This window comes from Rhinolophus ferrumequinum, chromosome 27 (genome assembly GCF_004115265.2).
Source record: "Rhinolophus ferrumequinum isolate MPI-CBG mRhiFer1 chromosome 27, mRhiFer1_v1.p, whole genome shotgun sequence".
In the NCBI taxonomy this organism is placed as follows: domain Eukaryota; kingdom Metazoa; phylum Chordata; class Mammalia; order Chiroptera; family Rhinolophidae; genus Rhinolophus; species Rhinolophus ferrumequinum.
In genome coordinates, this window is record NC_046310.1 from 24,613,049 (window position 1) to 24,901,406 (window position 288,358).

Genomic DNA, 288,358 nt, shown 5'->3' on the forward strand with positions numbered 1-288,358 from the left:
AGGTCATGTTTCTCTCCTGAGTATCTTATACTCTAGGGGGCAAAAACACTCCTCTGTTATTATTAATGTAATGTAACTTGGCTTGGGCTTCAGTTTAGGAAGGTAAATATCTCTCACTTGAGGTCATTCATATATTAGATGGTTCTGTCCATTACAATGAATTATAGCTGTTGGCCAAGCAGCACATTATTTAGAATACTCTTAAACCTAACTGTAGCTGCAGCACAGAAATCCCTTAGGATAGTTGAAGGCAGGCTGAGTCAGGTAAACAATTCCTTTATAATCACTTAGTAATGAGCTCATATCAATGTAGTGGTCCAGGGGATAATGTTTACCACCCAAGACATCATTGGTTGCTAAGCCACATGTGTTCTCTGTCTGAGATCCCCGTTAACATACATCACCATCCAGTACTGGGAACTACCCAAAGCAGAGGTCCCAGAGTCGCAAATAGCAGTTAATTCTTAAACATCATAACATTTCACAGAAAAGTTTGCACTGATAGCTTTTCCTTGAAAAATGGAGAGTTCTGGGAGCATTAGGCAGCGTGGCCTCCGTCAACAAAAGGAAAGGAGATAGTACATTCTTTAGACAGGCATGGGCCCTCAGATCACATGTCTGGCTTCCCTGGATACCTGAGCTTGTGATTCTCATAACTTTCTGCCTAAAGTTCAGTTACAAAGTATAAACTTGGCTGCATAGAATTAGGGGTCTGAAGGTGTAATGGAATGGACAGATAGGCATTAAATCGAAAACCAGGAATGCTTGAATTTTGTCTCACGCTCTCCCCATAGGATCTGACCCATTGTGGCCAGTTCCTTTCCTGGAATCGCAGAACCATAGAGATCATTTATCTTCTTATCCCTCAACCACATGGAACAACCAGTTTTCTTATGTCTAGCATCACTTTCATTCTCTGCCATAGGATTAGATTCTGTGACACTGCTTTCTTTTTCTTGTTTTTCATGCATGCTAGTCTTGCCGCCTTTCGACATAAATGTAAATTCATGCAGAAGGGGATGTATCATACAGTTTCTTTGTAATTCGATATTATTTAGTATGTATTTAATGTTCATTATGCATTGAATGGGCCAATTTAAGACAAGTTACTTCGATTTTCCATGGCTTGATTTATTCACTCACAAAAGAGAATGCTCCTTGTCAGCCTCTGAATGTCATTTATTTCACTGAACCTATGAGAGGCACAGTGAGAGATGATTTTATAGAAATAGCTTCTTCACTGAAAGCTGCTTCATACATGCAATGCATTGTATTAAACATAAAATCCTGGGACATTTCAGTAAGAAGCTCTGGCCTAAATGCTATGGAATGCTCTGGTGGTTAGAATGAATCTTGAATGGGGGCGGGGCGTAGAATGTGATTTTTGTGTTCATTTTGAAAAAGTCAATTGATCTGGAGCAAATAAATTGTAATAGTGGTGAAAAGTACCTCTCTAGATATGTTGATGATTTTTGTGTGGGTTGCAAAAAAGCTTTTTTTGAAGAAGAGGATAAATGGGAGCCTTGAAAGAATAGCTAAAATTTGGTGAGGCAGGACTTTTGTACTCCTCCCATTCCAAGTTTTTCTGGGAAGTGACTATAAACTTCAGTGAGGAGATTCCAATTGCTGTTTTGAGCTTCAAAGTGCGAGGTCAAGAGCTTAGACATGACTGGGAAATCTCATCTCATTTAGTAGTTCTCACCAGATAAGCTGTTCTGTTTCCTCTGCTGCCATTATTGTGAAGTCGATTTGGAAGCCTGAGAAGGTATCACGACCACTGAGGCATCACGTGCTGACTTAACGAGCCAGCAGCTGATTCAAAATGTCCCCCCAGTGTTAACTACAGCCATTTTTCTTTTTTTCATTCAGAGCATGTGGCTTTCACTGAATTAATAAATCAAAGTTTATTTCATCTGTTAACAAGATTGTATGGTGAGTGGTTGTGGCGGAAATGGAGAAAGGATATATTTTTCCCTGCTCTCATCATAAGGGACTATGGTTACCATCCCATTGTTCAATGGGACAGGTTGTGAGACTATGCCTATTTCTGCCTAAGTCACTCACCTTTCTTTCTGCAAGTGAGCAAAGTGTCAACTCAAAGCAAAAAGTTATAAGTCCTCAAGAGTCAGTGTTGAATCTACTCTATTCAGTAAATACCGGGGGTGCCAAAACACGTATATAAGTGGACACTTTGGTCAACGTTGCTCAAGCAGTAGTTTGCCGTAATCAGAAGTGTCTGGATGCTGATGGTAACCACTGTGAGCACCGCTTGTCATTGCAGAAGTCAAACATGACTTGTATTCATCTTTCCTTATGGGCATATATTGAGTATTACAATTTTATACAGTTTTTCTTTCTTAAAATGTGTATACATTTTTTGGCACCCTCTGTATTTACTATTTGACTTACATCCCAGAAAAACTCTCTTTGAAATTGTCTTAAAGAGGCCCAAAGTCCTGGTTAGCCATCGGCACAGCTCGGTGAAGCACACACTTAGTCAAGCCAATGAAGTCCTCTTCTTTGACAAAAGTCAGCCAGGAGAACCAGGGAGAACCACAGGTATCTGAGCTTCACTGAGACCTTTATTCTGGACTGTGTACTATACTAAAATACTAGGACTACAGGAGCTAAGTTACATAACTATTATTTGAGCATAATAAAACATTCATATATAAGAGGGATATTTTAAAAATAGCAATACCAACTTAAAATTGCATAACACCTCTTGTTCCAAGGTACTGGTTGAAGACCCCGCACTGAATAATCCCTGGACGGGGGAATGAGGGCACCCTTCATTAGCTTCGCAGTTAACAGTAAGACAGGTAGGACAGAGACCTTGAAATACAGAAATATAGGGATTTAATGTGTCCTCAGTAAATTGGCACCTTGGATTAGAAAAGTACATCAAGGACAGAGAAAAATGCATGAATACAAGACCAAACAATTATATGCATTAATGGCAGGGAAAGATTGAGAAGTTAGAGTAGGTAAGGAGCTGACGCTCTGTTGGTAGTGTAAAAATGCTGAGAGAATGGCGGGTGGGAACCAAGAAGGACAGCATCAGAATGAGAACAGAATTCATACTTAGAGAATTTTGGGCCCAGGAGAAAGGAACTAGAGAGCTTGAAGGGAGCATAGTACATTCCTGCAGCCATGATTTTAAGAAACATTTTCCAGTTTTGGCAGCATTCTGTCTCTAAAAAAATGATTAAAAAGTGACACTACAGGCTACAGGCCATTCATTATATGGTCACTTTTCCGTCTTTATAAGGTGAGAAGAAAGGAACAGGGACTTCAGCCATGACGTGAAGGATCTGGATATCACATACTTGGAATGCGACCCGTTGTAGATTCTTCTCTGAACTTGTTTAACTCAATCCATGAAAACTGAGATGTAACTCTGCTGAGAGTTAAAGGGTGGCTCAGATGGTTTCTCATGGTCTTTTCTAGAGCAATATTTGCATACCATTTTCACAATCTTTGTGACCTTTAATCATCAAGATACCTCCATTAGGAAGGGATTATTAGCCCCTTTATAGATGTGGATGCCAAATCTCAGAGAGATTAAGGTTTTTTGTCTGGCCTTGAACCCAATTTACTGACTGCAATTCTCATGCATTTTCAACTTTGTCATGTTGCCCACAATTATGTGAAAATATGTGTCTCTCTTTATGTAAGTCCTTGCAAAGAAGAAATAAACGGTGATGTATTTCAAGACAGAAATGGCTCCCAGAGGCTTCTCTCTCTAAGTCAGGGATTGAGACACTTGAGCAAGTGGATAGCTCTCTAGTTTAGGGGAAGTGCTGGTGGAATGTGGACTTTGGGGAATATTCTAGTTTGTTTCTGTTCATTTGTTTTTTCTCTAGCACAATCTATTCCTGGATCATTCATATTTTCTATTCATGGAGGATGTTCAGGAACAAGATACACAATGCCTGTATCTTCCTGAGGGCTGTCCTCACCTTCTCAGTCTGCACAGCTGTTTTTCTTTATTTTTCTTCATGTCTGAATTTAGCTAGCCACCTTCTGCATTACTATGTGGTATAGAGATGCTAAGTCTGGACCAGTTGTCCCATGAAAACATCACCATGTCCTTTTTGCTCACTTGGAATTGATCTGAAGATAGTCAAACAGTTTTTAAAAATTCTCTCCACAATTACTTTATGTAGAATTCAAAGTTTTCTATTATCTATTTTGGAGAAAAATTCAGTTTATAAAGAGGCTTTCATTTGTTTTGTAGAGAGAGCAGTACAACTTGACGTACAGTCTCATCATATTTATGGAAAGATTATCTGAATCTTTCCCCGTCTGCAATATATAGGGGAATTTCCTTTCCATTCACAACTTTCCTTTCTAACACATATATTGCAGATATTCTAAATTAACCACAGGCTCCTCTCTTAAATCTGTATCTTACATTATTCCTACTCTCAGAGAAACTCCTCTGAATGCTTATATTTTGCTGCTAGCCTGGCTGCCTGCTGCCCCGCATTTGTGCCTGGGATATAGCCACTGTGAATGTAGTAATTCAGAACCCTGGCCGTCCTCCAGACGGGATGCTCATAGATGTGGGCTCCTGCTCCTGCGAGCTCAGCCGCTTCTTCGCACTATTTTCTCCCTGGACTGTCCTCTCGTCTGGAGGTGGGATGGGCTCTAGTAAGCACGTAGTAGCCTAGAAATCTAAATGGACGATTGAGTCATCCTAATATGATACATTGTGGCTGGAAGTGTATGGAAGAAAAGACAACCCATGGTGAATATTTCTTTTTAAGATTTCTTCCAATTCTGAGAATCTGTGATGCTTCATAAACTTTGTTAGGAACAGGAAGTAAAAGGAAATTGAACATCTTTCTCTAATCTTCCTCAGTTTGGGGTCAATGAACAGACGGTCTTTTTATTTGATTTTTAGATAGTGTTCCACAATAACATGGATATCTCTTGAGAAATGCCATAGTTCATTTGCTTGGAGGAAGTTGGTTCAATAACACAATTATATATTTATGTGGTTTGTGGGGAAGTAAAGATCAATAGAGGTCTTTCCAGCCATGTGACCATAATGATGGTTTTCTTTTCCTGCTCTATTTATTATTTATTAAATACCTCTTTGTAGATAAACACAGTCCTCATTCTTGAGTGTGATTGAATGAGAGGACAGTCTGGGGCTCTGTGTAGTGATATCACTATGAAACTTTGGTTTTATTGAAATATGTTTAACATTATGGAAGACATGTCCATGAAAACTACCAAGATAACATTGAAACATAAATTCAGTGTAATACATATCTTTACATCCTTTAGAAAGGTACCAAATTTAATTAGAAACACTCAAGCTTTTCTTAAGTTATCACAGAAAAGCAGCAGGCAGAGGAACAGTACAGGAGCAGGACTGAGCTGAAGTAAATCTCACTTCTTTGGGTCGACCATCTCATAAACTGTGTACGCTGGATTCATTCCATGTAGATATTTCCCTCACAAGCATAAGGGAGAGAAGTGCATTTTCACCACATATTAGAGAAGGAATATCGTGGTGGTGAGTGTTAAGTGTGGAGGTTAGAAAGCGAGTATCTCACCCCAAACATACCAACTTTGACCTTGCACAAACCACTAGCTGGGTCTGTCAGTCTTCCAGTACTAGACAGAGAAGTTCAGGAACTGGAGAGATTCCTGAATTGGCTCAGGTTCTTTCCCATGAGTAATCAGAAGCCTTTGGCATGGGACAAGAGACGGTATGCAGATAGTCTGAGCATGAGTTTTCACCCGGTACTGCAGGCTGTCTCTTCGCGGGCAGGTGTCTCTGGGCTCCTGCTCCTCCACCAGCTTCACACTGTCGGTCATCCTTTCACCTGCTCTTGGAGAAGAGAGGGAGCTGCTGGCTTCATTCTCGCTGTGATCATGAAGACGGACGGATGCCTTGGGAATGTTCGCCAAATGGTAACCTGAAGTCTCGAAGGGTCCTCTCCTTCAGCTTGTGGTTTAGAAGCTTCACGAAGGACTGGCATTAACAAAACATGACGCCTGATCAACCAGGGAGTCAGAGGTCACTTGCTTAGCTTTATTTACATCGTGTTTGACTTTTACACAGATGATCTCATCAGTCATTTACTGCCCAAGTGGAGGCGAGTTCTGCTGATTCTGACTTTATTCTTCTCTGGTGATGGCTGTCCTAGTGACAGGGACATATGCAGCGTGTCCTCAATTCCCCATGGAGAAAAAGCAGCCGCCCCCTGGTGCTATTTGCTTGTCCCTGTGAGTGTCTCCAGCAGGTTCTCCCCGGTGCCTTTGTTGCTATTGTTGCTCCTGAACACACACAAAATGCTAAAAATAAATTCCAAGTGAAACTTTCCAGCTGCCTGGAAAAAAAAGAGTTTTCTGCTCTCTTTGTACTTACATCCAATTGGCTCACAGTTGATATGCTCTGAGAAGCTGGATCTGATACAGATGCCATACCCAGAAGCAGCAGATGGGCTGGGGGTGGAGAGAAACTTTATAGGTTAAGGACTGCCAGGGGAGTCAAAGCCTGGTTCCAAGGTTCCCTGACCTTGCCTAACTGTGTGCCTCGGGGGAAACTAGCGTTTCTCACGGTCTCGGTTTCTTTAGGTGGAGAATGCAAAGAGCATCAAAGGAGCATTCTAATTTTAAGAGCATGCTTATGCTTTCTGGTTTTGAGTTGAAAATACTTCTGTGTACTAAATTAACTCCTATATCAACTGTGTAAGCTTTGGCTGCTGGTCATCATTGCCTCAAATTATTATCAAATGGAACTTAAAAATTAGGTTTCATGTGACCTGACGTTAGAATTCATATGACAACAATTATACACAGACACACAGACTCTGGTTTTTGCTTTTGTTTTCATTCATCCACTCCTTTCTTCATTCAACAAACCATGAGTGAGTTTTTACTGGGCATTAGGCCTTTATACAGCAGGCACTGAGCTTAGTGCTACTAAGAAAAGTAAGTGCTGGGGAGGCTTAAGTATAAAATTTAAAGAATATAAACAAGAATGAGATGATATTAACATAGTAGATAAAATAAACATAAAATAGATGTTTTCTGATTATAAAAGACGCTGTGCTAATTCTTAAATTAGAAAATCTCTAAAGTAAACATTATTTGCTTTTCTACTAATAGTAGTTCTGACATCGTTATTTAATTTCTGAGTTATAGTAATTATATTAACCTGAGTATAGAAATCTCACACTTTGTTATATAGCTGATTAGTGCCAATAATGTTTAATACACATTAAACGTGAAGGATTCAGGGATTCCACTAAGTCCTCTCAGGGCAACAGCTCTCTACAATTCTCTAGTGACCGAAAAGGAACAGAGGCAAAAAAAAAGGTTAAATGGGATCCTACAATCGGCAGATATTGTTGTCAGAAATGATATGCTGTCTTCTGGTTTTATATGCTCTGTATCTTTATGTGGAGTTCCCTCCATTTTAGAGAGAGATTGCCACCATTTTAGAGCGAGTGCAATGGATGATCTTTTGTTATTAGCTGTATGCAAAGAAATTTTAACATGGTAAGCCTGTAGCTTTCGTGTTCCAAAATTAACTCCGCTGGGCTTAGAAACCCTTCCTACATTATGGGGACCCAAGGCAGTGCAGGAATCTCGATGTGAGGCAGCAGAAGAACACAGACCCGAAGAAGGATGGAACCTGGGGACCTCCAGGCTTTGCAAGCAAATTTAGAAACAGAGGATTCCTTGGGAACCTTGAAAGCTATTCAAATGAAGGGTCGTGCTTTGAAACAGGGAGAAACTGGAGGCTTCTGCTAGCTGCTATAAAAGGCAGAGAAAGTTCCGGAAAGGATAAATGTTGACATGTTTAATACCTCATAACCACAAATAAGCCTTAGCGTCCACTCTGTGCAGCTGAGAACCAGACGGGAATAAGCTGATTTAATTTGGGTGCATCCAGTTATGTAGCCGTAGTGAATCTGCTTGTGTTGTTGAACAGTTCAGGGCTGAGACTGTACTCAGAGAAGCCCCCAGCATGGGCCCTGTGTGCAAGGGGCAGAACTGTGGTCATCCACACATGCCGATGCCTTCCTTCCAAACGACCCCTCACACTCACCTTCTGTTGTGGTCTAAGTATGTGAATCTGTGTGGCAGTGGCGAAATTAACGGCACGTGAGTGGCCCATGCACGGTCAGTAGGCAGTTTGTGTCAGGGCTATCGCTGTAAACTGTAATGCAGGACGAAGTGGCAGGTGGCACATCACAAAGTGCAGAGGACAACTAATTAACCAAGTAATCATTACAAGCATCTTCTAAATTAGAATCTGTCTATTTCATAGATGAAGGACCTTCAATTCATTTTTTCAACGAATATTCATTGAGTACCAAATTTATATAAGATATTATGATAAAACCCATACTATAAAGATGATCATTTATGTCCTTACAGTGGCTTACATAAATTAATATCCCTTCCTTCTATGACATCACACATTTTTAAACTGCCTGTTGTTAAGAGGGAGGAATGTGGTTGAAACACGAGCAGCAGCCTGAGCCAAAGGGAGATGGCGGGGAAACATGGGCACACACTGGAAGCGAGAGGATGGCTGGGTAACAGAGAGAAGAGCACGGGCGGTCAGGCCTTAGCCCCTCATGGGGGGCAGTGCAGAAGGTGAAGATGGCAGAGAAGGAGGTGCCATTAAAATTTGTGAACAGAGAAATGGCAAGACCCAAGGTGTGTTCAGACTTAATCTGGTAATGTGTATCACAGTGAGTTGTACCAGTTTGTTCACATGGATAAGTCTGGAGGGAAAGGGGTAAAAATGATTCCATGTGCTCATAGACTGAAGTAGACACAGGGTTATTGGACACTCAGCTGGGAAATTTACTTCGGAACAATTCCCCACTAGCATGACAGAAGAGGATTTAGAGAAAATTCATGCTCAGCATTTGTTTTTTGTGCGAAAGATCCTGCTGTCTGTCAGCTAAGGTAGAATCTCCTTTCCTGTGCTTGTGGAAGCTGCTGGGAGGGTATTTCACTGGTAAAATTGGCTCTGCCTCCCTGCAGCTCTAGGTTTTGAAGTATTAAAGCTGAGCCCGCTCTTATACCCGTAGGTCCTGGCCCAGGACCCTTAGATGAGTAAACGATGTGTTTACTTATGAAAGGGCAGACAACATTGCTCGAGAAACCGCTCATGTAGCCCATATTATCTTCCCAGGAAATTACAAAACTATATCAAACCATATAAAAGTCATTCCTAATATCCCAACTGAGGATAGGATGGATGAGAAGGAAAAGAAAGGAGGTGAAAAAGCCAATCAGGAGTTTATTGTACTGGTTCTGGAGAGAGTGAGTTGAAACCAGAACTACACTGGTGACAGAGAGAGTGGAAAAGTAGAGACATCTCACAAAGGGAGAAGAGAGACAAGTGGGGTAAGCAGGGGAGAGGGCTAAATGATGACTGAAGGTTAGTTCTAATGGGGAGATGAGAGGGGACCTGGTCGGAGGGCAGGGAGTCAGTGTTCGGCCCTGGTCCCCAAGTGGGAGGAGGCCATCGACTTGACTTGAGTGGGTGGTGAATGTGGACCCGGAATTTAGGGAAAGGCTGAGCAGCAGAGAGAGATGTGGGCAATATCTGCAAAGAGATATTTGAAGAACTGGAGGAAATACCTGAGCCAGTCATTTGGATATCGAGCTTTGCCAATTTTTGAAACTATTAAACATGCGACATGAAATCTGAACTGCATTTTTCCTGACTGTATCTCTCACTGGAAGTCTCCTCCTCCCAGGCCAAGACTCCCTTGCAAAATCCGAGGCAAAGACATTATTCGGCTGCCCCAGAGCCCAACCCACCCCTCTCCTTTGTCACCTGTCCCTGCTGCAGTGGCCTAAAGGTAAATGCTATTTATTGCTGCCTCACATCCGGCTGGAGCCTCACTGGGGACCCAGAGGCCCAGAGAGCTTGAGGAGAAGCTTCAAGAGGCTAACGGGCCTGAGCGGACTCTCTCCCTTCCTTCTTCCAGACCTTGTGCCTGGAGCCAGGACAGGTGTCCTGTTACATGGGGGCCACAAGGACGAGGGAAATTCAGAGGCAATGGCCCCAGTGGAGCTGAGCCTCCACACCCATGTCACAGCCTCCACTTCTCTGTTTCCTGCCGTGCGAGCCAAGTGCATCCTAAGGCTGCGAGTCCGGTCTCTTGCTACTTCCAGCCAAACACATTTCCTCATCCATGTCCTCTAGCCCAATTGCTGGGGACTTCCCCAAAGGGTGTGCTTCGTTTTCTGTTGTTGTGTAACAAGCTACCTGAAAGCACAGCAGCTTATAGAGCAACAACCACCATTTGCTTTGCTCACAAACCTGTGATTTGGACAGGGCCCAGTGGGGATGGTTTGTCTCTGTTCCAAGCGGTGTCAGCTGGAGAAGCTCAACAGGGAACTGAAGAATATGCCTCACGGTGGTTCGCTCATATCACTAGTTTGTCTGGGCAGTTGGCTGGGGAAAATGGGGGTCTGGTATCAGAGGTCCCCGTTCCCCAGCAGCTGCCTGGGCTTTCTCACAACTTGGTAGCTGGGTTCTAAGAGCGAGTGTAGCAAAAGGACAAGTGCACTGCCTGGCATGTTTATGATGTAACCGTAGATGTCACACAGTGTCACTTCTACCATGTTGCGTTGGTCAAGGCAGCCACAAACACCGGCCCAGGTTCAAGGGGACTGGACACAAACACCGCCTCCTAATGGGGGGTAGCAAGGTCCCTGAGCAGGGGGGATGAACGATATGGCTGCAGCTATCTTTGCAAAATACAATCTGGTAGCAGGTGTCTTATAACACCAGCTGGTCATGCTTATGTTACTTTTATTGTTACGTTCTAGAGACCGTATGTACCCACTTACATTATAGGAAAGAGGAATAAATCAAAATCAGAATATTGATTTATTGCAAAAATCCTGCCAAAGTTTTCAATAAGAGACATCTAAATGGACTCACCTAGCTTCTCTGTCGGGTATCAACCAGGTAGCCCAAGATTTGTCTTATGATCAAATGCAGTTTGGGGCGGGGGGGCACATATAATCCTGTTCCGTTAATTCAGTTAAAGGTATCCTCTCTGGGCTGTACGGGTATGGAGGGCTACTATACTTGTGTGCCCCCAACCAAGTAAGGAAACTCCACTGTGTGGGCAAGGATTGGAGCGCATGTGCGTGTGCGTGTGTGTGCGTGTGTGTGCACATGTGTGTGTGCGTGTGCATCTGTGTGTGTGAGTGTGTATGCGCATGCACTTGGGACTTTTTGGTGAGTAGGAAGGTTGGACTATATCACAGGACTTCCTTACGAGAGAGCAAAACTTATATCCTTTGTTTCCAGAAAGAACCACAATTACCATGAACAGTTCTCTTTAGAAAAATCATCTTGTGTTGTTTGTCCAGTTATGTCAGAAAATATAAAAGGATACTGTACAGTCAGGGGCAGTTGCCCTCCGATGCATCCGTGCCCTTGCCCTGCTCTGCCGTGGCCATGGAACTACACTTCCCAGACTCTCCTGCCAGCTGGCGGCCCTAGTGGGAGGTTAGAGCTAGAGAGGGAGAAGTCAGGGCGATTCCTCCCCTCTCTGCTTCGTCCAGCGGTCACTGTGCCTCCCTGTGTGGCAGTGGCACCTGAGGACCCGCACTCCTGGTGTAATCCCTTCTCCTCAGGTGTAGGCTGCACATATTCTAATGAATAGAACCTGGCAAGAATGATGGGCTGTCACTTCCAAGGGAGGTGAAAACAAGACTGTGACTTCTGTCTTGTTCATACACTTGCCCTCTCACCTGCTTACTCGGTCAAGTTAGCGGCCGTGTTGTGAGCTGCCGCACGGGCCCAATGTCACAAGGAGCCGAGTCCTGCCAACAATCATTTCTGTCGGCCTTCAGGTGACTGCAGCCCTGGCCACCACTTAGATGGCAGCCTGGAGAGCCTAAGCCAGGGGATCCCGCTGAGCTGTGCCTGGATTCTTCCTCCACAGAAACTGTGAGATAATACACGTGGTTTTAAGCCACGGTGTTTGGGGTAATTTGTTGCAAAACCATAGATAACTAATACACGTGGCTCCAGTTTCCACCAGCAGCTTCTTCCTCTGTTGTCTGCAGATGGAACTGGGCCTGGGTTTTGGTGACTTCACCCGCTGTCACTCCAGCCCTGGAGGTGTAAAGCCTGTCTGTTCTTGCTAATTGCTATGTTGCCTCATTGTTTGGGTTCTGAGATCCTGTATCACTTGGATAATGTCTTATCTTGAATAGTTTTTGTTTTTATAGGTTAAAAGTTACAGCTCACTAATTTGGTAAAATGCCTCTTTTGGTCCATCAGGCTTTTTCTCTTTGTATAACGGTTAGAGGGTGCTGAGCTAGGGTTTGTATCCCAGGAGGAGTGAAACCTACGGTATCCAGCCCCAGAAGTATGTAGACAGCGACAGAAAACCAAAGGAGACTTTCCTTCCTAATTTTGTATTTGTAATTTTGTGATCTTTTTCTTAAAGGGAGCACCTACATTTCTTTAAGCTTCATTTCTCATGAACTTGGGTCTGCCTCTTAGTTCAAACACATTGGGTCCCCAAACCCTTGAAGACCTAAAAATATCCCTTTAATCCAATTAAAACAACACTTTAACTAGCAACAAAAAATTTAGAATAAATATTTTATTGCCAGTTTTCTAAAGCTTTGGTCGTTTTTATTTTCCTCTTATCACCAAAGCTTCCAATTTCTATCTTCATTGGAGTTGGTCTTAAAAAGAAGCACATAACAACATAACGATCAATAGGATTAACCTTTGTTGTAGGAGATAAACTCACATAGTTGGTCGTTTTCCTTGGGTGACCAAACTCATAGGCCTCTGCTCAGAGAAGCAGGCACGTGAATCTTCTCTTACTTGTCATGTATCAGGTCAGATTCCTAATATAATCACTTCCGTTTAGGGAGAGGTTGGTCACGAATGAAAGATGCATAAGTGAGATTGAAAACTACCGTGTGGAGAAAAGTAGAAGTGACTAGAGAAGACAATTTCTACGAGGCGACCACTTTATTGGCGACAGATAAGGAGGTGAGGCGCTGTGATTGTGAAGAGCCCACGACCCTAAAAAGAATATTCTTGCTCAAGCACAGTTAGTGCGAGACTGACACAGAGCAATACCAATGAAGCGACGTGAAAAGTTTTAAAGGAAAATAATATTTTAAAGAACTTAAGAAAAACTCAACAACAAACTAACATTGACAACAAAGGTGATTGTCGGCCTTAGGTTGTAACAGGAAGCGCCAGGAAAACTTTTATAGTTCCCTTTTAGATTTTCATATTCTGGCATCTATGACTCCATTGCTCAAAAATAGTTTCCACTCCACTCAACCAACTTTTAAAATGAAATAAAAATGATTACATACTCTAGCTGAAACAGCCTTAATTGCTCAGAAACAGCAAATTTCAAAAGAATTTCAACTCTTTTGAATGATTGGTTTTTAGGAGAAACATTCTGCCTTCTATATGCTTTTATCAGAACAAATGCAGAGGCACAACAAATTATATTTAGAAAGAGGCGTTGTGTTGAAGAATCAGAAATATGCCGCTTCTGGAACTGAGCAGAAACCTCTCAGGCTATAGTTGCTTCTGCTAACCTGAGGGATTATATCCCTCCCCCCACCTCCTTGCTTACAGGCTCCTACAAAGTAAAAGTCAGGAGGCCTTTAGAGGTTATTGATTCTCTGTCCATAGTTGGGAGAGGGAATTGAGGTGCTCAGTGATGGAGTGAAGTCCCTAAGTCCCTCAGCAAGTGTGAGGCAGAGCCAGACTAAACCCTGGACCACCTTGCTTCCTGTTCAACGGGAGATGAAATTGCATCGCCTGGCAAGTATTGCAGTAACATGTAAGATTGACTTAAAGCAAATTCAGGACTTCATAGAGGAGAGTCTCAATTGTCAACTTTTTGGTAGTAGGACCCGTCTTTCCTGCATGATAAACATCCTGTCATGAAGAGCAACAATCGTGGGAGTGAAAATGGTCACAGGTGAATCAGTGGGTTGCAACAAAGATGAATAATATTGTCATACTCTTTGTGATGTCCAAACTACTCCCAAGCTAGAAGCCAGATTTGCAGTCTCTTCCCTCTGTGTGTTTTTTTGTTTTCTTAATTAGCCGTATCTATTTTCCTGCTTATAAATGGGATAAATTTTTCTCACGGCAGCCACAAAAAGTAACATAGCATTATGTTTTGATGTCATGTCTTGTTTCCTTTGGAAAGAACCGAAAAGATTTAGTTAGCCAAGTTTTATGTTGTGAAGGAGGATGGAAATGGAGGTTCAAGTTTTGTAGGTGCACAATAGTAGAAGCTGCACACAGCAGGAGTAACGACTTCAGTCTTCTCTCCAGCTAAAACAGAATTTCTCTAGAAAGTTCAATAACTCTGTCAGACAAATGCTGACTGAAAATTTCAAGAGGTTATACTAAGGTTGTTTTTTTTAATTAAAAAAATGCTCATTCAGATTGAAAACACTGAATGGGTCATACAATATTTAAGAATTTAAGGATTGAAAATTATGCCCGTGTCATGTGTAGAAGGACTTACATCACATTCAGGGACTTTAACGTTTACATTTCCTCAGATCTGTCAGATTTGATTTTTCTCACTCTTGTTGGCAAACAGGATGTAAAAATGGATGAACTAATAAAATAAAGAAAAAGCTGTAACCTTAGTGAAACAACAGTTTTTCAGATGAAAAGACCAGCTTAAAATCTTTAGGTGGTAAATGTCGATTTAGATTCAGGAGATTTCATGTTAAAGAGTAAAAGAATTCTTTCTGCATTATTGCTAAACTGGAAAATATTTCATTGGATTTGGTTGAAAAACAACCTCGATGTATTATAACCTTGAGCTGAGGCCAGTGGAAAAGTTAAAATACAGGGAAGTATTGCCTTCATCAGAGTTAGGGAGGGAATAGGTGAAAATCAGAGAGAAGTGACAGCTAAAAAGGAACTGGAAAAGGCATCTTAATCCAAAACAGGCTTCTTCCCCACTGGTTAATATATCGCATTCTTTGGGGCTGACTTTTGAGCTGACTTTAGCATCATTTCTCTTCCGGACTGCTGGAGTGGATTCAAGTCCTAGCAGCAGTCCTATTTACTTTAGAATTATTTATCTAGTTATTGTCTCTCCCACTAATGACTGAGCTCTAATTTATCTTTGCAACCACAGTGCCTGGCACAATGCTTGGCATGTACCAGGAATATTTCATGGATTGATGGATGACTGGATGAGTGGATGAATGGACGGGAAAGAGAATGAATGTATAGGCATTGGTGTTTCCCCCAAAATAAGACCTAGCTGGACCATCAGCTCTAATGCATCTTCTGGAGCAAAAATTAATGTAAGACCTGGTCTTATTTTACTATAATATATAACTTATATAACTGCAATATAAGACCCGGTCTTTATAATATAATATAATATAATATAATATAATATAATATAATATAATATAATATAATACAATATAATGTAATACTGGGTCTTATAGTAATTTTTGCTCCAAAAGATGCATTAGAGCCAATTGTCCGGCTAGGTCTTATTTTAGGGGAAACATGGCATTTATCGCAGGTTTTTCTATATCCTTGTCATATGCCCTGTACTCTTTGGGGGTTTTACAGCCCAAATTAGATGTGAAGCAGTTTCACCTCTGCAATGGACCTATGGCATTGCACTCCTGTCCCCCAGGAAGGCGCCCTGCGCACAGTAAGAGTTTCATACCTACGTGTTTGTTAAGTGACAGCGCTAGAGCGAGAATGTCTGATCTCCAAATACCATGTAAGAAACCAAGATTATTGATATTACTTTACAGGAAAGAGGGAAAACAGACTGTTTGCAACAAATGAGTTCGGCACTTAAACTGTATGTATGTTTACGGTAGACACAGAAGCACTTTCCACTTTTGTGTCTCCCCTCCCCCTCGTACAGTGACCTCCCGTCCCCCAGATCCTCTCTTTATACCCATGAGTTGGGAGTAAAGTACCAGCAAATTTGATTTTATTGTTCCACATGAATACCAGTCAATTTTCCAAGTGGGAATACTAAAGATGATAATTGTATGTTGTCAACCTTGTCTGGATAGGTCCTCTCTGGTGGTTTCCTGCTGCTAAACCGCTGAAAGCATGAAAGGATGGGAACAAGAGCCAATGAAATGTAATGTGGTATATTCTTTTAATTAATGGGGGCCCCGACTGATTCGTGTATAGATATATAGATAGGCATAATCATAGTTATAATTTTTTTCCTTGGGGTTAAGCTTTACTCAGGGAGTATACTGAGTAATAGTCAGGGCAAGGTAGGATAATAAATGGCCAGGCTGTGTATTTTGGACATTTGAGTAAACATCTCGGCTATCGATTCTGTACGATGCCTGTGCTGGTGCCGCAAAGCTTCAGGTGTCACTTCCATCCCCTTCCTGAAGAATGCAGGCTGCCAGAGCTGGCCTTTGGTGGGTAATTAGTAAGTCATCAGAAACGGTCTTGACAATACATTAACACAAAAAGTCATGTCTGAGACTACGTTGTTTTGTGTTTTATTTCATATAACTTGTCTTTGGGGAAGAAACAATCACACTCTATTATTGACGACTTGTGCTATTGCGTGCAGGACAGGTGTGGATAATGAACATAATAGGTGACCCTAAAGCAATTGCTTCTTGTTATTAGAACAGAGCTAGAGAGATCACTTTATCATAATTACTTGCCCACACACACCTTCAACACTCACCCTTCACACCTTCTTCTCTAATTTCCTATGGGAAATAGCTGGGTAGATAATGGAGAGAATAAATATAAAGGAGAAATGACCATGTTTAAAACATAGCAAGACCATGAAGAAATTGGGGTTCTGGCCCTATGTACTCAAGAGACAAAAAGTCCATTTGCGTTTTCCAGGTTTTACGCCCTCAGAGGTGCAAAAACTTATGAGTGTAGCTTCCCTCTGTGCTCTGCTCTCAAAAAAATACCCTACGCGCAGAGCATTTCTCAAAACTCCTTAAACAGCGGCCAAGTTGCTCAGACACATTTATCTCCACCTCTTATCAAATGTGGTTAGAGAGACAAGACATAGGTTGTACCTATCACAATAATGACGAAGAGTTTGAGATAATATCTGTAAAACCCAGTGACACACATGACCATAGATTCCCCAGACCAGCTGCAGATACGAGGGGCCACGCTCAGAGAAATCAGTGGTCACTCTTTGGACCTCGCCCCCATCTGCTAAAATCGAATACCACCTGTCTACAAGATCATTGGCTGGCTCACACATTTCTGGGCGAGTTCAGGGGGTGAGTCTCAAGTGCCCAGACTGATTCTACTGGTAGCTCTGTGGCTTCTAGCATGTGCATCGTGGCTCCTGGGCCACTGCAGCTGGTAGGAGCCGCAGCTTCCTTTACGGCCTGGCTAAAGCCACACCTGCTAGATACCACTACCTCCAGGAGCCTCTTTTGCTCTTTTCCCTGCCCTAGGACCCTGACCGGCCCTGCTGAGGCCTCTGCCACCTCATGCAACACACTGCTACATGGTGCCAGTGTTATTTGGAGGCCTGGCCTGAATTTGGGGACAATCTTGCTGTGTGAGGTCACATTGTAATAGAAGAAAACAAACACAACCTGCTTGTGTCCTAATGCTACACTGGTTTCCAATTGATACTTTTCAAGTATGGCCCTATTTCTCCCTTTTATACAGCTATGGTATATAGAGGCAGGTTCCAAGGTAAATTGGCAAGAGTGGCAGCCATCATTTGGTCCTGAGAATCAGGCCTTCCCTCGAACTCTGAGGTTCTATAAGTGGCCAACTGTGTTCTTTTCCCGGGGATGAACTGGTTCCCTGTAGGCCTGTTTGACCCCCTGCAGGAGCAATAAACTGCCGCTGGGCCCATCTCCCCATTCACCAGGTAAGGTTGGGGCTTTGGCAAAAGCTATTAGGAATTCAGATATAGATGAGGCTGTGAAGGAGCCTTCACAGTTTCCATTTTAGTAGGAAAGACACACACACACACACACACACACACACGCACACGCAGGAGGTTGATGATGGGCCGGTTTGGGGTGCCATGAGAAGAAATAGGGGTGACCTAACCTAGTGCAGGGCTCCAGGAGGGTCTTCTTGAGAGAGATCTTTGAGACCTGAAGGATGAGTAGGAGCCAGCCAGACGAAGGTGGGAAGAGAGTGGAGTTGTGCACAGACAGAGAGGGCAGTGGGGGCCAGGTCAAGGGGTTAAGGTTTGATCCTGGGTTCATGGGATGGATGCCTTTGAAGGTATGGAAGCCAGGGAGGGAGGTGATCTGACTTGTGTGGATGAAAGACTGCAGTGGGGCAGATGGATTAGAGAAAAGCTAGACAGGAGACACAAGACCATTTAGGAGGCTGTTGCTATTGTCTTGGCAAGACGTGGGTGCAGGAAGGAGGAGGAGAAGCAGATATAGGCAACAGATATTTAGGAGGTCGAGTCACAAGCCTGGTCTCTGATTGAATGAGTGCAAGAGAGAGAAGCAGGTGTTAAGACGCTCTAGGTCTCTGACATGACAGATAAATGAGTGATGATGCCATTCCTGAAATAGGGATCCCAGGAGAAGGAGTTGTGGAAGGCAAACGATGGTCAAATTTCGGATATATGGTATTTGAAGTATACTGATTTTGAGCGACCATTGAGACAGCTCAAAGTCACGATGCTACCTAAGCACATGTATGGCAGGGCTGCCCACACAGGTGCGGGGGTGAATGGCGACACAGGACGACAGTCATTGTAAACACTGGAAGCGTGGGACTTCCTAGGGAGGGGGATGTGTAGGAGGTAATCCTGAGGAGCATCCAATGTGAATGAAGATGGCGGAGGAGAAGAATGGGAGCTTCAGGAAATGAGCACTGGGTGGAGAGGCAAGAGGGGCTCCAGGAGGAAGTAGCAGCTGAGGCAAAGGAAGTGAGTGTTCCAAGAAGGGGAAAGTGGTCTTCAGTGGCAAATAGTATCGAGAGATCCAGGAAGCTCATGGAGCCAGACTGTGAAAGGTCTACATGTTAGGAAAATGAGGGGAATTTGGAGACTAGACAGTAAGCACCAGGAAAATTCAGGAAGGATTTTGAGCTGGAAGTCTATATATTTAAAGTAGTGTGCAGCCAGTGGTTTGGAAGTTGAGGAGCAGAGGATAAGGAGAGTTGTCCACATTCGAGGAGAAAAACAACCAAGGGGGATGGTGACACTGGCAGGGAAAGGAGTCTGGTGGGAGAGACCTTTGGGGAAAACCAGAGGGGTTCCATGTTGCATCAGGGAAGGCAGAGAAAGGGGGAAGTCCAAGGAGACCCTATGGTGTCTAGTATTTAGCAGAATGACAGCATTTTTACAAATGTTGCTTGACTTACTCTTCCCACCTTAAAATATGGGCTTACTCACTTCCTATCAAAGATTGAACGTCCAGATTTTGTAGAAAGAATTTACACTGCTTGTTGTGCGGGGCGGTCTGCGGGGTCTCTGCTCCCACTCCCCACATAAGAACACAGGACACGGTGAGGCCAAAAAGGAACACCCACGGAGCCATAGGTAGGGGAGTCGTACCACTGTAGTCTCACTGGAGGCTGGATTCACACGACGTGCGACCTGCTGTCCGCTTTTCTGCCAACTGACCGACTCCCCTCTCTAGCTGCAATCCGCCGTGCTAACTGCAATCCGCTCTTGCTAGCTGAGCCCCCATCTTCTTGCTAGCCCCCATTTTCTGCTAGTGTAGCCTCGGCAGTTATATTAGTGGCCAATGGCTCACTGGTTACAGCTGACGGCCAACTAGCCACAGCTGATGGCCATCCAATCGCAGTTGATGGCCATTTACTACCTGAGCCAGCACCTTGTGAGGCTGAGCCTGGAAACTGCCCTCCTGGCTCTGTCCCCACACTGCTTATTCATGCATGCTCCCATGTTTCTCTTTGATTGCCTCCTCACTCACCGCTCCTACTTGCCCATCTCTCTCTCTGTTCTCGCTCCACTAGGTCTCTCCCTAAGAACGCTCCAATGCAGCTACTCTCGGCCTAGGTGCCACAGACAAAACAAATATCAGAATGAGGAAACAGTAATCCACCTGGGACCTGGAAAGCAGAGCCTACCTAGTCTTGATCAGACATTCTGAATTGATCCCTATTTCTCCCTTATAACTCCTAACAATTTCTAAGAAACACTTGTCCACTTATATGATTTAAACGTCTGATTATAAACATTTGTATCTTAATATTTTGGTGGCTTTTCTTCATGGGATAGCAAGCACATCCTCAAAGGTAAGTCTTATTTCTCACTATAACCTCAGAGCCTTGTGCAGCACTGCAGTCTCTAGGTGCCCGATCCCTCCTTGTTGAATGAAAGATGATTAATGCAGGCAGAAGACTTTGCCTTTTTATTTTCACCTAATTGCTTTCAACTTTTCCTCTTTTTTTTCCAAGGGGGTGAATTGTTCCATCGACTTTGCAGAAAGGTTTGGAGAGTAGTCACCAAGTACTGTGAAATGTCTTGCACATTGAGGCCACTTAGAGTTTAATTAACTAAAACTATGCTTACTGGAGACTTAAAATTAGGAAAGCAAAGGCTTGCCAAACTATAGGGGGTTTGGCTGCTCTAGATTCATAACCAACATTAAAACATAATAAAATGTAAAAGGTAACCATACATGTATATTTGTGTGTGTGTATATATACATACATATGCCTCTTCTGTATTAATTTCTTTAGAATTATTACCTATCCGAGGATGTGTGGTGCCTTTCAGAGCTACTATTGATAGACGCCATCTAGTGGTGTAGACTAGCAGCTGCTCATAGATCAATTCTATTTACATGTTATCAGTACCTTGTTATTTCTTAAAAGTAGAACCCAAAACGCTAGTTAAAGAATACTGTTAAGTCCCAGGTAGGAATAAAAAAAATTAGAGGATTCGGATGTAAATCTCCTCTGGCAAAAACCAGAAAACAAAAAAACAGGACTGTATCTCTCAGTGCAATGCATGCACTCACCCCTTTCTTCATTCATCAGATACTTATGGGACCCTTACCCTGTGCCTGGTGCTGTGTGAGGGGCTGGAAAGAAATCCCAGCCCTACCTTGAAGGCTAAGCGGCCACGGTACACACTGGGATCCACGGTGTTTTCAGCACGCACTGTGGACTGGCCATCGTGCTAAGCACTTCAGAGCCAGATCCCGTGGGTTCATCACCACAGCTCTGAGGTAGGAAAGCCCATTCGTCAGACGAGGAAAATGGTACTTTGAGATGAAATCGTCTACAGTCATGTATCTAAGGAGCTTCCAAACCAGATTCCAGGTTGTCTGACATCAAAGTGTGTCCTAAAAAATCCACTATTTCGTCTATCAAAGCAAGGCGAAGTGGAAGATGCTTTTCAGTTTCATACAGTTTAGGGCTTGTTGTTGTTGTTGTTTGTGTCAGTCATTTAGCTGTGGGTCTGGATTGGAGAAGGTAAAGGGTAGAAAATGTGAAGAGCTATGGCCAAGAGTTTGAATCATCGGAAAAGAAATAACCTATCTGTTTTGGAAGATTCTTGGAGGAACACTGAATTGAGCACATTACAGCGAATACCAACATATATGGGAATCTTATCTGGGAAATGGATGGTTAAGAAAACAAGAAACTTTTCCCTTCTGAAGGATATTTGGCACTGATTTTTGATCACTCCATCAACACTACCTTTCTAGATCTCCGTGGCACATATCTGTATAATACTAAATTTTTAATGCACTGCCTTTGCACTGTTCTTAGAATTGTGTCCTATGTAAAAATCCCAGCTCAGCTGTATTGTACTTCCTTGAGGATGGTCTTGTTATTTATGTGTAATAATCTTCTGCATCCCCAGAGCAGAACTGAGCACTGAGTAGTCCTCCAAATATAATTGCAAAATTGATTTTTTTTTTATTACAAGAGTTTTTCCTTCGGCTTCTATGGATATTTAGCATATTATTTGATAATTCTTACATTATTTGTTGGGCTCTATTTGAATAGGAACATGTGCTTTATTTTTAGCAGGACTACTGGTATACCAGGGCCAGTAACCCAGCTTTCTCAGCTGCAGCTTAGCCTTGTTTTTTTTTTTTTCAATTGCTGCAGAACTTGGCATTTCTTACTTCACAAGTTTCTGTTGCAAGATGTTTCTGTTTTGAAGGAAAGGTGAAGCTGTGCCCATGTGCTCATCCACTGGGAAGATTTCCCCTGTAAGAAGAAAATGAGACCTGGCATGGACGCAGCACCATGTAAGTGTTTGTTATGTAAGTGAATAAGCCTGTGCCTGGCCATAGGGCATGGCTGTTTCCCACACACGCCTGGCACAGTTGGCTCCTGTGTCTTTGCCCACTGTGCTTCCTCTCACCAACAGGGCTGTCTTTTCCTTGCTAAGCAGGTTTGATATCCTAGGTGAAGCCTTCCCCATTGCCCAAGCTTTGCCTGCCAATGGCTGTTTCTCCTGCTTTCCCTGTGGGTACCACTCATTGGTGGTGTTGAGCATTTTCTCCCAAGTTCTGTTCCTTATGATTCTGGTGTACAACCCTCTGGGTGCTTTGAGTTTACCCTAATGCCCCGAATGTAGCATGCAATCCACACATATTTGTTGCAAATTATGAATATTCATTTGACGTAAAAGAAACACTTTAAAAAAGAGAGCTGAAAGTAGAAAAGGAAAGGAGGAAATGATGGTGGGAATCGAACCCCTTACTTAACTTAGCCATTCAGGTTCACTGCAGTGCATGCATAGCATCTGTAAGTAGACTCTTGCTGTAATGTGTCAAGGAAATAAAACTCCTGGTTTGCTAAGTTCAGAGGTAAATAGAAACAACTACCAAGCTAGGTCAGCCAACAAGCTCAAAACCGTGGAACAAGGTAGACAGCTGGTATGTCTTTGAACTCTCTGCCTCTTTACAGCTTTTAGAAAAAAAACAGGTAAGACTGACGGAATTATTTCAGAAGGAGTCGATGTGCTTATTCACAGTTGTAAAGAGAATTAATCCCTTGAGTTTGTTTCTTTAGGAACTCCAGGAGGGTGATGAAATTCACAAGAGAAAAGAGAAAAAGTGAGGCTTAAGAAGTCTTCACCTCAGGGAACATGAAAGTGAGAAGATAAACATGTGATAGTTCACTCTAGTTTTCAGGCAAATACAAATTTTACGCATCATAGTTGATATTTTTTCTTTAAAACTTTAGCAAAATGTATAGCCTTAATAGCAAAATATTTTTTTCCTCAGTAAGGTATCCTAAGGCCAAAATGATAAACTATCTTAACAGGTGCCGCAATTCCAATCTCTATCCTGTTTATCTTTCCCTATAAAAGCAAGCGAGAAAGGACACGAGCGTTAAATTTAATAATATTTCTAGAATATTTTATTTGGTAGGGAAGATCCAAAATCATTCTTGAGCTTTGTCTCTTGCGTGTCTCTTACAGTCTGCCACAAGACCCTCTGGATCTTGCCCGGGGCCATCTTGCTACTGTCCCCATTGACCTGGCACCACACAGGGGCTCAGTAGGTGTGCTGAGGCCAGGAACATTCTGATGAGGGAGGGATGCATGGCATCTGGGCTCTGGGCAAGTCAGCTCTCGCAGACTTTCATAAACACACACACACCTCTTGACTCTGCACTGTCAATTACAAGCATTTTTAAAAATGCTGTCAACTTTGTTAGTGACCAAAGGACTTGGCATATTTCAATTTTAGTTTGCAAACCCCAAGAACAGGGATGGTAGTAAGGTGGGAGAGGAAGAGAATGTCATCATTGAGAGTGTCTGGTCTGACTTCCCCAAAAGACCATTATGTATTGGGCATTAAGGAACACACCAAAGGTGTCTATCAGACAATGGACAATTGGCTCAGGCAGTCGCTGCCTCAGGGGTCAAAACCCTGGGGAAGAAGACTTTCTTTTCCTCATGGCCCTTATAGAACAGTGGGAAAGACAATGACATGTGCCATTACGAGAGTGGGAGAAGTACTGTGACAACATGCTATGAAGAGAAGTGCTTCCTCTTTAGGTGCCCCAGAAAATGTCCCTCCATGGCTGCCCCTGTGGGATTTTGTTCAGACCTGCGTACAGCATTTACAATGTGTGAGATGGGGAGCTCCTGGAGAGCAGAACCTATGTCGTATGCGTTTTTATACCTCCCACACCCAGCGCCTCTGGAACACGACAGGGTCTCCATAACTGTTGAATAAATAAATGACAATTTTATAAAGGCTGAGAATGAAGGGACAATTGAGAAGCCCATTCAAACCTGGAGAAGGCAAGAATTTTGTCATGTCATAATATTACTCTTTGAGATGTTTTATTATACCCATTCCCATATATTACAGCCGTGTTTTAAAAGAGATAAAAAAGATTTTACAATGTGTACATGCTTTAGATCACAGAGAAATATAGCATGGGAGGGCCTGCCTCAAATGTTTCACAGGGTTCTGTTCCAGGGCGTGTTGTGATAGGGAAGTATAGACATTATCTATACAGGAAGAATTTCACCTCTAGAAAGGGCAGAGCTGAAAGCCCTGAATCCAGTCTCAAGAAGTGCGGTGCAACGTGAAGCCGGCTCAGGAACCCCTGGAAGGTGAGTTAGAGGCTACCTACACCAGTCTATTCCTGCCTGTAGGCTGTAACCCCCACTGTGTCATTAGGCAGAGTCAACTCCAGTCTAGCTTAAAAGAGTCAGTCTCCTGTGATCCTTTCAACTCAGCAACCAATGCAAGTTTCAAGCAATTTGCATGAATAGTTAGTTTCAAGTAAGGCTTCCTCCTGGGCAATCAACACCTCCTAGGAAAGTAGAGAAGATAGGTATAAAAAGTTGATTTCCTCCTCTTCTGGATAAAGATCCAAGAGCATTCCTCCCTGGGGCTGAGGGCTGCCCAAGGGGAAGGGCGGGGTGAGCGGGTCCGGGAGATCCTGGACTGCGAGCCCCTTTCAGCTTCCCTCCTGACTCCTAAAGGTCTCATCTCCATAGCATTTCTGCGCACAGGCACCTACCTAACCTCATTCGAACCTTCTATTTATTAACATTTATGCCTTTCTCTGTGCAACCTTCCACCACAGTCACCGGGGGCTGGGACACCACCTGGGCCGACACACAAAGGGGCATCACCTCGGTGATCTGGGGGCACCCTTCGGAGCCGGCTCACAGTAGAGGCTTCGCCTGAGCGGTCGGGGGCGCTCCCCGGGGCTGGCACACAGTACGGGCTGCCCCTCTGCCCCCTTCCTGTGAACACGGCGATGGCGATGGGGTGGTTTGGACGGTCGCCAGCCTCAGCGACTCTACGGCGTCCGGGGCAGGTGTCCGCGCAGCGCCCGCAGCTGCCTGTGTCTTCTCGGCCAGAGACCTTCAGTACTTCGCGGCGCGGGGTCCCGAGCTCCAGGTGGGCGCGATTCTCCTAACTCCAGAGAGTGGAGGCCAGAAAGGGTCGCGACTGCGCCGCGGGAGCTTGGAGCCAGCTTCGGGGGTTCACTTACCCCTGACAGCGGGGCGAACCAATCCGGAGGAGGACGACGACGGCTTTCCCTCGGGGCGGGTCCAGATAGGCTGCACCCGCCTCAAGGCCGCAGCTCCCTCCCCAGGACCGAGCCCGAGCCCCTCCGGGACGCGCCGCTCCCGCGCACCCGGGCCTGGGAACTGCGCACTGGCTGCTCACAGAGCCCGCGGGCCCGTGGGACGGACGGCGCCCTAGTCCAATCGCGGGGCGGGGCCGAGGGGGCCTGCAGGCAGCGACCAATGGGAGGCCGCGGCGCGGGTGGGGGGCGGTGCCTCGGGGCGGGCGGGCGGCGGCGTCGGGAGCCGGCGCTGCAGACCCAGAGCCCGGGAGGAGCCGGTGGAGCCCGAGGAGGACGGCGGCGGCGGCGGCGGCGGAGGAGGAGCAGCGCCGCGCGCCCGCCTCGGCCGCCTGCCTGCCCGAGCGCAGGCCGACAGCTCCAGCTCAGCCGGCGGGTCCGGCCGCCTCCCGCCGGAGCCCGGGGCAGGCAGAGCCCGGGCGGATGGGCAGAGCGGGGCGGCTGGCGTCCAGGCGGCGGCCCCGGTACGCTCCGCGCGCTCGCGGGCTGTAGCTGGTCCCGGAGGTCCGCGTCTCTGAGGTGCGTGTCGGGGCGAGCGGATGGAAGCCTGCTGGTGGTGTCTGGGGACGGTCTCGGCGGGGACTGTCCCGCGGTGAAGGGGCTGCACCTGGGGGGCTGGCGGCCGGGAGTTCTGGGGCGCAGGGAGCCGGGGCGCGGGGTCCTGCTCGCAGACGCGCCCGCGCTCCCGAGCCCGGTGGAAGCGGAGCCGCCGCCGCTCGTTCTCAAAGTTATCGATCGCCTGAAAGGTTATTTCCGTCTTGGTGACACGCTCACTAATGAGGACCTCCTCCGGGCGCCCGGCGACTCCTCTGTGACTAACCTGAGAGAAAAGATAAAAGGTTGCCCGGCGCGGTGCACCGGCGCGCTGGGCGAGGTTCCTGCCGAACTTGCTGCGGGTGATTCCCGGGGAGATGGTGCCCCGAGCGCCCGCCGCGCCCGGTCCCGCTTTGTAGGACCGCGAGCGGCCGGCGACCCCCTCACTCGGCGCGACCTGCCTTCGGAGTCAGACGCCCTCTCGCCGCCCCGGGGGCCGAGTCTGCTGCGTCCTCCGCTCGGGTCCCGTTCGCGTCCCCACGTTATTAAAGCTAGTTTGACCGTGTCCTTGGAGTATCCCCACGAGCACCTCAGATGAATTTCCAACCGTGCCGCAAACCCGAAGAATCAATTTCGGTTCATCATGTAGGAGCGCGAGGAGGCTCCTCGGGAAGGGAAAACAAGTTGGCATTACCCCTCTGGGAGGTATTTGTCATCATTAACCTGCTTCGGTTAAATTAATTCAGCCCGAGATGACTCCAGCGCGAGTACTGGGAACATCAAGTGCACCGGTCACGGGATTGTGGCCACCAAACAGGATTTTGGTTAAAATAAAACAGTAGTGATTTTGGATTTTGCTGAGATTTGGACTTGGTTTTGGTAAGGATGGCCTTTTTTTTTGTTAAACAAAGAACCTTGGTGATTCTCATAGGTTTGCTCAGTAAGTTCAAAATAGTCACTTAGATTTCTCTTTTCTTTGCCTCTTTTGTCTGCAGTTTTCATTTCTAAATGTTAACACTAGATGGCTTTCTTATGACAGACATTTAGTGAACTGCGCTTTTAGTCGCCTATGTGCAATCAGGTTTTAATTCTTACAGTTTTACAATTAGTAATCAGGGGGGAAAATACTGTTATTGCTTTCTTTGAAAATGTGTTACCTCCCTATAAAACCAATATTTATGCAGATTATCAAAAGGTGGTCTATTATTTCTGCATTCTTAAAGATGAATTTCAAGAGACAACTTGGTTACTGTTTGTAGTCACATATTTGAGGGTATCTGTTTCATGTTTTGCCTTCATATTTGAAGAATTCAAAGTTCTACGGGAAGATCTGTAATCCTGTTTAGACAACATTTCCACTTATGATGTTTACCACTTGATTTCGTAGTTCGCTGCTTGATTTGGAGAGATATAAAAGAATACTATTCATGGGAAAGTAGAATCTTGAGTTTTGGATGCAGATAGCATTGATTCTGGCTAACGTTTTCATTCATGCATTTGAAGAGGTGTAGTTGAAGTGTGTATGAATGATTCGTACCAAGAATTAACGTTGGGGACAACTTTCCTTCTCCCCAGCTGATAGTTGATATTTGTCTGTCCATTTTTAGCACAACCCCTTTTATGAGAAGTACAGTAGCCTCTAGTTGGTCATTTCAGCAACAGCACGTTCTCAGTTATGTGTTTTTAAGTGCTTTCTTCAAAAGTAAGACCATAGCAGCCTGTCCAAATCTTGCCTAAGTGGCAAACTTATTTATAAGCTGGAGAAATATCTTGAAATTATCTTTATAGCTGTCATTTATTGTGTGTCTTGCCCAGCTTAAAATATAACATGTTGAATTTGTTTGTTCTAAATCAGAGCATATTCATAAATAACTGAAGGGGGGGAAAAAGCTAGCAAACATCTGGGAAGTAGGAAATGAAATGAAATCAGAAACAGCTTTTATCAATACCCACATGCTACCTATAGATGGGGCGAAGTGAATTTGGATAAGAAGCAGTGTAACATTTGGTCCGGAAAATAGAGCGGGAGATAAATTATAGGTATGGAGGTGGAGCTTCTGGCTTTGGAGTGTGGGCTGCAGATTTTCTCCAGCTGGTTTAAGTGTATATTTTTCATCAAGTGCTTTTTATGTTTTCAAAATTTTCCTTTCTCACAGAGCTTCGCTTGTATGGAATGTAATAGGGGAATTATGAGAGCATGATGACTTGGCATTTACGGTGCTTATTGTAGTTAAGGCTGTGTAATACGGGTTTGTACATTTTTTTCACCCCCTTTCCTGACAGGAATGGTATTTTGAAGAGTTTTTGATACTTGAGCTTAGTAAACTCCTGTCTATCTTAGGGGATCTTTTTACCTGAGGCAAAAGGGGTAGTAGTGAGTTACTCATTTTGAAAATCTATCTATTCTTGAAAGTGAGGAAATACTAGTGAGCCACCCTGAAAGGGCAATTGTCTGGCAATTCAAACCAGTTTAAAAGTGCTGTGTTTGGTTAACAAAACTAGTTTCAAAGGGGTTGCACGTTTACTGCATAGTTTGCAAAGAACTGTGTGTTTATGTGGATATAGTTCCCTAGACCCCAGCCAAAATTGGTAAATGCAATTTTTTTTTTTATAAGATTGGGGAAGGCATTGAATCTTTGAACTTATGATGTACTTATGGTGGTGGTTTAGGATTACAAATCCTTTCAAAAACATGCTGAATTTGAAGAAAATTTCGACTGTTATTGTTAACTGAAAAGCAAAACAAAGTTGTTGTTTTTTTCTTATTTGAACTTGAAGGAAATCTGCAGTGCAGTCCTAAAGAATACACAAAAACATGTTCTGGATTTTCTCCTTCTATAATGCACCTAATTCCTTCGCAGGATGATAGGGTAGAAAGCTCTGGGCCAGAGGGTCGGGAACCTCGTTTCCTGCCACAACTGCCTGTCACAGATGAGTTTGGATAAAGTGTTTCCATGATCCCTTTCAGCACCAAAAGTTTAGGTTTCCATAACGTTTAAAATAAACATATCAGAGTAATGAAAATCACTGATTGAGATAGTGTACATTTTTTCATGATTATGTCTTTCCTTTCTTTGGCTTATTGTAAGTTTGTGAACATTCATGAGAGTTACAGCTTACTTGGTTTACCTTGAAATCAATGATTCAGAAATTGACTTTCTATTCTAATCACATTTAGCTGTGAATCCTTTTAAAGAAGGGCTAAGAAGTGATAGGAATGTAGATGCCTCAAACGTAAGAAATACATTATTTTGGTCCTTTCTGAACTTGATTCATAAACTTTGGTTCCAAAGAGCGGTCAAAGGGAGCAGATCTGATCTATAGTAGAGGTTCTGTTTCTTGGGAGATTTCATATTTAGTGTAACCCAATTCCTGGATACCTTTTTTTTTCTTTTTGTACAACATTGTAGAGCCAAGTTCCATGATAGGAAAGAAAAAAAGATGCAGTAAGTTGAGTTTAGTTGTACTAGAAAGGGCCTTATATCATCTTTTCATGTTGTCCCTATACTTTTTTTCAGCCACCTGTAAAATGAAAAAGCAAAAAACAAAACCAAATTTTAATGATTGTCAGATTTGTCAGTATTTCATGTTGCTGCATTGAAAATGTGCACCAGCAATTATTATCTACTGTCAGTGCATCTATCATCAAGATATGTTGATTTCCCTGTCCTCCTGCCCTACCCCCCACCCCAAAAGGAGTATACATACTGTCTGACAAACTAAAGTTTTTCCCATCCAGAGAGGACGTTTGTTAAAATTACCCAGTACATGCGTATGTACCCACCCGTACACGTGTGCATATGTACCCACCCTTACATGTATACATGTGTACACACATGCACCCACCCATACGGACGTGCATATGTACACACCCACACACGTGCATGTATACCCACCCTTACACAGACACTTTTTCCCTTTGCACAGGTCAGTGAAAACTTCACTAAGGACCAGGGTTTGGAAATCACTGACCAGTTCAACTAACCCTTCTTTGGAGACTGTGTCCCTTACATGCTCTGCGGGTACTCTCCCAGCAGTACCTGCACGTCGCCAGGAAGGGGTGGAGTGCTCCATCTTTCCGATGCTTTCGACTACTAGAAGGTGTTTTTCACCTGTAGGATTGAAATCTAATTCTACCTGCTTACTTGAATTCTGCTCTCTTGGTGGTCTGCCAAACAGATCCTTTGATAGATATGCTTCAGTTACTCCCTGAGCAATTCCCGTCAGAGCTGGGCCAGACTCTTCCGTCAGCTCCTGCAACTTGACCTGCGTGGAGTCGGAGGCCCTCGCTCTGCCTGCGCACCGTGCTTGCACCGATACAGTCCAAGTTTGCATTCATTTTCTGGTGGCCATGCTACTCAGACTCAGTGAGTTTCCTCTGCGGTAAAACCCGAGTCCAGTCACCTGCTGCCACAGAGCCACGTCTTCCTTTCCTGTGCTAATGTCATTGCAGGACCTAACGTTTTATTGTGCTTCGTTTTACTTTATTTAGCTGGTTCTTCCCATGATGCTTTTTGGAGTTTGTTCTATTATTTTACACCTTTGCCTGCCCTTCCAAAGATCAGATTGTTTTTTACATTTTTACCCAAGTCGCTGGTGGATTGTTAAACTGGCTGAACTGTGAATTGTGTCCCTGAAAACTTCCTTCTAGGTTTACAAGGAGTCACATTCCTTTGCTCACAGTTAAGTACGAATGCACTTAATTTCTTATAACTAGTCCACATCTCTGCCTCTAATACAGGGGTATCCCAAAAGAGCACGTCAGACCAAGTTATTCTAAGAAATGAGGTCAGATTTAGTGTGTCACTTGTAACTAGAACCATCATCTGCACATGGTTGGTGATTACGAAATATTTGTTCAGTGACTGAAGGACTGAGAAACTGGGGCCACCCTGTGACCTTTGACCTCTGGAGAGGTCTTAGGCACTGAAAAGACTGTAAAAATATCAGAATGTTGGACTTTCTTAAACTTATTTTGCAGTTTGGTATGGTTTTATTTTTGAGTTGCTTGCAGATAGTAGGGAAGAGAACCATGATCTTTTCCCATTTTCTGGGTGTTTAATTAGTTGATATTCTTTTCTTCCTGTTGCACAAATAAACTTTTAGCCATCGGGGCATCTTGAGTGCTGTCAAGTAGTTTACTCCATATTTTTCACTTTTGCATGTTTGCTAAATCTGCTGGAGGAATCTCCCAGTTAGTTGAGCTGTTCAAGAAATCAAAGTAGTCCAAAGCAGGCTATTTAATTGTATGTGTTCAGTCACTGAAGTAAGACAATCTAGGGAACGAGCTAGTGTTAAAAACTACTACTGCACAGAGTAAGAACTCGTGGCTGAGTGAAATTATATATGCTTAGGCAAACTGTTGTGTAGAATTAAGATTTCTGTCTGTAATGCCTAGGGCACAGTAGCTTGTGTCGTCAGTATGGGGGGGTAAGGGGAGAAACTTTCCTCCATGTGAAGTCTAGTAATTGAACCTACAGAAGACAGATTAACAAGAGAAGATAACTAAATTTAATTACATATGTAGGTGTGGGAACCCCGCATACGTGAGAGTCAGAGACAGAAAGGGAAAAGGGGGTCTATATGACATCCGGTGCTAAGGATGGGGTAAGGCACCTGGGGCTTCGGGGAAGGCAGGTCATTGCAGGACGATGAGAGCAGATGTCCAGTAACTAGTATTCCTGCCTATAGATAGGTCATAAAAAGGTATTTCTGGTGATAACTCTTATTATGGGCAAGACTCCTCCCCTCTTTAAGGGAGAGGTGAGAGTTTCTCGTGAGCCTGCAGGGTCTCGATTGCCTTCAGCTCAAAATAATCCACACGCCAAAGTGGCTTGTCTTGGGGAAGCCGGTCTGAGCCTCCTCAGCATATTGGTCGCTTTCTCTGTCTTCTCGGGACGTTTTGATAGTGCATTTGGTCCTTGTTGAACAGTGCACGTGGCTCAGGAGCAGCTCTGGGACGTTTGTGGTATCGAGGCTTCTAATAAGGAACTTTAAGACTTACACTTTGGATTCTTCAAAGAGGACAAATGCTGTTGTTTCTAGTGTTTAATGCCTTAATCCGAAGAACAACCGTTTCTTTGTAGTAGGATCTCTAAACTTTTTCCAGTGTGCATCCTATGTATACAGAATCACCTTCTAAATGTCCATATATATTTGCCTATGCATATATACATATGCCTGTATATATACTTGTGCATTTGCACTTATGTGTATATTATATATATTATACATACAGTATATTGTATTACATATAATATATACATATGTATGTATAATTGTCTATGTGTGATATATACAGTTATACATATGATATGTTATAATATATGTTGTGTTGTTGTATGTATATAACTTTACCATGGTAAGATGTGGACATTATAAAACTTAAAAATATAAATTTCAGGAAGGGTGATATTAAAAATAAATAGAAGTTGGGGTATTTTCTTTTGCCCCTGAAGAGCACTTTGTTCCCCTTTGAAAGGTGTGGCCCCAGCCTAGAGACAGCTGCTCTACCACCCTCTCTGGTTAGAGAGTTTCCAGAGGACCTGCCAGGGTCTCGTGAAGAAGTGCAGACAGGCTCTACCCTTAATGGGCCCGATATTTACTGTATGTGTTCTTTTTCCTGAGTACATTTTCTCTTTGGCTTGTTTTCTTCTAGAATTGGTTGTGGGTTGCTTACTCTGAGCTTTCATTTTTTTGGGGAAATAATGTAGTGGCAGATACTATTCTCCTTGGAAGCACCATGCTGTCACATCCAGCCAACACCACATCCAGGATCAGGATGGAAGGACAGAATGAAGAACTGGGGAGAGATATCCCCAAAGGGAAATTTAGAGACAGTTATTGTGTTGAACTTTCGTTTATGTTTTCTCACATACTTACAAGAACGTTATAAGGCTGATGGGATTATCCCTTTATTGATGCACAAACTAAGGTTTAATGAGAGAACATGGTTTTCTGAATCGTTTTCTGTTGTAAATGATCTAACCAAATAACCTTTTATACCTCATTTTATATCTTTTCTGGGTTATTTGAAATGACCTGTAATTCAACTCTGATATTGAACTGGTCCAAATGGAGAAGTTGTTTCTGAAGACGGTAACAGCAGAGTTCCATGTGTTCCAACCTGCATAGCCCATCGGAGGGGGTGGTTCTGGGGAGTCCGGGCACCCTGGGCAGAAGCAGGTGTCCTTCCTTTCACGAGAGGGGTGGGACTAAAGGAGGTTTCAAAGTCGGGTCCCAAGTGACAACTGCACGGCCCTGTTGGAATCACAGGAGACTGCAGTTCACTTAAACGCCCTGCTTTGGGCTCATTAATAAAGATAACGGAAAAGAAATGATTTCTGGATTGTGCAACATTACCTGTTGTCTTTTACCTCTCGGTCTATTAGCCATGATAATTTCTGTAGGAAATAATGATTTTTAAAAACCCCTCATTAGTATATAGTACACCTTTGTAGATTCAGTACTTTTAAGGATTGCAAAGGACATTAGTGTTGCTTATGCCTTAAATATAATAGATGCTCGGTAACCAAAGTTTTAATTTTATATATAGAAGTCTTTTATCCTTACTATCCTGACATAGTACTAATTCCTAATACATGAATTCAGGGGGATATCATTCTAACTCCTGTTTGTTTAAATTTGTATGTTAAGGTATGCTGTGATGAGAACTGTGGGCAAGGCTGAGAAGTTAGCCTAAATAATAGTAAAATCACCTAATTTGTCAACAGATCTTATTTGAGGGTCACTGTAAGTTATTTGCATGGGATAATGGGTTAATTTTCCTATTTAAAAAGTTTTAAATGATGACGGGAGTGAGTGAGGGAGGCTGATGTTTTTGACTTAGGAACAGAATAAAGAATTGGGGAGAGATAACCCCAAAGGGAAATTTAGAGACAATTATTATGTTGAACTTTCATTTATGTTTTCTCACATACTTAGAAGAACGTTTTAAGGCTGATGGGACTATCCCTTTATTGATGCAAAAACTAAGGTTTAATGAGAGAACATGGTTTTCTGAATCGTTGTTCTTAGAGTTTAACCCCCAGTTTCTTTGCTCCAACTAATAGGGCTTTTTCCTCTGTCCCATAGCTGCCTTGTGAGTATGGTTGGTCTCAATAAATCATAAAAGGAATGAATGAAAGGAGAGAGAGAAGGGAGGGAGGAAAGAAGGTGCATGCGTATGAGATTGGTGGAATTACCCAACTAAGTGCCCAGAGCTGGGCTAATGAGCTTTTTGTTCTAGTATAAAAAAACGTTCTGTCTATCGTCAGTGGGTCATCTGTTATTAGTTAGAAATTTTGTAATTTGCAGTGAGGTGGCCGATCTGCTGATTGACTCGGGTTACCTGTTCTTTGTTGGGAAGTGAGTGGGCTCTCCTGTGATCATGCCGAGAACATTCCTTTACCTCCTGAGTCCTTGCCAAGATAAAAGAAGTACTATAAGAGGAAAACAAATTTTGTTTTGCATTTATACTTTGCTAGATGTGCATGATCTTTGTTTAAGCCAGTTGAATGTGAATCCTTAAATGTCAGACATTTAAGTATTGAAAAGGATTCCTCCACAATACTTTACTCACCCAAAGAAAAAGTGCTTACAACAAAGAAAATCACTGCCTTGCAGATGGAGCCCATACAGACTTTGTTCACCTTGTTATTGGATTATAAAACATTAACAGGGGAGCCAGAATAGGCACATTCATTGAAATGCTTGGCTGGCTGTGTTCCAGAATATTGTTCCCCTGGTGGAGGAAGCAGGACGAGTTGTGTAAAGCTGGCAGTTGGCCAGTCGGAAGAGCTCTGACGCAATCATTGCAGTAACTACTTTGCTCCGACTGCTAATTTTAGGGCAGTTAAATCTGGTGATGTCTGATGGCTGCTGTCGCCGTGTGTCTGGTTCTGGGGAGCTTTCTAAATCCGTCCTCGGAGCCTAGCACCATGATGCTCATACTTCCCGAAGCGAGCTGTCTCTCAGAGGGGGTGCGGAGTTGGCACTGGGGCTGGGCAGGGCGGGGGGCGCTGCCCAGGGCGGTTCCAGGAGACACCGCCTTTAATCGTCTGATTTTCCTTGTCATTGCATCAACACATACTGGTCTCTTGTGTCCTTCCCTCGCGGTAGCACCTGGGAGGTGCTACCCCTGGGGAGGACAGGGAGAACTGTGACTGGAGGCCCCTACCTCCGTGCAGCAGCATAAGGACAGCCACTTGTTTTCCTGGCCATCTCTGCAAGCTTTTGCTGCTTTAAAACTGAACTTTGACCTTCTCCTTTTCTGGCAGATTACAACTACGGAGAAAGATGATAATTTTTTCAAAGCTTTTTGGAGCATTATATAGAAGAGCAAAGTAGGACCCCCTGCTATTGCAGAAGATGGAGGCAAGTTGAGGGCTGGTTTGGTGGCCGGGTCTAACTGCCTTAGCTTCCAGGGCAGGGAGTATAATTTTAAAGTGAGGGGGTGGGGTCACATAATTTTGAGGCCTCGTTAAACACTGGCATTCTGAGATGCCCAGGGAGCAGCAGACCCCCTAGGCTCTGAGACCGTGTCACTTCATCCCTGTCCTCTGCTCCAGGTAAGTGTCTGGGACAGTCAGCAAATGAACCGACTCATACCCAGTATTTCAGGCCTCAAAGGGACCTTCCAGTTAAACTGGAATCAAACCTCCTCATGTTGCTGATTCAAAAATAAAAGAAAGTTTTAACAGCTAGATCTATTGTAAGATGGAATGCGCTGCCTTATTAGGTGATAAACCATTTCTTGTGAGTTTTCTGGCCCAGCTGCTGAGCATGTGTCAGGTGGATTAGGAAGTGGGTCCTGTGTCAGTGAGATGCTAGGATGGGTGAGCACTGCTTCTTCAGATGGAAGACTGCAGGGCACTGAGAGCATGGGGTTTTCATAGTCAGGCGAACATTCCAGAAGGAAGGCCCAGAGTTAGGCTCTGCAGGACGCTGAGGATTGGCATTTTTGCTGAGCAGCTCTTGTGTGCAGGGACTTCCAGGCTCTGTAGGGGACCAGCAAATACAAATGAGATTCTCTTTCCATTAATGCCCATTTGGGCGTGGTTGGCATGTGCTGTCTCTGTGAACTCACTGCCTGCAGCCAAACTCCTCTCCTTGCTGTGGTCACCATAGAGTTCCCCTCCGCTCCCAAAATGCGTTTCATTAACAAAAGAACGTCAAGGAGACGTGATGGACAGTATTTTTGAAGTGATTAACTTGTCTATCATGTAAGATAGTCTGATTCCCCCCCTGTAATTTGGTAAAGGTTATAGAGTATGTCCAAAACCTAACGGAAAAAATACTCTGCACTCGTCAGAAATAGAAAGTAAATGATTTTTAAAAATTGAGATATAATTGACTTATGACACTGTATTAGTTTCAGGTGTATAGCATAATGAGTCAGTATTTGTATTTATTGTGAAATGATCATTACAGTAAGTCTGCTTAACATCTGTCACCACACAGAGTTACATATTTTTTTAATTGTGATGAGAACTTTTAAGATCTATCCGCAACTTCCAAATGCACCCTACAGTATTATTAACCATGCTCTACATCACATCCCCGAAACTTATTTATCTTGTAACTGGAAGTTTGTACCTTCCAACCACAATGTTTCGGTATGAAATCACTGAATCTGTTTTAGGATTTTTTTTGGTCCAGAGAATATGCATGCAGTATTATATGTACAATTCAAGGTCACATGTTGTAAGACTGTGTATTTAGGAATTTGTAACTATTGGTAATTGATTTACCAAAGTGATTTATTTTCAGATTGTTCTGATTCATCAGGGTTTTAAGCTGAGGCAGCCTCGGGAAGCAGTGAGCAGTTCACTTGCACGTCCACGTCCCATGAAGTAATAGTGAGTGCTGGGTCACACTTGCTTCTCCTTTAGTCTCCAGAGCAGGAAATCTCAACATACTCAACACATAGTTTCCCTCAACTTCTTTGCGAATTTTCAAACACACGGAGAAGTTGAAAACTTACGGAGCGTAGTGGACACCCATATACCCACCACCTTGATTCCACCAAGTGTTAACATTTTGTTGTGTTTGCTTTGTACATATCTACCCATCTCTGTCCATCCTCCACGTTATTTTTCTTTGCTGGATGTATTTCTAAGTAAGTCACACACATCAGTATACTTTACTGCTAAACACTTCAGCATACATGTCACAAATGAGCTTAAAACTTTTAAATTCTTTTATGAGGTAAAATGTATAGAGCGAAATGCATACATTGTAGGTGTCTCCTTCCGGGTTTCCACAGATGTGTCCACTCTGTAACCCAGACTTCTATTAGGATCTGTCTCCGACACCCCAGAAAGTTCTCTCGGGCCATTCCCAGGCAGTGTACTCCCCCGACCCCCAGCAACCATGTTCCCTTTTATTGTTTTTTTCCTTTTCCATACAGAGTTTTGCCTGTTGTTGAACTTCATGTAAATGGAATCATGCAGTATGTACTCGTCTGTGTCAGGCTTCTTTCTCTTCGCATGTTTTTCTACTTTGCATATGCTGTTCACTATATTACAACACCAGGCTCCCTTTACCTTCGCCTTGGCCAGTACCCTTTTCACAGAATCGTCAAGTGCTATAAAGAGCAATTTCTTGTAGGTATTTGTATATTTTTCTGAAGCCTTGTTTCCCCTCTTCCCAGCAGGGATGTGCTTTTTATATCTGATTTGGCCGGTTTCTGACTGGGTCTCTTCCTGTGTCCCACCCAGCCAGGTTCTGCTTTTGTTAATTCACTAACACTGGCCTCGGTTCCAGCAGGTTCTCCTGCTTCTGAGGAGATGGAGCCTGACACATTATCTGCTTATATTATTTGTGTCTCTACTTGGAAAACTTTAAGTAAAAGAAAATAAATCTCTTTATTTCTGCAAAGCCTATTTTTAGCTTTGTGATTAACTTCTAAAAGAAGTTTGAAATGAAGTACTTTTATAAAGTATCTCTGAGGAATAATTTTTAGCTCATATGCAATAATTAGTGAAACTAAAATTTCCTGACTTCAATTTTATGACACTGTATGGAGAAGACTGAACAACGAAACCTAAGAAATCAGGAGATTTTTAAGTCCCCTGTGCCGAGGAGATATTGGTTAGCAAAATAAAGTCCTGGTTGACTTAAAAATAAAATTCTGGACTTAACCGCCCCCGTTGCTATGCCCACTATCACTGAGCTGCTAAACCTCTCCAGCCATGACTAAAACTAACAAAAAGTTGTCATCAGCAGTACTGGTTTAATGATTTTCTGTTTGTTTGTTTGTTTGTTGTATCCTTTCTTTAGAGCTGCAGTGTTTAGGGTAGTTGTACTTGCCCTAAAAGCGACTCCAAAATGCAGCGTGGGACGAGAGAGAAGCTGACTTCTCCCTTGTGCCACCGCCCGAGGTCTCCACAGGTGGCTCTGTCCCACCTGACCCTCAGGGACACAGGCTCCTTCCCGCTTGTTTCTGCTCCCTGGGGCCTTGGCCTCACTGCCTAAGCATGTCTGCATCCAGGCTTGTTGAAGACGGAGGGAGCACCCAGGAGTGGTCATGTCAAGACCCCAGGAGGGTCTTGCATCGCTGCTGTCATTCATTCCTCTGGGGAACGTGACCACGCCCAGCTTCAGGGGGTGCCGGGGAGTGTCCTGTAGGGGCTGTCCTTGCACGTTCGCTCCAGTGCTGAGGACGTGGTGTGGCCAGGTAGGTAGTGGGTGATCAGGGGTGTTCGGCCTGCGGGTGCTGACTGAGCTGTCTGGTGCCAGGCGCTAGGAAGGGCTCCGGTTCCGGTGGTGAGTAGGCAGACCGGGGTTGCTCTTATGGCACTTTCATCCTGGAAATAGAGTGAATCTTCTACCGGTGTTTCTCTCAGTAGATTTTCCTTTTTTAATTGGAGGTAGTGCTGTCTTTTCAAAGTGCAGCTTAGTTCTGGGTGGAGGAAGGGAGGGTAAAGCCTAATGTTAGTGAGATTGCGGACAGATTCTGTAACTAAAAGAAGTTTCACTGGGGACGCAGATTAGGGGATGTAGTAAAGGACTTGGCCGACTGTTTAAAATTCATACTCATAATCGAAGGCTTAGAGACACTTGATGAATGGAACAGGGCCCCAGGGCTTCTCTGGAGACCTTTCCGGTGACTGCAAGGCGCTCTAGATGCCAGCCATTCAGAGGGAAGCTCCGTGGGGGTCCAGGGCCATCTCCTGCTCTGAGAGGAGCGTGATGGGCTCACGGGCACATTGTGGGGAGCAGTTACGTACGCTGTGATTTCCCCGCCTTCGTGATGACCTAACATCATACCACCCTCCCCAAAGGAACTTTGCACACTGCCACCACCTAGAAAGACTCTTGAAGTGACAGTGTGACCCACCAAAGTGGCCGCATTGGAGACCTTGTGGAGCAGGCTGTGCATCTGTCCCTCCTCTCGGGGACAGTGCACCTCAGGTCCGAGGGTGAGGCGGCGAGAGAGGTCGCCTTGCCTGGGCTGGGCTTTGCGTTCGGTAGTTACCTGTGGGGCAATCCTGTGATAGCACTCACGAATCTTCCTTCCAGAGGGTCCCCCTGACATTTGTAATGTGCTGTGAACATGAGCCTGTAGCCCTGGAAATGATTGAGAGAAAAGACTTCTGCTCCTTTGCTCTGAGCTGTGGGGCCACACCTTGGGGTTTACGCCCCTTTTCCTGGAGGTTGGAGTGTTCTTGTTCTTGAAGATTGCAAGGGAATGAAACTTCCCAATAGGCTTGCAGTTGTCACTTTCCCTAACAAATTAAAAGCCAAGTGGGGACTTCTGGTTAAAATAAATGACACTTAAACATTTTTTTAAGGATGGAAAGACTGACTGGTGATTATTTTACCAGGTACGTGGTGGCATTTGGACACTCTGGAAGTTGCATGCATTTCCTCTCAGTCAGTGTTATGTGCTCAGGAGGTGTTACCGGGGTTAGGCTGATTTTGCCAATAATTGAAGCCTGGGGGGATTCAGGGAACCTCCCTGGTGATAAGAGCACAGCTGCTAAGCGTAACTTTGGGAGAAGAGGAGCATTTCTTGAGCCTTCCGTTGATTCTGGGCAGGAGCTGGACCCGAGCAGCTGCAGATGGCGTGTTTTCGGCTCACACTGTGACAGTTTGGAAGTTTTTTACATTTTTTGTTTGTAGTGAACGAAAGAGCAGTGTGGAGCTTAATCGGCCATGTCAAGTGTACGTACATTCTGGGGACGGTGTCTCTATCTCAACTGAAGTATTAAACACACGTGAAGGGAGGAAAACTGGCCTGTGATTTATTGGAGTCTGATGCAGCACCACGTTAACTTGCCTCCATAGAATGTGTGTGCTTTGACTTTCCATTAACGGGCAAACATTTACGTTGACCTTTACTCTCTGACTCACTATGCCATCAACCAAACCCTTTATCTTTCTCTGCTTTCACTGTTACAGGAAGTATTCAGCAGCCCCTGCAGGAAGCATGGGCCTGCATTTCCATGATATTAAATTGGGTTAATTTGTTGGTTGGGTAGTTTGGAGGAAGAAGGGAATGCTTCTAGAGGGGGCAAAGTTTCTCAGGGGTCACCGTCTTCAAGGGAAGAGGGGGAGGAGACACCAAAGAATTTGCGAATGTTCTAGTAATCCTCATAGAAGTGGTTTTTCCCCAGCGGCCTCCCACTCAGTTTCTCTGTTGTTGTTGGACTCAGAACAAAGACCTGCGACCTTGCTGCTAACCCGGGGCCATTCTTACAGTGTTGTGTTCAGACCCTGCGTGTGGGCTTCCTGTCGTTCAGACGCTGGGTATGTTCTGTGCCTGAAAACAGCACGTGACACCTGAATGACCATATTCTGAGGTGAACCCAGTTGACTTACATCAAGAATTCCTTTCCCATTATATCGTTTTGGCTCTTAAATTATAACTTAATTAGAGGTTTCTAAAAGCTTGATGCTTCTAATGTTGTCTTTGTAGTAGCAATTCTCTTTTGTTCAGAGTGTTTAGCTCTTGATGAATTCTGAATGTTTAGATTCCAAGTACAGTAGCACCTCGATTTTCGAACATCTCCGTTGACGAACATTTCAGTTTACGAACGCTGTAAATTTTACGGATCTGTGGTATCATTAGATAGTAAAATTCATGCTAAATTTGCAGTTTTAGGGGTTGATTTTAAAGGTGTGGAATGGATTAATCCATTTTGCTTTACTTTCTACGGGGAAACTGTGCCTCGGTTTTTGAATGTTTCTGAATTTGAACGGTCTTCTGGAATGGATTACGTTAGAAAACCAAGGTACCACTGTGATTTCCAGTATTATCGGAAGACAGTTCCATGTTTGACAGCTTCAGAGAAAGTATAGAACATTGTTACCACCTGGAGGTAGTCCCCTTGACTCCCTAGGAAAAGTGGGTGGCTGCTAGAGACCACCTATGACTCTGCTTGTTTCTTGTCTGGGACTTCTGCAGCCGTTAACCTTCAGGATACCTTAAGTTAAGGTGAAGGGGCTTGTAAAAATATTACTATTTTCAGTAATATCTCTTTTGGAGTAGAGACATTGGTAAGTCCATCCTCTCAGTAAAAATTTTTTTATGTATTTCATTTCCAAAACTACAGAAATAATCCAGGCTGTTTGCTTCCTGACACCTCTAATCCCGAGTTTGCGCTCTTCTTGGCATGAGTGCTATCAGTGCTAAAGATAACACAAAATAAAAATGTTCCAAGTTTTCTTACTAGATTTAACATATGAAATTACAACCCTGTGAATGTAATCACAATAAATATAAGAAAAGCATTTAAGAATCGTGCAGTTTGTTCATGGAAATTGTGCATGTAATCGTGCGAATCGCAATTATCGCACTATTTGTTGTTCTGCATCATCACCAAACAGAAGTTACGGTGGAGAGCAGTTCTTCATGTTAAATGCTAGTGCTGCATTTTGAACAAAAGCCATGCGTGTCAGTATTTATAGATTTCAGTGTGATAAGTGATATTACTTTATCTAATCAGGGTCAGGCTGATGACATGCTGTTTGTGGGGCATGATAATATGTATCGAAATGGGGTCTGTGTTTGGTTTTAGTAACATCCTACAGAGACCCTCTCACGAAGCGCTTGAGGGAGTTCAGTGTATTCATTTTAAACGTTTACCCCCAACGTAAGCAAATTTATCTTTGATCAACTGTTGATGACCAGGCCCAACAATTCATTCAGTAAAGTAGTGCATTTGTCTTTTGATGAACAGAAGAGATTCTGGATCTTGTGTACTTCGTGTGACAGTTGACAACTAACCATGAAATGTCACCACTGTGACACTGCCCTAACGGGCATGATTAGTCTTGCGACTCACCATACCAGTTGAGCAACTTCCAAACTGGTCTCCAGTAGTTTGATGTGGGAGGTTGTCCTGCCTCGGCTTTCAGAGAAATGAGATTAAAATAGTGGAATACAACCGTTAGAAAAAAAATTACTTTTTCATTATTGTTTTTTAAGCAGCTGCCTCTTTAAAGTGGAAGGTGTGCATTGGCACTAGATAATGTTTGGCTTCATGACTGGCCCAGAGTGAGGAAGGAGTTAGAAGACGGAGTTCTGGGAAGATTTATTTTTCTACTGTGAGTTGAAATCCCTCTGACCAGGTGGCCTGCCGGCCACTTGCCGGGTATTTCTGGGTGCCCTGCATCATTTGCTTGGCGAGCTGGTCAGCCCGACTGCACACAGCCCACCCAGAGCTTGTAGGATGTGCACGGACGTCTGCGTGTGCAGCATGAGGAAAACTTTTAGTAAGTTGGGTCACTTCATAACTCCAAAATGGGAGAAGACATTTTTTATTTATTTATTTTTTTTATGAGAGGGAGAGCATATAAATGGCTGAGACTGTGCTAACAGCGTAGAAGAGATGACGTAAACGGGGCACAAGCCTGCGATTCCAACCCATTTGTTTTCTGCTATTTCAGTCTTGCCTCCATATTGCAGGTGGTCTGTGCTCTGCAGCCCCCACCGGACATTTGTGCTCCTGTGAGGAGCTGTGCTTACAGAGTCTCTGTTTCCCCTCCAGAGGTGAAAGCTGGGCATGGGTGGGGGATGGGGACGTTACCAGGGAACCCTACACTGGCACCTGAAGACTTCAACCAAAGCAGCTCTTCATGGTACTGGGTCAGATGCTAACAGAGAAAAGAAAGGGCAGTGCAGTTTGCTTACCTTTCCGTACTCAAGCACGCCAGGTCTTCCAGGTTAAGCTGTGTGAAAATTTTAGTAGAGTAGGTTAGTAGTTGTGTGGAGATTTGGGGTGTGGAATTTACCCCAATGAAATAATCACCTTTGGTCCAAAAGATTTATGTGTGAGCATGCTCTATTAATTATAATGAGAGAAACTGGAAAAATATTGGCAGTAAGACATTAAATTATGATTCCCCATATGATCAAGTCATTTAAATCAATTAAATATCTTGTTTTATAAGGCCATTTAGTGACATGGGAAAATGTTCACAGGATATTAAATGAAAAATATTCTTGCTAAGCAGTATATATAATGGATCGCAATTTCACAGGAATATTAAATATGCATATGCATTAACAGAACAAGGATACATTAAAAAATTTACAGTGGTTATTACTTGTGGTGGTTTTATGTGTGATTATCATTTTCTCTTCTTTTTGCATTTGTTTTCCAGTTTTTCTAAAATGAGCATATTAATTTTGTGATGGAAAAACCATGGTGTTAAAATACTCAAATTATTTCACTCAGTTATATGTATCCTTTAATAACTGTTAGTCTGTTTCGGTATTGTTTCCTGGCTCAAGGTAGTTTAGATTATTTTATTTTATTATGTAATCTTCCTTGATTTGTTCTTTTGATTCTATTTAACAGGAGTTTGAAGGCACATAATTAACAAACATCTATTTGGTACCTGTTAGGTCTGATAAGTATGTTTTTGGTGCATGGTCTTTACCATAGAAGCATTCACCATCTATGGAGGTGGATCTCCTGTGAAAATCACTTGCCTATCTTGTATGTTAGAGTCTAAACATGATATTTTTCTTCCCTTTGGCTACCATCTTTCATTTAATCTTGTTACATAGGAAAAATAGATATACTATGTGTATAATTCAATCTAATTTCAGGAAATGTGTTTTTTATTATTAATATAATTTGTTGGTGAGGCACTGAATGGCTTGCTTTCATCTGCATTATCTTATTTAATCCTCACAGCTACCAGTCCTTGACAATAGGATATCTTTCTCAGTTGGTACTAAGAGTTAAATGATAGACTTTGGCATTTACTTTAAAAACACCATTAATGCTCTTTCTTATTTTTGAGAGCAGAGATCCCTTGATTCAGATAACTTCCATGTCCTTTTAGCAGTATAATTGCTAGTCCTTTGATACTATGCTTTTTGACATTTACATTAAAAATAAAAATTAGCTAATTTGTAAGTTATAAGGTCTCAAAAAGACAGTTCATTCTTCTCTCATACCTGTTAATGGTTCTATTAAAATTCTGAAATGGCTTATTAAATTATGTGCGATGTCAAAAGCTAATTGTCTCTCTGTGAGTTAGTCTACATAACTTATGAAAGCATGATTTAAGAATTATGTTTGAATAGCGACTGAAGTCAGTTTTTAGTATCTATCAAATTGTAATGATTGTAGATGAAAAGTATTAATAGGTTAGGAAATCCATTCCTGCGTGTTACAAAAGATGCCTCTGAAACAGATTCAGCGTCAGTGTCCTTGCAATTCCCTGGGCTTGTTTGCATCAAGTCTGAGGCCCAGACACGGGGGTCTGAGTTTGCTGTGTCCCCTGCACACCGCCTGATGGGCCTGACACCAGGACCTGAACTTGACGGGTGTGGGTGGGGGGGGAGCACAGCCAGCACGTGTGAGATGCGTATAAGAAGGGGCAGTGTGTTGTTGGAGAATCAGAACCTGTCTATTTTTCTTACTTTGAATTATAATTTTTAAAAATCATGTTTCACAAGTCAGTGTGATTTTCGTGGGATGAGTGTGAGGTTTGGAGTCACAGTCACACGGCCCGTCTGCCGAGCGAGCGCCTGCCGTGGTTCAGGTGACCCAGGCTCTGGGCCACCTCCAGCCTCTGCATGGGATGTGATACTGGATGTGAAAGGAAGTGCTCACGAAGGTGCGTTGCCTGCCGTTGGCACAGGGCTGGTGCTCAGAGCCCCTGGCGACTCTTGCTCACGTGTGTGATTGAGCATCTAGTCAGGAGGTGCTGCCTGTCAAAGCCCAGTGAGTTTTGAATGAATAAACTGGTTTTTAATGTCAAAACAGTACAGAAATGCAGTTTTTAGTCCAGGAGTACTGCTCCTCTCATTAGGGATGAGAGTCCGTAGCAAGGCTGAGTTGAAGAGAGTCGGCTTGGATTCCAGCAGGGGAGGGCCCCTCGTGCTAAGCTCCTGCTGGGCTCCTCTGAAGTCCCTGAGCCTGATCCGGAGAGTCCCAGATGTGCTGGGTCCTTCTCTCCTTGTAAGGAACCCCCGCGGTAGAGTCGGTGGGCTCGTTTGAAAGGTACCATTCAACAGGTGTTAAAGGAGATACATAGGTGACAGATAGAGGATGACAGAAGGACTTCTTAAAGTGGATGGTGGAGTGTATGTATCATGTCCTTTCCTGTTAAATTTCCTGATCTTAACTTCTGGATTTCAAAAGGTATGGTTTTTCTGGATATCCTGTTACTTAGTAATCAAAAATAGGTAGCTGTAACCTTTGTGATAGTTTCTATCAGGGCTTCTAAAAGAGATTAGCTTGGGAAGACTTGAGTGGGAGGGGGGGTTACAGCAGGGCCTGAGGGCCCCATGTGCCTCAGACGGCAGTGCGGCCTCCTCCTCCGGCCGCAGATGAGAGGCGAGTGCCTGGGGCCTGGCTGTGGCCCCAGCACCCAGGACTCCTGCCCCTCACGCTGTGCTTCTGGGTCTTTCCAAAGCGTGGCTTGCCCGCGGGCCTGCCCTTCGTGACTTCTGCTCCTCTTCAGCTGCTGAACACCCTGGTAGGACACCCTCGTCTCTGTCCCCGTGGCTCCTGTTCTCTGACTACTTGTGGTCCTTTCTCCGCTGCCGCTGCTGGCCTCTTCTGCCCCGAATGCCTTGACCTGTTGGGGTTTCTTTGGGCTCTTCTCTCTGCGGGTGATCCTGCCTTCCTTGGTGGCTTTTCTCATTACCCTTGTGCCGGTGACCCCCGATGCTTTGCCTGTCTGAGCTTTCCCACCGCCTCTCCCCATGTTCCTTGGATATTCTTAAGACATTTCAAAGTAAATGACTTTCTTTTGGATCTGCTACCTTCCCCCACAGATGGTCACACCCTCTCTGCTTCTGGGTGCTGCATCTGCCAGGCGCAGCGCAGCGGGGTATTAACGCACCGCGTCTGCCCAGTGGGTCCCCAGATCTGCCAGTTGAGCGTGAGAGATGCCTCTGGAATCCGTCTTTCTCATCACTGCTGCCGCTTTGCTTCTTTGAGCTGTGGAAGAGCTCTCTGGCCCGTGTGTGGGATACGGCAGCCGCATGAGCCACATGAGGCGATTTAAATGAATTAAAATGAAATAACAGTAAAATTCAGCGCAGCACTGTCCCCGCCGCACTTCACGTGCCGCGTGGCCGCGTGTGGCTGGTGGCGGCCGCCCTGGGCAGCACAGACGGCCTCGGCCCTGCCCTCGCCTCTCACTCCGGCGCCGCAGCTCGTCCTTCCTGGCGGCGCCGCACGTTCCGCGCACGTTCCGCGCAGAGGCCCTGCTGGCGTTCCCGCAGCCCCTGCGTGGGGAGTGGGTGTCACCTGTGCCTCCGCGTTCGCACGCGCCCCGCAACCCCGCTCCTCCACGCGGGCGGCCGCCCTCGGAGCTCGGAGCCCCAGGCCCTTGCCCCGTCCTGTCGGCCTCGCGTGGCCCTGCTTCTCTCCCTCTGCACAGCCCCTCTCTGACCAGAATGCCCCCTTCTCGTCTTCCGCAGACCTGCCCCCTTCACCTTTTCTGGGCCTGCGACGCGTGTTTACGGCGCTGGCCTCTCTGCTGGAGCGGGGTCTCTAGAGCATGGCTGCAAATGGGGTGGTCTTTGCACCCTCTAAATTTGTTAAAAACTATGTACTCCCTGCCGTGTTTTTAAGGTGACATCCAACATTTTTTTAATCATAAGTTCAAATGATTTATTTTTGTTAGTAGGAAATGGAAATATTAAACATCTTACAAGATGAATAAGAGGGTTGATACAGTTGGAATAAATCTTTGACAGTAAAATTTGAAAGAATGGATTTTAACTACCTGGCTGAAAAAATTTAAGAGAATCCATCATAACTCATATTTCTTCCTTTTTTTTTTTTCTCAATCCAAATGGGCCCAGTTTCACCCCTAGCAGAAACGTGGTTAAGACACATGAAATCAGGAAGACTAATGAATTCAAGGGGTCCTGATTAATTATTAAGGAATATTTCCCTGATAATTACCATTTTGAATTATTCCTTTGTCAGTGTCTCGGAGGTTTTTGACTTATTTAGAATAATATTTAAACTTGGGAACAATGTACCAAGGTAAGGTTTCAGTGAGAGAGGAGCCATTGGGAAAGCAGGGGTGGGGTGCCTGTCCATTTTCAAGAAGAGTGCACGAGAAAGGTGAGGATCTAGAAATTGCTTCCTTAGACTCACCTTCACCTGTTGCCTATCCCTGGAACCACATGCGCGGACTCCGGGAGTGTCTGGGGGTGGGGTGTCCTGGGCCTCCGTGGGAGGACGACAGCTCTAGACAAGGCCGTCCTCACCCCTCTGTCCCCGTGTGGCCCTCACCCCTCTGTCCCCGTGTGGCCCTCACCCCTCAGTCCCCGTGTGGCCCTCACCCCTCTGTCCCCGTGTGGCCCTCACCCCTCTGTCCCCGTGTGGCCCTCACCCCTCAGTCCCCGTGTGGCCCTCACCCCTCTGTCCCCGTGTGGCCCTCACCCCTCTGTCCCCGTGTGGCCCTCACCCCTCAGTCCCCGTGTGGCCCTCACCCCTCTGTCCCCGTGTGGCCCTCACCCCTCAGTCCCCGTGTGGCCCTCACCCCTCTGTCCCCGTGTGGCCCTCACCCCTCTGTCCCCGTGTGGCCCTCACCCCTCGGTCCCCGTGTGGCCCTCACCCCTCTGTCCCCGTGTGGCCCTCACCCCTCTGTCCCCGTGTGGCCCTCACCCCTCTGTCCCCGTGTGGCCCTCACCCCTCAGTCCCCGTGTGGCCCTCACCCCTCTGTCCCCGTGTGGCCCTCACCCCTCTGTCCCCGTGTGGCCCTCACCCCTCAGTCCCCGTGTGGCCCTCACCCCTCTGTCCCCGTGTGGCCCTCACCCCTCAGTCCCCGTGTGGCCCTCACCCCTCTGTCCCCGTGTGGCCCTCACCCCTCTGTCCCCGTGTGGCCCTCACCCCTCAGTCCCCGTGTGGCCCTCACCCCTCTGTCCCCGTGTGGCCCTCACCCCTCTGTCCCCGTGTGGCCCTCACCCCTCTGTCCCCGTGTGGCCCTCACCCCTCTGTCCCCGTGTGGCCCTCACCCCTCTGTCCCCGTGTGGCCCTCACCCCTCAGTCTCCGTGTGGCCCTCACCCCTCTGTCCCCGTGTGGCCCTCACCCCTCTGTCCCCGTGTGGCCCTCACCCCTCAGTCCCCGTGTGGCCCTCACCCCTCTGTCCCCGTGTGGCCCTCACCCCCTCAGTCCCCGTGTGGCCCTCACCCCTCTGTCCCCGTGTGGCCCTCACCCCTCAGTCCCCGTGTGGCCCTCACCCCTCTGTCCCCGTGTGGCCCTCACCCCTCTGTCCCCGTGTGGCCCTCACCCCTCTGTCCCCGTGTGGCCCTCACCCCTCTGTCCCCGTGTGGCCCTCACCCCTCTGTCCCCGTGTGGCCCTCACCCCTCAGTCCCCGTGTGGCCCTCACCCCTCTGTCCCCGTGTGGCCCTCACCCCTCAGTCCCCGTGTGGCCCTCACCCCTCTGTCCCCGTGTGGCCCTCACCCCTCAGTCCCCGTGTGGCCCTCACCCCTCTGTCCCCGTGTGGCCCTCACCCCTCTGTCCCCGTGTGGCCCTCACCCCTCTGTCCCCGTGTGGCCCTCACCCCTCAGTCCCCGTGTGGCCCTCACCCCTCTGTCCCCGTGTGGCCCTCACCCCTCTGTCCCCGTGTGGCCCTCACCCCTCAGTCCCCATGTGGCCCTCACCCCTCGCTGGGCATGGCCTGGCTGTTAGCCAGTTGGAACTCCTCAGGCCTCCCCAGTGGGGCCCCCTCCCTGCGAGGTGCAGTGAGGATGCTGCTAAAACCTCCTCCCCTGTCGGTTTGCCCTGGGCATCGCTGGCCACAGGAAGCAGGTTGTTTATGTTATGCCTTGGGGAGGAGTGGAAATAGTTTTGTCCTGAGAAACAGTATCTGTTTAGAGAGAGAAGCCTGTATGATTTTATCGTGCATTATGTAACCAGTTTCTGGGACACTGATGATGGCCGCCTTCGCTCAATGGCTGTGGCCTATGTGTCCTGAGGCTCCCCTTTTTTCCCTGGGTGACCGTGACCTCCTGCTCTGCTCTGGAATGTCGTGTATGTGGAGCTGAACGTCAGCCTTCTGCTGACTTTACAGCTCGTTCAGAGATGGGCCGCGTTGTGTCACCCAGCAGGCGTGTCTTTAATTTAGGTTGTCATCTCTTTAGGAAATTATATAAACAGACACCCTCAGGCCCAGCCTCCGATAGCACAGGGTTGGTTTTCAGCCATCCTTGAACCTGCTTCTCTCACCCCTGTACACTCACAACTCCCAATTCACAGAGTAAGGTGTTGGCCCAGATGACGCAGTCTTGCCCGTGGGAGATTGGCTTACCCAAAATAAGTTAGAAATTCCTGATTGGAAATAAAAGGGAGTGTTTATTTTGGCCCTAACTCATTAGGGAGAGGAACTAGGGGGGAAAAAAGCTGATTTAAGAATTTTTGTTTTCTGAATGTGCTTGCTAACCTGCTTAATACAGCACAGCACAGATGTGCAAAGAAACGGGGTTTCTTTGTAACTGTCACCAGCACTGCCCCTTCATTGCAAACCAAAGGTGGGTGTCGTGTGTATCGCTCCTTCCAGAGCTGAGCCCCAAGTCCTTCAGCATCCCTGGCAAGTGTCCAGCAGAGCCCACGGTCTTAATTCCAGGACCTCGGCAGGGCCAAGGGTGCCCCTTGGGGAGGCAGTAAGCTTCGGAGTGGATTATTGCCCCTGATTCTGTCCAGAGCCCCGCGTATGCACAAGCAAAGCGCAGGCGTTTGCTTTCTAATCGTAGCACATTAGTTGCTAAAGTTTTCATCTGGTAAATCTGAGTCACACACATTCTGGAAGGTGCTTCCTGCCTTGGACAGGAGAAGCCTAGGTAGATGTGAGATTAGCGAGTGGTTCGTCAAGTGCTTTTGAGCGGTGCCGTCTGGAGCCATTCTGGTTGTGCTGTGGCTTCCTCCTGCTGCACCTGGCTGACTGCAGTCACCTGGGCGGACGCCCAGTTCTTGCCCAAATCTGTGGTATGTGCTCTGCTCCGAACTGCAGCAGGGGGCCCGGGGGGGTGGTCTCCAGTCTCGGGAGGCAGCTCTACTCCAGGGAGCAACACCCTTGCTAAGCTCTCAGAAGCCATTGCAGCTGCGTCTTGCTGGTAAGGCACTCGGGGTGGGCACAGGGGTGCACTCCGTGGGTCGTGTGGTTCCCCAGGATCTGTTACACATTCTGATCTGATCGTGTATAGGAGGTGATGCAACTTCCTGTCACAGGTAAAAATTTGCCTTTGGCCAGAATTCTTACTGGCAGAACTTTGCTGAAAAGCTGTCAGCATCCTGCTGTCCTGAATCCTCCTGCCAAGTGTGTGTTAGTTGGGGGGTGGGAGGGGTGCGAGGTGTCAGGAAGCAGCCACTGGGTCGGCCCACTGTGCGCCTCCCTGAGCTACACCGGCCTCGGCAGGAGGCGCCATGTGGCTGCAGCCGCTGTGTTCCAGGTGACCCCCCCAGTCTGTCGTTTATGTTAAAGAAAGTGTGTGACCCGAATCCATACCCCAGCACCGTGCTGTTCAGTCCCAGGTTTTACAGCATGTGACGAGGTGTCGTTTAGCCGGTGGCCACTCATTACTGGCTGAGGAAAGTGGTGTTATTGGATCTAATAGATTTCATGTCAGCAGGAAAATCGCTCCATCAGCAGTTGTTGAAGTAGATTAAATGAACAGGTTAAAAATCCTTGGGTTTGGAAGTCTTTTACTAGGGGCCGGTGTCACATCCTCAGGGCCGGCTTCTGGACAGAGAAGGGGGCATCTCGCACTGCCTTTGCCCCATGAGGCCGGGAGAGTTCTGGGCCGAGCTGCATTTGAGAACGCTTGTCATGGTCCAGCTCAGCCTGCTGGGCAGTCTCTGCTGTAGGTCTGTATGATGTTTCTAATGCCTTCTGGATGAACCAAAGGACAGCAGGTGTCTTTGAGTTGTGCGCAAGCTGGGTTTTGAAGGAACAGTGGCCAAACAGAGCATGTTTGTCCTTGAGAGCCAGGTAGTGAACGTGAGGTGCTCCCGGCCAGGCCAAGGCTGAAGGCGCAGTTTCGGGAGGCTGTCGGTTTCGGAGCTGTCTGCGGCCCACAGACAGGTGACTCTTCAAGAGAACGGACACGGAAAGATTTTTATGCAGAGACCAGATGTGTAGTGAGGAGTTCATTTGCCAAAGCGCTCTTTCAGATGCCTGCCCCAAAGGAATTTGTGTTTGGGGTTCTGATAGTCCCTCTGAGATTCCTGAAGTCTCTGCTGCTGTCGCTGCATGGCCAAGGGCAGCCTCCCATGCCTGGATCACCACAGCAGTGGCCCGAGTGACTCGTCCGACTGCCAGATCAAATCTTGTCACTTCTTTAGGTTGAAGACCAGGCCTCTAAGCGCCACCATCGGAGCTGTTATCAGCTGGGCGCCCGCCACCCAGACCCATCATCCTGCGTCCTGCTGGGGCTGCCCCTGACCCCGCTCTCCTTCCCACTGTGTGCCTGCTTGGCCAACTCTGACCCTTCAGTTCTCAGCTCAGTCACCAGGCTGAGAACACTTTCCTGGCCCTCCCCACCGCGTTCTGGCCTCAGCCCTGTGCTCCCCCAGCATCTGCGTCTACACGAGGCGCGCATCCCAGCTCACTCTGCCTGTCTGTGGAATCACCTCTCTGTCCTCCCAGGCCACGCGCTTGGGGCGCAGAGACCAGGTGACTCTTACCATTGTAGGGCCTCCGTTTCTAGCACAGTTCCTAGACATAATAGGCAGTCAATACATTCTTGTGGAATGAATGAGGGTGGGAGTATCTCTTTTAAATTGCAAGCATTTCTAATGTATTTTATTAGCCAACTTTCAGACAAACCAACCGTGGTACAAATTCAGATGTTCTAATGGGGGAGGTAAGAGATGCCATATTTTGGTTTTAGCTGCATTCACAAACCCAAGAATGGTAGGTTGCTGTGTCCTTTCGTGAGGTGTAATGGATATTGCCTCCCATTCACGGACCTCAGGACTCCCAGATGCCAATAAGTAGTACCTGCTTTTCCTTCCCAAGCTTTGACAGAGTTGGAAACTATAAACGAAGTAAAAGTGGACACGAAAGTATTCCTTTATTATCGATGGAGGCTGAGTTGGAGGGCTGAGCGTGTGGTGAAAACCAAAGGTCCTCCTAACACAGGGTCAGGGTCAGGGTCAGGGCCAGGGCCAGGGCCAGGGCCAGGGCCAGGCTGGAGGATGGTGGTCTCATCAGGTCAGTCCCTCCGCCTCCTCAGGAGTGAAAGGATCCTGGAGTTAAGGAATGGAGCCCCTCCCGGAAGACAGGAAGCAGCACTTCTCAGGGGTAGCTGGCTTCTCAGGAACTCTGTTCCCTTTAATGATTGTGTTAACATCAAAACCCATAAGCTGTTGCCTCTGCAAATAGATACTCGGTGTTTAAATTCCAGCAGTGAGGCTCCCTACCCTTTCTCCTATGAACACTGATACTTCAGAATATACTGGTTGATACAAAACAGATTAAATAAGAAATGTCTTCACTGTTTCTTTTTCTGGGACCAAGTGTAAAGGTTTCATATTAGCATAAGCACATCCAGGGCCCAGAGGACGGTGTTAGGGTCCTGCCTTGCTTGTTCTTTGACTGAGCTCTCACTTGGGGTACCTTTTAGCAAAATGTGAACCAATGGCAGTGTGAGCCCGGAGCTGGTTTCCCGTGTAGGAAGCATGGGGGCCAGATCCCTGGGCCCCATGAGTGTTGGAAGCCCCCTTAGTGCAGTGCTCTTTTTGTTCCGTGCAGGGGCAGTGGGTGAGCCTGAGAGCGTGAGCTGTGGGTGCACAGCACGTGCCAGGGGTGCCTGAAGCGAGCGTTAGAGCCTCGGCCAGACCAGCCTGACGACTTGCTGGGACCCAGCTTGCTTTTGAGGAAGACCTTTCTTGTCTTTCTCCTGCCCTTCCTCTGTGTCCAGCCACCACCCGCACCCCGTGCAGCTGAAAACCTGCTCTGAACGTCTTGTTATGACGTAGCTCTCTGACGGCAGCCTCAGTGAATGGAGCAGTTTTGAAAATGGCGAGGGAGGTCACTCACCTCTTTCCCATCCCTGGAACTTTCCAGGTAACTGCTAGCCGTCCTGGAAGACAGCATTGATGTTTGTGCAGTTAACATTAGGTTTGCTGGTGTTTGTGGACCCATTTGATCCTCTAAACTATGCTGTTTGTTCATAATGAATCCAGGACTTTTCCTTTGAAAATGTTAAAGGAATAAAGCTCAAATTTCACAAGTCTCTAAAAGTCAGGTTTTCCTTTTTTTTAAGAGCATATTGATTGCAAGAAAATGGCCTTTTGCTGCGCAGACTCTATTCTGCGGATACATATAAGTCTAAACGGAGTCCCTCCCCCACTGAAAAGTTCATTTCGACAGTTTCTGTGGAAGTCATTGTTCTGAAAACCGCTATTGTGCAGCGAACACAATAGATGACTTTGCAGCCCCAGCCCAGACTGAGCGGGATGGGACGAGATTAGCGTGTGGGGAGAAAGTATCCAGACCCCGGCCTTCGGTCCTTTGTGAGGGAGGTGACAGCTGAAAAGAGGCAGGATCTCAGTGGCAGCAGTGACAGCTGAGCACAGAGAGGGCTGTGCTTCTGACCTTCGCCCGTCCTTGGTCCTGGTTCCCTTCACTGCGGTGGAAGGAGGTTGTTGCAGGTTGAAACTTTGTGCTACATCTTCAGTTGTCATTAGGGACCCAGACCCTTTTGACTTTCAGGGTTTAATTTTTTGAACCAGTTTATTAGAACAAGGCCTTTTTCGTTGCCCCAGGGCTTTGTGCTCTTTGGGCTAGAAATTAAACAAGGTGGGGTGAGTGTGCTTTGTCTGAATGGAAGGGAGGATGGCAGGAAGGCCGCTGAGACCCAGCTTGACCCTCACTGCCGCCCACCAGCAGGATGGCTTTGTGCCGAGTGAAAGGGCAGCTGACAGGTCGGGAGTTCGGTGATGCATGGAGAGGGCAGGGAGTGCCCGGTGGGAACCCTCCCGCCGCCGCTGGCTGGCCTGTTCTTCACTCATGTTTTCTTTTGTGTCTTCGCAAACTTGGTGGCCCTTTGGGGGGGTGAGTGGTGGGGACATTTGGAAAACCACAGATGCCGGGGCCGCACCCTGGAGAGTCTGGTGTCATCGGAATGGATGCGGCCTGGACTTCCCAGAGCTCTTCAGGTGATTCTGACGTGTAGTGGAGCCTGAGACCCACCGCCTGATTCGGACGAGGGCTTCACCACCTGCAGGACCACCTGTCGGGGCCGGGAGCACCGCCCCTGCTCTCTAAGCATCTGGTGTATTGCTATTCTTCGTGATTTTGGGAACTTGAATTTTTTATAAAAGCGAAATGGCATTTGAGAATTTCGGGGGAGATTCTGACTAGATCTAAGAAAGAGCCTTTTAGACTTAGGAGACTCAGCCATTTAGGGTCCTGGGATCTGGAGAAACTTTAGTGAGAACACTGGAGCCTGTTGATTTTCCTAAACCCTTAAAGAGCCAGTTAGGAGGCTGGGAAGGAAGAATTGAACTTGGCTCCTGTTAGTGCTGGTCCCAGGTGTTTCTCCCAGGAGGAGCGTGAAGACGAACCTTTGGGAACAGAAGGTATATGGGCCCTGTCACTGCAGACAGAGCGCGTGGACTGTGTGAGGAGGCGCCGGGCATGAGGGAGGCTGCAGACCCAGCCCTGTTCTCCAGGTGTGAGCCCCTCCCCTACGCCTTGTCTTCCACACCAGCACCCCCGCCCCCCCAGCAGCTTCTCCCGTGTTTTGCTCTCAGCACGAGCAGCTCGTTTTCACTCCGCCTCTCTCCGCACAGCCCCCTGCCCCACTTAGCCACTTTGCCACCCTACCCACACTTTCCTTTGGTTCCTGTCTTACGTTATCAGTGAACTGGAGTAGTGGGCGTCCTGTTCTGGAAGCTGCTCTTGTGGGTGGGGTGCGGTGAGGTCATTGACAGACTGGAGGGGAGGGGGCTTTGGGAAGCAGAGGGGGCTGGATCACTACAGGGTCAGAGGTCTGACCCTCGGCCAGGAGGTCAGAAGCAGCTGAGCAGGGCTGTCAGGCCGCGCTTAACATTGGCCATCCAGACCCGCAGACGGGCCAGGCAGGGTCCTGCCCTTGGTGCATCCACTGTCCACAGAGAATAACCCCCTTCGGGGCGGGGGGCGGGGGGCTCCAGCTCTGTGCTTGCTGAGAGGCAGCTTTTCTAAAGACCCTCATTCCAGCTTCATGAATATTGCTTATTTCATTTGAGGATTTGTTTTTAATGGGACAACTTTTATTTTATTCTCTGTGTTACTGAGAATTTCGATCTTTTCATTTTATTTTGACAACTTGTTGGATTGTTGGAAAACTCTTGCTGCTTTGCTAACTTTCAAGATGCCTAGCAACATTGTACAGATCGTTTGTAACATTTCTCTAATCATTTTAGCAAAACTATAATCAGTCATTCTATGAATAGCGCCCTAGAGACAGTAAATGTTTTCTAAGTTATTTCAGAGTTCCTTATTCTCCGGAGCTACATTTTTAATGTAATGTGGTCTCTAGGTCAGGCCTTGAAAGGAACTCCCCCAGTTAATATCCAGCTGATGTTCACGACTGTCTCAAAAGTGGGTTGGTGTTAGTCCACAGGCTGAAAGCATGCAGCGGGGGCCTGAGGGGGCCCGTGGCCTGGTGGGGCTGGCCCCCTGCCTCGGCCCCTGTCCCCGGCCACAGCAAGGACTCAGGAAACATGGCCCATCATTAGGACGCCTATGGAGCAAAGCAACATGTCTTGACTGTAAGGTAGGAGTTTGACCAGATAATTTAACATCTTAAAGGTGTCTTTGTGGGGAAGAGGAGTATTTCACTGAGAAGATCAGAGAAAATATCTCGTTTTTCTTAAACGTGTTGTTTTTGTGTTTAAGTGTGTGATACGCGATGTAATACTTAATGCAGCCCTGAAAAGATGTGTCTTCAGAGCCACTCTTCAGCTGGTGTCTGTGTTTCCTGGGTAATCTGGGTTCACCTGCAGATGTCCAGTCCCGCGGCTGGGCTGCTGTTAAAACTGAGAGTCCCTTGAGGTTATGAGTTAAAGGACCTGATTTTCTTGCTTGCTTACAACTAATTTGCCCCCCTCTTCCATTTTTCTAGTTGTACAACAGAAAAGCATGAAATGTAGGATTTAAGGAGAGAAAGGTAGTGTCACTCTTTTTTTCTTTTCCTGTGAACATATGGAAAAGTGTAAACTGAAGTTTGAAATACTAGTGCTCATTTTTATTTTATATGAAGAAATTAGTCTTGCTGCTAGTTTTCTAAGGTTCTTTAAGGAAAGGTTCTGGAAGAATTGCTTTGCTTTTTTTTTTTTTTTTTTTAATTCCAGGAAACTTATCAGTTGACCAAGTTTTTGGTTAACAATGAACATTCTTTTCTTTGATGACTCAAGTTTTTTTTTAGTTTTCTAAAAAAAAAATACTTTAGGGCCAGTGGCCTATAGACAGTATGATAAATCAACTTTTGTTTTATTTTCACATCTAAGCCAGAAGTACTTTGATTCGTCAGTCTTAATTTATAATAGAATATGACTATTATCTTTCAGGTGTGAACATTTTAGGTGGCCACAATGCTATCCCAAAATGAAGAACCTTTAAAAACCAACTGGCAGGTGGCCCCATTCAGCTCTAACAGTTGAGACGTGTTTACCTCCTGAGATGGAGTGAAGGCGACTGTATCTGGCAGCTAGAGTAAGATTGTCGTCACTGCCAATTATTCAGTGACTTCTATCTGTGCAGCTTCCCGTTTTAATTCAGACAGTAAGTGTCTGCAAATGTCTGTGCTAAATATTGCTCTTGCTATCAGTGTGTGTGTGTGTGTGTGTGTGTGTGTCTAAGAACTGATAATTCTACATTCCTTTTTTTTTTTCCCCTTCTCTGGTGGTTTATTTTCAGTAGTAAATTAGTGGAAATAGATGACCCAGCCTTCTTTCTTCCTGATTCTGGTAGTCCCTTTCGAGCACTGATTAGTGGGAAAGAAGAGACAGGGCCCAGGTCACTGAATCCAAAGGACAGTCCCTAGGGAAACACCCTTGGGTGTGGCCCTTTGTGGCAGGTGGTTCTAGAGGCCCAGGCTGTTGCCATTTCAACTGTTTATTTCTTAACATATCCTAGTGAATTAAAAATTAAAACTTGAGAAAGGACTTTGGGCCCTCTCCAGGGAGGGTCAGTTGGGTTTGCAGTTCCATCCTGCCAACTGTTGAAGTAGAAATAGCCTTTCTTCACTGGTCGCTGGATGGGGAGGGTTTGGCACCAGGGCGCCAAAGCCTCCCTCCCTCATTTCCATAAGGGACCATCCCTGTTTGACTTTCTTAGACTCTGCCCTGTTGTGGCCTCACAATTGTGGTTCTCTGAGACTGGAAAGCTCAGAGAAAGCCATGTTGGGTAAACTGCTCCAGGAGCCAAAAGACGGACAAAAGCGAGACAAGAGGCAGAGGTGCTAGACAGTCAAGCAGTTCCGGGTTAACGGTTAAGCCAGTCTCCGCCTGAAGACGCGGCTGGACCCAGCGCATCCCTGTGCCCTCATGGGGGGCAGCTGGCCTGGGGGGCCTTCTCGGCAGGGCCGGTGCTCCCTGCTGTCCTGTCTGGTCCAGGTGGAGCTCTGAGCTCCAGCCCTCCCCCCCCCCCCGCCCCCCAGCGCCCAGCCGGCGAGAAGCCCGCAGCCGGGGGAGGCCGAGTGGCCCTCAGCCCTGCGCCCGTTAGTCCACATGGTACAGGACTCATTCCAGCCCCCCGCTGAGCAGTGTGGAAAGTTTCTGTACTCTTCTTTTTTAACCTCCCTCCCTGAAATATCAACAGATTCCAAACTGGAATTATTTTCCAGTTTGGTCAAGGAAGTAGAGAATCACATGTGAAATATTTTTGTACTAGGCAGAGTCACTCATTTTCGTGTCGCTAAGTCTTTCCATTCAAATACTCTTGACTGTTTTCTCCTGGTTCCCGTTTGGGCTGATGCCGTCACACAGGGCGCTGGGGGGTCCGTCAGGCAGGAGCCAGACGGGCCCTGCCGTCTTCCCGAAAACACACCCACAGCTCTGCATGAACCTGTGCTTGTCCTCCGAGCAGACAAAGTGGATGGAGGTTTCATACCCTTTGTTCTGAACTACACTTAGGGAGCTTTACACAGCCGAGTCCTTGCTGTTTGTATTGTCTGCTGCAAGTTCATGGATTTCAGGTCTCTCTTTAAAGGGTTCCTTCTCCACCCAGGTTCCTTTGCCTGTTAATGATGTCGCTGTTTGATGTTGTGACTTTGGCCACTGTTGCTTGGAAGATCTCATCCTTTTGCACTGCTGGGCCATCTTTTCTGTGTTTGGCTGCGCAGATACAGGAGGAAGGCAGGGGTGTGTGTGACGACTGCTGCGGGCTGGACCCAGCGCTCTGTGCGCCTGCAGGAAGCAGGCAGGCCCGGGTTTGAGTGAGCTTCTGGTAGCAAGTCCACTGAGTTGTTTCCTCCATACTTCCCTCTTCCAGAAAACAATGTGTATGAGCTCAAAATGTCTGTCTTTGTCCTGCGATCTTGTTCATGCTGATCCTTTCATTGAGTTCAAGTTCTTTCTCCAGCTTTTAAACTTTGGCTTAATTTGTTGATTTTCTCCAGACTGAAATTATGCACAAAAATAAGTTGAGCCTTATTGCTCAAATTGCTCCCATTGCTCCCATTGCTCAAATTGGCGACGTTTTAGAGAAATCAGGGAGAGTCATTGTGGGTATTCTATAGGTAGAGTCTTGCTTTGAGTAGCCGGCCTGGTAGAACCCCTTGATAGAGGTGGCAGAGTATGGGGGTGGGGAGATGGGGCCAGGTGCCCTGCCCCACTGTCACTCCATAGGTGTTGAAGGATTTCGTGGGGAAGGGGCGGGGAGAAATATAATTCCAAGCCAGGGGCGGGGCCAGCATCCCTAATTGTGGGGACAGCCAGGTGGCCTGCAGAGGCCTTGTGCCGGAGCAGGGATGGACTTCCTGTTGTGCCGTGGGGCCCTAATCCTGGACTAGCTGGGTTGTGACCTGCTGCAGGAGCTCCCGTATAGCTGTGCAGTGTTGTTTCAGGAATTAGAAACTGTTTTTCCTCCTCTTCGACTCATGCGCTTTCCTATTGATAATGAGATTTCTAAGATTGTTCCTATACCTCAAGCATGTCACTTTATGCATGGGAGCACACACATGTGTGGACTTACCAGTCTGCAACTGGGTTCAGTCCAACGGATTTATTCTAAGATTCACATAGTAAAGCTGTGGTACTGACAGAGAGTTAAAGGAAGATCTAAGTGGAAAACATCAGTGTATGGAATCTAGTGGAAAATAGGTCTTTGCCCTTTGTAGTGTCTGACAACTGGGTTATTTGTAAGCTGGGCCAAGGAAATTTTTAGAATTCAGTGTCTCAGCCTTAGGTTTCCAGTTATTTTGATTTCACAACAGACTCTAAAGGGAACAAAAAAGTGAGACTGGAAAAAAAAACTTTGCAGAGATAAGCCCAACTGAATCTTACTATGGTAATGAATTGGCAAAAAAATCAATAATTCAGTGAGAAGTCTGTCAGCCAGTGGTGGCAAAAGACTACAGTGAATTTGGGAGAATATGCACGTCAGTGAGCTAATTGGGTAAATTTTCATATGGTGTTACTGTAGTGTCACCCAAGACTAGTGCTTTGGGAAATTTATAGATTAATGGAGACCCAAATGTTTAAATACTTCAGCTGTTTATCCCTAAAGAGAATCCACAATAAATGTGTATTTGGCTTGATGAATTAAAATAGGGCTGCTTTTCGCATTGTCCTTTGATGATTAAGAAATTTTAGCTCACCTGCTGTCTTTCTCACATTTGATGTTTTGTGGGAGTTGCCATCTAAATGTTCCTTTAAGATTGTAATTCTCAAATGTTTGTCTCGGGACTTTTTTTACACTTTAAAAATTAGTGAGGACTCAAGAGCTTTTGTTTATGTGGATTATAGCTGTGGATATTTACCATATCAGAAATAAAACCCAAGAGATTAAAAATACATTCATAATTTAAAAATAATAAACCTACTACATGTTAACATAAGTACCATTTCTATGAAAAGTGACCATTTTTCAAAGCAAAAGAAACCTTATTGACAGTGTGTTTTATAATTTTTCCAAACATCTGGCGTAATAGACAGCGGGGTCGTAACCTTGTCGTCTGAAGTCCTTCCGATGTGATGTCATCGCCATGTGGAAGGAGAAGCCAGCCTCACACGGGAATGGAGTTGGGGAGAGGGGGTGATTTCTTTGTAGATAATTGTGGATTTTCTTTGATTGTACACTAAACAAGTGGTGTTTCTTAAAGGTTGGTTGAAATGTAGATTCTGAAACCATATCCCTGAACTTTTAAAACTCTGTTCCATGTATGATTTTGGATATCACGCATTGGTCATACGGAGGACCTCCCAAATGTTGATACATTTCATTTTGCAATATCATGAGTCGATAGAACCCAGGGGTCTATGGTTCACATTTGAGAACCATCGGAAAAAGTGCTAAATGAAGCAGAAGCTACATTTGTGTGTTACAGAAATGGACCACAGACATTGTGCTGGGTTGGGGGGCGGGGCAGGGGGGCAGGTAAGATGTGGAAGAGAGTGAGCGGAGAGTGACACTTCCGCTGGGGATGTCACCTCATGCTCCCGAACATCTAAGTCTGTGCCTGACACGTTACTCAGGAAATACAAGTCGTAGTTTGAAAAAATTCGATTGAGAGTAATGGGCTTATATTATAAATTTAGTGGATTTTTAAAAATTGGATTTATCAAGGTGCATTTTTGTCCTTGTGTTGTAAAAGTACTGAAGCTGTGGCATGTAGTCGCACAGCCTCTTGTATCCCTCCTGTCCTGTGATTCCATAATCTTCCTCAGTTACCCTGGCCCTGTGGGTCTGTGTTCTGTTCCCTCAGGGTCCCCGTCATCAGCGGGGCAGAACCATTCCAGCAGCGATAACTGTACCCTTTGCTGATTTTACTTAAAAAGCCGACCAGCGCTTTCCCTGCTTGGGGGATGTACCCCGCATATAAAGGACGGGCATCGAGTCGGTTAGGAAAATGACTCCTCGTGCCCAAGTGTCGTTCACTCCTGTTTTCCCCTGTTTTTGCGCGGTGACTAGGTGGTTGATTAGCAGTTTATTTCGTTCTCAATGTGTGAAGCGTCAAAAGTGTGTTCTCCCTGGGAGTTTCCAGAAGAGAAAGACTTTCGTGTCGAGAAGACCTTGTCATTTCTGTCAACGTGTTTCTTTGTTCTTAAATTTATCTTGGGGACAGTGAGGACTCATTTATACTTTTATGGGTTAGAACCGCTGCCTTTGTGTGTTTTGTTTTGTAGTTTGTTACCAGTTTAGGTTATTCAGGATAGCTGGTTACTCATGAGTCGATACTCCGCCACATTTTCCTTTTCTCTTCAATTTCTGACTTTGCGAGATGACATGAGAGGCTCTGCTTGGGAATTTGGAATTCGCAGGTTGGAGTAGGTTTTCAGAGGCTCTGAGATGCGGCCAGGTGTCCTTCCCCTGCTCTTTACGTTCAGAATCCCCAGTCGTGGAGGCATTGTGGAGTTGATGGACTTGTCTAGATAAAATGAAAATGTCTGATAAAATATTAATAAACATATTATTGGACGTCTGCTCCTGAAGATGTGGACCTGACGACTTTCTTTTTCACTGACTTCACGGTGATAACGAGAAAGATCAAAGGACGGTGTGGTCAGGGCTGTAGTGAGCCTATGTCCCTGCCCTGTCACCTTGCGTGGCAGCAAACAAGCCCCAGGAGGACTGACCAGCTTTGCTTTTATGTGGGATTTTCCTGGATTAGCTGATGAGGCCGAGCTAAGTAAATATTATCTTCTCTTCTGTTGGCCTTTTGTTTTGAAATAGCATCCCAACCCCACTCCCTACAGAGTTTTCTTTTTATTACTGTTATTATTTTTATAGATTAGAGGTGCCACCTTTTCCAGCCTTGCTCATCACTTTTTTCTCACTTCAACCTGTGAAATGTTTCCTTCAGTTCAGCAAGCATTTATGGAGCGTTCGCAAGTCAGTAGCTGTGTTATTTCCAAACCTGCATTTTTGCTTCCCGCTGTTTGGAACACGATTTGCATGTTCCGTATCAGCTCTCTTAGCATGTCTTCCCTCTGCTTTTCTCCTCGTTGGGTTATTACGATTAAGGAGACCTTGTTGTGGAGAAGGCGTCTTCCAGACTCCAGGAGCCTTCCTGCAATCCTCAGGTCCTGACTTTCTTTCTCCTTTGCTCTCTTATTGTTTCATTGTCCTACTGCTTTATCTTTGATGCGTGCAAGAGCTTCAGGCGTCAGCGGCTGGCTCCTGTGGAGTGTGGAAAAGTTTGGAAGGTGAGAGAAACAGGAAGGAAGGGAGAGGATATTAGAGAAGAAGATTCTTCTTTGATCAGTTTTCGCTTATGCAAAATTCCTAACCTTTGGCCTTTTTCCTTCTTTCTCCCACTCACTTGGACAGAAACTGTACCTCTTCATCTGTGTTTGTGTAATAAGACCCAGATCGTTCTTGTCCACAGATGACATTGTAAACTGTCTTCTTTCACTGGAGGGATAAAAGGTCTCAGCTAGAAAATAAGCATTCGACTCTAGAAAAGGAGACTGCACCGACCACCTTTATAGAGCTGTCATCTAATGGCCTAATACGTGGGTACTGAGAAAACAGAATATAGCAGATAGCTGGGGTGGGTGTTTAAAGGTTACTCTCTTTTATTACATTTTAAATGGTTTCATTGTATTTTTTCCCCAAATTGTGTATTAGTTACAGAAGTTAGCTTTGCATTTTCTACTTTTATGTATATGAATTAAAGATCTGCATCTCAGGTGAGCAGATACATAATTGTATAAAATCTGAACAATGTGAAGTAATGGGGTTTAAATGAAATAGACCCGTACTACTTACTAAATATTTGATAGATGTCAGCTGGATGCTTTCCTCTTCGCCCAGATGTGACAGCATACTGATTAGATGACTTTGCACTTGTCTGATTGATTTCTTCTTCTAGTTGTGGTCAAGCCTGTAATAGAAAAATCTATACCAATTTATTTTCCCTCTCTCATTTTTCTCCTGTCTGGTTTGCCCAACTCATCATGGATTTTTCATCTTGTAGTTTGTGTAAGTGGTATTTAAGTATGATTCCAGAAACTCATCTCATAATGGGTTCTGTCCCTTTCTATGTCAGAAAACAGGGACAGTGCTACTAGCTAAGTTATTAGCTGGGGCATTTTTACCTTTTACGGACACCTGTAGTCATTTGTCAGAATTTAGACTTTCTTAGTTTGTTAGGATTGCTATTAGTACTTTCCCTTCAATTAGAGAATCCACGCAAATTTCACAAATGTGTTTTATTCTTTCCTTTCATCATAATGTAACAAATACTATTTTAGGCATATGATAGAGGCTCTCCCAATTTTAAAATGGCACCATTGTGGCACCATTACTGCAGAACGTCGTTCAGCCTGTACGGAGAGCAGGAGTTCACGCACGGCTCTCTGAGGGTGCCCCATTGGGTTCTGGGTGCTCCTACGGGTGGATGGGTGTTTAACTCTTAAGCTAACAGACATAAATGACCATGTGAAGGGATGCTACTTCCTTATTTGTAATGTTTTGCTGGGCTACATGCAGATGACAAAGCTGCTGCTGATGGAAGAACAGGGACCAGCAGGCATTCGAAGTCCAACGTCCTTTTCCTTCTTGGGTAGGTGTCTGCGGTGACCACATACATCTTTCCGCGGGTACAAAGGTTCCTGGTGCCCGTATTAATTCTCTCATTACTCGTCATCCTTTCCCCACTGCATAGCGGACAGGGGTGTTCACCAAACAACATCATGGCTTCTTGCTGCTCCATCCTCTGCCTAAGCGAGTCAGAAAAGCCTCTCGGGGTGTGAGCAAGACTGGCAGGGCAGGAGCTGAGGGGCTGCCGGTGGCATGGCTGCCTGGGCCGAAGTTCGGGCTGGTGGCCATTGTGGAGGAGTTCCAGCCTTTAGCTTTCATCTAGCAGGTGTACTCGTTCCCAAGAATCTTCCTGATAGATCTTACTTGTGGGCAACACTGAAAGAGGCCAGACATTTCCTAAACCACATCAAGGCCATCCCAGTAGTCATGGTAATTTAGTTATTTACTCCTAAAAAGTTAATGTAATAAATGTATACAAAGGGATAAAGACTTTGAGTTAATTGTGACGTCATCGTCAGCAAATGTTTTTTGAGTCCAGGGAGCTGGCCTGCTCCTGGTTATTCATTTCACCACCGATTTATTGATTATCTGTCGTTCCTGAGGCTTCTGCTCATGAGGAACTCACAAGTGATGGCAGCAGACTTCGCTCATAAATCACGTGTGAGACTGACTGAAAATGTTGGAGCCAAAGATACAAGCAGTGGTCTCTGGGAGCAGTAGAGGGAAGTGACACTGTCACAGAGGTTTTCTTTAAAACTTTTTCCCCTAGAAATGTCGGAGAAAGTTTTGTGTGGGTGGAAGCTTTGGTCTTAGGTGCTGAGGGATGGTGACATTTTGGGTGATCTGGCCATCCTGATACAAGGGACACAGGTGGAAGACTTTAGGGCGTATTTATTCGGGAGAGGGCATTTATTGCAGACTGATTCAGGGAAAAGGTCCTCAGGCCATTTTACGGAATGAGTTGAAGGCTAGAGATTGAAGTTGTGCATGGTGCCCTTTGGAATAGGTGTGTTCCTCTGCAATGTGGGTGATGAGTGACAGAACCCCAACTTAAACCACCTGCAGCAGAAGAGGAAAGGTCCTGCTCAAGTAAGCGGGGTGTTGGGAGGAGCATGCTTTGCCCATGGCTGCGTCCGGGCTGGGACGTCCTGGGGCCTCCTCCCTCTGCACCTTCATGTCAGCCCTTCCCCCGTGTTTGCAAGCCGGCAGCCAGCACCTCGCATCCTCCCAGCTTAGCACCCTCAGTGGAAACTGAACGTGTCTCCCAAGACCCCAGTAGCACCCCGAGAAGATGTAGAAGCTTTGCCAAGTTTCTGTGCAGTCCTTGAACGAGTGGCCAGCATTACATTGAGGGGAGGGCGGGGACCAGAAGAAGCTGTGCCGGGCAGATTCCCCCCACTCCGCGGCTGCGGGGCTCGTGGCTGAATGGGGAGGCAGCTGTCAGCGACATAGAAGGTGGGGAGCAGCGGTGGTTTGGAAGGACTGGGAGTCTGTGTTCTGCACGTTGAGTTGGGGGTGCTGCGGGTCATTCACGTGGCCTTTGGCTATTTGGGCCCAAGAGAGATGGGGGAGGCCAGCAGGGGACCCACACACGGGGTCCGTGACGGAGACAGGCCTGAGTCGGTGGGCTCACTGCGGGGATCAGGTCTGAGCGGGTGGTCCTGGTTTTATGTAAACGGGCAGAATACTGGTGATTTCATACGGTTCAGCTTGTTCTGTAGGAATGCCCGTTTGGAAATGACTGGTCTCGTGTGCTTCTCAGTGCCTTTTAAATCTCCACGGGCAGGCGGTCTTTTTTCCTTTCCTTCTTTTCCCCACATCCCCCTTCCCTCTGTCCTTCCCTTTTTGTCTTTAAAGAAGACAGCTATAGGGTATTTTGTAAGTCAGAGCACGGTGCTTAGTGCTGGATGTGCAGCCTTGAACCGGATGTGAAAGGCCCCTAGAGAATTCCCCGCGAGCCCAGACTCTCGGGGGTGACTGGCACTGATTCCATGTTCCCCCCGGCCCCCCACGTGTGTGCTGTACTTCCAGAGGGCCGAGGTCTGGGTTGGGGTTCCGGCTGGTCCGCAGACCTGGGGAAGGGGCCGAGGCCGGCCTGCCGGCCCAGAACCGATGGGGGCAACAAGCAGGGACCCCTGTGCACGCTGCCAGAGTTCACAGGTCAAAGACAGAAATCAGCACTTACCACTCTGCCCCTCGCAGAGAGCTCAGTATTTTGAAAGGAATTTTCACTTTTTAAATCAAGAAGAAAACAAAAATTAGCTTTGCCCAGGTGCTGGCTTTCCCTGAATACAGTGGTACCTCGGTTTTCAAACGTAATCTGTTCCGGAAGACCGTTCGAGTTCTGAGACGTCCGAAAACCGAGGTACCACTGTACTAGCAAGCCCGTCCTAATAGTCAAGGGAGAAATAGTGATTTTGAGCTGGGTGGAATATTTTTATTCTTCTCAGTGGGAAGAAAATATTTGCCTTCACTTTCTCAGAACCCCTTGCACTGGGAAAACAGCTGAGGGACCTGCTGGTAGGAACAAGGGCCAGAGCTCTGTCTCCTGCAAATCTGGGTTTCTGGCAGCTTCCTATTGGAGTGGGAGGCAGCCCCTCTCCTCAGGGCCCGGCAGGGCGCTCCTTCCCCTCCCCCGCTTCCCTTCCCTCTGGCAGGAAGACCTCAGTCTGCCCAAAGCTCCCTCTGGCTTCTTCTCTGCAGCCAGAACCAGGCAAAAGACAATAGCCAGTTCCTCATATAAACCACCTGCTTGGCAGGAAGTGAAGCAAACTCAAGTCCTCGATGCCACTTGGAGGATTTGTGGTTTCCTTTCCTGTCAGTAAACAAAGCAGGCGGTGCAAAGAGGGGGGCATTCATTGTTTACAGGATGTTTGCTGTGTCAGAGGAAGGAAAAGTGCCTGCTGCAGAGCCCAATTCATTGTGCGAGGGAATTACAGCGTCATGGGACGCGCCTGCTGCGGCAGAACCACGGCCGAATCCTCACGAAGCAGACTGCTCTCAGTGGGACTTTTAAAGGCGTCTCTTGTAAATCAAAGTTGAGAGTTTTATCATGTATGAGCATCAGAAAAAGCAGAAACCAGAAAGCCACTTTAGAGGAAAAAAATGGGTTTCTAAAACTTTGGAAAACATTGATACTTTAGAAGATTTGATTTTTTTTTTTTTTTTTAAGTTGTACAAGTTGTGCTTTGCTTGCAGGGAACATTGATCATTTGTGGTGCGGCTGTGTGTCCTGTGTGGGCCAGGCCAGGTTGCTTTTCGGGGTCTCCGGTACTGTGTCCAGGTCGCTGGTGTCCCTGCTTCATGGCAGTGGCTGGCTGTCTCCATGTTTTTATGAGCAGTTCCCAGCCCAGGAGCTGAGAACTCACCCGGTGGTCAGTGAGCATTTGCTGAGCGGCTGGGCATTTGGCTGTACATAATAAGCTAATGAAGACCGAAACCATGACATGTGGTGGTCAATAATATATCCTTTTCTAATTACTTTATGTTGGGTAGTCTTTTTAATAAATACTTTGGTGTTTTCTTTTTATTATGGTAAAATATACATAACAAAATTTTACCATTTTCCCCATTTCTAAGGGTGCAGTTCAGTGGCGGGAAGCACTCACGCCATCTTCCACTCGGAGCATTTTCATCTTCCTGAGCAGGAACTTCCTCCTCGTTAGACAGTAACTCCCTGTTCCTCTCCCAGCCCCTGGTACTTGCTGTCTGCAGGAATATGACTACTCTAGGGACCTCATAAGTGGGATGTGCATGATCTGTCATTTGTGTCTGGCTTATTTCACTCAGCAGCATGTGGCAGCAGGTGTCAGAACGCCGTCCCTTTTTACGGCTCAATAATCTTCCATTATATGGACGGACCACAGTTTGTTTATTCGTTCATCTGGTGATGGACACTTGGGTGTTTTCTGCCTTTTGGCTGTTGTGAATATGCTGCCTTGAACACGCGTGTACAGATATCTGTTCAAGCCCCCACTTTCAGTTCTTTGGGTTTGTACCAGAGTGGAATTGCTGGGTCCGGTGGTAACGCTGTGTTTAATTTTTTGAGGAGCTTGCCGTCCTATGCTTTAAATTTTTAAACTTAGAATCGGCTTTCTTGGCTGCACGAGTTATGTCAATGAGAATTTCTGTCCCCTCCCCTACCCCTGCACATAATCTTAAATTCAGCTGAAATGGGGGGACTTATTACAGTAGCTCGTCATCAGCTGTGTCAGTGCTTCATAAAAGTTGGGAAAGATTGGAAAAGGTGAGTTTCCAAAGCCAAGGCCAATGACAGCCTTCTTGGTGGGTGACCCTGTGACTGATCCTGTTCAAAGTGGCAAGGGCAGTGTTCACATGTGCAGGGACATCAGGTGTAGCCGGGCTGTGTGGGGCCCCCACTCATTGGGGTCTGTGTGTTAGGAGGCGGAGAAGCCGCGTGGGTGGCTCTGCATCCAGGCTGCGCACTGCTCACGGTGCGTTTGGCGTCCGTGTGACATCAGGTAGCAGTGTGGGCCCCAGGGCACCTCACTCCTAATTAGTTTGCAGAAATTCTCATAATTACTGTTTTAGAAAATGAAATAGAAAGAGCATGATCTTAGGAGCCGACTTCAGTTCACACCCTCCTTGGTGTAACTTGACAATTCACTTTGGGCAAGTGACTTGTCCCTTAGAGTGCCAGTCTCCTCTTCCAGGGGGCAGAAAGGGGTGATTTCTTAAGGTGCTTGTGAGTTTGGAAGTAACGTGTAAAGTTTAGTGGAGCTCCTCGCGCATAGTCAGCTCTGCTTCCCTGACACTGACGCCGACATTGGCCGTTGTTGCTAAAAGCTGATGCAGGTTCACAGGGGTCAGTGCCGGAACAGAGCCCGGAGCAGCAGGTCTCAGCGGTGGGCTTAGGCGCCAGAAACTCCTCCAAACCATCAAAGGTGCCAAAGAGCTTTGGATTACATGGCTTTTCTCTGCTGATATTTATGATATTAGAATTAAAACCGAGAAGTCTAAAACTACGAATTTAAAGTGGCAACAAGCCCTTTGCATTTTATTATAAATAACAAGTTTTATGAAAATCACTATTTTCCAAAACAAAAACTGAATGCGCAGAAAGAATAGCATCTCTTTGCATTTGTGCAGATCTCTTCACTCTTTGGCTTAAGAGAATTCAGCTGGATTCTCAGGTGTTTGGTGCTGTGACATGCTACTCACCCTGTGGAGAGGAGAGGGAGAAGGTGAATGGCTTGGTGTCCTTGTGAAAATGGCTTTGACCTGAGGGGCCCCTGGAAGGGTCTTGAAACCCCTCCCTCCCCTGGGGATCCTCAGACCACACTTTGAAAACTGCTGACCACTCGTCTTTCTGACTGGGTCCCTTTCTTGTCTTACAGCGTCTTGTGCTGGCTGTGCGTGGAGCCCGCTGTGTCCCCCGAGGTAAGCTTCCTCACCCCAATCAGCCGCTTTGAGTTTTCAACGAGCTCGCTCGTGTATCCCATTAGTGGTTTCCTTCCTCCCTCCTTCCCTCCCTTCCCTCCTACATTGTTTCTGTTCCCCTTGACTTACAGGTCGAATGTCTGATTTTTTCACTCCCCGCAGCGAGCACGTGTGAGCCTTCCACTGAGCTCTGGAATCGCCTAAATTTGGGAGTTTCAAAAGGAGTTACTCGCAAGCTCCTGTGAGCGGTCCATGATGTGTTTAAAAGGATGAGTTTTAGATTGGTTCGAACATGTCTACATGAGTGTCCCTTAGATTACACGGACAAAGTGGGAGTGTCGTGGTGGGTGAAGGGCTGCAGGAAGGCTGCCGTCCTATTGGAGGAGCGTGACATGGGGCGGTGCCTGCACCGGAGGTCCCTGTCAGTGCAGGGGGACACGGAGAAACCTTCCTCTACCCTTCACAGGGCTCCCAGCTGGTCTAATAATTCAATCTGCATGAGCCGATTAACAAGTGAAAGTAACAAATGTAACTACATATGTACGTATGGGAATCCCACACCCATGAGCCTTTCAGAGACAGAAAGGGAAAGCAGTGTATATATTAACTGACAATTAAGTTTGCGAACTTGTTGCAGCGGTGTTGCTAACCTTTTTTGGTATCAGAGGGATTATTCATTATGAATTTGTACCAACTGGACAAACAGTTAACTAAGTTTACTATTTGGAAGTGCTGAAAAGGCTGTGTGAAGAAGTTAGACAACCTGAACTTTTCACCAACAAATCATGGCTGTGGCATCACGACAATGCACCAGCTCACACGGCACTGTCTGTGAGGGAGTTTTTAGCCAGTAGACAAATACCTGGATTGGAACACCCTCCCTACTCACCTGATCTGGCCGCCAATGACTTCTTTCTTTACCTGAAGATAAAGGAAATATTGAAAGGAAGACATTTTGATGACATTCAGGACATCAAGTGTAATATGATGACAGCTGTGATGGCCATTCCAGAAAAAGAGTTCAACAGTGCTTTGAAGGGTGGACTAGGCACTGGTGTCGGTGCATAGCTTCCCAAGGGGGGTACTTGGAAAGTGACCATGGTGATATTCAGCAATGAGGTGTGTGGCACTTGTTCTAGGAACAGTATGCGAACTTAATTGTCTGACCTCGTATGACATTCTGAGCTAAGGTTGAAGTCAAGCACCTGGGGCTTCAGAGGGTCATAACTGGACAATAAAAAGAGCACATGGTCAGTAACTAGGCGTCTGCCCTGCCCTATAGATAGGGCATGCGTGCTGTTTTTGGTGATCACTCTTATTATGGACAATGCTCCTAATTTAAATTCTTCTAGGTAGTTAAGAGGAGGCAGAAGGTTTCCTTGAGTCTGCAGGGTCTCAGTTGCCTTTGGCTCAAAATAATCCAAATGTCACAGTCACATCTTGGGGTGACTTGTTCTGAACCCCTACATGAGGAAGGTGATGGACAGAACGGGGTTGAGGACGAGGGCCAACGCTTCCTGATGAGGTTCAGCCGGCTCTGCCTGGGGCCTGGTGGTGTCACCTTAAATACCGTCTTTGGACATAGAATAACAGCAGAGTTAGCTGCTCCCTGACTTGTGTGTGTTCACAGGTACTGCGTTTTCTGTAACAGCAGGAAATAAAATGGGTTTGTAAAGAACCCCCCGGACCTAACTGTCCCCCGTCACATTTGGTTTCTGGCCTTGAATTATCCAAAGTGGATTACCATCCACTCTGTCTGTCTATAGACACACACACACACACACACACACACACACACACACACACACACACACAGAGTTTCCTTCTGCACCATTGAAGGATGAGTGACATATATCACGGCCCTTTACCCTCCAAGTGCTTCACTGTGTATTTCCTGCAAATAGAAATATGCACTTAGTGAACGATAGTTCAGCAGTCAACTGTGGATAATGTCATGTTGGTTGGTTACTTATACCCAATCTGTTATTTGCATTCCAATATTATTGTCTGACCCAAAAGTGTCCTTATAGTGTCCCATGCAGGTTCCAGTCTGGGGTCAGGTCCTGCAGCCAGTTGTCTTGTCTCTTGATCATCTTTATTTCCACCAATTTTGTCATTTCTGCATGTTGATGCATTTTGAAGTCTGTGGCCTGGGAGGCTGCATTTAAAAATGTTTTTAAGTGGATTAGCACTTTAACCCTGGCCAAGTATCGTGGAAAGAGGGAGTACATCTCCATCACACGTTTTCTCGTTACAAATTATAACTACATAAAGTACACGTATTTCTAGTGGTCAGATTGTGAAACTCTGTCCAGGAGAGAGGGGAGGAATCAGGGAAACAAATAGTAAAGAGACTCAGCCTGAGAAGACTCTTCCCTCTTCTGTGTGACTCAGAAGACTTGGCCGATGTGCTAATGAAAGCATTGGAGCCTGGATAAATTCTGATGTGGAAATAACAATAGAGGGAGATGGTTTTCATTTCAGCTCAGGAAAGGAGAGCTATTCCCTAGGTCTGTTTTAAGGAAAGAGTCTGACTTTGTGAAGCTGGACTTGTCCCTCCTGCTTTCTTGGTCTGCACTGAAGCCAGCTGACAAGTTCATTCTGTTACCAGCCTCTGGCCAAACGAGGGGCCTCTCCTGCTGCCTGGCACAGCTCTGCTTGGTCTCTGTCCTTCCCTGTTCCTGAGGACGGTGCTGCTGCCTGGGGTGACACTTTCCAGGTTTTCTCCCGTCAGATGTGTGCAGCAGCAAACCTGGAGACAGTGTTTCCAGATTCATCTCTTCATGGTTAATTTTGATGAGTGAAGTTATGGGGATATTATAGAATATGCAACTGTATAAACATTTGTGCTGCCTGCTCATAACTGTAAGTCTACTTCATTTTGTCAAAATGTACGTTCTTTAGTTTTTAAGTTTATAGGTGCATTCAGTTCAAACAACACAGGATATATAGAGCATAACCCTTTCTATAATCTCACTCCCCAAAGGCAATTGCTGTTGGGAGACTTTCTTTTAAATCTACATGTATACTTTTTGAAAAAACAAAATGAAAAATGGGATTATTCAGTACATACTATTTAGCCAGTTGCTCTTTTTCACTTACTAGTATATTTTGGAGATGTTTTCATTGTTATCATCTTAGCAGTTCCTACTTAATCTCTTCAATGACAAAATGGCTTTCGTTGTGTGAGTATACCATACTTTATGTAACTATGGAAGAACATTGAGGCACTTGTCAGTATTGGGCCCTTGTTAACAAATGCTCGTATATAGATTTAGACAACTGTCAGTTGAGCGTGAAGGAGTCGGGAGGTCATGGCTGGAAATAGTGCAAAGATTTATTTTATTCAAGGGTCTTAGGATTTGCATATCGGAAACACAACTAGGCAATACCCAGGCTGTTCCAAAGAAGAAAGAAAAGCTAGGTTCTTACAGGAAAGAGAACATTCTTGAGAAGAATCAGTCCTCTGGATTGATCCAAGATGGTTCATCTAGGTGACCGGTGGTCTGGATAACGGATGTCAGGTGGTCTGGCAGGTGGTCTGGATATGTGAACATTCCATCCTACGTGCTTCAGACAGCTGTGCATAGGGTTTACAGACATCTCCAGGCATTGACACAGGACCGAAAGTTCAGAAGTGGAGTTCCCAGGCTAGTTAAGGGAAGAATGGAATCATGTCCTCATGCCTCAGCCTACTTGACTTTAGAAATTGAGCGGCTTGACTGTTGTGACTCTATTTTATTTCTTCACTCTTTCCTCACAACTTTTTCTTTAGTATAAATTCCCGGGAATGGAATTCCTGTATGAAAAAGTACAACACACGTAGAATTTTGGTGGCTATTGCTAGACTGCCCGTCAGATAGGTTCTGTTCATTGTGATTCCGTCAGTGACTTATGTGTGAGCCTCTAGCCTTCACCAACAGTGAGTAAGCTCAATATTTTATTTGTTTTTGATTTTAATTGTTTCATTGTTTTAATATTTATTTTTTTTAAAAAAATTAATAGTGAAGTTAGGTACCTTTATCGGCCATTTGTCTTTCTTTGGCCGACTTATCTTTTGGATTATTGCATGTACTGATTTGTTTTTAAACTTCTTTATTCTGGATATTAGTTTTTTGTCACATGATGCAAACAAGTATTTTTGCAAATTCTTAGTTATTGTCTTCTTTTCTTTTCGTAACTGTTTGAGTTGTTAATGATGTGAATCTAGACGGATTCTTTAGGAGCATCTGCTGCCATAACAACTAGGCTGCTCTTTACCAGTGCTTTTCTGGGTTGAAAATCCATTTCCAATGTGATCTGAAGATGGGTTACAATTATACCCCAATTAACGAGGACTTCACAAATCAGTACAATGTATTTGTTGTTAAAAAGTATGAATGAAGTTCATTTGCTATGGTTCTTTTATTTTCTCTTTTGCAAGGACTTTTATTCTTCCATAAATGTTTACATAAAGAGTACATTGCTTGAAATCTATAAATTGTGTAATAGTATGAGAACTGAGAAGGCGACACATTGGTTTAGTGGCTGACTTGTTCCATACTCCTGTATAAATGGTGTACCATTGCGGGTCCTCACTTCCCATTGATGGAATTAGGACTTATTTAACTGATAATGATCATAAAAGCTCAGAAGCTTGTTTATCAGGATTAGGGGGCTTGTTTTGTGGGGAAAATCAGTTATTGTCATTGGGGATTCCTAGGAAAAGTGTGGGCTGAGCTCCAAATTCTTGTCCTTACAACGCTGCATAGAATTTTCAAGATAGCTGGGACCATCACATATAGTGTGTGTATTTCAGCCTTCAGATTTCTGGTAAGAATTTTTAACTCCTTGGGCATTTTCTTATCAAAAAGGTGTTGTCTTGAAGCCTGGAATGTCTTGTTTCTCCCACTCTGCTCTGAACTTTACCTTCAACCGCCTCTACCTTTTCCGAACCAAAATAAGGATTGGCAGGGGTGCTAGGCTTCCTTTCTACCCTGTCCTTTTCCCTTTTGCCTAATTTCGTAAGGCCCTTAGAATTCCATGACTCGGATGGACCTCTAGGGGTCCATAATTTATCCCCATTTACTTAAAACATTCTCAGACTAATACATTTCTCATTGTCCTGCCCAAAGTTTCTGAAGAAACATTGTGGTTACTAGATCTCTCTGCTGGGGGAACGATGTCATTTGCTTCAGTAGCGGTGAGCCGTCTGCTGCCAGGATCACGATGTCAGGAATCTGTCTGATTGCGATGGTACCTGGTTCCTAACTCAGATGCCCGGATGTTGGGAAATGCACTAGCCTATGTGTAAAATGTTTAGGTGAGCTCACGTCTCTGCCTCATGTTCGTTTTTTCTGCTTACCCTCCTGGAATTTAAAGGCCAGTTAACACAAACATCTTCCAGACATTCAGAAACATTTCATTTCATATCCTGCTATCAGCCAGATTTAGAAAGCTTGGCTACCTCAGGCAAATGATCTTAAAATCTGAAGACCTCAGGGGAGGCAGACTGGGCACTCCCCTCCCACACACCCTGGAGGGCGATTTAGTTCAGTAAATATTCATTGGGTAACTTCTGTAAGTGGCGTACTCAGGTGCCAAGGGAAATAAGATAATTAAAATGCGGCCCTTCCTTGTCACGAGTTAGTAAAGTACTGGAGAAGAGAAAGTATACACAGCTTGTTCTAATCAAAGACGCTATTGCTGTAATCATCAAATATGGAGAATACTAGTGAGCTGAGATGGCGGTGGTCTTCGTATCACACGCCTGCATACAGTTAGACACATGCCTTTTGGTGTACTTGTTACTGCAAAAACGATGTGTGGAAAGAGATCATTTGTGGATTTGCACATGGTCCCAGAGGGTATGAGAATTTGGGGAGGTCTCCGAGGGTACAGGGCAGGCTGGACAAAGTGTCCTCTGTGTGTCCCCGCTGTCCTCGTGCTCCGGGGCAGCCCTCGGCTCCCTCAGCTTCCTCTCAGCCCCAGAAAACCCTCCTCTTTCTGGAGCATCTGGCCCCAGTGAATCAGTAGGATTTGGTCTTTAATTGGATGGGTCCACACTCTGCTTTCTTGTGGACTGAATCATGCTAATCAGACACAAAAAAAATTCTGTTTTGCACTTGGAATTATCTTTCTTAATTGACAAGATACAATTTTCTTGATAACTAGGGATTTGTCCCTTTTCCTTTTTCCAATTTCTGTTCTTACCACTTGGTTCTATCTAGTTGAATAAATGACATGTGCTTTAGGTCTGTTACATGACAAGTAATTTTTTCCCCAAATGTAAATCTGATCAACCTGATCACGTGAGAGGGACTTGATGATTCAGTGTGGCAGACACTTAGTCTCATTTGCAATATTTCTGCAGGCCATTTTCTCTTCTGCCTAATGATTCTTATTGGACATTATGACACTGTGATTTGCTTGCTGTTAACTGTACGGTACATAATATTTTAGTACTTTACCTGTCTGTTTAAGCAGTACGTAATCTTTGAAGTAGGTACTGCTAACCACATTTTAAAATAAGGACACTGAGGGCCAGGGAGGTTAGATGATTTGCTCAAGGTTACATAGCTGATTAGTTCTGGAGCCAGAAACTCACTGTGGCAGTGTCCCCAGGGCCAGTGACAAAGGAGAAGGCTGAGTCATCCATCACATCTTACTCAGATTTCAGGATTCGATCCTATAGGTGGACGTGAGAAGAACCAAAGAGAAGAGCTTGTTTAGTTACATGGATAACGTCCATTTATTCTTTTATCAATCACTCATAAAGATAAACGTACTGATATTATGTATAAGACCAGATAGAATCCTAATAAAACTTTTAGAATGTGGACAAGAAGAGTATGAAACAATTCTTGTGTGTTCTGATAGTCAAATGAGTGTTGAATGAATGACCAACCCATGGCCCGAAGACCCACTTGGCTTATGGAGCCCCTCACAATATAGGAGGGTTCCCTGCGGTTTTGAATAGTGATCTCTTCCTGTTAGTTGAATCTTCACTTAAGCAGCTTTCTAGTTTAAATGGTAATTCTGAAGCCCTTAGGAAAGGTGAATGTGACTGATGTGAAGGTTGGAATATTATCATTACGAAATGTTTAAAATTTGCCAAATTTGTATGTCTTCGACGGTGCTATTCTTTGAAAAACATTTACAGTGCCATATTATAAAGATGTAGTTCTGTATATTCCCTTAGTGAAAGGCTGCTAACAGCATTCTCAGCTCGTGAACCTGAAAGCCACAGGGCTTTTCACAAAGCACATTGTAATTTTGTAAGGTAAATCTCAGCGTGGTTTGTTTTCTTTCCTTTATTTGCTTTTATTAAACATTTCTCTGGAGGAAATATCAGTGGAAGATTTCATAAAGAAACATGCAGTGAGGAACAATGGATGGCGTGAAGATTTTGATTCTGAAGTAAAATAACTGCTTTTCCTCGATCAAAGCACTTTTCTTGGTAATTAGCCATGTCTGATAGGAGCTGACATGGAACCATCCTTCTGAGGGGCATTCTGCACTCACACAGCCCGTGGACCTCACACTCCTGTGCCCAGGAGGCTGTAGGATTTGGGTCATTGGGTCCCCTTCACATCAACAGAAGTGAAGGCATAGTGGCTATCCATTCCGTGAGCTGTTTATTTAGAGAGAGAAAGGAGTAGAGAGGCTATGTATGCAGTGAAATGTATTGTTTTTATATTTGATGACCTACTAATAATTGTGACAGGGACCGAGGATCAGCCCCTTGGATTCTGTTCCTACTCCGTGTCCTGATGATAATAGCTAGCGGTTGTGAGCGCTTTCTGTCCTAAGCCCTTGGCAGGTACCCTCTCCTGTGACTGACTGTCTGACCTGCCTGGCAGACAGATGCAGGCTTTCCAAGGACAGAGATGCTCGAGAGGCTTGACCGAGCTGCGCCATACGTGCTGCCTGTGGAGTCCATAGATGCTAGCACCCGCCTCTTAGCTCAGAGCCCTGCTGGCTCCGATGTGTTTGCAGAACAAACATCTGGCAAATGGGCTTGGTGAAAATAGTAGGATTTAGTGACAACGCTATAGAACCTTCATTTTAAATTGGATGGCAGCAGGTTGTCAGATTATTACTTAATGTAATGTAAAAGATTTACTTAATCTTTCATGCGCCACAGTTTTGATATTGGCAAAATGGAGATAACAATCTATTGAAAGATTTTTATCCGAATTCAATGAGGCAATGCTTGTTATGACTGATGTAGCTCTTTTATTTCCTTTTGATTCTATATGAAAAATGAACTAAAGTCAATTGGAAAGACACTGTTATTCTCCCATCTCAGCTTTGTCCTGACCCCACAGTAAAATTCCAAGGTAGAATCCTTCTTCTCATACATATATTGAGGAAAGGAAAAGTAAATGCTAAATAGAAATTGAGTATTGAGAAGGAATATTACAACCCTGTTTCCCCGAAAATAAGACCTAGCCAGACAATCAGCTCTAATGCGTCTTTTGGAGCAAAAATTAATGTAAGACCTGATATTATATTATATTGTAGTATAGTATAGTATATTTATTATGTTATGTTATGCTATGCTGTGTTATATTACATATTATATTATATTATAAGACCCGGTCTTATTTTACAAAATAAGACCGGGTCTTGTGTTAATTTTTGCTCCAGAAGATGCATTAGAGCTGATTGTCCAGCTAGGTCTTATTTTTGGGGAAACACTAATTTAGGTTTTAATTTTTCATAACCTTGTGATCATATCTGACCATCTTGATAGCGATGTATTGTGCAATGAGTTTCCTTCTGTCCTTCTGATCCAGATGTGGAGACGAGTAGCGCCCTTGGCCCCTGGCGGCCCATCCTCTGCAGGCTTAGTCCCTAGGACCCACCCTCCCTGCCCATTTTTCTTGCCTACCTCTCAGCTGGGCCATGGACCTTGCGTGGCCTAAAAGCCTTTGTTGTTTTAAGCATGGTTCTCAGCCCTGGCTGCCCATCTGAATCACTTGAGAAGCTTTTAAAAACACCAATGCCTATTATTTAAAACTGATATTCAAAAACTGAATTTCTGAACCTATATTTTTAAACACTTTCCCCAGGTGATTCTGATCGGCAGTGAAGATGGGGAACTTGAGAGGGCCAGACTCAGCCATTGTTATAATGCGATCGTCACCTCCACGTTTGTTTCAGGGAGGGCAGAAAGACCTCTTAAAAGTGGCGGTCCCACAGATGTGTCCCTCAGCTCCCTCCTGCCCCGCCTCCTTCTTGTGTGGTCTGGAAGGTCTGCTGTGTTCAGACAAGGTGAGGGACCTGGATGCCTCCAGGTGGGGAGGCAGCCACAGGGGCTTAGGCGCAGCCTGCGAGGACCCCTGGAGTCCGCCACCCCTCTGTCTGTTGCTCGGCAGTATCCTATGTAGGAATTATTCCTCGGCGTGACCTGCCTTCCCAGCCGTACTATTTTTAGGCGTGAACCCACACAATAGGTTTATAAAAGGCTATTGAACCTTTTGAGGCTGCAGGATTTTGCCGACAAGGGCTGAGTTACAAGTAGGCTCTCCCGCCTCACAGTTCAGCCACGTAGGATTTTTTTGTTGTTTCTTCTTTAGAAAGTGGATGAATAGCTAAAAAATACAGTGGTTTGGCGTCTGACGGGCGATGGCAGATGTCTACGAGACTCTCCACCCATGTCCTGGTTTCCAGACACGTCGCTTCGCAGGTGTTTGTTAGGTTGCTAATTTTTGTCTCTTCTCGTTTTCCTTTTAAAATGTGCTAAAATATGCATAGTAGTGCTGGGGGAAGTGAATATGTGAAGCATTTTCTTGTTTTTACATCTCTGTTCTCTGTCTAAAAAGATGTTTTACTTCGCTGAGAGCATCTCCTTGTCCACTCAGCTTATTAGGTGGATTAAACAGATCAAGCCAGTACTAAATGTTATTGTAGTAGCCTGGCTGAGTTCTTACCCATTCTCAGAAATATGCATCAGCTCGTTAGGGGGCAAAAACATGAGGTTCCTCGTAGTTGGACTGGAAGAACAGTCTGTCATTGTGAAATAGTGCGATGCCGTGATGTGTCCACAGAATAGACTGGATGTTATTTACGATTCTCTTCTTCCTTTAGTGTACCTCCCTCCATTCAAATGCTGTCATAGGCAGTGTATTAAAGTTACTGCTACGTAGCTTTGACTTTTTCAAGTACATATCTTCATAAAGATCATTCCCGAACTGATTTTCAGCCAGGCAGTTAGCCAAGTAAAGATTTTCTCCAGCAGAGCTTAGTGAGAGGAGACTCCAGGTTATCTATCCCACGACTTCCATGGTGAATGCAGACAGTATGGAACTCCTTCTTTCTGTTGTAGATTTATGCTTCTCCTTGGCTTTTGAAATATGCCGTTGGGACCTGTGTCACCATAAGGCAAGCCTAACTTGTCGAGGGGAGGACGTTAGTTTTCCCAGCTCCCTTTGCACCATGTCCCCCATTTCTCCTCCTCTGTCGTTCTCTGGGTCCCTTACCCTCCAGTCCTCTGGGGGCCTGTCGCTGATCCAGCAGCTCCTCCAGGCTGATGGCATGGTTATTGTCCAGGGCCTCTCAGGAAGCCTGGAGCAGTGGGGACCCTCCAGGTGGCGGGCTCTCTGGCTTCCCCTTCACCACCAGCCCTGAAGGGGCCTAGAATTTCCAAAGCTGCATAGCAAGAGTTACCCGAGGCCTTTGGAAAGCTGTTCATTCTGGGCCCACTCCACACGCTACGCTGTGGTCCCTTCGCTCCTGCCCCTGGATTTTGATTCAGTTAAAGTGGGGCCGGTAAATGGAATTGTCACCAAGATCATTCTGATGCCACTGTCCTTGAGGACCGTGGACTGTCTGGGAAGCAGCTGTGCAGTTCAGAGCTTCCTTGGGTAGACGGGACAGTCAGAGCTTCACAATGACAAGTAACTTGCCCAGGGTCACACTTCAGACCACCAGTCAGAGGTAAACGTCTGTGCCCTGCACTTCCGCTGTGTGCAGGAGGGACGACATCAGTTGGGCTGTGTATCCTGGACTCAGGCAACCTGCTGTTCTGCACAGTCGGTTTCCTTCTTCTGTCAGTGGGACTCCGTGCTTGTCCCTGTGATGGCGAGGGACGTAGGATGAACACGTGACCTGTGTGCTTGCCTAGCTCAGGACCAAATGCAAAGAAAGTGCGTATGCGATCCAGTGACTTGTGTATTGAAAGAACTGTTGTTGGACGTATTATGTTTGCCATTGTCTTCTGTTCGTCTCCTGTTCGTGTCGAGTGGGTGCTCTGGGCAGCTTCGCATGCTGGTGGGCTCCTGAGCAGGTTTCATTCAACAGAGCAGGTAGGGGACGGGCTGAGGCCGGCAAGTAAAGGCCTAAATAGCCCTATCCTGGTCACACAGTGACTCTCTTTTACCCCAGTAGGTAATTACGTGGGGTGGGAAGAGAACATAGATGGACGGGTGGTCATTTATGTCATTCATCGGGGAGGTCCAGGCTTTCATACTCTGACTTGAGCTAATTGATGTGGAGATGGCATCTCGGAGGGAACTGGCATGAGCAGGGAACATCTGTAACCAGCTGGCCCTTTTTATACGTGTGAACAAATGTGGAAGAGTCACAGTATGTTTGGCACTCGGTGGGTGCTTAATAAATATTTGATGAATGAGCGCTTAATGCTTTAAAAAAGGCTCCTTTTTTATCTATTAAAACTCTAGCTCAGGATTCTAAATCTAGAATGCTAACTGAAAAACACACAGTGTTTTGTTTACCTTTTTCCTCCTCATAAATATCTCAGTTCTAAAACCCACGATCTGTAGTGGGATGATTTACATTGCCTAATATCCCAATGTTCCATTTCGATATTTTTCCAGTCATGGCACCACTCAGGATTCTGTCCCTTTGAGAAATTACATCCACTTTGTTTACATTTCTGGCTGAATTTAGAACTTACCACCAGCTCAGCCCAGGGCCTGGTACTGCTGTGGGGGACCCCGTCGCCGGCGGGGCCTGGCCCCTCCTCCCCTCACTGCTGCCCCCCGCCCACATCTGCCAGATGTGCAGGCTGGGAGAGCCCCGGGTTCTTCCTGCTGACCAGCTTGACCGATAGCGGCAACTTCCTTTCCATGAAGACCAAGCTGCATTGGACACCTCCCTGTATCTGAGGAGCTGTGCCCTTTGCGAGGGTCTGTGTGTGAGTACTCACTACCCTGACAGGCAGCTGGTTCAAAGAAGACCCTGAATTAAATGTGCTTTCCCAGGGGTTTTATGATAGACCAGTGGGAGATATGATTGACAGGAGCTAGGTCTTCTTTCAAGTGTTACTATTTGGTTAAATAAATCACTAATGAACAGATTGTAGATTTCCTATTAACTACTTGGTTTGGGATTTGGTTTGGGGAAGGAGGTGGTTAAGGGGTTCTGTCCTTCTAGGCTGCTGGACAGGAACATGGCTGGCTGGCCACACTGCTGCCACCGTCAGCACATCACAGGAAGAACTCTTTTTTTCTTTTTTAACTCAAACTAAGGCTCTTTGCTGGGAATACAGGACTGGCCAAGGGATAACTCTGTAATTCTGTTCTGAGCTCATTCTTTTGTGGGTCCTGAAAGTCCAGCATTTCTGTGTGTCGTAGAGAGGACAGATTAGGCAGAGATAAAAGTCAAGGACGAATTGGAAAAACCATCAGGAAGGACATTTGTTTCCAGATTTATTTGCTGATGTGTAGGTACTACCCTCCCTGAATCACAGAGCTTTCATTTTCCCGAGGAGCAGATATCGTCATCTTCTATCTGCGTTGACATCGCCTTTCGGAGGAACATTGGAGCTCATTCTAACAGTAGAGCATTTCCTGCTTTAGGGGACTGTGCACCTCGGAGACATGCAGGCTCCGCTCCAGGCCACCGCAGTAAAGCCAGTGCCACAATAAAACAAGTCAGGGCCTGTAAAAGTTTGTTTACACTACACAGTGGTCTATAAAGTGTGCGATAGCATTATGTCTAAGAAACAATGTAAAAAGCACTTCATTGCTCAAAAATGCTAATCGTCATCTGAGCCTTCAGTGCGTTGCCATCTCTTGCCGGGGGAGGGTCTCCCCTACAGGCTGAGTGTGTCACAGGATGTGCGCCTGGTCATTGACAAGGACATGGGATCCCACGAACCCGCGCGCCAGCTCTGCTCAGCCCCCGCGTGCTGCCTGAAGGGGGGCAGAGGTCTGCAGGCTGCGCGTGCGTTTGCGGTCAGAGCGGGGAGCCTGCAGAACTGAACAGTCAGTCACTGGGTTCAGGTGAGGACGCGTCAGAGAAGACTGCCAGTGGCTGAGGGTCCTTCTCCCCATGCCAGCATTTGCTCTAGGATTCTCGTTCGTCCCTGTCCCCAGTCCCTGTCCCAAACTTTCTTTAATTATATTTGCCATTAACTAGGATGCAGTCGAATCTTACAGGACTCTGGACTCTTTAAAGTTTACATCTTATTTCTAAGCTTTCTGGGGTAGACGATTAGGTGAAAGCCCAGGGCAGGTGGCCTCCCAGAAAGGGTTCTGCTGGAACAATGCTGTACTGATTTGTCACCTTTTCCCTGAAAGCTGTTTCTTTGTTGTGGTTTACTGTCCATAGCAACTTACCTTGTTGATATGGATATACTAATTTATTTAAAACCATTCCAGCCAAGTGTTTAAATATACGATTTGTCTACCGACTGGTCACGGAGCAGTCAGTGTCCCCTGGCACAGGGCGTTAGGCCTGCTGGTGCCCGTCAGCTCGGGGCTGGCTGGCAGAGGTATTGCCTTTACTGACAGTTGTGTACCTTCACTGTGCCCAGTACCTTGTTTGGCAAGGGGAGAGAATACAGACTTGGATAGATGTCTCTCCTTTCTAGATTCTCAGTCTCGTGGGAGAGACAAGCACGGAAGTAAGTAGTGGTGATGTTGGGTGATGTCTGCTGGAACGCAGCAGAGGACAGAGCCAGCGCTTCCCAGACATGGAAAGAGAGCATGGAAGACACAGGAGACAGAGGGCAAATGTTCCTGGGGAATATGGAGACTCGACAGTGCCTGGTCTTTGGGTTAATGGGCTCCACGGTGGGAAGCGGAATGCAGGCTGAGGTCATGGCTGGCGGGCCCAGTGTGCTTCACAACTAGAGGGACACATGGCGTGATAGGAGGAAGCACAAGGACATTGGCAGACCCTGGACTACAATTAAACCCCTGCCACACTCTTTGAGCCCCGACAACTATGTTATAGGGTGTCTTACGTAAAATGGAAGACTACACTGGAGCCCAGCCCCTGGCAGGCGTTCACTGTTATACCCTCCCGGTCACCCTTTGTGCCTCCTGAGTCTGTGTGATAGAAATGACAGCAGTTCACCACATACCTCCCCCCTCACCTGCCAGGTACTGGGGTTTGACAGGTGCTGGGCTGGCCTCTCACCTCCGTCTGTCGCATTATTTTATTGAGCTGCCTTCTTTAGTACTTTTATCTTCTTTCGCTGCTGGAGGACAGGTGAAAATTTACCTTTGTTGGGCATAGGATCCTTTCTCCATTCTTTGTTTGTTTGTTTTTTGGGTTTTTTTGTTTTGGTGTCAGGAGTGGGATGCCCTCTCTGGGTTCCTGCCTCTGTCCCAGAGCGGTCACAGGTGTGGCTGGTGTCTGCCGTAGCCTCTATCCTGTACTCGTTGTGATTTTAGTGTCTCAGTGTAAAAAGATCGAGGGAAGTGATATGAACTTTTTAAAAAGTGTACTTTAACTTTTTGGAGGTAAATCGTCTCTTTTTTTTGCAGACTTAGGTCTGACACTGAGGTTCATTAACTTGGAGACCTTCAGCTTTGTTGTTTTTTTTGGATTCCTCGTAGGAGACAGGAGCCTAGTTTTACAAAGCAAAGTTCAGAGACTCAAGTGAGATGGAAAACAGCTCCGGGTGATACCTCATTTCTTCTGATGTCATCTTGTTTCTGTCTGTTAGTTTTCCCGGACCACAGGCTTACCGGTCTGGTTCCCACATATCTGAATGAAGTGTATGCAGCGTGAACAGCTGCCTCCTGAGTTGTGGGGAGTCCACCCACCTCAGTGTCGGCACGTTTACAAAATGTAATGCAATTTACAAAACTTATTTTCACCTGGTGTGCTGAACTACACTGTGGCCCCACCTTGCCACGAAAGGGAGGGAAGAAAACCTTTGGAGTTCAGTTCTTGCCTTTAAAAAACTAAGTGAGATTAATTACATTATTTGGGTATCTTTGTTTAAGGAACAAGCAGCAATACCACCACCAGCAAAAATCCTGGGGCTCCAACAGATGAAATGGGTGCGAGGAACTTGGAGGGCCTGGGGGCAGCCAGCAAAACCCTTGCTGCTAGAAGCTCAGTTCAGTTGAGTTTATTCCCGTTGGTTTATTCCCGTTGGTTTTTAGAACAGGCAGAGGTATCAGCTGGAATAACAGTCTACACATTAAAAGTCTTTGAACAGCTCCGTGGATCCTGAATTCTTGAGGCAGATATTTCAGACTGAGCACTTATGCTATCTTTGGCTGGAATGTCATCGCTAAGGAATCCTGTGTTAGCTGTTCAGGGGCCATCACCAAGTTTCGGCGATCCTTGAATGTTGACAGTCTTCTGGGCTAACTTGGGCTGTCTTCACTTCAAAATGCTATTCCAGGACATTGTTTCAGTATCCAGGTTGCTAGGGAAGAAACTTTTTCTATAAGTACCCTTGTGAGTTAATACCCTGTGATGGATGGATCACCCCCGCCCCCGGTGACTTTCCTATAATGGAGAATTCACAGAATGATTTGTTCAAAATGCTTTTTGGGCTTTCTAGGACTGAGAATGTAGACTCCACTATCTCCTGCTGTTATGTCCTTTTCATCCTTTCATTTATTTGGAATTTCCAAAGACAGAGTGGGCTACTTGGTTGTTTGTTGAATCTGCAGATTTTCTGTGAAGCTGATGTCATGGTCCAGACCTTTACCCTTACATATGCTAATTATTAGATTACATTTAGCAGTTGGGGGCCTCGTTGGGGTTGAAAAGGTGGATTGTACATCAGCTGTGTATTAGGCCACTCCGGCCTAAATTATCATGCAGGTGAATTGTTGAATCTGAAACCTTTTCTGTCTACTTTTGGGTACAGGGTGGGAGGGGGTAACAAAACTGCAAGGTACATATGTTTTGCTGGGTGATTTAATTTGTCCCCTAGGTGCCCTTTGTTTTCTCAGGACTGCTGAGATTAGTGACGTGATTTCCAGCCTAGAAGCTTTTGAGATGTTTGTGTTGCATCTGACTTTAAAGGAAAAGCCTCTGCCAGAGTTAACCAATTAATGTGCATAAATTTATAAACTCAATTTCTGGTTAATTTACTTGCTTTTATTCCATAGGGAGTTCTGATAAGGAGGCAAGCCAAATAGTTAATAGGAAAAAGGGAACATTTGATATCGCTAATTGCAGACCACAGGTAGGATGTGCAGACCCTCTTTCACTTGGACATTCATTGTTGGAAGTTATTTCCTTATTGTTATTTTAATAAAAATAACTGAATCTTTTTAGCCTGTTAGATAAAATTAAACTGACAAACTCCATGGAATGCCTGGGTGTGCCATCCAGCTCACTAGTGACAGCTGCTCGGCCAGGGCGCACGCCAAACACGGCTGGATGCAGATCACATTTCTAGAAAGAAAACACCCCCACGTGTGCCACAGGGTCAAGATACGTGTGCATTACCTAAATAGCACATGCTGGTTAAAATAAGGGATTGTTTCATTCTCCATTAGAACAGCAAACTGAAGGGAAATCTCACTGGTCTCCTGAGAAAGAATAAAGGAAACTATTTTTAGGGAAACAATGTGGAAAGTTTTCCTGCTGAAGGCTTTCGTTGAGAGGTTGGATTAAAGTCAATTTGTTAAAAATAGAACTTTAAATGTAAATATTATATTCCATAATCCCTGCTTTCAGAGCAGCCGTTTACCGGAACTTTCTCCCACGTGAGCCCCTGTGCTTCATGGTCTGGGCTCCTGTCCCTGCTGAAGTCCCAGACCCTCTTGCCAGTGTTGTGCTGTGTCTTTTAGCAAACCGGCAGAGCTTCCCTCCTTTTTCCTTCTCTCCTGATTTCCACCAGTGACTGCATTTAAATGACTTTAGCACTTGTTGGCATCTGTCTCTAAGTGTCACAGACAGGAGATCAGGATGGAAATTTAAAATTAGAATTCATCCATTTTGGTCCTTCATACTCATTGTGTGGGAAAAACGACTCTTTTCTTAGAGATGAGATAGAACCCAATGTTGTGGGAAGATTTCTATGTTAGTCTTGCCACCTTGGGTGGATGACAAGCCTCCTGCACTCAGGGCCTGTGCGCCACCCGTCTTTCATCACGAACCACGGGGCTGCCAGTGAGTAAAGCGTGATGGAGACTTGAGTGAAAGAAACTCGGGCTACCAGAAGTTTGACTTCTGTTGATGCCTTATCTGTTCTTATTTAGAAAAATTTTACCGGTCACTCATTGATGGCTCCAGCTCCATAATGAATATAAATGTGTATTTGTACTCTAGGAATTTACAGTCTCCTAACTGAGACAGGAAGTATTCACAAAGTACAGAGAAGGTTCGTTTTTGAAATGAGGGGAAAGGTGGCAATCCAGCAGGCTGTGGGACAACCCCTCTGTCTAAGCCCTGGGCCGGCCCTTCCCCAGGTAGCTAGTCCTCAGACAAGGCCTGGCACCACCGTGTGTCTGTGAGGGGTGCTGAGGACGGAATCTCTGCACTCCATTGGTCCTGGCTCTTCCCTTCTCCGTTCTCCAGTTTTCTTCCCCTGCCTCGCCATTTGCTGTGAAAACCGCCACATACGTGTTTCCTTATTCAGCAAATACTGACAGATCTCCGAGTCTGTGTCACATGTCAACTCCATACGTCAGTGAGAGCCGCGAATCTCGTCTCATGGTTTTGACTTTGTGCCTAAAAGCGTCAAGGAAAACATGATGTTGTTTCAGTGCATAGGGACGCATACTGTTGCTGTTAATGCTGTTCATTAAAGCTCACGTTTAATCATGGCTTACACTTTTTTAGAAACGGGGCTAAACTCTTGATATAAATGAATCCCCTCTCTGACTTAAAAACGTGGTCTTTTCAAGATAAAGTTAAAATGCCTTGGCCTGGCTTTTACCGCTCGACTCGTCAGCCTAAATTACTAGTCTTTCCAGCTTCCGCTTCTCCTGTTCACTTAAACGTGGGTCATTTGCTGCAGTCGCACCCGATTCCCTGTCCCCGGTCAGTGCCTGGTGTGCTGTGCCCTTCCCGTCTGCTCACAGTGTGGCAGCGTCCTTCGGGGCTGCTCACAGCTCAGCCTCCCAGCTGGGACCTCTCCTCCTTCAGCTCTTGCTGTGTGTGCTGCGTGGGACCTGTTCCCGCACACGGCCTTTCCCTTGTGCTGACTTTTCAGACCAGCATCTCACCCTGTTTGGTTGTTTCCCGCCCTGTGCAGCTTGGAGCGTCAGTGCGGTGTCCTCACCCCGCGCTCCTCCCAGGGCTTCCTGTTAAGTGTGTAAGAAGCCTGAACTCAGGGAGTGTTTCCAATCGAAACTTCTCGTCTTCTGGATGGAGAAAGAATTGGTTCTGGGTCATCTCATTTATTTCCCTTTACGGATGAGGAAGCAGGCTCAGAGATGATGGCAGTCGGTCCAAGGCCACCCGGCTAATAAGTGAAGGGAAGAGGTTCTCATTCAGGCATTGTTCTCCGAAGCCCTTGCTCTGTGATCGTCTTCACCTCTTTCCCAAGCCACTGTTTCTGTTTCTGTTGTTCCTCAGCTACACTCGCTACGGCAGGCAGGTACCGGCGAGATTGATTCAGTAACATCTCTTCCAGTGTTCTCTTTTTTTAACTTAAAATAGTCAAGAATATTCTTGACTATTTTAAAGACTATTCTTGACTATTTTTAATACCATTTTGAAAAGTGTTTTTAGTGTCTGCCTGTTTTAACCCATACGCCGCTCTGGCATCCTTGCTCTGTCCCTCCCCAGTGAAGAGTTGCCCACCCAGGGTTCTGCTGTCTGCATGAGGAAGACGGGGGGTGTCAGACGCCCGGAAATGGGCCCGTAGCGGCTTTCACCGTAGCGGCAGCAACAACGGCCGCAATTATTAGTGCTCCGAAAGGCAGAATCAGCTGTTTTTCCAAGTGTTTTTTTGATGTGTGAAATAGTGTTTAACCGCCTCTCTGGTTGAAAATACTGCTGCCGTCAGCATGATTTCTTGTCTCAGAGAAGGTGCCGCATGGACTCTTGTGAGTGGCAGTGCTGTCCGCTTAGGGTAAAGCTGCCCTGGTATTGTAATTTCTATACTGGCTTGAAAATAGAGAAGATGAAAATACCCCCCAGTTGGCATAGGAATGAAGTCTGACTTGGGGATGGCTGGATAAGAACGTTCATGTTTAAAACACTGAGCAGTGTACACATTTGACTTGCTATAATGTGACCATATATTCTTCACTAGATCGTGGTTATTAAACCTTCTGTTGAGCTCTTAGACAGATGGTCTTCTGAGTAATGAGCACTCGCCTGAATACAGCAAGATGCCATTTGGTGCACTGATGAGGTGGCCTTATTAATAAGTGTGCAACAAAAAAATCCACAGTGAGAGCGGGAGCTGCAGGTTAGAAACCTCCTAAGCTCCGTCTTACGGACAGAGGAGAATGTCATGCCTTTCCGGGCTTCCAGCGGCTGTCCTCCGTTTCTGCGCAGGGATGACAAAGGGAAACAGGGCCACAGTGACCACCGTCACTGTTTGCTCAGTCTCTTCACCGGGAGTGTCTGGGCTCACGGTGAGCGACACTAGTTATCATAATCTTGGGCCCCAGGATGTCGTGACGAAAGGACATTGAGAGCAAAACTAAAATCATCAAGAAGAGAAATAATATGAACTTTTATTCTTGTATGTTTAACCTTGAAAGGTATGTTCGATGAGCAGATTTTCAGTTAAAAAAATAAGGCTTAGTCATTCTTCCCGTATGTGTGTCTCGAGCCCTTTCCCTTAAGCCCCCAGAATTTTCGGCGCATAGCAGGACCTCACTGATGTGTAATCAGGAGGGAAAAAGTGTCCCACTGAAGTGAATTTCCCAGACAATGGACGCTCTCATCAAATACATGTCTGTCGTAATCATCAGTTACAGTTTAACTATTTCTCAGACTTCTCATACCAACCCCGCTTCCTCAGTTGTTCTCAGTAACACCCTGCTAACTGCTTATATGCAGATGTGGTCAGACTTTAAGCTGTATCTTTTCCAGAACCATGAGGATTTTGCTTCTAAATCTCTCCATTTGGGAATAATTAGAAACAAACATTGGGAAGAATGAAACGTCATTTAAAGAGGACAGCAGTGTGAGAGCAGAAGGACTGGCACGGACCCCTAGGAGAAAGAAGGGGAGTCCTGGGTCAGCTGGAACAGGGGGTGCGGGGCTGTGATGTGTGTGAGGCAGGCCGGAGATGGGAGGCACGGGCCTGGGGTTTTCCTGGCTGCTCTTGTCACCTCTGGTTAGGCGATCGGCGGTGTGGCGACAGCCTTGTCTGGGGCAGGGGCCTTGAGCTGTGTGGAGGGAAGGGTGTTGGATTACAAGCTCAGCGACTTCCAGGTCCTGTGTTTACCTTCGGTGTGTACATCCTGGCCAGGGAGAGAAAACTTCTTGTGTTTCCCATCTCTTTCTCAAAGAACCCCCTTTGGTCGGGGTTCAAGCATCTTCAAATGCCATTACTTTTTGCTCTGGCCTGATGCTCGCCCCGTGAAATCTGCAGACGTTCCTGCTCCCTGATGTGGCACATGCGTCTGGCCACTCGTCCACCTGCCTCATCTGCCCCGAGATTTCTTCCCCAGCCCCAGCGTGGCCCAGGCTTCCTCCCTGTAGGGCCTTTGCACAGACTGCTGCTTCTGTCTGTAGTCACTGCCCTTTCTTCTCTGCTGGCCTTGGGGACGTCACCTCCCCGCCGGGACTTGTCTGGAAGGCCGTCCCTTGTCATGTGAGTCCCTGCTGCTCCTGGGCCGGGAGCTGGGGCCCTGGGGACTGTGTGCACTTGTGCTGTCACCAGACTGGGAGGCTGATGTGTGTGTCTCCAAGGGCACACCTGCGGTGCTGAGTGTGTTACCTGCCGTACAGGAGGTGCGTGGTAAATGTGTGTGGAAATAATAAATGAATGAAGTAGACTCATTGAGCTGATCATTGTTTGGCGTTATGAAACAAATGTTTTGTCTTCTCTGAGCCTTCATGTTGTGGGAGGATAAACGTTAACAATACAGATGCCCTGGGTTTCCCACGAATTATGACCTGAGGAAAGGGGATGCGAGGTGAGAGGCACACGGAGGTGGTGAATGAGGTGGGGTGTAGTCTCCGAGTCTTCCCTGGGGAGGGGCTGACTCTCCAGCTGTGTTTGCTTACCTTACCTTCACCCTGACCCTGCTCGTAGGGCAGCGCAGCCGCAGAAGGAGGCCCTCCAGCTCTGGAGTCTGCGGTGAACAGAGTCCGTCAGACCCTGTGACGTCAGCACGTGCACGATCACTGTAGTGACACTCACATTTATGTTCCTTTGCTCGAGTGATCACTCTGGGGATCAGCTTGTCTGGAACAAGTGGTCATGTAGTTACTTCTCTGGAAAATGGACTTTCTACTTACTCTTAGGGTTAGTGTCTGAGAAGACGGGGGATCACATTTTGGGATGCCCGGGCATGTGCCAGGCCCCTCCCTAGTCTGGGCCATTCGGTTCGGCTTTTGCACACACAGGGCAAACGAGCCGCATGAGCAGAGTGGCCTGTGCCTTGGTCACAATTGGCCACCACTCCGCAGGTGAGGGTCTCTCCCAGGGCTTTAGTGTTTCCGAGAAAACTGCGTGATATCTGAGGAATTGGGAAACGAGATATGTACCGGGTCAGCCTACCCACAGGAATTGCCTCACTAAATACTGTCGAGGGCCTCAGAGGAAGTCTCTGGGTGACATGGATTTGGATGAGGGTGACACTGGTTCTCCTTCCCGCATGGCTCATGCTCATGGTTTCTATTTATCACTCCGCTCTGACCCTCCCCACCAAACTGGTCCTCAGAATGCATTTTGAAAACGATGGTTCTGGCAACACATGGGACTAGAATGAGACCTAGGATTTGTCCCTAGGGATTTCTTGATTGTCACTCAGCGACCGCCTTGCCCAGAAGGGGCTCTCATCTGGTGAGGGCTGTGTTTCCGTATCCCCTGGTCACCTCGCCAGTGACACTGATCTCCTGTGTGGTATGTATTCCAGCTGTGTGTCCTGCATATAAAAATCTGGTTCCTTTGGGGAGAGGGTTGGGGCACCAGTAGGTTTAATTTATTTATTTAAAGTTTTATTCATTTAGAGAAATGTATTCCCATGGTCCAAAAGCACAAGCCGTGAAACGTTATCCGCCCACTCTCTGCCCTGCCGCGCACTCTCCCTTCCATCTTGTGCTGTCAGCTTGTCGTGCGTCCTTCCAGAGATGCGTTCGAGTGGATGCTGGTGGACTGTGTCCGGTCCTAGGATGGAAGTATATACGCGGCACTTAGAAGTGCTCGGTGAATGTTTCTGAACTTCTTCAGCTTTGCATGAAAAGCCAGCTGGTTTGGAAAATGGCATTTGTTGACCTTTCTAGTTAGAGGAGACCAGGTGGCTTCTGGCTTGGCAGAATACCTGCAGTCTTCAGAAGAGTGAGGTAATCTTGGTACCTGATACCACAACAAAAAACTCTCACCTCCGCAAAACCTTTCTTGACTAACCCGAAATCTGAGTCTCCTTTTTCACGTTTCCTTAGAAGTTTTGTGGTTCTCTGACAGAAGATTCCAGACCGTTCTTTTCTCTTGCCCTGCTTCTCAGGGCGCTGGAGAGAGCTGCCCACCGCGTGTCCGTGTCTGGCCGGCTGCTCACATCCTCTGAGGACGCCAGAGCTCAGCAGTCGTGGGCTACAACGTCCGTCATTTCCTGTGTCTTTTATTGCTGTCTAACTCTTCACCACTGGACGGTGACTGGAGGACGACTTAGACTTTTGTATCCTCCACATTTTCAAGCCGGGTAATTTTAGGATAAATAGCGGTTCATCAGAACATCGCTGTTGAGGGCTAGGTATTTGAGTCGCGGGCTTCTCGCCACCTCGCCACTTTCCTGGCTCTCCCGGAACATGTACACCCCTAGTCCCTAATTTGCTGCCTCCTCCCGATTGTTACTGTCTCCGCCCTCTCCTGTCTCATCCTGCCTTTCACTCAGCCACACATTCACTCATCTATTCAATAACTAGTGCAGACCCCGTGTGATACTTAGTTTTCTGTGTCAGCTTGGCGCTATAATACCCACTTGTCACTCCAGCGCACTGGGCCGGGCGCCGCTGAGTAGGAATTCTGTGGACGTGATTCACTCTACAATCCACTGACTAAGCAAAGGGGGCGCTCTGGGTGGGCTGCACGCAATCAGTTGAAAGGTTTTAGGAGCAAAACTGAGGTTTCCCTGAGGAAGAAGAAATTCTGCCTGGATGGCAGCCTCAGCTCTTGTCTGAGAGTGTCTAGTTACTTGTGTAAACCAAGTCCTGCCCTCCCCCTCCTCCTTTGCCTTCCCCTCCCCGGCCCACTCCCTACACACACACACATACACACACACACACACACTCTCATACTCACACTCACACTCACACACACACTGGTTCTGTTTCCCTGGCCCCTGGCGGTACCCTGACTGACACGTGCTGGAGACAGCATTTTAGGCAGCATCCAATTTGGCTGTGTTGCTGATTGACAGTCTCCATTGCCTGCAAACGCGCCCCGCACTAGCGTGAAATACAGAGTCTAAACCATCTGCTTTAAGTCCCTTCTCCAGCCTCATTCGCTTCTCTCGGAACCCTGGTTCTCTGTGCTGGCCGTCCACGCCCAGCCCCCCTCCCTGTGCTCTCACCCCTCCACGCCCCGCCCCTTCCCTGTGCTCTCACCCCTCCACGCCCCGCCCCTTCTCTGTGCTCTCACCCCTCCACGCCCCGCCCCTTCTCTGTGCTCTCACCTCTCCGTTTAGTCCCCCACTCTCCTCCCCTTCCTGCATCCCACCCCGCAAGCCTCCTGCTCGTCCTTAGGCCCCACTTAGGTTTTCCTCCTTGTGAGAACCTTCCTGACCATCATGCCTCTGACAGCTGGCCCTTTTCTTCTGGATGCTTACATGAGCAGTGTGCACGTCTCTTTCATGATGTCTACACACATTTTTAACCGTTTGCACACCTCTTTGCTATAACACATACTGTTTTGGGAACCGAGTTTCTGTCCTCTGCAATGCCCACTGCCTTACATAGTTCCAGAACTGAGTAAACATCAGTGAAGGAGTGGAACGCGCTGTTTCCGTGAGTGCACTGCTCTGTAATTCTGCGGGGCTGTGTCTGTTTTCCACGCAGAGTAGGTTACAGCAGGTCTTGCCCACACCTGCCCCTCCTCTCAGAGCCCAGGGCTGTGTCGTCTGGCTGGGGGTATCACTAGCTGCTGTCAGTGACTGCTGGCTGGGTACAGTCTCCTGTTCAGTCTTTCACTCTTTTACTAGGTGATGTGGGAGGTTTATACACTGTATTGACGCCTACAAAGGAGAAGCGGGCCATGGAAACCCTTTCGTAAAGTAGATGACAAACGGTAGTCAGAGGGCAGCAATCTCCAAATAACAGGGGCTTTTTGGAGTTCTCCTTCCCCTCTCTTCTCAGCGCAGCAGAGAGATCTTTCATCAAGAGCTGAGATATGTTTTTGAGGTGAAAGGGACTTCTTTACATGTAAAAGGAGGGTTATGACCTGTGTTCAGCTGGCTGCCAATATCCTGGGAAATGCAAAATGTGTTTTCCTAGTCTTCCGATCGGACCCACTGTATGTAACTAAGTCACTCCAGCTTCTGTTAGGCTCCAGATTTAAACAGGGCTCTGGGTCTACTGGAAGATAAAAATGGCTCTTTCGTGTTTGCGATCTGAGTATCCAGATGGAGTTACAGTTTTCAGTGTAGTGGCAACAGTGTTGCTGATGGTGCTTACAGCAGTGACACCAGAAGGAAGCAAGAGGAAACTCCTGCTCAGCCTGGGAATAATGTACATTCTCAAGTGTTGTTTAGTGTGTTTGCGTGATAGCTCGCTCTTAAAGGAAGCCACAAGGACTTATTAGAAGGACTAATGTAGATCTTTATTTACTGACATGGAAAGAAGTCATTGATACATTAATTTAAAAGGTAGTATGGTGTAATTCCATTACTGTTGAATTGTAAACATTTAAATAATTACATGTGAATTAGAAAACTGGAAGGTGCCATATATATATATATACACACACACATACACACACAAGTATGACTCTTAATAGTTAAGAAAATTTCTCCTTTTTTTTTTGACAGTTCGAATTTTTGTTTAACAGTTCTTATGCTTTATCAGAATAAAGCCATTAATGATTTTTCAGTTTTTTGGTAGGGAGAACAGTTCAAGGACAAGAGGCCAGAACAAATAGACAAAAATCACAGCATCTGTAAGGGTGGTACTATTATGTCTGGTTACTTATTTTCTCTTTCCCAATATTTTTTTAAAGATAAAGAGATTACTTTTATAATTAAAAACAAAGCCAACCATGGTTTTTCTCCGGCATTTGGCTCCTACACAGAGCCTGTTACATATTTGAGTCAACTGCTTTAATTTAAAATTTTAAATCACATGCCAAAAATAAATAAGCAATGTGTGTAAGAAGTTAGAAACTGGATTCCACTGTTTGGGGACCCAATTTAAGTCCACGTGGAAGACGTGGTTCCTCTTTTCAGTGACACGGCAGGGAGCTTTGTAACAGTTCATGCTTCATGAATTGCTGAGTCGTCTGGTCAGAACCATCCAGCTTGAAAGTTGCCATCAGGCGTCTTGTACGTTTCACGCACTCTGGCAAATGGAAATACCCTGTTTTAATGTGTGGTTGGCTGCTTTGCTGCTTCTGTAACCATCTGCTTAACTTGGCTAATTTTTCTCAGGAAGAAAGATACGCAAAGGAGCACACAGCCTGTGGCTGGGCCTGTCCTGTGTGAGGCCTGATAACCACCCCCTTTAAAGTCTCCATGGGCTCTGTCCAGAGGGTAGTGGCTTCACACCCACAAACTGGGAGTTCTGCCTCAGAGAAGGGGGTCTGTTTTAGGAGCTTCGTTGATTGAGATCAGAGCATAATGAGAGTATTTTGGGCACCTTCTGGTGTTTATTTCTCGTTTCCTGTAAGAGGACTTGGTACCGTTACCCTGCGTTAGGTGGTGGCCTTTTATTTGATAGTTAAATAGGTGACTGCAGGGGCCGCATTCTTTTAACTTGGTCTCTGGGGTCTTGGACACAGACACGAGGTGGGTGAGGGCCAGGATGTGCGTTTTCTCCTGGGCAGAGGGGCAGGGCCCAGGGTTTGAAGGTTCTGAAAGTCGTTCTGGTGGTGCAGACGATGGTGGTTGGGTGTGCCGTACATCATGGCAAAAGAATCCCGTGCCATATGTAAAAAAGTGTCTGTAAAGGTGGACTTTGGGTGCAGTGAGTCAGCGTACGTTGCACCAGTGGACAGGAATAGTTCCTGACAACTGAAATGCCCCCCTTTTCAAATATGGCCTGGCTGCAGCCCCGACTGCAGGCAGCAGATTAAGTCAGAGCCTAACTGCAGTATCTCTCTTTATGTTAGTATCTGTGAAATGGTTTTATTGCAGATTAAGTAACTATGAAATGAAATGTGCCTGCCTCAGGCCGTCTGGAAATCGCTGGAGAGCCCAGAGAGACTTCCCCAGGGTACACACATAGGTGGTAGCAGTCCAGTGCTGTGTACTTATCATAATGACACTTTAAATCGTTACAGCCTTAACTACAAATGCCACGTAGTCAGAGGACATTTTTTATATATCAGACGTGGTGTGATAGAAATGAAAATATTTTGTGCCTTCTGCTATGAGTTTGGGATGGTATTTTTTAAATTATATACATAGAAAGGGAAAGATTTCAGGCCCAGCTGAAGACCTACCGGTCTTTCCTGGCCCCATTTGCTTTCTGTTTATCTGTAGGCTCAGGGGTCCTGTGCATGCCCCACCCCCCCTTTCTTAGAGTGATCCTGGAGACAGCTTGTTGCGAGGGTCCTGGAGACGGGGCTTCTGCCTTGGTTAATGTGATTTTCTTTCACAGCCTCTTTGTTAAATTATCAATAAAAAACATCGAACAAGCAGATGATGTTGATGGGGGACAAAGTTTACATTTAACTGGACACTTTTATTGTGTAAGAGTTATTGTGTTACTTACGATCTTAACTCAAAGATGCAGATATTGGCAAGAAAATAATGTAGGACTTGTTCAGTATCAATAAATCTGACGTGTAAGGAGGGAAAAAAGTCAATATTACATCTCATTTGTTAAAGAAAGCATTTTTGGTACTTGGACCTTAGAATGTGGGAAACCCTTAGAACTTATTGTTAAGGTTTTACATCTTCCTTATTTTCAAATGCATTTTTGTTAAATCTGTCTAGTGCACTCTATAGCTATTGTTGAAAACTATAAATTATTAGTAAGTAGCAAGCCCAGCGCTAAACTCTTAAGAAGTTGGTGTGATGTCCGACCCCAGTGGCTGCTCTGAGTGTTAACGCCTGGTGCCTGGTGAAAGCCATGACTGTTGCTGGAACATTTGTGTCAGATTTAAACTTTGATCGCCGTCTGCCACCAAGAGAACCCCTGCCCTTGGTGCCCGTCCCTCTGCCCCCTGCTTCCCGCCCTCCCTCCCGCTCCTGTGCCCAAGTTCTTCTTTTGTGCTCTGCAGTTTCTCTGGCATTTCCGTTTTCCCCTCAGTTCCTGGTCCTCTCCTTTCTGTTCTTTCTTCCTTTTCGCTCCCTGCCCCCCACACCCCACAACACTTCTGTAAGCTTTCTGAGACACCTGGCTGGCCTCTACCTCCTATTTCCTTTCCTAAGTCACTGCGTTTCTGTCCTGGTTGGGAGCACTGGCGCCTGGGGAGGCTGCACACGGGGTGGGCACAGGCCCCCGGGATGCTCATCCCAGTTGGAAAGTGCCATTCCCTGGCCAGAGCTTTCATAACCGGTGCTTTAGATTTGACTTTGTGACTTGGAGAGAAAAGAGCCCGGCGCATGGGACATAGTGCAGGCCTTGGCGCTGGGCTGCAGCTTCCTGGACAGGGGTGCATGTCACGCCCGCTCACTTTCCATGTGACCTCCTCTCCAGTCTGCTCAGAGCAAGAATTTGATAAATTCTTAATCAGTTAATTCAGAAACCAGTAGCGTCAAGCTCCCAGCAACCAGTGTGGGTTGCCAGGTCCCGGGGGCCTTCTGATGCAGTGCCGTCCTCAGGCTCCTGGCTGACAGGCGCTGGGCCCCTGGGGTAGATGGGAGCCCCCCAGGCTCTGCTTCTAGAAGGCTGGGAGGGGCCACAGAGCGAGAGAACGGCGCCAGCGCAGTCCTTTCAGCTGCACTTTTGCAGGTGAAACCCGAGCCTCTGCATGCTGGCCAGTCAGCCGCTGTGCACTGGATTCTGAGGTTCTGCTTTCAGGCGGGACCATGTGATCCTGGGATCTGCTCTGGGGACACAGAAGAGACAGAAGCTTCTTCCTAAAAGATGCAGAAAGGGAAGCCTCCTCCTAGCTCTTCACCCCTCCTCGTATAAGTGGCTTCCAAGGCTCCCTGTGACTCTGAGGAACTCCCGTAATTTCTGTTGGCCTTTCACCCTGTAAGAGAGGAGGAAGTTACACTCAGCGGCTTAGAATATTCTGGCCTGACCTTTGATTGGATCCTAAACCGGAGATTTCTCAAACGTGGTGTCCTGGGAAAGACTCATTCCTTTGAGCCGCTGGGCCTTGAGGAGTCAGCTGGTCGCCACGAGCCATAGAAAAGACTCCCAGATGGGATTCTTAACCAAGGTCCCCTTCCTTGCACTTAGCCTGAGGAACTCGGCCCTCACTTATGGGGACATTCATGCTGTAGCTCACCTGACGGAAGCTGGAGATGGCCCTGAATGGCCTCGTGTTGGCCAGTCACAGGACACCTAACGGACGGCCGTCTCATCCTGGGCTGCCTGTGGGAACTGTGGGACCACTGCCTGCAGCAGGGCCGAACACAGTTTCAGGACACTGAAAACTACGGAAATGAAGCTTGTATTCCAGACATATTTGTCTGAGTGGGTAATAAGAGTAGGAAAAAACCCATGGTATTCTAGACACCTGCAGACTTAGATGCCAAGGTCAGATTGTGTTTTTCTCACTACTGAGGAGTCAGCCCGCCCACTGTCACCTTTCTGGTGCACGAGTGTCCTTAAGTCAGGGGAGTCTGAGCTCCACGCGAAACACAGGCAGCACCGTGTACCTTCTTACGGCCACAGAGGTCTAGGAGTCGTTTTTCAGAGCTTCCTGGGGCTGTGTGTGTACATATACGTTTTGGGGGTATGTGTAGTAACAAAACAAGCATAGGAGATTTCAAGGTTATACAGGGTAGAAATGAAGAAAATAAAACTCTTAAAGCTAACACCATTTACTGGAATGCTACTCTTTGTCTGAATATCCTGAAACCAGGAAGGTTAGATCCCCAATTTTCGGTTATGCTGTTTGAGTACCAGTGGGGAGGAGGTTTTGGGGGAAAGCGGCCATGGCTTTCTGGGGAAGGAGTCAGTGCCTCACGGAGCAGGGACCTCATGTCGATATTTAGAAAGAATCAGACACCTCGTGTCTTGTACTGAGAGTGTTGTCCAGGTGTGACCTGACAGGGTTACTGCGCTCTGCCCTGTGGAGAAGGAGGGAGAGCTGGCAGGGTTGGGACGTGCTCGTCTGTCCCAGTGCCCTCCTCTGCCGCCTGGCACACCAGAAGACAGGTGTGCTGAGCCCGTGGCAGCAGAAGCCCCGTCCCTGCCTGACCAGCGATCGGCCAATGCTCGATGGAGACCGAGGCGCCGTGTGCCGCTGCCCTTGAAATCTCTGAGACTTTCTGTTATTTACAATTAACGGACGTCAGTGAGGGTTTGAACCTCGCGTTCTGTCCCGGGCAGCAGTATAGAAGTTCCCGGGAGATGGTCGCAGAGCACTTCAATGATGGCCATTACAGAAAAGGTTGCACCGGAATAGTTTTGTCATTTCAGGATGACTTCAGTGAATAAGTAACGGAGAAGCTTAACATACCTTTCTGAGAGTTAGAAATGTTACGTGGTAGGCAGGAGTAAGGTCACCAGGAAACAAGGGCTGTTGAGCTCATTGCACAGCGGAATTGACTGTCTGTCATCGTCCCCACTTACAGATGGGAAAACTGAGACTCACAAAGCTCCATCAGTGAATGGTGCTGTGACTCTAACGTCTGACTGACTCCACTGTGCTTGTTAACCATCATGCCACCGAATCTCCTGTGAAACCAGGATGGTGGGCATCAAATAAGAGTTTTAGGAACTTTTAAGTGAGGCAAAATTTGAAGTATCACTGTTGCTTCCTGTCTCGGATCTGTGGATTTGAGTGTATTCAGATACTCCTTGGTAGCGTCTGTCCCAGTAATGTCATGTTCTGAGTACATCTGAGGCGCTGGGCTAAGCTCCGGTGTTTGGTAGGTTAGGTGTCGTAAATGCATTTCGACTTAACGATATTTTCCTTACTGGGTAACTTATTGTAAATGGAAGAGCATCTGTAAAGAAAGATGAATCGCTGCTTTTGTTTTTTTTAAGTCATTCCAGTGTTTTGATGTTTTATTGGTTTTATTGGTCTAATTATGGACTTGTGTATATATGAATATTTCTTAATTCTATTGATTAAAAATAGAATTTGTTCCAAGAAATGACATTTTATAATTACAAATTGTTTGGTACCACCAAACTAATACACAATTAGATAAATTAAATCAAATCACATTTTTTGAAACATAAACATCTTAAGCCATTCGACTTCCAATATATTTGGACATGTGAGAAATTGTTTTTTAATTTTCAATCTATGTCACCTGAACTATTCCTCCTATCAGTTGCCTTAAGTTGTTTCAGGCAGAAGAGCTGTGTATTGATTTCTTTTAAAGTAAAATCACTCACAGGAATATTGCAGTTATGAGGGAAGAAGGAGCTCACAGACTTAGAACTTGGAGGTTTTATCTTTTATTTATTTATTTTTGATAATTCTTTTTCACCAATCTGCTTACAAATTTTTATTGGTATTATGGGCTATCTTTCAGTTCATTTAAATGGCTTGTTTATCTTGTAACCTGATTCCTCTTAGTTTGACTTTTATTTTCAGTCCCTGAGTTGTCATGACTAGCGTCACATACTGTTTGAAGCAGAGCGAGAAGAAACTGGCTTCTCCCACACAGGACAGAAGAGGCACGGCGGCTGTTTGTTCTGGTGCCTTAGAACTAGAACATGGCCTTGAGCATTGAATCCCGGTGTCACGCTGGCTCCCCCTGTTTTCCTGCCTTGGGTACATGGAGACCATCCCCACACCTGAGGCGCTGGTGTGAGGCGGCTCTGGGGACGCTGCGCTGCCCTCTGCCCTTCCAGCTCCCCCCTCAGAGCTCAGGTGTGCTGGGCTGACAGCAGGCCCAGGTCTTCCCACCAGGATCCTCCCCAGGTCCGCAGCGGCTCTGCCCAGCCGTTTGCATGTGACCTTGGTCTTGGCTGCTGTCGGATGCTGGGGTATGAGTGGCAGAGAATTCTCTCCTCCTTCAGCTACAGAACATGTCCCTAACGAGAGAGTCCCTGGAGATTCCAACATTTATAACTGACTGAATGTTAAATCTCCTTTATGTGGAGTATGCCTCACTTTTCTGTTGTGATATGTATAAAATCAGTAGCCCTGATAAAAATGACTAATACAATTTTTATTATGGTTGCTTTTCAGCATTTACAATGCACACATCACAACGTAACTTGCTAACAGAAATGTGAGTACGTGATGCAGAACCCTTTACCACTGGGTGTGTGTTTAGTGCCAATGTAATGATTGGCTTTCAACAGCATTTGGACAGTTTCGTGGCGCATGTCCGCGTTGAAGAGGCAAAGTTAAAGGTGATGTCTTCAGATAGGTGGTGACTAATATTAGTCATATACACTAATAATAGAAACCTAGCTGAAGTTTTGGGTTTTATTTTTAGGAACCTGGGAGAAAATTGGTAACTGAAGAATATCCACAGAATTTTGTTTTTCATTTTGCTTAGACTAACTTCTAGACATTTGGCTCACAGGAAACTGTGACTTGGGTTTTCTAGTAAAACTGTTTTGACAATGAAGAGCATTAAAATTCTGGCTTCTCCCTGTGTCATCTATCAGACTGAAGATGTTTTACAGTCAAACCAGGAAAATGTGAAAATAAAGATTTATGATGGAAATGTTGATTCAATTTGAGCTGAAGCCAAACATTTACTAGGGAAAATTAGATTAAACAGTAGATGTTTAGAGAGACTTTAAATTATGACAGCTTTAAAATAACACGTGTTGCAGCTGTTTCCCAGGCTTTGAGCGTCCTCTCTGTGGCAGCCTTGGAACCTAGTGCCTTGGTGTTTCAGCCATTCATAAAACAACCTGTTATCTTTCTTTGGACTAGTGGACCCAGAGTTTACCGCTTACAGTCTGGTGATTGTATCTTATACACTAAGATACATAACTAACTGTATCTTATACATTACTGTAGGATCAAAACCTGATGTTGCCAGTGGAAATAATTCTGTCCTGTCATACTGTATTATATTGATGAGTGTAAATTGCCGTTTTAGATTGTGAGTTTAAAGCTACCAGTTACAACTGATGTATTCCATTTGTCAAAGCCTAACAGATACTCTACGCAACTAATTTATTTTCATATACTTTTCAAACAGAGAGGGGAAAGTGCTTGAGTTCTGTGGAGTCTGTGGTGTTGGGGGAGCGTGGTAAAGGGAGGATTCATTGCGTGGCTGGGTTTAAACACTAGAACGGCATCTTCTAAAAGACCCCACCCCGCAGAACTGCCTGGTGGTGCGAGCAGGACCTCCTGGTGACGACCAAGCATCACGCTGGCCCCTGGGCTCCGCGGGAGCGCTGTCTGCTGCTGCCGGAGCTCCTGTCAGATAGATGGTGTGCAAACACTTCCCCATCCCGTGGGTCGCCTTCCCACGTCACTCTGTTGATAGGGTCCTTTGATGCACAAAAGTTTTTGATTTTGATGAAGTCCAACTTACCTGCTTTTGCTTTTGTTGCTTGTGCTTTTGGTGTCATACCCAGTAAATCATTGCCAAATCCAGTCTCAGGAAACTTTTGTCCAGTTTTTTTCTATGAATTTTATAGTTTTAGCTCTTCCATTTAGATCCATTTGATCGGTTTTAAGTTAATTTTTTAGATATGGTGTGAGGTGAGGCCTGACTTCATTCTTTTGCATGTGGATGCCCCTGGTCCTGCACCATCTGTTGAGAAGACCGTCCTTTCCGTCTTGCACAGTCTCAGCAGCCTTGTTGAATGAAGATCATGTGACCACAGGCAGGAGGGTTTATTTCTGGGCTCTCTATTCTCATCTCTTGGTCTGTTTGTCTGTCTTTAGCTCAGTATTGCACTGTTTTGGTTACTGTAGCTCTGTAGTAGGTTTTGGAATCAGCACATCTGAGAGACCTCCAGCTTTGTTCTTGTTTTTAGGATTGTTTTGGCTACTTGAGGTCCCTTGAGATTGCATATGAATTTTTGGACGGGTTTTTCTGTTTTTGCAAAGCTCGCCTTTGGGATTTTGGTAGGGATTGCATTGTATCTGTAGATCGCTGTGGGTAGAACTGACATGTTAACAATACTGAGTCTTCCAGTCCATGAACATGGGATGTCTTTTCATGTATTTTGAGTCTAATACCTGTTAATATATATTCGGGTGTAGCCAGGCAGACCTGTTGTTGGATTCTTGCTCTGCACTTAACACATTGTTGGACATGAGATGAGTCTCTCAGGAATCTCTGAGCTGCAGTTCCCTCTTCTTTAAATGGAAGTTGTGTGACTATTACATCTTGTATATCAGGGTCTAGCAGAGTGTGTATGATGTCTTTTTCTTCCCTTTGTGCTTACTCTGGATATCTGTGTGTGCTTTGTCCTCTGATTTAACCAACACTTTGCCTGTTTCCTCTCGTAGTTTTAGAATGGCCGCTGACCCCAGGGCGCCTACTCTGACTTGAAACCTTGCCTCTGCTTTCTCATTCAGTTTTCCCATCTCAGGCTCTGATGCGTGCCTCAGGGCAGTGGCCAGTGCACTCCAGCTTTCTGTAGGGACTGTCGGCCCCCCACTCCCAGGTCTTCCGCCTGAATGCCTGGGCCCCTGGGAGCCAGCACTGGGAGAAGTGTGTACGTAGATGAAGGTACTCACAGGACCGTGGGGCTGGGGGTGTGTGGGTGGCTTTAAAGGGCAACCACTAGCACTGCTTTGGGATTAATGGTTTAATTGCAGCATATGCTTGTGTAATGTATATTTTCCAACGTACTTTCCTACCCCATGGATCTCAGAGATGAATCAACACCAGAAACACCTGAGGAACTTGTTAAAAACTGTCTGGGGGCCCCACGCCCCATCTCATGAGTCAGAATTCCTGGGAGAATAGCTAAGGAATTGGTGTTTTTAACAAACTCTCCTCAGCCAATTTTCCGGCAACTGACCTGGCATTGGTCCACAGACAGGCGTCTGGGAGCCCCTGACCCATCCCCTCTGCCAGTTCTGGAATCTTGTATTCAGAAACCAACGGGCGATGCCTGGATGTGGCTAATGACAGATGAGGGCATCGCACCCCAACAGGCAGGGCTGGTCTGGGCACCAGTCTCATCTTGTTTTCTGTGCCAGGAGCCTGCCTTCAGCGTTTCTCCCACGGGGGAAACGGCAGCCCCACTGCCTTGCTGTACTTCAGTTTTTAACACAGACATGAAGTCAGGGTTTGGTTTTGCTTTGTTTTTTCCTGTATGAGGCTGGATGTTTGTTCAGATTGGATCACAGAGCAGCCACGCCTCAGAATCTTTTTTTCCAAATATAAATTCCAGTTCCCCAGACGTTGCAGTTCATTTTAACAAGTATTAGGAGATGTGCTTCATTGCAGTCAAGATGCGTATGAACAATTTTCAATGCTCAGTTTCCTTTTCCTCCCCCACCCTCATGAAAACTGCACAAAAATGCAAGGCAAGGCAGGGTTTATCGTGCGCCCAAAGGAACTGAACACGTCACTGAGTTTAGAGTAAGGAGTGATCAGTGTGAGCGGCAGAATTCGCGGTTTGCCCTGGAATGATGACGACAACCAGACAAGGTTCTGAGCGTTTCTCACGTCCGACACGTTTCTGGCATTCTGCGGCCGCGATTGTGTTGGACCATAGCCCCTCCTCCCCCTGCAGTCTTCTCGGCTGAGTGAGGGTCACCTTCCCCTCCTGGCCAGAGACCCTGGAGTCACGCTTCACCTTTCTGAGTCTCTCATCCTGCTCAGCCCATTTATTCACCAGCTGATCCTGCCAGTTCCACCTTTGCGTCCGGACCCAGGTCCTTCTATCCAGGTTCTGTCCGTTCTCACCACCTTAGCACCACCTGCCAGTTCAAACCACATCACCCCCTCTGGCCTGGAGTATTGCCATGGTCTTTCCACTGTCCCCGTTTCCACCAGGGCCTGTTCATGCTGATCTTACTGCAACAGGCAAGGTGGCTGCTCAACCCTGAGTCAGGTCTCCTCAGTCCTTTGCTCAGAACCGCCCGGAATAAAAGCTCTTCATGATCTGGCCCTGGTCCTTTCCAACCTGTTTCCCAGTGTTCTCACTGTTCTTTGAATGTGCCAGGCCTGCTCCTAAATCCAGTTCTGGTGTCCCCGCCGGGACCACCTCTCCCTCCTGCCCACCTGTGTGGCTCAGGCCCCGCTCCTTCCCTCCAGGTCTCCGGGAAGCCCCACCCCCCTGTTCACATCTGAACGCCCGGCCTCCTGTATCCTGTTCCTATAAGGCACTCGCCTGGACAGGTGATGTAGTTACTTGTCCCTCTTCATTATGTGACTTCTTCCACCAGAATACACGTTCTGTGAATGTGGATGACCTTTTCTCGTTTGCTCGCTGTGTGCCCTCAGTCCTAGCATAGTGCCTGGAAAGTAGTAGGTACTCAGCGGGTGTCTGCCTACTGTGCGCACACATGAAAACCTGTCTTACGCACGCTGGCACTGAGATTCCAGGGGAAACACAGTGACTAAACGACTAAAGCAGGATTTGAACTTAGGTCTGATGTAAGTGTCTGCTTTTAACAGAGGCGTTATAATTATGGCATGGAAAGGACATTTGGGAGGGGACTCCAGGAAGAAAGTCACAGAGGTGGGGATGGGTCTGGTGTATTCGGGAGTCAGTGAGCACGTTTTAAGGGAGGTCTTGGTAGAATGAAACTAGACAAGGGCCCTAAATGCCATATTGGGAGTTTGAGAAGTTTTACTTTAAATTGGGAATAATAGTAATACCTACCACATACGATTATTGGAGTTAATACTTGAAAGTACTTAGAAAGAGTCTGATAACTAGAAAAATGCTCATTAATTGTTCAATTTGCAGTATATTTTGACAGCACGGCAAATCCAGGCTACTGTTACCAGAATAGAAATTTCTAGTGTTTTGGACTCATGTAAATGGTTTCTAGAGCATTCCCAATTTCAGATTTCATTTATTTTCTTTAAAACTAAGTAAAAGACATTGTGAGTCAATAAATTGCCCGGCATCCAGCTGTTCGACGTGAGTGGGAGGTGTTTCAGTACCAGGGAAGGGGAAGTGGAGGATTTTAGAATCGTGCGTTTGTTTCACTTCAGTTTACATCTTTCAGTTGTGTTTAAGTAGCTTCAAATCCTAGTTGTGTAGGAGGGTCACCTTGTAAAGCTGTAGGTTCTGGGGCTCACTCCAGGTCCTCAGAACCAGAATCTCAGGGCTAAGCCCAAGAATCAAGGTATAAATATCTTTTGGGTAATTTTGAAAACTGGAGACCACGGGTCAAAACTACCCCAGACTTATTTTTAGAGAGAAGGAGCGTTTCTCTTTGCTCAGAGATAAGAAACCTTTCTAGTTGTGTTGCATCTTCATGGAGGGATTCAGGCCTGTACTGAAAGAGAGAATCTGTGACTAAGATATGAAGGGGACTGTAAATGCAAACAGAACAAAGGGAAGGTTTCCCTCCCCAGGCCGGAGGAGAGTTCTGGTTCAACAGGAGAAGATACAGGAAAATCAGGTCAGTCCACGTCATGACAGAGGGCCAGGAGTTGTGCTTTAATCACCGGTGAGGTCTGGGAACCAGCACTTCTGTCCCAAATCCCCAGGGTTGGTGGTGAAATGAGGCTTCGCGTTGCTTTGACACACTGCCCTGCAGTGGCCCGACGCCTGGCCACTGGCCACTGGGGAGTAGAAAGCAGTCCTCCCGTGGCTGGCGCTTGCCTTCTATTGGCCAAACTTGGCAACACTTTTTTCCTTTCCCCATGAGAATAAAAGTAAAATTTGCAGCTCTTTACTCTTGTAAAGGAGCGAGGGAAGGGGGTTGTGATGTCTATTCACCATTCTGTCATCATTTCCCTTTCGCTGTCCGTTTTGTAGATGTGTGGGCTTCTGACCTTAGAGTATGGAAGGGAAGGGCCACATCTCCTGAACATTATTTAGCTCCCATGAGCCAAGACCACCGCAGGAAACCCTTGAGGGGACGTTCTTTTGGCCGAGTTGCACTTGGCGCTCCAGAGCCCTTGGCCATCAAGCTCGCTTTACTTGAAAGCGTCTGTGGTCTCCTCCAAGCCCAGAGCCATGGCCTGTCCATCCTGTACCCAGCTTGGCACTCGGTAGGTAGGTAGAGGTAGGTAGGAAGGTAAGTGCTTGTTATGTGGGTCCATACGACTTAGGCCGTAACAGGGAGTGTTTGGGGGACCTCAGTGAAATCCCTGTTGCTCCTAACTTGTCACGTGACCTTAGGCAACGCTCTCAGCTTCTGGGCTTATAAAGTGAGGATGTCAGAATGGATTACCTTCTCCCTTCAGATCTAGTGTTACGCTTGTGAGTCAGTGGGTGATTAATACTCAAAAGGCTAGACAGTACTCTCTGGCACAAGGAAAGCAAGACAGTGTCTTTGAGGCAAATGCAAAGCGTCAGTCAAAATGCTGTTGTCAGTGGTGGTGTGGAGGTTTTGGGGTTACCGCCCGGTGGTGTTCTGGCTGGGGCTATGTGCAGTCTGCTCTGCCAGTCAAAGGGGGTGTTTGTGTCACTAGCAGGAGCCAACCCAGCTCCCACTACTTGGTTATGAGCTGGGCCCGTGCGGAGATCTCTGGTCATGCCAGGCTGGACAAGCTGCCGCCTTCTTCACAGCCCACATCCAGACTTACCCTCAGTGTGGTTCTCAGACGGGCCAAGGGGGGCTGCCGCCAAATGAAGGCGGCCCAAGGGACGGATCTCCCATGTGGATGCCGAGGCTCTTTCACACCCAGTGACCCTGCTGTCTGCTGACCTTCACCTTCAGACTGGCCAACCTCTGGGGGGGGGCAGGCCTTAGAGCATCCTCTTCCGAGCCCCCCTTCCGTCCTATGTGTGTGCTCACCTCTGCCTCCCTCCAAAACTGCCTTTCCTTAGGCCTCAAAGCAGTGAGATAGGTATTTTTCTTTTTGCTTAAATCAGCAAGTTTGGATTAGGTTGGCTTGTTTGGGAACGACCAAGTCAGTAATTTTGTTTTGTTTTTATTCCTAATGGTTAAAGGCCCTATGTAAGTGTGGGAAGCGACCAGTTATAGTAGAAAGAACAAAGCAGCCTGGGTTCTAGTTCTGTCTTTTGACTTACAGTCATTTGATTTAAGGCAAAAATCACTTCTTAACTTAGACTCTAAGATTTTTCTCCTCGCCTGTTAAATGGGAGCGCAGTCTCTCTTGTCTTTTCAGAAGTTTTCCTGGGATCAGATAAGCATAAAGTTTGGGACATGGTAAGTCCCTAAAGCAGTGCACTACACAAATGTTAACATTTATGATAAAGGATACATTATCAGTCAAACAAGTACTTTGGGTTTACCCATGACTTTTAGGAAGCTGGTGGGACAGTCTACTTAACTTGAGGTCAGTTTTCCGTGGTTAATATTCTTCTTAATCATAACTACAGTTTCTACATCTCTCTCTTTTCATTAACCTAGAAGTTCAAAGAAAGTAATGATTTCCCGTGACCATAATTTGTATAAGGAACTAAGGTTCCGAGTGGTTTTTTTGTTGCTGTTATTTTAATAAAATAGTATCTATTGTATTAAGTGGTCATTTTTTACTTTGTTTCTTCAGATAAAGATCTTTGGTGTTAGGAAATTAAAAAAAAATAATCAAGCCAAATTAATTAGTGTGCATTTGTAGTTGAAAGTAGTTTTATTTTCTGTTCATAAATGGCGTTCAGTTCTTTTAAAATTCCAAATAAGGTCTGTTGAGTGCACTGGACTCCACTCTCTCTGATTCATAAAAGGAACTGCACCCCTGAAAGCAAATGCCTTGTCACAAGAAGCACATTCCAGAACAGTTCCTGCAGGCACCATTATCACCTTACTCCTGAATTTGAGGCTCCTAGAAACTTCCAGAATGCTGAATTCTGTTGCCTTGCAGCTGGCGGGCAGCGGGAGGACAGGTGTGTGTTGGTCACACAGTGAGAAGCACGCGTGAGGCCCCTCTGTGCCTGTTCAGCTGACCTGTGTCTGTGCCCCAAGTTTCCTGTTCTTTCTTAGGACGAGCTCATTGCAAGTAGGCGCAGGGAACTTGGACAGGATGCCGTGGTGGCTGTTAAATCCAGTATTTCTCACCTTTTCCTCGCCTGTTAGACATTGGTTTTTTGGTGGTCCTGTCTTCTGGGAAACTAGGTTGTCTTCTGTCTGTGACAATCCCCAGTTGGTGGCTGCCGCCCTGAATCCCCTCCAGGTTGGTCAGCCCCCAACAGAGCAGCAGCCCTGGGCCCCAGGGGGACTCTCACTGTCCTCACAGCAGGGCACTGGGGGCTGCACTCCTGGTATTGGGGTCGCAGATGCCACCTCAGTGGAGGATGTGAATGGCCACTCAGGGCTTCTGTCTCTGGTCGGGGGCCTGCAAGGTCAGGCCCACCTTTCAGAACCAGCCTGACCTCAGCATTGTCAGGTCGGGGCTTTAGGTGCCTGGGAGCAGGTTCTGGAATGGGACGAAGTCCCTGGCAGTGGGCTACGAGTCCCCGAAGCATGCTGCCCCGTGTGGCACGCTGTCAAGGGCGCTGGGCGGGCACTGCTGGGCTGCCCGTCTCCGTGAGGATGGCGAGTGAGGGACAAGCCTGGGGCCAGGGGCGCAGGCCTGCTGGTCCCGCAGCTCAGTCCGCTTTCCCTGGCTTTCAGCACAGGTGCCAGCAGAGTGGAGGAGCTACGGACACTTCCCAAAGGGGCCCAGAGTGAAGATCAGTCTCGAAGTCGGTAGCAGCTTTTCACGGAGGTAATATGTGTAAGACTTGTTTTCTCAGAGTTTTGCCAGCAACTGTCCGTGTTACCTCCTGATTCACCTGCTCTCTGGGCGTCCTCCACGTGTGTGTTTGGTGAGACGGGAAGCACATGAGCAAAGGACTCCAGAGGTGGACGGGAACAGGCCACTTACCATTTGGGCTGCCTCATGTGTTTGTGCGCCGGGTGGTGTCTCCGCGCCCTGATCGGGCCTTCTCCCTGCGCCCCGCCGCCCCTGCCTGGGGTGTGCTGGGCAGACGCCGTCCTCCCTGTCCTGCAGGAGAAACTGAGTCTCGGTGAGCACGTGATCGCCGAAGGGCCACAGTTCTCCCGCCTGCCAGGGGCACACATCGCTTCACCCCGAAGCCCTTCTGCTGCCCGCCACACGGCTGCCGGCTGTGTGCCCAGGCTCCCCGGAGGCGCGAGGCTGGAGAGAGTGTGTGCAGATATAAGACGTTACTGTTGTAAACAACGTCCTTTCCTGTGTGTGGGAACGAAGGGCAGTACTTCTCTGAAAACCTACTATAAACCGTGCTCTCTAAGTTCCTCAGCAGTAGGTATTGCTCATCCACCATTAATAGCCACTTCCGTGTTCAGATATCTTCACTGTGGGACGTAGGAGGACAGAGAGGACCCTAAAATGGTCATCTCGCTTTATGTAAATGAGAGGAACTTGTTCTGTATAATTTAAACGTGCAACGGCTTTTGGAGGATTATTTTTCAAAATATTTTATTCATGGACTTTAAAGTATATTTATAAATGTTTGGATTTACATGTTTATATATAGTTTTGTCATTTGGATCCTTCAGAAAAATAAAAAGAAGGCATCAGAAAGCATGCAGAGACTATCTGTAGCAGGTCGCCTCTGCCATAATGGGGGGGGGTATTGACAGTATTATTACACCTGTAGATTTTTAACAAAGTTTTACACACTTGGCTCCTTTCATATACTGCATCGTAAATCCCTAACATCATGCATATTCTTCAAGGAAATGTTCGGGCTGTGTAACATCCCCTTGGACCATACTTAGTAGAGGTGCTGTGTTTACCCCTGCAGGCCCCAGCTGGTAGGAATTTCACGGTTTTCATTCTTGTACCGTGTTTCCCCAAAATAAGACCTAGCCAGACCATCAGCTCTAATGCGTCTTTTGGAGCAAAAATTAATCTAAGACCCGGTCTTATTTTACTATAAGTATAGTAAAATACTTATAACTTATAGTAAAATAAGACCGGGTCTTGTCTAACGTAATATAAAATAAGACCGGGCCTTGTATTAATTTTTGCACCAAAAGACGCATTAGAGCTGATTGTCCGGCTAGGTCTTATTTTCAGGGAAACACAGTAGTTCTGGAGTGAATATCTTTCTGTCTGTATACATTTCCCCCACATCTCCTATTTCTTCGGTAGATTTTTCGGATGTAGGAGTATTGAATCAGATGATTTGCACAAGTGTCGTTATTGGTGTCAGCGGGAGGTGCTGTCTGCAGTGCAGGCTCGTGTCGTCACCCAGACCCTCACCCGATGGAGGGTTACGTGTGTGCACACGCACGGATCACTTGTATCACGCACTGCTCAGAAGTGGCATCCTGTTCTTTTGACTTCATCTCTCTGTTTCTCGTTATGCACGTGCACCTCTTACCCAGCTAAGCTTCTTGGGGATTAGGAAGCTCTGTCATTCATCTTTAATTCCCTCCAGGCCCACCGGCATCCAGTGCCCCAGGAGAGCTGAACACACTTATCCACTGCAGTCACTTTTAAAAGGTTTCTTTGTGTCAGTTTATAAAGCTGTTCAGCAAAACTCAGTATCCTGTATTTCAAATAAACATGGGAACAATGGGAAGATAGCTCTGCGTGCTATGAATGGACTTTGTTCTATGTTTGCTGCTAAAATTATGATTTTTAAAAATCAAACGCTAGGCTGTTGGATGGACTGGCGGGGCTCTTTCACACCCTGTACGCTCAGTGGAAAGGAGGCGTCTTTATATGGGACGGCTTTCTTTCCGTGTGGTGTTTCTCCAAAGAACACATTGAGGGTAGCTACTGTGTTTAGTTCAGTTGCCAGAGTTTTGAATGATTGTAGGTTTGTTGAGCAAGGCGAGCGGATCCTTTGATTTGTGGACATTTTCCCCGTGAATTCAGGGCTGAACAGGTGAGTGAGACATGTGTGCGAGGAGTGCTCCCCTCTGGTGAACAGGAGGGTCCCTAATCGTGTGTGTGTAAGGCTCTAGCCTACCTGGTTGGTATTATAAGATGCTCTGGTTTCCTTCTTTCTCACCCAGTGTCACCAAACCTTCATTTAAAGAACAGACGGATTATTTTGCTGTCATTTTTAAATGAAGTAAAACAAGTGCAGTCCAAATCGGTTGGCACTAGCTAGAAACTCTTTTCTTCTTTTGCTGTGTTTTCCTAAGACACAAATGCCTCAGCATAAATTATTAATTGGCACGTCAGATGTCCTGCTGTGTCATCTGTAATTCAGAGGCCACACGGTGAAAAATGCAATAACTGATAACCTCCTGAGGGAAGGACTTGCAGAGCTCTCTTTTTATCTTTCTGATTTAAAAGATTTAATGGCAACAGTCAATACCTGCAGCTGTTCTTCTGTCTCCTTGAAAAAAATTCCATGATTAAAACATTCCATTCAACAAAATGGCAAAATGGTGCTGTTTATTCTACTTTTGGCGTGTAGCTGGATGGTTGGAGGGGTAAGTGAAAGCATCTTACTATCAGGGATTGGCTCCTATTTGTATTGACACACAGAAAGTTAAAAACTCCAGAATAATCTCATTAGAATACAACGAAGTCCCTAAAATAATTTAAAATAGAAGTTGTAGTTGGAAAGAGAGGAGACCCTGACTGGTGATTGCTTTGGGCGTTTTCCTCACCTCCTAAAAGCCTCTGTTTGCCTCTTGCGGAATCAGCTAAACTGCTGTGAATAGGTTACTGACATGCACTGTGTTCCTGTTATTCTTTCTACGCAGATCTGTTAGCCATTAACGACATTACATTTTGTAAATGTGACTGTGCTCCTTGGAGTTAGTTATTACGTATCTTATTCAAATTGCTCTAAGTCAATTAGTTTATCCATAAACATTCATATGTAAATGATTTCATAAAGTCATAAATCACAATTTTCAGCTCATATTTTTAGAGCTTTGGATGTAGGAGACGTGGAGATGAACGTCCTTTGAAACCGATGTAGCAGTTTCGATTTGCCAGGTAGGACCCACGGCTCAGAAGCGAGCTGTAACCCAGTCACAGCCGCAGCTCGCACGTGGCAGAGGTGGCTCTCCGCCGAGTGCCCAGGTGCAGAGACGGCCTGCGCCTTCACAGACTCAGGGTTTCGAGGAGGGTCGTGGCAGGTAAGCAGGCTGGTAGGAAACAGGGTGCTGTAACACACGTTGTGAAAAAGGGGTGGCGTGCTATGGGGACCCAAATTAAGATAACAGAACCAATATTAAGATTTGAGAAGGCTCCTGGAGAACGCAGTGTATGAGCTGAGGTCTGTCTGGTCACACCTGTTCGCAAAGTCGGGAAAATGGGTCTTGAAGAGTCTCCGGGCAAGGGTAGCATCCTGGGCAGAGCCCCTTGCATAAGAAAAGGAAGGGCAGCCTGCTCAGACCTGGTGTGGAGCTCCAGCACCTACATAAGGGGCCGGGCGGCCACTCGTGGACCAAATCATGAGAGACTGTGCTACCGTAAAGCAGCCAGGCTTTATTCTGAGGGAAATGGGGAACTACTGAGGGGTTTTGTGGTAATCTAGGAAAAATAAGATCGTGCTTCTAGCTACGGTGGTGCTGGCAGTTGGCATACAGCCAGGTCTGCACGCATTTGAGAACATTCTGAAGGTCAAGTTGCCAGGCCTCGGATTGCATGTGGTCGGTGGGGGGAAGTCAGCATGAGCCTGCAGGCGGATGGTGGTCCCACTGCTGAGCTAGGAGAGGAGGAGCAGGTGTGAGGGGTGCACAGGACAACAGAAGCCATCATAGCGCAGCCTGGCTGTGCTGCGTATGAGGCACCTCGGGGCTCGTGGGAAGATGGCAGAGTCATCAGCATAGAGACAGCACAGGAAACTACTAGACCTGTGCAGAATTAAAGGACAGGGCAGCCTGGAATAAGCCCTGCGGAGCCTCAGCATTTGAACACGACCAGAGGAGGAGCCGGCAAGGAAACCAAAAAGAGAACCAAGAGTCCTGTGTCCCATGCTGTGTCACGATACTATGTAGGCTCAGTCAGCTTTGGGCTTCGTGGGTTCACAGCCATTTCAAGTTAGATGTCTGGATGTAAGTTAATCATGAGTGCCAGCTAAGTGCCAGGCATGACTGTGGGGGCTGAGGGTATAAGCCATGAGCAGAACAGGCCAGGACCCGGCTGGTGGAGCTTACAGCGGCTTCACTTAGAGGCTCACATGCCGCCTAACAAATCTTTGATTTGGCCTCTTCACCAGCATGCGTTATAATCCAGTAGAAGGTGGAGTCACAACAGAGGATTCTAGTGCAGACAAATCCTTCAGGCATTTCTTACTGGGGTCCCTGCTTTACTCTGATGAAAAATCCTTAAATATACCCAGGGGATCAGCTTTTGTGGCTACTTGGGAAATTCCTCCGAATAGAATGGTGGCATATTTCAAGAAATTGTCTAACACGTGAACATTCTACCAATAAAAGATTTTATTCTCCTTCTCCTATGTTATAAAACCCCCAAAAGGAGAATTTTACTTTTTATATTCTCATGCCCCAAAATATTTATCTTTGGTACCATCCCAACATTTAATTCAAGATAAATGCCTAAGAACGAATTTTCATGTCCAAATCTACCAAAAGCTTAGCAGTCAACAATATGATTATTAAATTGAAAATAATAATATCCATTTATAACCATTATTACTTAATAGCCATTTATCAAATTGTCTCGTAGCCTTGATTTTAGCAGTCTACTATGATACAAATTTGAGTTAATGGATTGTTTTACAGCTATTTAGCCATAACTCCACTTAATATCAGGCTGAATGTACCTGAACTTAGTACTTTTATGGTAAATGCATTTCAGGGGATCAGACTTTGAGCACAAACACTCCTCAGCTCCTTTGTTGCCTTCCTGGCCACAAGTAAAAGGGGGATGGTTTTATCCTCTTTATTCCCTGCCCAATTATACACTTGTAAGTATTAGAGTCAATAGAACGTGAGTATGAAAAATAAGCATTTTTATGGTAGTTATATTTTTATTATAAATCTGCCATGTAATTTTAACAGTTTTTTTCCTTGAATGAGATTCATAATTTGTGCATTTTGTGGTTATCAATCCGTTTGCTCCAGCTGCAATCCTGATCAGACTCAGTGACAACTATAATAATATTGTCTTAAAGACTCACTGATGTCTCATGGAAAACTTTGAAAAACATTCTATTTAAAGACAATTATGCTTAAATATTACGTTTTCCCCATTTGTGTTCTATCCTTTAAAAATGATTACCAAGACTATTAGCATGAGAACAGATTATTCTGCCAAGCCCTGGAATTCTTTAATTTCTCCAAGTTGCCAGTGGTTGTATTACTCAGCCATTCCTCACTCACGGTCACCCCCGCCTACAGTGAGATCACACAGCTTCACACACTGTTTTTCAGGTGTCCACAGAGTGCTGGTGACAGTTTTCACTTCTTACTGGAGAGCAAGAACCTAGAATTTGATGAAACGTAAGAAAAATTGGAAACTATGGAGTGGGGAGGACAATGTCCTTGACATTAAAAATGAACTTAAAGGAAGAAAACTGTCTGTAGAAACATGCTAGCGATCTGATTTAATGAACAATCGTTCTAAGATGAACTTTGGTCAGTATCTACTTTTGGGGATTTGACTAGAAAGGAGGGTATTCACACTGCTGGTTAGGCCTCATCACGAGATATTAGTCTAGTCTCTTCTTTATTTGTTTATTTTTAAAATTTCCTAGTGAATTGAATCCTTTGTCTTTCTTTTTTATTGAGGTATAATTGACATATAACATTGTATCAGTTTCAGGTGCATAATGATTTGATATTTGTATACGTTGTGAAATCACCACAATAGGTCCAGTTAACATCCATCACCTCACATAGTTTTTTTTTCTTGCCATGAGAAATTTTAAGATCTACTCTCTTAGCAACTTTCAAATATACAATAGAGTATTATTAACTGTAGTCACCGTGCTGTACATTACATGCCCAGGAATTATTTATTTTATAACTGGAAGTCTGTACCTTTTGGCTCCCTTCACCCATCTTGCCCACTACCAACCCCCCGCCTCTGGCAACCACCAGTCTGTTCGCTGTGAGTTCATTTTCTTTAAAGATTCTTCATATAAGTGAGATGGTGCAGTATTTGCATTTCCTTATCTGATTTATTTCACTTAGCATAATGTAGTCTATTCTCTTTATACAGTCCTCAGGGAGGAATTAAATGACTCTTCCATTTTCTTTGATGTTTAATTTTTTAAACCACACCAAGTTAGCAGTGTGAGTTCATTTAGTCATGAAGTTATTAGGCAAGTAGTAAGTTTAGGATACTCTTAAGTAGAATTAAGGTGGAGGAGCAAGTGGTAAGGGGGTACCTACATGCACATGTGGGGGTCTGTATTATGTTACGCCTTCTTAATATTTCATGCAATAAATAGCACGTTTGCTGTTTGAGGAACATTACCGACCGTTTTTTTAGAACTTTGCATTTGCCAGTGTAAAACTATTATAACCATTTTTTTGTTGTTGTTTTTGTTTTTATAATCTGTTAGAATGATGAAATGAGGTAAAATCACAGAAAGGAAGAACAGCAGCAGACACGCTGCTGTTTGTCACAAAAATGTGGCGGGCCCTTAGGTTCCTGTAGCTTCATCTCTCACTGGGGCATGCCCCCCAGGTGCCCTTTGACCAGGCCCTGTGATTGTGTGGTTTCCACTTGCCATCCTGTTTTAGGGTGGTGCCATGCGAGGGCTTCCATCCACATCCCCAGGAAGCTGGCGTGGTGCCACCTAAAGAAAATGGCAGCTCTGCAAACAGTCAGCTGCTTTGCCCAAGCCGGAAGGGGACAGAGGCAGGATTGGCCTTATTTCTCATCATGTTTAGGATGGACCTTTAGCATGGCTTATTCCAGGCTAGTTCTGGATTATTCCAGAGGTTATCCCAGCTCATGCTTCAGAGTTTCATCCCTCCATTGTTTTTCTTTCTATATTTCTCCCTATTTAGAATTTGTACCATTCCTTCTTAATACCTGCTTTTAAAAGACATCAATTTTTAATTGTTTTCCACTGTACTATAGTACTTATAAAATTGTGTGTTAATATTTCTAATCTTACTTAAAAACAAATGCTATAATTGTTTTGAAGTGTTTTATTTTGATCACAGTATTGAAAACATAAGTATTTTAGTAATATTTTTAAACAGAAGGCGCTGTCTATAATACTTCGTATTTAGTAATATTTAGGAGTACTTTTCAAAGGAAGGTGCCATCTACAATTGTCATTAGAGAGATTCACAGTGGAGAGCTACAGCAAGCTGGAAAACTTGGCCGCGCATAAGGCCACAGGGAGGGATCGGCTGCAGTTCTCTTGCAACTTTAAGTGTATTAGTCAGCTAACCATGTCAAGGGTTTTTTGGCTTTGAACGCTTTGAATTGTTACTGGCACACACAAAATGTGTCAAAGGATGGATAATTATAGTGTTAGAGCAGGTGTCTTGGCCAGGAGGCTCTGGATTTGAAACTGGATTCACGTGCCAGAACTATAATTTTCCATCCATTCATTCTCAGGCCAGGCAGTCTGTGCCACACAGTCCAGTGCAGTGGTAGCCACTGAAGTCACTGTCTTGGGTCTCTTTGAATGTTTTTAATTGGTCTGGACTACACAGAAATCTAACTCAAACTGAATACATCCAAACAGGTCATCAGTGGCTTGAGAAACTGAAAAATTCCGTGGGTAGAACTGGTTCCGGCCCAATTGGAGTCAAGAGCTCTGCCCTTAGGAATTCTTCTTTCCCTCGCCTGGCTCTGCTTCCATGCTGTTGTCCCCATTCTCAGTCACCTAGGTGAGGTGACCCCAGCAGCTCCATGTTTACGTTCTGCCACTGGAGCGCTGCCAACGATGGAGCCCCAGTGTTGGGGTAACCCCTTCCTGGAGGGCTATCATTGGCCCGGCCTGGCTTTCGCTGCACCAATCACGGTGGCCGGGAGAGGCAGGTCTTGCATTGGTCAAATGGAGTCACATGTTAGGGGTGGAGTTAGCCCTGCACAAATGAAATGGCTTTAGAGGTGTGGTTCCCCAGAGGAAGTCAGGATACAATTACCAAAAGAAGAGGGACTAAATCTTAGGGAAAATCAGTAGCTGTTCACTGGAGCTAATGTTCTTATCTGATAACACAGAAATTAAAGTTATAACAAAGAATTCTCAGATTTATTTGGGAAAGAGTTTTGTGAGCCCTGAGTTTGCTATACGTTTTTGTGCTTTTTGGCAAGCCTAACAATAAAATTCAGTACAAATTCATCTGTTTTTTAATTTCTCTTGTTTATGTGTTAACATAATCATCGTTATTTTTTGACAACATATTGGTGTCTTCCATTTCTTAAGAGATCTATGGAATAAATATTTTGTACTTTTAATAATGTCTGTTAAACAGTGATAAAGTTAGGGACGCCAAGGGATGTGAGAGCTCAGAGATAGGTTTTCAGATATGAGTCTAAGCCCAGTGACCTCTGATAACTTTATGGTTAGTTTTTCCAGAATTAATTATTAAGTGTATGTGTTGTCCTTGCTGGTCCTAGTTTTAAGGTTTCTGTGTTTTACACATCTCCTGGGAGGTGGCTTAAACCCAGAGCTTCCCCATGGCGTGTGGTGTGGGGTGGTGCTGATTTGCTCAGCTGTGACAGTGGCCGGTTGGGTCATGCGTGTCCAGAGTCTTAACTGTGCCTGAACTGTGCCCGACCTGTCTGCTTTGACTGGCATGTACTGTGTGACTATTGGTACTTTCAGTGTGTGCCATGACACAGAAAAGGAAGGAAGATGGGGTACATCCAAAAACGTTTAGACAGTATTTGGTCTCTTAAGTAGGAGGAAAAAGGAGTTACAAAGTCATGGCTAAGATAGTTCTTGGCGTTTCGTGTATACGTTGCTCGTTTTTTAGTTAGGGATTGGTTATATGTCTACTCTTTTCAGTGGTAATCAGTGTATTTAAATTTTCCATTTTTGACTCAGTTGTGGGGATTTGTGTTTTGCCAGAAAATGATTAGTTTCCTCTGTGTTTTCAATTGTTTCTCTTGTTTATGTGTTAAAATAATCATCCTTATTTTTTGACAACAGATTGGTGTCTTCCATTTCTTAAGAGATCTGTGGAATAAATATTTTGTACTTTTAATAATGTCTGTTAAACATTGATAAAGTTAGAAATGCCAAGGGATTTGTTGCCATATAGTTGCTTGTGGTATATTTCTTTTATGCTTATAAGCTGACCCATGAACAACATGGGTTTGAACTGCGCAGGTCCACTTACACGTGGATTTTGTTTTCAGTACATGCCTGTACTCTTTTGATCTGCGGTTGGGAGTCTGGTTATGGAGGGCCGACCGCATGCATTGATCTGTGCATTTTATATAGGGGACTGAGCATTACCGGGTTTGGTATCCACAGGGGGCCCTAGAACCATTCCCCATGGATGCCAGATACCAAGGGACAGCTTAAGTTTGGGGGGAGTCAAGTTACATATGGATTTTCGTCTGTGTGGGGGGGCGGGGTGGGGACTACAAACCTTTGTTCGGGAGTCAACTGTATGTATTTTAATTTCTTCTGTATATGTAGTCGTGTCTCCTTTCTCAGTTTTGAACTTGTATCATATTAGTCTTTTCTTTTTTCAGACTTGGGAAGGAGTATATCTATTTTCTCACTTTTTTTTTTAATTTCAGGTGTACAAAACAATGTAATAGTTAGACATTTATACCCCTCACAAAGTGATAACCCCGTTCCCCAATCTACTGCCCCTCTGACATTACATACAGCGGTTACATTTCCACTGTTTCTATTCCTTATGCTGTACTCCACTTCTTGTGTGTGTATATATATATACACACACACACACGTGTATATATATGTATATATATATATATATATATACACATATATATATATAATTATAGTTGACATTCATTATTATTCAGCTTCAGCTTCAGGTGTACACTGCAGTGATCAAGCATCTACACTGTCCCTGAAGTGGTCTCCCTAATAAGACAAGTGTCCATCGGATACCCTACAAAATCTTTACATTATTGATTATTCCCTAAACTCTTTCGTATCCCCGTGGCCATCTTGTGGTTACTGATGGTGCTTTATAATCCCCTCACCTTCTTCCTCATCCCTCCCATCTTGAAAGCACTACCTTTTGCATTTGTCAGTCCTTTCTACTCCCCATTCCATTAATTTCAGCTTTCATCTTTATTCATTCCTTCTCTCCTGGTTTCTTTTGGTACATTTTGTTGTTCTTTTTCTAATTTCTTAAGGTGGTAAGTATCTACTTCCTGATTACATTTCTAAAAACTACACAGTAGTGTGGAACTGGGCACAGGGCAAGACACGGTCCTTCCTCCTGTAACAGGATACTTACAAATGAATAGTGTATAACTAAAAATGAGTGCCCTGCTTTTTCCGAATTCACAGAGCTGTGCCTAACCATTAGAAATAATTCTTAAGCTCTCAAGTTTAGGTGAGTGTTCTGGGAGCAGTCACCCATGGAATATCCAGCTCGTGCAGGAGCCTAGAGCAGTAAGTCTCGTAACATTTCAGCAGAGTGGTGGGCAAAAAGTTTTCTTTCAGATCTCAGTAGTCACTTTTTCAGTTCCCAGGAAAGGATTTGGTAATAGCCTAAACTGTATAGGAGATAACTATAATTCAGAATCATCTGTGATCGTTTTCAACACAGTAATTCTAAGGGAAACAGATGAGAAGCAGCCATCTCTCCTCTCTTTCTGAGAACCACGGGCAGACACTGGTCTGTCCTGTGCATGAAAGCATCTGATCACTCATCCCTTCTTTGCTTGCCACACCTTCAAAAGTCATTATATTTCCTCAACTATGCAGCTGCCCTGGGAACAGACAGCGTGTTGTCATGCCCAGACTGACTTTCTTCCCATAGAGGAAGAAAGCCACCATCATAAGAAAATACCTGCTGTACCAAGAGACCATCTCATGTTTATCCCAGAGCCTTTAATAGTTCTTGTACTGCTCAGAGAGTCAGAATTTTAACAATTTCTAACTAAATTGTAGTTATTGTTATGCTTTGGTGAAGGCTGAGGGAAATCAGCTATATTATATCTTTATTACCATTATTATTTTCAGAAGTAGTTCTTTCCTTCTTATACCAACAAGTAAGATTCCCAGACTTCTATGAGTTGGGAAAATACATACTACCTGGAAAACACTGTTTCATTAAAGGTAGAATAAATTGATTACTTATTTGTAGTCAGAGTTGATGAGGTCAAATTTCTACCAACCACAAAGGTAAATCGTGGTGTTTTATCTCCATGCTTTCATTTGACCCTGTACATTTGTCAAGTTGCTATGGGCATAGTGAGCTCGGAAGTTATACTCAGTCAGACACCAGATTCTTGAGGACCCCTTCCACTTTAAGGGGCATCTCTGTGAGGTCCTATTTGATTGCAAGAGAATATTTAAAATCTCATGTGTTAACTCCTGGCATTTACCCTTTTGTTGTTGGACATTTTTAGTTTATTTTTAAAGAAAGTATAACAATACTCAAGCAATTACATGTCCTTTATGTCCTTTATGTTACTCTTATAACTAATTGAAATGTTGCTGATTACCTAGTTTAAGCCGGGTTGCGTTAGTGGATGACAGATGAAAGGCACAGTTCTTGGCTGAGAGGAGCTTGAAGTCAGCTAGTGGAGGAGACTGATGGGTAAACCAGCAATTCAGAGTAGAGTACACGGACAGTTGCTGAGATGGGGTAGCTACAGGGGCTGCAGGAACGCAGAGGAAGCGCTCTGCTCCGATGTGGGCCGTGGGTACAGACGTCCTGGCAGAGGTTCCTGCAGAGGGTCCCGCTGGCTGTGGTGTGAACTCCAGCTAGCCAAGTAGAGCAGTAAGGAGACTGTTCCAGAGAGAAGGAGCAGCGTGAACAGTGCAGATACGAACCTTTATGACATTTGGGGGGTGGGGGTGGTGGTGGTGGTGATGGGCAGAAGGGGGAGAGAATGACAGGTAACAAACCATATGTAGAAGGTATTGAATTTGAGGTGTATTATTTATTAATGGGTATTTTCTGTTTTTTTTAATCAGGTGGAGGAAGTACTCAAAGCCAGATGTCTTAAGGAATGCTTTTGAAAAGGACAGAGGTGTACAGGATTATTACCATTGAGAAGCAGGTTGACTTTGGAGAAAGCATGCTCTGAGGATGTTGTTCGCTTTTGGTTAACGAGAAAATACAACTATCGGCGAAGCCTTTATATCGCATTTAATATCCTGCATCAGCCTTTCTGGTGACACTTGGAGCTTCTTGCCGCGTGGATATGAGTGACCTGAGGCCGTCACAGGAAGAGAAGCACAAGCTTGGCAGAGCCTCGTCCAAGTCGCAGGGTCCTCCCAGAATCATGCAGTCTGATGATTATTTTGCTCGAAAATTTAAAGCCATTAATGGCAACATGGGACCCACCACTTCTTTAAATGCCTCAAATCCCAGTGAGAGTGGTGGCCCAGCTAATGGTACCCCTGCTGTGCCCAAGATGGGTGTGAGAGCAAGAGTGTCTGAGTGGCCTCCGAAAAAGGACTGCTCCAAGGAGCTGGCCTGCAAGACCCTGTGGGAAAGCCGGGCTCAGACCACGTACGAAAGTGTCGCCTCTGTGATGCACAATGGACAGACCGACCAGAGCCACGGGCAGGCGGAGGGGCAGCTTGGTCTAGATTTTGTGGAGGCGAAGTACACAATCGGGGACATGTTTGTCCACTCGCCTCAAAGAGGCCTTCACCCCATAAGACAGCGGAGCAATAGTGACGTCACCATCAGCGACATCGACGCTGAAGACGTCTTAGACCAGAACGCAGTGAACCCCAACACCGGGGCCGCGCTCCACCGGGAGTACGGGAGCACATCTTCCATCGACCGGCAGGGCCTGTCCGGTGACAGCTTCTTCGCCATGCTCAGAGGGTACCGCGTCGAGAATTACGACCACAAAGCCATGGCCCCGTTTGGCTTCCCGGAGTTCTTCCCCTGCGACGCCGCCGTCTCGCCCAGCCTGCACGCGGCCGCGCAGATCTCGCGCGGCGAGTTCGTCCGCATCTCAGGCCTGGACTACGCGGACGGCGCCCTCCTGGCCGGCAGGGACAGGGACAAGCCCTACAAACGCAGGCTCAAGGCGGAGTCCGTGGAGACGTCGCTCTTCCGGAAGCTGCGCACTGTTAAAAGTGAACACGAGACTCTCAAGTTCCCGTCTGACCCGGAAGACGGCCGTCTGGAGCGGGGCATTCGCCCGTGGCACTGCCAGCGCTGTTTCGCCCATTACGACGTCCAGAGCATTTTGTTTAACATCAATGAAGCCATGGCCACGAGGGCCAGCGTGGGGAAGAGGAAGAACATGACCACCGGGGCCTCTGCAGCGTCCCAGACTCAGGTGCCCGCGGGCCAGCCGGGCAGCTGTGAGTCCCCGCTGGGCAGCAAGGAGGACCTCAACTCCAAAGAGAACCTGGACGCCGACGAGGGCGACGGCAAAAGCAACGACCTGGTGCTCAGCTGCCCGTACTTTAGAAACGAGACCGGCGGGGAGGGGGACAGGCGGATCGCGCTGTCCAGGGCCAACTCCTCGTCCTTCAGCTCCGGGGAGAGCTGCTCCTTCGAGTCGTCGCTCAGCTCGCACTGCACCAACGCCGGCGTGTCGGTGCTGGAAGTGCCCCGGGAGAACCAGCCGATTCACCGGGAGAAGGTGAAGCGCTACATCATCGAGCACATCGACCTGGGCGCCTACTATTACCGCAAGTTCTTCTACGGCAAAGGTGAGGGAGAGCCGCGTGCGTGCGGGCGGGCGGGCGGGCGGGCGTCCCGGGGGCGTGTCTCCGGGCCCCTGGTCACGTGCTGCGGCTGGTTCTGGGCGGTGGACCCCGCTCCAGGCGGGGAGCCCTGCTCCGGGAAGGCCCAGGGTCCCGCCTTTGCTGGTTCCTCATTCCCAGCGTGGAAATGCCTTTCCTTCTTTCTGCCAGTGTGAGAGCCTCACGAGTGACAGCCTTGATGGACGTTCGTTCACCCCTTTCCAGGCGGCGTCCTGCTTAACTCTGTCCCTCTAATTCCTCTGAATTATCTCTTCCGCTGTTTGCAGTGCACAAGTCACAGTGGACAAGTCAGGGGGCTTTTTCCTCTTTTCTGCACTTTTCCCCACACCTTTGCATCATCTTTTCAAGTGTATGTCTTCACAGCTCCTGCATTGTTGTGTGCGTTGGAAACGTTAAATGAATCTTTGATGAGAGAATTATGAATTCGCAGGATAGACACATTGAGTTTCCTTCTAGTTCCACGAGTGGGCTACAAGGGTAAGAGACAGAGAAGTCTTCGGTGGTGTAAGTTACGAAATTCTTTAACCATTTGTAAAATAAATTATGTTTACTTTTGTTTAGATCTTCAGGCTTGAAGGATGCATTCTTCAGAAGTCATGTAGTTAAATCCTCCAAATATAATTTAAATATCTTAAATAAGTGTCCTCAATTATTCCGGGGACCTGAGAATTTGCTCCATTTGAGAGACCTACAGAGAAACAGGTCCCACACACACATCAGACACCCAGGGTGGCTTTCACTGCTGGTTTGGGGTGCACTTTGCCTCCTTTGCCCCTGAGGGACAGCAGACTTTTCAGGGCTATGTGTTTCTGTCCTCAGTGTCACCTGTGCCCCACACCCCATTGCCAGGTGTCTCCCCATTCCTCTTGGAGCACCTGAGGAGGCCGATGTGAGCCATGGCCGTCTCAGTGCTTCTCATCCTCTGTCCTCCCACGAAGAAACCACGCAGGCACTGTGGACAATTGCGAGCTGCCTGTGCTTTGGATTTATTTAGTCTTGGTTCTATCTTCAGAACGCTAGTGTGTAATCTTTGATTCCCGCTGTTCCTTTTTGGGGGTGGGTTGGGGTGTAACTCGGACCTCAAGAGGTCATTCCCTCCACCTCTGTCCCATGGACTACAGGCTTAAAAGCATTTGTTTGCCAAGTAAATTGCATCAATTCGGATGTAAGCAGTCATCCCTACTCATAGGAATGTGAAATCCCATAAATCAGTGGGCTGATTACGGACGGGGTTAGATGGGCGTCATAGCAAACTACTGGGCACATAGTTTGAGTTGTCTTTCTGTTCTCATTCTGATGACATAATGGGACTGAAGTGATTTCGTCACCAGGTCTTGGTTCTCCAGCTGCATCCTCCCAGCTCCCAGTCTCAGTCCCGGCTTCCGGTGCGCTGGCATTTCCGTTGTCAGTTACGGCCTTACAGTCAGGCAGCTCCAAGAACCTTGGTCCTTCTCGAGTCTGTGCCGTGTGGTAGCTCATGGCCCTCGGGGCTGTGCAGACAGGGCCACACATTGTAAAACACGCTCAAGGATGGTCTCTAGATGGAAGTTAGTTGTTTTTGCAAAGGGAGATCATGGAGAAATAGCCCTCCTAATTAAGATGTTCTTGTTTTTATTGAAGCTATGGCTGTCCATGCTAGCAATAAAGTGTCTCTCAGAATTATTAGGCCCTGAAATCCTCAGGCAGTGAGTCATTCTGGCTAGCTAGTTTAGTGAAGAGTTTGTTATTTACTCTTGAAAATATCAGAACATAAAATTTAATACGCATGTATGTATACTCGGGCATATCTTAGTGTGTTACATACATACTTCAGTGTAAGTGGAATGAAAATGGGCTGTTTCCTGCACCCGGGGTCACCACCATTTGATCCATTAATGTCATTAGGGTCTGTCATGTGACATGATTTTAGGTTGCTAGATTCTGTTGGTCCTCTTTACTGCTTTTGGTAGTTTTTCTTTTGAACTCTCAACTGTCACTTCCTGGTAGTTTATTTCCTCCCCTGGAGTGGTTTATTTCCTCCACTTTTTCTGATTCGCTACTTAGGATTTTCCAGGGTGTTAGAAATGACATCATAAAACTTGTGAGATTTGAATGTGAAATAACAAACAAATGAGCTCCAAAGAAGGAGCTGAGAGCAGACGCCCTGTGGGTGAACTGTGCGTGGACGTGGATGTGGACATGTGGTTTGACAGGTCGGGCACTGGGCTCACTGGGTCCGTGAGTGTGTCGGACAGTGAATTTAGACTTTTTCACAAAGCCTGCAGAACGATGGTGTGGGCGGGCGAAGCCAAGGTCACCACGTCCTCAGTGTTGTGCACTTCCATCTGGATGGTGCTGCAGTGACAGCTAATGGGGTCGGGGGCCAGGACAGGCGGCCCGGGGACAGGAAGGGGTGCAGCCCAGCCCTGCCCCTCGCTCTGTTTCCCTGCTCTCTCCCTGCAGCGTGAGCTGCGCCTGCTTCCTCCTATATTTAGCTCTTCCCCTGGAGGCCTGTGTGACTTCAAAATGCAATTGGCTGTAATAGCATCTGCCGCTGCCCCGCTGGTCTCTCTGTGGAGCCATAAGCCTGAAGGCAGAGGCAGCCAAGGTCAGTGGTGGGGGGAGACAGCAGCCTTCACCCCCTGCCTGCAGCCACGTATCTGCAAGACGTCACAAGTGGTAGGAGCACCACTGGTTTGCAAACAGGCCCTGGGCACACGGCACAGACGGTGTTTGGGCAGCTAGCTTTTTCTTTCCCTTTCTCTCTTCTCCTTTCGTTCCATTTTTCTCTTTGGAAGGAGGTGTTCAGGGACTCTTTTGATACTTCCAGTTAGCCTTTTACTTTGTACATTCTTCATTGTTCTGTGTGAAGTTCATTTGCGGAAGAATTAAGGTCTCCCAGTCTCTGGGAAAGGCCTAGGTGCAGAGTCTTAATGCAGTTCAGGGTGGTTGATGTGACTCGGCTGCTCTTCATGCCACCATGTGTTCCTGTGACAGAGTCACTGAGCAGCTCCTTAAGGACTTTGCAGAGGATTTATGCAGGCACTGGCCGTGCGAGCCGTGCAGCGGCCTCCCCTGTCCAGGCAGGTCGCTCGGTGGCCCTCAGCGCCGCGGCCGTGTGGGGAGTGGGGCTCCCGGCAAGTGCAGTGGTGTGCGCTGGTGTTCCTTCCCCGACCACGGCCATGACAGCAACGGGGGCTGTTCGCCACCTGCTGTCTCCTGAGGGGCCTGAGCAAGTGGCACCGTGCTTCCCTCTTACCTGAGCTCTCCACATGGGAGGCAGGCCGTGCAGAGGGCCGCACCTTAGGCAGGGGTGCTGCTGTTGGGTGCTTGATTCCCTGGGTCCACTGTGGCACAGCACTGGGCCTCGCCTTCCGCACTCCCTGCCACTAAGAGCCACGTAAAGCTGCTGGCAGCAGCGGGCTGTCCCCAGCACATCCTGAGCCAGAACGTGAGGGACAGTGAAGAGGTGCTGTGGTTCCCGTGTGATGACCTAGTCCTGTGCTTTGTAGGAATGTGCACCTCCAGTTACTCAGGAGGCCGCACACTGTCCTGGGCCTCACTGCAGGTCACACGGCCGGGAGTGGCTCTAGGAGGCGAAGGAAGGAATTCTGGGTGAAGAGAAGCCAAACTGGAGGGAGGATAAAGCTGGGCCTCTTGGGTGACTCGGGTGAAGTGAAAAGTGGCTCAATTGTCTGAGCCTTGGGGAGCCGCTCTGCTGGTATGAGAACACTGTTCCCCTGAATGTGGGTGGAAATACTCAGATTAACAATATAGTCCTTTTTCTGTTTAGAATTTTTAAACAGAGTGTAAAGATTATGTGATTATTATAGGAAAAGAAGGTAGAGAAGAAAAAAGGAAAGGATAAAATTAGCCCAGTCGTACCAAGAGGTAATCAGCATGAACAATTTGGGCTTTATCCTCATCGGCTTTTTCCGATGCAAATAGATTTGTGTGTAAATGGAACCTTCTGCTGCTGTTGCTTTGAACTGGCTTTGGACGCTCACTTTCCGCGCCATTATGTGGGAGCTGCGTGGGCATTTTAAGAGCATTACCATTTATCATTCTCTGTGCTGAGTACGTGAGGAGATGCCAGGCATTGCCAACCGTGATCTGGGCCGAAGAGGCAATGACTACATTTGCTTTATTTCGGAGGAAAACCTTTCAACTTGACAAGCACAGTGACAAAGGGACATGCACTTCTTACTCTTTTTAGATGCACTGCACCTGCTAACGACTCGTGTCAAATGTATTAGTGAATGCTCATTTTAACAAACAAATATCTACTTGAAAAGTAAATTATTATGGAAGTTTTTTAATTTCAAAAATGTGAAAAAAATATAAAAATTTAAGTCAGAGCCTCCCCTTTTCCACTTGGATGTGGGCTTAGTGAGTCCCCTCCAAAGCATGGCGGATGGAAAGGGGTGCAGGTAACTACCACGAGGTATCTGGCGAACACCGCCCCAGCCCGGTGGCTGAGGTCGGCTTGAGCAGTGATAACGTCCCGTGGGTAATTTGTGCCCTTGAAGTGATGAAAATGGCAGTTCTGTGGTCTTCCCCTGCAAGCCCATAGCCTCAGTCTGATTAGGGAAAACGTTAGACAAATCCCAGCCGAGGGCCATCCTACAAAACCCCTAACCAGTCCGTCCTCAAAACTGCAAGGTCTTTAGAAACAAGGAGACGCTGAGAAATTGTCACAGTCAACAGGAGCCTGAAGAGACACAATGATTGAATGTGATGTGGTGTCCTGGGTGGGATCCTGGAACAGAAAACGGACCTTCAGTAAAATCTAAGGAAATCTGAATAAAGGTTGGACTTGAGTTAATAACAGTGCATCCGTATTGGTTCCTTCACTGAACACGTGATAAGTAATGTGAGATGTCGCCACCTAGGAAACTGGGTGAAGGGTATAAGAGAACTTTATTGTTGCAGTTTTTCTACAAATCAAAAACAATTTTTAAATAGTTTATTAAAGTTTTTTAATGTAAGTGATAAATTTTCATATATTTAAAATGCAAATCTTTAAATAAGAAAAAAGAGTTTGTATGCAGTTCTTAAAAGGAACAAACGTACAGTTTCATGTTACTTTATTGAACTGTCACAGGACTCCTGTGAGCAGCTGCATCCACGCCTCTGGGGAATGCCACCAGTGTTTTCCCCAAACAGGTTGTTGTTAAGCTTTACTCTTCTTCGATCTTTGTTGAGATGCACAAATTCGGTCCCTTTGAGTTTTCCCCTGAAACCTGCACGTGAAGATGAGGTGGCCATGGCTTGCCGGTGGGACGCCGGTTCTTGTCTGGCTGCCCCCACCCCGCGCAGCTCTGAAGAAGGCCTTGCTGCCTCCCTCGGGATTCTCAGTGTCAAGTCGGAGAAGAAACATGTGCCTCGTAGAGCCCTTTGGGGAGGAGCTGCGCTGGTTTTCCAGGCAAACTTGGGAGAGTGCGTGCCTGGTTTTCCGGGCTTCGGGGTTCAAGGTTCTGTCGTGCTCCCCTGGTTTTCTTTCTTCTCTGTATCTTAGAAAAAGAATATATGAGAGGGAACTTTGGTGTCTCCTTCTCGTCTTCTTTTTCACAGGCTCCTGAGGTTTGGGCCAGTGAGAATTCTTTTGGGGAAGATTGAAACTTCCAGGAAAGAATCTTGAGCTGCTTCAGGGCCGACTGGGTCTGCATCAAAAGCCAAATCCACAGCACGATGCCGGGTGCACTTCTGCCTGTCCAAGGTCCATTTCTGCCCCAGGATGCCAGCCCGTAGGCGTGGCAAGCCTCCCTGCGTCTGTTCCCCTTCCTGAGAATGAGTTCCTCTGTAGGGCCCGCAGCACTTGCAGACTAATTTCTAGACCCTCTTTTCTGTAAAAATCTTGAACTTAACTATTTTTTTGCACTCCTTTCTTGCCAATTCTATGGAAATGCTCCCTTTTGTCCAGCAGTCATCTTGGTCATCAGTAGTTTAACTGAAGAGTAATATTTGTACATATACCTGCTACATGAAGACATAAACAGAAAGGATTCTTCCAGAATTTGTGTAATAGCCTTCCCGCCCTTCTTGGTATCTGCACTGTCCTGTGTGGGGCAGTGTCCATCTGTTCTCACTGTGGTCAGAGCCCGCAGCCGGTGTGGGGGTGTCCCCGTGTTCACATCCCAGCTCAGGAACTTCTCGGTGCCTCATCTATAAAATGGGATCATGATAAAACTATCTCCTAACAGGCCTTAGATCAGTGAGTTCCTGTCACACAGCATGAGTCCTCTGGTCCTTCAAGTGGCTCGTACGTAAAAGCGTAAGACTTCTTTCTCTAAAGAAACTTGTTCACACCACTGGTCCAGCACCGGTAGGGTAGTACTGTATTTTAAGGGTTAGAAGATGAGAAGAGTAGAGTGAACCACATGGTAGGGCGGGCACTGGGGAAAAGTGTCCGGTAAAGGTGTCCAAAAACACATAAGTTCCCTGAAGTTTCACTGACGGCACAGTCGTGGGCAAATGTGCCATGCACACCCAGTGGACCCCACTGCTGAGTGACGCGTGGCTGCCGTTCTTTTGAATTTTGTGCCTGGTAGCTTCCTTTTTTTTTTTTTTTCTCCTTCTGGTTTTATACAGTCACTGAAGAAAATCAACAGGGCATTGGACACTATTAAATTAATAGGGATGGACTGAGTACCATGTGACAATAGTACTGTTTATTCTAAGATGCAGATTCTTCCCTGAGCGACACATCCACTCAGTTCTTAAACCCCCCCCCCCCCGCCTGGCCAGTCTCGCCCCCCCCCACAGCTCCCATTGAGGTCCAGGGGCTCGTAGCAGGGAGGCCCTGCCCAGCTGCACACGACAGCCAGCCTGCTGGGTCCCATCGGTTCCATGTGGCCGACGGTGGGAAACGCTCGGGCTGGCTCTCGGGTGTGTCCGCTGTCATGGGAAGGTCCCAGGCCCCCACTGCAGCATGTCAGGAGCCTGGAGAGAGCCGTCTGCTGTAGGAACTCAGGCTCTGCTCCTTCCCTCGGAAGAGGCATCAGTGCTACAGTTTGGAACAGTTCGATACGGCGGCTAATGGAGAAGAACTTCCTGGTGTTTTGCTCCAGCCAGAGCAGCTTGGAAGTCAAGGTCTGGGAACACAAGTTGTCCAAGCACCTAGCAGTGTAGCTGCACCTGCCTGTCTGTATCTGCTAGGTGCAAAGTTGATCGCACTGTTTGTCCCACTAAGAAAATAAAATGAAAGCTGGACAGCCACCCTCTTCATGGCGGGCCTCCCGAGCGCTCAGCTTTCATGGGCTGAGGCTTTCCTTGCTCTCCGACTCTCCTTCCTCCTGCTCAATCTTGTAGCCAATAGTACAAAAACGATGCATGACTAAAGGAGGCCTGTGGGATTTGCCTTACTTCTCCAGTCTTCCACCTTCTATTCAAGGTTTTCTTAAAACTGTGTCTTTCGAGATACTGTCCTTATGTTCAGGACAGATTTGTTGTCTCATGTTTAAGTTGCGTTCATTGTCCCCTGCATTGATTGATTTTTGTCATTTAAACCCCTTGAGTTGCTTTACATGAGCGTTCTAGGTGTGTATCCTGTCACACCAGACTGGGCCCTGAGCAAATCATTTACCTCCCAGCCTCAGTCTTATTATCTCTAAAATGGGGATGATAATAGCAGTACTTCCTCAGGGGTAGATATGCTGATGTATGGAAAGTATGTTTAATGCTGTGATTTTCACTGTCATGCCTCAGTTTTTCAAACTTAGCCAATCCTTTGGTTAAATTTTGGCCAAAGGAGTCTTCACATAGCAAAATTTTCCCCATCATAGTAAATTCAATAATTTAGTCCATGAAACATCAGCAGGGAGTTTCTTGAGATTATCGATTGACTCTTAAGATTATTATCTGCAAAATCGGGTCCTATTGTTTCATTATTCATTCATTCATTCATTGTTCTTTGTTCACTTTTTCTTTGTAAGTCCTAGAGAGCTATGAACAGGGAGGTGGTTTAAAACACGAACACTCAATTGTTGGGAGGGAAAGGTGAAAGAAGGTACATCATAGGCGGGAATTTAGACAGCAGCCCCCTGTAGCCATGGGTGGAACCCAGTAGGCAGTGAGCCCAAAATTAAATGATCAACTCGACTGATAATGAAAGAACAGTGAACCTTTAAACTGCGTTTTATGGAAAACTAGCAAGAAAGCTTGCGCTGTGAGTATTCACCAAGCAAAGGGCTCTGGGCACAGACCCACAGTCGCTGGTGGCTTTCTTGGACTCATTGGTGCTATGTCCGCAGTGGTGGTAACACCCACGCGAAATCGAGAAATCACAGCCGGGCGTACTGCTGTCACACACACCTGACCCCGGGGGCCCTCACCTGTCCAGTTCATCAGCCGTGAACCTAATAAGTGTCATGAAGACAGCCCAGTGCGCAGAAGCAGCCTTTGGGCCAGGGTGCCATGGAGCCGCCGTTTGTCCTCATCCCAGTTGGTCGTTTTTTTCTTCCTTACTGAGCAGTCAGAAGGCAGACAGAGACGCACTGCAACCGGTTTCCTGCACTGCAGGCTTGTTAACCGACTTGTTTTGGTCTTGCTCTGCTGTATTTGTACAAGGCGTGGACTGTCATTCCGCTTTTCCAGTCTTTTAACAGCTTCCATTCTGCCAAGGAAGGCTTTTATTTGATTCACCCTGGAAGCAATTTTATGGAAATCGCATACTTGGGATAAGGAGGACAGGCTCCCATGGGGGAGCGTGCGGTTGGCACTCATTGTGCTGGAGGCTTCGGACATGTCCCCGTCCTTATCTTCACAATATGCACGTGTGTGTGTAAAAGCCAGACGGCGTGTTCCCTTACGCAGCAGAGACTGGGGTTCCTGTAGACAGGCGTCCAGGTGACCTGCTGTGTCCCTTGGTGAGATGGAAAGCCTGGAAGGATCCCTGGGAAAACAGCACGAGGCCTCAGAGCTGGGGGCCCTACAGGCGCAGCACTTAGGAGTCACAGAGACTCCATGTGCATCCAAAAGTGTACATCTGTGTGAGACAGAGAAAAAAGTTGGAAACGAGTGTGGGCCTTGGGCGGAGAGGTAGGCGTAAAGGAAGACATTTTTTTGATAACTTGCCTGCCATCTTTGGTGAAAGGGTAATGTACAAACTTTGGGTTCCCCCAATTTTTTTAAAATTATAGTTCCTGATAGAAATTATTCAGTGAGATATTATATACACCACTGCTTTCTTAAACAGACTACCATGAATGTCATAGAATCTCTAGGTGATTATAGAGCAGCGTTTTGAGATAAAAGTGGGGCTGCCTTTCTGGCTGACCCCGGAACTATGTGGGATTGTCGGGCTCCAAACCCAAACACCCCCATACTGCTGTTGATTGTATGATCACTCCTTCTTTTGTTTTGATTTAGCTCTCGGTCAGTAACATACCTCCCTTCAACTAGAATGATGATGAGTATATTATGTATGTTATCTGCGGAGCGGGCGGAGATGCCGGGGTTCAGAAGAGATGTGTAATAACCCGAGGTTAAGCACATGAGAAGTAGCAAAGCCCAGATTTAGAAGCCAATAACCAGGCTTATTAGAATTACAGGTATTTAAGAGTAAGTAATGTCGCGAATTGAAGACACATGTTATCTCTCCCCCTTCCAGAACACCAAAAAAAATGATAAAAAAGGGCATAAAAGCCACAAAGGCAAAAAGAACTAGCGAGAGACAACCAAAGGCCAGGCAGCCGGAGTTCCGGCAGCCGGCGCGGTGTTATAGACGGAAGAACGCCACTCCCGGGGCTGGCAGCGCTGTGGAGCGGGGATAGGCCATCCGAAGTCAGTCAGTCCATGCCATGGACCTGTTACCTCTGGAGAACGGCTGGGGGTGAAAATGGGGCAGGCCCAATGTTTTCAGGAGGCCAGGTTCTCTCTCCTGCCCCTACAGCCAGTGTGCTTTGTCTCCCACCCAGGTGGAAGACGGCAGATTTACTCAGGAGAAGCTGAACCACAGGACAGCTAAGGGTAGGACCAGGCAGGGCACTGAACTAAAGACAGGGATTAAGGGATTAAGTGACAGTCAACACAGTGGGGCGCCCAGCCTTGTCCCCTTATTTGGGCCAAACTCCTGCAGACAGGAAATGGAAACTCCTTCCCCAAGGACACTGACCAGCTCCAGGGAAAAGACCTGCCCATCCTGATAGCTGCCGGTGCCCCAGGAAAACAGACCCTGCCTGGTCAGTGTGACGTGAGGCTGACTGGAACGCAAGGTGGGACAGTGCAGATGAAGAAGACGTGGTATCCTGATAAAGGGGTCAGTTCTAAAGAGATACCACTTACATTGTCATAAAACATCAAGTTCCTGGAACTAAATCTAAAGAAAGATGTGAATGACCCCCACAGAAAGCTACAAACACCACCAAAAACAGTTAACACCCGAAAGAAATGGGGGACTTATCGCGGTCCTGGGTTGGCATTTTACGTATTCAGTATGTAAAAGAATTCAGACTTATTTTGTGGGAGCAGAATTAGGAGTGGGGAATGATGAAGAGCTGTTTTTCTAAGCCAAGAAGAAGAGTTTGGCGCTTCAAAGCTGTGAATATACAGAGGGGGCCAAAATAATGTATACACAGTTTAAGAAAGGAAAAAAAGTGTATTAGAGTTGTAATAATATATACCGATAACAGAAGACGAATATAAGTCACGTTTGACTTCTGCAATTACAAGAGGTGCTCAAAGTTGTTACCATCAGCATAATTTTAATGCAGTTTTTCTTCTATTACAATGTGTATACATTTTTTTGGCACGCTCTGTGTATTTCCATGTTAAAACAGAGTAGATGGGCTGTGTGACATTTGCTTTGACTGCGTATGTGGCATTTTTCTGCCCAATTCCTGACTCTGTGCTAGATAATTGTGCTTGCATGGTACTTCATGCTTGTTCCTGTCACACGGCTGAGCACGTGTAATGCCTGTCTGTTTCCTGCATTAGCACCCCCACGGGACTAAAACTTTTTGAAGCAGGCACTAGGTCTTGTTCAGAATTGTATCCCCAGTACTTATCAGCATCTGGCCCGTAGTTAAGACGTGTCCCATGCTCAATATTTGAATGAATGAATTGAAATGAATGACGTGTGTGGTTGGCTGAATTCTGGCCCCCAGAGGTGATCCAGGTCCTGTCTCTGGGACCTGTATATGTACTTTATGGGGCAAAGGTGATTCAGCAGATGGGATTGAGTGAAAGATCCTGAGACGGGGACGTTATGCTGGGTTACCTGGGTGGGACCTGAATGCAGCCCTGAGTGTCCCTGGGGGGGGGACTGACCCGGAGGAATGCACTGCGATCACTGCAGCAACATCTAGGGCTTCGGAGACAGAGGAGGGGGCGCCTGGAGCCAAGGAATTCAAAAATGCAGCTCGAGTAGCTGGAGAGGCAAGGAGACAGAGTTTCCCCCAGAGCCTCCCACAGGAGCACAGCCCTGCCAGGTCCTTGACTTTGGCGTGATTAAAACTGACTTCAGACCCCAGCCTCAGAGCCGTGAGACAACAAATGGGTGTTGTTTGAAACCCCACGCTTGTGGTGATTTGTTACAGCAGCCAAGGAAACTGAATCCAGGATGTGACTTCTACTAGGTATGTAGGTTCTGCTTTTGCAAATATTTCAAGAAAGCGCATTGCCCCCCTCTCTCTGAGGGCCGTGCTGCTGCAGTCCTGGGCCACGAGCTGTTCCACGCTGTCTTGTCCACTTCACCGCATGAAACGAGCTGCCTCCTGATTTTGATTTTGATATTTTGAGTAACAGCAGGTGAGCCACTTTTGTTCAGGAAGTCAAGAGCAATTTATTAAGCACCTGTCGTTTATTAGACACCGTAATACTAGGCCTTGGGGATATAAAAGTTGAAGGACTTACCTCCTTGGAGATGAGGTGAATATTTCAGTGAGACTCCAGTGCGGTTCAGTGAGTGAGAATATCTCCGTGGAAATGAGGTTTGAGTCCTGAACGATACATGAAGGTCAAGTGAGGAAAAGTGGAGGACATGCCAGGCAGAGGGGCGAAGCATGTGAGTTAGGAGATTGATCAGAGATGAGCTTGGACAGAGTTTGGGGTCATATTATTGAGAAATTTAAAGTAGAAGATGGGTGGATGGAAGGATAGACAGAGGGATAGACTTTCAGACAGGTACATATAAAGACAGAGGCCCGATCAGAAAGGACAGCCAGGGGCTGAAGGTGGAGCCTGGGGAAAACTCCTGTTACAAGGAGATGCCAGAGGAGGAGCCACAAAGGAGAGACCTGGGAGATTACTGTCTGAAAGGAGAAGTCGCAGAAATCTAGAAAGTGGAGGGTGCAACCTGGAGCGCGTGGCCATCAGTCCAAGCATGGTGGACAGATCCACTGAGACAGAGCCTGGAAAAGGGGTGTGGGGTCCAACGACAGGTGCACTGGAGTCTGAGCAGAGCGGTCAGTGGTGTGGTAACAACTGTGAGGGGGGCTGAGGACCAAGTAGTGGTTGAGGAAATGGGAGGAGAGATGCTGATCACTTGGGGCGTCTCTGCGCTGACGGGCAGCGGGGTCACACTGGCTGGGGTGAGTGAGTGGCCATGACTTGTACCTGCGCCAGACACCCCTCCTTTGCCATGACCACCCGCTCTTCTGCCCACCGACCTCCTTTTTCCTCCCCAGTTTAAAAACAAGTGAAGGTATATTTTACATACAGTGAAATTTACCCTTTTTATCTATATAGTTCTGAGAGTTTTGACAAATGGATATGGTGTGTAACCATCACCACAATCAAAGTGCAAGATAGCTCTGTCACCCTGGAAAGCCCCCCGCCGTGTTCCCTGTAGTCAACCCTGCCGCCAGCGCCAGCTGCCACTTGTCTGTCATCTGTCCCTCTAGCACCTTAATGCTAAGCCCACACATTACGATTTTAAGTTGTCAGGTATTAGAATTAATGATTTGATTCACTTAATCTGGGCTCTCTGTTTTGTCATGAAAAGGGGTTTTTGGTTCCCTCTCCTCCCTAAAATAATTTAAAGCTCTTTTGATTCATGTCACAGGGTTCATCAAATGCCTAACAGGGAACCAATTGGAGTATTTTTGCACCTGACTTTTTGAAATGGGTTCTAAGAAAGACCCTTGTGTCTGATCACTGCTGGTGCTTTCGTGCACTTCCTGAATGTTTTTCTTAATGCATCTGGCTTATAATAAATAAGCCATTGAGGTAATAAATGAAAGTTCTCGTCAGGACAGTTGCTAACTGTAACTAGGAAAATTCTGAACTGATTTAGTTTTAAGTTTTAAGATGCACTTTCCACAGGTCCATCCATGGTTCTATTAGTTACTAATGGCAACTTCAGGAAATAAAATGATAACGTCCTTCGTAGTCTGAAGTAGACAAGTAACTTTTAAGTCTCTGGTTTCAGTGAGTATTTTTTTCACTATTGATTAAAGCCACAAATAAGTGCTTCTGGGTCAGCTGCCCTCAATCCCATACCTTTTTTTCCATATACACTTAATTCCACTGGAGTTGTTCGTGTTTGTAACAGTCAACCTGGCAGTTACCAGTACGTAATTTACCTCAGGGACGAGTCACCCATGGAAAACGAAGACTGTTTCCTGTTGTATGAGTGCGGGTTGTGCTCAGTCTTTCACCTTTCAGCCCCGGCAACAGTTGACTTGCTGCTTTTAGCCCCAACTGGCTCTGCAGGGAAATAATGTCAGTATGCCTCTCATTTGGTGGCAACAAGTAAAGAAGTAAACGATGTGCTTTCGAGACCTGGCCAGTGCTCGTTGGTGGCTTTGGGTAACATCAGCTTGGAGTGACGCGGGTGCTGTTTCCTTCTGTTGAACTCACCCTGTTTTCTACCTTCTGAGTGACATTTCTTATCCCTTCAGAAATTGCTGTGGCAGAAAATGTTCGCACAACCCAAAACCTTTGGAATACTTCTAGTTTTCTTCAAGCTTATAAATGTTTGATATATTATGTGTTTTCTTAACCATGAGTCAGGAAAGATTGGCCAAAACCAATTAGGTGCCAATTCAAAAGGAGCAAGAGTGATTTTGCATGGAGGGTGACAATTCGATTTTATAAGTGTGCACCTTGGAGCGCTGACCCGCAGGAGTTCATTGAGAAACGCATGACGGACAGCCTGGTTTGGCTTCCCACTCGCTCTGCGTGATGGCTGCTACAAATAGATCAGCTGTGTGCGTGCACATTTGGGTAACGGCACCCTCTGTTTGGTACGGGTCGGACCACATCTGAGTGGTGTTGTGTTTGGGTCCCTTCAGGAGACAACGCTTAAAAAGTTCGGCTGCATGAAGCATTTTCACTACTTTAGCAGAGCTTGTTCACAAGTGGCCTCCCTGCAGACGTGATTGTCACACAGTTGTGAGCTTCCCCCCACCCCCCATTGACAAGAGTTCAGACTAGACCACCAACTTCGCAAGTGGGATTCTTTCTGGACTGTGTCCCACTCCAGAAACAGTGCCTGGCACGTGGCTGTTGAACGTATGAGCAGGAGACTCGTGACCATGTCTTAAGAAGTGTGTCCTGGGACCCTGTGCTCGATGGACGGGAGGGCCTCAGAGTCCATTCTTACAGTGAGACTGTGTGAGTTTAGATCCCTCCAGGACCAGCGATTTTATGTGAAAGAAATGATTCGTGGATAAGATGGTAAACTAATTATCGTATTTGAATATATGATTTGACCTCAGCAACTTAGTGACCATTTTTGTATTTTCTGTCTGTTGCTAAAATTTTCTTTAAACTATTAGGTGCTTTCATGACATCATAATGAAAGGTGGTCTTTGCCACTCCAGTGGTCCCCAGATGCTGGCTGGTTTGAGTGGCTATTATTAGGTCAGCCCTTCCCTCATTCAGAGAAGGTGACCTCACAGCTGGAGGGAACCTGTTGCATAATGGTTCTTCACGTAGCTGGGTTCCTGTCTTGACAAGTTCCTAAGATGGCAGCACTCGCTCTGAAAATGCTGTTAACATATACCGAAATCTCACCTGGGGAGGGGCCGTCCTGCGGCTCATGAACCGCTGAAAAGCAGGAGCGGAGGGAGTGATAGAAATGAGGTGTAAACGGACATCTGATTTGGAACCCCAAAAAATGACCGCACACATTTGGGGGCGTTGTGTATCCAAAGCCCTGTAGGGTTTCTTCCGCTGATCCTCTAGCGCTGAGATACCATCCTGCTCTCTGTCCCTTTCTGCTCTCTTCCGCGACAGAGCACCAGAACTACTTTGGGATCGACGAAAACCTGGGTCCCGTGGCAGTGAGCATCCGGCGGGAGAAGGTGGAGGACGCCAAGGAGAAAGAAGGGTCACAGTTCAACTACCGGGTGGCTTTCAGGACGAGCGAGGTAACCGATGGCCTGGTGCTTTGCCGTCCTGGCTGAAGCCTTGGGTGCGATGCTTTAGGTTGTCTCACATAAGTATTGCATTGACGTTTTAATGTTAATTATTACAGCATGCAAGATAGTTGAACAAACTTATACCTTTTTATTCCAAATAACAAATTTGAAAAGCTGTCATGGGTATTAAGTGACAGTGATGTGACTGCCAGCTTACATGACAGAAAGGAAAAGATGATAAGAAGGCAAGGTTTTCGGGGCTGAGACGGGACAATTGTGAACTCTACAATTCATGTTTGAATTTAAAAATGACTTTAAAATCTAAAACAATCAGGTGGCCATAGTAGATGACTGTTGGTCTCGTGTTTTTCCCAGTGTGGTAGCTTTGTCACCCACACTTCATTACAAGGGGGACCCAGGGTAGTTCGTTGCTTGTCTTGCTTTGAGTGAAAAGAGAGAATGTTAGTATACAAAAATGGCACTTACAGTAGCCGTGTGGGTAGAGATGGTGGTTTATGTAAAGAATTAGATCTGGCCTGTACTTTGGGTTTATTCTCTTGACCCTATTTTATTAGAGGGGACTGTATTTGGCAGGTGTTCCAGAATGTGTAGTTTGGTTGCCCACTTCCGGATGAGACGGAGAAGAAGCCCTCTGCAGGTCGCCTGCACTGTGCGTGAGCCTCTGCCCACTGTGCCCACTGCCGAGTCTTGGGTGCTCTAGGGACCTGGGCTCCGTGATGGAGAAATCCGAGAGAAAGCCTCTCTCTTGAAGTGACATCTGTTAAGTTACAGGCCTGCCCTGTCCAGTTTAGTGTTATCCACCGGCTGCACGTGGCTATTTAAATTGAAAGTATGTAAGTAAAATTAACAACATACTTCCTCAGTCCTACTGGTCACAGCCAGGCGTTCAGTAGCCAGTAAGGCTAGGGGCTCCCATCTGAGCCAGTGTGGGCAGAGAGCGAGCGTCCTCTCTGCGGAAGGTTCTGTGGGGCAGTGCGTTCCAGAGCCTGTGTGACGCCAGGCATCCCTGCACCGTCATCACAGCCCCGTTACCCTCCAGCAGCTCTCTTCCTCGAGTCAGACGGCGGGGTCAGAACCAGGCCTCTTGATTTGTAGAACTGAGGCACATGTCATGGTAATGTTCCCTGCTTTCGTGACGTCATTGAGGACATGTCATAAGTCAGGAGGCAGAATTCGGTGGCAGTTGTCTCAGCCCCGAATCACCTGCCCGTGGGGTCACTGGATAGCCCCATTCAGCTTCGGGAGTCGCAGCACGCTAAGTGCAGTAGAGGAAGAGAAAGCAGTGGAAGAAGAGAAGCAGTACGGAGATAGGGAAGAGGAAAGGGAAGGGTGGGAGGAGCGTGAGTACGGCCACCCGGCCTCGCCATCCCCTGTGTCCCTCACGTCCTGTTCCTGTTGGTCCCAGAGCCACGGCCATGTCTCCGCTTCTCGCAGCCATGCTTGGTCTCGCTCCCCCTCGTTCTTCAGGCTGCAGTCCGCTATGTCCACCCCGCCTGGCTGGCTCAGACTGAGAACTTTTGTCCCCTTTTCCCACTCGGAAACCACTTACCCTCCTGCCCCTTTGTATCAATAGTAACCGGAGGCTTGTGCTTTGCCCTGCAGCTCACAACACTTCGAGGGGCGATTTTAGAAGATGCCGTACCCTCCACCGCCCGGCACGGCACGGCGCGGGGCCTGCCTCTCAAGGAGGTCCTGGAGTACGTCATCCCGGAGCTGAGCACCCAGTGCCTGCGCCAGGCGTCCAGCTCACCCAAGGTCTCGGAGCAGCTGCTCAAGCTCGATGAGCAAGGGGTGTGTATGCTGCGTGACGCGAGGCTGTGTCTGCTCCCCAGGAGATGGAGCTTTCCCATCCGTCTGTCTTTTAACCTCATTTATTTGTAATCCTTCGAAGTATTGTGTCTCTGGCTTTTCCCCAACACGCCTGTCTACTAGTTAAGAAACGCGATGCCTTCACAGTGTAAATGCACTGCTGCTGAGATGTGACCTGTCTTGTTTTTACCAGGGTTTGATAAGTCCCAGCTGGCAGGGACACTTCTGACTCAGGAACATTAGGAGTCGGTGGTGTTTTTCCGCAGGGTTTACAAAACTCACGTCGAGCCCTCCCCGAGCTAAGGTTTATTCTTGTCTGCTGCGTGCGAGGCCTGTGCTAACAGATGGCCATGAACACGTGCAGTAGGAAGACTGATGCTGAGACCTAGTCTCCAGTTCATGGGGACAGTAAGACCGAGAGCACAGAGGCTGCGGCAAGGCAGAATGTGGCAGTGGCTTCCGGAGACATGGAGATGCAGAGAGGGGCCCTGCAGATGCAGCTGGTAGGGCCGGGCTCCTGACAGACGTGGCGCTGGAGCTGGGCCTTCAGACGTGGGTACAATTCTAAGAAGGAGATACGAGTCGCTGGCTGTTGTATGTAGGAGCTATGACTTGTTTCTTTATAAGAAAAGGGCACACATGGGGAGGTTAGGATTAAAAAAAAAAAAAGGATTGAGGCCAGTACTTGATTCAGGAGGTGGTGGGGAGCCATTGAAGGTTTTCCAGCAGGACGTGTATTTTAGGATGATTGTTCTGGTCGAAGGCATTGGACAGGCGAGTGAAGACAGAGAGAGACCCGTGGTGGCCCGGAGCTCAGTTTTGTGACTGGCGACATCGTCCAGGGGAGAATTAATGACGGATGGGACCGGGATGGGATGGTGGCCCGGGAGGTGGAAAGAGGTCTTTCAGATTTCCTGTACAAGACTACTTATAGGGGAGACTGAGACGTAGGTACCCACGTATATGCATTTTATTTTAAATGAGTGTATTTGTTTTTAAATACATGCTTTAAAAAATACAGTAGCGATGTATATTTCCAGAATTCTCTAAGGAAAACTCTGTTACGTGCTTCTGAGGGAATGTGAGGTCGTTCTTGGATGACCCAGTAACACTGACTGGTGTACTGATTGGCGACCTGGTACGCACATGCTGGGGTCCTAAAAGTGACCGGCTTGTAACTGGTTACACTTCCCACCTCAGGAGGACGCAGGCACTGATCACACTCTGAGTGAGCAGTGCTGCCATGCCCGTCTCCAGAATGAAGGCGGCGTGGTAAAAACGTGAACGAAACCGAAACGCCGGGCTTGAGCAGTTGACTGCTGGCATCGTGGGATACACACCTGGGCTTTACCATGACGGGTACTGGTGAGCCGTGTGGAACTCCCGGCATGCCCGTGCAATAGCTGGGAGAAACGTGTCACCGCGGAGGGAGCGGGAGGGCGCCGCTGCTGGTTCAGCACTCAGAGTTCAAGTGTGTTGATGAGAAGAACACCATTCATTGTTATTGACGTGTTGTGAGGGAGTCCCTGGGGAGAGCTTGCCACCCACCTGGTACTTCTGTCCCTTCATGTTTCCAGGACACACTGGTTCTCCCTTAAAACCTGTCATGGCGCTTGCCCAGAGCAGGTGCCTGGTGCATGAGGTTTTTGGTCCCCTCGGGCTACCGTGGAAAGTTCCAGAGGTGGCCCATTTCCCCAAGCATGAACCCCGAAGTCCTCAAGGCCCCGAGAGACATTGCAGCAGTTCCAGGTAACTGTCTCCTCGCAGAACAAAGCAGGTGTTGGGACGTTTGTGGAGCAGAATAGGTCCCGAAGCTCTGCCGGGCCTTTTGTTTACCTGAAGCATGTTAGGCACTTTTAAGGATCACCTGTTCACAATCTGATGTCAAGGAGTTCACTTTGAATATTGGGTTCTGCTTTTAAGCAAAGCAACACATTATATACGTCTAGTTGTATTTCACGTGTTTTTTCTTTTGAGATGGTATTTGTTTGACTTTGGTATACTTTCGTAATGGTGTATAATGGGGCATTTTTAACTTCTCATAACCCTTAGTGGTATCTAATTCCCATGTTACCTGAAGAAGATACTCTTTCTTTTCATTTTTAAAAGAGATTGAACAGCTTTCTTAACAATCACAGTTTCTACAGGATCTCTAGGGGTCCCCACTAACCTGTTGGGGGGGTTTGAGATTTTCTTCCAGGTAGTGCCATTTTGTTCTTTGTTCTGGTGGTTAATCTGCCCAGGAAGCGGGTCGGGCCAGGTTTATGGAGCTGTTCTTAATGGTTTACAACCTTGGAAACTTATTGAAAGGGTATCTTGTCAGCTTCCGCTTTCTTGGAGTCTGTAACCCATCCGGGTGTGACATAGTCACTGGGATGTCTGCTCTCCCCAGGACACGTCGTTCTAGTGGGCCGTCCCGGGTTCTCAGGTCACTTACACCATTCCTTAAGTTTGGTGAGATGTTTGGAGCAGGAAGTCTCCATGCTGTAGAGAATTACAGGGAAAGTGATTATTTAATAGTAGGGCTTTGAAAGCTTTGTTTCTTTATATAAATTCACCTCTCAACTTACAACATTACAGTTTTTAATAAAGACTATGCTAATTTATATAACAGGTGAATTCATAAAATGCTACAGGTTGGCTTTTTAAAAATTAAAAGTCAGATAAGTTATGACAGCTCACTATCTTAGAATATTCTGGCATCTGTGGCAGAATGACTAATTTGTTCTTAAGACCAACTGCCCCCTTCTCTCCTCCCCTCACCCCAGATAGAGGTGTTTACTGACATATCGGTTGGCTTCAGAGGAAGTCCAGCAGGTCTCAGGAGTGAGGCTGTGCTTGGAACAGGTAGGGCGTTGGGAGTCTGCAGGCGGACGGCTTCACATTCGCGATTCTGAGGCTGTTTTTTGTCACCTCGATTTAAGTTTAAATTTTCTTGTCAATAATGATAAGACTCCTGGTCTTGGGAATGAAATAGTCAGTTTTTTCTTCCCATCCTGGAAAGCAAGGGAGGCACGTGCAGCATTATCTGCCTGTGTGCAGTGTGTCTGTCTGTACGTCCAGGTGTCAGTGCTGAAGTGGTGTGGCATTTTGCCAAGTGACTAATTTGTCAGATGAACAGTACAGATGCCTGTGCCAGCCTGGCTCCATCGCAGGACTGTGGGACTGGCTGTGATTGACGTCAGATGGGCCAGGTCAACGTCAGTAGAATGATGGGTGCTTTAAAGGACGTGGAACCAGAACCTTGTTCTGGGAGAACTGGGAATTTGGGGGCCTGGGGAGCTGGAGTCTCCCTTGTTCTGTGTTGTGAGTGTGTTGCTCGCTCTCTGATGTCCCCCAAGAGGTGCAGTAGTTAATGTGACATTTTGATTGTTTCACGAGGTTTGTAAGAGACTCATTTGAGAGCTGTCTCTTCACCAGATGTTGCATTTTGTTACCATTTTAGTGGAATTGCAGCCATGTTGGTAAACCATCTACAATTGTTTGTTCTGAGTCACACGACAGAGTCCTGTCTCCTGAGTGCCATTTCTTGGCCTCCTCACGCTGCCCCCGGATCCAAGAGGCCGAGTTGGTGTGTGTCTGTGAGAGGTGAACTGGTGTCGTGCCCGTGCCGTGCCCCTCCGTGTGTGTGCACCCGCGCGCGTGCACGTATGTGTGCGTGGCCGGGCGTTTTCACTGGAGCCAGAGTTCCGGCCATTGTCAAACCCCCTGATGGTTTTGAAGTCTATTTTAGCCACATCCCTTAATTTTCATGGGCCCAGTGGCTTCTTGGATGGAAACGCAGGTCCTGCTCACGGTTAGGATCTATTCACAGCTGGTCTGCCCGACGCTGGGAGGAGGGAAAGGTGGGAGGCAGACGTCACTGCGGTCAGCAGAGGAGGACCCGGGCCGCCTCGGTCCCACAGGCGCAGCTGACCTTGAACACAGAGGCCAGGGCACCAGCCCCTCCCAGCGGAACTTCCGAGTATAACTTTCGACTCCACAGAAGCTTAGCTGCTAATACGCTGATGTTGACTGGAAGCCTTACTGATAACGAACAGTCAGGTGACACGTACTTTGTACGTTACGTGTATTAAACACTGTATTCGCATTGTATGTAATCTAGAGGAAAGAAAATGCGACTAAGAAAATCAAAAGGAAGAGAAAATACAACGTTCCTAAGAAGATCATAAGGAAGAAAAAAACTACATTTACAGCTCCGTGCGTACCTCCTGAAAACAATCCGCTTATAATGGACCCGCACAGTTTAAACGCATGTCATTCACGGGTCAGCCGTACTTGGCCTTGGCCTGAAGAAGAGCCCACAGGAGTATCAAGTCCACCGGACGCAGAGAGCAGTTGTGCCAGTCCAGTGAGGGCTCTGCTTACCCAGCATGAGGCCGCACCAGCCCAAGCTCTGTCCCCAAACAGCTCTGCTCCGGGCCTTGTCCCCAAGTTGGTGGGTGGGAGGAGAGGGAGGGGTTTCCTGCTGGAATGCCGGGACACAGACTGGGACCCGCTCTGATGTGGCTGGGGGCATTGGAGGCAGGGTGGCACAAGGTGACGCCACACCGCGTTGGCACCTGGTGCTGGCAGTGCTCTGAGGTGAGCAGCAGGGGAGGGGGCAGGGGACGGGCAGACAGGGACAGCAGCACAGGACCGAATGAGCCCTGAGGGCAGGTGACGGTGAGCAGTCACTGCTGGGGCAGAGGAGGCAGCGGCCGTGGGCACGGGGCTACGGCCAGTGCTGTCATCGCACGGTGTTTCCGCTGGACTCTCCTTCAGGCAGGCGCCAATAACTGGAGAGAGCTGAAATCCTCTTCTACAGCGAAGGAGCAGGCAAACTAACATGACACGGGGGTGCCAGCCAGTCGTTCTGAGGCCAGTTTAGAGGATTAGCACAGACCCTGACACTCTCTGAGGTCATCGGCGTCCGTGGTGACAACTGCTAACTCATGAGTGTCTCCCTAATATGCTTTCAGATACGGAAATGTCTTCTGAGTCACTAGGGGCAGTTGATGTCAGTCATGAAATAACATCAGGCGTTTTTATTATATGTGCTGAGTAGATTTTGAAGGTGATGGTCCATTAGCACGAATGCGGCATCTCGCTTATTTGGAGACTTGAGTCGGTGGAAACATTTATTCCTCGATCGCTGGGGAATGGATGGAAACGGTCTCCTGGCCCCACTGAAGAACTGGTTGGTGCAGTTCACAGCAGTAGGTGGTGAGGGGCTCGTGCACAGCACCCCAGGCCCCCGCAGGACGCCCTCCTTATCCTCACTGTGAGAAAGGGGCCTGCCCGTGTGCGGGCCGCCCCGGAGGGCTGTCATTCAGGCAGCCTGGACAGGTCACGCCTCCTTTCCTACCCCTCATAGCACGTAGTCAAGGTCAAAGCCATTCAGAGTATTTTTGCAGTTGACACTACCTGCTCAACTCTGAATTTATTCTAGCACCGTGAGCTGTTTCCTTCGATTCCCCGAGCAGGTGTCTCCCTGCCTCTCTTGAATTGCCTGTTGTCACTGGGTAACGCAGATGAGACTGCTTTTATCGCTGTCACTCAAGGGGAATGAGCATCATTCTGCCTAATTTTACTGCTATAGTCAGCTATGAATTTTGATTAAAGGCGCTATTTTGTGGCTTGATAATAAAAGCGAACAGCGTGATGGGTTGACACCTTTAGAGAATGGATGATGCCTGATAATCTGTCAGGTTGTGAGGCTCAGATTGCTGGTAGTGAGATTAAGTGCTGTGGTTTCATGAGTGAGAAGTCGTTCCTCTCTGGGTAAAATAAGGAAGCTGTCAGGGTGGGTCCAGTTTCCCTCCGGCCGTGGGAGAAGGCCGTCCTGCGGCCTCCAGCATGGGGTAGGCTTGCTTGTAAGATGGGGTGACCGCAGGGACTCTTCAATTGCTATTAAAATGCTTTATGGCCCACTGTGGATTTAGCAGATGTTTTCTTTTCAAGATAATCAAAACTGTAGAAATGAGTGTAATTGTACAGGCAAAGTTACTCTTATGGAAACAAAACATTATTCTATTTATGTACAGATGTCACATGCCCATTGGGATTCTTTTCTTACCAGACCTTAATTTGATTTGTTTTTCATTACAGTCTTTCATATTTCATATTTTCATGAATGTTCAAATAACAACAAAAAGCCCTAGGAACCAAAGAGGGCAAACTTTTAAAAGCCTGTGGCTCTTTTTCTTCCTGACATGGAAGGTGATGGCTGTTACTCTGTGGAAGGTAGAAGATTAAGCATTTCCACAGCTGTATCTTTTTGAGTGGACACTTGAACTTCTCTGTTCATTTTGGAAACCTGGCCCATCCCACGTGGCCACACTGTACATACATTTCTTAAGGATTCTGCCATTTCTCCAGCCCTGTTTTGAGGTTGTGGGACATGCGTTTGCAGCAGTATTGAGGGGTTGTGGAATGTGTTTGCAGCAGTGTTTGGGGTTGTGGGATAAGTTTGCAGCAGTATTGGGGGTTCTGGGATGCGTTTGCAGCAGTATTGGGAGTTCTGGGATGCGTTTGCAGCAGTATTGGGGGTTCTGGGATGAGTTTGCGGCAGTATTGGGGGTTCTGGGATGCGTTTGCAGCAGTATTGGGGGTTCTGGCATGTATTTGCAGCAGTATTTGGGGTTGTGGGATGCATTTGTAGCAGTTTGTGCAATGACAGCTGCTTATTCTTTTGCTTACTTGCTTATGGGCATACTTTTCTGAGAACAGAATTCTAAGCTTCTGTGTTTTAATTTTACTGGAAGATAGCTTGGCGGATACGCTTTCCCGAGTAATGACTTTTCTCCTCCATTTCAGCTGAGCTTTCAGCACAAGGTTGGGATCCTTTATTGCAAAGCAGGCCAGAGCACAGAGGAGGAGATGTACAACAATGAGACGGCGGGACCGGCGTTTGAAGAATTCCTTGATCTTCTGGGCCAGAGAGTCCGGCTGAAAGGATTCACCAAATACCGAGCTCAGCTGGATAATAAAAGTAAGCTTCACATTTATGTGTTAATTCTCCAGAGGCAGGCATGCCGCGTAAATCTGAGCGAGTGGTCATGTTACTCTGGTCTTGACCCTGGAAGTTGCCTCGCCAGCTTATTTGGGATGCAGTTTAGATTTCCTCAGATGAGCAAAGGAAGCACTTTTCTCCAGAGGTCTGTTTCACGTGAGCTCAGAGGTCAGCTCTTCTTCCTTTGTGACAGCGGCAGAGAGAGTCCCCAGTGTTTCATGAAGAATCTTTTCATATTTTCTTCTTTCTTTTAGCCTAACCTCTTCCATTACACCCCTGTTCCGGTGCACCAAGGACGAGCACTGCATTCATTTCTGAAAAAGACAGAATATTAGCACATTCACTCATGCCATGCTCACGGGCTTATTTTGTTCATGTCTGGTTTCATGGCATTAACTGGGGAGTTGCAGCGATGATTAAGAAGCTGATGTATTCTGTTTTTCAAGGCCCTTAAATAGGTCCCCTTGAGTGGCATCGGATTAGCTCTAAGGTGCCAGATTGACTGGCCGATTGAAAACACAGGCTGTCTGCCATCCTGTGATGTGCGACTTTGTCTTGCAGCCTCATGTAGATAATCATATTCCTTGTGGTCCTCATAAATTCTAAATATTGTAGCTTTGTGTTTGTGCTGTTATTTAGTTGCCGCCAGCACCTAAAATACCAGGCAGAGTAATTGTGTGTATTTTGGAAAATGCTCCTTATTACCATGTGATTAATTGCTTGCTCTTTTAATGAGATGAGCAGATAGATTTTACAGTTGAAGGGTTTGGGAGAACCTCCAGCCTGCTCCTAGAAGGAATGAAGTGGGACCTTTTTGGCTGGGAGAGTGACAGTGTGTGGCTGAGCTGGGATTGGGACCGAGGTGGCCTGGTGCCTGGTCCACCCCAATCCCCGCCCCGATGTCCAGTCTTTCCGCCCCGATGTCCATCTCCCCGCCCCGATGTGTGGTCTCCCCACCCCGATGTCCATCTCCCCACCCCAATGTCCGGTCTCCCCGCCCCGATGTCCGGTCCACCTGGGCCCGTCACTGGCCCTCGCCTACATCAGGGTTGTGCCGGGGCCTCCATGCACCTGTCCTCCCTTCTGGCTTTTTGATCTGTTTTTGAAAATTGCACTGACAGACATGTTAGCTCACATGTGGGTCCCTGCATGTTCTCCACACCTGCCAGGGTTGGCCTTTGCTGTTGTGTTAAATGCATGTTGTTCATGCCTCAGATCCATAAAGGTAAGGAAATAATTCCTGACACCCACTGTGAATAGCCAAATATTTTAAGAAAGTTGAATGAGACCTTTCCTGGGTTTTCTTCTGTTCTTGACAAAGTTCTTACTGCAAACCACCCCCTAAAGGGGGTGCTTTGCTGCCCTTAGGAATGTGCGTCCTGAAAAGCCACCCTTGACAAGGAATCCGTGCCAGCCTGTCGTCCAGACTCAGTGGGGTGGACTGAGGGAACATTGTAAGAACTTCTGTCCTGTCAAACTACGACATAGATAATGCAAATATTTTCCTGTGTATAGAATTGACATCGGCTTTGAACTTTTGTGACTAGGAGATGTCCTTGATACATTATAGATGTAGTACTAAGCACCTTAGCTCGAGGAAATGATAACATAAGAACGAGATCGTGACCTATTGATTTTAAATAATCAGCAAATCCTTAACTTACTTTTGTGAGCAAGGCCTTCAGTGAGATCCAGAGGAGCCTAAGACATTCCTTTAGTCGAGAGGAGGTTTCTATGAATCATGTTTCATGGAATAGTCAAATAAAGATTATGTCTTTCTCAGAACAAACAAAAAAGATTCTTAAATTCAGGAGAATTATGTTCTAGTTTTAATTCCTCGGTCAAATCTGGGCCTCGTTTTCTTCACAAGGGACGTTCAGAGCGTTTGGGCTGGAGTATCTGGGGTGTCCCTTCCAGCTTTAAAGTGGGTAGTTTCTCTCATAAGCACACGATGAGATGGAGCAGGAAAGCCCCCCCCCTTTCCTAAGATGCTCCACTAACCAGAGTGCGGTGTGGCGCCCAGGCCACGGACAGCCAGCCTGTGAGCAGAGAGTCTGGGAGCAGAGAGTTAGCCTGGAGACTCCCGGACGGCCTGGCCTGCGTATTTGTGAATGAAGCATACGCATGGCGCCCTTGAATAAGCTCGTTAGTTTACCTTCTCCATCACTGTGCTGGTGTTCGAGATAAAAACTGTCAGAATAGTTAATTTCGGAAATTCATTCTTTGCTACTGCTTGGGATAGACAAAGCAGGGCCACATCTTTAAAAGTGTTTTTTACCCCCCAAAATGCATTTTCTTTTTTCATTGCGGTTTCTGGTTGACTAGCCTATTCAGTCCCTGTCCGACTTCCTTCGCTGACTTTTAACCATCCTGATCACTGTGGTGTGACAGGAGTCCTTGAGTGTGTTGGGCTGTTTCCTCCCCTGACCTTTGCTGTTGTTCCTGGCGTTCGGCCCCCTCATCCTTCTCTCATGTCTGGACTGTTCAGTCCAAGCACGAGCTCTGTCAGGGTCCAGAGCCAAGACCCCCAAAATGGGACATTACTTTCTAAGACGTCCTGGGACAAATGACAAGTATGCATTTCATGAATACTTAGAAGTGAAAATCCCCTTATTTTGGGACTGGTTAATATACAGCTTGTTAGATGAATATCCTGTCTTCTCTGACCATCTGCAAGTTGATTTATCAATGTCCATATGTAAACATTGCAAATACACCCCATATTTATGAAATCGCCTCTGTGAATCTCTTCAGAGTGTGCAAAACTGTATCTGATATTCTTTGTAGAGGATTTTCAAGACTGCTTCTGAATCAGATAATCAATATTGAAAACAAAAACATACGGCAGGATTCGGAAAAGCCCATGAAGGTTAAATGTTTGAGTGTTTTTAAGGTAAAATTTTTAATTTTCAGATTTAAAAAAAGGTTAACTGAAGATGACTACTTCGAGTTTACCCAACAGATACAATGGAATAAATTTTGTTTTAAATGATATTGAAGAGTAGAATTGTTTCTTGTGGTTTAAAAAGTAGGAAAAGAAACCTACAGATAGGTCAAGGATTGAGAAAGACAGTCTTGAATTCTGTTTACATCTTAATTTATATTTATCTTTTGTCTTTATATATATGCAAAGTGGTCCAAAACTATATCCTGAGATTATTACTGAAAGATTTTATAGTCACCGTATCAGTTTGGGCGTCTGACACTCGCAGTTTGAGATAATCTATTGATAATACAGATGGCTTTTGAATTTGCAAAGAATCATTCTGCTTTTCAAAAGATGAATTGCTGTATGATTAACAGGGTTCATATGTCATCATTTTTAATGCGTGTCAGTGCATAATATACAGTAAGAGATCCCATTCGTTCTCCGTAATCTTAATCATGCGACCGTTTCATTGCATTGCCTGTTGAAGAGAGAAGAAAATCAGTTATGTCATTTAAGAAACATTTTTTTGTTCTCATTTCCGTATAAAGTCAGTCCTGTTTCATTTTTCTGGGTTCTAACTAAGAATTCACTGTACACACACACACACACACACACACAAGGATGGATAGAATAAGTGCTGGTTGGCTCATATCATTCAGATAATTGCACCCAGACCTGCACCCTCCCCAGCTGCAGTTTCTTTCCTTCTCTGCTCATCTATCTCCCTCCAGCAGAAGCCCCTCGCCCACTGTGGGCTGTCGCCCTCGGTCCCTTCGGTACTGCAAAGGCCAAGGTGGAGAAGGTGTAAGGGAAGAGGGACATGAGCTCCATAGAAAGCGTTTGGGCGAGAGCAGATGAGAAAACTATTGGGTTGGTGCAAAAGTCATTGCGGCTTTTCAATTATTTTTAACCTTTTAAACCGCAGTTCCTTCTGCACCGACCTAATCCGTGCCCGTGCCCAGACGTGGGTTGGAAAGGGGCCGAAACGTCCATAGTGAGAGGGCAGGGTGAGCGTCGGGACACTGGTGTTTAGAGTTGAGTGGTTTGGTGTTTCATGGAATTGCCTTTTGTGAGAATGTCACACCGTTAAACGGCTAATTATGCAGTTGCCTGACGTGTTTTATGATCCGTCTTTGTCCCTAGCTGACTCGACAGGAACGCACTCCCTCTACACCACCTACAAAGACTACGAGCTCATGTTCCACGTCTCCACCATGCTGCCGCACATGCCCAGCAACAGACAGCAGGTAGGTCGGCCCTGGCTCCTCTCAGCACGCGCTGCGCGGCCTGTGGGCGGTGCTCGGGGGGCCTGTGGGCGGTGCTCGGGCGCCTGTGGGCGGTGCTCGCGCTGCAGGGTTTGCACAGAATCCTTGCACGTTTTCCCTGGACCGCATTGGTGATCTTTGACTTTTTAATCATTTGGAAGTATTTGGGCTTTAAAGGGAGTACGCATGCACACATCTCATTGCCCTTTTTCCTTATAAAACTTAGAAATTCTTCCACACTCACCTTTATTGCTCGCTAGGCAAAATCTCAGGGGAAGCTAGTGTCAACTGTGTTAATTATAAAAAGGCCAACTCTGCAACCTGAACTTAGGTTTCTGCATGTGGGTAGATAACTTATTTACAGAAAATGTTATAAGAAAGGGTCTTAAACTCTTTCATGGCATGAATTAATTTTAGGGGTTTGATGGTATTTGGGTTATTTCAGCAGTTAAAACAAAGTTTGTTTCCATGCTCTGGAAACTAGTTCTCCTGATGTCACTTAACTGCTCCCCTTTGCTCTAAATATTTTGAAGCACCAAGGACCCCTTGCTCCAAAAGTATTTGTCGAATGAATGAAACTTAATTGTTGCATAGCATTTTCTTTTCTTAATTGCTCGTGAAGTTCAATGATGGTAGTCAAAGTACACATTTTCCCAAGAAGCCCCTGGCCTTCTCCCAGTCACTAGCTTTGGGAACCACCTCAGAGCCTACTGCCAGGCTGGGAAAGCGGACCACTGGCTCTTCACTTCAGGGGCAACTCCTCTCCCATTTTTTTCTCATGGTGATTGCTGGGTGGATTTTTTTTTGCCATTTTCTATCTATTAATTGACCTCATCCCTTGTGGCGTCTGAATTTTCTAGTGTTTTCTAGTAGTCAGAGTTCCCCCCACTCCCTGCAGAGGACGGATCTTTCAATCACGTATCTATATGTTGTTATGAGATGGAGTTACTAGATCACGTGTACGTATTTATATGTTCTAACCTAGAGGACTTAGAGCTCTAAATGTTTGTATTGAATGCTGTCAGGTAGGTTCACTAGATGGTAAGGAGCTCCCTCTGGAGCGTGCGCGTGTCCCCAGATCCTCGGGATCTGCAGTATTGAACTCCAGGTGAGTTGTGTTCAGCCGGAGCTCACTCAGGCTGGGCCATCTGTCACCGTCAGCAGGGACAGCCAGTGCCTCGGCCCCCAGTGGTCGGTGTTCAGCCCACAAGCCCTCCAGCCCTACTGACCTGAGTCCTTGGGCTCCAAACAGATTGGCCTGTCGCTTCTCACATGGCAGCCCCTGGAATTTTGAAGTCTGCTTGTCAGAACTTAGACTGGCTTCCCGTCCCCCTTTTTGTTGCACAGTAATTAAAATTTGTGGTTTATGAGCTCTGTGTACCTGACTTTTTTTTCACTGAAACTTGTCCTTGAAAAGTCCTATGCACAAAAATGTGTATGGAGAGATGGGGGATGGGGGTTGGGAGGATGGCTGTTTTAAACTCCCCAAACTGGAGACTAAAAAAAAAAAAAACCCCTGTATATTGAGATTATACATTACAACCTCTGTAGCCTAAAGTCTTATATCAGTTACCTTTTCTTTTTAGTTCAAGTGAGAATCCATGACATAAAATAAGTTATGTTGATGAAGTAGAGGAGGAAAACTGTAGAAACGGGTTTGCTTTTTTAGTTTCTCTGACTTTATGTGGAATGTATATGACCGTGTATGTGGTTCACTGGGAAATCTAAACAGCAGTCCCCGTCATCTACAGGACGTGTTCCAAGACCCCCAGTGGATGCCTGAAATGACAGATGGAACCAAGCCCTCTATAGGCTATGTTTCTTCTGTACCTGTACCTATGATAAAGTTTAATTTATAAATTCGGCCCAGTAAGAGATTGAGAGTACCTAATAATAAAATAGAGCAATTTTTACAATATACCATAATAAAAGTTATGTGAACGTGGTCTCTCTGTCTCAAAATCTTACTGTCCTGTACCTGCAGAATAGAGATGCTGGACAAAGGGATGATTCACTTCCCTGGTGGAATGGAACGGGACAGTGTGAGATTTCATCACGCTACTCAGAACAGGGCACAGTTGAAAACTTACGGATTGTTTATTTCTGGAATTTTCCATTTAAATTTTCAGACCGTGGTTGACTGTGGGTAACTGAAACCACAGACAGCGAAACTGTAGATACGAGAGGACTACTGTGTCCGAAGTACACCAGGTGGGCAAGTTGTCCTAATAGAGAGGGGGTGCGTGAAGAGTGGGAGGTGAGTCAGTAGACTCTTGTCCTCGGGTTACTGCAGTCAGTCGCTTGCCTGGCCTTGGGTAGCGTTCTTCATCTCTCAAGAAATTTGATAATTATACAATGGACCTGTGCAGTTGTCCCAAGATCCTGGACACCGGGATGGCTGACCGGGCTGCTTGGACTCGGGGGTGGCACACAGGCTCAGAGGGAAAGAGTGCTGTATTTTCGGGATGCCTTCCATAGGTTTGGAAATGGGGAGATGTGGCACACATGAGTATATCTGGACTAGATGGTAATGTAACATCTTCCTCTTAGTGTTAGAACTCTGTGGTTCTAGGTTCTTCTTTGAGGCTTCCTTCTTCTAGGGTGAAAAACACTTCTGCAGAAGAATGTAGCTGTTATAAGAATTCTGGAGTACACTTCCAGGTTTGTGACCTTGGGCAAAGTTTTCTGTGCTTTAGTTTTCTTTACCCCTGAAGACAGACTGATCTCTTTTCTCTGCCGAGGTGTCCCTCTGCACCTAGAACAGTCCCCAAAACATGGTAAGCAGGCTGTAAACATTTATTAATGAATTATTACACCTTCCTTGGATGGTGGTTAGAATTGGCTGAGTTACTTCGTGTAAAACATTCAAAATAATGCCCGGGACAAAGTGTGCTCAGTGAGTTTTAGTCGGTATTATTATTATTTTGTAATTTATTAGACATAAAGCACAAGTACTTTAGATGACCTAATTTGCATTTTATTTTCTTGTTCCCAATCCTAAAGATCTATTATGAAAAACTAAGGCCTGAATTGTTAAGAAAGTAAGGGACTTATTTATCAATAATTTTAGAAAATTATTTTTACTTTGACGCTTAATATTTTGCTCATCATGAGTTGTCATCAGAATATTCTGTTCGTAGATAAAGGATGTCACTGTGCAATCTTGGGACGTGTACTTTCCAAACTTGTTACAGGTTGTACCTACTCCTTCTGCATCGCTCACCCACCCCACCCCAGGGCCCACACATGACATTAATACCAAGGGCATAGATGGAAATCTGAAATGACTAGCTGGGTTCCTGACTGCAGGCTGAGTCCCTGGGACATACAGCAAAGTCAACTAGCCATACATGAGTGGTGCCTGTTCTTTGGCCTGTGGTATGCGTGACTATTTAACTGGTCCAGACTCGTCCACATCAGATAGAATTTCTTGTGTTTGTTCTTGTAATAAATCAAGCTGAAAGCTGATTCCAAGATTATTAAAAGTCGGTAGAGAGTTCACCGCAGTGGACATCTGACTCTTACAAAGAAGCCGGAGCCAGACCAGGGAGTGAGCAGAAGGGCCACCTCGAGTGCTTTCGCTCTCCGGTGGTCCCGCAAGTCTCTGGGCCTGTTTGTCAGTCGGTCCCCTGTCCCAGAGGTGTCTCACCGTGTGTCCCTTCTGCCTGTTTGGTAGACAAGTCAGAGTGAAGCAATCATGGGGTGTTGTCGGTGGAGAGAACTCCACAAATGAGCTTTACACTTCACCTTGGCAGAGAAACTTCCTTTAAACTGACTCTATAAAACAGATAAAGGGACCGCAGTGCCTGGCACACAGTGAACTTTTTTTAATGTGTGAAGATAGAGCTGCTCTGTTGGAAGGGGACTGGAGCCCCATGGAGGTCCCTAAGGAATAAGCCAACCTCTCTCTCACTTTCTGAGACTCCGTTTGAAGAATGCTGGTCCTAGCCTCGTGCTGGGCTTGACATCTCCAGAGGTAATAGGGGCACCACTTGTCAGCTTGGAGCCAGGCTGGAACCCCTTCTCCATGTAATTTGGACAGATGGTCGACCCCTGCCTTAAAAGCTCTGTGCGCTTACTTCTAAGTCCCTAGTGGGTACGGCTAAGGAACCATTCAGTGCTGGAGGAATCTATCTCCTTAAGTGCCGTACGCGCAGGTCCTGACTGCACTTGGCTCACCTGTAATATGGAATCTTTTAGAAGAATAAAATCTTTATTCAGCTTTCCATGATTTGCTTTATTCCCAGGCCTAAATAAGAGTGTACACTTATACCCGATAACAAGAATTGTTGCTTAGCATAAGGGTTGCTATTGCTCAGCGTCAGAACAGAAACACCTGGAGCTTCATAACCCTGTTCCTGTCTTCACTTCATTATTAAATCATGAAAAATCTACATTTTGGTTTATTTTTGTTTCTCCATTTACAACATATTCAGCCTTGCTTAAATGGATTGTACATTTCCTCTTGCTATTGGCAAAATATTTTATATAGTATTAATGTTAAATGTTTTGTATTAGTTATATAAAAATGATAAATCAGTGATGAATCCTAGAAATTATAATCAAATTTGATAGGATCTTTTTCTGGTCTGACGTAAGACTGGTTACCGAGCTTTGGCTTTTTTGTGGGGCACAGTCCGCGAGGCGTTCCTTATCTAGTTGTAGGTCTCTGGTGTTGTATTACTGGTGATGTGTAGGTTTCCCTCACTTTCTTATTCAGACGACTATTCTGCGTTCACTTTTTCCATGTTTTTCCATAGGCAACTCTAGATAGCTCTTTAAAATCAAAGTGAAATTCTAACCACTGGTGTACACTCTTGAGTGTAAAGTGTACGGGGATGTGTTGTGTGTGTGCACACATGCAAAAACAGGAAGGTCTGGGAAGGAGGAGAAGCTAGCCCAAGCAAGAGGTTAGCAAGTTCCAAGTGCCTGACACAGAAACGAGTTGGCAGGTTGGAGGGACAGGGTGGCTTTGGGAACCATGGGGACAGTGGGGACGTGTGGGCGATGGGTCAGGTTGGGGAGCCTTCGTCAGCCCTGCTCCTACTGACTGGACCTCAGATTCCAACCCGAGGACTAAGGTCCAGAACTGGTGATTTTTTTTTTTAAATGGGAATACATTCAACTTTTTGCTCAGTTTTGAGCTCATCTCTGAATTTCAGAACTTGTAATCATTAAGTAATGTAGTTTTCTCTTTGAAGTTTTGCTGATATTCGCATATTGGTTTCTTAAGATAAGCAGCTCTCTGGAGATGTGCTTTCTCCAGTTTCAAGTTAAGCTTTCTCTTCTCTGACTTAAAACTTCTGAACCACATCCCAGCAGCTTCTCCTTCACATTGTGCAGCCTGCCTCCCTCCTTTCCGGAATTAGGTGCCAACTGCTTTTTCTTTCTATCTTGCTGGGTTTTTAAACAAGAATTTGACAAATGAATCTGTTCACAGAGAGTCTCATAGATTTGGCTTGTTCGCTCCCATGCCATTTCGATCCAAGTGTGGCCGCCTCACAGCTTTTGTTTTCACCTGCCTTTGACTGTTGCACCAACTTACAGCTAGTCCTGATGTCTGTTTCCGGAATTGAGAACCGACCCAAAGGTTTCTATTTCTGTAGCATCTATGCCTTTTGCCATGGAATTGGGTGAAGAATCACATTTTCACTTTCCTTGTCTTCACAAGAAAGAGCTTATTTATGCCTGTTTCACAGCTTCAATCAAGTGCTGGAAATTTCATAGAATTGACTATGTAAATTCATGCAATGCAATATTTATTAATTTACTCTCGCAGTTAAAGACGCTGAGTTGGTTCCCCTGGCTCCGAGAAAGTACCATGAGCTTCCAGGGCCTAGAGAGTTAGCCCTAGTAGTGTGGTTCCCTAATTCCCCAAATAAATAGTGCCAGGGGGGCCTGGTAGTCTGACCTGCCTTCCTGGTGTGCTGGGCTGCATTTATTTATGGGGTGACAGCTTTTCCCCTTCCATTTCCAGACTCTGATTATACACTCTTTCATTGACCACTTAGAACAAAATGTAACTGACCACTGAAGAAAACATTTACCTTTAAATAAGAAGTCCAAGAAATTACTTAGGTTATTTCGTGTTGGATAAGATCTTAGGAAACAGTGAATAATGTTTCTGTTAACTCTCCAGATGTTAGACTTCTTTGGTCTCTAAGTAAATCCAAACAACTTGTTAATAGACAAGGTGTTCTTTTTTCTTATTTTATTTTCCTGCGAAGAGCTTTGCTTTTGCTCTTCTTAATGAATCTCCTTGCTCTCGCCCCCTCCATATACTTTATTTTTTTGTACAAAGTGCTTTTAGTGACTATGGTTAAATTCACTAGACTTTTAAGACCACTTTGGGCCCATTTTACAAAGCAAAAGAATGTGCTTAGAAAGAGACACAAGTGGTCTGACATGTCATCAAGTGGACTACCCTTAAAGTTTCATTTCTCTTGTGCTTTAAATATTCCTATCGTGAGTTCCCGGAGCAGTAAACCCGTCTTTCCTGAGGAGGAAGAGAAAATGGGGGAGTGTCCCATTCGCTGTTGCGGTAGCCGCGGTGACGAAGCCCTAACGAGTCCAGCCGCCCAGCGCCTTTATTTGAGAGGGGTCAGTCAGAGTGAAGTTCAGAGTCAGAGTGAAGTTCAGCCTGACCCAGTAATCGCTCAGGAGGGGGCTGCACAGCTCACAGGTGGCGTCGGCCACTGAGCTCCAGCTTCTGTTAGTCAGTCTGAGAATTCCAGTGTTTCAGGGATACTGAGTCAAGTTCAGCGCGAACTACTATGTTCTGTGTTCACCAGGTATGTTGAACACAATGTTCGGCGTTTCAGGTATTTTTTTATTTTAACTTTTCATTTTTTCCTAAATGTGCCTTGTCCTCTTACAGAGTACATATGAATCGTGTGTTTCAGTTATCTGGGGAAACGAGGGAAGAATATCTAAGACTAAAATTTTCAGTTTGTCTGTTGACGTTATTGTAGATACGAATCTTTGCTCCCGTTTTCTTTCCTTTACATGTAATGTTTATTGTGGTTAACGTCTGTGTCCACTACAGTACGTATGGGCAAATAGCAGCACAGCAAGTGTGACATAGTTTCTTACTGATTTTTTCCATGTATCTGAAATGACACATTTTACTTCAGTTTCTAGCAAACATTTTTAAAACTACAGGTGATACATTGGGTTTGTAGTAATATATATAGTAGCATATGTCTCAAAACTTCACTGACAGTGAGATGATTTTCATGTGCTTGTAACTTTAATCATTAGTACTGCAATAGGAATTTTCCAACACATGAGTCAGCAGTTTAACTGGCATAAAGACAACTCGAAGAATGAACATTTCGTTTCTACTTTCCCAGGCCTTTTATCGTGCTAAATCACAAGTCAGGGCCCCGATGGCGAAATCCTTTCGGTATCTGGGTTTAAAAGGTTGTAAAAGTTGAACTGAATGCTCTTTACAGTGTGAAATGTGTTCTGGTGCCAAATACATTTGGGAACAAGCTTGCCGTCTTCATTGTTGCTAGTAAAGTGGGATTTACTACCTGAGATGATCCCATTACTGTGCTGACATCACCTGCTCGTATAATGATGACGGTGTCTATTTAAACTGAAGATCACAGACTCCGTGAACACAGATGCTTTCGCTGCAGAAACTCACAGAGCGCCTTGTACAAGGATCTATCAGCATATGTTCAGAGGTGGTCACAGTGTCATCTGCATGTTGTGTGGCTGTGATTATACGTTCCTATCACTTGTTTATCCACTGAGCCAGTGTGTGTTGGGTGCCTGCTATGTCCTAGGCAGGCCATTAGAGACTAGGATACCAGAAGTCAGCAAGGCGCACCTCCTGTCCTCATGATGATGGTGACCTCATGCCGAAGTAAGCCAACAATTGGAACAGAGGACAACTAATGGGGTAGCAGTGGGCCTGGGTGTGTGAGTGGAGCACCGCTGGGGCTGGCTAAGGAAGTTCCTGTCAGGTATGGTGATGTCTAGGCAGGGAATCTGAATGGGATAAACGGGGGGAGTGGGTGCTCTTGGGAAAAGAAACATAAAAATAACGGTGTTATAATACTACGCTCTGGGGTCCCTTCTCTCCCACCACCTCTGTAATTTATAAGATTACATATTCTTGGGTTTTCCAGCTGTTAATCTGATGGAATTTAGTGTTTCTGAATTACATTTAAAATACCAAATTTCGGTGAATTAATTTGAATATATTAGCCACCAAAATACCAGGGTTCTGTATTTTTGTTGTAGAAACGTGTGTTTCTGTGGGAGGACCAGGATACGGCCCCAGCGCAGTAGCTCAGGGCTTTGAGCCGGTCTGTAGCCTGTCTCCTTCTTTAAAGTTAGAGAGCAGAAACAGTAAAATTCCTTAAAGCATTCTGAGCTCTCACTGCTACGATTTTAGGGTGAGAAGATAAAGAAGAGGGGAGAACGGAAGTTGAAAGAGACGGTTAGCTTGTTAGGCGTTTCCTGTCCCACGCCTCCTAGAGGCAGCCCGTTTGCTTTCCTGTCATCGCAAGTGGGAGCCCTGGCTCCCAGAGAAGACCCTGCTTTTCTAAATAACTTCTTTAAATTGAAAGATGAGTTAATTGTATATACCGTGTTTCCCCGAAAATAAGACCTAGCCGGACAATCAGCTCTAATGCGTCTTTTGGAGCAAAAATTAATGTAAGACGTGGTCTTATTTTACTATATTATTTTACTCTAATATAAGACCATGTCTTATATTAATTTTTGCTCCAAAAGACTCATTAGAGCTGATTATCCGGCTAGGTCTTATTTTCAGGGAAACACAGCACTTGTACATTTTGTGTCTGCAGAAAACCTTGTTTGTAACTCTGTGAGTGTCTGTTCACTTTCTTGACTGCAGCTCCTGAGGAAACGGCACATAGGAAACGACATCGTGACCATTGTCTTCCAAGAGCCTGGAGCACTTCCTTTTACTCCCAAAAGCATCCGGTCCCACTTCCAGCATGTGTTTGTCATTGTCAAAGTGCATCATCCGTGCACGGAGAACGTGTGTTACAGGTAGGTCGCCATCCCTGCTTCTCATGCTCCCAGTGTATTTCAACAGAATTTTCCCCAAATAGTTTTGTTTTCTAATTATTATTTGTAACCCCATAATTATCCTTTTCTTCTAATTATATTTCCCACTGCCTGCCCTCAGATACTTTCTAGAAGAAATAATTGCCTTCTTCCCACTTTTGAAAAAGTGAAATACCTAGCAGCTCAAAATCATAAATTATACATTTCCTCCTTAAAAACCTCCTCCAGCCTGTGCCAGAACCACAGCTTGGTTGTCACCAGCCTCGGACATGGACGATGTGGCCATTTCAGTGCTTCTTCGGAGGAAGTAATTATCTTGGTGGCAAAACACTGCTTCTCATCCAAACTCATGCACTTACCCTGCAGGGCCGCTAAAACCGGGACTTGACACTGGCTTTGGTGGTTTCGAAAGGCCGTGCTGTGTTCGGAATCCCGAGACTGTTTCCAATGCAGCCTGCTTTTCTTCTTTACCCCTAAGAAACAGTTGTCTCCTTCTTAGGAAATAGCTGTCGTTTGGGGACCTTGCAGTGGGGTCGGGAAAAGAGTGGGTCTGTGGCCGGAGGCTGAACCCAGCTCTGCGGCTCATCGTGGTGCTTTATAGGAATTAGTTACTTCTTGGAGCCTTTGGTTCCTTCTCTTAAACTTCAGGATAATAGTACCTACTTCAGTGTGTAGTTATGAAGAATGAATAGCAGGAATTATATAGAGCACCAATTAGATTCCCTGGCATTCATCATCCCTGGCATTATAAAGGCTATTTCCTTTATAATCTTAGTACAGTAGTTGCTAGTTTACTGCCGGCAGGGCTTAGGCGGGCACAGGTGTGGGTGTGGGAGAGAGCTGAGCCTGTGAGCACTGCAGGGCACGGCCTCCCGCAGGCAGGGAACCAGTCAGTACATCACATGCTGTCACGTGCCCAACGCATCTCAGGAGAGCACAGCCTAGAGCCGGAAGTTCTTACCCTGAGTGCTGACTCCCAGGCAGCTGGTTACACGGAGCCACCCTCTGGCCCTACTGTGCAGTATCTAATGCGATCGCCTGGAAGCGACCTGGGCACCTGCACGTGTGAGTTACAGACCGCTGGTCTCATTGCCCAGAACTCCTTTCAAATATTTGAAAAAAGGATAATATCTATTCTATATAAATATTATGCTTAAATCGATGACGTTGGTGCAGACATGGTAAATTGACTTATTCTTCTAAGATCTCACCCGATGAATGGTAATTATGAAGAATAATCTTAAACGAACCTTCCTAATGGATTGGAAACTTAACCCTAGGGCTGTATTGTATCTGGTTTTATTTTATTGGCTGCTATTTTTGGGTCAAATCAAGTATTCTTAATTACTTTCTATCTTTGCTTTATGCTTATATCATGAGGGGGTTCATTAGCACACAAAATCTTAAAGATAAGTAATACGTGTTTTTATTTCTTTCAGGTTTTCTGGTTTTAATTCAATTACTAGAGAGGGATAATTTTTTAAACTAGTATTGATATCGATGTAGACCTTACCTGTAAACAAAAGGGGTGTCATGTTTCCTATGATGGGAGACAACGTGTGTAAATCGTTCAGAGATGGAGTCATTGGTTTTTAAGAAAGCACGTTGTTGTCACTGAATGATCGTTTACCAATGACACTCAATTGTAAAGTCAGTAGAGTGCCCTGGATTTTGGGGACTTACAAACTCCAGGAGCATTCCTCAGCGAACCGATGCTAGTTTTCTGCAATCCTTAGTCAAATCCATTCCATAGCATTTTATCAAACCATATGTTCTCTGTCTTGTGTTACAGTGCCCAAGTTTTCCCAAAACACCTTATAGGTCTGTTTTATATACTGTTCCCTAAAACATACCATTGGCAAATCAGTTCATTAAAGTAATTTCCAAGGAAACGATGAAATATAGTCCAGGTCTCCTGTTTTCTAAATTGCTATGTCTTAATCCACGGACGTGTTCTAAAGAAGACTGGATGACGGCACACCGCTGGGAGAGCGCCGCTTCCCTCGCGAGCTTTGTGCGCTTTGTGCCAGTGTTGAGGCCGTGAGCCTGGCTGTCGGGGACCTGCCAGGCCACTGAGTGCACCCCTGCGGTCCCAACGGGCTAGTGGATTGCGATGACCTCCCGATGAAAACTGCTGCCTCACACGTGTGCATGTCTCAGAGGGGAAGGGATGCTCCCCCTACCCACAGCGGCAGTCTCCGGCGTCCCCCGAGATGCAGGAACCTCAGGGAGTAAAGCTAGTCCCCTTGAACTGAGAGAGAAATGAGGAGGTGACATCCCCAAAGCGCCATATAACATGATTTTAGCCTGAAATTTGCAAAGGCAACCTTAACTAAGAGCCTGTTTCTTTATGTAAGGTTCTTTAATTTGAATAGTTGCGGCCATTGCAGGGCTCACTGAGGGATTTATGTGTCCATGTACTTTCCAAGATAAACTCGTCCAAGATAAATGTACCCCTTAGGAACTGGATGACTAAACTCCTTGCTATGTAGGCTTGGTAGCTAACTCCCAGTTAAGAGTGAAGAAATCTCTACGGAAAATGATGACTTCTAGGTTAGTCAATTGAACATGTAGCCTGTCCTGACAAAAATTAGATGAAAATGCTACGTCGATTAAAATGATAATGGTTTGTGACAATAATAATGGTAAGTTTGGATAATAATCACGTTACATGCATTATTTTTTTCAAGCCTCACAGTGGGCATTTGAGGATGGCACTGTTTTAACCTCCATTTTACAGATGAGGAAACTGAGGCACTGAAGGGTTGAGGAGCTAGCTCAGTCAGTCTGAGCTGGTGCAGCGGGAATCCCAACGCGAGCAGCAGATTCCTCACTGAGCCTTCCTGCAGCCCTCTAACTCGCACATTGAGGAATGCTCATCTTGGTGGTGGGGCTTTCGGGGCAGGGGTCTTATATCTAAATCATCAACCAATGCTACGTGATTGGAGTAAATTCTGAAACACATTCGCACTCCCACCCATTAGGGTTTATCTGAATCTGGCAAAAGAACATGCCTCTGACCTCAGCTCTGCTTGAAAGACTAAGGATTCCATAAATTTTGGAAGGCAGGCTCTCTGACCCCACCCACAGACCACCGCAGTAATCGTAGAAGAGCCATGCCTCAATTTTGCTGCGTTTCTTGTACAACTTTGGTCCGAGATGCACAGAATTGCTGTTTATCGAGCAGGCGTATTTCCTAACTTGTAAAAGGGACGTCCAGTCACACTCAGGTCCATACTTTGGGACACAAAGAACTGCCCTGTTTAAAGACGCCTCCCTCTGCCCTGTGGAGCTGCGCAGTGAGGCCACCTGGGAGCATGCTGAGCGTGAACAGTTTTCTTGCTGCTTTGGCCTGAGTGCATACAAGCTGCAGTCAGACAGCAGCTTGAGGCCAATGGAGCTGAGTACATAGAAGTGATCCTGCGAGGAGTTCAGTGGGGTTCGGCCTCCTCGGCCCCCTGTGGGGAGATTCCATCCAGGAATCTGCTCCTCACTGGAAGAGAAAACCACATGTGGGAGAGGTGATCCTGGAGAGCGGTCACTGGTGTGTTATGCCCAGTACTGGGAGGGCAGACTCTGCAGAGACCATGAGCTCAGAGATTGAGTAGAGAAGAAGTGGCAGGTGAGCCTGGACCAGCCCCAGTCCAGAAGGGCGGCTTTGGGACAGTGCTCGGGGCCCTCACGTGAGGGACATTTAGTTCTACTCTGTCAAGAGCATTTCTAGGCCCTTCGTTGGAGGACAGGAGTCCAGGCCCCACGTGACCCTGTGGTTTAGTGCACATACTGCTTATGAGGCTGAGTTCGGTGCCTCTGCCCTACAGGGAGGCAGTCCTTCTCTCCTCTTTCGTACCCACAAAGGCCCCATCCTGTCTTCCCTGTGCTGCTGTGTCCCCCGCCCCACCCTCACGTGACCCAGAAGTGATTGACTCTGCTGCAGAGGCGAGGGGTGTCTAGGGACTGCGATCGCTTTAGAGTCTGACCGGCCACATTCTAGAAGAGGAATTGACACCTGACAGAACAGATTTGGACAGAATGTTTTCGTGCCTTAATTCACTTCTTTCAGGATTTTCTGCAGTGATGAAAATGAAGCCTAGATTGCTTCCTTTGTTTATCCTGACATAGAAAATATCAGCCTGGGCAGGTGTGGGATTAGTACAAATTCTTGGTCTGCAGAATCTACCCAGTAGATACTGTAGATGCCGTGGGAGTCACTCATTCACTCACTTGTCTTTTATTTGTTAATTTATTAACTCTTTATAATTGATCTTATTCCAAAAGGATGAGACAACTAAAACATCTGTCTGACGTAAGGGAGCCTTACTGGTTTGCTCCATCAAGATGGTTGTTACTATTACTATACCTTTGATTGTTTTCAATCCCTGGAATCTCTTAAAACTCCCGTGAAACTTCCATTCAAATTTTCAGAATGTGATCAAGTGAGTGTTTCCTTAAGAAAGACACTTGAAAACGTTGGCGCTGTAAGTATGATCATTCTTTCCAGCACCGGTGAAGCGCCAGCCACTGGGGCAAACATCACTTCTGTTGGAAGTGTCACTATCTTTCTCAGTGACGACCATCCACAGAGTTAGAGTACCAGCCTGGCACCATCTGAAACTCTGGGTATCCCATTCCACTGTGGATTCATTACCCCTTATCTTAGCTTGGTGGCCATGACAAAGCACTACAGACAGCATGCTTTAAACAACAGGCATTTCTCTCTCAGCTCTGGAGTCCGGAAGTCCAAGATGAAGGTGCCAGCAGGTTTGGTTTCTCCTGAGGCCTGTCTCCTTGGTTTGTAGATGGCCGCCCTCTTTCTCTGTCCCCACAAGGTCTTCCCTCTGTGCATGGGCATCCTGGTGTCTCTCTGGGTCCTAATCTCTTTATAAGGACACCAGTCAGGCTGGATGAGGGCCCACCCTAATGGCCTCATTTTGACTTAATCATTGCTTTAAAGATCCTGTCTTTAAACGGTCACGTTCCCAGCCACTGGGGTTTAGGACTGCAACATACACATTTTTAGGGAACACAGCTCAACCCGTAACACCGCCACCCCACCATCTAAGAAGTTTGAAAAGTTTTCTTTAAATACAAACAAGCCAAAACTTGGTATCCAGAAGTTAGGATACCGAGTAGCTACAAAATAGACGGCTAAGTTGAAAGTGCGGGTACGTGTCAGATTTCTGAAGGTAAATATTACAGCATCACAGCTCATCTTGTTTCTTTTGTTTTTTTTTTCTTCCTCAGTGTTGGAGTGTCTAGATCAAAAGATGTGCCACCGTTTGGTCCACCAATTCCCAAAGGCGTAACTTTCCCAAAGTCAGCGGTGTTTCGGGACTTCCTTTTAGCCAAAGTAATTAATGCAGAAAACGCAGCCCACAAATCGGAGAAGTTCCGAGCGATGGCCACGCGGACAAGGCAAGAGTACTTGAAGGATCTGGCGGAGAACTTTGTCACGACCGCAACCGTGGACGCCTCTGTGAAGTTCAGCTTTATCACACTGGGCGCAAAGAAAAAGGAGAAAGTCAAGCCGAGGAAGGACGCCCATCTGTTCAGCGTGGGGGCCATCATGTGGCACGTGGTGGCGCGGGACTTTGGCCAGTCGGCGGACATTGAGTGTCTGCTTGGGGTTTCCAACGAGTTCATCATGCTGATCGAAAAGGACTCCAAGAACGTGGTCTTTAACTGCTCCTGCAGGGACGTCATTGGGTGGACCTCTGGACTAATGAGCATCAAAGTGTTTTACGAAAGAGGAGAGTGTATCCTTCTGTCCTCGCTGGATAATTGTGCTGAAGACATAAGGGAAATTGTTCAGCGATTAGGAGTAAGTACAGGCTTTGTTTCTCACTGTACTTAGGTCTTCAGTCCCCAGTTCTTAGTGGCTTCCGTTGTGGAGATTCCACCATGATTGTGGCACCTGGGGAATGAAGGACGATGTCTTAAGGCTCCAGAGTTGAATTGTAAATGTTGTGCCGTTGCTGAGTGCACGAATGGTGGGCCAGCTCCCATTACCAGTTCACTGGAAAGGGAAAGTGAAGTCAACTTTCAAAAGGGACTATCGGGATATAGTTTTGTAGCATTTGAAGGAACAACAGGAGGATGGCCAGCTGTCGTGCTGTTGTAGAGACTGGCAGGGCCGCCTCCCACAGGGAGCTCAGAGGGCACAGAGTTGCCCTTGACACCGGGGGTGCGTCCTCTGTGCAGCTGCAACTCTCTGCCTATTTATACGGCAGGCATTTTGTTCAAGCTGCCAGGTTAAATGTGTCCTTAGTCTTCCAGCCACAGTTTCTTAAGGTTTTGTAGGATTACACATGAAATTAGATAAACACAAAAGTCAAGAGAGAGATTTTTTTCCTAGTGTTATCTTTAGTACAAAACCCCTAAATGATGTCCATGGGTTTGACAGTTATATTTCTCCTAATTTTAACAAAGGAAGATACCGGTTTTAGTTTGAGTATATACCATAGTGTTATAAGAATAAATCAAATATAACATAAGAACGAAACATGCTTTTGATAAAAGAATTTCTCATGTCTAAATCTTCCCCCAAGGGGATGTATATTTCATCAGTTAGAAAAGATTTAGTCAATTATGGATCATTAAAAATGAAGAAATTATACCCATTTCCTGCCCCTTTCTCCCACTGAGGATGAATCTCCCCTTTGTTATTCAAAATGATGTGCAAGAAGCAATACTATCAAGTCAGTGTCTGCCGGTCCTGGAGAAATCATTTCATTATTTGCAGACACTATTTCCAGGAATCGGCCTCAGTGTGTTCAACAGTATTATGGGCTGTATGTGCGCAAATCTCGACGGAACTTGGGGGTGGATGGTTAAGCACGTGCCTAGTTTATGTATCTGGAGAATTGCGTTATCCCAGGCCTCTCAGGACGCAGCATGCTTTCGGGGATGTGGCAAATGCTTCTCTTAGGAGACCCACCGAGCCATCATAATCTGTGCTCCCGAAAATCAACACAGCTGCGACTTCACCACCCCTGAAACGCAGGTCCCACGGGCTCTTCACATTCCCTGTCCTGCAGACCCATCCCCCCCACTTTCCTAGAATGCGACCGCATTGCTGATGTGACTGAGGTGCCAGTGTGTGGGGTGTGTTTGAAGAAATAGGTTCCGTGTTCAGGGGTGGGGGACGGGCAATGAAAGGTATCTGTTAGGCGGGTACCACACGAAAGCAGTGAAGGCTCCCGCCGAGAGGGACTGGCAGGCCAGCTTCCTGGTGGGGCAGCCTCTGCGGTCACCCCGAGACCCTCTCAGAGGGGCCCGTCCTGGCTGGGTGCTCTGCTCTGACTGTCTTGGAATTCTGAGTCATTTCTTTTTGTTTAAGGGGAACAGGACTTTACTGGGGTACAGTGTGTACTTCCAGGACTTTTTTCCAAGTCAAGTTGTTGTCCTTTCAATCTTAGTTGTGGAGGTTGCCGTTCAGCTTCAAGTTGTTGTCCTTTCAGTCTTAGTTGTGGAGGGTGCAGGTCAGCTCCAGGTCTAGTTGCCGGGGGCACAGCCCACCATCCCTTGTGAGAGTCGAACTGGCAACCTTGTGGTTGGGAGGACGCGCTCCAGCAAACTGAGCCATCTGGGAGCTCAGCAGCAGCTCAGCTCAAGGTTCTGTGTTCAATCTTAGTTGCAGGGGGTGCAGCCCACCATCCCTTGCGGGACTACAGGAGTTGAACCAGCAACCTTGTGGTTGAGAGCCCACTGGCCCATGTGGGAATCGAACTGGCAGCCTTCGGAGTTAGGAGCACAGAGCTCTAACCGCCTGAGCCACCGGGCCGGCCCCCTGAGTCATTTCTGACGACAGGGTCCTGCATTTTTAAGTTGCCCTGAGCCCCACTCATCATGGAGCCAGTCCTTGGTACATGGATAGGAGGCCACCATTTTCGTGTGACAGTTGAGTCCATGTAAAAATGAGGAACTCCAAATAAATGGAGAATGGGTTTATTCAGTGAATGTTAAGAAGCAAGAAACAGCAAAATACATCAGTAGGGGAGATGGCAAGTGGTGGGAGGAAACCAGCAGAAGAGCTAGTCCTTTTACTCTTCACCTGACATATGCGTGTTAAACTTCCACAGGAAATTTGTGTTAACATCAGAAAGAAGGCAGGGCACATGGCACATGTCTCATGTCATCTTTGGTAGGAGAGTGTCGTTGAAACAAACTTGCAAAAGAAGTGATGGAAAAATGTATTTAGGTTGTACATATTACAAGTCCTTTTTCAATAGTTTTAAATTAGTTCAGTTCGTAATTTGGAAACTTCAGTCTTTCAAATCCTCACCAGTGTCTGGGACCAGCAGTGCCTTTCCCCACATTCCTAAGCCCCAAACTGCCCCATGTGTCTGTGAGGAGCTGACGGTAATGTGTGCACCTGCGGTGGTCACCATGGAAACCTCAGACCCAGCCCCCATCCCACAGCTGTACGTGCAGTCATAGGTCTTGTCAAATAGGAATCTGCACTCAGCATGGTTCGTGGAAATGGAGCACTTATTACATGGAAACTTCCCACATTAGCTCTGCGCTTTGGGGGTGCGGGTATGATACCTCCTGACTTTAGATTCCCCACAGATAAGAGATGGCGTGGGCATCAGATGCCAGTTAACCCTCGGTTTTCTTCCTGTGCATGGGAGCTCTTCTCAGTAAGCACTTTTGGGGATGGCCTTCGCCAAGTCTTAGTGCTTTAGTGCACCAAGTTGGATGCAAACCACCTCTCTGTCCTGTTCCTGTCTGTGACACTGCTGCAGACTATACTTTCAGGGAAGGTAAGAGCATGGGGGGTTTGCCCGTGGCCCCCAGGAGATGGCTGGATGGAGGAGAGGGCCTGCAGGCCCGGGAGGTCTTGCTGCCTCTAAGAGCTCGCTGGCCTTGGAGCAGGTGCCAGGGAGCCTGGCTGGCGGGCACACTGGCTGTGAATGGTCCCCAGCAGCCAGGCAAGCAGGGCAGGCAGTCCCAAGGGGAGGGGTCCTAGAGGCCAGAAGTGGGTCCACAGGGCTGGTGCGCAAAGAGCACTTCCAGCTTTCCTGGCATTCTCACCGGCTACCGCCCATCCTGGGGGCAGGTCTTAAGCATTAGCTTGGAAGGGCTGTGGGCCATATTGAAGTGGAATGACGTTGAATGGTTTTACTGCTTGACGGGTGGATGGGTAAAACATGTAATGGTTTCGAAAACGTCTTTGCATTCTTTGCGACAGCCCATCAGGGCCGACGGAAGTACATGCTTAAGAGCCAAGTGAGCTGACATAGAAAGGAAAGGAGGGAATTATCAGAACCCATTTTTAGTTCACATGCTCTAGATCAGTGGCTTCTAAGAAAAAGGCCCCTGTGTCAGAAACGGATTTGCCTTTGAGGAATGAAACCATCGTTTTACTTTTGTTATTTTCTTTGCGGTTGATGCTACGATTGATTATGATGACCTCTGGATGGAAATGTGTCCCTGTCTTGTCCTTTGGACAGTTCGATGGAAGGGGCTGTGAGGGCCAAGGGGAGAGGAGTGGGCCCGAGGCCTGTGTGCACCTCTGACAGTCTCCTGTCCCCTTAGATAGTGACCAGAGGCTGTGAGACCGTGGAAATGACCCTGCGGAGGAACGGGCTGGGCCAGCTTGGCTTCCACGTGAATTTTGAAGGAATCGTTGCCGACGTGGAACCCTTTGGCTTTGCCTGGAAGGCCGGCCTTCGCCAGGGGAGCCGGCTCGTGGAGATCTGCAAAGTGGCCGTGGCCACTCTGACCCACGAGCAGATGATCGACCTGCTCCGGACGTCCGTGACCGTGAAGGTGGTCATCATCCAGCCCCACGACGACGGCTCGCCCCGGAGGTAAGGCATGGCATGCCCGAGGAGGCTCACGCCGCCTCAGCCTCCGTGGTGGGTGCTGACCTAGCTTCTGCCAGGGCTCTGGAAAATGTCGTGCAGGGCGTCTGCGACCAAAGGTGTTTGGACACCAACCCTTAGAGCAATTTAAAAAGAGCTTTAACAGGTTCTTAGTGGATGATACATGGTAAATTGTAGTTTCCTGAGTCATTTCATGGGACACTGACCCCGTGAAAGCTGAGGTGCTAGACACTCACGAGCTGCACCTGCTCGGCTCACCTGGTGAGCTGAGAGGAAGTGTCTGCACCACCGCGCAGCCTTAGGAAGTTCGGCTCTCCTCTGTGCTGAGACCCCTTTCCGTAGTGGGGTCATTGGTCATTGACAGGATGTTTAAGGGATCGGTACCTCATGTCTGAACGAATGCCGGACATCACATGTCCTCTGCGTGGTGACCGCTGCGTTCTGCTTGAACCGTTGGGGACGTTCTGAGAAACTGTCACGAGAAGCATGAAAAGAAGTGGCTAGACTTGGAAAGCCCAGAGGGGTGGGTGGAGGGCAGGGAAAAGGATGGAACAGAGGTGAGCGCACATTCCAGTGTTACTAGAAAAGATTCATGCTCGACGTGAAGAACATAGTAGGCCCACAGAGGAAGGCCCATGCATCTGGCGGTGGCCGCCTTGTGCCGCGGAGTGTTTGGAGCCCGTTCTCTCTTCATCACAGAAGGAGCTCCTGCAGGCGCCTTAAGACCTCTGGCTTTGCAAGGCGACATGTGCCTGGAGCCAGGCGTGGTCTGTGATGGGTGCGTCGCGTGCTCTCTGGGGCCTCACTTAGTGTCACCGGCCTGGGGGTTATCCGAGCGCCTGCCTCCGACTGTTCCCAGGAAGATCACATAAGATGGTATATGGAAGGCACTTAGCATCATCTCACATGATCAACACCCCACGCGTGTTAGTTTGCAAAAACATTTAAGACACTCATTTGAATGTTGGCCTGCTCTAAAAGAAATTCTTCTCATTCAAAGACAACAAGCTTCCTGTGCCTGCTTTCTGAGCTGCTTCTGAGCACATTCTTTCTGTTTTCTTTCTCCATCTCCTTTCCTCAGCCTCTACAACCAGCCCAACAGCACTTTCTGAGCTGATGCGTCCCTCTCTGTTACTGCCCACAAGAGTAGCCATGAGCCACACGTGACTACTGCACACCAGAAATGTGGCTAGTGCAAGTGAGGAGATCGTTTTTCATTTTAATTAATTAGTTACGATTTAATTAGCCACATGTGGCCAGTGGCTGCCGTATCGGATAGCTCAGCTCTGAGCCACAATCTCCTGTCAGAGAAAACACCAGCGGTGGACCACCTGGCCCGCTAGGTCACGTGCATGGTGTTGTGAGAGTTTGTGTCTACCCATTACCTTACTGTTTGCTCCTGCCCGCCTTTCTGTGTCCTTGATTCTGTCTCTGCCCAATAGGTTTACAAAATAAAGGTTTGGGAGCTGAACTTCCCCTTGAGAGGAGCCGCTCGTCACGGGACATATCCAGGATGGGTTTCGTTGCCTTGCCAGATTCCAGCCTTTAGTCCGTTTGCCCCCAGGAAGCCCATGAGTCACAGAGTGGCACAAGTACAAGACAAAGACAAACACTATGCCACTGAAAACAAGGCTTGGAAATAACAGGAGGCAAATCCTTTAGGCCTTTGAAGCTACAATAGTGTGTCTGTGAAAGTCTTCTGAAATAAATTTTAAGCCCGTTGTGAGAAATCTTATCATATAGTAAGATTTCTTTCTTCCTTTGGTTAAAAATGTGTAAATCTTACGGTGAGAATCAAGGCTTTCATCTGTCTTTGAGGCTGACTCCTACCAGAGAATTCGACAAAAATGGTGCCATGCTCTCCCTTTGGGTAACATTCCTCTCCTGTCTTTAGCTTTGACCTACTGTTGCTCAGCAAGGCATTTTTAAAGCTTTTAGGAGAGCCGATTAATAAAAATATTAACGTTATCATTATGTTTGGTAGTTAAAACACATGATTTAAAAGAATAGAATGTCCTCAGAAATACTGACTTTTAGCTAAAACAAACAGAAACTACCATTTAAAAGTTTTGGAAGTGATTTTTTTTATCTAAGGACATGTTAACTGCCTGGTCTGTGCATAATTAATTCTTTCTTTCTGTTTAACGTGAATCCTCTTAGTGAAGCTGTTCAAGATATTTAGAGATTCTGCCTTCGTTTCCTAGGAGTCTCATTAATGCCATTCCCCGAAGATACTGATTTTTCTCTTGATTAATCTGGAATAACTGTTTTACGTGTTTTAACATGAGCCAAAAGTGGAGTTACCTATTTGCCTGATAGTAACCCTCCCAAATCGGCCTGCCTACCACCCACGTTTCTTGAAGTCTCGAGGGTTTTAAATCTAGCATGCATCATTTAAAATTCTTTCAGTTCATTTCTCCAATTTTCTATGAATATGAATTTGTCAATTTTTAAGTCCACATGTCTGTATGGGATCCGTGTTCTGCTGTGACTATCTGACCGCCCTGGTAAAGCACTGGCTGTTGTCAAGCAGCTTTGCATAAGCAGAAGTTAGCCTCGCAACTCCAGTCCTTTGCTTCAGACTGCCGGGCAAGTGTGAAACGTCATGTTACATTTCATCTGTGCTCTAAGCGTGTTCGGCCTTCTGCATTATTAGGTTTTTTTCAAAAACTGTAGAGGAATGCCTTAAAAGGGAAATGGGGAGCGCTTGGCTCATTTTAAAAATTAAAATACAAACCTTCTAAATGAAACATTGCTTAGCACCATCAGTCCTATAGCAAACTATACAGTCAGGCCTCAAGCTGAAAGTACACCTTTGATTTGTTGCATGGAAAATCAGCCCTATCTTCTTTCACAAATTGGCTCTTCATGCTTATCAGGGAAGGGGCAAAAGAGAACATTTGTTTACGTGGACGTATGTGGGAGATTTTTTTCTGTTGTCTTTAATGTAAGAGCCATAAGAACTAGCAGTTAATGAATTGCAGGATATTTCAGTCTTCATAAACATTGTGAATAATAGTGAAAATGCTTCAATTCATTTCTGTCATTTATCAGCTTGATTTTTGTTCTGCAGGGTATCAGTGAGAAATCATTCGCCTCAGAGCCCATCTGCTCCTGTCAGCAGTGGGCAAGGCCTGTCATTTCATAGGGTCCCCCCGGGTTGTGTGAGGGTCAGAAGTGTTTGCTTATGGCTCAGAAGCTGCTGGATCAAATGAAGTCTTTAGTTGGGAAAGTATTTATGCTGAATCAAAAGCTACCTCACTTTTGAAGTCCCGTCTCCTTGTCAAGCCTCAGGGTGGTGATAATGCATCCGTCCTCTTGCTTTTCCTTGTGGCCTTGCTGAGAGCGCCAAGTGGGGAGGGTCCCCTTTGGGGATGCTTATTAAGTGATCTCGTGCGGACTGGATCTGGAGTGAGTTCACACAGATTGGGAGCGAGGCGGGGAGCAGTTTGGGAATAGCTCTCTCCAGAGGGAAAGGAGGCTGAGGGGGAGAGGGCACTTCCCAAGCAGACAGTCTCTGAGCAGAGGCCGAAGAGCCTGGGAAGCCACTTGACTGAGCTGTTCCTGCGTCTGGGAAGGAGGGTGTGGCCCAGCCCCCAGCCTTCAGAAGTGACTGGATTCTATCAGTGTCATCTGAAGGAAAGCACATCAACTTAAAAGGCTGATATAAAGGAAATCACAACTCATCAGAATTATGCATGAGTTGTTATGCAGTGTGAGTGATTTAGTAAAATATGTCCAATAAAAATGGAAATGAAATTCCTTGCTGGGGTGCATCTGTTTCGTGTGATTTTTTCATACTTTGTTGACATGACATATTTTTCTACATAATGCAAAACAGTGGAAATTATCTCATGTTGTCATGAATCTAAATTGTGGTTCTCTCATTATTCTATAAAATGAAGCTTTATGTTCTTGCCTTTTGTTTTGCTGCCTGTTGCCGGACCATTCAACCCCCTGAAGTACACAGAGGGTGATGTGGAAATAGAAACAGGAAGGAGAACTCACTTTTGTCAGATTAGCAGTGTGTGTGTGTGTGTGTGTGTGTGTGTGTGTGTGTGTGTGTAGATGGTGAGTTGAAATCTGGACTAAAGTGAGATTTTAGATTAGAGTTCCAATTTATTTGTATGGATAAGAAAAATTCGTTGTATCTGGCGTTATCTTATGGGCCCTGAAAAAAATACAGAATTTACGGTTCTCAAAGTAACAGAACTATGCTCACTACTCGGAGTTCTTAATATAATGTTTCGATTACTCTGTCACTCCCTGAAGTAAGAACATTGGATTACAGAATGAACTTCAGGGAGGTGACCTTATATTTATTCATTCATTCATTCCTTCACTCTTAATGAGTTTGTACCAGAAACTGCTGGCATTTGGCACTGGGGCTATTAACTAGGTAGGGCAAACCTAGTCTTTACTTCCATGGACTCCTTTTTGTTACCTGGCATTCTGAAATACAGTAGTTTCCACTCATGTTTTTGCTGTTTAAACAGTTTTCTCAAACTATAGCAAGAATGTAGGACTTGATAACAAGTATCTCAGCACAGAAAACACCCTCACCCTCTCCGGTCAATAATCTATATTTTAGTGACCACGCTGTTTTGCAGTTTGGAATGTTGTAATGTTCCTCACACTGTGACAAGAATGCAAATGGTGACAGTAACACATGAGCTTTGTGTTAGGCAAATAACTGTCTGGCGCCTGACAAGTTACACCATGCCGTGATAATGGACAGCCAATGGATATTCTCCCTGATGGAAATATTTCCATGAAAAATCAGGCATCAAAGAGCTATTGAGAATCTTCTGTGTCTAACTTTGAAGCATATAATGCAATAAAATGTTATTCTTTGCCTCAAGCTTTGTAAGCAAAAAAAGGAAGTGGTTGGCTTCATGAAGAACTGTCTGAGGCCTATTTTAAATTGAGTGCTGTGCTAGGTACTGGCTGTACCGTGGGCGGAAACAGCCCTCCCCTGCGTTTGGTGAGCAAGGAGAGGCCTGGAAGCAGGTGCACTTCAGGTCCTCGCTTCCTGTTGAATCCAGCACACACTTTTCAAGTCCTTATTCAAAGGGTCTGCTCAGGTGGGTTTATGCTCTGATGTCTCTGTTTCCATCTATAATCTAAGTGTCTCTCTATTTCTGCAAAATAAAGGATGTTTGGAGAAAAGTGAGTTAGTATTTCATTTAGTGCCTATTTTGCATATGACACTGTCCTAACCTTTACAGTAAGTTGTACTGTTGGAGAAGCTTCCCTGTTGGAAGCTTTTAATTTTTTTATGCAACAAAAATAGAGTTTGTGATTCAAGTAAATGAGCATCACTTAACCCTGTCACCTTGTTGGATGATTCAGAAAGAGTCTTTAGCTACTAGCATGACAGAGTTAAAATGATTAAAATATCAGTGATTGATTCAATCCCTGGGCTATAAAGGATTCTTTTACAAAGTGCATAATATAAAAGAAGCAGCAGTTGGTTTGAGGGGATGTATCGCCTTTGTATGCGAAGACTTGTATAGCTCCTAGTGGAAAATACAACAGGTGTGGGCCACGTTAACTGTTCTTTGACAGTCGTCAAAGGAGGCAGCCAAGTGTTGAGGAAAGAGCACTGAGCTAGGAGTGTGGCCTTGTCCTGGGGTGGCTGTATCACCCTTCCCAGCTCTGTGAGCCTTCTCCTGAAGAGTGGGCATGTCCCTTGTACGACCTGAGATGGTTCTGGGAAATCGCAGTGGTGTACTGTGCGGGGAGGATGGTCAAGTGCCAGCAAGGATCTGGGTTGCCGTATGTTGTAAGGCTTTTCCTTAGGTCACGGGGTTTAGTTCAAGGTTCTTTCTCCACGATGCAGCCAAGTAAAGGAAAACCAGCAGGCAGTCTCCAAGGACAGTAAATGCAAGTTGTGATACGTGATTAAGGTATGGCTGTGCGGCCCAGTCCAGTCCAGCTAATTTGATCAAATGCCTTTTTTTAAAGAATATGCCTTGTTCCTTTAACTTTCTCAGTCCTCTAGGGTTTTGGTTTTGACTCGCCACTCTTCCAAAGAAACATCGCTGTTTATTATCCCCAAGGACCCTCCCCACTTCGTAGTTTGGAAGCAGTGTAAAGTCTTACCCCACCTTTATATAAGATGGAAAGAACAAAGTAGCGGGATGATGACATATTGTTCTATAGGTGAAGAGACACAAAGGGAATTCTCCAGCTCTAAAATTTTCTGCAGCTCTGATAGTTATTATACATAAAGTTAAGCCTTACAGTTCCATAGTTCTATAAATACTGTGTATTATCTAGAAAGAACTTTTGTGAAAGTTTATGTGACTTTCGCTGTTTAATACTGGTCTCTATTTTATAGAAGCAGAAAACAATATTATCTCTTTGCAACTAACTTTCCTGTGAAGCTGTCCCTTCAGTAAGCTTTCGTATTTCACATAATTTAGTCTGGAAATACTCTGTGCTGATCCTATTCCACTAGCACGAGGAGAAACCTGGGTCCAAAGCGATTGTCCCAGTTCTGAGCTACACCTTGGCAGGCCTGGGTTTTGAGCCCAGGCCCACACTCTGTCATTCATGGCGACAATCTGACTGCTATAGAGTCCTGCAGGGGAGGAAGGAATGGAGACGACTGCAGCTTGGCTGAGCGGGAACAGGGACGGGCCTGGTGGCTGCCACAGAGGGTGAAGTGGTGTGCGTTCAGGTCCCCGAATTGTTGGTGTAAGTGGAAGTTTCTTCCAGGAAACTCGAGGTGTCCTGGAAGGGAATGGGCGTCTGGGTAGATGCCGCTTTCTGGCAGCTCTTGCTGGGTGTCTCTGAAGTGAAGGGTACATAGGTACAGTGCTTGGCTGTGACTGGCTGCCTGTCAGCTGGGGGCCAGAGTGGACCCCACTGCTGTGCAGGCCACGCCTGGAAGCCGGAAGTGGTAGCAGCTTGGGACTAGAAATCTGCTAGTGGAAACCCTGCGTTAGGAGCAGGAGGCAGGGCAGAGCGCTGAGCGGTGTGTGTATAAGTTACTGAGTGTCCCTTGTACAGGAAGAAGCCGTCCCAGGCAGGCCACAGTGCTAAGTGCAGAAGGAAAAGCAGAATAAAGTAGTAAAACGTAAGAGCCTCTGAGGGCTCCGGCTAGTGGGACTCCTGATTTTTACAGTTCTGTAGTGTGGCATGTTTAACACGCATCTTCTATGACCTTCCAGGAGATGTTACTAAGAGAGAGTAGACTCAGAAAAGTTTCTGGCTAGACGAGCAGTGGTAAAAATTGTGTTTATTTTTAACCCTGAAGCTGAGTTTTTATTGATCTCTACCTAGCCTGCTAATGAGAAGCATGAATAGGCACATGGTCATTTGTTACAGAGCAAAGAGGAACTTGATACACTTCCACGTCCATGACCCCGCTTATCTCAGGTCTCTGAATGTCTCCTTCTGGCCAGCAGTCTGGAAAATGTGCCAGGAATTAGAGGTGTACTTCACATGCCTTGACTTGATTTGGCAGGTCGAAAGGAAGCCAAGGGCGTTGATCGTGAGAACTGAATTTGTACACTAACACAGGAAAGGAAAAGACTTCAGTCTTTTCTTCAAAAATCTTTCATTCACACCCAGGATGAGCAGCTTTTCAATAGAAAACCCGTGGAAACATTTTCGGAAGCGACTTTTCATGCTGGGTCCTTTTGCATTCACTCAGTTTGGGTTTAGTTGGCCTTTACTTCTTGGCGAGAAATATTTGCCAGATGCCCCTTCAAAGCACAGCGGTTTTGATGCCCCCAGTGAGCTGGGATCTGTCACCTTGTGTCCTGTGCTGGAACTACCCAAGGTGGAGAGAGGCGTGCGTGCAAGTTGTGTGCACATGCGTGCCGGGGGCCGTGACAGCATGAGGACCTCTGCAGGCTGGTCTGTAATTCTTATTTTACACCTCATTTCCCTAAAAGGGGTTGAATTTTCTATATGCATCCTTCAAGAAATTTCTCATACATATGGAGCAGAAGTAAGGTTGACCAGGTGTGACAATATGTTATCATTAGTCGCATTTATATGATGTCTTAGTCACAGAAATCAAAAAGCAAATATCCATCCAGTTTACAAGCATTTGCTATAAAAGTGTTATGTCATAACAAAATTAATTTTGATTTTAAAATAAAGCCATTCTTTTTAAGAGCAGCTGATTTTTATTAGGGCAGAAGAATGCCAATTTTTAGAATTAAAATGTCATTTACATATGACTTTGTGCAAGAGGCTGGAAATGAAATAACCCCCCAATTCTGTCCTCAGCCTAATGCGTTTCACAAGTTCTTGTCACACTCCTTCAAATATTAGTCATGATTATGCATTTACACGGCATTTTCCTCCCAAGATTCAAGCTGAATTACAGCATCTTATTAAAGACTACAATTTCTGAGCATAAATTTAACACAGAGCACAACTCAGCCATCTGCCTTCTCTTTCATTATTCTTCCTTTGAAAACAAACCCAATAAACCTGAAACCCAAACAAGCACTGGAAATGCAAGTTGCCCTTTGGGCCACAAGATTCAAGGTTCACGTTCCTTTCCTTCAAAACATTGACTCCGGGACCTTGAGCCTTGGTGGGTCCCATGATAAACTCCCGGACCTGCTGTGTTCCGGCAGCTGCGGCCTCGGACCCATCAGAACCCAGGAGTCACCTGCACATTTAGAACGTCAGTCAGGGTGGAAGACAAGAGAAGGTTTTCTTGATGTTTTGATATTTACTGTAATATCCCACTTTTATGATTTCTAATCAGATTGTTGGCCATATGGATCAATCAATAGTGGTATCTAGTTCAATAGAAAAACCCGTGGAAACAATATAAGTCCATGAGTAAAAACTATAGAGCCTCAGCATTTCATAAAATAGTAATAATAATAATGCAATTCAATGTAAATCTGGACTTCCTAAATTTGGCCAATAATTTAATACATTCAGTAAATCCAGAGTAATTTAAACTTGCCTGCTAACAGATGAATTTCGCTTTGGTGAAGGAGCGTTAGAAGATACAAAGTAAAGTTTACTATTACACAGATAATCACTGCCTCTTTCTCCGTAAGCACACACGTGTCTCTAGCTTGGTTTGTGCCGCCCACCCCCCTTCTATTCTCCTGGGGTAGCGCCAGCATCCCTCTGGCCTCCTAAGCCCCAAAGCAGGACGTTGGTTTTTTATTTCTGCCCCTCTCCATCCCAGGCCCCCAGTACTGTTGATCCGACAGGTCATCCAAGGATGCAGCTGTTGTGCATCCCACCCCTCTGCGTGGCCCCTGCCCCCACCCCACCTATTCACCGCCCCCCGCCCCGAAAGCCAGGGGTCTCTGATTTTACCCAGGAGTCCGAGTTCCGATATCACGTATCTCGATAGAGACTTTTCATTCATTGACTGCGCACATTGTACTGTGGACCTTTTAATCTGGTTTTACATATCTTTCAGTTCTGGAAAGTGTCTTGTATTATTTCTCTATAATTTTCTCCCCACCTTTTCCTCTCTCTTGTCTTTCTGGTACCTCCATGCGGTGGACGTTGTTGACACAGTCAACGTATGAGACACCTGACAGCGATGTATCTGTCAGTTAACCACAAGCAACATACCGGATCCTACTCCATCATCATTAGACCAGGTCACTATAAACCAAGGAGAGACTGCTGCCTGCATATTCACGTCCCAAAGGCAGGCTGAGTGACCCTGCAGTCCAGCCCCTCCCCTGCCCCTGGGCCCGTGCCCCCCAGGGCACCTCTGTGCAGCACGTACCTTTTTAGAAACATTGCACCGTGGTTTGCTCGCCTTGGCGCTCTTCAGTAGAGTCCACAATCTTGTGGAGAAGCGGGGTTTGAGCCAAGACTTGGGCCCAACGGGGAAATGTGATCACCAGGAGGGGACACTGGGGACCAGAGGCGGGCCGGATTATTGAGAAAGGAGTTCCTCTATAGCAGGCTGTCCAGTAGCAGTATTTACTTTGAATTTTCTGGTAGCCATATTAAAAATGTTTTTAAAATGGTAAAATTCTTTTTAATCATATATTTTGTTCAATTTAATACCTCCAAAATATTATCATTTCAGCATCCAATAAATGTTAAAAATTATTAGTGAGATAGTTCACATTAGTTTTATGCATTAGGCCTCCGGAATAGAGTGTATTTTGCACTTAACAGTGATGAGTTTACAAGTTAAATTTTCATCCAAATTACTTGCTGTATTTGGATTGCATCAAGCTCAATAGGTTCCCATACCCAAGTTATTTCAAACATGTTTAAAGAGATGAATCGCGTATCAGTTTTTAGATTTAAGTTATAATTAAACCACTTGGAGCCCACTCGGGCCCTCAGGAGCCCCGCGTGGCGGGCGGGCGGCTGCCGTTTTGGCAGAGCAACTGTGAAGGACGCGTGAGAAGTGCCCTTGGTGTCGGAGTCAGGCAGAGGCCCACGGGGTCTCCTTACAGCCAGTCACAGACACTGGCGTTTCCAGGAAGAGAAACCTTGCGGGATTTATCATGAGGGGGCGACAGACCCCCCCACCATTTCCAACGCTCCGGTTAAAGTCGATTTTACAGGGCTTCAGACATGGACAGGTCCCCTGGTCACTGAGTGCACTTCACCAAAGGCTTCCGGGAGGAATAACGCTTCAGGACAAAGGGACGTTTCCGTCTTTTTTAATAAGTTCTTGTTTACCACTTTGTTGAATATAATGGATATACAATAAATAGCACGTGTGCAACACACACAGTTTAGTTTTGTCACTTGTATGAAACAGTCACCACAAACAAGGAAACAGACATTGCCTTCATCCCTAAAAGTGACTAGCGTAAGTTTGGGGTGTCTCATTTCTCGGGTCCTTAGGCAGGACTGTGGTGACCAGGAGACCAGTCTGGCTCTGCTGGGTCACTTTGAGCAAGGCATTTGCTATCTCTGGGCTTTCCATCCCAGCTCCTGTGGACAGGAGCCATGACCCCCAGAAGCGTATTTAAATTACTGAACAACCTGTGGGGTCCTGGCAGCCTCTGGTGTGCCAGGTGGTAATCCTTGTAGTTCCTTCTCGGGGGGCTGTGGACAGCAGCCCCTTGCTCGCTGTCTTCCAGCATTTGAATAACCTGCAGCCACGTCAGCAGGTCCCCCACGTCTGCACCTGCATGGATGGTGCCCAGTAGCCAGGCTAAAGGCACAAAAAGGCTTTTTAATTCCTCAACTCAGTGACTGGTGGCAGGAGAGGAAGTGAAAAGTCACATGGCATTTTAATACAGGCGACAGGCTTCTTAGAGGGGCTGGCCCTGCCTCGGGTCTCTGAGCCCTGGTGGGCCCACGCGGCCACGAGTAAGGGCGCGCATGGCTCTGAGCCTCCTCTCACAGGCTCTTCTTGCTCCACAGGGGGTGTTCGGAGCTCTGCCGGATCCCCATGGTGGAGTACAAACTGGACAGCGAAGGCACCCCCTGCGAGTACAAAACCCCCTTCCGGAGGGACACCACGTGGCACCGGGTGCCCACCCCTGCCCTGCAGCCCTTGTCCAGGGCCTCCCCCGTGCCCGGCACGCCCGACCGGCTGCAGTGCCAGCAGCTGCTCCAGCAGGCCCAGGCCGCCATCCCTCGCAGCACCTCCTTTGACCGCAAGCTGCCCGACGGCACCAGGTAAAGCTGGACGGCCCGTGCCAAACGGGCTAGGGCGTCAGACTGTGGGGAGGGACTGTTCATCTGGCCTCATCGTTTCTGAGGTAACGTGTTCTGAACAAGTTGGCAGGCAGGGCTGGGGCAGGCCGCAGACACGGGCTGGGGTCCGTGCTGCTCTCCAGCCAGCGCCAGTGCTGGTACAATGCGGGTCCCTGGCACAGACCCTGCCCACCAGGGCCCCGCTTTCCCTTCCCCGTCAGCCCCTGTCAGCTCCCCCTCTAAGCCATGGTGGGAAAGACACCCGAGAAAGTATAGTGCGGGAGCCTCTAGAGAGTGTGAATAGCTTTGCGTGTAAGTAACACAAACCTGCAAAGTCACGGATTACATTGCATCGTTCTCAGGTAGGTGGTATTTTAAGAGGCCCCCCAGATCATTAGCACTTCCTGGATTTTCTCTCTCATTGTAAGCAAAGTAAATTGAGTTTAAAATTAGTTTTTCAGTGAGAAAATGCACTTGTTTCAGTTATACCCAGTAGCGTTAGAAGCTGGTGAGCGTTTGTAGATGCACAATTTGTTCTGAGTGAACAAAACAGTAACCTGGTTTTGTTGTTGTTAATTCCCACTGCCTTCCTCTCAGCTCACACGTAAGTTACGGGCCGTGGGGACACTGAGTTTCCTCAGAACGGCTTGTCGGGCGCCGGTCCAGGGGGTGTTGTAAGCACGGGTGCTGAGCCAGGCTGCTCGCGTGATGGATTGTTACCCTGGGCCTGTCACTCGTCCTCTCCCAGCCTCCAGTTTCCTCCTCTGAAGAGTAAACTTTAATAACAGAGGCCACCCTGGGGCCTTATGAGGACCGAATCAATCAGCTGCACAGAACTCTCCTTGGCACACAGTGAGCCTGTATAAGTATCAATAATAATTAGCTGATAAGTAAAAACATGTGGTCTTCCTCTGCTTTCTGCCATCATTCTTCCCAGAGTCAGTGCAGGGATGGTGTTATTTTAACTGGACATTAAATCGGCTTGGCCCTGGGTCTCCTTACTCCAAGGAGAATTTATCAACCCCTCATATTCAAAGAAAACACAGGTAGCCCAGATGAAAAGGGCGGCATCTGCAGAACCTCCCTTAATAAAGTAGAATTTCGCCAATGATAGGGAAAACCAGGCGGGTTCCAGTAGCAAATGGACAGCCAGCAAGCACACATCTCCCTCACGTGAGCTGTCCTGCGTGCCACTCATCTGTGTGTGTCTGAAGTAAACGGGATTGCGTCCAAGACATGTGGGAAGAGAAATGCTTTCGCCAAACGTAGTGTTTCTCTCGGCGTAGGTTTTAAATATAGAACCACCCTTGCCTTGCATTAAGTTTCATAGACAAGTAGTAACGATGTTCGATGTTTTCATAAGTCTGTTCTTGGGGGTCGATGGCTGTTCTTCCTCATGTCACTGAAGCACGATCCGCGTTGAGTCTGTGATGCGAAGGCTGGTTCCTGCCACATCCTTCCAGCGATGAAGTGCCAGCCGTAAGCCACCTGATACCTCCCGGCATCACCAAGTCTCAGTTTATTTGGCCACGATTTATTCTGTTACACGTGGCAATGTATAGTTCTTCCTTTTCTTTGTCATTGTAAAAATGAATTCATTAGTAAATCAGAACAAGCCAGGCCAGGATGCTGACACTCCTCAGATACCTCAGTGCCATGCTAACGGTTCTGCTCACTGTTTCAGAAGTTCGCCCAGCAACCAGTCGTCGTCCAGCGACCCCGGGCCCGGCGGGAGCGGACCCTGGAGACCGCCAGTGGGATGCGACGGGTACGCTCACGTCACCTTTCAGCTGGCCCCGGGAGGGACTGTTTCAGGGGCTTGTTCAGAAGCCCTTATTGCGCCTGCCACGCACGGAGCCATTGGGGGGTGATGAGTCACTGATGAGTCACCGTCCTGGCCAGAAAGGGCATCGTTCCTGCCAGGTCCTGCTACCTTGTCTGTATTCCCAGCTTGTCTGTTTTTTCTTTGTAATCGGGAGAGTCTTTCTGAACATGTGAAAATTAAGGATTTGGGGCTCTTGGGAGTTCCCCCTCACTTAAATTGCTGACGAGGGATAAATTCACCGCCTCTCGTGGAAGTGCTTTTTCTCTGAAACACAGCCCAGAGTCAGTCAGGTTTAGCGTTTGACATGTCTTTTCCTGCCTCCCAGTAAGAGGACAGCAGAAGCCTGCCTCCCACATGGGCTGAGGCTCGTCCCTTGTAGTGTGTGTGTGCCTGATGTCCAGGTGCCAGCAGGTCAGGGGGAGCCCAGGGACGCTCAGAACCATGGAGATGCTGAATTGACCCATGAACAAAAGGGAAACAGGCACACACCTCCAGGAAGAAAAGAGAAGGAGCTGCGGTCACATGCGCCTGACAGCAGTGTTTCTGTGTGTTGCTGTGTCACCTCTGCCATGCTGGGTGATGGATATAGCCTAGAGAGGGGCTAGGTGGGACAGGATGCTTCCACCTGGGAACAGAAGCTTCCTGTTACTGACCAGAAGCATTTTCCTGGAGCCCTTTTCCTTCCGATTTAGGCTTAGAAGTAGATACTAGCAGCCTGAGTTATATGTGTCCCCACCTTAGATAATAGGTCGGGTTCTTAGAGAGATTTTCCCCTGGAGTTGCATTGCAAAAGTGGAATTTATCAGCAGGAAACCATTTCGGACTTTTTCTGCAAACCAGGATTGGGTTTTCTGCAAACCAAATATCTTGGGTTCTGTAAACAAGGACCACTTTGGGACATGAGTACATTCTCTGAGATTTATTTCTTTGGTAAGAGTATATTGTCGGGCGGCCAGTTAGCTCAGTTGGTTAGAGCGTGGTGGTCTTAACAACAAGGTTGCTGGTTCAATCCCCACATGGGCCACTGTGAGCTGCGCCCTCCACAACTAGACTGAAACAATTACTTGACTTGGAGCTGATGGGTCCTGGAAAAACACACTTAAATAAATAAAAAAGTTTAAAAAAAAGAAAAGAGTATATTGTCATATTTTCATAACACAAAGTCCACCTAGATTAGTCTAGATCCAATCAATCTTATTTTCTTTTCCTTAAAAATTTTAATATAAAGAAGTATCAGTGGCATGTGTTCTGGGCCCAAGAGAAAAAAGAAAACAAAAACAGTGAGCTCCTCCTCAGCTTGTCAGGGACAAGGGGCCTGTCCCTGGGCCGTCCTTTACCATCCTGGGGGCAGTGGCCCTTCTTTATCTGTAAATGGCCATCATCCAAGTGCCTCAATGACTCAGGTGGGAAGCTAGAGTCCCCTGTTCCAGCTGCGGGAAGCTTCCATGACAGGGCTGCTCCACAGGCCCTGTGCTTCTGTCGGCCAGAGCACAGCTTCTGATGAGGGCTCTCCCTCCGGTCGCTTTTGTCGGAGCCCGCACTCGGGACGTGCTGGCGGGAGGTCATAGGGACAAGGCTGTGCTCAGCTCTGTGTCTTTCTAGGTGCCAGTCTCCCTTGCTGCTCGAGCACCAGGGCCCCGGCCCTTTGGAATGTGAAGGAGCCAGGGAGCGGGAGGACACCATGGAAGGAAGCAGACACCCCGGTAATGAGGAGCCCCACGGGTAACCCACCCTCCCTCCATGCCCCTTTCCTCCTGCTCCATCTCCTCTCCCGTCACTCGTTTATTCATTCGTTCATTCAACGCACGTTTGGTGAACGCATGTTTCGTGCAACATGCTGCTGTGTCACCGCATCCCCCTGTGTCATGGGGACGTGGTCCTGGTTGGTGTTGGTGCTTGTGGAAATAGAACTGCCGTCATGGTGGGTGTTCTGCCTACTCTCATGGCATATCCACCGGCGAGACCAGAAAGTCCTAGGACCACAGTCCTGTTTGTTTTCACCAGACAATTTGTTGGGCTCCTGTGTTTCTTTGTTCTTTTGTTAACACTAGAAATTAGTCAACTCTTTTCTTTTTATGTGACAGAAACCAAATGGCACGGACCACCCTCCAAAGTCCTGAGTTCCTATAAAGAAAGAGCCCTGCAGAAAGATGGAAGTTGCAAAGACTCCCCCAGTAAGCTTTCTCATGTAAGTCCTTTCTCCATAAACGGCCATATAGCCGTTTTGATGCTCTCAGCACACAGCATCCATTAGCCTCATGGCATGTCCTCTACCTCCCAGGTCTCTTAGAGGTCAGATAAAAAAGAAATAAAAAAATAAAAAGTTAAGAATTTTTTTTCTCTCCTTGATTTGTAAAGAACCTCAAGGAAAGGTCACACAAGAAATTACTGGCAAAGCCACGAGTGCATGCTCAGCCTGTGGAGCGTTGATAATCCAGCCTAATAGTTACTAAAGCATACCCCTGTTTTGACCTGTCAAGTGTCTCTGCATGGTGGTCGCAGCACAGCCGCGGAAACAGCGGTGTGTGTGCTCGGAGCCCTGCCCAGCTCTGGCCGGTAAAGGCGTTCAGCGTAGATGGTCGCACTAATAGGCCAGCGCGTGGTGTTGGAACAACACGGAGGCCTTCTGGTTACTCCTCGCAGCAACTCCAAAGGGCGGGCCTTACAGGCCTGCCGCTCGATGAAACAGGAGTGTCAGGTCAACGTGAAAGCGTGGATTATCAAGGCCTTGTTGCCAAACGAGGCCACATTTCCAAATAGCTATTTTTTAAAATTCACAGGTGAAGAAATTTTACGAGCTCCTGCCTTGAGTTGTCTTTCCTCTTCCATCAGGTGTCCCTGGCGAGCTCTGCAGCTGAGTGTCAGGGACACATGGCGTGTGCCTGATGCCTGGAGGCAGGTTGACAGCATTCGCTGAATCCCACCTTTCCAAACCTCTGGCAGTGGGTTAAGCAAAGGGCAGCGGGGTGGGAGTTGACTTGGGAATATCAGTGTTTGACAGACAGGTCGAGGGGATTTGCTTAAGGATCTGGTAGCACTGAATGAAAGAAGAAAAGGCCCAATGGCCATAAAAGATCGGGGCATGGCTTGTTCTCAGGATTTGCTGATATTTCAGGTTTTGTGAGTGTCCCCAGGCTGTGAAGACAGTTGGACGGGGACACCTATTCTGTTCTCTTTGCTTCTTATCTCACGGGGACCCCAGAGCACTCCTCTTCACTCTGCAGAGCCCCATCTCGTTAGCCCCCAGGCACTCCCGGGAGCTTGCTCATGCCTCCGGGGAGCTTTGTGGCTGCAGAGTCTGTCACATAGATGATGTCATTGGGCCATGCGTTAATCATATGAGCTCAGTAAGGTCAGCACAGAGGGGTGCTAAGGGTCGGCCAAGGTCCTTCCACTGTGATTTAAATCTGGTCTTCTGCCCCAAACCCAGGGCTGGCACAATAATTTGTCATAGAAGCAGTTTTTTGAGAAAAGGTTGCTTTCCCAGTTTATCATTGTTGGTTGTTTTCTGGATAGTGACACCGTGGCGATACATTTGTGCTTCATGCGCAAGTAACTGAACGAAAACTTGAAAAGATACCATGTAACTTAACAATGAATTATAGGAGGAATTAGCAGTCAGGGACTTCAGCATAAAAGCAGGATTTTTTTTTAAAGTAAATTCGATCGTTGGCTCTCATTGAAGAGTGAGTACAACGGGATCAGGTGCGCTCGTCCATGCTGCCGTCTGGTGAGTGTACAAGAGCACTCTGTCTGAACAGTGTACATACCTTCATTAAATATACTTCACTCCTAAAAATGCTGGGAAGTGGGCTCACTCAGGGCTGTGCAGACCTTCAGTCTGTAAAGAACAAGTATCTGCGAAGCGCAGGAAAGCGGCATGTGCTAGAGCGAGATGGGACCCCTGCAGCCTTTCCGTTTCTCTTTCCCCTCAAGATCGGAGACAAGAGCTGCTCCAGTCCCTCCAGCAGCAACACGCTGTCCAGCAGCGCCTCCAGCAGCAGCGACGACAAGCACTTCGGGTCTGGGGACCTGGCGGACGCCGAGCTGCTGGGCCTGACCTACGTGAAGGGTGCCTCCACCGACAGCGGCATCGACACGGCCCCCTGCATGCCCCCCGCGGCCCTGGGCCCCGGGCACCTGGCGGGCAGCAGGCCGATGATCCACAGTCGGGCCGAGCAGTGGGCGGACCCCGCCGACGTCTCGGGGCCTGAGGACGAGCAGGCGAAGATGTTCGCTGTCCACAGCTACGCGCCCGCCATGTCTGCCAGTGGTGCTGCTGCCGGCAGCATGGGCGACCTCAGCGAGATCTCGTCCCATTCCAGGTACGTGCCCACCAGCACCTGCCCATGCCACCTGGCTACCCCGTCACCTGCCTGGTGGGGCCGGGGCCTGACACGTAGGAAGAGTGTGCACAGGACGTCGGCCGTCACCTGTTTGCCCAGCTGTGTGACCTCAGAGGACGTGCTTGTCTGAAGTCTAATTGAGAAATTGGCACGTTAATAAGTCCCTTGTTTGTGATTTTATTTTCCTTTCTCTTTAAATTTGAGAGAAAGCTAAATAGATATTAATTGCTGTAGTCAGGCCACTTATCTCTATCCCAATGCCATCTGTCTTCTAGGAGAAAAGAAGTCTAGCTAAATTTAAAGGAGTGCTCTTGTAGATGTTTAATACGTAGTTATGAGTAGCTTTGAACTCCTGTGTGACATATGTCTGTGCAGGGATTTTCAAACCCCTTTGTGATTCCTGCCTTCACAGACTAGGCAGAGAAATGCACCGGTTCAGGTTTGGCTGTGGACTGCATACCAGCTGCCACGAGCATTGTCCCCCTTTTCCCCATGGCCTTCCTGACTCAGCACTGACTTACTTCCTACCTGCCTGTTCCCCAGAACCCTTCTAACGCTGGGGACAGTCTGATGAACCAATCATGGGGTGCCCGTCAGACACCCAGGGCCGTGGCAGGAGCGTTTCTCTGAATGGTGCTTAAGCAGAGGTCGCAGCGGAAGCCCTCCCATGCTTCTCAGCTCTTTCTTTCACGGAGGCCAAGGTCATTCCTCCCCCTGGACCTTCTCCCTGTCCTCACGCAGCCACAGCTAAGAGACAGGGACTTCACAGTCTCCGCGTGTGGCCGCGGTGGACAGACCAGCCGTAATCAGTGGGCAGGAGCCAGAGCAGCTGTGATCACGCGCAGCAAGCTCACGGGCACGTCGCTGCAGCTGTCTCCTCTTGATCGAGGCAAAAATGCTACCAAGGGCGTCATTTTCATTGTTGACATGATGTGATATGTTCATGCTTACTGGAAAAAGTTTTACGTGTAGGTTGTGGAAAATTCTTTTATGTGAAACGTGTGCTCTCACACACATGCTCACTGCTGCCCTTCTGCCTTCCTTTCCTGTCGATATCATCACGAGTGTCTTAGCATTTTTGTCATTCAAAGGCACTTCTGTACAAGTTAAAGAAAACTCCAGGCTAAGGTAGTGTTTTGGCTCCTGTAACTGAAAAGTCCAGAACTGTCAGAGGTCAGCAGTAGCTCAGGGTCCCTCCCTCCTTAGGCTCCACATGGCACCCCTGAAATCTTGGCAGTCCCCTCTCGGTTGGGAAAGGCTGTGTCACCTGCAGGCCTCCCATTCTCTGCTCCCCTGTCACAGGAAGAAAATGTGGCTCTGCTCTAGTTTCTGCTGAACCCCCTCCAAAAGAATGCGTCTCCTCTTATCTCCTTGGCCTTAACCACTGTGCTGGGGGTACCGTTGTTTAAGGCAGGGTCTGGGGATAATCCCACCAAACCAGGCAGATGAAGAACTGGGAAGAATGCTGCTTCCCCAGAAGAAAATGGGGGTGTTGTTTCACCAGGAGAAGGGGGAGCAGATACCAGAGAGGGGAGGAAGCAGAGGGAGCTTAGGATATAGGCACCATTTTTAAAATACACATTATCAGTTCTCTAATTATGTGACTTAGAACACGTTTAATCATAAACAAATAATACAGGTGTTATCAGTGACTTCAGTTACCTAAATTATTTCGGGGACAGTTGAAAATCAGCCACAGTATAAAAACCATCTTGGGGTTTTATGGCCTTCTCTTGTCTTGTTCAAAGTTTAGATTTGTAAAGCAGCTGACTGCATGATCCCTTGTCAGACAAATGTAATTTTGAATTAATATTAAGGAAAGTTTCTGTGGAAACTGCTCTCAGCACATTCATTTACAAATAGAGGTAGTAGATTTTCTTGAATACCTTAACCATTCATGAACCTAACAGTTTAGAATACTAGAAACTATTAATATATGGAAGTGCTAGATGGACTTTCTGATTTTACTTTTTTCCACCACTTGGAATTGAATGTGTGCACAACTGTTGTGGAAACGATAGATGTGCAGTGAATGGATCCCTTACCACCTGGCTGTCTTTTTCTTGCAATTCTTAGTTGATGGTGACTTTGGAGCCACATTGTAACTTATGTCCTAGGCTTTTGCTCAGTATGAAATTCAGTTATTACATTGAATCTTTTGAGTATTTTCTTCTGCCTGCCCCCCCTACCCCCTGTGCCACAGTGGTATAGGGAAAGTAGTTTTAAGTTTTTAAAAGATTTAAAATTGTTAAATATTCAAATATTTTGAAGTATTAAATATATTAATATTGTATATTTAAAATAAGATTTCAAATCTGTGAGTTGAGGTAGAAGGAATTTCACTCATATGAGTGAGTACAAGGGACCAACCTATCAAAGTTCTACTGAGATTCTACAAACTCTGTGACTCCAGGGCCAGACTGGGGCGTGTGTGTCCATGATGGTGGCTGCCATCAGCCCCATACTTTCCTCTTCTGTTTCAGTCCGGCCTGGCATGTGTCCACGCGTTGCTGAGGCCCGCTGCCCCCAGTCTAGGTGGTGACTGGAGACGAACAGAGTAAAGTCTTACGGGGGCTGACACGCATGCTGCCCACCCAGGCCCACGCGCTGTATTCCCGTCCCGTATTTGAGTTTCTTCTCAGCACTCACTAGCTGAAATATTTGTGTTTATTGTGTATCTGCCCCCACAAGAATGTGCTTATTGCTGGTTCCCTTCACTGGAGTGTCAGTGTTTTGTGATTTGAGGCTGAAAGTTTCGGCCCATCTTGCGCACTCTGTGTCCACACACTTGGTGCAGGTCCTTGCCCTTGGTCCTCGTGGAATGAATACCCATTGAAAGAAGGAGCGTGGTGAATGCTTAGTTATTGAGCCAGTAAGCTGGTGCCGGGACAGCCTGGGGAAGTAGGAGGCCCTGGGCTCAGCTATTCCCAGTTCACAGATCAATATACGGCATCCTCTTAATATGCTAATTCTGCTTTCCCAACACCCACCAGCTCCTCCAGCCCCAACACACACACACACACACACACACATACACACACACGTTTACTTCCCAACAGCCATCCAGGAAGAAAGCAAGTGCAAAAATGTCTATATAGTAGGATTCCAGGATTATACTGAGGGAGCGGGGGGCAGAGGGAGACAGAGGGGAGACAGCGGGCTTAAAGCTCTTTCAGACAACCCACAGTGGCGCGCAGACAGACGGTGGGGTGCGGGTGTGCGCAGGTCAGCCATTAAGCATGACAAGCGTGTATCTCGCCTACTTTTTTCCACTGCTCCGTTCTTTTAATTCAAAAAACCCATGTTTTCTTGCTGCGAGGGCAGGACACTTAGATAAGAGCTCAGAATACAAAGCGGTATTCATATTAGCCTAGCCAAGGTTTTGCAAAGTGAAATAAATCAACTGCAAAAAAAAAAGAAAGAAATCTGTGTTCAGGCTCTTCCTGCAAATGGCTCATGTGATTATCTGTTATTTATCATTATCCGTGTCATCATACCCTTCTCTTAGCACAAATGATTGGCAGTGAAACTCTGAAATAAGAACGTTCATCTGGAAGGAAAGAATTCATGAAAAGCGTGTTGCCAACATCTAGAATGTTTACCAACTTTGGAGAAAACTTGAATAATGATGTTACTGCTGCTAAACGCCGGTTTTTGCCGTATGCTCATCAAATGGGTTCAGTACATTGGTCTTTAGAGTTTTAACTTTAAAATATTTTACTTTAAAATATTTTAATGAAGTCTGAGTTAGAAAAATACCTTTGATAAAACAAGTGGAAGAACACCTAGGGTTTGTGACATCCTGTATTATTCTGAGCACATTCTCCAGAAAGGTTCGATTCGGTCGTTCCAGGGAGGAGCTGGAGCAGCCTACGGAGCACACTGACTGTGCCAGCTTTGGGGTTCCCTGACTTTAACTACAAAACTTCTCGGGGATAAAGCCGTAAAATGCACGATGCCCATGGTAGCTAACGGCAGCGCCGTCATTCACTGGTCCCCGTGGGGGAACTTAAGCCACAAGCATTCCGGCGACAATCGAGCCATTAGAATATGGACCGTATATTAGTCTGATAGTGTCGCTGGTGCCTGCATTCCTGAGTGTGACAGTCACATGGTCACTATGTGGGAGGATGTCCTTATTTGTAGGACACGTGCACTGAAATCTCGGAGTATGATGTCATAGGTTTGCCCTAGTTCTCCGTGGTTCAGAGGCATCTCCTCCGGAGGAGGAGAAATGCCGGTGTAACCAGGTAACAACACTAAGTGAATGGAGACGAAGGGGACATGGAGATACTCTGCTGTTCTTACGCCTTTTCCATACATCTGAAGCTTCTCAAACTAGGAAGCTTAGGGAAGAAATACAGACCTTCGGAGCGCATTGCCTACACATGGAGTTTTCATGTTCGGAGTTTGCTAGCTGGTGTGCGCCCGGGAAATGATCCGTGAGCTCCCTCTCAGTCTGCTTACGCCTTGCTTATTCCTTGGGTTGCTTTGGACGTGGGAAGGCAGTAAACGCCCTCCCCCAGAGCCCACGGCCTAGAGCCCAAAGAAGGCTCGGATTCCGCGCAGGAAGGACCTACCCCAGCTCCTGAGCTACTTCCTGGGAGCACGTGAGGAGCTGTTTGTTTCATTGTAATTCCTCAAACACCACAGTGACTCCAACGGGTGAAGACTCCGAAATGGGCTGGTTTATTTTGTTTCCTTATTTCCTTTTGAACCTCCTTAAAAAGCCCAGCCTAATACCATTCTTAATTTTAGACTTTTTTTTTTACTTCCTCCATTGATTGGTACTTGCTTTATATAATACATAGGTTTTTCAGTAACGGTAAGTGCTAATCAGAGGTTTCAGAATAAGATTGTCTTTCCTCAGACCAGGGAGCTTGGCACCTCAGGAATCCTGTGGAAAACTCTTTCAATGTCAAGGACTCCTGCTCATGAATAATTCCTTCACGCATCACTTTTCAGAAATTAACTACATTTATATAATGCTTACCTGTGCTGGGCACTAGTCTGCGTGTTTCACTAATATTAACTCAGATAATCTTCAAAGCAGCCCCTTGAGTTAGACACTGTTAAATTCCCACGTTACAGATGGGAAACTGAGGTTAAGGCGCTTGCCCGGGGTCTCCCACTGCTGAGTGACGGCGCCGCCATTGCGACCCCGGAGTCCGGCTCCAGAGCCCTGGAAGCGCACCTGTGTCAGGACTTACGAAAGGGAAGCCTGCCTGCTTTTCTGAACTCTGACAACTGCAGTTTAAACATTTAGGAATTTTCGTATTTGTAAAGTAATCCCTGATCTCTGTTTTTGCCCATTTTTCATAAAACATTATATTGTTGATCTTCCTGGATTAAAAAAATATCTTTTTAGGCTTTTATATTTCTAGAGGTAGTCATACAGTCAGTGGCGGAGTCCTTCTGGCCTTGGCTTAAGCACTGACTTTTAAAAAACTTTTTGTTGTTTTTAGGGATTTTGTCTTTCAAATGTTATTTTGTTGCTGTCATATCACCTGATAAAACAGGGTCAGCCGTGTCACTTCCCCAGACTGAGAACTGCCATTGCTGGGGCACCCCTTCTCTCCTCCTTCTCACCACCCTGGCTTTTGTGAGATCATCCCCTTGCTTCTTCTTGGTCTCATGACGGGTGTATATGTTCCCGAAAACATGGTGATCAGCTTTGCCTGTTGTTTAGCTTTATCACACAATGGAATCGCGCTCCGCGTATTCTCTGAGGCTTGCTGCTTTCTCAGCCTTATGTCTGTGAGATCCACCAGTTGTCGTCCGCAGCCTTGGCTCATTCATCCGTGGGGCATGCATGGATTCATCTGTGTTTGCTAAGGGACCCTCCTTCCACTACTGGTGACTCTGGCTGCCAGCACTGGGCAACTGTTAAGCTCGGTGCTCCTGTCATCGCCGCTGGCCGTTTCCCGTGGTGCAAGTGCCGGGGTTATGTCAGGGGCACTGAGGAGCAGAACGGCTAGGTCCAGTGCTAAAGGTGCTAAAGGTGCACGCTTTATAGGTAACACCCAGCCCACTTTCCTGAGTGTTTACAGACTTTGCCCCCACACCAGCAGTGCTGGGTCCCCAGTGCTCCAAGTTATGGCCAACTCTAAGCCTTCTTTATCAGGCGTCCCCATTTTTGCCCGTCTCATCAGTGTGTTGTCATGTTCTGTTAGGGTCTGCACTGGCCTTACCCTGGGGACAGGCGGGGTGAGCCCCTTCTCTTACATTTATTCACCCTTTGAGTTTCCTCGCTTCAGAAGCATCCATTTAAATATGGTGCCCATCTTTCTGTTAGGTTTCCCCTGACGTGTGTGTAGCATCCTTCTGGCCCGCACGTGAGCACCCTGCGCCCACAGAATCCGAGGCGTATAACCCGGCACGTGTAGAAAGATGGCCGTCTCGGCCTCGCTCCGCTGGATTGTGCTCATGGAGCAGGACGGGAGCAAAGCATTGTGCTGTGAATGTGGCACCAGGCTGGCCCTGCTAAACCTGCTTGTACTGCAGCTTTTGTCTGTTTTCTCCTCAGCGGATCACACCATTCAGGGAGCCCTTCGCCTCACTGTTCCAAAACTGCTGGCTCTCTGGACTCTTCCAAAGTCTACATCGTGTCTCAGAGCAGTGGCCCACAGGTCCCCGGGTCCCTGTCCAAGCCCTACCACCGACAAGGGGCAGTGAACAAATACATCATCGGCTGGAAGAAGTCAGAAGGTAGCCCACCGCCTGAGGAGCCCGGAGTGACTGAATGCCAGGGGTAAGGCTGCCGGTGGGCCGGATCTGGGCGCCTGCACAGCTCGGGAATGACTAAGCAGTTGTATTTCCCCCAAACAGAATATAGTTTCTAAAGGAGAGTGATTTGGAAACATCTTTGTAAAACTCTTTAAATGTTGACATTTATATTTCTCTTTAACAATCTTCTCTTGCCTTGATTTTTGCATCTAAAATTAAATCTCTATTCTTTGTCTTATATTCAAAAAGCTGCCTACATAGAAAACCTATGGTAATGTTGATGGTGTGAGTCTAGAGTCTGAATAAACAAGTTCAAGGACAGTTTGAATTCCCAGAGTCCGTGTGCATTTCTTCAAGTTGCTGTGTTAAGTGACATCAGAAAAGAAAAAGCATCTTTCCCAATTTCAACATGGCTGTAATTTCCTTCCCTTTCAGTTGTTAGGTCTTGTGGAGGCAAGTAGGGGGTGGTGTTCTGGATCTCTTTGAAAAAGAAAAGAGAAAAAATACTGATAACTTATTACATGTGTGAAAACTCTGCTGCCATCTCTTTGAAGAGACAAGTAAAGCAATTGTGTTTCAAGATTGCAAAGCAGGGCAGCTCAAACCTATTTAGCTGTTGGTTTGCTTATTTTTTAAAGGATAGCATTAAAAACAAAATTCAACGTGCACTGAATTTCGAAGCCTTTGTGTTTTGCTGTGTCTGCACATTCTGACAGTGTCACCAGGCGTGGGGCTGCACACCCGGGGGTGACAGTGACTTTCAGGTAGCTCTTCTAGGTTTTATGTTTGGTGAATGAACTAGTATCACTTTTGTCCCTGAAAAACAATCTCACCTGGTAAATACCAATTCTAAATTAAAAATGATTTTAGGTCTAATACTGAACATGGAATCTTTTTGTTAAAAAAACCCATCACGTCAATAATTGCAAATGAGTTATTTAGCAAATAATTTTATAATGATAACTAGGCTTTTTATCATAAATGCAAATGTTCTCATGATAATGTTGGTATTTCTGTCTAATAGAGTCTTCTGTGTGTTTCACAGAAATTCATCCAAAGAATTAAGTCCTATGAAATGTTTGTAAAAGCATTTTGCACATTGGTGTAAGCACCATGTTTCTGCCAAGGGGTCTCTTGGAAAGTCAGGAAAAGGAAAAGAAGCCCATGGGGACATTTTTCACTCAAGAGCCCCCCCAGAGTATGTGCATTTTAACACACTGGTTTGATGATACCGCTTTTCAGAAAAGGAGAGGCAGCGTCAGGAATATTGTAAGGGGAGAGTTTGCATTTCTGGGTGTCAGTCTTGTGTCCCCTCGTCACAGGGGGTTCATGCTGGGATTGGAAGCCAGGCCTCAGGCCAGCTCTCTTGGCTGTGTTGGGCTCAGCCTGGCAGGTACAGCAGGCACCCCAGGCCTTTTCCAGCCAAGTAAAGTGCTTCTAAATAAGGAAACACTATTTCACGTGGGAGAGATAAATAAGTAAGGACTGCAGTCGCTCAAGACTGCACCAACTATATTTGATATTTTGTCAAAACAGTTTTACCAAATCACTGAAAAATTTGCTTAGAAAAAGATCAGCCGAGTGTAGGGTGTTTGTACCACTCAGACTTAGAGAACTAACATCTCATTGATTTCATAAAATAGAAAAGCAGTCGTGCCCTCCAGAGTGTCCCATACTCTGAAATTGCCCGTTATTTTTTAAATTATGTTGCAGAGCCCTCGGTGATTGTTTTTGCTAATAATATAACTGTATGTTTTCAAATGCAGCAGCTAACAAGATTGCACTTTCATGACTTGTTACGTAGCCCTGAGGGGGTGCCTGGGTGTGGTGCAGGGGTCGGTCTGATTTTCTCCTCAGTCGTTCTCACCATCCAGGAAACCCTTCAACTCACGGTTCCAAAACTAAGTGGGTCTCTTGACACATCCCTCAGTCGTGGGCAACACCGTGCTCTGTTTGCCCCATGAGAAATGACACGGGGCACCAGAGGTGTAGAGCTAATGAGGGTACGGGCCCCATTTCAGGAACACCAGGTCTGAGGCAGGAGACGAGGCGTAGAAGTTACTCGTTGCAGTGTTCCACAAGCAGTTCACAGGTAGAAACTTACCGCACAGATTACACGGGCATCGACTGTAAGAGAAGAAGGCCAGTGTGTAGTGGCCTATTTCCTAATTTGTCCTCTTGAAATCGCCCCTCCTTCAGTATTCTCTGTGTAAGTGGTTTTCTTGTCTAATTGGTCATCACCTGACATTTCCCATCGCCATCCCCCAGTATCACTAACCCTCCCTCCGTAGTGACCGTCACCTCGTCCCCCATCTGTGACCTCAGCCCCGCCACCCCAGGTCCTGCCATCTGGGTGCAGGCTGCCACGTGACACCCTGCCAGTCTTCCTTGCTCCAGCCTTCCATCCACCTTCCACATCAGACCCATAATGGGTTCTCCTAACCAGTGTTCAGAGCTTGCTTGCTTCTCTCTTTGTAATCTTTCTAAACTTTAAATTCTTCAGGGCACCAGCTTAGCACAGCATAACTCACCCTCCCGATTTGTCCCATGCCTGCTTCCCAGCCCCCTGTCCTCCATCCCAACCCCGACACTTCTAGGAGCTCTACCTGTACTGCCCCAGGTGAGCAGTTCTGTGTCAGGCCTCTGTGCCTCCATTCATGCAGTTCCCGCTACCTGAATGCCCTTTCCAAGTTTCTGAGGCCTCCACCCTCCCGAGCTGGCCTCTCTCTGCTCCTGCAGCCCAGCTCTGTGACCTCCCGCCCCTACACACCCCCAGCCCAGGACCTCGGGGAGCACTTGCCCTGCTCACCTCCGTTCCTGGTGACAGCCCCAGAGGAGACCCTTGGAGCGTATTGATTGACACATCCTTTGGCAGGTTTAAAATTACTAATTTAGCAGAAAGGGCTGGTGATTTTTATTCAAACACATAGAATAGCACATTTTCCTAATAATTACAGCTGACCCTTGAACAACATGGGTTTGAACTGCGCAGGTTCAAACTTACACGCACATTTTTTTCACCTTTTAAACAGATGACATAAACTTACAGTATTGATAAATACACACAGTACTGTAAACGTACGTACTCTTCCTGATGATTTCTTTGGTAACATTTTCTTTTCTCTAGCTGACTTTATTATAAGAATACAGTAAATAATACCTATAATATACAAATTATGTGTTAATCCACAGTTTCTGTGATCGGTAAGGCTTCCGGTCAGCAGCAGGCTGTTAGTAGTTAACTTTGGGGGAGTGAAAGTTATACATGGGTTTTCAGCTGTGCCGGGGGTGAGCACCCCTATACCCCACGTTGTTCAGGGGTCAGTTGTAGAGGTGCTTGATTTTTATCCATGCAGTTATTGCTGGGCGTTGGGGTTTTTTCCCTTCTTTCCCGTGGCACATACCATGTTTTCCCGAAAATAAGACCACATCTTATATTAATTTTTGCTCCAAAAGACGCATTAGGGCATATTTTCAGGGGATGTCTTACGTTTTCATGTACAACAATCTACATTTACTCAAATACAGTCATGTCATCTTCTTCTGGGACATCGTCATAATGTACTAAATGCGTCCATCTGGCTGACGATCCTAACTGGGGCGTATTTGCGGGGTAGGTCTTATTTTCAGGGTAACACGGTAGGAGTTCCTGAGTACCTCCCACCCCCACTCTCAGATCAGAAGCTGGGTGCTGCTCAGAGACACTTTTCATCAAATCTCGATTGTTCTTTCCCTGTGGCTTTTGTGTAAAGCCCACCAGGGTCGTGGGTTCTTCTTGAGTCCCCATTTTCATGTCATGCCATCCCACAAGCCAACCAAATCTTTAGTCATGTTTTAAACGTCTTTAAAAGCTGCTTTCACAGCCCCTGTTGGTTCGTGTTGTCATGTTGCTGGTGCTTCCAGAACCGAGACCCGGCCCAGGAGCAAACAAAAGCCATAGAGAGTTCCGGAGAAATCATTGTTAATTTTGAGCATGTCTGTGTGCTTCCTGATGCTGATCATTCCCTAGTGAGCTGTCACACTGTGACAAGATGGCCCTGCTTTTGAACTAGAATCATCTCAGTGGCACACAGCGTCATGCAGGTCACCCTCTGTTGCCTGCTGCCCTGGGCTATGGATTCCTAGAGTCTTAGGTTTCAGGTCATGTGCTAAAGACCATTCACCTCCACTAACAATACTGCCAGGACAACCACTGATAATTCACTGTGTCTTCAGGAACGTTCGGTTGCTCAGATTGTATTTCCAGAGGAAAACTTTTAGAAACGACTGCCCAGTTTTCTCCGTGGAAAAGAGCTGAAAACAACAATTCAGCTAGACAGTCTTTTGTTGTCCATAAATCCATTTTTATATACTGATAATTCAGGGAGACAGCTGCTTTATTTATCCAAACAGCTTTGCGAAATTGCTGGTAATAAAACATGCTTGGCACATGCCCGAATTGATTATTGTTAAACTCTAGGCTCTCTCGGGGGTCTCTCTCTGTGATGCCTGCGTGAGACCCAGGGTGCGGTGGGCTGTCCGGCCACAAGAGAAAGGTTCTCTCATTTCTGAGCAGCACAGGGGTTCCCTCAAAGGACATAAGATACTCTCTGATGAATTATTGCAATTGTGTTTTCTGACACAGAATAGGAATGGACAGGCACAGCCTTCTTTTAAAAGCTGGCTCTATTTTTTTCTCATCCGGCGCTTTGGGGATCTGATTTGTTTCTGAATTATTCAGAAATCTAACAGTTGTGACAGTTGAGCTCATGTCACAAATAGACATGGAGGTCTGGGGCAAATGTCACAAAAGTGAACTGACTTAACAGTTAAGAATTGTGCTTATGTGTATGTGGTTGTTGAAACCGGTTATGGGATTTGAATTCTTAACGCTGCAGGCACTTGACACACAGGCTGACCACTGCTTCTAATCCCCCTTCTGGTGTGTTCCCACAGGCTGTACAGTGAGATGGATCTCATGTCCACAGCAACTCAGCATCAGACGGTGGTGGGAGACCCAGTCTCAGAAACTCAACATGTCCTGTCAAAAGAAGACTTTGTGAAATTGATGCTTCCTGACAGCCCCTTAGTGGAGGAGGGGAGAAGAAAGGTTAGCAGCTTTTGGGGTCTTTGAAGCTTCTAGAAACACTAAAGGAAAGTCTAAAGGGACTTGAGGGTTCCCAGAATACTCCAGTCTGTGTTATCTGGCGATCCCACCAACAGCTCTGCACACGGCTGGCCATTTTCAGTGTTTATTCTACCCAGAAGCAAAGCGAGCCTAGGAGAGGCTAGGAAGGGCAGCTTTGCAGCATGGATAGAGGGAGCTAGAGTCTGGCTGGCCTGGCCTCAAGGCCCAGTTCCAACAACAAGCATCTATGTGACTTTGTACCTTGTCTGTAAAAAGGAGACAGCTAATCAGTGAACTGCAGGGTTGTAGCCAAGATAAGAAACAACACGGGCAGAGCCTCATATGGTGCCTGGACCTAACAGGTGATTGGAAGCAGAAGCTATTAAGAGTCACACCACCCAACTTTTGCTCCAGAACTCCACCCTCTGCTCCAAGCTGTCCCTCTCAGATGTAATCCTGTCCCAGAAGTGGGCAGGAGTTAGATATTATACTGCCTGCCGGGCATCTTGCATAGGCTGGAACTTGGACTGTGCCGTGTAAAACTAGGCAGCGATCACAAGGAAAGGCCCTGTGTTAGTCTCACCAGCCACCCTCGTGTTCAAGACCCCTGGCTACTGTTAGGTCACTTACTGTTCTTACCAGCTTAGTGTCATTATTATTACAGTCTCTTAAACCACTCTGTTAAATAATTGAAAGTATTAAAAGGGACTTACAGGTAATTTAGCGCAGTCTCCTCTTTTTGCAAATAACTGAGGCCCCAAATGCTGAAATGTGAAGTTCACATAAATATTTGGTGGAATCCAGATCTTCTTGCTTCTTATCCAGCGCTCTCTCGTCCAAATTTAAAACGAGGAATAATATATCCGGCCTTACCCTATGGACTGTGATTGGACGAGCACCAAGTCCCGTGTGTCTGCCTTCCCTGTACTACAACAGCCCTGCAGTTGGCCTGCGTTGGATGTAGAATAGGCTGTAATGCAGCACTGCCTCAGAGCTTCACTCTGATCTGCTTGTCACCTTTTGTAAAGCACCTGCAGGTCCTGCGAAGAGGGGATCCCAGAAGGACTCTGTTTTTAACTTGTACGGAGTCCTGTGCCACGCGTAGAAGCGTGGATGCAGACTTGTACACAGGGCAAGTACAAGCACAAGCAGCTTTTCTTTTCATCGGAATGGACTTCTCCCTGACAGTCTGTGGGTTTTCTTTTTTCCTTCTAAGACCAGCCGCCTACTTTCCATAGTATAAGTTTAACTTTGTAATCCCACACATTGCAGTTCTCATTCATCAGTTGAACAGACTTGACAGAATGGAAAGAACATATACAATAGAAATATTTTTAGCTGTCTCGCTACATTCACAAATGTAAATAGCCAGTTCTATATTTGTTTGATGCAAACATTCTGGCTTTTACGATTGTTTATATAAAAGGAATGTGGCTCAGTGTGCAGAAGTAGTTGGAAATTCACATTTTATTTCATCTTTCTTGAGTACTTGACTACTTGCTGCTTTAGTAAGACTTTTCCTTACCCCTATGTGTGATTTAATACACAATAATTTTACTGGTGCCTTTAAATATGCCTTTATGACCAATTATTAGAATTAAAGTGAGTGGTACTTGAAAGTAGACAGTAATATTTTACTGATCTAATTTTTCTTGAACCTGTTTGCATGGCCTAGAAAGCCACAGTGTTCAGAAGAGTTTTATTACTTAGATTAGATTGAACCTCCTATGCAATTGGCTGGTACAGAAATTGCCTAATATTAAAATGTAGTCATTTCAAATTAAAATCAAGCCAGGACTATGTGTGGTTTTGAATAACTGCCGCCTGAAATGGCAACCGTCTGTATTTCCAGGAGATTCCACTGCTGTAAGGTTATGGAGGTTCCATTTAACATTTCAGAATTCATAAAGCTCTGCACATCTAATTCCGTGATAATATTTCACAGAATGTCACGGGAGGAAATCATTCAAGTCCGTTAAGGGCACCTTTGCCTAGGTGACCTAGGTGACGCATGCGTGGGGTAGCGTGCCTGAGCCAGCCCCACCTGCCTGGGGGAAACTCCAGCCAGATCCCAGAGCTGTGTGAGCCCACCGGCTTCAGTCGAGTAAACGCCATGCTTTCAGCCTTTAAGTCTGTTTTCCCCTCCCCTCTCCACGTTTAAACCCCTAGTTTTCGTTTTACGGGAACCTGTCCCCACGCCGCTCGCTGTGTCGCACCCTCTCGGACGAGAGTATATGCAGCCATCGCAGGGGCTCCTCCTTCGGCAGTTCCCGAAGTTCGGTTCTGGACCAGGCCCTGCCCGGCGCCGTGCTGTTCAGCACCACGCCGCCCTACCGCAGCGCGCGGCCCCCGCGCACCCACGCGCCCAGCCTCGGCAGCCTGCGAAGTAAGTGGGGACAGGGCGCCCCCCTGCGGGGCTGGGGGGCTGGATCCTGCCTGCCGCCCTTCTCCTTGTCTCCTGCGGAGCTTTGGGGGGGTTCACTTATCTTTAAAATATATACCATTTGGTGGTGTGTGTTCTTTTCTTTCTTTTTTTAATATGATTAAAGCCCTAGAGTGGATATTTTTTAGAAGTTAAGCAATACTACCAATTTTGAAGAAAATTGGAAAACCTATATGAAACACTTTTATCAAGTAAAATAGTGAACTTTATACCATATCTCAGCTATTCCATCCATAAATAAAAAAAATGTCTAAAACCTGATTTCATAAAGGAAAACCTGGTGCCGGGGCAGGGTAGATTTTTCTCGTGGGCAGGGAGCAACAAGAAAAGTTTGGCTTTCTCGCCTTCTGTTTCTTCTTGAGTTCAACTTCTGGCCACGTGCAAGGTGGCTAATGGGTCAGGAGATGGCGTGGGGACCAGGCTTCCCCCTGGGCGGGGTGTCCTGTGCTCGTCACTTGTTCTCTGTGTCCCATTTACTCCAACGTATGGGTCACCGGTTGACTAGATACTTTCTAGATGATAGTTCTTAACATCCTGAAATCTCTAATTTTTATGTAATGTCAGTACCTCGTTCAAGTGTCAATGTTTAAAGATGATTTTTTACATTAGATTTATTTCCTTTTTTCATAGTTAATTTCTGTTGTATAGAAAGAATGGGGATTTGATCAGAAGTGTATTCATTGTCAGGTTTTTTTTAACTTCCACCATGGACAGTGTTATCTTTAAAAACCAATTTAAACTTCATAATACACATAGACATCCTGGGCTAAATGAAATAACAGTTCTAATAATGTTTCTAATGATTAACATAATCGGAAATGACCCTTATCTCATAAAATTCTTAATCTATTTCTTTAAGTAGCATAATACCCTGCCTATTATAAAGGGTCCATTTGCTTCCATTGAAGAAACCTTTGAACTCCTTCATAACTGTATGACAGGTCAGACAGACATATTCGAATACCCTAATATCAATGTTGTTACTTTTTATTGTAAATAGGTGGCTTTAATGTCCTCTTAAAAGCTTTTGTAAAACCAATAAAACTAGGGTTTTGCAAATGTTATTTTTTGCATTTAAAATGTGACGTGAAATCTATGGCACATGTAGTAATGTAGCTCTTACATTCTACCCCTCACTTGCTTCCATGTGAAAAATATGTATCTTTTTTTTCTAGCTTCACTTATCTTTAAAGAAACTATTTTTAGAGCAGTTTTAGGTTCACAGCCAAATTTAGCAGAAAGCATAGAGAGGTCCCATGTACCCCCAGCCCCACACACACAGCCTCCCCCACTGTTGACATTTCTCACCAAAGTGGTGCATGTGTTAGAATCCGTGACCTACACTGAGAGAGCGTTGTCACTCAAAGTCCAGTTGTCGTGAGAGTCACTGTTGATAGTGTACATTCTGTGGTCTAGACAAATGTCTAATGACTTGTATCCACCATGACAGTGTCACACAGAATAGTCCCACTGCCCTAAAAGTCCTCTGAGCTCCACCTGGTCACCCCTCCCTCCTGCCTTCCCCCTGCAACCACTGCTGTTTTTGCTGTGTCTATTTTTTTTGCCTTTTCTAGAATGTCATCTAGTTGGAATCAAACAGATGTAGCTTTTTCTGACTAGCTTCTTTCAACAAGTATTTAATGCTCATTTCTTTTTAGTGCTGAATAATATTCCATTGTCTGGATGGGCCACAGTTTATTAATCCATGCCCACTGAGGGGCTGTGTCCTCGTTAGTTTGTTCGCAATATGAAGACACAGCTGGAAACAGGCAGGATGCGCTGTGACATCACTTTCCAGGCTGAAACTGTCTCACTCATCTTCACTGTTCATTTCTCTAGGAAAAGCAGTAAGCATGGCCCTTCCAGTTCACTGTTTCTAATGAAACCTTCTTACTTGGCAATGTGACTTTTCCGATTTCTATACTTTACAAATGACTCAGAAAAAATTCTCCAGGATTCATGGGCAAATGAAAAAATGTATATCAAGGAGCCGGAAGTCATTTGTATTGCTGTGTCTTCCCTCCACAACTTCTGGTTCCCTCTCCCCTGCCCAGGAGGTTTCAGCCTCTGGAGGGTCTCGGATTCCCACACTCACTTGTGCGGCTCCAACTCTTGCACATACTCAAGACGGACGTGAGCCGTGCTTCGCTTTCATAGTTCCTGGCCATCCAGCGGAGCCCCTGTGAGGACATAGCGCTCTGACAGTAGTGGGCAGCCTGAACCTGGAACCCGCAGGCTGAAATGTGAGTGCTGAGGCCTCGCAGGTGTGTGTGGGCGACACACGAGCATCCCAGGTTACCCGGATGTTTCTCTCTGCTGCTCAGAGACTTCGCGGAGTGTTAAAACTAGGAGTGAGGGTTGGTTCTGTCGAATCTTCTCACACTGGACGGCTGAGTAGCTGCAGAAATAGATCCAGGCAAAACTCAGAAGGCTCTTTTCAACATGAAAACTCGAGCATTCCTAGGAAGCATGTGATGTTCAAACACAGAACCCTCCCCTGGGAGACACTCACAGGACTTATGCCCAGTGGAGAAAGGCTAGTGTGAGGGAGGGTGACGAGTCCATCTCGTCACACAGACCTCATCGCTGTACCTTTTCTGCTGTAATTATTAGGTCACAGGCTTCTGGTTCGGGTGCCTTAGCTTCTAAATGTCCCAAATATGAACCTCTCGGAATCTTTCTCCATGTGAGATCAACATCTTAATCCAACCTTGTGAGACAGATATGTGACCAACCCATTGTGGCTGGGCTTTGTGTCATGATTCATAGTATTTCCTGTGAAGTCACTGAAATCTGCTATATGTTTACGTCTCCACCTGGGAGGTATGAACATGTGGCTCAGTGGAACAAGTGAGCGTGATTCCAAAATGGCTCTTCATGGCCTTCAGGACCTGCATTTGCTTCCATTATTGCCAGAGGTGAGAATAAAACTTCTTCAGTGGCTCAGGGAGAAAAAGAAATGGGGAGTGGCCATGTGGACACAGAGTTCACAGAGCAGCTAACCAGTGATACTGAAAAGCATTCATGGTGTCCTTTCCATTTTTGACCTGGATACCTGGCTTCAGCCCCAAGCACTGGCAGGTTCCGATCACACGTTTAGAGAGAATTCCTGATTCTGTTCTGTAGAACGGGGATCAAAACTCTCCCAGGAATGGTGGAAATCTTCCTGTGAGGCTGGACTAATGAGAGCGCTTATGTTTTGGATGATAAACACAGTATTAGCTCTTACGTGTCCCCAAGTCCTACAGTTCAGACCTGTGCGCCTCACAAAGGATGCCCCTTGAAATTAAAAACAGGAGGGTGGAGTTTTAGAATAAATAAATCAGTCTTCTCCTTATAATGTGGCGCTCACACTGGATGCTGCAAACCCCAGGTGTGACTGGTGTGTGTGCAGGTGATAAGAGCTGCTAACCAGCAGAGCGTGACCCTTGCTTGCTACGGTCGGCTTTACAGAAGGTATGCATGGGCCATCAGAGGCAGGGTTTTGATGGATTCCATTCTCTTAATGTTCTCAATATCCTCTGAATAAATGTCCAGAGTTTTCTGGAGAGTAATTGTGAAACCTCAGGTATCTAACCCAGGAAATGCTATCAGGTAGGCTCCTCACCTTTGTGATAACAGCCAACTCAGGGTCCATGAAGGTGGTAATGTGATTCCAGGTGTGGGACAAACGAACAGGAAACCACGAGACCAGGTCCTGGGCCTGAGGGCAGGACATGAGCCGCTTCTCAGAACCCACGAGCCACTTGTTTTCTGAATTGGCCACACAAGCAGCGTGGGCTCCTGAGGTAACAGTGACTTGGGGAGAGCTGCTTTTGAAATAAAATAACAGGCTTTGTACCTAAGACAGGTGGTGCCTTTGCTTCCCCACCTGTCAACTCAGGAAACAGTCTAGGTACGGCTGCCATGCTATGCACCGCGGTGCCCCGGGAGAGCTTGGTGTGCGGACCTCACCGAAACCCCACCAGACCAGCAGCATTAGGGTTCACCTGCTATGGACTGGGCTCGTCCAGGGCAGAACCCGTGACTTATTCTACCCCCAGTGCAAATATTGTACCTGGTGGGATCCGGAAGATAGTAGGTGCTTATAAACATCTCCTCGGTGATGGCAGTAATGATACCTGATGTCAGCTAACGGTATGAAGGATTTTTGGTGGTTTGGGACCTCAGACAAAGAAAGAGAGATGGTCATTTTTTTTCACTTACATGGTTTTCTAAGCCGTGGGGGGAGTTTTAGGTGCTTTTCATTTGGATAATTCCGAGAGGATGTAGGCAGCTCTTCCTGCTTTAAGGTGGTTGTCATGGACACTAGAACCCTTCCACTTCCTGAAAGACTTTCTCGTGGAACTCTGCTCCTCGTCATTCCCGTCTCGGCGACTGTTATCCCCTCAGACGGGCCTTCCGCAAGCATGCCATCAGCCTCCTCAGTCACATCAGCCTGTTTTCTTTTCTTCGTGTTTACTTGTTTAGTGTCTCTTTCCCCGTCACTTGTAACATAAGCTTCGTGCGGAATGGGCCTTGTCTCTCTTATCCATCGCTGTTCCCCATCACGAGGCATGCGGTAGTCATTTCATAACTACGCCACAGGTAGACGGGGAGTGGGTGGCGCTGCAGATAAGCTCGAGAGGGATGGACTCTTGTAATCTTCGCATCGTCTTTGCCAGCTCCATGGTATCAAATGAACACGGAAGTCCCATTCACAGTTGGGGGAGAGGGAAAAAGAGTTTGTAATAAAGAAGAAATGTCAGAAACTCTCCCCCTTTTGCTCCTCGTTCCCCATAAACGTTGGAGGAAGTCAGAAGGATGCCCGGAGCTTGTGACCCTTACCACCCAGTGAGATCTTCCCAGATCCCACAGCAGAGGGCCGCGTTGCGTGTGGTCTGTGTGAGCTGGTGCAAGGCCGCGAGCGAGACCTGTGGAGCAGCAGGGCCTGCCCTGCGCTGGGGATGCTGGGCCTACTCACCCGCTCGCTCACTCGGTATCAGCTTCCCAGCCACTGAGATTCAGTTTGTGCCTTGGCTCAATGACAAATGGCCCCCAACCATGGAACTAACTTCAGGAAGAGTCAAAGCTTTCCTCTTCAACCCAGGACTGGCGGGTCTCCACTGTCAGTACTCCGCTGGGTGTTTGGGGAAGACGGCTCTCTGCGCTCACAGCTACAGGAGACCCGGGGAGCGGGAGCAGGGGACACCAGCCTCGCACCTCATCCCCTGAATCAGCCACCACGTCGGTTGGTCCTGTCCCCTCCACTGTCTGTGCACGTGTCCCTCCTTCCTCTTGTTTTTTCTCTCGACCTGGCTCCTGGTAGAACCCGTAAGGATGTTGTCCGGTGGCAGCAGGGAGGAAAGTGAACAGCACACAGTGTGCTTAGGTCCAATTTCAGGCTTCCAGCTGCCACAGCGCAGGTGAAGGATTGTTTCTTTATAAAGGCAAAGAAAATCCTCAAGTTGGCGTCTCTTAACAAAACCGAGCTGAGAGTACTTGCTGTGGAACTGTTCATCCCGAGTCATTTTCACTCCAACGCTTTCCTCTCCGACGAGGGAAGGAAGGCGGAGGGCGAGGGCAGGGCCCATGCACACCGGGTTCCAGCCTGCCCGCCCCGCACCCTTCCCTGGGCCCCCACGCTCCTGCCCCATTCCTGAAGAAGCTCGTCACCTGGGAGTTAGTGACCTAAGTAACTGCCACCTGGTTACTTAATGAGAGCCAGCTCCAAGTAAAACAGCCCGTGTGTTGGAGACACGAAGTGCTTCGCCAGGAACTGACGGTCCCTGGGCTTCCTTTGCTTTCTGCCCAGGGGCTGAGCCTCAGACCGGGACCTGGGAGGGGTTTGGCCCCGCCTCTGCTGAGGGCCAGCCGGGCTTTCAGAGAGGAAACTGAGAGCGGACTGCCCCGCACCCAGCTCCCACCCGAGCTTTGCTGCTTCCTTGGGTTCCTGTTCACCCCTGGGCACATGGACAGAATACATCACTCACACAACGCATAGGAGTGGTGGTTGTTTCAAAGAAGTTCAGCACTGCACGCGGAGAGAGTGGCGGGAATGGTGCTAACTAGTGTCCATCCCTGGGTTCCCTTGGAAACGGAGGCTGGGATGAGGTTGCTGGACTATTACCACATCTGCGTGGGGCTGTATTTAAAATAGAGCCGTTTGACTGGGTTAGCCGCATCTGTTAGAGGTGGGCTGAGAGCTGCATGGGAATGGTGTCGAGAGCAGGGACTCTAGTGTCCCTCCAAGGTCAGATGACAGGCGCCATCTCAGTCCAGATGCCAGCATTTCCCAGCGACCCAAAAGGATGTGGGAACAAAAATTACAGGTGCATTCAGTTAATTATGTCCCTTACTTAACGTAATTGCAGGCTCAGACAGCCAGGTGGTCATTATTTTGATTGGTCTAATTACTCAGATGTGTTCACACGCAGCTGCATGCAAGGTTCCAGGCAGGTTCAGAAAAGGCACGAAAGAGAAAGTCCAGTGGAAGCCTTTTGAAAATGTGTCTCTGGATGCATAATAGGCTCTTAACAGCTAGTGTTAATGACAGAAACACTTAAGGTCCTGTGATGACAGTTTAAAGAGAAAAAGAATTGTAAAAGCCCCGTTTGTCCAGACAGCGGAAGACCATGGAACATTCTGGTTGAGCCAGGGATGCAGCCACCTCATTAAGCCAGCAAAGCAATCCAGCCACCGTCTTTGTGCATAGCATGTAAAATACTGTCTCTTTCTTGTTCGTTAATAATGGAAACAAAGTTAGTCTTCCTGCATTTTTATAATAAACTGGTATTTGAGGCATCTCGAATTTGGGTGCTCAGCTTAGATAACTGTTCTGCAGCACGCTCGTCAGACTTCTGTTTGACAGAAGCTTGGGACACTCTTTAGAAGGGGGACTGTCACCCCTGGAGTAGGCAGGACAGTGTCCTCCGGTCAGTAAGACTCAGATGGGTGTCCTCAGAGAGGCCTGCCCTGGAAGAAACTTCTGCCAGGTTCCCATCTGTGCAAAGGCTCGATTCTAATCTTCCACCCTGGCCTTTGGGGCTGGCTGACCTCTAAGTGAGTGTGTAGGTCGTGGCATTTTTACAGACCTCCATTTTTCCAGCTGTGTGCCATTGAGGTAACTGCAGCATAAGGTCTCCTTCAGGGCAAACAGGGAGGCGGCCGGTGCCCTGGGCTGCGACCTGACTGACTCCGGTTTGTCTCATTTAGGTGAGTTCTGGTTCTCCGATGGGTCCTTGTCGGACAAATCCAGGTGCACAGACCCTGGCCTGATGCCCCTTCCGGACGCGGGCACGGGCTTAGATTGGTCCCACCTCGTGGATGCTGCGCGGGCATTTGAAGGTAAAGACTCAGCCTCCGGGCCTGGGTGGCAACCTGGGGAACGCGTCTGTCCTCGGGCTCTCTGGGGGAACGTTTGGGTGCTGTCTCCTCTGTGAGGATGAAAACGAGGTGGGAAGGCTTGAGCTGTGACTCAGGACGCTTCCTTAGAGAGACCATGTCCTTTAGTGAAATGGGCAGAGGATCCCAAACCTGTATTCCAGTTCAGGTACAGCTGTGACCTGGGGCAAGTCATTTTTCCTCTTGGACTTCCGTGTTCTTACCTGAACCACAGAGGTGAATATTTAGGGTGCAGATTATGTCTTTCCTCCCAGCGTGGTGAGGGGAGATAACAGCGGAGCCCTTCAGAGCTTGAAGCTGCCTGCTGTGGCAGGACACACCCACGGCCGAGCGTCTGGTGACTTGGGGGAAAGGAAGGTGCTGGGACCCTCTGCCCCTGCCGGCGTGGGCCTCAGCGTCCCCTTCTGATGGTGTGGTCGGTGAGGGGGCTGGGCCAGCTGACCTCTAAGGGCCCTTGCAGCCACCATGCGGCCGTCCACCATGTTTGCTTTTGGGGTGTTAGGAGATTGAAGCTGCTCCGTTTTCCAGCTCGCAGGTAAATGTGGGCAAACAAAGAAGATGCTGGGCTACACTTGCGTGCTCAGGACCTCACATATGGGTAGGTGTGCAGCCAGTGACCGGGGATGGTGACTTCTTGCCACCTGCTACGATGACAGCTCCTGCCCCTGGGGTGATGGTACAACTGACAAAGGAGGCAGGGTCGTTCTACTAGGGCCATGTGTGAGGATCTGCTGTGCGTCCCCACAGGAAGGGGCCACAGCCGTCTGAGCGGCCCGTCTCTCTCCCCCACCCTTCACTCACCTTCTCAGTCTCTCTGGCCCCAGAGTCCTTCTCTGGCCCCAATGTCCAGGCTTCAGGAAATGCAATTGGATTCTCCCACAGGAGCAGTAGCTGTGCTTTGAGGTCAGGCTGCTGCAGAAGTGGGGGGTGGCTGCAGTAACTGCCCCCCACAAGCTTACCCTGCTAGAGGGGCCCTGTGCTTGGTGGGGGACTACTCTGTAGTTAACGCAGACACGAGGCACGAGGGACACTCAGCTCCCGTGACAGACGGAGGGAAGCTCTGTGAGGACATTTCTGCAGAATGAACGGGTTCGTACTGCTCCCGTAACAACGCGTGAGGCTGCTTTTGGGTTCGCTGCTTCACAAAGTCCTTGTTCCCGAGGCAGCTTCAGAACGCCCAGCCTTCCTTCCCTGATACCACCGAAGTTGCATATGTGTTGGGAAAACGTCCTTTCCTGGCTCCCTGCACTGGCCTAGATGTGATGTGTCCCAGCCCCAAAGGGTGGGAACGCTGTCTGCACCTCTGTTCAAAGCCACCCAGGCAGCAGGTAGCAGATTTTCTCTGGCATGTTCTTTATACACTGTGTTCTCCTGCTGCCCCAGGAGAACCTAAGAGCGTCAGCTGGGTGCCCCCCAGTGCCTAAGTGCTTGCACAGAACTTCCACATGAAGTCTGTTACTCAGTCTGTTTCTTCTTATTAGGTAATGAGTTTCTCATGGGAAGGTTGCTTATTTTCTTTATCTTATCGTTATCAAGCACATGGCCAGATAACAAAGATAAGAGCTGGTACAGGGGACTAGGTAGGTATTAAGTACACACGGTGCTGTGCAGCTGTGAGCTATCCCTGCTCACAGTCTAGGTTTTAATCTTTGAGATCCTTTTGCAGTTTGTGCTCATTTTTCAGGTTTAAAACAAGATTTATCAGCTAATCTCTATATCTATCCCCGTTTGTGTCTTTGCTGGGTTCCTTCCACCCCTTCAGAATAAAATTGCTGCTATGAAGCGCATCTTTTCAGGGACTGGGGGCAAGTGAGAGGGTGAGAAAAATGGCCCACACACCATGACTGAGCTGCCAACCCAGCATTCTGGCTGTGATCGCCGCTCTGCTGCTGGGACGTGGGCTTTGGACAAGCCACTTAACTACCCTGACACACATACGTGGTGGCAGCACTGAACGTGCAGCAGTCCTCTGAGGACCTGCTTCGTTGCTCGGGGCTGCAGTCTTCCCGTCTATAAACTGAAGACCATTTGCAAAATGCCTGGAAGGCTTCTTTCAGTCCTAAACCTCCCATTCTGTTCATCTGAGAGTATTTCTGAGCTGAAGTTCAAGTGCAGCTGGCAGTGGGCACCCCTGGACAAAGGAGGAAAAACATGATGTGTGAACTCCGCTAGCCAGTGCCGCAGGCACATGGGCAGCTCAGCAAAACACAAAGACTGGGAAGCTGTTTGCCAGGGCAGGCAAACCTGACCTTCCAGAAGATTCCAGACAATGTGTACAGAAAATACAGAGAGTTAATGTCGTGTTGAAAAATTTCAGTAATTTTCCGAGCCACTCTGTAGGGTAGCATAACACCTTGAGACAGTAGTCAGCTTGGGGAAATTCAGTTGCGAGTTTGCAACTCCAGACCCTGGATTCATCAGTGTCAGCTTCACTCTGGCAGGGGTTGGTCTGGTGGTGACTGGGTGTGATCAGTCGCCTTAGCACTTTCAAGAGAAATGTCTTCACCTAGATACTAACCCGCTTGCCCTGCTTGTGACTTGATCTCTTTGTACAAGTTCTCAGAGCCATTTCTGAGCTAGACTAAACACCATAAAAAGATAGTCCAAGTATATCCCCATGTGCCTGTTAAAGAGTCACAAACTAAGAAAGGCAGTTCAGGACGCCTTACTGAGCTCAGACCTCTGTGGAATAACGCTGTGCCCATGCTTTTGATGTAAGTAGTCAGTAGAGCTGAAAACAGGCTTGCAGGATGACCCCATAAAGCCTGTGCTACACTTCATCCGGGCAGGTGTGCCCCACCCCCACCCCCACCACCGGTCATCCTCATTTACGCTCCACGCTTCAGCTTCTGATGTATTCGTCTAAGAGCTAAATTGACACTGGACCTGTGAGTTTGAGAATCTAGGTTTTCCTGTACCATTCAAGAATAGAGCAAAGGCTCCTCATCCCTCTGCCCCGTGGATGCTCAGCTCTGTTTAAACTCTGTTGGTGCAGGGAACATAAGGTGGACAGTATTCTGGGAGTGAGTGCCCTCAGCCATCCCGTGCATGGGCATCAAACAGGACAAGCATCCCGTACCTCGTTTCTGAGCACAAGGTGGTGACAATAGGATTAAATAAGAAAAAGAAGAAAGCACAAGCAAAAAACTAACCATTTGGAAAATTTTAAATATTTCTCTAATAATTGTGCTAGGAAGAATTAAGGAACATATGAGCACTTTTTCTTTTCTACTGAGTGATAATGAAAAAGATGCTACCGTGTTTCCCTGAAAATAAGACCTAGCCAGACAATCAGCTCTAATGCGTCTTTTGGAGCAAAAATTAATATAAGACCCAGTCTTGTTTTACTATAATGTAAGATCGGGTCTTATCTAACATAATATAAGACCAGGTCTTATATTAATTTTTGCTCCTAAAGACTCATTAGCGCTGACTGTCCGGCTAGGTCTTATTTTCGGGGAAACACGGTACCTACTAAAATCTTTGGACCACAGCCAGAGAGTAGTCTTTAAACAAAATGCATTGTTTCAGAAACATTTATTTAAATGTAAAAGAAACATGAAAATTAATTAACTGTACTTCTAAAACATTCTACAAAATCTGTGAAAGGAAAGAAATTCAAATAATTTTTTAAAAAACTGGGAAGTGAGATTTTAGTGCAATTTATAAATAAAAAAAATCAGTGATCAATTTTCTTTGAATATGCATAAACCAATATAAATTTGATCAAAACATGAAAAGTACAAGTGAATAATATTAGAAATAAGAAAGGACATTAGCATTAACAATATACAGAGAGATTAAAAAAAAGTTGCTAAGGAATGGCTAGCAGGTATATAGGAATAAATCTGGTAAGTAAGGTAATTGGACACTTCCTACAAGAAGGGATCATGAGAAAACAGTCAAAGGCCAAAGCATGGAGGGCATTGAAAATTGTCTAAGAATATCCCCAAGTCCCAAATGTCACCTGAAACTAAGTTTACAGTTAATTGTCTTCAAAGTTTCAAAGAATAATGATGCCCTTGTATAAATTTTTCTTTAACTTCAGAAATAGCTTTATTACATAATAGGATTCTTTCCTAATAACACACACACACAAAATCATAAGACAATCTTGGTCATTAATATTGATGTGAGAAAACTTAGATGAAATTTAGTAGTACATTTAAAAGATTATTCATTGTTATTGGCAAGAGTTTGGCTGGTTTAATAAAAGAAAAACTTTTAATTATAAGTTACAGTAGATGAAGTAATTAAAAGTTATATCAATTTCACAAAAAGGATATATGTAATATAATTAGGACCTATTTCTAATAAAAATTAAGATTTGAGCGATACCCTCAAAGCCTAACAAAAAATATCTACTTTATTCCTAGTAGTTATATAACAATTAATGGAAAAATGTTTACAAGCATATCCCTTAAATCCAGAAATCAAACAAGGGTACCCTTTGAGACCACATCGTTTAATTTTGTACTGGAATCCTTGACATTTGAACAAGGAATACAAAGGAAAAATGAATAGATTTTGGAGGTAAATAAGAATTTATGGATGTGCTATCTAGAAAATATGAAAGACCAAAAGGAAATCATTAGAGATTGTAAAATAAAGTAACTAGGTAAGATATTTAAAAATATATTTTCTATTTTTATAAGCATCATTTCAAGACATTATTAATTTTTTCAGTTGCTTATTTCTGTGTAACAGACCACCCCAAAGTTTATGGCTAAAAAGTACAACGATTTATTAAGTCTCCTGATTCTGGGGTTGGTTGTGCTCGGCCAGCGGTTCTGCCCATCCTATCAGCCGGAGTCAGCGCTGCAGCAATTCCACTGGAGGCAGCGGGACCGGAGCATTCAGGCAGCTTCGCTCATGTCTGTGTCTGGATGGATTCCTGTCTCCAGCACAGTAATGGTGCTTCTTGTGACTTTAGGAACCAGGTGAACAAAAGCAGAAGTTACATGATTTCTCAAGACGCAGGACATTCTATCTACCACATTGTGTTGGACAAAGCAGATCACAGAGCCAGCCTGGACTCCAGGGGTGGCACGTGCATACAGCTGTCTCTCAGACAGTCTTCACTGTTACAGTAATAAAGGACGCCTGAGATGCACCAAGATCAAATGATGAATTCTTGGGGAATTAAGCCATCATTAGAATTATAATGAGGAAACTCAAAAGAACACTTTAATAACTGAAAAGTCCTAATGTATGTAAGGATCGGAGTGGATAGAAAGCTTACAGTAAAGATGACAGTCCTTCCTGAATTAATTCGTAGATTTAGTACAGTTTCAATTCAAATATCCATTTGGAAAATAGATGAACAATGTTCAACAAAAGTCTATTATGAATCAATAATAATAATAGTTAAAACAGCATCATGATGATTCAAACAATGTAAATGAGTCCTTTTGAAGAAAAATAAAGAGGCCAGACCGAAATCTGAATATATTTAAAGAGTTCAATGGGGAGGCAATTTGTGTACTCTATTTGGATTTAGGAATTAGAGAAGTCACTTCTAGAAAAAGAACGGAAGATTACCATTTTGGAAGCATGGTCATGCTTTAATTATGGAGTAATGGAAACATACAAAATGTTATATGACCAAATAAAAGTATTTAAATATTTAGATCTCTTCTGAACCTGAAAGAGAACATTAAAATAAAAAGGGAAATATGAGAATATGAGGAAAGATGTGTAATAAATGTGATGGATAAAACCAGGATATCTCAAGTGAATGAAGGAACTTAACTAGCAAAAGGCACCAAACCCCTGGAACATAGATGGTCAAGGCGTGTGGATGCACCGGTCACAGAATGAGACTCACAAGCAAGTAAGTCCTTGAGAAACATTCAACCACACGTGCAGATTTTAACAATAGTGAGTTACCAGCTCACCCCTTTTGGATATGAAAAATGACCCAACAGCTCTGGGAAGCTATGAAGAATACGCTGGTATCATCATAAAGATTATAAAATGATTCATCTTTTTTCCCTGCAATATGACAACATGTAGCTAGAGCCAAAAAATGTACCCGCCCTTTGACCAGAAATCTAATTCCTGGAAACTTGCTTACTGGAAATTATGCAAAAGAAGAAAAAAGCTTCCACGAGAGAAATACTATGCAGCATTACTAAAAAATGAACGAGTGAGTAGATAGATAACCAAACTCTACCCAAAAAGCTAATGTCAGAAACTTGGGAACTCCTTCAGGCGGCTCTCAGGGAGAAGGTAAGTCAAGTGCAGGATGCCGTCCTCTTCAGAGCCCATGCTTCTGGCCCCCACTTCCTGTGAGTGTGCGAACTAGCGGAGTCACAGGTCAAGTTTGTTTTAACGTGTGCTTTTCTTTTGTTTGCTGGGGCCGGGAGGTGGCCCTTTGCATATCAGAACTCCTAAACAGACGTGATGGTCTGTGTAATGCCCACGAGCGTCACTTTGCCACCTGGTAATGCTCATCATTTCCTCTGTCGTGGAGAAGGAGGCAGGTGTAGGTGTCCCAGGAACCACATGTGCACTAGGTTCCCTCCCCTCAAGTCTGGTCAAGGGAGCAAACCCAACTACAGAGGCAGCTGTGGATCCAACAGTGAGGCAGGAGGGAAGTGGAGTCTCTTGAAAAGTCCTAGGGTCTAACAGAGTTCTCATTTAGCAAAACAGCAGAAGTAGGCAGTTGGTGTGTCGAGCATTTGTGGAATGGATGATGTTTTGAGTGAAAACAAGCTTAAAAGGTAAATTTACAAACTGGTGATCGGACACTGGATTTCAGCGCCCCACACACCACAGAAGGCCTCCCCTCCAATCTGGGTGGCAGTGCCTTCAGTTGGTGGTATTAGTGCCACCTTCCCAGGCATGTGTATGTGTGTGAGCTCATGCGTGAGCCTCTGTGTGCCAGACAGGCAGAGTCCCCCACTCATTATCAGGCATCACTAGGGGAATGAAATATTCCACATAAGTGTATTTTCCGAAAAAAATGGAAGTTTATGCTTTTTAATTTGTGTTCTATATACCCTTGGTTTCTTAAACAGAGCATAATAAGCATGTATTTTAATGATGAGAATTGTTTCAGTTGTGAAGCTTCACCTTAAAGTTGATAAAAGTTGTTAAAGTTATTGATATTTAACTACTAATAAAGTTTGTATGTGAGAGAGAGAGTGTGTGTGTGTATTGTGTGTATACAAGCAGAAAAAATGCGACACTGTGTAACTCCTAAGGTAACATAATTAATTTAAAAATAGAAACGAAAAATGCTGGCTACTTAGATGAAAAATGCAAAGTTAATACAGTAAATGCACTTAAATTATCTCAAAAGTAAGAAAATTGTTACAGGTCAACAGCAATGGTTATATGTTAAATGAAGAATAATTCCAGAACTTTCTGTGTTCATTACTCAGAGGCAGATTCTGAATCATTCATTACCTTTCTTCAATGGGCTGCACAAGGCCTAAACCAAAGCATTTTACATTTAAAGAGCAGTGTAGCCTTTTTTTCTTTCTTTCCTGATAGTCACTTAAGTCCATTTCTATAATTTGATAGGCCCAGTTGTCAGAGACAGACCTTTAATTTCCTAAAGGTACTTACAAAACTCCAGCATTTCTTTAATTTGTAGTTGTGGCAAAGACATACTGGAACAGGTTTGTCTGTGGACATAGGTCTAGGTGCCTCTCCTTACGTGTCCTGGCACATGTGCTCTCCTATCCCTCGCCCTGGGCAGATACGACCAGCTGTTCAGCGCACTAAGCCGCTGGATCCAGGCCTCGGCTGGCGCCCCAGCAGCCTGGCTGGGTCCTGGCAGCTCTGCCAGCAGCTGTTTTGCCATCTCAGCTCTAGCTCGGTGTGGGATCGGCTGCTGACTGCTCATCCTCTTTTTAGTGCTAAATGCTCTCACATAAGAAGCTGACATTGAAACAAGGTTTTTAACAAATATTATTTAAAGGGATTCATTGTTTCACATGCAGGCCAGGCCTGGTCCCCCATCTCCTTAGCCTACTGACTTGCACAGGGAAAAACGGGTCTCTGTGGAGTGTGGGAGCTGTTTCCGTGAGGTCCATACACCCACGCCTTTCTTTTCTTACAGCTGTGCCGTGTCTTTTGGTTTCATGTCAGTAATGACATGTTAGTTACTGAGTATCATCACAGAAATAAGCTGAGAGGAATAAAGCCTCCACTGGAAACGGTCACCAAGATGGGCCATGTCACAGAGCAGTTTAGTGTCTGCACGAAATCAGGCCATGTTCTGTTTGCATTTCCACCTCCCAGCTTTTCGGATCCAACGTGAAACCTTCTTTGTGACATTACATTACATCGGCTTCTCGCCACCTGACCAGTAGGGCCTGTTTGTCCCCGAGGAATGTTTAAACGGCTGCCAGTAGCAAGTTCTGTTTGTGTCAAATATGTGGATATTTTATGAATTAAGGTAAAAATAGATGAAGCAAACTAAGACGTGTTCGTCCATATAGTTACACTGGACCATCAGACTCAAATATATTAGAAAGTTAGGAACTAACTGAATTATCACTGGTTTGCATAAAATACGGATGAGTCAGTGGAACTCTTTTAAAAAGTAAGAAAAACTTTTTATCTATCTTCTTTTGACATTCCTTTTTTGTCAGAAGATGAACTCATGGTGGAATAAAAATATATCGGCTGTTGGGTGTGTGTGTGTGTGTGTGTGTGTGTGTGTGTGTGTGTGTGTGTGTGTGACATGTTCCCTTACTTGGGGCTGTCACAGAGCAGAGGATTATCTTGGACTCTCAGCAGCCCACCCTCCCCACCCCCCACAGCAGGATGCCCCATCATCCCTGCCCTCCCCACCTCTGCCAGCTACATCCTATCATGTGTAGAAGGAGGCGGCAGTGCCCACTTTATGCTGTGAACCTTAATTACTAGTTATTTCACCATATGCAAAAACCAAATTGACAACATGATGGTCTCTCAGGGATGTTTGTCATCTTGGAGAAGATTTGAAGTGTGGAGGACATCCTTAAAGCTTTACAGACGTGTTAGTGGAAGGACACTTCTGCCACGATGTGACAGAGTGTATGCGTGGCCGGAGAACATGCATGTGCTCTCAGCACAGCGTCCAGCGGGCACGGCCTCTGATGGCACTTCCAGCCCGGTGCCCCTGGCATTCCAACCTGGTTTCCCTCCTGTGCCCCTGGCAGCCTCCACCATCACCATTCTTTCTAATTAACGGGAAGTGGGTGACCTTCTGTAAACCAGACAAGCAGGTAGCCTCGCTAGGAAACGTGCCCAGCAGCCAGAGGAGACAGTGGGATAAATTAAGAACAAAGCCCCCCGATGCAGACCCCAGTGCAATTTCTCAGCCATTAATCAAATCATATGAAAAAGACATTGCAGCACTAATACACCTGCCGTATCCCTCGGATTCCAACTGTAGGTGCTTCCGCGTGCTCAGGCACCAAGGAGAGAGGCTCCAGGGGTGCGGGAGGGGGTAATTAACGCAGTGCTCGCTCCCACCCCCACCTCGTCAAAAGCAGGATTTCTTTCTGCATGCCAGTCAGCATTTCTGGACCAGAGCTGGGCCAATCGGTGCTGATTTAGAAGAAGACTAGATTCCCTTTCCTGCCTAGCTCTCGAATCATTGACTGTGGAGGTACTGGTGCCAAGAAGAGAAGCGGCCCCGTGCTCCGATAAAGCAGGGGAGTCACACTGCCCATGGTTACTGCTTGCCCATCAGATCGTCCTCTGCAGGTTTCTAGTGAGATGACGGAGCTCATCTGTCACCACCACTATCTTTCTGTTCACAGAGTGGGTCCTTGAAGCCAACCCACAGTGGTCACATAGTCTTACTGTTGGATTGGCATGTGTCCACGTGGCATGCACTTATCTCTGTTGCACACAACAGCCATGGATCCACACGCGACGTGTAATGGAGCCACAGTGTGTGGCGTTGCCTCATTAGGCTCTCGGGCTCCTTGGTTTAGCAGAACACATACACATATGCGCAGACACGCATGTACAAGTGGACACGAGCTGCATTTCACAGGAACCCCGTTACTTGGGCCCTAGGTGGGACCCAGAATCTCTCAAGTGCACAAAGATACAAGTGTTCATAGGAAAATTCTAAATCTTATTTCAGGTCTTGACTCAGATGAAGAACTTGCGCTGCTCTGCCACCACACACCCTACCTAGGTGATTGTCGGGGCCGATCGAGGCTCTTGATAGTCTGTGACCTTTTGTTTCTGTTTCATGTGTCTGCACGTCTGCATGGTGACTCACGCTCAGAGGGTTGGGCACGCCTGGGGGAGGGGTGTCCTGGCCATTGGGTTTGGGGAAAGATTGAGAGGCTGTCCCCTTGGCCCTGTAGGTCAGCCAAGTCATCGTCCGGCACCGTGACTTCATGCACCACCGGCAGCTCTGGCATTTGTGGCAATGTGGGGAGAAGAAAGCAAATTGGCTCCAGCAAATCCAGTATCTGCTAATGGTCCCCGTGGCTGTGATGTGCGTATGCCATCCAGCCCAGGACAGCCAATCTGAATGCTTTCTGTCTGCCTGAGTTTGTTTTTCTTTGTTTTGTTTAAAACGGGCAATAACAGACTTGGGGGCGGGGAGGTTTTGTTTAATTACTAAGTTCATTTCCACGAGGAGCTATTGCCTTGGAGCTGTCACAAAACCTTCCTTCTGTGTGTCTCCCTCCCCAGACCAGAGAGTGTCCTCCTTCTGCACCTTGACAGACATGCAGCACCAACAGGGCTTGGAAGAGGCCCAGGAGTTGCCGTTGTGTGTCGATCCAGGCAGTGGCAAAGGTTTCCTAGACACAGCTGGGTATGTGAGCCCCTGTGGGCCCCCACCTTCTGCTGCCCAGGACCCCGTGACTGACAGGGATCAGCTGACCCTGGGCAGCCACGTGCACCTTCCCCTAGTCCTCCAGAACCCAGGAAAGGGACTGAGTGGGATTGACCTGCTCCTGTCCTGCGGGTGGACGGTGCTGAGCAGCTCTGCTCTGTGGGTGGGTCCTGCCTGCCGGGATGTGTGGCCCCGTGCCCACAGTGCTGAGGCTCACTGGGGTCGTGTCTGCTGCCTGATTACTGTGCCAGCACCCACCAGCCTGCCACCTGCCAGGCCGAGCGTGCTGACCTGCCCCGGCCACATTTCCTGCCAGAACCTGGTCTTCACCCAGCCTCACACCTTCTACTGAAGAGTGTGAAGAACGAGCCGTCTCTTTCCTGTGTGCTTGACGTGCGTATCGCCCGGGGACTATATAGTTTTTATCTGTGCCATCTAGTCCTCATTCCAACGTCTCTATGAACTTCAGTTACATTAACTGCACAGGCACCTTGGTAATGACAGGGAAAAGCAAATCGGGGAAATTGAATCTATGTTTTGCTTCCCAACTTCATTTGGATTTACCGAGTCCCAGTTGGCTACTCTCACTGAGGTAATCTACCTTTTGTTTTCTTACCAACGTATATGCCTAGAGAGCTTCTGAATCCTTGTTTTAAAACAACAGGGACCCTGGAGGGCTTTTCCACCAAGGCGGCAATCTGTCCACTCCAGATCTGACGTAATAGTAGTCATTTCCTTGCCGGGCTCTCAGCACATGAAATAAAGTTTTAAGTGAAAATTTTACCAACAAAACCTCTGAATGCACTGTCTTGGGTGCCATGGGCTGGCGTCTTCCTAACTGTCCTGATTTGCAGGGAGCGGTCGCCATCAACACTGACTGGCAAAGTCAATCAGCTGGAGTTGATTCTTCGACAGCTGCAGACTGACCTTCGGAAGGTAAAGCAATCAACCTCCTCGAAATCCATTCTCAGAACTCTTTCTCGCACACAGTCAACCCCTTCTAACTACTAGAAATAAAAATGAAGTGACTTAGGGAAAATAACTGCCCTCCTCAGTACCCAACAATGAATGAAAACAGTCTCCTGAGGTGAAATTCTGTTTCCTGTCCACAGCTAATAGATTTCATTGTAGAGGGACACAGGAGCCCAGTAGACATGACTACATGCAAGTGAGCCCTCCACGTGGCCAGTCTTGACAGTGAGGCAGACACATAGCAGGGTGGCCAGTTTGGGTTACACTGCCCGTTGTGAGCTGACCTGAGAGGAGTTAGCTGCTGCCAGAAAGCCTGGTCTCACCAAGCTGCGGCACTCCCACCGAGTCGCCTCGTGAGTCCCGGGGCTTCTCGCCTCACATCAGTGTGTGTGAGCGAGGTCAGTCCTCAAAGGAGAGGAAAGAATTCACGTGCTGAGCACCTGTGTCCCCAGCACTGTGCCGGAGGGCGTCGTGCAGTCCTAGGAAGTGGCGTGGAGCGCAGCAGCTGGGGGTGATGGGGGGTGGGGAGGTGTCATGGCAGGGTTTTCTTACCCTCCCCTGGTTTTTTTACGTCGTGGTTTTGTCTGTTGAAGAAGGGAGAAATTACAGTGGGTCTCACTGCTGACGGAAATGATTTTTCCGGGAAGGAAAGAGTGGTGAGAGTGAAGCGAGAGGGTCATGCCTGACCCAGCGCACAGGGAGGGAGCCGGCCTTGGACCAGGGTACAGACAGTTCCTGAGTCAGAGCCAGAGCAGAGCGTGCGTATGTGCACGTGCACGCCTCTGTGTGTGTGTGCACGCCTGTGTGAGTGCATCTGTGTGACGTGTGCCTGTGTGTGTGTGTGTGTGACGTGTGCCTGTGTGTGTGCACACGTGCACCCATGCATACATACTTCCACACACGTAGTCCAGACAGAGATCAGGTGACAGAGTCCTCCTGTTGTTTGTTTCTTCCAGCATGAGCTGGAGTGAGTGGTGGGAAGTAGTATGAGAGGCTGAAGTGCAGGGGACAAGTGTAGGTAGAGGCTAACTGGACCAGGGATGTCCGCTAGGATTGCCCAGCGAGGCTGAAGGTGCATCCGAATCTGCAGCCTAAGGGAAAGTGGTATCTTTCGGCGGAGTTGTGTTTTCTCCAGCTCGCTGTCCTAGGATGAACAACTGTCCTAGTTTTTCTGGGAGAGAGATGTGGTTTCCGAGCTGGAATCTGGAAAGTCCAGGCAAGCTGGGGTGGCTGGTCACCTTGTCTCCAGCTGCAGCTGTAAATTGGTTGGAGGGTTGAAGTTAACCAATGTTAGAGTTTAGACAGGAAATTAAGACCAGGAGTGAGAGACAAGGACCCTGGAGTGTGTATAGGATTTGATTAAACTAAGGGACCCAGCGTCTAAGCTGGGTGAGGGGGAATATTGTCACTGCAGGGGGTGTTGATGGACAATGAAAATAAGGCAAGGTTGGTGGATTAGACAATCATTGGATTATTGGAGGAGTGGATATTGGAGACATTAGTTTTTTAAAAAGAGGTGGTGGTCAGGAAGTGGGAGCTTGAAGCATTTAGGAAATTAAACAGTTGTCCATAACACCAAGGTGTACAGGATATGGCCATGGGAGTCCGGGGTGCGGAGGGTGGGGTTTCAGGATCAGAGGGAGGAAGTGATGGAGAGACTGGATTGGGTGGAACATCTGTGTGGATTTGGGGTCATCAACAGACATGATGGGGGTGGGGAGAGAAAACGTGAACCACGTTCTAGAACCTCCCATTAATGGTGGGACATGCAGTAGATCGTTGCAGTGGGGTGGGGAGCAGATATGATAGCCTAATGTCATGCGTCTCGGGGAGCTGGAAGTTCAGGGAGGGGCAGTGAGAGCCGAGATGGTTCCCTGCCCGACCCCCAAGCCTGTGCTCTCCAGGCTGTGGGACAATAACCCTCAGAAGCCGTCTCCTCAGGGGAGGAAGAATCGTTTACAGCATGAAGATAAAGAGGACTTTCAGGAAAGAGGTCGAAAGTTTAGGTTTCAGTAACAAAATACAAGTTCCTTTGTCACAATAAAGGGGGTGAAGGGTCTTAGAGAGGTGGGCACCTGAGTCTCAGCAGGGACGGAGGGGTGTTCTGAGCCATATTGGGAAGGCGTGTCCCCGTGAGCCTCTTGTGACTGAGGAAAGTCCGGACATGGGTGGACTGAGACGGCTCTTATGGGGAGGTCAGTTCTCACGCGTGGGACTGGTGTCTTTTAGGCGCGTGGTGAGGCAGCTGGTCCCGGGAGGCCTGTGAAAGGGTCAGGAAGTAGAAGCGAACATCAAGAGTGGTGCAAGACCTGCCAAGGGTGGGAAGGGTCCCTGAGGAGGCTGCAGCCATCTGACATACTGCCACCGCGGAATCTGCTGGGTGTAGCAGTCGAGTTAGATCTCATTAAAAGATACCAGCTGTTGTGACCTGACGATGACCCTGTCCCTGTTTGGGGCAAGACACCCCTTTTATTTAGCATGTGGGACTGAAACTTGTACGTTTTCCTTACTGCGCATTGCAAACTCCAGACGTGAGTCTTCTGCAAAAGCTTGTTTTTATATAGTTCTGAATGGCGACCTTTGAAGGTCACTATGGAAATACACTGTAACAGGAAAGCTTTTGGGCGGAATGAAAGGCCTGTGTACCTACTAGAAACACACCCAGGACCAGCAGCTACGTGAACTCCAGTTTTGGTCAAGTAAGGACGTTCGCCTACAGCTGTGTGTGTCCAAGGCACTGCTTTTAGTCTTTCAGTGTCCTGTCCCTTTTCTGGATAGAGGACAATTTCTACTGTGACTAATAAACCTTCCTCTATAACAGCGGCTCTGATTGCCGTTGGGAGCAAAGCGGGATGAACGGGAGGAATGTGTGTCCCTTTGTTTTTGGCAGCAAACGCTAGCGGGCAAATCACCTGTCAGGAACTCAAACCCCGCCTCCCCTCAAAAAATAAATCAGTGAACACTAAGGGTGAGGCCCCGCGCTGCAGCTTCGGAGGGAGCGTGGGGGCCGCAGTGACAGTGTGTGTTTGTGTCCTGTGTCCTCACCAGGAGAAGCAGGACAAGGCGGCCCTCCAGGCAGAGGTGTGTCACCTGCGGCAGCACAACCGGCGTCTGCAGGAGGAGTCGCGGGCGGCGTCCGCCCAGCTGCGCAGGTTCACGGAGTGGTTCTTCAGCACCATTGACAAAAAGCCGTAGCCCGTGTGCCGGCCACCGCGCGAGGGGACCGGGAGGCGCTGTGGAGCTTGTAACTGCTTCCGCCGGGCCCAGTGTCCTGCTGCCCGACCCTGCCCAGCACCGTCACCGCGCAGGAGGGAGGCGACGCCTGTCGGCGGCGCCAACGTGAAGATGAATGTAACTCCCGTGTGGAGATGAATGTAACGCGGGCGTGGGCCTCGGCCTTCCCTTGGGACTCGCGTCAGCGGTGCTGTGGCCGGGCTTACCTCAGGGGGGGCAGTCGGGTTCTTAACTACGAATCAGGCGACCTGTAGAGATGGGAAAGCAATTGGCCATAGTTTCGGCTTTGGTATTGTAAAATAAACACGAAAACAAGTACTCAGACGTATACTTTAATGTTAAAGGTGCTCTATTTTTTTGGATGTACAGTAGTTTTCTCTCCATAGCCACATTATCATAGCAATAAGAAAGGGGCGTCGTCCGTAGTGGGGGAAGCCGCGTCGGGGAACGTACAGAAGCACTGATGTGTTTAACACGCGTTCGAATGCAGTAACTTTAGAGACTTATTTATTTGCAGGAGCAAACGGTGCCTGAATATTAACAGTGTTCTGATTTTTTTTAAAAAGCTACATATGCCTTGTAAATGGCTCACTAAGTAGTCACTTCAACCTTAGCTCACTTTTGTATAGTTAACGCCGTGCTGAAAAAACGTAAACCTGCTTCTTACTCGAACTCTCTCCCGTATGCTGTAAGCCCGCGGCTCACGTGTACAATGCCAAATTGCTCTTTGTACAGAGGCTTTCATGAAGAGTCTTGTATTTAACACCCTTATTTAAGCTTATTTAACCTTAAATTGTTAACTTTATAAAGGATGGTTTGGCCTGCACCGTTGGAGGAAGGTGTAGGCAACCCCAAGCTCAGACAACACTGGGCTTGCGGGGACGACACGGAGGACCAGGGCGGGGACTCTGATGACGGATGCTGCTAGTGACAAGTTGTTTGTATTGCTTTACCATTTTTAACTGTTCTATTTGAGATGAACGTACATTTTGCTTTTTTAATAAATGTTTAAAAGAGTCCACCTACGTAATGGTGTTGTCAGGTGAATATAGATTTTTATGATCTAATACGTCAACAGTCTGACTGTATGTGAATTTATTTCGGATCATTTAGGATCTCTACCGATACGGCGTGGCCTCCTTATGGAATCCCTGCTTGACTTCAAGTAAAGGAGTAGCTAGTATTTATCAATAGCTGCTACGTGCCAGACACTCACTGCTGTCTGCACTTTCCATCCGTCTCGTGTACCCCTAACAGGATCCTTACTAGATAGTTGTGGGAGTCCCACTTTACAGCTCAGTAAACTGAGGCTCAAGGTAAGGGATTTACCCAAGGTTGCCTTCTGGTTTTTTTTAATCAGCATCTTATTCAACAAAGAATTCAGTGTTGCCTACAAGAAAATGCATGCAATCAAACAGTAGGAATTTGCAAAGTCAGCAGGGAGGGGTAAACCATAACTTTGAATCACATGTAAGACAGAAAGAAGACCTGGGCCCAAGTGAGAAGGGAAGCACAATAAGCAGCAAACTTCTCACCGTCCTGAGAACAGAAACCGTATCAAGAATCAGAGGAAGCAAAGCGTGTCTAGAGTTTAGCCTAAAAGGGACTCCCCGCCTGGGCTTCGCAGGAGAGGCACTGAAAGTCGCCATTTCCGTCCTTTACGTTACTGCAGGAGACACGGCCCAGCCTCCCAGGACCAGGGTCTGAAGCCACCCCTTCTGCAGATCCAGGCTCTGGCCCCCAGTGCACCCAGTGAATGCAGTTTCTTGGGCCAGGGGCTGGGGGTGAGGGCCAGGCAGCTGTGTCCCTGCCCCTCCCTTTCTTTCCTGTCACTGTGACTCAGGAGCCAGCAGCGATGGGGACCAAAGGCCCTGTCTTCACGGGGCCTGCACTCTAACAGGGAGACAGCGATGAGATTATTTCCCTACGTGAGAGACAAATACAAAAAGTGGGTGGGGCGGGCTCCCTTAAGTCAATACAATAGTAAGTGACATTGTTTGAACAGTCACCCTGTGCCAGGCACTGTCTGAGCCGTATCTACGGAGCTACCCTATGGGCAGGAGACTTCTGAAAGTGAAGAGAGCAGGCCGTGAGAAGCTGGGGGAGAACACCCGAGGAAGAGGGCACATGAAGGTCAGGGTCCCCAGGCTGTGGAGAGACCGGTGGGGAAGGTGGTGGAGGTGGCGGGAAGCGGTCTGTCAGAGCCAGGTCACTGAAGACCCCCAGGCCGCTGTAGAGTCCAGTTTGTTCTAAGTCAAAAGGAAGCTGTGGGGGCAGGAAAGCAGCATAATGTGATGTACATTTTAAAAGGATTGTTCTGACTTGTGAAGGAGAAGGGGGTGGACGAGGACAGGCAAACTTTTCTGTGCAAGACATGTACTAAATAGTTTAGGCTTTAGAGTCACATCCTGTCTCTTGCATATTTTAAATTCTGATTTACGACCTGGCAGGGCCAGGAACGTGCAGGGAAGGGGCGGGTCACGCTTGAAAACCTATTTGTAGAGAGAAGGCAGAGAACTGCTGTTGGGTTGGAGATGGGAGGGAAAGGTGTGATTCCGGGAGAAGCCCTGCACTGGGGAGGGATGGCCGAACTGCGTGTTCTCTGGCCTTTAATAAAATTTTCACAACAGTCAGTTACCCTCCCGGCGAGGACTGCACACCGGCTCCTCCCTGTAGGTCAGAGGTGCGCGTGCTTTGGGGGGCAGCTGAGCAGATGGGAAGGGGGCGTTGCTTAGAGAAAAGAAATCTCGACTTAAACCGCTGAATGGCAGGCCTGCAGATGAAACCAGAGGGTTTTTGTGGTTTTGTTTGTTTGTTTGAAGAAATACTTCTCAGTCTACGCTAGGAAAAGAAGGAATCACCTCTCAAGTCAGCGTCCCAAGGGCCATGCCCAAGAACATGGCCGAATGGCTCTGGCCTGTTAGGCTTTTTCTCAAATGGCTGTTTCCAGTCTACAACCAAGACGTAGGAAATCCTGTCAGGCTCCCGCAGGGAGTGTGGTTTGAGCAACTTGGCATCCTGTGAACTTACAAATGACCCCTTAACTCAACGTGTTGACTTTCTGTGAGGACTTACTGCATACAAACTGATTAATATATCCAGTAAAAACATCATTATTTTAGAATAATTAATATCAAACACTTTTTTTCCTAACCAAGTACTGCTCTGTTCACAAGGCCATTCTCATACGTGACAAAGTTAATGTGTATAGTAGAGGCTTTTTTCCTGCTATTCTCAGTATCGCAGCAGGTTCATCATGACAAGTAGGTTATATTTGGGGAGTGCATAATAATCCAGCCCAGCCTTTGCTGACACCGCAGTTAACTCTTGGAATGCCAGGAGTCTTGTCCAGCTAGCCCATTGAAATGAATTTGATTACATATCATTAGCAAGGAATCTCCAGGAAATGCCGAAAGCCACAATTCTTCTTGTCTGTAAGAATAATGGTCTTGGTAGGTTTCTTCACAACCAGGACTGGGGTCAGTGGTGAGTACTTGGGTATTAAAACCTCTTGCTCCTCGTGTACAATACTGGCCTGAGAAGCCTGGGACTGCCTTTTAAAGACAGAACACACATAAAACTGAGACTGAACAACCAGTAAGTTCCCTTGGTACCAACAAGGAAGGTATGTCACTAGAAACAAGCCACCGTCTGTGACAAAGCCACCCCCTTTACCATGACAGCCACATCCGTGCGAACTTTTCCAAGAGACGAAGGCCCACCCCCCACTTTCAGTTCCAGCTTCTGGAGATGACTGAGTACCTCAGATCCTCTAAAGTCAAGCTAGTGTTTGCTCTTCAGAATTTGTAGTTGGAGGAGGTGACTATTTTTACAGACGCTTTGCTTCTTTGAATGACTGGTTAGTAAGAAAAGGAAGTTCCAATTTACTTGAGTGTTTGTGGATTTTGTGCTTAAATTTAAAACCATTCCCCTAGTTCAGGCATCCTACTTACCAGATGAAAAGAAAGTAAGGTTGACCAGGTTTAATTCCACACTTGTTTGGAGGCAGGTGGGAGGTAAATGTGTTTGCTTATGCTTCACAGGAGGAAAATGGTAAGAAACCTGCTAAAATCCAAGGAATGCATTAGGTTTCTGACCCATGACCTTTAAATTAACCCAAAGACCAAGCGTCTTGACTTTCAACAATAGGAATTAGGCAGAACTTAAGCACAAAGGAAGTCTCCTTGTGAATTTTATAAAAGGTTTAAATGAGCTTATCCCCAAAGGTGATATTCTTGCATTTTCACATTTGAGAGTTGGGGCCTTTTAGGTAACTTTTTAAAAAGTCTTTTAAACCCACTCCTGTTCAACTTAATATCAGAAAATGTACTGCCCTCTTAAATGCTTACAGTCAAAGTTTTGATACAACTATTAACATCTGCGGACTGAAAACATTGACCTCTGTTTTCCATCCCTAGTTCCAGAGGGCCCCCTAAAATTTGCGGAGCAGCTTGGTTCCTCAGAAGAGCACGTGAGAACTAACCAGCCTCTTGACATGCAAATGTCCCTTGGGGCTAAGCTGGCTGACTTAGTAAAGAGCACAGTTAAGGGACAGGCTAGGCATCTGGCCCGGAGACCCATCCACCTGGCTGGTGGCCCCCAGGTCAGAGTTCTGTGCTTTTAACATCAGCCCTCCCCTAGCCAGTGAAACCCTGAGGAAGGCTTGTGCGGGAAGGGGGTTCAGGCTGCCAGCATTTCAGTGACTTATCTGCCAGGACTCGGTGCTGGCTCAGAGGGAACAGTTATAAGCACACATCTGCAGCTGGAGACGGCAGACCCCGGCGGGGCCTCCTCCATCACCGCGTGTAGCATCAGTTGGGCCTGGGGGGCTGGGTTCTCGCCCCTTTTCCCCAGGACCGTAATCATTCATAGCAAACCAAGTGGGATGTAGCTCCATCACAGGACAGTCATTAAACAGGGAGTCACATGACTTCTAGGATCTGATAAACACCGTGTAGAAGTCATTACTGAGCCCCGTCTGGGTGGAGGGCTTGCCAGACAGCAGGCTAACACTCACTCCCACTTCCATGAATAGGCAACTCCAGGCGGGGCATTCTGTATCCCCCTGAATTAAGTACTTGAGAACAGCAGGAGAGGAAGCAGCCCTTCCTGCCACAGGGCGCAGAGGTCGGCAGGGTTAACCCCTCAACTGCCACTTGACCCCCGTTTGTTGTCGTTTGGAAACTGTGTGGAGGCCATTGTCCAGCCAACATCGTTCTAAAACCATTTCACTTCTGAATGGCTGTGGGGAGGGGAGTGAATAGACGGAGGGCTGCTACTGCCTTTAATATTCGGGCCACCCTGTTTACACTCATCCCGCTGGTGAGATGAGCTCTGAGATGGAGTGTTTCTCCCCCAAAACGGATTCTTACTCCGTTCTTTTAACCAAGAGCCTCTTAAGTAATTTGCCCTCGAATGTAAAATTGAACTAAACTAGGCTACCTTAATTGTCTACTCTCTCTATTTGTATGAAGATTATTCCTTCCAGTGACACTGATTTCCAAATGTGGAATTGTGCTGTTTAAATATTTTGCAATAATGTAGCCATACAAGGAAAGATGTCTGCAAGGGTCTTACCTTCACTTGTCCCAAGAACCAACTTGGGTGCATGAACTTAGCTCATATAAATACATTATATTAATAGATATGAATATGGAACTTACAGATACGTATTTTATTTACAAAAGTATTTGCCGATGTATATGACCATTTTCAGTATTCTTGCTTGAAAGTTTTAACTTACCCAGCCCTCCAGCAGTTACCCTTGGCTCTTGTAGAAACGTTGCCTCCATTCTTCTCTGAGATGTCATCATGCATGGCCTGTTCCCTCCTGAATTATGCCTGGTGATGAATTGTATTGTAAATGAAAAGAATAGGGATGGGACAAGCGCTGGTGAGGATGTGTAGAAATTGGAGCTTCTATGCACTGTTGATGGGAATATACAACGGCGCAGCCACCATGGAAAACACCATGGCGGTTCCTCACATAAGGAAACGTAGACCTACCATATGATCCTCCAGTTCTGGTTTCGGTCATTACCCAAAACCATTGAAATCAGACTCAGATATTTGCATATCCATGTTCACAGCAGCACTATTCACAGCAGTCAAAAGGGGGACGCAATACAAGTGTCTACGGATGGATGAATGGAAACACAAAATGTGGTCCGTCTACACAATGGAATTGTATTAAGGCTTAAATAGGATGGAAATTCTGACACAGGCAACAACATGGATGAACATTGAAGACGTGATGCTGAGTGAAATAAGCCAGTCACAAAAGGACAGATGCTGTAGGACAACACTCCTATAAGGTCCCTAGTCACAGAGACAGAAAACAGGGTGTGGTTGCCAGGGGCTGGGGGAGGGGCAATGAGAGGCATTGTCAATGGGGGACTCTCGATTTGGGAGATGAAAACAGTTCTGAGGGCGGATGGTGGGGATGGGGGCACAACATATGACTGTATGTAATGCCACTGCACTACGTGCCTAAAATTGGTTCTGATGGCCAATTTTATGTGTATTTCACCACAGTCGAAAATGAACAACTTTTTTTAAAGATGAGGGGTGGGGACCTGAATGAGTAAGTTTATGGGGGACTTGAGAGCGAGAAGCAGAGAGAAACCAGAAAGCTTAATGTCACAGAGATAAAGACTTGTTGGAACAAGTACAGGAAAACATACAGCAGTGTTGAAGTGCTCTTTGGGTGTTACAGAGCAGCCAGACTTTGATCGATTGCCACATGTTCGGAGAAAAGAGACGTCATTCCAAGAAGCTTTGCTCGGGAGACCCACAGGAGAAGCAATGGGGAAAAGAAGACTTCTCTCTGCAGAATGATTAATTTGGTAATTAATGCATAGAAGAGGAAGAGTGATTCTGAACTGTTTGCTCCAGGCCCTAAATTTGAACAGTTCGTTCTGTAGTTGGAGCATCTGGTGGGAGAGTGAGGTTGGCTGAGCTAGAGACTAAGCTCAGATGCCAGGCCAGCAGGGGGAAGGATTGAAGACGAATAGCTTTGGGGTTGCTGGAGCATTTGGAAGCCTGGAAACCATGGGCAAGAAAAGGCTTTCAAAGAAGAAAAACAAAGGCCGTTATGAGAAGGCCCTGCTACTGACTGGAAGGAAGAAGAACCACAGAGCTGGACGGGACCAGCCCCTTCACGTCATAGAAAAGAAGACTAGATCTTAGACCGATGGATCCGGGGCATGTCCATGGAAGCCTGTTTGTGACTTTAAGGCACTGTGTGTGTTTTGGGTTAGGGTACCTTAATTTACTCAAAGCCTTGATTAGTCTCGGTCAAGTTAGGACAATCAAGACTGAGAAGCAAGAATAAGAAAGCACTGGATGCCTCTGAGATGAGGAATTATTGGAGAAACCCTAGTTTGTCGATACTTCCTGAAGTTGTAAACTGGACCCTACTGGACCTGCTCACAGCCTGGCTCCCACAGTCATTTGTAGCCTGGCTGTGAACACTTGAGCAGAATCAAGGCACAGATGTAGAAGAGATCAGAGTCGAGACTCTCCAGTACCATGTGTCAGCATCTCAGAGGTTCTAGGAACACTGCCCATTTCCCTGTGCTGCAAAAAGGGAACATGTGTAGCTCAGCCTTGCACACAAGCTGACGAGCCCAGCAAGAAAGGCAGCTGGAATCTGTGCTGGTGGACGTGGGTCAGGCCCCACACCCCCACTTGCCTTCAGAGCCTCCTGGGATTTCATGCTGACTCACACGTGAGGACCTTTACCTGGGAAGTTTCCGGCCAGCCATTAGCAGTTTTCAGTCAGGCTACCTGAGTGGTCTCTCTGGGTTTTCACAGAGCTTGTGGGGCCTGCCGGGTCCTGCTCTGTCAGGGGTCTGGGACATGCCCACTGGTGCCTTGAGCGCTGCAGACAGAGGGAGCGTCTTAACATGCGCTCCCGCAAAGCTGCTTCCTGCCAGCTTACCTGCCTTGGCAGGAAAAGAGGGTAGGTTGAGTTTGCACATGACCTTGGCAGACCCCACTGCCTAGGGCACGAATCAGTTCTGAACTTAAGAGGTAAATTCCTTTACATAGTTGCCTGGACAGGATATATAATCGCCCCCAAACCCCCATTTTGCTGATCCCCACTATCCTTCACCAAAAACGTTTGTGCACTGAGGTCCGAAGGGGCGGAACCTGGCCCGAGAAGGAAGAAGATTGAGGACTCTTAGGGAGCTCGCTAATGACCCCCTCTGTCCATTTCCACCTGGGTGGCAGCTGTGGGCTCAGGTGGTCCCAGGCTATGCTTTGTAAGGGTGACATTCAGGCCTAGAACTTACTGGCAGGCATCAGAAAACCCTAGAAGGAAAACAATCTCATTTCAGGACTTTTCTCAGCAGAATCTAGGATCCAGATAACTTACGGACGGTGCTCTCCGGGACGATTTTCGACCTCGTGGGAGCTTAGTCCCATGAAGGGCATGAGTCAGTCGGCCGCATCCCACTGCAGCGTGACCCCTAAGCACGCGCAGTGATACCGCGCTGTCCTCCCCTAGCGCCCAGGTGCTGTTCACCGGAGGCTGTATGAACACCTGTGTGGGGCCGGCACTGCTGGGCAACGGCCACGCGCCTGAGCGACTCTAAGGAGGTGGTGTCTGTGGGAGAGAGGAGGGCATTGGCAGAGGCCACGCCAGCCACCAGCGGGAGCAGGTGACAGCAAATTCCAGCCAAGCAAGTGCCGGGAGGGGAGGGGCCGCAAGAGGCCGGCCGCTGGCCCGCCCTCCCTCCACAACTCCTGGCGCCTCGTTGCTGAGCGAAGCAGAGATGAGGCCCTTTCCCCAGGCAGGACGGCAAGAAGACAAGATATTAACACCATTTACACTGTAGGTGCTAATCAGACAAACCGAATAGAATATGGGTGTCAGCTTTGTAAAGACTTTTTTCTGCAGGGCACACCAAAAGGATGGACGGCACTTCTCTGTGCAAACCCACAGTCACCTGTGCAGGCGGTGGTGCCTCCAGGGGCACGTGCTTTTGGGAGCTGGACACGTGGGCGATGGTCGTGATCAGCTGCATGTGTCTCCCGGACTTGACTACATGAGACGCAGAGCCCTGCGGCCCTGGGAGGCAGGCGGGATGCGCTGTCCAACAGGAACCCCAAGGTCCGGGAGGTGCATCACTGCTCCCGACAGGTGGCTGGGTCACTCAGGGCCAGGTGGGAAGCAGGTTCAGCTGGGCCTGGGAGGAGGCACAGGGGGGACTCCGGGTGGCGGGTGCTCCATCTCCCCCTAGAAAATCCAGTGCTTAGGTGGAGACCCAGACACAGGCCCCCTGCTAACCGCGCCGCCAGAGCGGCTGCCATGAACCCAGGCACCAAGGAACCTAACAATGCATGTCCCCAGCCGGGGTCCAGCTCATTTTAAGGGACGCCAGCCTGCCTCCCTTGCCAAAGCAAATGCCTGCAGTGGAAGATTTTCCCCCCTTCTCCAAATTTTACATTTTTAAATCTAGCAAAACAAATCTAGCAATCTGGGGCCCATGCCTGGATCCCGTAGGTGTCCGGAAACTTCCAAGCTGTCTCCTGTGTGTGCTGCCTCAGGAAAAGCCACCCAATCAGGACTGTGCTGGGGGGCTGGGCCAGCGGGGTTACCTGGTCCCCCAGCTGTCTGCGCTCAGCCAGCTCCCTGCAGGGAAGTTCCCAGCTTCTTCCCTGCAATTGCTTCTGCTGGATGCAGGATGCTGACAGTCCATGCTCGGGTGAGCAGGATGGGTGCCTAGATGTCAGGAGGCCCCTGAGCCAGTGCCCTTCCTGGGATGGGTCCTGCTCCTTCCTCTCTGCAGGCGGGATCTGACATTGCAGTAGGCCAGGCTGCTACTAAACACACTTGGCTTTGGGGTGGATGCTCCAGACACTGCGAGGAGAGGACAGGGCAGTGGTCGGAGGGGGTGGAGCCTTCAGCCCTTCCTGAGAATGTGCTCTGTGGCCAGCCAGAAAGCCCCGGGCTGCCAGGGCCCAGCGTGAGCTGCATGCTATCAGAACGGGGCCAGTCAGGCCTTGACCTTCTCATCATGGCGCAATCTCCTTGCCGCACACGCCAAACCTTAGTCTGTGCCCTGGAGACTCAGCGCACAGTATCGATCGTCAGAGTCCTGGGACCGGAGCCTCTGAAATGCGGTTGTCCCTCCAAGGAGCCCCTGAAACTCTTCACTCTAAGTCTGCAAAGGTAACAGTGATTTCATCTGGGTTCCCATTTCCACCCACTGGTTTTCAAACTAAAAAGATAATTGAGTCTATCCTTCCTGCTTGTGTGAAGAGTAGACAGTAGGGTAAGGAGAGACAGGGGAAGAGGACATGGCCGCACGATGGCCGAAGTGAGTGTGCATTTGGGAACCGCGGTGGGGTCTTTTCCTCTGTCTCCTGGGAAGTTCATCTCATCCCAGCACAGCCACGCTCGGCCAAGGCCACACCTGGAATCTGTCTCCCCTGATGTCCCCTGAGTTTCCGAGCTTTGAAATCCTGCTCTGATAGCCCACTGGGAGCAGACTCGCCTCACACTGGCTAAACCAGCTCTGTCACCTGCCTCCATCCTTTGTCCCATCTCTGACATGAGTGGTTCCTCTCCACCAAGGCCAGCGCCCTCCCTGTCTCTCCAGCCCCCACCCCCACACACACCCCGTTCCTAAGAGCAGACACCACCCCCAGCCTGAGGCTTGTACCCTTGTTCTCAGTGTCTCCTTCAGTTCAGCTTGTAAATGTCGCTTGCATTTTCATCTTGAAAACCTCCTTAGCTAACTACTGCCTTTCTCTTTTCTTACTTTTATCTGTATTTCATGATAACGTGACTGGCCGTCTCCACTGGCCATTCACATTCCACATGCCCAGTAATCAGCTTCCACTTCCGCTGGCCCCCACCCCGATGTCTCTCCTGAAGGCCCCAGTGGCTGACCAGCGACCGAATCAAATAGACTTTTAATTCTAGTAACAATAATCACCTTTCATTATAGATTTCCTCCATGCCAGCCTCTGGCACAGCAGCTATGAACCCGGCTGCATTTCCAGACCTTTCCTGGGATGCTTGGCCCTGCCGCGTCTGTCCACTGCTCCCATCACCCTGCAGCACCTCTGCTTTGGCCAGTCCTCCTGGAGCTGCCGGAACCTGCTGCCACAGCCCCTGACTTTGGAGCCACTTACACAAACAGTTCTGCTCGTGGGACTTCTCTTACCTGCAGTGGGAACTCTGTCTCCATTTCAATTCCCACTCCAAGCCAGAAGTCTGCTCTTCTGTGTCAATCAGTATGCTTCCAGTTATAATTAACAGAAACCCAGTTCACACAGACTTAAACCCTGTTGGGGGAGGGTTGGATTACAGAACAGGGAATCCAGGTCTGCAGCTTCAGTGGGTTTCAGGTGGGGACCCAGGAGCCATGCCCCAGGGCACTGGCTCCCCCGCGTCTGCTCTGAGTCACCCTGTCAGCTTCACTGTGACACAGAGCCTTCTCCTCCCAGCCTCCCAGAGTGGCCTGTTTTCTTCCCCTTCCCCTTCCTCTTCCTCTTCCTCTCTCTCTTCCTCTCCCCCTCCCTCCCTTCATCTCCTTCTCCTTCTTCTCCTTCTTCCTCTTCCGAGAGCATGTCTCTGCTCCAAGAGTCAAGTGGGGTCCCTAACTTCTACTCTGACTGAGCTCATCTCTGTGCCAGTCACACCAGGCTGGGATTGTGACAAGATCTCCGAACCCCTGAAACTTGGACTTGGGCTGGGGTCAGCTTCCCCTAAGGATGAAGCGTGGGGAAGGGGAGACCACCCGGGTCAAGTTCAGTGGCAGCCATTGCAGGGGAGGAGAGCATCAGTGCTGGGGGAACCCCGACACCGCCCCTAGCCTAGCAGCCGTGCCCTGCATTCTTGCCTCCATCTCACCGGTGACAGCCACCCCCCAGGACCTCTGCCAGCAGCCTGGGAGTCAGCCTGGTCACAGCTCCCCTCCCTGGCCACCTCTTATCTGTCACCATTACACACTGTGGTGGTTCTAAGCTCCCAACCCAGGAAACGTGTCCTCCCTGCCGTCCTTCCTGTCGAGCCCCCAACACTGCCCACCTGGAAACCAGCACCCAACTCGCGGGTGGTCCCCCGGGCTCTGCCCCCACGCCACCCCCTGGGCACCACATGGCGGGTAGCAGGTGCTGTGGACCAGCCTTCTTGCCTTGCCAAGCCCCCGACTGAAATGCCTCAGGGGCTCCCCTGGTCCTCAGAAGAAAGGCCAGCAGCTGTCCTGACCCAGCCTTTCCAGTCGGCATCTCCTCAGCCTGCCGTCTACGGCCAGGCAGCTCGCTCTGCTGTGCCCAGTGGCTTCCAAAACCTACCCGGCCATCTGACACCGCTGGCATTCACACGTCCCCTCCATCTTCTCTGCCCGAGCATCTCACGTGCTTCCTCCAGAATGTGCCCAGATCCGACGTTGTAGGTGACCTCTCTGACCCAGCCTCGCCAGACTGCGTCACCACAGCGTTTCTGTGTGACTTCGGTGCCTTTTGTCAAATGGGCTGCAGTGTCATCACTCACCTGCTCAACCTACCTGAACAAAAGACATTTTCTTCCATTTATACAATTAGTCCCTTAATCACTCACTTATTCAGCACATACTTGTTAAATGTCTACTCTTCAGGTGGCCCCACACGTTCTGTCCCTTACGGCGAACAGCAGCAGACACAAAACAGGCGCCGAGTTCATGTTTGTTGCAACAACACTGAGATTGGGGGGTGCCCATCCATGAGTGACAAATGCTCAAACTTGTCCTGTGTGCCCCTTTATTGTGGCGCTGCTGCCAAGAGAACACGTGACTTCTAGAAAATAGTGTGTGTTCCCCTCTGGGCTCCTCTCTGCACAGGCGCCGACCGCTTGGGCTCCAGCCCAGCATCTGACTCACATGAGCTACGTAGCTTCACCGTGCCTCAGTTTCCCTGTGTATAGAGGAATAATGACATCAGCGCCTACTTCGTAGCACTGCTGTGAGACCTGACGGCACACTTAGGGACACACTTAGGGAAGTGCCCGGCACAAAAGTAACCGCTCAACAGAAGTTAGCTCCTGCTGCCATCTCGTGCCTGTCTACGTTGGGACGCCCTTCACCCTGCTGTGCAGGGCTGTGGCCAGTTCCTAAAATACGGCCGTGCATAGGCCCAGCTCCACACACGAACACGACATTGACAATGGTGACCCACGCATCTGACTCACACGTACCAGATTGTGTTTTCATGTGCCACACTCCAGTGGCTCTTTACACGGCCTATTCAGACGTTGACCTTTTTTCCTTTGCAGTGTCACCAGGTAACTGGCATTGTGTGGATGTCTGTGGAAAGGGAGTAAAGCAGTCAGAGTCCGACTCAGAAGGGCCATCACAGAGCAGGAGTGAGGCGGGTCGTTCCCATCCTGAGCGAGGACAGAACGCATGGGTCTTCCCGCGTCCCGGAGAAGCTGACTGTCAGCTGCACACACAGTGAGTCCTTCTCTCACCTGTGAAACTTCTGCTCCCCACAGAGTTGGGGCTCCCATGGTCTCCACCCTGCGCCCCTGTATCTCTCTGCGCTCACTTCCTCTTCCTTCCATAAGCCACGCTGCATCTTGTTCCTCATCTTTCCTGGTTTCAGGAAAATTAACGAGTTGCTTAGTCACAAGCCTAGACGCCTGTCTGCTCACCCAGCTTGACCCAAGGCTGTATCCACGCACTCCTTTCCTTCCAAGTAGTGCGCTTTCAAGTTCACATTTATTTACCCGAAGTCAGAAAAGCACGCTGCTAGCCTCTGGGGCAAACCAATGTGACCATGTCTGTGTAATGGAACAAAATTTCAAAAGCAGGGTTCACAGGGGCCAGCTCTGCCGAGTTTCCTGACCCCCTGCCCTGCAGGGGTGCAGCTGTCCCCAGGACCCTGGCTCCCGAGAGCCAGCCCGGGCCTCCGGGAGAGGGGATGCTGGATTCAGACTGGTCCACCCGCTCCTTGACGTGCACTTGCTGCCACCAGCCCCCCTTCCTGGTGCTCAGCCCCTGGCTGGCGGGCTTTCTCCCAGCTGTCAAGGCCTCCCCAGAGCTCCCAGGGGTCATGAGAACGGCCCCCTGCATGGGGGGGGGGTCGGTGAGAGGAGGAGGGCAAAGCTCCACATGGCCCAGCTCTTAGCAACACAGTCTCGGGCTCCGTGAAAGGTTTGACCACAGACAGTCTGACAGCTCCTTCAGGGTAATTCTGCGAGTTAAGACCCTGGCTCTGCTGCCTTCTTTGTCGCCTGCCCCACCTTGCCAACGAGACCCGTTGCTATTTGTTCTGTAAACCAATTCCCTGAGTAACGTTCGGAATGATGGGAAATGTCTAAAGGAACAACTATACAAACACTGTCACCCCCAACCAGGCCTGGCCTGGGGAACATGCCAGCCCTTGGGAATGGGGCATCTCCTCCCAAGTACGCTGCCCACCCGGGGAAACACACAGGAACTCTGCAAGCGTTCCCACAGAGCCCCCCACCTGTCCACTAACGGAGCTGGTTCTCACCCTTGGCTCAGAGCCCAGCAGAGGAGCCAAAGGCAGCCAGGGTTCCTTCGAGGAGCAAGAAGCAATGTGCTTGACTTGAGCTGCTTGGACGTTACAGCTCCCAAGCCTCAGAGGCTGTACTTGACTCAGGTTCCCTGGAGCAGCAAACTCCCGGTGAGGCCCCAAGTTCCCAGGTGGGAGGGCGGGACCTCCCTCCTTCCTCCTTGCAGGTGGCCCCCGCATGGTGGCAGGAGGATGGAGCCTTCTTTCCACCTTCTTTCCACCACCAGTCAGCTCTGGGCCGAGCCAGCTGCCCAGGTGGCTTTCCAAGGCAACTGTGCAAAGAGCTGAGCAAGCTGTGTGCACTTCTGACCCAGCTTCTGTCTGCAAAATCCTTCTGCGAACACCAGCTCTGTGCCCTTCAAGAGGCATTGGCAAGGCTGGGGGAAGTCCGCTTGCTTTTGATGGCACGTTGTGGACCATTAGTGAAAGGAGAACTTCCTAAGGCCATTACGCTCGATCATGGGTTTGCTAGACTCATAAAACCGTATCCACTTGGGTGGTCTTTCTTTGCTCAAATCCGTAGGCGAAATTATTTTAAGGCCAGGATTAAATTTTATTAATTATTGTACCCACAATGCCCAGCACATGCTAGATGTTGAATAAAAGATTTGTTGTAAACTTAAATAATAATGCTATGTAGGAAAGAGAAAAAAGGGAGAAATGTATGGATTTGGGTGTGAAAACTAATGAGTTCCAGTGTTGCTGTGTGTCTTTAGACAAATCACTTAACCTCTCTGAGCTATGGTGCGCCATTGGTATAATGAGTACAATAACACAAAATTCACGGTACTGTCATGACTGTTGAATGGCACAGTACCTTTGAAGTGTCTGGCCAGTAGGAAGAGCTCATAGAGTAAAATCTCCCAGCAGCCTCGAGAGTACTGTTAGGGTCTCTCACGGTCCTCGTGTTGTCGTTGGTCCTCGTGTTATCTTTGGGCGTGGGAGCAAAGTGAACTCAGTCCTCTTCTGTTTGGCACCGAGGATCAGTGAAGGCCCAGAAAGCCAAGGTCACGGAGCAAGGGCGGTGGGAATACTGCGTGCTCTTTGTGTTCCAACTAAGTGCCTGGGTCTGGGCTGCATGCGGGAGGACACAGAGCCACACCCACCCAGGAGCTTGCTGGGAAGGTAAGGCTTAGCCATCGGTAAGCAGAGCACTTGAGCACAGAGGCAGGGAAACGGCTGGGGGCCCAGCTGAGGGAGCGTAACTGGGGTCTGAGTCCCGAGAGGGCCCCCTGCAGGAGGTGGCATTTGGGGAGGGGCTTCCAGCTCAATACAAGGTCCCATGAGGCCCCTTCTCATACTGGGGTTTCTGAGTTGTATCCCGTAGGAGACATGTCGGTAGTGCAGACATGTGTGCGTGTGTATGTATGTGTGTGTTTGAGTATATGTGTGTGTATATCTGTGTGTGTCTGTATATGTGTGTCTGTGTTCATATGTGTCTGTGTATGCATTGTGTGTATGTATGTGTATGTGCACATGTTTGTATGTGTGTGTCTGTGTCGTTCTGTGTACATCTTTATGTATGTATGTATGTGTGCGTATATGTGTGTGGTATGTATGATGTGTGTATATGTGTATGTGTGTATCTGTGTATGTGTGTGTGTGTGTGCTTGTGATGTATGTGTCTGTTGTGTTGTGTGTGTGTGTGTTGTGTGTGTGTGTGGGGTGGGAACTAGGCAGCAGATGTGAGGCCTTGGTGAAAACCGTGTCCCCTGCTTCACCCACACGGATTTCCAGGGCTGGTGCCGGCCATGAGGCATCTTTGTTTGAATTAGGAAAGGTGCCCCTCTTGCTGGATCGTGTAAAAATGTCCCCCTTCTTCGGGCTAGGCACACACTGGATTTCAGGGCCCACTCGCCCTGCTCCCAACCTGACCCACTGCACAGGCAGCAGGGCTCTGTCCTTCCCAGGCTCCAGCGCATTGGTCAGCTCTGTCTAAATGCAGATGGCCTGAAGGCCCAGCGTCCCCTTCCCGCGGAGTCCCAGCGTGTATTCTCACGGCCTGGTGATCGTGGTTGTCTCAGCCCTTGGCCCTGCTGTGGCTCTGACCTCGGCAGCTGGTTCTGACTTTGCTGGCTTTGCTCCTCCGTGGCCCCAGACTAGCCCTGTTCTCACCTCAGTCTTGCTTCCCGTGTTGGATCCTCTGGGGGGAGGAAGAATCCCAAGAAGCTTGTCTGTGTTTTAAGCTGAGTGGCCTTGAGTACGTGACCACAACCCTGTGATCTGGAGGTACCTGTGTGTACAGTGGGGGCAGCAGAGTGGGGAAGGTGTGGGATTAGATCAGCTACAACACCTGGGGTCCCCAGGTGTCTGGTCCCTATGTAAGCCCCCCGCCTGTGAAGATGTGCCACTGTCTTCCCCATGCTCCCCTCCTGGTCTCCGCTCCAACTCCATTTCCTGTCGCAGGCTCAGCTCTGACCTCTGACATTTGCTGGCCAAGGAGGCACTTTCCTAACTGGGCAGGTGCTCCTCTGGTGGACTTTCTATAGCTGGGCCTACAACAATGGAATTGAAACCACTACCGGCTGGCACTAAAAGAAAGCGGGAGTGACAGGGTGGGACTTTGTGAGCTAATGAGAGCAAAATTGTGGAAAGGGGCTCAAAGAAAGTCAGATTCTCCACTCAGCCCTGGCCGGCAGGAGGGCAAGCTCCACCCAAGGTGTTAACGTCCCAGTTCAGCCAGGGACACTCACACACCCCTCACTGTGGCCCGGGACAGCCCCATGTGCTGCAGGTGACCCCACTGCGATTTTAGACACCTGCTGGTCTCGGGCAAAACGTTAAATCTGCAGGATTCAAATCCTGGGCCTGTTTCCACATTAATAAACTGAGATAATAATGACCTAATTTATAGTATCGCTTTGAGAATTAAGAGAAAATGTGTTTTAAATGCTTAGCCTGGGACTCTGCACAAACACAATACACCTCACCCACCAAATAGTAGTTGTTACTATTAGCACGGCTGAAGCCAGTGACATGCACGTAAGAACTTATGTCTACTGTGACAGAGATTGCCAGGGACCCACGTCGGCCACTGCCCCTTCCTCCTCAGCCGCAGAGCCCTGTGCTCACGTGGGCAGCGGGAAGGAAGGACATCTCCCGACTTCTCCTGTCGGTAGGTGCGGCCATGTGGCTGAGTGCTGCCTAACGAGGTGTAAGCAGAAAGAGTGGACAGTCTGGGCGAGGAGGCGGCCTTTCTTCCCACTGCCTGCCGCTGGCCAGCGCGCCACGGCTCTCTTGGAAATGGAGCAGGAGGACCACGTGGTGGGGACGGAAGCGCAAAGAGCTGCCAGGACTGGGGGGGGCCGCCGTCGTCTGCACTGCCCACCACCAGAATTTCTTTTGTGCACGAGAAAGAAATGACCTGTTTAAGCTGATTTAAGTTGGCCGGTCATGTAGCGCCCAAAGGCATCCTGACTGAGGCTGTCACTGCTGTGTGAGCCCGCAGTGGGGACCCCAGGAGCCTGCGTGCTGCCAGGGAACACGGAAGGTGGAACAACTAAGGCCAGACTTTCCCGCCTGCGCCAGGCTAGCCCGTGCTGACAGCCTCACACCTCTGTCTTACATGCAGTGGTCAGCTGTGAGCTTTTCCTGCTTTGTGAGTGGAACCAGCCCTGACACGGTCCTGGGCGTCTGTGCTGCCGGACTCTGCGCTCTGCACCGTCATGTTCACCCATCAGATGGCCATACAGCCCGATGTCAGCAGCTCGTCCCCAGAGCTGGGTCTTCTTGGGAAAGTGAAGTAAGTTTTGGGGACATAGGGGTGTGGCTTTTCTGACACTGTTCCTATTGAAAATTATCATTTGCATTGCCAAATACTGACTAGCAAACTCCATTGTAGAACCGGAAGTTGCCCTGTGCTTCATGCCGACACTCCTGTTGGGGTTGCAGGACCGTGAACACCACCAACTGCGTCTGCTGAGGACACACGGCTGCCCTGGGATGTTCTCAGCACCTACAAGCTCTGGAGAGAAGGGGTTCATTTCAAACTTTCTCTCCTGTCCCCTCTGACAGACACACTGGGGAAGTGATAAAGGATGCCTCCTGGGACAGTGGGAATTTGATTCTGGGGCATCTTTGTCTAAGAAATTACATATTGTTATCAGTCCCCCAATTTTTCTTTCTTTGGAATGTATGAAACCAGCTTGAAGATGGTGCTTGGAAAAAACGCCCTTCGAATCATGAAAACACAGAACTGATGGGAGCTGAGTTATGTAAAAATCACTTGCAAGAACTTAAAAGGTTGCCAGACTGGAGAGAGTGGTTTATGATCTAATGAGATGTATCAACAGGGATTGAAAACGGGCTGTGCCCTGCAGAACGTGGGTAGGACAGGCCTGGAGAGTCATACTCAGATACTCCTGTATATATCTGCATATACTCCTGTATATACCCTGTACCTATTCTCACCACACAACACTCACGCTTGCTGCCCGTATAACTCATCCACAGGGAGAAAAAGCGTCAGTAGTCAGGCCGATGTGAATGTGAACATCTGGTCTACCTGACAGTTGCCTTTCTCATTCTAAAATGAAAAACTGCACTCTGCTCGCACGCCTAATTTTCTAGTGAGTTTTGTTAGGATGACTCAACATTCTCAGTCCAAATGGTTGTTGGACCTGAGGCAGCAAGATGGGGGCCAGGCCAAGCACGGTGGTGAATTCACCCACCCCGATGTTACTTTGAGGTGACAAGTCTGTATGGCCTTCCCCAGACAACGTCCCCTCTGCCCAGATATGGCCTTTCCCTGCACCCCGAGTTCCGAGCTGATAGATGAATAGAAGCCAGTACCACTCCTGCTGGCCCCAGAAATGGGGTCCAGCCTGAGACAGCCTCTTGGATCTGTAAGCTACTCTGGGTGACATTTCCAAAGGAAAGGAAGTCTGACCAGTGGGGAAAGCCTCAGACATATGGATGTCATCTGAATCATGGTTCCAGGGAAGAGCAGTCAAAGGACTTGGAGATCCCACCAGGCTAGGAGGAAGCTGACCACTCTTCCTCATTGTCACCTGCCCAGGCCGAAGGCCCTTTGTCTTCTGGCAACGGCCTCAAGGCCAATCCCGTGCCAGATGCAAAATGTGCGCTCAGGGGTCTGGAGACCCCCCCACCCCCCGCGGGCGGATTAGTACAGTCATCTAGGTGGAGCCCCAGGTCAGAATCTGTTCTGTGGTGTTAGGACTGGCTGTGGTTGTCACTGGGGTTCGGAGGCAGAGTCACTGAGTAGAGACTTGGAGCATCAAAGGACTGGTGACCCCCTACCTGCCTCCTGCCCTCCTGCCCACCCCACTTCTGGCCATACTTCCACCCTCATGTCTTCATTTGCTGGCCGGTGGCCTTGGGAGCTCCTTCCCGGTTACACGGGCCGTTGTGAGGCTGGGCCCAGAGACCCAGGGCTCAGGTCCATTAGCCACAGCCTGGGGGGCACAGGTACAGACCCAGCCGCTGGACTGGGATAAAATGAGTCTGAGGTTTCCTTGGGGCAGGGACCTTCAGATCAAATCAATTAGTGGGGGAAATGGGGGTGGGGGAGCAGTGGGACAGGAGAGAGGCTGGCAGCCTATTTAAACCTTGGCAGCCAGTCAAACTAGCATCCCCAGGGAAAAGAAGTGCTCCAGGCGAGCGTCCAGTCTGAGAAGTCCCTGAGTCAGAATCACCTTGGCCTGGGAAATGCAAATTCCTGGACCCTCCCCAGCGGGGACAGCTCATTGAGCTAGTTCCTCCAGGTTCCAGGCTGACCTCTCTTCCTTTGTGGACCTGGAGGAAATGAAAGAGGCCAGTGTGGCAGAGGTCACAGTCTGGAAAAGGGAGGGCCCGAGCCCCACCCCTCTTAGCTGTGTCTTCTCCTCCTCTGAGGATTTCGCTCCACCCTCAGGCACATGGCTTGGAGAACCTGCAGCTCTGAGCAGATGGGTTTTGATGAACGCTTTTTGAAAGTGTCATTATTAATTATCAGAGCAATGCTTGCATGCATTATAATTCCTAGGCTGGGTCCTAATTATAAAGCTGTCCTGTTGAAGCCGCCACAGAGCCATCACGTGCCCCCCGGGGGGCCCCGGAGCCCACGGAAAACTCATTCCTGCGGACAGATTACCAGGAGCAGAGAGGTGAGCAGGACAAGTGTAACAGAATGGGGGCGTCCTGCTGACCTGAGGGCTGAGCTTGAAACTGTCCCAATTTCAAAAACTGCCAAAGATAAACATATTTAGTCACGATACTTTACTCACAAAGCAATTGTATACATCTGGGTTGTCACAGCTCCATGGTGACAAGAGTAAAGAATTCTACTGTCCGTGGAAATGAGTTTCCTGTGAGCAACCCGACAATGGCTGCCTGCAGATTCTTGTGAAAATTGCTCCCAACTTTGGCGGAGGCTTCTTCTCCACTTGGAGTCCTGCCGTCTCTATCTGGGTGTCTCCCGAGTGTCTCTGATATTCAGCGTCCCACACTGAGTTAGTTTATTTCTCCACTGTTCCTGTTCTGTCTCAGTAAATATGACCCCTCTCCATCCCCTTCCAAACAATCAAAACATCCTCTAATTCTGCCTGCAAACCAGATTTTACATCTGCGAACTTCGACTCTTCTCTGACTCTACTACCCCCCGCCCGACACACCCCCAGTCCAAAGGGCTACCATCTCTGTGTGGAGTTCCCCAGTACCCCGTCCTGCTCTCCTCCTGCCCACTTTTCCTTCCCTCTGATTTACTCTCCACAGAGCAGGGAGAGTGATCTTTTAAAATAAAAATGTGGTCATTTCTCTTGCCTGCTGGAAGTCCCCTGCTCTTCCGGGCACACCCTTCATGCTTTGGCTGCAGCCATCTCTCCCTCCCCTGTCAGTCTCCTCCTGTCACTCAACAGTCCCCAGACAGACCAGTCTCCCCGTCATATCATTCCTCAGCCTGGTCTGACCTCTGCTGCTACTGGGCCCTGCACACGCGGCTCCCCGTCTCAGGTGGCCTCCCTCTCCACTTTGACCTTTCCCTCATGCGACTGGCCTGCAGGTTCAGCATCACTTCTTAAGCAAAGCTGTCCCGGGTCACCCAGACACGCTGGGCTCCCTCCCACTCCTCCGCTCCCTATCTTTCTTTCACAATATTTCCATCCCAGTGATGATATGTTCTTCCAACAGCCACCTCCCCACTAAACCAGAGGCTCCATGAGGGCAGAGATGCGTCGCCCGGTCACACTGTGTGTCTGCTGCCTGCTGTACTACTTGTCAAGTAGAAGACTTGTCATAACAATCTGTTGAATGAAGGGATCAATGAATGATGTATTGAGTCAATGAATTCCAGTTCAGCAACTTAACCAACAGTCTAACAAGTGACACATAGAGTCAGAACAGAGAGGAAGAAGTGCCTGGACTTGTTGATTCAACACTAGTTGGTGGAAGCAGTCCGGGAACACACCCCTGCTCAGTCTTCCAGGAGTTGATGGCCCTGTGTGACTCTAACAGGGACATGAAAATGTATGACTGGCGAATGATCGAATCAGCACCACGGTCTGGTCAGAGCCCCTCAAACTGGTATCAGCTGCAGCAGGAGCCTCTGGGGTGCTCCAGCAGAGGCTGTCGAGCAAACATGAGGAGGGGCAAATGGGGGACCCTGCGGAGGAGGCTGTGTGGTTCCAAGTTCCCTGTCAACTCTTGAGAGCCTGGTATGCCCCCCAAAAGAGCCGTCTTCTAACGATGGTCTTCCTTCTATTCCCACCTCCTTCCTGGGGAACGTGTGCCCGGCCAGTCCGCAGCTACCCTGAGTTTCTTCTTGTTTCCTTACTGCTGAGGTGAGGTGCGCTCACCCAGACTGGGCGCCCAGCTCCTAGGTTGGTCTGAGATAATCAGACCTTTCTGTTTGTGATTCAGAATTGGAATATCACAGGCAGAGCTGGTTAGAGAACGGAGCACGCCTGAAAGACAAGATTATTTGGGCTTTTGGAAGCAGTGGAAGCCAGTTGAGTAAGGGAGAGAAAGTCAGCCAGACAGATGGATAAACAGACAGAAGGCAGGAAGAAGCAAGGGAGAAAGAGAGAGAGAGAATATTTGGTCCCTGAGAAGCATTAAGAAGTGTGTGTGAGTGTGTGTGCGTGTGTGTGTGTGTGTGTGTATGCGTGCATGTGCTTGGGAGAAAGAAAGGGAGGGCGGGAAGGAGAGAGAGAGAGAGAGAGAGAGAGAGAGAGAGAGACAAGGAAGGGAGGTAAAGGAAGGGGAGGGAGGTGGGAGGGGAGAGGACAGGAGACGAGAGGAGAGGAACGGGGAGGGAGAGAGAGAAGGAGGTCCCAACTTCTAACTTTCACGGTCCAGTTTGGTTCTCTGTGTGGCCTAGATATAACTTTACATTTTATATTGGGAAGTGTGAAATCATAGTTTAAGAAGTTTTCTGTTCTTTGCAACCCAAATTTCCTAACCAACATAGCCTGTGCATAGACCTCTGGTGACACCGTTCAGGATCCTTCCTTAGACACAGACATAGCTGTTCTGCAGGCTCTTGCTAACTCATGCGTCCCCCTGAGCAGCGAAAGGCGGAAGGACAGATGGGGAGAGACACCTAGCCCGCAGTATGCCCCTGCCCGTGTTTTCCTCTTTGGCAGGACCACGTGTGTGTCCAGCTCTACACAGTCAGTCAGCCAGGAACAAAGTCAGGGCTCCTGTCTTCCGGCTTCAGGCACCCCATTGGGGGCCATGTCCTGATTTATGGCCTGAAACACACAGCTTAATTTTGATACCAAGGTAAACTCACTGTTTTATAATCTGACCTACAACTAGATCCATTTACTCTGGAAGCCATTGGCTAAAGCAAGATTGCTACACAGCTGTGTGTTTTATAGATCGGACGTGGCCTCACGTGGGAAAGTCTGGCAGGGTCCTGTCATCTGCCTCTGCAGAGGAGGAGGTGCTTCTATAGGTTCATACAGGTGGACAGTCGGCAAGAAACAGAATTAATCTGACCCACGTCCTTCATTATTTTAAGCATTAGTTAAAATTTATAAAATAATACACGAGTACTTATTCATTGAAGACAAACGAGAATGGAGTAAGAGACACCTTCCCACTTTTATCACATTCTGGAAGGCAATCGTGTTGGCATCGCTAATCGTTTCCTATACACATTTTATGTAAATGACATGTCTATGCTTCCTATTGTTTTGAGACTTGCTTTTGATTCCTTAAGTCTATATCTTGGAGGTCTTTCCAGGTCAGTATTATTACTTTACCAATTCCAGAATATTCCACGGTAAGAATGTACCTGAGTTTATGCAATAACCCCCCAGCAATAGGCCATTTAGTTTGTTTTCAATTTTTCATTACTATGAAGTGTTGCAATAATCTTTATTTGTATTTTTGTGCACCTACACAGGTACTTTTTAAAGGCCAGATTCCTAAATTAGAACTACAAAGATTGTATGAATATAAAATTATATAGACATGCTCAAATTTTGATCCCCCACAGATATACCAATTTATCTCCTACCACCATTCTATGAGAGTGAATATCTTTACCCACCAATATTCATTGTTTTTAGTCCTATTTAATTTTTGCCGATCGAGTAGGTAAAAAAAATGTTCATGTTAATTTCCATGAGTGTATTTTCAAGTGTTTATTGGCCATGAGAAATTCTTTATTTGTTAATTACCTGTTCGCATCTTTTCCAAAATTTTTGATTTTTTAAAAAATTATTAACTTATAAGAATTCCTTCTACATCCTTTTCATTAAACGTGTGTCTGCAGCACTATTGTGATAGTCTTGCTTATTTTTAAACTTTGTATCAATTCGTTGTAAATGGTTTTCATTTTCAGGTAATCAGCATTGCCTGCCTTTTCCTTTGGAACTTTTAGGTCCCGTTTCTTGTTTAGAAAGGCGCTGGACATGCCAACATTATTGCCCTACTCTTTAAACACTTGTATATTGTTTTGTCCATTTAGCCCATTTGGAATCTGTTTTCATGTATAGATAGTATCCAACTATATTGTTTCACAGATGAATAGCCAACTCTTTAGTCATCGTTTATTGAACTAATTATTGGAATAATCTGACTTCACTACGGATTTGGGCTGAAAATTTTACCACATTTGAATTAACGGTGTGTTTCTGGCCTCTTTTTTGATCCATTGATTCATTGTTCTACTTATCTAGTTTAGGCTACTCACATTCTGGGCTTTCCTCCTGGTTATTTCTTTTCTTATATAACAGTTTTATTGAGATATAACTCACATATCGTATAATTTATCCATATAAAATGGGCAATTCAGTGGTTTTTAATATATTCATAGACTCGTGCAATTGTTAGCACAGTCGATTTTAGAGCCCACACCCAGTGGCGGTCGCTCTCCATCCCCCCTAAGCTTGCCAGTCCTGGGCAATAAGGATTCTTTCTACCTGTGTGGCTTGTCTATTCTGGGCTTTCGTACAAATAGAATCATACAATGTGGGGTCTTTTATGTCTGACTTCTTTCACTTAAAATAATCTTTTCAAGATTCATCCATCCTGTAGCCTATATTGGTACTTCACGTTTTTTTGTTTTTAACTTCATTTTTTTATTGCCAAATAATATCACATTGTAGGAACACCCCACATTTTATTTACCCACTTCATCACTTGACAGACTTTTGGGATTATTTCCAGGGTAGGTTATTATGAATAATGCTGCCATGAACAAATGGGCATGTATTTCCATTTCTCTTAAGTATATTATCAGAAGTGAAATTAGTGGGTGATACGATAACTCTATGTTTGATTTTTTTAAAAAGGCTTTTATTAAAATATAGCTAACATGCAATACTATGTTAGTTTCAGGTGTACACCATCGTTATTCAGCATTTATACACCTAAAGAAGTGATCACCATGGTAAGTTCAGCAACCACCTGACACTGTACCACGCTTTCACAGTATTATTGGCTATATTCCCTCTGCTGTGCATTACATCCCCGTGACTTATTTGTTTTATACCTGGAAATTTAGACCTCTTATTCCCCTTCACCTTTCCCCCCTTTTTTAAATTTTCAATTACAGTTGACATTCAATATTATTTTATATTAATTTCAGGGATACAGCATAGTGGTTATACATTTATATAATTTAAGAAGAGATCACCCTGACTAGTCTAGTACCCACCTGGCACCGTACATAGTTATTACCATATTATTGACTATTTTTCCTATGCTTTGCTTTATTTTACATTCCCATGACTGTTTTGTAACTACCAGTTTGTACTTCTTAATCTCTTCACCTTTTTCACCCTGTCCCCAGCCCCCTCCCATCTATCACCCCAACAAATCTAGTACCAATTATGTACCAATAATAAATAATTATTACAATATCGCTGACTATATTCCTTATGCTATACCCTACATCCCCGTGACTACTGTGTAACAATCAATTTGTACTTCTTAATTCCTTCCCCTTTTTCACTCACCCCCAACAAGTATTTCTACCCCAGCTACTTTTATTTTTTCATTTCCATTTTCTGGAAATAACTTTTTCATCCCTTTACTTTCCATCTGTGTGTGTCTTTCAATCTGAAGTGATTCTCTTGCAGACAGCATATGAGTACGTAAGGATTTTGTTTTCTTATCCATTCAGCCCTCCTGTCTTTTGATTGGAGCATTTAATCCATTTACATTGAAAGTAGTTGTTGATATATATGTAGCTATTGCCTTTTTATTATTAATAGTTTTGATTTTTTTTTATCTTAAAGAAGTCCCTCAAAGGTTCCTTGTAACACTGGTTTGGTGGTGATGAACTCCTTTATCCTTTTCTTTCTGGGAAGCTCTTTATCTGTCCTTCGATTCTAAATGATAGCCTTGCTGGGTAGTGTAATCTTGGTTGTAGGTCCTTGCTTTTAATCACATTGAATATTTTGTGCCAACCCCTTCTGGCCTGCAAAGTTTCTGTTGAAAGATCAGCTGTCAATCTTATGGGAGTTCCCTTATAAGTTACTAATTGCCTTTCTCTTGCTGCTTTTAGGATTCTTTCTTTAACCTTTGCCATTCTAATAATAATGTGTCTTGGGGTGTGGGCCTGTTTTGGTTCATCTGGTTTGGGACTCTCTGTTCTTCCTGGGCTTGTATATCTATTTCCTTCACCAGGTTAGGAAAGTTTTCAGTCATTATTTATTCAAATACATTCTCAATCCCTTGCTTTCTCTCTTCTTCTGGTACCCCTATGATGTGAATGTTGTTACTCTTGATGTTGTCCCAGAGGTCTCTTAAACTATCCTCAATTTCTTTTTTTTTTTTGGATTCTTTTTTCTTTTTGCTGTTCTGATTGGGTGTTTTCTGCTACCTTGTCTTCCAAATTGTTGCTTTGATCTTCTGCTTCATCTTGTCTGTTGGTGATTCCTTCTAGTGCATTCTTTAGTTCAATTATTATATTCTTCACTTCTGACTGGTTCTTTTTAATGGTTTCTATGTCCTTTTTTATGCTCGCTATCTCTCTGTTGAAGTTCTCACTAAGTTCCTTGAACATCCTTATAACCATTGTTTTGAATTCTGTATCTGGTAGTTTGCTTGCCTCCATTTTGTTTAGTCTGTTTTTAGAGTTTTCTTTTGTTCTTTCATTTAGGAGGTATTTGTTTCCTCATCATGGCTGCCTCTCTGTTTCTGTGTATTAGGTAGATATGCTACATCTCTCAGTCTTGGCCGAGTGGCCTTAGTAGTAGGTACCCTGTGAGGCCCTGGCACAGTCTCCCTGGTCACATGCTCTGGGTGCTTCAAGAGTGTCCTTTGTGTGGGTTGTGTGTGCCATCTTGTTGAGCCTTGGTTGCTATTTCCACAATACTAGGTGGGATTGACCCTCAGGCTGATTGGTTGTGGGGTTTGACCGTGTCCACAGATTACAGGCTGCTGTGTGAGGAACTTACCCCACTAAGCGGGATTTGCCCCAGCAGACTCTGGTGGCTGTTGAGACCGCCCTCTGGGTGTGCTACTAGTGGGGCTAACTGGGCAGTGCTCTGCTGTGGTCTGGAGCCAACCTCCAATTATGTTGGGTCTGAGCCTTTTGCAAGGGGCTCTGGTGCAGGCCCAGGTAACCCCCTGCCTGTGACTGGCTGGGATTACCTGGTAGGAGCCACAAAGTGATCTGCAGTTGTTCACTGCCTGTGCTAACCCTAGAGGCACATGGGAGAGACCTCACTGCGAACTGAGGATGGCTGCCATCCTCAGCACCAGGCCTGGGGTAGGTCTGCAAAATGCAAGGACACCCCAAGGCCTGCTTCCACCTACCAGCTCCCTTAAGGTTCAGCCCCTGATAAACCTCAGGTGGTACATGAGATGGATGAGGGTTTCAGAGAGTCACTAGAGTGGGAAGTTATGGTCACCAGGTTAATGAAGAATCTGGTTTGGTGCCAGTGCCAAGCTTGGAGCTACTCAGCAAAAGTCTCAGAGCACACCTGGGCCAACTGCCGCCCGCCTGGGTCCTGCAGACTCTGATAGTTTTTCAAGAAAGAATGCAATGCTGACAGGGCTGGCTGCTGGTGGAGAAAGAACCTCAGGTGTTGGGGGAATTGGGCAGGGTGGAGTCTCAGGGAGTCAGCAGGGCAGAGAAACAGAGCTCACCAGGCCAATCAGATTCAGATTTGACCTGTTGGGCAGGCTCAACACAGGAGACATGGTGCCTGCCTGCCTGCTGCACAGGAATAGAACCCACAGAGGGAAAAGGCTAACTGTCCCCCTCCTCCTTGCTCTAATGCCACATACTTCAGTCTGCCCCCTGTATGCTTCTGACGCTCCCTGAGTAACTGTCCCTCCACCAGAGCCCAAGGTGAGTGCCTGCATGTGAGAGAGTCTGTGCATGGTCCCTTTAAAAGGATGTCTGGGTTTCCCCATAGCCTGCCATCCCACCCAGATGGTCAGAATCCCCACTGTTTTCCATAGCCAGATGTTGTGGGGGCTCCTCTTCCCAGCACCAGTACTCCAGGCTGGGGAGGTCTGTGTGGTGCCGGGGTCTCTTGCTCCTCCAGGAGGAACCTCCAAGGCCAAGATATCCCTCCAAGTTCTCAACCGCCACAAGTAGGTTTGGGGCCAGCCCGTTTCTCATCTCCACCCCTTCTACCAGTCTCAATGTGGCTTCTTCTTTATATCCTTAGTTATAAAACTTCTGTTCAGCCAGACTTCACATGGTTCTCCAGGTTGACTGTTCTATAGTTTAGTTGTAATTTAATGTGTTTACAGAAGGAAGCAGGCCCAGTGTTTATTTACTCTGCCATTTTGGATCTCTTCTCCTATTTTGACATTTTTAACGAACCACCAGACAATTTTCACAGTGCTGCACCACTTTACAGTTCAACTAGAAGTGCATAAGTGTTTTGGTTTCTCCACACCCTGACCAACACTTGCTATTGTCTTTGTTTATTATAGCTGTTTGTGGTTCTGGAGTGACAGCTCACTGTGGCTTTGACTTGAGCACGGCTAATGATGTTGATTACCTTTTCATGTCCTGATTGAGCCAGTGAGGCTGTATCCATGGACACTAGGGCACAGACACCTGGGACTCGGAGGGGCATCACTTAGAATTGTGCTTTCCTAGAGGGCTGCATACCTGCCTACCAATTATAGCATTGACATGTCCTTGAAAAATAGTCACACCTATTTATAAGGCAAGGCCTATTTGTAGTCTTCAAGGGCACAATATATTTGTGGGCCTTTTGTAAATACTCTGTGACTTAAATACTTGAAAACACAGGCTTAAATCATTTGATTCATTTTTACTTTCCATTGCCTCTCTCTCTCACCACACAGATAAGAACTGGAATCCTAGTTTGCTGGAGTGACTTGGCCAAGGCATCCAGACATCCAGAAAGAAGGACATCAGCAATGTTAGAATCTTATTTATTTATTTTTTCTTTTGCACTTTAATGTCTTTTGGTCCCACATACTTTCATAAGATCACTGAATTTGTCCAGTGCAACAAACTTCAGATTAGCAATTTAATAGGCTTGGAGCTACCTTTTCAGGGTAAACACTAAAAATAACAAAGCATTCTCTAAAATTAGTTTCAGGTATACTCATAAATGATACATTATCTCATGAACTGTTCTTCATCCATGAGTTTTGTGTCTTTTTTTATAACATACGATTCGCAGCTACCTTGAGGACAACTACTGAATGTGACTCCCCCTCATATTTTGCAAGTTCTCTTAAACACACATTTTATACCTGGGCCCAAGAACTTGTACCGAGTTCTAAAAGAGCCAAGTGTTGGAGGCTTGGTGAGCATTCCAGCAGATCTCTCCCCAGGACTTTAATGAGGTGTATTTTTTTCTGCTGAAGGAGAATCCCCATCCTGGTTGGTACGGAGGCACCTCATGAACACAGTGATGGATTTCTACTGCCTCAAATTGCTGAGTTTGGCAAATGTGTTCAACACAGTAAAAGTTGCTAAGCGTCTCACCCAGCTGTGGCCTTGTTTTGCTCTTGGAGCAAAACAGTGGGATATTATTCATCCCTTAGAAAGAGGCTATTAAAACATCCCACATGACAGTAAATTACATGAAGCAGGTGCCTGCAAGAGAGGATGAGAATTTCCACAGCCAAATACGATGATCTGGTCCTAACCCCTGTTTCCTGAAAGCCTAATTTATTCTCATCTCTCAGTTAAAGTGAGGCTTTAGGCAAAAATGACAATGCAGTGGCTGCTAATGTCCCAGTGTAGGGGACATTAGTCTCGTTGTCTGTGCTGGGAGTTTGGTTGGGACAGTTTTAGTAACTGACCACTAAATTATTTTTGAAGTCTTAACTATTGTATAGTGCTTTTAGTATTTTACCACTGAGATTCAGAATCCTGGAGATTAAGAGAGGCTAGGAGATATTCTAAGGTCATATGGCAGAATGGTTTGCTAAAGAGAATAAACCAGAGTCAGGCCTCGCTGCCTGGGTGAGCCTGAGATGTCTGCTTCATCTCTTTGTCACATTTGTCTTCCAGGCAGGATGGTGTTCACTGGCAGGCCTGTCTGCCCTTTGCGCCCCTGGCAGGCGTGGCTAATTCATCATAGATTTCTCTCTTGCCGTACAGTCTTTCTCTCCATAAGGTCCCAATCAGCCACTAGGAATTGGTCAAAATTGTCATACTAATATGCTTTGGGGACTTAAGATTGGGGCTTATTTGAAACTAATATCATTTGATGAAAGGGTTCTGTGTCTAAAACAGTTTAAAACCACTAATCTACTAAAGTTCTCTCATTTTAGAGATAAAAATAGAGGCTCAGACTGGGCCAAGAACATACCACAAGTTTATGGCAGAATCAAACTTAGAATCACGGTCTCTTGTCTGCTCAAACAATAGGATGTTTGCTTTTTCCTCTGTCTTTAGCCTCACGACATCTTTACAAGTGTCGACAAACACCATCTCTTTTGGATGGTCTGACCTATGCAGTGGACTCCCTCCCCTCCATGCCAATGGCCCATCCTTCCTACCAAGAGCAGTAACCAGCACTGACGGTGCTCCTTTCGCAGTCCTACCAGCTCAGGGCACACCTGTGTTGGCATAGACCTTGGATCCACCTAACAAGAACAAGGGTAGGAAGGCGGGGGGAGGGCTGGACAAGGGAACCGCTTCACTGAACATGGTATTCCAAGTACTTTACCTGGTGTCTCATCAAACCCTGACAGACTCTGATAACGACACAAGGCAGCCCAGTACTCCATTACCACAGAGCAGGGAACAGGTCTGGCAGGTCACTTAACATCTCTGTGCCGTTTCCTCATCTGTGAAGTGCAGATGATAAGAGAATTCATCTCGTAGGGTTGCTGTGAAAATAAAATAAGTACATACATTGAAAATATGAGGAGTGGTACCTGGTGTAGCTAGGGAAACAAATGTATGTGTTGCTAGCATTTAACTGTGAACCAAATAAAACACAGAAACCAGCCTGTAGTTATGAGCTGATGATCTCAGAATATACATTTGTTGATTTTATTACTATAGTATTAGCAAAATGGTAACACAACATCTAAAAACAACATAGTACCAAACATTCTGATGTCTGAGAATGTATCCTTTCAGCCTAATTTGAGAACTACTGCAAATAACTGCTATTTGTTAGAATATTAAGTGAAACTTGGTCCTACTATTAAACATGAGGTCTGCACATTTCCCATCCTCTTGTTCATGACTATGAAAGAATCCCAAAGACACGCAGTCCATCCAGGAAAACAAGTCTCATCCACAACAAACACAGGGAACAACTCTAATTAGTGCACTGCTTGTGGGTTGTCTCCTCTTTGCAGACGTGAGCTCAAGACCAGCACTGACAAAATTCACTGTCCGAGGGCAGAGCCTGGGTCCTGGGCCACTTGTACCTATCACAGAACTGGACACAGAGCCTGAGCACCTTGCCTGTCATGGCAGTCCTGGATCCTGGATCTTCTCTCTGCAAGCTCTCGAGCTCTTTGTCATGGAAGAGACACGGAAACTTTTAAGTCATACCAGCTGGGCTGCTCGGCTCAGAAGCAGGAAGCATTTCACCCCCTTGGAACAACAGGTACTGATAAATGAAATAAAATTATGCAAGAGGCAGGAAAGTAGGCACTAACTTACCCAACAAACAGCGCCATCTGCCTCCTGTCCAGTGCCCTGCCCTCCTGGTCCTACTACGTGCATCCAGAGAGCTGATGGAGAGCTTCAGGAGTTTTCCTGGGAGCAAGCAGCTTGTTGGTGAAACAGGGCAAAGTTGGAGAAAATGCTAACAGACAATAGAAAGCCGAAATCAATGAGGTGAAATGAAAGCCTCTCCATTATTTCAACCTGATAAGTCCGATCCCTGAGCTAGAAAGTCATGAAGCAGAAAGGTCCCCAGGAAACCTAACAGTGCAATTACTCTGGTACAATGTGATCCAGAGGGCTCGTAGCTTCCCCCAAGGCTAGCGCCAAACGACTTGTTTTACCTGCTGGGAAGGAAGGGCTTTGTTTTTCACGCACTCCTTTACGATCCCGTGATTATTCGCCTGCTCTCTCTGCCCTATAAGGACTCTGGTTAAAAATTCAGGAATGATGTCAGTCACCTACCAGGGTAGACAGATTTGGAGTATATGACAGATAAGTAATCTAGAGCTGTTATTAACAGCAGGCATGTTGCACCTAGGCTATTTTATGGCTCATTTTCAAGGTAACATTCTTATCCCAAAAAGGGAACAGGATTTCTTAGGTCCAGGCCAGTTACAATGGTCTGCAATGAATGGGGTTCTTCTAACAAAGCAATCACCTTTTCCATGGTTGGCAGGTGAGTAAATTGGGTTTCACTAGGAGTTATTAAATATGGTTTTGGCAGGTTTCCTACATGCCGGGTTTCCATGGAAGTTGTGTGTATATATACACTAGGCCAACAGCATTCCTCTTTTGTCTTTAATTCATTGCTTTCCTAACCTGCCGATGGCCGGGGAGTGGCCACGATGATGACACAGGGAAGCGGGATGCCAGCGCTGCTCCTTCAACACAGACCAGAGCTTCGGCCGGGGGCAGGTGACAACCCAGCTCCCAGAGTTGGAATAGAGCCCGTCCTGTCTCCTTCCTGAGACAGTGGTCAGCGTGTTCCTAGGCAGGGCGTTCCGGGATCTCCTGGCTGTTCCCAGCACTCACTCAGATTGTTCCCACTTTTCGCCTTCACTCTCCCTGCCCCTCAGCAACTGTCTATAAACCTGGGGCTCAGGTTGTCCTGTTAAGTTGACCCACCCCTGCATGCATCCAAGGAGGTGTACTCCGTTCGTCCCACTTCTGGTAAGGCCACCGTACCCCACTTCCTCTCTGCAGCTCTGCCATCTCCAATTTCCCTTCCTCAGTCTGCAGAAACACCAGGTCACGTGACTGGTAAATGGTGGAGCCGATGTTGACCCCAGGCAATCTAACTCCAGAGGCCAAGTTCATAGCCGTAGTGCTATAAGGCCTTTCCAGTCGTTGGGTCACAAATATAATACGCCACCAGTTTTCACAAAGGAGAGAACCTGGCATATTCTTGTCAACAGTGCCCCCATTTATGCAATTTCTGGCTTTTCCATGGAGTGAAACCTCACGAGAGCAGGGACTCCGCGGGAGGTTTGCTGGCTATAGGACCCAGTGTCCCAGCTCCTCCCTCCAAAGCCACCATGAGGCTGTTCAACACCTGCAGATACAGCTTCTCCCTGACTCAGGGCCGACAAGGACCCAGCCCAGGGCACCATGAGACACCAGGTGTGACCTCCCCAGGAACTCGGGGGCCGCCCTGCCCCAGGCCACTGTTGGTAGCTTGTGGGCTCGTTTGGTCGTTCTGCCTGGTCACCAATTGGAGTGTTCATCTCCTACCCACATCTCAGTGCCTGGTCCCCTCCCGCAGCCTTTCTGGGAATAGAATACCCATACCTGCCTGTCGGTCACTCAGCCAAACGCCTTCCTTCCTCACCCAGACCCTGTCGCCTTTTCTCCCTAGGCTGACACTTGCTCCACTGTCTCAGAGGCTCGAGTCTATGACAACTGGAAGTCCCAAATGCTTTCCTCCTGGAAATCTCATCCTTGACTGTGAACCTCATCCTACATTGGGCTTGAGTTGTTATTATTGTTGTTATAATAGCATTCTGTTATTATGATATTATTGTACCTAATTTTGATAAGCACTTTACATAGTATCTCAAATAATTTTCCCAATTACTCAGTGAGATAAGCTCTATTGTCATCCCCAGGTTAAGTAAATTGCCCCACGTCTCCCATGTGGCATATAGCAGTGGTAGAATTCAAACCCAGACAGCCTGCCCAAAAATCACTGCCCTACTTCTCAGAATGTCCTTTATTAGGTGCCAAAAGAAGGGTCCTCTACTAGGAAAGGATGACTCACCCCAGCTGCCCTGAGTGGTTCTCCAGAAGCTTTACCCAACACCTACCCAAACTTGTGCTGTGCTTGTATCTTTCTGTTTGGGGTAGGGACCTCCAACCTCCTTGGATCCAGGGAAGGTCTGTGGCGGACTGTGTCCCCCACCGTGTGGGCTGTTGGCCCTGGGCCAGTGGGTGTCTCACGTTGATTTCATCCATAGCACCTGACATATGGTAGGTGCTGGAGAAATGTTAAATGGGTCATCATCAGCTCCTTAAGGGGACGCCATCAGATAGAAAGTTATTTATTGTAAAACAAACTTTGGGAAGGTAGAAGTAAGACTAAGTACTAGGAGTGAGAAAAACTATTTGAGAGAAGTGAGAAAAAGTTGGAACCATATTGAAAGAAGAAGAAAAGCACAGAGACGCTCCATAAATCACAGCAGCTTTGTTTTTACCTACATCGTCCTTCCTTGTTTTATGTCCCTGGCACCAAACAATTCATCATTCGTGCTTCATGCTAAGTGCTACAAAAATAGCATTTGGCCCAAATTTTGAATGGGAGATAGCTTAGAAAAATAGCAAAGTGTTGAACCATCTGAATTCCTGAATTTTCTGCAGTGTTCCCACCCCTCTCCCACCTCAAGTGTCATTGCCTTGCATTGATGCAGAAAGAACAGGACGATGGGCGCCTCTTCCTGATAGCTAGTGGGAAACTCAAAATCAGCTCCCCCTCTCTTATGAGTGTATGTTGGGGAGGAAGTGAGTAGATGGCGAGTACCTGCTGTCGGCAGGCACCCAGAGCTGAGGTACAACACGGGGGACGCTAACAGGGGGTGGGTGGGGTAGGGGCGGTGTGAAGGACGCAGTGAAAGGCAAGATACTTTGAGAAGAAAGCTTCTGCAAGCCATGGCTGTATGCCATCCCCTGCCTCACGCCCAAGTCTTGCAGGAACTCACTGAGGGATTCGAGTCTTAACTTTTCTTTGGAATTGCATACTTGGAAACTATTCCCTAAAGTAAACACTTTAAAATCTACCCCTTGCCTCCAAAACATTATTTATACTATTCACTTGCACCCAATTCAAGAAAGGGTTAGTTTCACCTTTGAAAAGTAAACTTTTCTCTCAATGCATAGTTACAGCCAGCAAACACCTAGTAGGTGGGACTGGGAAGCCCCTCTTAATGCCCCCTCTGCTTGTCACCACTGAGCAAGGGCTCAGCCAGTGGACCCTGGCCCAGTCTATCCCCAACCTCCATGCTGTCATACTTGTCATCAGTTTCCAGTATTGAATAAGTCCCAGAAATTGGGCTGAGAGATTTACATACAGAATCCCACTTAAAGCTCACTGCATCCCTATATTAGTTTTGATTTTCCCCATTTTTAAGGATGAAAAATGGAGGCCACACGCCGGGCCAGAGTTCACTCGGGTTGGCTGGATGCTGAAATCCATCACATCGGCACCACAAACCTCAGTGGAGGCCACAGCACAAGATGGATGATGAGCGGGACGTGAGACACGGCCCACTGGTTTGGAGCATTTCCAGGGAGGTTCTCTAGGTGATGGAGCTGACAGAAACCCTGTGACAGTCCTTTAGCTGCTCTCCCTTGGGCCAGCATGGCAGCCGTGGAATGGAGCAGAGCCAGAGTGAAAGCACCGAGCTGTCCTCGGCATTAGGGCAGTGTGGGCTCTGTCCCTAAGAGGAAAGACCAGTAGGCTCCTCTGGGGTCTTTCCCAGGCCCTGCGAATGCATTCCTAGGACATCGAAGGTCATGCTCAAGTTTACAAGACTCCACTTCCCCAGCCGTCACGCTGTACAGAGGTGGGAAGAAAACGATACCTCGCACAGGATATTGCTCTTATCTGTTCCTGCCCAATGGCTCTGCTCAAAATAAAAGGTCTGTTACTACTGTCGATGGCGACAGTGATGGCTCCTTCTCCAGGCCCGTGGGTGGTGCTGAGAGGAGGGCCCTCTGAGCCCATTCTCGTTTCTTCTAGCATTTCCTGTCTCACCCGGAAATCGACTGCCTGTCTGGCCTTTTTATCAGGTGGTATGCAGGACCTCTGTGAAAGCAGGAGGAGTAGGGCGTCACAGAGGAGCCAGAGCAGCCCCAGGCAATGCCTGGCTCAGACTCTCACCCCTCTATCTTCCCTCTGCGCTCTGGGCCCCGCCTTTGAGTTCTAGGCCCCCCATTGTGCTGCTTCTTTGCCATTGCCCTGGACCTGGCCTCAGAGTGCCTTTGCTGCTCTCAGATCTTACTTCTGAGGGGTCTTGCTTCCTTCTTGCAGTTCCTCAGCACGTGCTTGGCTCTGTCCCCTGGGCATCGGGACAGTAGACTCTTGGAGAATGGCTACCCTCCTGACTACATATTATTTGAGAATTATCCATCACGTATTTCCCTTGCTGACATGTTATTAACATACGACTACTGGCCTTCACTCCTGCACAGCAGGTTGGACGGGATGGTCGCCTGACACACTCCAGAGGGACTCTCGTGGACCCTCTCCCACAGTGCCCCTTGTGTAAGGAAAGTGTTTTCAGGGCCAAGACAACTGCCCACCTGATCACCCACCACACTCCAGGCACCTGAAGACCAGCATTAACGGCCCATATGTCCCTGAGCCCACTTACAAAGTGTCCATAACCTCATGTCCAGAGACATCCTACTGGGCCAGGCTACGCTTCTAGTGAGCTCACCTTCAGGTGTGAGGGGTGGCTGAGGAGCGGCTGCTTTTGGGGGTGTGGACAGAGTAGGATGTATGTAGGGTACTCACATGTGTGCATGTAAGGGTGCTCGTGACACAGGAAGAGCCAAGCAGGAGAACAGAAGAGGGGCTGCGGGGTGGGAGTGGGGGGCAGGGACAATGGTACAAATTCTAAATCAGAACCCAACCTTCTGGTCATATTTTAAACTGAGACTTAATTCGCATGCTGTGCAATTCACCCTTTCAAAGTCTACAATTCAATAGATTTTAATATATTCACAAGGTTGTACAACATAATCACTATAATCACAGCCTAATTTCAGAACATGTCATCACCCCAAAAAGAAACCGACACCCATTAGTAGTCACCCTTCTGGTAGCCACCATTCCTTCTGTCTCAATGGTTTGGCCCGTTCCAGATATTTCGTATAGATAGAACTGTACAATACGTGGCCTTTTGTGACTGGCTTCTTTGACTTACCATGTTTTCAAGGTTCATCGTGTTGTAAAGTGTATCGATATTTCAATCATGGCTGAATAATATTCCATTGTACTGCCTTTGGTTCAGCCGCTAATCAATTGATAGACATTTGGGTTATTTCCACATTGGGGCTAGTAAGGACATTCACTAGTTTTTGTGTGGACACATGTTTCCAATTGTCTTGGATATGGACTGAGGACTGGAATTGCTGAGTCGCATGATAATTCTAAGTTTAACTTTTGAAGAATTTCCAGACTGTTTTTCCAAAGCGGCTGAACCATTTTACATTCCCAGCAATACATGAGGGTTCTAAGTTCTCTACATACTCACCAATATTTGTGATTGTCTGTCGTTTGGAATGTCGTTTGGAATCCTAGTGGGTATGAAACGGCCTCTCACAGTGGTCCCAGGGCCTTCCCCTCCTGGCTGTGTGGTGGCCCCTTGGTGCCTTCCTTCATGATTTGAGCCAAACTGGGCTGCTGCTTCCTCTAGGCTGTTGATGGGTGCCCCAGTCCCGACTCCCCCTTTACTTACACGTCCACGTCACTCTTATTTTCTCATGATCACATCAAGTCCAAGAGAGTCCAAACCGTCTCCTGTGGACAGTATTCTGTCCAGATGGGTGCCTGAAATTCTCAGTTCCTGCTTCGGTCCACTTCCTGCTGTATAGGTGTCAAGTGTCACTAAAACTTAGAAGAAATTTTCTAAGGAATTTTTTTTTTTTTTTTTTACAAAATCATCTTTGCTTGAATGTTTTTTTTAAAAATTTTTTGGGGGGAATATTGAGAAACAGTGTGTTTCTCCAGAGCCTGTCAGCTTCAAGTTAAGTTGTTGTCCTTCAGTCTAGTTGTGGAGGGCGCAGCTCAGCTCCAAGTCCAGTAGCTGTTTTCAATCTTTAGTTGTAGGGGATGCAGCCCACCATCCCATGTGGGAATTGAACTGGCAACCTTGTTTTTAAGAGCTCATGCTCTAACCAGCTGAGCCATCCTGCTGCCCCTTTGCTTGAATGTTTATGGTTAATCTTTGTTTTCCCCACATAGAGTTGAGTTAAAAAGAAAAAGAATCTGTGTAAGATCCTGATTTTCATTTTCCCGGGCTGACCCATACCAGCTCTAACTGCTAGCTGTGAGGGGCCAGAAATAATGAGGCTCTGGATCCGGAGCCAGATTCCCAACTGGAAAGAAAGGGGAAGAGACAGGAACCGGGGATGGGCAGGCCCTTCTAGCCATCTCCATACCGACGGGTTTAGGCTCCGCCCCTCAATTCCACCTGTCCCAGGTGCTTCTCTTCAGTTACTGCAGGCCTGTGCCAAAAAAAAAAAAACAAAAAACAAAAAAAACTACAGGTTTAGCATTCAAATTTAAGGTCCCTGTGGGGTCCAAGAAAGCCAAGATAAGGAATTAAAGAATTATTTGTTAAAAAAAAAAAAAAAAAGAGCAAAGCTGTAATGCTCTGTGGCTGCTGATGTCATCACTGCTCCCTGAGGGTGGGGGGCAGCAGGGGACAGGTGGGAGGGGCCTCGGTGCAAGAGGGCTTTCCTGTGACAAACTCCTGTAGCATCTTTGGAATAGAAGATAACACAGGGCTTCTGGCTGAGTTTGACACACCAGGTCAGGGTATGTAGACACAGGGAAGGGCTGCATCCCTGGGGCCTTGGGAAGGATCTGGCCCAGGGAGGCGGGACTGGGTCCATAATGTGTAATTCATCCAAAGTCAAAGTCAGCTGGAGCAGGCCCCTGAGTGAGAATGTTAGTTCGATAGTTAATAACCAGCAAAGTCTCGGCGGATGACACCATCTGCACCAAGCTGATGAATTAAAGCCGAAGCGGCAGTGGCAGGAGCTGGAGAGCTCACTCTGCAAATGAGGCTGACGGGGCAGCATGCTAAGGGGACAGAACCAGAATGCTTCCTTATTCGCCTTGTGCCATTCTCAAAGGCATTCTGGTCCCAGAATGCACAGCTGCTGCAGATCACAGAACCAAAGACAGTGCAAGCAAGCTGCAGTCGCTGGGTCTTCTCTGGACACCGCTGGAAGTATGGAAAGAAACCCTGGCCTGAAATGTCATCACCAGGGGTGAGTCCTGATTTTGCCTTGTAGAAGCTACATCACATTTCCATACCTACCTAACCTCTCTGGGCCTCATTTTTATTACTTCCAGAACTGGGGTAACAACACTTGCCTGAAGGATTGTTGGGAGATGAAAATGAAGATGTGTGAAATAATCAGAGCTATTTTGGGATCAAAAAGCAGGATTCCTACATTTAGGCAAAATGGAGAATTTTGCATAAGGATGCTGGAGGATCTCCAAAAGCTAAGTGACGGAAAAGAGGACAGCTGTGCCCAGGAGCTCCTAGAACCAGGGCCTTAACTGCTGCCAGAACTTTCTCTTCAATTCTTCCTGCTTTGCTTGGAGGTTTTATCTCTTTCTCTGGAGACTAACTTCCTCCATGTGTCAGAAACCAAAGCGAATCCCAACTCCCAACTTTCACGTCCTCTATTTTGCCAACAGAGAGCGCTGACTCTGCTCCCCAAAATGGCAGGGAAGGCCTCTGATTGACCCATCTTTGGTCAGGTGACCAACTGTCACCCAGTCAAGTGTGGCCAGGGGACAGGGTCTGTGAAATACAGGCATTCTTGCAGAAACCACATGGTGGAGTTGGGAGGATGTTCCTTCTGGGATATTTTACCCCAGAAGAAGAAGTAATTGTACTGGAGGGTAGTGGGTGGACAGACAATAGATGTCTGTTAATAGATGAATAGTTAATCGATGTCCAAAGTTCACAGATGTCCAGCCAGGGTTTTGTAAGTTATAAAGGGCACTTCAAATGTGAAGTCTTGGCAGTGGTTACCAGACAAACACACTCAGGGCTAAGAAGTACATTACAGTCGTGTGTGCCCACGAGCAGACAGCTGTCAATTTCCATTCATTGGTCCTCAGAAAGGTATCTGTTTCCGGCATACCCGGACTCCTGCTTTGAAGCGTTAGTGTTCTGCTGTCTGAGCTCCAGTGGCACCAGTGTAATATTAATAGTCCTGGGAAGGAAACAGGAGGAAATCTACCCTCTGCAAGTCAGTCAGCCTTTGGGCTGACATGTTGTACGGAGCAACAATCAGAGAAGATTGGAGGATTGGGCTCAAATGGAAAGAAAGTGAACCTGATGCCACTCTGGCTCACGAGAGCCCTGAGTTGGGGTGCTTTAGCCCTGGAAACGTGACTGCAGTGGTTATCTCTGGTCCTGCTGCTCCCCTTCCAAGAGCTTTGTCCACCATGAAATGAATGGAGAAACAAGGTGAAGGGGCTGCCCCTGCGGGGGTGAGAGTGTGGCGGGGACGTGTTGTAACTTTCATTAAGGCTTCGGGGAGCGGCAGCCAGTCCTCGCACAGTGCAAGGTGTGTTCTGCCTTTGACCCCTTTAAGTCTTCACCTGGCAGGAATGGTGCTTCTCTGGGCTTTGAGCTTGTAAACTGGCCTTCAGGTTGGCACCCCCTGGAGACTGGCATCGGCGACACTGACATGGCCACATACACATTTAGCTTTGTTTCCTCTGGATTGGGCTTGACATTTCCTAGCAATACATCCTTCACACTTGAATAAGGGGGGGAAGCAACCCTTAACATGTTAATTCTGTCGTCATCGGCATCTGATAGTCTTGGACACTGAAACTGAAGAATTGCTTCCAATGGCCGATAGCAGCTGAAGTAAAACCCCAGTTTCTGCTGTCCCACTGCCCATTTATACATAGAAACACACCAGGCACGCACAATGTGCAGTTTGAAGACCCTGGCTGAGTGTGAATGACTGGGTTCCAACACCTCAATGCCGGTGATTCAGCCTAAGGAGGAGTTTGATAGAACTTGGCTCGTAGAACGTTGGCTATTGCATCGCAACGAGCAGCTCTGCCATTATGCCCCTCAAAGGCCTGCCTTTCAGCCTCCATACAACAGGAAATGGTCTTGGTCTTCCCTGACCCTCCTGGTCTTCCCTGCCCCTCCATCTGTTAACCTCCTGTAGACATGGGCCTGTGACATTGGTGAGGGACACCAGTTTTGCACGTGTGTCCTGCAGGACTCAGAGCGGTCCAGAGCTAGTGAGCCGTAAAGGCGATGGCAGAAACCATGGTCCTCAGTCAAGGACTCCTGCCATTCGTAGACACGTCAGTGTGTCTGGCAGCCTTCAAACACAAAATGCCTGTGGGAGTGACTCAGACCTGAGACTCCCACTGGGTCCATTGTGGCCACAGGTCTAGTCCAGCGGCAAGACAGTTGTCCTCATTTGGGACACACCTCAGTTTTCCCTCAGAGTCATGTAGTGGAATGTGCAGGACAAATGACGATTCTCCGTCAGAGGGCTAGAGCCTTACTCTCTAGCTCTACCCCAGGGAACAAAACAGCCAGCTGCTGCCAAAAGACAGCTTCAAGTGACAAGGCCATGCTGCCTTGAGACTGAGGTCCAGAGGACAGGACATTGTGATTCATGGTGACACTTGGAGAGAAGGAGATTGCTCACAACTTAAATGATCCACAGGAAGTCCAAGAACCAAAGGCCCACGTTGTCGCCCAAATAAGCAAGGGCAGTGTCTATTCTGAGCACCCTCAAAGGTCCCACCGAGCTCCCAAGCTTCAGATACATGGCACTCTCTCACAACTCCCTCTTCAAACATTCCTGGAAGAACGATCTGACCCCACATTTCTGACATATACACATCCTTGACTTAGGTGATGCTCCATGAAACCAGTGGCACAGAAATATGACACAGGGAGATGAGGCAAGTGGTTTGTTACACAGAGGCCACCGGAGCCAGAAGCTGCAGTAATGACATTGGTTTACTGAGGACTTCCTTCGCTCCATGTCCTGTAATGCTACGTACTGCGACGCCAGGTACTACATGCGTAGAATTGCTGCAGTCAGCTCCATGGCTCCCTGAGGGAGAATCATTATCACCCAGGCATTTCGGATGAGGAACTAGACAAGGGTTCTGAAATGAGACCCGGCCTGTCCCCAGTGCTCAGCTGCCTGCCACCTTGGTGGACACTCCCTCCTTCCTTTCCTGCCCTTTGTTGTCCCTGGGGCTCTACCTTCGCGCTGTATTATACAGAGTTTCCCCAGAGGAATTCTCTTCTTATACTCTCTCCCCAACTGGACAGAAGCCCTGAAGAGCAGGGTGTGATGTATGTCCATGCTTCTAAGTACCCAGCCCCCGCCCCGTGTGCCGGGCTCACAGTGGGTGCTCAGTATGCCCCTGGTTGAATGAAGGGTCCCTGTCTTTGCATCCTGCACAGAAAGAACTCCAGCACCATGTTTACCTTTTCGGGCTTTAATAATCGAATGTAGCACTTCTAATTAGTTCTAGGATGGGCTAATTGTCTCTATCACCCCCAAACGCCTTGTTAAATATTACTGCCTACTAAGAAAGCACAAATGGCCACTGCCTGCTCATCCAGGGAAACAAAGGGTTTATGAGTAAACCCCTGGCTCAGCGTGAGGGAGAAGCTATGTGCCCTAAAGGAACTTAGGATGTAGTAGAGGAGATCTCAAAGCAAGCTGCCCTTGGCGGTGCTTCAGGGTTCAGTCCCTGTAAGAGCAGAGACCCTTTGTAGGTGGAGATGTCAATCACCGCCCCCCGCCCCTCCCCCAGGCCTGCTTGGGAGAAGTGTCCTCCCAGAACATCTGCTGGAGAGTGGACGGGACCGACACAGCCAAGCCTCCTAACCCCGCCTGTCTTCCACTGCTGGCATGGCCAGGGCTCTGCCCCTGACTGGTGGCCGAACTGTGGCATAGTGACATGCAGAGGCAATCTCTTACAAACATGAATAAGGAACTGTGGGGACAGAGCCAGGAGTGTAGTTTCCAGGCTCAGCCTCACGTGGAAAGGTGCTCACTCAGGTAGTAAATAGCCATCAACTGTGATTGGATGGCCATCAGCTGTGGCTGGTTGGCCGTCAGCTGTAACCAGTGAGCCATTGGCCACTAATATAACTGCCATGGCTACACTAGCAGAAGATGGGGGCTAGCAAGGAGATGGTGGCTGAGCTAGCAAGCGCGGATTGCAGTTAGCAAGAAAGGTTGTTAGGCGGAGAAGCAGATGGCAGGTTGCGGATCGTGTGGCTCCTGCCTCCTGTGTCTCCATCCCAGCCTCCAGCGAGACTATAGTGGTATGACTCCCCCATCTATGGCTCCGTGGGTGTTCCTCTTTGGCCTCACCATGTCCTGCGTTCTTATGTGGGGAGCGGGACCAGAGACCTCACATGACACCCTGCATGACAGGAACACACAGCAAAGGACGAGAAGGACCTGGCAGCTGTGGGAGAAAAGCTGGGCAGTTTGAAATGGAGAGAGGCTGTGATGGCCTGTGCACAGGCGTTACGGGGCTCCACCCGCAGCAGTGTAGGGGCAGAGAGAGCAATCAGGGCACAGAGCAGCGGGGACCTGACTCAGGGAAGTCCCCGGGCCTGCATGACAATTGGAAACCTGGAGAGGATGGCCCCTAGGGACCATGGACCTCTGTCCTTCCCCCAGGTCCCGGCCCTTTGTCAGTATGTCAGCAGAAACCACCCCTCTGAGACATCCCCCGAAGGCAGGAGCCCCCCCGTAGTCAAGGACAGGTAACCTCCATGCTCTACAGGCCAGTCTCCTCACTCCAGCAAGGCCTGCGAGGCGAGCTTTACGGCCCCTCCCAACAAGGAGAGGAGACAAGTGTTCTTCACCTTCACACCGCACAGCGGTGATGCCAGAACTGAAGGAGGCTGGGTGTTTACTGGCCCACACCGGCCCTCTGGCATGACCAGGGTTTCCTGCGTTCAAGGCCCAGCCTCAGGCCAGTCCTCTCTCTGCCCAGAGAGACCGACCAGGACTGGCATAGGACAAGACTGCCAGCCACGTCATCAGGCCAGAGGCGACCAGACAAGAGCAGGCCTGCCTGTCTCGTTCCCTCTGACAGCAGGTGGGCAGAGCAGGGCAGGGTTTCCACAGCTCTTTGCCAGGCAGGTGGAGCATGTTAGAGGTAAAGTACTTCTCCCCAATTAAGCTGGGCTCAGAGTCAAGCGGAAACACTCACCCTGCTTTGCAGCTCACTCCCAGAGGCCTGAGGTCTTAAACACATTACTCATCCTTCCCACGGAGAAGCCAGCAGGGAGCCAGGGCACAAACGTGTATGTGTGTGTGTGTGTGTGTGTGTGTGTGTGTGCGCGCGCGCGCGCGTGTGCGTGCATGTGTCCAGCAGGGAGGCTCAGACTGAGGGCTGGAGGCTGGACATGGAGCCCAAATGAAGAGATGGAGGGGTGGGGGGGGGCAAGAAGAGATGGAGGGGAGGAGGAAGAGGGAGGACAGGATTGGAGAAGCCAGCTGAGGGAAGGCATAGAAGGAGAGAGCAGGGACATGACAGAACCGCTGGACATTGGGGCAGGGGTGGTGGTGGTGCTAGTGGTGATACTTCTTGGATAACAAATGTGGGACTGTCTGGCCTCTGTCCTGATATCGTCACTCCTTATCCTCTTTGTCACCTGTAATTCTGTTGGGAGGAAAAACACAAACTCTGAGGAGACAGGGTCACATAAACTCTCCAAGCAGAAGAGAACAATAAGCCCCCCAAGCCCAGTTCAGCTTCTGGGTAGGGAACAGCCCATCTATCGTCATTTTTGCCCTGCCCTGCTCAGTCAGGATCTCTGCTGAGAGTGCCTGTCAATTAGGGACTAGGTTGTTAAGAGTGTATAGTTTTTCTTTCACCCTAACCAACAAAGCGTGAGTGGAAATAAACCGAGCATCTCCCTCCTGTCCGCCCCTCCCACTTTCCATCTAACAAATCCAGGAGGGTTGTGGTTCTTTTCCAGAATGGCCTAGACCAGGGGTGTCCAAACTTATTTCAACGGTTTTCACCAAGGGCCGTATGCGGTAAAATACGCAAACAGCCGGGCCACTCGCTCGAGGTGAAGTATGTGTTGCCTCACCTGGTTTATTTAAGTAAACTAAATATATTTTTGGAATTTGCTGCGGGCCAATTAAAAATGGATTGCGGGCCGCAGTTGGCCCCTGGGCGGCAGTTTGGCACCCCTAGCTTAGGGCCACCCCGACCCTGCACGTGCAAATGCATGGTGCTTCCTCTGTCATTTGCATCTTAATGTTCTAAACCAACAATCATGAAGCCTTGTGTGAAAAAATAGGGAAGGATTTAGAGGAATTGGGGCTAATTCTAAGCCTTGATGAATTATACCTAACTGTAAAAGCTTCATGATGAGTCTTACAAAAAAATAAACAAATAACGGAAGTCAATTTGCCGCTGAGAAAGGTGCCAGATGGGAATGGAACCAAATACTGATATTTTCTTTAGCCGCAGTTTAGACATTACAGGAAAAGAAACCCTGCCATATGCACGAACCCGTGTTTCAGCTCAGGTTTGGGTTGGAACTTGAAGATTGTTTTGTGAACGTCCCTGAATCTCACATTCACCCATCCACTCTCTGAGCACCCGCTGTGTGAAGCACGCCCAGTCCTACCAGGTGTCGCCTCTGCTCTCAAGGGCACCCACCGGTCACCCCGGGCCGTGCCAGCTGCTGGCACCAGGCTCTGCTGTCCCTGCGTGTGTGATGGGTTCCCCTCACTGGGGACAGAGTATTTCCCGGTGTCCCTTCCCTGTCGGACTCCTTGACTCCCACCAGCCCTAGCTGACCCTTCAAAGGCAACCATGAGTGCCACTAGCCCCCACCCTGCCAAAACTGGGTCCATGGTGACATTCAGAAGAACACATTCGTGTGCAAAAGCTCCTGAGGGTGCTACTTGTGACCAATGAGATTTGGGGGGGAAGGTGTAGCACCTCTTGTTTGTGCACACCTGTGACTATTATTAACTTCCCAGCTCTGAGACACTGGTCCAGTGATGACATCCAAATGGCAATGCCAGGGTGTTCTCAGAACTGGCCCTCTTCTCCCCTCCAGATGTTAGGGTTACCCTGTGCCAAGCTTATCACATCTGGCTTCTTCTCCACCTAAAATGAGCCCTTTTCCCCTGCAGACAGACAATGGACAGTCCCTCTGCTCACCAGTTCAGGCAGCTTTCTTTGAAAGCACCAGCCCTTCCCCTAACTACAGAGGAGGTCTGCTGGTCTTAGAGGCTAGCTGAGGGTTCGGTGCAATCAATCAATACTCACTGATCAATAGACTCACTGTGCGTCCACCCACCCCCAAACATGGGTGTCTCTGGCCCCACACCTTGTATTTAACAGCTGATTCATTTTGAACAAACTGCTTTGGAAACATACCCAGACATGCCTAACGCCATGGCCACCTGCCTGGCCTGTTCCATCGCTCAGACCAGGGAACGGAAGCACAGCCGGACTGAACAATGCTCGCTGGCACCAAGGGCCGGAGGTGGACCCACACGGCAAGCCTCCTGGGTGGGCACTCGTGGCAGACGTCTTCCAAGCAGAGCTGCCGGTAAAATTTGAATTTCAGACAAACAGCAAATAATGTTAGTAGAAGCGTGTCCTGAATACTGCATGGGACATACTGATACTAACACTACAAAAGTGATGTGTTGTTTATCTTTGACTGGAATTTAACAGGGCAGCCCGCATTTCATCTGGCTCCCGTCCTGCCCAGGGCGAGTCTCAGTCTGCCCTCTCAGAGTAAAACTGCCATCTTCCACTGAGTTTTGCTTTTGTATGTTATGAAACCAGTGAAAATTAGGGAAATAACATTGACCTGTAGCGTTGAAGACAGAAAAGCCACATAGTTTTTGTGCTGACGTGCTGTTTTCCCCTTGATATTTTTTAGGTTTAGGCCTGTCCCCCAACCCCCATCTCTCCTTGCTTTAGCAACAGAACCAGGGCTCCATGGGAAATCAGATCAGAACAGTGGGGAGCTTGCTTCTTCCCCACCCCGAGGGATTCAAAGAGCTGAGACACTAGCTTTAGTAAGAACTGATCTTCACTGTCACAGTGAGGCGAGCTCTGTCCAGTGGTTGGACGTATTATGTCAGTTTCATCCTGCACACGAAGCTTTGGTTTGAGGACAGACTGGACTGGTATTTCCTGGTCAAGCTTCCCCAGAGCCAGATTTGCCAATTGAAAGTCTGCCATTGGCTGGAACAAGTCTCCACGGACTAGAGATGTGACAGAATTGGGAGATGCGGCACCTGGCATAAGCTGTTAATAACTAGGTACACATCCAGAAGAGAAGGTGCCACACAAAGCACGCCGAGCACAGGCCCATCTCTTCAACACGCTGTTCACTGGTCCATTGGGTGCTCGCCGTGTACCTGCAGACAGGACTTTGAAAGTACGGCCCTGCCTCCCTGATTATGACCAAGCCTGAGCACGAGTGCCCCTGGGCAGGCATGGAAACAGAGGGCTATGTCTGCAATTTCTTGCCATCGAAGGACTGGAGTTAGCGGGACCACCAGATCTTGCCCTTCTCACATGGGGCTCCTGAGAGGATGAAGCCCTGACGCTGGAGGTGTCTGGTGTGTTAACTTCTCCTAGGTGTCTAGAGTAGGACTAGCTGAGGTGAGTTCCTGGGAAAACTGAGAAAATAGTGTCTCGACTAATTTTGTGTGGGAGCTTAGTTCCCCGCCAGAACCCCTGCTATGTGGAGAACTGCTAAGAGGGGCTGCTAGGCCCTCCGCCCTCATACAGGGGTGCTGCCTGACCCCACCTCTGTGGTGGCCCTGAGCTCCCAGGAAAATGGCAGATGGTGGCATCTGACAAATTCCTCAACACCAGGCAGAGGCAGTTAATGCAAAGTAGGGACTTCACTTGGTCTATTCTTCAACCCGCCCTGGGGCTTAGGTCGGGGAACCACTTCCTCTTTTAGTGGCTCCTAAGTTATCTGGAATGACCTAGACATTTGCCACAAATGGCTGCAAACAAACCCCTTTGAAAACGCCACTGTGGGACTTGCGGGACCGCTGACACTGACGCTGCAAGAGCTCAGTGCTGTGGTGCTGCTTAGGGTACCCACCCCACGCCAGCACAGTCTCAGACCTAATAAGGTGGATAGCCTTATGTCTAGTTGTGACCACAGGAGGACAAGAAGGTCACGTCCCCAGGCCTGTGGGCGGCATCTGTGACAGGTCGGCCATCTAAGCCCCAGCCAGTTTCACTCAGTCAGGAGACATCTTCTGCCTTTGATGGACTCAGCTGACATTCACAAGCCAAAAAGTGAAGGTAGAACCTCATCCCTTTTGGTATCTTATGATTGAAAACAACCCACTCATAAACTCTGGCTGTGTGTCTGCCGCCAATGTGAGTGTGATGAAGAGAAAGAAGGGACAGAAAGCACAGACAGTTGCCACACGTACTGAGATTTGGGTCCAGGTCCACCCCGTCATGTTGTCTACGGGAGGTCTCCTTCCTGGTGATGTTTGTGGGGGAGGTTGGAAGTTACTAACTGAAGCGCCTTTTGCAGGTGGCCCCAGAGACCACCTTACCAGGGAGACGCCTGGCCTGGCCGGATGGGGGGTGGGGGGCTGTGGGCAGAGCAGGCAGCTCCTGTCACTCACTGCCCAGGACGATGTCTCTGCGATGTGTCCTGTAACACATTTGCAACACGCTTCTTGGCGCAGGACAGTCAGCTCTCAGACAGGGAGGGGACGTGCTGCAGGCCCGGGTGCACACTGCACAGGTCCCTGCACTTCCATTGAGCCCCCACAGGTGACCCCGCATGGCAGGGTCCCAGGAGCCCTCCGTTCTAACTGGCTCTGGAGCACAACCTGAACCATGTGCAAAAACCAGAGTGGGTGTGAGCAGAGCGGCCACGCACAGCCATTCCTATTTTGTTTTCTGCAGTGTGTATTGTTTACTGACGTTCTGGGAACTCCCACCCGGAAGTAGTGACTCTGGGCGCTTTGCCTGGGGGGGCACAGCCAGCGTTTAAAGGCAAACGCTCAGCACATGTTTAGGGAAACAACGCAGAGGCCAGGAGGTCGGGGTGCGGCGGGAAGCACACAGTATCTGTGGTTTATTTTCTTTCTGATGGTAACTTTGTGCTTTCATATTATCAGAAACCCAAGCCCAAATAGAAACTATGATTTACTGTTCACAATTTACAGAGCTGAGTTCAGGTACTTTGAGGCATTTTGTCATCTTTCTGAGAGTTAAAAGTGATCTCCCCTTGGAAATTTGGGAGGGCAGATGCCCCGCTTCCCTGGTGACGTTCACCTGGCAGTCCACTAGAAGCACAGAGTATCACGGGTGGGGGAGAGCATCTCTCTCCAGGAGCAAAAAGCAGCTGGAATGATGGAGGGGGGGGGCCTCTCGTTGTTCCAGACAGCTGGGAAGACCAACCCCCCCAAGTATTTCCTGTAGAATTTATTAAATGGATTCTGCCACCCCCCGCCCCCCCCGTTAATAATGCATTCCTATGTGCTCACCAGCCATCCTCTGTGTGAGGGAGTCCTTTCTAGCAAGCATATACGTCTGGGGGGCAAAATACATTCATGCATTTGGAGTGAACTGTTCTGTCTGAATTCCCACCTTCGGATTCTTCTACCTTAGGGGCATCTGGAGAATAAAACTAGGAGAATAACAGCTGCCACTGGTATTCTTTCAACTCCAGGCTGTGTGAGTTTGGCAGGTCATCCCACCTCGTTGCACTGGCCTCGCTGTCCCTGCTTTCTCTGTGCACACACTCACTCGCAAACACTTGCTCTAAAGAAGCAATTAAAGTGCATTTTTGTTTTGCAAACAAATGTATTAGGTTAAAAGTAAAAAGACAGCAGCACTAGGCAGACTCATACATGTCCGTGTCGTAGTGATTTTCTAGGATAACTTCTGTGATGGATGAATTGTGTCTCCCAAGAAAGGTATGTTGAAGCCTAACCCCCAGTATCCCCTCAGAATCCCACCTTATCCGGAAATAGGGTTGTTGTATATACACTTAGTTAAGATGCCATTTAGACTGGATTAGGATGGGCCCTTAACGCCAATGACTGGTGTCCTTATAAGAAGGAGAAATGTGGACACAGAGACACACAGTGAAAATGCCACGTGCACATGAAGATGGCCATCGACTAGGCAAGGTCAGATGGCCTTGACAAACCCTCCCCTCACGGACCTCAGAGGAACCAGCCATCCTGACACCTTTGATCTTGGACTCTGGCCTCCAGAACTGTGAAACTAAGTGTATGTTGTTCAAGCCACCCAGTCTTTGTCAACCGCTCGTCACAACTGCGCCAGCAGATGAACACAGCTCTAAGCCTTCAGCACTCCATGGCGTCCACAGGACATGGTTCTATGAAACTGAGTGCTGTTGAATCCAGTTGATAATTTTCAGGAGGAATACTACTAAAAAACGAAACAATAAAGAATAAAGAATATGCAAGGACACAGAAATACATGACTGTTAGAGAGCACAGGCTCTCTGGAGCAGAGAGGCGGCCGGCCTCAGCGGGAAGACAGGGTTCAAGACTCATTCTGCGCCATGTGTTACTGAGGTGACTTTGTGAAGCGATTTGGAGTTTGTAAACTTTGGTGTTTTTTTTTAATTTTGTAAAATAGAGCTAAAATACTCAAACCCAGACTTGTAAAACTTAAATGTTTTTAATCCATTCTCAATTACTAAGTGTATGTAAAAAGTTATTCTCATCATCTTGCGATAACTGAAGGTTGACGTTTCACTTGAACAGCTCAGAACTTTCACGTTTCTGTCCTGCGAATTGTTGGGTGGATTCTGAATGAGTTACCTGAGTCCCCTAACGTTAGGTGCTTCACAACCCCAAAACTGCTGGGTGCTCTGGGTTCTCAGTGCCTTCCCAAATGACCCGTTGTCTTTTCTGTTGCAGGTACCAGGCCTGTCCCTTTTAAGCCCCAAGTGGTGTTACACTCAGCTTCTCTACACTGCTGTCACCTGGGCCTTCTCAGCTCTTTCCCTGTCCCCAAATCCTTAAATGGGAAAGATCATTACCTAATTGCCCTGAATTTACTCACTTGGCGTATAGTCATCTTACACCAGTGGGTCTTTAGGTTGAGCATGAATCAGGATCCCCAGGAGGGCTTGCTAAAACTGCAGGAAGCTGGCCCACCTCAGAGTTTCTGATTCAGGGCATGTTGGATAAAGGCCAAGAATTTGCATTTGTAACGGGTTCCAGGGGATGCTGATGGTGCAGGTGTGGGGACCAGGGGTTGAGAACCATTGTGTCATACTGACCTCACAGGATCTTTTGTTTGCGCCTTGGGGAACTCACTGTTAGTCTCGGGTTCCTGGAAATCCTGCTATAACTTATACGTGGCTTCTCTGAGTTGACCGGCTGGTTGTTAAACCCTAGCATGCAGTTCAGCTTCTGACCACCAGGCCAGTCCTGGGCGGGCCCACCGCGTTCTCGCTAACCACACAGCACAACCCTGCTTTGTCCCCATTCCCAATGCCCATCTTCCTCGGGGGCGCTGGTATTGAATTCTGGCTCCCAGGATGGCTTGGGTTATTTTCAAGAAGAGAAAATCAATTTAGTGTCAGGCTCAGTAGACTTCCATGTGTGAGGGATTCATCTTTCTCCAAATGTTACGTGCTAAACTTACCTCAGAGACATTGTTTAGTAAAAGTACAATTACTTCAAGGTCACACTTTGAAGATCTGCAGAGAGTGAAATAAAGTGCATCCAATCAGAGGAGGCTTGTGGACAGAGCGGGATGCTAACAGGTGTTTGTCTTTATCCCAGAGTGATGGCTGTGGGTCCTCACACTCCCGGGAGCAGCTTTTCATGGGCAACTAGGAGGAGGGAAGGGGAATTTAAGTTGTGAAAGAAAGAATCGCCCCACTAGCTGTGTCACACACGAGAGGACATGTGCCAAGCAGGCCTGAGGAAACCCTCTGGGAAGCTGCTCACCTTTCTGAATTTCATCTTATCTCGCTCAAAACCCAGTCAAATGTGTCCATGTGCTGTCTGGATAGTTCTGTCTCCATGTCCTTCTCCCAGCTGAAAGAGTCCACTTGGCAAAGCGACTGGATTTCTAGGACACAGGAAGGAATAAGGAATATGCCGCACACAGGCTCAGACATTGTCTCTCGTAGCTCCAGGCATTGAGTTATTGAATCTCTCAGCTGCCAGAGACATTAAAGATTCTCTCTTCCACTCTTAGGAGAGCAGTACATGCCCTACACACCTTCCATTGCATACAGTTTGTTAGTCTCTCCTTAAAGACTCCTGTGGGTCTTACTGCTCTACAGGTTTTATTCAGCATTTAGCTTTCCGTTTCCTGTCAGAAAGTTTGTATTTATATGGAAAAGAAATCTGTACCTAGTTTTGCCTTTAGAGCCATAAGGATGAGAAAAATCCCGGCTCACTCTGAGGGCGCTTCATACACGTCGGAACGTGGCTTTTGCACTCTGTCCAGTCCTCTCTGCTTCAGGCCAAACTTCTGCGGTATTTTCCACCTTTCCTCCTTTTGTCAGCGTCACGGATGTTTTTCACCATCCTGAGCACTGTTTCCTGCACAAGGCACAAAATATATAGTGGTTTTTACAATACTACATCTGGAACTGAGGGACAAAGCAACCCAGAGTGGACCGTGCGTGGGCATTGGTGCAGACTGAGGCGTCCTTGGGTTGCCCTTGGGAAGCTCTTACCCCACCGGCTCATGGGGAGCCTCTTGTCCACTCTCACTGTTTCGTGTCCTTTTCTGAGATGAACACTCAGGTACGGCCACAAGAGGGGCCACAGGGCAGGTGCCGGAAAACAAAATGTATTATATTTGCAGGTTCTGGAGAGACAGAGTCACTGCATGCCATGAGAAGGGAGCACGGGGACCCGTGGGAAAGTGCCTTATTTGGGGGATCAGGGTGAAGTACACAGCAAAAGGGGGGATGTCACTGGTACGTTTGGATGTCCCGAGGTCACAGTGAGGATAGGGCCAGAAGGGGAGCCTGTGGCGGGGACAAGCGTGGTCACCCTGGAGCAGCTGGTCACCTGAGTGGGATGTTCACAGCCTGTTTGCAGGGGTACTGAGGCAGCAGGAAAATATGAAGTCACCAAATTTACAGAACAATAATTTGATAGTTACACCTTGAGCCCCCTGGGGCATCTCTTTCAGCCTAAGTGCGCTGTGTCAGGATTTTCTAGATGAGACGGAGATTTGGGGGTGGGATCTGGCTGCTCACTGACTGGGGATGACCTGGCCGATTTCCCAGCCCCTGGGATGCAAGCAAAGGCTTGATTTTCCTGGGCCGGAACTCCTTCCAGAGCACTTGTCACCAAATTGCTCCGGAGCGCGTGGCGTAGTGTTGGCGTGACTAGCCAAAAGCCATGCTATAGTAATAACAGAGTTCCTACCTATTCCTAAAGAAGGGCGTCCGGACGGCCGTCCAGAGACAAGAGTGTAAGAAAAGAAACACCAGGTTCCCAAAGTAATTGAGGTTATGAAGATTCAGTGTTTGCAATTAATTTCCCTTTAAATGCCACGTGTCAAATGCTTACTGTCCGCAGGTAGGCAGAATGGACTCCTGGCACTTTCCCAGGCGTCTCTTTGTCTCTGCTCCTTGCCCTTTCTCTATCTCCATTCAACCACGATCTAAGGAAGTATTTTATTTTATGAAAACGATAAGCTTGCTTTTCTGGCTCCTTTGGGTAAAGATGGAACTCAATAGTTCACTCCAACTGGTTGTATAACTAACTAATTAGTTCACTTTGTACCAGTCACTTCGTTTTTGTGGGCCAGTTTGCTCACCTGTAAAATAAACTAAAGTAAATCATTTCTTAGCTTCCTTATAGCTCTTATATTCTATGCCTCATGATTTGAATTTCTGAGGCCCGAACTCTCAAAGATTTCGAAAGCCTCTCTCCCAGGGTACCTGCTTCAGTGCGGGAGGGCCTCGGCGCTCCCTGTCACCAGCTGAAAGGATTTTAGCTGAAGGAGTTAATGACACAGCACAACCCTCACCGTCTTCAGCTCTGAGGTTCTGTCTGCCGGTCACAGCGGCCTCCCGACGGCCATTAGTCATTCCTGGGATTTGCTGCGGGGCCAGGACATGAAAATCTGTCTTCCGTATTTCTCTCTCTTACTCCTTCAGTGGATACAGGCCTGCCATGCCAGATAACCCTGCCGAAGTGAGAACTTGTGTGTGCTCTTTTTTGACCGGCTCTGGCCAGGTTTTCACAGAGGTGGCTGAGAGGTCCAATGCGGCCTCTCCATCTTCATTCTCAGGTGAGCACAGACCCTTAACACAGTGTTTGCCAAAAGGGACTCTGCCGAACAGTGACTGAATGCCAACTCCCACTTAGTTACAGAGTATTAAACAGGCAGTGACCCAACTAGATCAAATCCCAGCTTTCTTTCTCTGCTCTGAGCTGCCTTCCACTTGCTTTAGGTCCACAAAGAATCTGCAAACAGTCATTCTGTAATTCACCTGCCCGATTGCTCTAGCAATTTCTTTCAGAACCAAGGACTGTCTGCAAGGCCAGGGCAGGTGAAGGGAGAAAGGCTCTGGGACAGGTGTGGCGAGCAGCCTGGCAGGCTGAGCTGTGAGCCCTGCTGCTGGCACAGAGGCCGGGGCCGGGTCAGACTTCCTTCCGCCTGCCTCTCGTGGGGCCTCCCGTGTGAATGCCACATGTGAAACACGGGGGTCCACAGGAAACCGTCACTGGGCATTTCGTACTGTGGAGATGGCAAAAGTATTGGGTTTTTTAAAATTATTTATTTGTTTTCCAGAAGAGGCACGATGGAACAGAATGCTCAAATGGCTGACCTCAGACCATTTTAAATTATGCTTCTATTAGTTTTTCTGCCACAGATCCACATTTAAAACACTGCAATCCTGTGAAAACGGGTTTTCTGCAGATGGTAAGCTATTAACGGAAGTCGCGTTCCTTAGACCACCGACACTCGAGCCTCCTGGGATGTTCACGAAGAAACAGGTTTCTGTTCCCAGCCTGAGACCTTTGGAATCGGAAGTTTGAAGGTCGGGGCACAGTGATCTGCATTGGAGAAGGTTCCGGTGATTCTTATACCCAGCAGAGTTTGATAATCATTAAAATACATTGGTGACCCAGTCTCCTGACCTTTCTGAATAATAAAAAGGATTTAGTATGCCTAGAATGCAATGAGCTTATCAAATAAAAAGTGCTTTTAAACAGAAGAAAAACAAAAACTGCTCTTGAGGAATCCCCAGGTGGAGACTAGCTGCCTTGTGCAAACATTTAGTATATGGATTTCTTCAAAATGAACTATTGGTCTAGAAAGACTTCATTAGTCTTTCTCTCTGGGTCCCCAAAGCCAGTCCCACTCACTCCCTAAAGCTGAGTCTCCAGCAGCTTGGGGTCTTGGGGTGCGGGTGGGGGTTTGGGCAATGAGGTTAAGGAAAGAGATGTGTGCACACGTGTGTGAAGTGGGCAACCAAGAGCTGAAGTGTGGCCCAGAGAGGGTGGCAAAGTGAATTTCCAGATCTAGAAGCTGAATCTACTGGCATCCCACCTGAAAAGACGAGGCAGGAGACCACGGTGGGGAAGGAGGACTGTCAGCTTGGGAAACGGTGGCCCGTCCCCTGCTGTTGCTCAATGATTGTGCTGCAAACCCAAGGGTCAATCCGTTTAGGAATCTGACGGAACTTGAGCGTTATGAGGTCAGAGCTTATTTCTATGAGATGGCTCTCAGGGGAAATTAAAAAAACAAAAAAAACCCCCACGACAACTGTTTAATCTTGCATAGTCTTGTGTGTCTTTGGTTTTGACCAGTCAATCACCATGGAATCTGAACTTTATCTAAGGCCAAAGAGGCAGCATTTAATGTTTACAGTTGATAGACAGAGCCTCTTGCCAAGGCCTCAGGCACATGCAGGTAATTCAAGAACCCATTACATTTATTATGGGACTGGGAGGTGACAAAACTGCCCCTAGGGCCAAATCTGCTAAAGAAGAACAGAGCTGTTTTAGGTCTGAAATCATTCACAGTGTCCACTTGGTGACAGAGGCTGAGAGGTTAATAGGTAGCTTTGAAATCCAGAACTAAGTAAATCAGCCTGTCGATACCTTTCTAACTCTTTCTCTCTCCTGAGCCAGGTTCCAAACAATTTACATCATTAGGTCAGGATTACACAGGGGTCTAGCTGGGCTGTGTGTGGTGTGTGTGTGTGTGTGTGTGTGTGTGTGTGTGTGTTCCTTCCAGCTGGTGCTTTTGGTGGTCACTGTCTGTATAAGAAAAACGTTCAGTATTGTCCCCGGCTGTGCCAAGAGAGGCCTTTGAAATAGGAGTGAGAAGTCAGAAAAGCTGGGAGAAGAACGTTGGTTAATCAGCTTAGGGACCAAGTCCTGTCCCCACACCTCTTGGTGTCTAAGCAGTTTATCCTCAGGGCTGAGCAGAGACCCCCTCTGTCTCCCCATCATTTTTCGGGAGCAGAGCAGGAGGCCGGAGTGGACAGAGCCTTCCCTCTGCACAACCAGCCCTCCCCTTCAGGGCCAAGGCCCTCAGCCCTAAGGTCTTTCCCAGCCCCCTCCTGCCCCGGCAGCCTCCGCGAGAGGGCAGCCATAGTTTTGTCGGTGCCCGTGGGGCAAGTGAAGAGCTTCCTTTCTGAGGGAGGTTAATCTTGACTCTATCCTGGGAGAAAAAACAAGAAAGACATGCATTTACTGCACAATCCAAGCTCTTCTCTTGAAGAGCAACACCCCGCTCCCCCGTTTCACCTTCCTGTACTCTGTGTCAGAATCACACCAGGAGTCGGGCCTTCCCCACCCTGAACCGATGGAAGTTGACAGGGTGGCCGCGTCTGACCCCCCTGCCTCCTGTCCCTCATGGATGTGCTCTAGGTGCAATTGGCTCTGGGCCCTGCAGCCCCCACCCCCCTGCATTACCCGCTGTCTGTCACTTGGCACCTGGGTGAGTCTGGCCACAGCGGATCCACGCACCATCCTGTGGGGACACACACCTGACTTTCATAGTGCTGCAGCTGCCAGAAGGTTGAAGCGCTTGCAGCAAAGGTTTGCTTTGCGCAGACTGCGATTTGGAGGGTGTGGTGTTGCCACCTCAGCAGGGGGTATCCCTGAGAGGGCCACACTGAGAGAGCTGTTTTCTGGATGGAACAATTAAAAAGGCAGGATAGCCCGGGCTCAGTGTTAGGTCTGGAGTTGGGACAACTTCGTGCCTCTTTGCAAACGAATCTGAATCCATCCCCTCCAGCCTTCTCCTTCTGCGAATCTAGAAAAGATCCATGAAAGTGCTGCTGACATGGTGGTGGAATCGGGTCAGCATGTCATTTTCCTCCTCACGCATTCAATGAGCCTCGGCCCTTAGTTTCCAGCAAATCGCCTTCATGAATAACTTACAAACACAAGTGAGAAACCTGTGTTGCCTGATTCATTTACAACCCACAGCCAAAACGCCAGAGGAGACTTTCTGTTCCTTCCTCATCAGATCACAGGGCGCGAAGCAACATGGTGGCTGGGAGTTAGGTGATAATTTTTTCCGTTGCAGGCAACACTGAGTGGTTTGCCCGTGAGGAAGCAAAGGCTCACAAAGCCTTGCGGTTTGATGGTGTAAGACGCTCCTTCGCACTACCATTCGTCTCTAGCGCTGAGCTGCGCGAAAACCTACTTAGAGTTGCCGACCATGACCTCATACTCACTCAACTCACAACGAACCAGAATCCTCATCTCTTCTGTGCCATACACTCTTTTCCATTATTTTTCAGCTTCTATTTAAACCCAGGTAAGAAAAAATAAATTCATATTTGATCCTACTGACCATTGTAACGTTCATTCAATTTCTATCATTCTTTTAATACATTTCTCAAAGAGATAGTTTTTTTATACTTCATGTATTTTGACATTCAATTTAATTTCAGGTGTACAGCATAGTGGTTAGACATTGATATAATTTAAGAAGTGATCCCTCTGTCTATTCTAGTCCCCACCTGGCAACTAAACATAGTTATGACCATATTATAGACTGTACTCCTTAAGCCGTATTTACATCCCCATTACTATTTTGTAACTACCAACTTGTACTTCTTAATCTCTTCACCTTTTTCATCCTGCCCCCAAACCCCTCGCATCTGTCACCTCAGTAAATCTAATACCTTTCTTACACCATACAAAATTATTACAATATTATTGACTATATTCCTTATGCTATACCCTACACCCCATCACCCCCATAACTGCTTTGTAACAACCGATTTGTACTTCTGAATCCCTTCCCCTTTTTTCACCCACACCCTCAGTGTGGCAACCATTAAAATGTTCTCTGTATCTAAAAGTTTGTTTCTGTTCTGTTTGCTAATTTTGTTCTTTAGATTCCACATATAAGTGAAATCACATTGTATCTGACTTTCTCTGTCTAACGCTCCACTCAGCACAGTATCTTCCAGGTTCGTCCATAACGCCACGGATGGCAAGAACCCATGCCCTTCCCCAGTCAAACAATGTTCCATTGTATATATATACCACCTCCCCTTTATCCATTCATTCATTGACAGACACTCAGGCTGCCTCCACATCTTGGCCATTGTAAACAATGCTGCAATGAACATATGGATGTGCAGGTCCCTTCGAAGTAGTGTTTTGGGTTTCTTCAGATAAATACCCTGAAGTGGGAATACTGGGTATATCTTTGTCTCATTACAGCCTTTGTTTTAAAGTCTATTTTGTTTAGTATAAGTATTGCTACCCCAGTTTTTAATTTTTTTTTCATTTCTATTTGCATGCAATATCTTTTTCCATCGCTTTACTTTCAGTCTGTGTGTGCCTTTCAATCTGAAGTGAGTCTCTTGTTGGCAGCATATGTAGGGGTCTTGTTTTTCTTATCCATTCAGTGACCCTATCTTTTGATTGGAGCATTTAATCCACTTACACTTAAATTAATTGTTGATAGATATGTAGTGATTTCCATTTATTATTATTTTTTATCTTCTTTATTTTCTTCTTCTTCTTAAAGAAGTCCCTTTAACCTTTCTTGTAATACTGGTTTGGTTTGGTTTGGTAATGAACTCCTTTAGTATTTTCTTGTCTGGCAAGCTCTTTATATATCCTTCAATTTTAAAAGATAGCTTTGCTGGGTAGAGTAATTTTGGTTGTAGGTTATTGCTTTTCATCACTTTGAATATTCCCTGTCAATCCCCTCTATCCTGCAAAGTTTCTGTTGAGAAATCAGCTGACAGTCTTATGGGAGCTCTTTTGTAGGTAACTAACTGCTTTTCTCTTGTTACTTTAAAATTCTCTCTTTCTCTTTAAGCTTTGGCATTTTACTTATGATGTGTCTTGGTGGGGGCCTCTTTGGGTTCATCTTGTTTGGGACTCTCTGTGCTTCCTGGGCTTGTATATCTATTTCCTTTGCCAGGTTAGGGAAGTTTTCCATCATTATTTCTTCAAATAGAAGAAATAATTTCTTGCTCTCTCTCTTCTTCTTCTAATACGCCTATAATGTGAATGTTTCATGTTGTCCTAGAGGCCCCTTAGACTCTCCTCATGTTTTTGGATTCTTTTTTCTTTTTGCTGTTCTGATTGGATGTTTTCTGCTACCTTATCTTCCAAATTGCTGATTTGATCCTCTGCTTCATCTAATCTACTGTTGATTCCCTCTAATGTATTCTTCATTTCAGTTATTGTATTCTTTATTTCTGACTGTTTCTTTTTTATGTTTTCTATTTCCATTTCTATGTTTCCTATCTTTGTTCTCTCTGAGATCACTGAGCATCCTAATAACCAGTGTTTGGAGCTCTGTTTCTGGTAGATTGTCTGTCTCCATTTTGTTTAGTTCTTTTTCTGGAGCTTTGTTTTATTCTTTTATTTGGGACATGTTTCTTTGTCTCCTCACTTTGGCTGCCTTCCTGTGTTTGTTTCCATGTATTAAGTAGGGCTATGTTTCTTAGCAGAGTGGCCTTATATAGTAGGTATCCCATGGGACCCAGTGGTGCAGTCTGTCTGGTCACCAGGGCTGGGTGTTCCAGGTATGTCCCGGTTATGGGTTGTATGTGCCGTCCTGTTGTAGTTGAGCCTTGGTTGCTGTTTGCAAGTCAGTGGAAGGGATTGACCCTCAAGTTGATTTGTCGAGAGGACTGGCCATGACTACAGTGGAGGAGCTGTCATGCAGGGGTTGACCCTACAGAGCAGGATCCATGTTAGTGGGGCTCTAGTGTCTGCCCAGTCTGTCCTTTGGGTGTGTTGTCCTTGGAAGAGGCCAGGTGATACTCCGTCCTGGTCCAAAGTTAGCCACGAGCTGGGTCAGCCTTGGGGCTTCCTGGGAGAGGACCCATTGCAGGCCATGTTTGGCCACAGCCTGTGCTCTGCCTGAGGCCACCTGGTATGAACCACAAAGCAATCCACAGATGGCATCTACCCATGAAGCCAATCTGTGAACTGAGGCTGGTTGTCACTAGTGCTGGGCTTAGGGCTGCTCAGCCAGAGGTGTGGGACATACTGAAGTCAGATCCTGCTTGTTTGGGTTTTGTGAACCTTTGAGAGATTTTATGAAAGTCTGCAGCATGAGCTGAGACAGGTTGTTTGCACAGAAAAGCCACAGCTTGGGTGTGCCCAAAAGTTGGGTGGGGTGGGGTTCCCGAGAATCAGTAGGGCAGGGCAGATGAAAAGTGATAGGCAATTTGACAGAGACTCAGATCTGGCACCTGCCTGCATCTGCACGCAGGATGGGGGAGGGCTCAGCAAAGAAGCAATGGCTTCTGCCAGCTCCATCTGGGAGAAAGTTGCCCCTCCAGCCCTCGTCCTGAAGCCAGACAACTCAGTTCTTCCCCATGTGTCCCTGGCACCTTTCAAGCCACTGCCCCGGCACTGGAGCTCAGTGCAAGTGAGTCTGTCAGTGAGTAAATCTGTGCGTGGTCCCTTTAAGAGGAGCCCCTGGGACTCCCGTCACCCTCTGTTTCACTCTGCCACAATCTCTACTGGTTTTCACAACCAGAAGTTATAGAGACTTCTCTCCCTGACACTGGAAACCTGGGCTGTGGACTTTGATATGGAGATGAGACCCCTCACTCTTTCAGGGGATACTTCCACAGCTGAGATATCCCCCTGATTTTCCATGGGACCAGCTCATTCCGTGTCTCTGACCCTCCTACCAGTCTTGAGGTGGCTCCTTCTGTATGTCCATAGTTGTAGGGCTTTGGTTCAGGAAGATTTCAGGTGATTCTCAGTGGTGGTTGTTCTGCAGTTTAGTTGTAATTGATGTGGTCCTGAGAGAAGGGGAGCTCAGCATTTTCCCACCTCAAAGAGACAGTTTGCACAGCTGGCCACCTTCTCCTCATACATACCCTACAGTGGCACTCTTGATGGCCTGTGGAGAGGTGGCAGCATGGCCACATATCCTCCCACCCCTGTCTAAATGCCTCTCTGCAGTGTGACTTTGTTGCTCCTCCCATCAAGATCAAGAGGTAGAGATCTTTTCTTCCAACCTGAAATGTAGGCTTGGCGATATGGCTTTCTTTGGCCAATGAGACATAAGCAAATGTGATGTGAGGCGAACAGGCTTGGAAAGTGCACGTACACTGGGGCTTTCCCCCTCATTCTGCTGGAAGTCTTTTCCCTTCATGTGAAGAAGTCCAGAATAACCTGAAGAATGGTGAGAAATGTGTAGCTCAGTCCCTCTACTGGTCTCAACTGGCATCAGTGGACAGCCAGCACCAACTGCCAGATATTTGAGTAAAGAATCTTAGAAAAAGAGCACCCAGCCAACCCAATGGCTGACTACAGAACTGCTTAGGGAAGCCACAGACTTGGGAATAATAATTAAAAACTTAAGTCCTTATTTTGGGGTAGTTTGTTAGACAGCAAAAACTAATCAATACATCCTCCGGTGACTTAGTCGCTATCAATCTAAGGGCCTTTATCAGTCCTTATTTTCCTCAATGTCTGTCCCACTTGAGATGATCTGTTTTGCTGAAAGTCTTGAAAATGGATGCGTGCAGGCTATTCAGGTATGATCTTACTTTAGACAAAAGTTATGTTAAATCCCTCCATGGAGATCTTAAGTTATCTGTGCATCTCTACTGATGTGGCAATAAAGGAACAATGTCTGTAATTCAGGAAAATGGTCTTAGGACAGGATTTCTGTAACTCCTCTTCAGTTGTCTGACCAAGGAGTGACTCCCTATGTACAATTAGTCCAGCCAATTCACAGTTAATGATTGTGAAGTAGACCCTATCTAACTGTATTAGTCAGAGTTTGTATTTGTATTTGTATAGCAGAGAAACAGAACCAATAAGGTGTGTGTGTGTGTGTGTGTGTGTGTGTGTGTGTGTGTGTGTAGAAAGAGAGAGAGAACTATTTATTTATTTTAAGGGAATGGCTCACACAATTGTGGGGACTAGCATGTCCAAATTCTGCAG

General features: G+C 47.1%; 1 protein-coding gene and 1 long non-coding RNA gene across 6 annotated transcripts; one reads left to right on the forward strand and one right to left on the reverse strand.

Annotated features, from left to right (window-relative positions):
* Window positions 1-24,270: 24,270 nt before the first annotated feature.
* Window positions 24,271-25,684, reverse strand: LOC117018579 (uncharacterized). The gene is made up of 2 exons (XR_004422258.1): window positions 25,092-25,684; window positions 24,271-24,766 (listed from the first exon to the last, which is right to left on the reverse strand). It is a non-coding gene; the product is annotated as an uncharacterized LOC117018579 (long non-coding RNA).
* Window positions 25,685-25,882: 198 nt separating this feature from the next.
* SIPA1L2 (signal induced proliferation associated 1 like 2) lies at window positions 25,883-226,651 on the forward strand. 5 transcript variants are annotated; one of them, XM_033099637.1, is made up of 23 exons: window positions 25,883-26,071; window positions 69,577-69,619; window positions 122,231-123,937; window positions 139,151-139,284; window positions 140,899-141,087; window positions 147,904-148,078; window positions 152,172-152,275; window positions 161,166-161,323; window positions 166,586-167,162; window positions 170,882-171,156; window positions 182,515-182,772; window positions 184,475-184,558; window positions 186,218-186,318; window positions 186,700-186,803; window positions 188,552-188,940; window positions 195,488-195,712; window positions 200,623-200,776; window positions 202,964-203,180; window positions 210,432-210,563; window positions 220,717-220,770; window positions 221,280-221,403; window positions 222,279-222,360; window positions 225,445-226,651. In XM_033099637.1, exons 3-23 carry the CDS (start codon window positions 122,461-122,463, stop codon window positions 225,589-225,591), a joined length of 5,160 nt encoding a protein of 1,719 aa, XP_032955528.1. In that variant the 5' UTR covers window positions 25,883-26,071; window positions 69,577-69,619; window positions 122,231-122,460; the 3' UTR covers window positions 225,592-226,651. The 5 variants fall into 5 exon arrangements, with proteins under 5 accessions (XP_032955528.1, XP_032955531.1, XP_032955532.1 ...); XM_033099640.1 differs by having other exon boundaries at window positions 184,478-184,558; XM_033099638.1 differs by lacking the exon at window positions 25,883-26,071 and adding an exon at window positions 64,226-64,241.
* Window positions 226,652-288,358: the final 61,707 nt, after the last annotated feature.

What these genes read in the sequence shown, in the direction of transcription:
- SIPA1L2 (XM_033099637.1), top strand. Translation starts at nt 122,461, where the DNA reads ATGAGTGACCTGAGGCCGTCACAGGAAGAGAAGCACAAGCTTGGCAGA. An exon ending in AGCTCAGCTGGATAATAAAA is followed by an intron (nt 148,079 to 152,171) that starts GTAAGCTTCACA and finishes CTTTGTCCCTAG; the next exon opens with CTGACTCGACAGGAACGCAC. An exon ending in GACGACGGCTCGCCCCGGAG is followed by an intron (nt 171,157 to 182,514) that starts GTAAGGCATGGC and finishes CTTGCTCCACAG; the next exon opens with GGGGTGTTCGGAGCTCTGCC.